Source organism: Ranitomeya variabilis, chromosome 8, assembly GCF_051348905.1.
Source record: "Ranitomeya variabilis isolate aRanVar5 chromosome 8, aRanVar5.hap1, whole genome shotgun sequence".
NCBI lineage: Eukaryota > Metazoa > Chordata > Amphibia > Anura > Dendrobatidae > Ranitomeya > Ranitomeya variabilis.
This window is the reverse complement of record NC_135239.1, coordinates 209,887,257-210,131,122: the sequence shown is the minus strand read 5'-3', so window position 1 is coordinate 210,131,122 and position 243,866 is coordinate 209,887,257. Positions and strand designations below refer to the sequence as shown.

General features: G+C 45.7%; 4 protein-coding genes and 1 long non-coding RNA gene across 9 annotated transcripts; 2 read left to right on the top strand and 3 right to left on the bottom strand.

The window, feature by feature from the left end:
- Positions 1–5,248: 5,248 nt before the first annotated feature.
- RBSN (rabenosyn, RAB effector) lies at positions 5,249–25,524 on the top strand. Its single transcript, XM_077276765.1, has 12 exons — positions 5,249–5,386; positions 15,813–16,049; positions 16,385–16,528; positions 16,927–17,027; positions 17,580–17,625; positions 17,816–17,977; positions 18,071–18,315; positions 19,333–19,403; positions 19,677–19,763; positions 20,088–20,190; positions 20,310–20,414; positions 21,366–25,524. Exons 2-12 carry the CDS (start codon positions 15,890–15,892, stop codon positions 22,389–22,391), a joined length of 2,250 nt encoding a protein of 749 aa, XP_077132880.1. The 5' UTR covers positions 5,249–5,386; positions 15,813–15,889; the 3' UTR covers positions 22,392–25,524.
- Positions 25,525–29,748: 4,224 nt separating this feature from the next.
- MRPS25 (mitochondrial ribosomal protein S25) lies at positions 29,749–34,179 on the bottom strand. The gene is made up of 4 exons (XM_077276698.1): positions 33,868–34,179; positions 31,296–31,402; positions 30,990–31,077; positions 29,749–30,038 (listed from the first exon to the last, which is right to left on the bottom strand). The coding sequence occupies exons 1-4, from the start codon at positions 33,999–34,001 to the stop codon at positions 29,846–29,848; spliced, it is 522 nt and encodes a 173-aa protein (XP_077132813.1). The 5' UTR covers positions 34,002–34,179; the 3' UTR covers positions 29,749–29,845.
- A 16,621-nt stretch (positions 34,180–50,800) lies between these two features.
- On the bottom strand, positions 50,801–69,067 carry NR2C2 (nuclear receptor subfamily 2 group C member 2). Of its 2 annotated transcripts, none has more exons than XM_077276696.1 (14): positions 68,779–68,967; positions 66,667–66,756; positions 64,733–64,930; positions 64,548–64,650; positions 63,953–64,132; positions 63,275–63,422; positions 61,890–61,983; positions 61,672–61,805; positions 61,094–61,265; positions 60,876–60,997; positions 59,807–59,946; positions 58,248–58,385; positions 57,829–57,934; positions 50,801–54,325 (listed from the first exon to the last, which is right to left on the bottom strand). In XM_077276696.1, exons 2-14 carry the CDS (start codon positions 66,736–66,738, stop codon positions 54,151–54,153), a joined length of 1,782 nt encoding a protein of 593 aa, XP_077132811.1. In that variant the 5' UTR covers positions 66,739–66,756; positions 68,779–68,967; the 3' UTR covers positions 50,801–54,150. The 2 variants fall into 2 exon arrangements, with proteins under 2 accessions (XP_077132811.1, XP_077132812.1); XM_077276697.1 differs by having other exon boundaries at positions 50,802–54,325; positions 61,672–61,808; positions 68,779–69,067.
- LOC143787725 (uncharacterized) lies at positions 68,477–86,103 on the top strand. The gene is made up of 3 exons (XR_013218447.1): positions 68,477–68,630; positions 78,045–78,164; positions 85,458–86,103. It is a non-coding gene; the product is annotated as an uncharacterized LOC143787725 (long non-coding RNA).
- FGD5 (FYVE, RhoGEF and PH domain containing 5) lies at positions 78,171–207,566 on the bottom strand. 4 transcript variants are annotated; one of them, XM_077276693.1, is made up of 21 exons: positions 207,328–207,566; positions 158,076–160,860; positions 141,229–141,358; positions 134,178–134,233; positions 133,721–133,751; positions 121,651–121,802; positions 115,791–115,947; positions 115,565–115,652; positions 113,253–113,303; positions 111,272–111,330; positions 109,753–109,824; positions 105,162–105,230; positions 93,601–93,684; positions 93,280–93,359; positions 90,834–90,930; positions 89,861–89,998; positions 89,545–89,647; positions 85,418–85,548; positions 81,820–81,948; positions 80,492–80,646; positions 78,171–79,362 (listed from the first exon to the last, which is right to left on the bottom strand). In XM_077276693.1, exons 1-21 carry the CDS (start codon positions 207,431–207,433, stop codon positions 79,326–79,328), a joined length of 4,710 nt encoding a protein of 1,569 aa, XP_077132808.1. In that variant the 5' UTR covers positions 207,434–207,566; the 3' UTR covers positions 78,171–79,325. The 4 variants fall into 4 exon arrangements, with proteins under 4 accessions (XP_077132808.1, XP_077132807.1, XP_077132809.1 ...); XM_077276692.1 differs by having other exon boundaries at positions 134,178–134,236; positions 207,328–207,565; XM_077276694.1 differs by lacking the exon at positions 207,328–207,566 and adding an exon at positions 169,801–169,957 and having other exon boundaries at positions 134,178–134,236.
- Between the last annotated feature and the right edge of the window lie 36,300 nt (positions 207,567–243,866).

Here is a 243,866-nt window from a genome sequence, read left to right as displayed (position 1 = left end):
TGTGTTATATAATCTACATGACGTATTAGTACTTGGATTACCATGGTTACAGATTCATAATCCAGTCTTGGACTGGAGATCAATGTCTGTGCTGAGCTGGGGATGTCGGGGGATTCATGGGGATGCACCTTTGGTTCCCATTTCTTCATCTACTCCCTCTGAGATCCCAGCATTTCTGTCAGATTTTTATGATGTCTTTCAGGAGCCTAAAACTGATTCTCTCCCCCCTCACAGAGAGTGTGACTGCGCTATTGAGTTGATTCCCGGTAGTAAATTTCCTAAGGGTCGCTTGTTTAATTTGTCTGTACCTGAACATACTGCTATGCGGGAGTATATCAGAGAATCTTTGGAAAAGGGTCATATTCGCCCCTCTTTGTCTCCATTGGGGGCAGGGTTTTTCTTTGTGGGTAAAAAGGATGGTTCATTGAGACCTTGTATCGACTATCGACTTCTGAATAAGATTACAGTTAAATACCAGTACCCGTTACCTTTACTGACTGATCTTTTTGCTCGCATAAAGGGGGCTAAGTGGTTCACTAAGATCGATCTTCGTGGTGCGTATAATTTGGTGCGGATTAAGCAGGGGGATGAGTGGAAGACCGCATTTAATACGCCTGAAGGCCATTTTGAGTATTTGGTAATGCCTTTCGGTCTCGCGAATGCCCCTTCCGTTTTTCAGTCCTTTATGCACGATATTTTCCGTGAATATCTGGATAAATTTATGATTGTGTATTTGGATGATATTTTGATTTTTTCGGAGGACTGGGAATCTCATGTTCAACAGGTCAGGAGAGTTTTTCAGGTTTTACGAGCTAATTCTCTATTTGTGAAGGGCTCAAAGTGTATTTTTGGGGTTCAGAGAATTTCCTTTCTGGGATATATTTTTTCCCCTTCATCTATGGAGATGGACCCTGTTAAGGTTCAGGCTATTTGTGATTGGATACAACCTACTTCTCTAAAGAGTCTTCAGAAATTCTTGGGATTTGCTAATTTCTATCGCCGATTCATAGCGGGTTTTTCTGCCATTGCTAAACCTTTGACTGATTTGACCAAGAAGGGTGCTGATGTTGCTAATTGGTCCTCTGCGGCTGTGGAGGCCTTTCGGGAGCTTAAGCGCCGCTTTTCTTCCGCTCCTGTGTTGCGCCAGCCTGATGTTTCGCTCCCGTTCCAGGTTGAAGTAGATGCTTCCGAGATCGGAGCAGGTGCAGTTTTGTCGCAGAAAGGTCCTGACTGCTCAGTGATGAGACCATGTGCGTTTTTCTCTCGAAAGTTTTCGCCCGCTGAGCGGAATTATGATGTTGGAAATCGGGAGCTCTTGGCCATGAAGTGGGCATTTGAGGAGTGGCGTCATTGGCTTGAGGGTGCTAGACACCAGGTGGTGGTCTTGACTGACCACAAAAATCTAATTTATCTTGAGTCAGCCAGGCGTCTGAATCCTAGACAGGCGCGCTGGTCGTTGTTTTTCTCTCGATTTAACTTTGTGGTCTCATATCTGCCTGGGTCTAAGAATGTGAGGGCGGATGCCCTCTCTAGGAGTTTTGAGCCTGATTCGCCTGGTGATTCCGAACCTACTGGCATCCTGAAGGATGGGGTGATATTGTCAGCTGTCTCCCCAGACCTGCGGCGCTCTTTGCAGGAGTTTCAGGTGGATAGGCCTGATCGCTGTCCGCCTGGTAGACTGTTTGTCCCTGATGACTGGACCAGTAGAGTTATTTCGGAGGTTCACTCTTCCGCGTTGGCAGGTCATCCTGGAATTTTTGGCACCAGGGATCTGGTGTCTAGGTCCTTCTGGTGGCCTTCCTTGTCTCGAGATGTACGTATTTTTGTGCAGTCTTGTGATGTTTGTGCTCGGGCTAAGCCCTGCTGTTCCCGGGCCAGCGGGTTGTTGTTGCCCTTGCCTATTCCTAAGAGGCCTTGGACGCACATCTCTATGGACTTTATTTCTGACCTTCCTGTTTCTCGTAGGATGTCCGTCATCTGGGTGGTGTGTGACCGTTTTTCCAAGATGGTTCACTTGGTACCTTTGCCCAAATTGCCCTCCTCCTCTGAGCTGGTCCCTCTATTTTTTCAGAATGTTGTGCGTTTGCATGGTATTCCTGAGAATATAGTGTCTGACAGGGGTACTCAGTTTGTGTCTAGATTTTGGCGGGCGTTCTGTGCCAGGATGGGCATCGACTTGTCTTTTTCGTCTGCATTCCATCCTCAGACTAATGGCCAGACTGAGCGTACTAATCAGACCTTGGAGACTTACTTGAGGTGTTTTGTGTCCGCTGATCAGGACGATTGGCTTGATTTTTTGCCATTGGCAGAGTTTGCCCTTAACAATCGGGCCAGTTCTGCCACTTTGGTTTCTCCATTTTTTTGTAATTCAGGGTTTCACCCTCGCTTTTCGTCCGGTCAATTGGAGTCTTCGGATTGTCCTGGAGTAGATGCTGTGGTTGATAGAATGCATCAGATTTGGGGACAGGTTGTGGACAATCTGAAGTTGTCCCAGGAGAAGACTCAACAGTTCACTAATCGTCATTGGCGTGTCGGTCCTCGTCTTTGTGTTGGGGACCTGGTTTGGTTGTCTTCTCGATTTGTTCCTATGAAGGTCTCGTCTCCTAAGTTTAAGCCTCGGTTTATCGGCCCTTATAGGATTCTGGAGGTTCTCAATCCTGTGTCCTTTCGTTTGGACCTCCCAGCATCTTTTACTATTCATAATGTTTTTCATCGGTCATTATTGCGGAGGTATGAGGTGCCGGTTGTTCCGTCTGCTGATCCTCCTGCTCCTGTGCTGGTTGAGGGTGAGTTGGAGTATGTGGTGGAAAAGATCTTGGACTCCCGTGTTTCCAGACGGAAACTTCAGTATCTGGTTAAGTGGAAAGGCTATGGTCAGGAGGATAATTCTTGGGTGACAGCATCTGATGTTCATGCTCCTGATTTGGTTCGTGCATTCCATAGTGCTCATCCAGATCGCCCTGGTGGTTCTGGTGAGGGTTCGGTGCCCCCTCCTTAAGGGGGGGGGTACTGTTGTGAATTCTGTTTGTGGGCTCCCCCGGTGGTGTTTTATGGTAGTGCCACTTATTTGCCTTCTTCTATCCTTGATCACCTGTTGACACCCATTAGGGGAGTTTCCTATTTAAGGCTGCTTGGCTGCTGGTCCGATGCCGGCCAACAATGTATCAGTAGCATTCTGTTGCATTCTCCTGCCTCAAGTTCCAGTTCAGCTAAGTTGAATTTTGTTTCTAGTTAATGCTATTTTTGTCCAGCTATTTGCAATGTGACTCTCTGTAGCTGGAAGTTCTCGTGGACTGAAATTGCCACTCCAGTGGCATGAGTTGTCACTGGAGTTTTAAAGTAATTTCAGGATGGTGTTTTTGAGTAGTGTTTTGAAGTTGACCGTGAAGTGACTCTTTCCTGTACTTCTGCTATCTAGTAAGCGGACCTCACTGTGCTAAATCTGCTGTTCATCCTACGTATGTCTTTTCCTCTTGACTCACCGTCAATATCTGTGGGGGACTGCTATCTCCTTTTGGGGTTCATCTCTGGAGGTAAGGCAGGCCTGTATATTCCTCTGATAGGGGTAGTTAGATCTCCGGCTGGCGCGTGGTGTCTAGGGCATCGTAGGAAACACTCCCCGGCTACTTCCAGTGTCGTGTCAGGTTCAGGTCACGGTCACTTTAGTTCCCATCACCCGAGAGCTAGTCCGTTGTTATTTTTGATTTCCCTGCCATTGGGAAAATCATAACAGATCACTGTTAGTGTCTCTGCCTCTCATACAGCAGTGCCGCCTGTGATCACTGTTAGTGTCTCTGCCTCCCATACAGCAGTGCAGCCTGTGATCACTGTTAGTGTCTCTGCCTCCCATACAGCAGTGCAGCCTGTGATCACTGTTAGTGTCTCTGCCTCCCATACAGCAGTGCCGCCTGTGATCACTGTTAGTGTTTCTGCCTCCCATACAGCAGTGCAGCCTGTGATCACTGTTAGTGTCTCTGCCTCCCATACAGCAGTGCAGCCTGTGATCACTGTTACTGTCTCTGCCTCCCATATAGCAGTGCAGCCTGTGATTACTGTGTCTCTACCTCCCATACAGCAATGCAGCCTGTGATCACTGTTACTGTCTCTGCCTCCCATATAGCAGTGCAGCCTGTGATCACTGTTAGTGTCTCTACCTCCCATACAGTAGTACAGCCTGTGATCACTGTTAGTGTCTCTACCTCCCATACAGTAGTACAGCCTGTGATCAGTTAGTGTCTCTACCTCCCATACAGCAATGCAGCCTGTGATCACTGTTAGTGTCTCTGCCTACCATACAGCAGTGCAGCCTGTGATCACTGTTACTGTCTCTGCCTCCCATATAGCAGTGCAGCCTGTGATTACTGTTAGTGTCTCTGCCTCCCATACAGCAATGCAGCCTGTGATCACTGTTACTGTCTCTGCCTCCCATATAGCAGTGCAGCCTGTGATCACTGTTAGTGTCTCTGCCTCCCATATAGCAGTGCAGCCTGTGACTACTGTTAGTGTCTCTGCCTCCCATACAGCAATGCAGCCTGTGATCACTGTTACTGTCTCTGCCTCCCATATAGCAGTGCAGCCTGTGATCACTGTTAGTGTCTCTGCCTCCCATACAGCAAAGCAGCCTGTGATCACTGTTAGTGTCTCTGCCTCCCATATAGCAGTGCAGCCTGTGATCACTGTTAGTGTCTCTGCCTCCCATATAGCAGTGCAGCCTGTGATCACTGTTAGTGTCTCTGCCTCCCATATAGCAGTGCCGCCTGTGATCACTGTTAGTGTCTCTGCCTCCCATACAGCAATGCAGCCTGTGATCACTGTCTCTGCCTCCTATACAGCAGATCCTGACTGTAAGAATTAATGACCTAGAAGAAAAACAGAGGCAGAATAATAGATAAATTATCGGAAGCAGATTCAATTAATATCTATTTCTCCAATGTGGGAATATCAATAAAGGACGTGGAGACTTCTGCAAGCAATAATATTGTGGATTATCTCACCACTTTGCATCTATTATATGAATCAGAGCAAAATAAAAAAACCTTGTTATATAAATGAATTCAGCTTATAAATTATTTGCAATTATTAAACATATGGATGATACAGTGATGGCAATGAGGATGATGACTGATGAGGATGATGAGTAATGATGATGATGATTGATGAGGATGTTGATGATGATGAGGATGATGAGTAATGATGATGCCTCACCACCTCTCATGGATCTGCGGATTCCTGTCTCCTGAGTCTCCTCCCACAATCCCCATCCATTGCTCGGCGCTCTGCTCTCTGACTGTCAGTGCGGCCTAGGAGCGAGCGCCGAGTTATCGATTCCGGGAGTGACAGCGATGGCGTCCGGCAGAGGAAAAGGGAGGGACGGCGACACCCGGGGGTAAGAGGAGGCACGGGAACACCGAGGGGAGAGAGACAGCCCGGGAATAGGAGAGACAGAGGTGTGAGAGAGAGACAGCTCTGTGATAGGAGAGACCGAGGGGAGAGAGAGAGACAGCTCTGTGATAGGAGAGACCGAGGGGAGAGAGAGAGAGACAGCTCTGTGATAGGAGAGACCGAGGGGAGAGAGAGAGACAGCTCTGTGACAGGAGAGACCGAGGGGAGAGAGAGAGACAGCTCTGTGATAGGAGAGACCGAGGGGAGAGAGAGACAGCTCTGTGATAGGAGAGACCGAGGGGAGAGAGAGAGACAGCTCTGTGACAGGAGAGACCGAGGGGAGAGAGAGAGACAGCTCTGTGACAGGAGAGACCGAGGGGAGAGAGAGAGACAGCTCTGTGATAGGAGAGACCGAGGGGAGAGAGAGACAGCTCTGTGATAGGAGAGACCGAGGGGAGAGAGAGACAGCTCTGTGATAGGAGAGACCGAGGGGGGAGAGAGAGCTCTGTGATAGGAGAGACAGAGGTGTGAGAGAGAGACAGCTCTGTGATAGGAGAGACCGAGGGGAGAGAGAGAGACAGCTCTGTGATAGGAGAGACCGAGGGGAGAGAGAGAGACAGCTCTGTGATAGGAGAGACCGAGGGGAGAGAGAGACAGCTCTGTGATAGGAGAGACCGAGGGGAGAGAGAGACAGCTCTGTGATAGGAGAGACAGAGGTGTGAGAGAGAGACAGCTCTGTGATAGGAGAGACCGAGGGGAGAGAGAGAGACAGCTCTGTGATAGGAGAGACCGAGGGGAGAGAGACAGCTCTGTGATAAGAGAGACCGAGGGGAGAGAGAGAGAGACAGCTCTGTGACAGGAGAGACCGAGGGGAGAGAGAGAGACAGCTCTGTGATAGGAGAGACCGAGGGGAGAGAGACAGCTCTGTGATAGGAGAGACCGAGGGGAGAGAGACAGTTCTGTGATAGGAGAGACCGAGGGGAGAGAGAGACAGCTCTGTGATAGGAGAGACAGAGGTGTGAGAGAGAGACAGCTCTGTGATAGGAGAGACCGAGGGGAGAGAGAGAGACAGCTCTGTGATAGGAGAGACCGAGGGGAGAGAGACAGCTCTGTGATAAGAGAGACCGAGGGGAGAGAGAGAGAGACAGCTCTGTGACAGGAGAGACCGAGGGGAGAGAGAGAGACAGCTCTGTGATAGGAGAGACCGAGGGGAGAGAGACAGCTCTGTGATAGGAGAGACCGAGGGGGGAGAGAGACAGCTCTGTGATAGGAGAGACCGAGGGGAGAGAGAGACAGCTATGTGATAAGAGAGACCGAGGAGAGGGAGAGACACCTCTGTGATAGGAGAGACCGAGGGGAGAGAGACAGCTCTGTGATAGGAGAGACCGAGGGGAGAGACAGCTCTGTGATAGGAGAGACCGAGGGGAGAGACAGCTCTGTGATAGGAGAGACCGAGGGGAGAGAGAGACAGCTCTGTGATAGGAGAGACCGAGGGGAGAGACAGCTCTGTGATAGGAGAGACCGAGGGGAGAGAGAGACAGCTCTGTGATAGCAGAGACCGAGGGGAGAGAGAGAGACACCTCTGTGATAGGAGAGACCAAGGGGAGAGAGAGAGAGAGACAGCTCTGTGATAGGAGAGACCGAGGGGAGAGAGAGAGACACCTCTGTGATAGGAGAGACCGAGGGGAGAGAGACACCTCTGTGATAGGAGAGACCGAGGGGAGAGAGACAGCTCTGTGATAGGAGAGACCGAGGGGAGAGACAGCTCTGTGATAGGAGAGACCGAGGGGAGAGAGAGACAGCTCTGTGATAGGAGAGACCGAGGGGAGAGAGAGACAGCTCTGTGATAGGAGAGACCGAGGGGAGAGAGACAGCACTGTGATAAGAGAGACCGAGGGGAGAGAGAGACAGCTCTGTGATAAGAGAGACCGAGGGGAGAGAGAGAGACACCTCTGTGATAGGAGAGACCGAGGGGAGAGAGACAGCTCTGTGATAAGAGAGACCGAGGGGAGAGAGACAGCTCTGTGATAGGAGAGACCGAGGGGAGAGAGACAGCTCTGTGATAGGAGAGACCGAGGGGAGAGAGAGAGACAGCTCTGTGATAGGAGAGACCGAGGGGAGAGAGAGAGACACCTCTGTGATAGGAGAGACCGAGGGGGGAGAGAGAGCTCTGTGATAGGAGAGACCGAGGGGAGAGAGACAGCTCTGTGATAGGAGAGACCAAGGGGAGAGAGAGAGAGACAGCTCTGTGATAGGAGAGACCGAGGGGAGAGAGACAGCTCTGTGATAAGAGAGACCGAGGGGAGAGAGACAGCTCTGTGATAGGAGAGACCGAGGGTAGAGAGACAGCTCTGTGATAGGAGAGACCGAGGGGAGAGAGAGAGAGACGGCTCTGTGATAGGAGAGACCGAGGGGAGAGAGACAGCTCTGTGATAGGAGAGACCGAGGGGAGAGAGAGACAGCTATGTGATAAGAGAGACCGAGGGGAGAGAGAGAGACACCTCTGTGATAGGAGAGACCGAGGGGAGAGAGAGAGACAGCTCTGTGATAGGAGAGACCGAGGGGAGAGAGACAGCTCTGTGATAAGAGAGACCGAGGGGAGAGAGAGACAGCTCTGTGACAGGAGAGACCGAGGGGAGAGAGACAGCTCTGATAGGAGAGACCGAGGGGAGAGAGACAGCTCTGTGATAAGAGACCAAGGGGAGAGAGAGACAGCTCTGTGATAGGAGAGACCGAGGGGAGAGAGAGAGAGAGACAGCTCTGTGATAGGAGAGACCGAGGGGAGAGAGACAGCTCTGTGATAAGAGAGACCGAGGGGAGAGAGACAGCTCTGTGACAGGAGAGACCGAGGGGAGAGAGACAGCTCTGTGATAGGAGAGACCGAGGGGAGAGAGACAGCTCTGTGAGGGGAGAGAGGCAGCTCTGTGATAGGAGAGACCGAGGGGAGAGAGACAGCTCTGTGATAAGAGAGACCGAGGGGAGAGAGAGAGACAGCTCTGTGATAAGAGAGACCGAGGGGAGAGAGAGACAGCTCTGTGAAAGGAGAGACCGAGGGGAGAGAGACAGCTCTGTGATAGGAGAGACCGAGGGGAGAGAGACAGCTCTGTGATAAGAGAGACCGGGGGGAGAGAGAGACAGCTCTGTGATAGGAGAGACCGAGGGGGGAGAGAGACAGCTCTGTGATAGGAGAGACCGAGGGGAGAGAGAGACAGCTCTGTGATAGGAGAGACCGAGGGGAGAGAGAGAGAGACAGCTCTGTGACAGGAGAGATCGAGGGGAGAGAGAGAGACAGCTCTGTGATAGGAGAGACCGAGGGGAGAGAGACAGCTCTGTGATAAGAGAGACCGAGGGGAGAGAGAGACAGCTCTGTGATAGGAGAGACCGAGGGGAGAGAGACAGCTCTGTGATAGGAGAGACCGAGGGGAGAGAGACAGCTCTGTGATAGGAGAGACCGAGGGGAGAGAGACAGCTCTGTGACAGGAGAGACCGAGGGGAGGGAGACAGCTCTGTGATAGGTGAGACCGAGGGACAGGAGAGAGAGACAGCTCTCTGATAGGAGAGACTGAGGGCAGAGAGACAGCTCTGTGATAGGAGAGACCGAGGGGAGAGAGAGAGACAGCTCTGTGATAGGAGAGACTGAGGGGAGAGAGAGACAGCTCTGTGATAGGAGAGACTGAGGGGAGAGAGAGACAGCTCTGTGACAGGAGAGACCGAGGGGAGACAGACAGCTCTGTGATAGGAGAGACCGAGGGGAGAGAGAGAGACAGCTCTGTGATAGGAGAGACCGAGGGGAGAGACACAGCTCTGTGACAGGAGAGACCAAGGGGAGACAGAGACAGCTCTGTGATAGGAGAGACCGAGGGGAGAGAGATAGCTCTGTGATAAGAGAGACTGAGGGGAGAGAGACAGCTCTGTGATAGGAGAGACCGAGGGGAGAGAGACAGCTCTGTGATAGGAGAGACTGAGGGGAGAGAGAGACAGCTCTGTGACAGGAGAGACCGAGGGGAGACAGAGACAGCTCTGTGATAGGAGAGACTGAGGGGAGAGAGAGACAGCTCTGTGATAGGAGAGACCGAGGGGAGAGAGACAGCTCTGTGACAGGAGAGACCGAGGGGAGACAGAGACAGCTCTGTGATAGGAGAGACCGAGGGGAGAGAAACAGCTCTCTGATAGGAGAGACCGAGAGGAGAGAGACAGCTCTGTGCTAGGAGAGACCGAGGGGAGAGAGACAGCTCTGTCATAGGAGAGACCGAGGGACAGGAGAGAGAGACAGCTCTGTGACAGGAGAGACCGAGGGACAGGAGAGAGAGACAGCTCTGTGATAGGAGAGACCGAGGGGAGAGAGAGAGACAGCTCTGTGACAGGAGAGACCGAGGGACAGGAGAGAGAGACAGCTCTGTGATAGGAGAGACCGAGGGGAGAGAGAGAGACAGCTCTGTGACAGGAGAGACCGAGGGGAGACAGAGACAGCTCTGTGATAGGAGAGACCGAGGGGAGAGAGAGAGACAGCTCTGTGATAGGAGAGACCGAGGGGAGAGAGAGAGACACCTCTGTGATAGGAGAGACCGAGGGGAGAGAGAGAGACAGCTCTGTGATAGGAGAGACCGAGGGGAGAGAGAGACAGCTCTGTGATAGGAGAGACCGAGGGGAGAGAGAGAGACAGCTCTGTGACAGGAGAGACCGAGGGACAGGAGAGAGAGACAGCTCTGTGATAAGAGAGACCGAGGGGAGAGAGAGAGACAGCTCTGTGACAGGAGAGACCGAGGGGAGAGAGAGACAGCTCTGTGATAGGAGAGACCGAGGGGAGAGAGAGACAGCTCTGTGATAGGAGAGACCGAGGGGAGAGAGACAGCTCTGTGATAGGAAAGACCGAGGGGAGAGAGACAGCTCTGTGATAAGAGAGACCGAGGGGAGAGAGAGACAGCTCTGTGATAGGAGAGACTGAGGGGAGAGAGAGAGAGACAGCTCTGTGATAGGAGAGACTGAGGGGAGAGAGAGAGAGACAGCTCTGTGATAAGAGAGACCGAGGGACAGGAGAGAGAGACAGCTCTGTGATAGGAGAGACCGAGGGGAGACAGAGACAGCTCTGTGATAGGAGAGACCGAGGGGAGAGAGAGAGACACCTCTGTGATAGGAGAGACCGAGGGGAGAGAGAGAGACAGCTCTGTGATAGGAGAGACCGAGGGGAGAGAGAGACAGCTCTGTGATAGGAGAGACCGAGGGGAGAGAGAGAGAGACAGCTCTGTGACAGGAGAGACCGAGGGACAGGAGAGAGAGACAGCTCTGTGATAAGAGAGACCGAGGGAGAGAGAGAGACAGCTCTGTGACAGGAGAGACCGAGGGGAGACAGAGACAGCTCTGTGATAGGAGAGACCGAGGGGAGAGAGAGACAGCTCTGTGATAGGAGAGACCGAGGGGAGAGAGACAGCTCTGTGATAGGAAAGACCGAGGGGAGAGAGACAGCTCTGTGATAAGAGAGACCGAGGGGAGAGAAAGACAGCTCTGTGATAGGAGAGACTGAGGGGAGAGAGAGAGAGACAGCTCTGTGATAGGAGAGACTGAGGGGAGAGAGAGAGAGACAGCTCTGTGATAAGAGAGACCGAGGGACAGGAGAGAGAGACAGCTCTGTGATAGGAGAGACCGAGGGGAGACAGAGACAGCTCTGTGATAGGAGAGACCGAGGGGAGAGAGACAGCTCTGTGATAGGAGAGACCGAGGGGAGAGAGAGACAGCTCTGTGACAGGAGAGACCGAGGGGAGAGAGAGACAGCTCTGTGATAGGAGAGACCGAGGGGAGACAGAGACAGCTCTGTGATAGGAGCGACTGAGGGGAGAGAGAGACAGCTCTGTGATAGGAGAGACCGAGGGGAGAGAGACAGCTCTGTGATAAGAGAGACCGAGGGGAGAGAGAGACAGCTCTGTGATAGGAGAGACTGAGGGGAGAGAGAGAGAGACAGCTCTGTGATAAGAGAGACCGAGGGGAGAGAGACAGCTCTCTGATAGGAGAGACCGAGAGGAGAGAGACAGCTCTGTGCTAGGAGAGACCGAGGGGAGAGAGACAGCTCTGTGCTAGGAGAGACCGAGGGGAGAGAGACAGCTCTGTGATAGGAGAGACCGAGGGACAGGAGAGAGAGACAGCTCTGTGACAGGAGAGACCGAGGGACAGGAGAGAGAGACAGCTCTGTGATAGGAGAGACCGAGGGGAGAGAGAGAGACAGCTCTGTGACAGGAGAGACCGAGGGACAGGAGAGAGAGACAGCTCTGTGATAGGAGAGACCGAGGGGAGAGAGAGAGACAGCTCTGTGACAGGAGAGACCGAGGGGAGACAGAGACAGCTCTGTGATAGGAGAGACCGAGGGGAGAGAGAGAGACAGCTCTGTGATAGGAGAGACCGAGGGGAGAGAGAGAGACACCTCTGTGATAGGAGAGACCGAGGGGAGAGAGAGAGACAGCTCTGTGATAGGAGAGACCGAGGGGAGAGAGAGACAGCTCTGTGATAGGAGAGACCGAGGGGAGAGAGAGAGAGACAGCTCTGTGACAGGAGAGACCGAGGGACAGGAGAGAGAGACAGCTCTGTGATAAGAGAGACCGAGGGGAGAGAGAGAGACAGCTCTGTGACAGGAGAGACCGAGGGGAGACAGAGACAGCTCTGTGATAGGAGAGACCGAGGGGAGAGAGAGACAGCTCTGTGATAGGAGAGACCGAGGGGAGAGAGACAGCTCTGTGATAGGAAAGACCGAGGGGAGAGAGACAGCTCTGTGATAAGAGAGACCGAGGGGAGAGAGAGACAGCTCTGTGATAGGAGAGACTGAGGGGAGAGAGAGAGAGACAGCTCTGTGATAGGAGAGACTGAGGGGAGAGAGAGAGAGACAGCTCTGTGATAAGAGAGACCGAGGGACAGGAGAGAGAGACAGCTCTGTGATAGGAGAGACCGAGGGGAGACAGAGACAGCTCTGTGATAGGAGAGACCGAGGGGAGAGAGAGAGACACCTCTGTGATAGGAGAGACCGAGGGGAGAGAGAGAGACAGCTCTGTGATAGGAGAGACCGAGGGGAGAGAGAGACAGCTCTGTGATAGGAGAGACCGAGGGGAGAGAGAGAGAGACAGCTCTGTGATAGGAGAGACCGAGGGGAGAGAGAGACAGCTCTGTGACAGGAGAGACCGAGGGACAGGAGAGAGAGACAGCTCTGTGATAAGAGAGACCGAGGGGAGAGAGAGAGACAGCTCTGTGACAGGAGAGACCGAGGGGAGACAGAGACAGCTCTGTGATAGGAGAGACCGAGGGGAGAGAGAGACAGCTCTGTGATAGGAGAGACCGAGGGGAGAGAGACAGCTCTGTGATAGGAAAGACCGAGGGGAGAGAGACAGCTCTGTGATAGGAGAGACTGAGGGGAGAGAGAGAGAGACAGCTCTGTGATAGGAGAGACTGAGGGGAGAGAGAGAGAGACAGCTCTGTGATAAGAGAGACCGAGGGACAGGAGAGAGAGACAGCTCTGTGATAGGAGAGACCGAGGGGAGACAGAGACAGCTCTGTGATAGGAGAGACCGAGGGGAGAGAGACAGCTCTGTGATAGGAGAGACCGAGGGGAGAGAGAGACAGCTCTGTGACAGGAGAGACCGAGGGGAGAGAGAGAGACAGCTCTGTGATAGGAGAGACCGAGGGGAGACAGAGACAGCTCTGTGATAGGAGCGACTGAGGGGAGAGAGAGACAGCTCTGTGATAGGAGAGACCGAGGGGAGAGAGAGAGACAGCTCTGTGACAGGAGAGACCGAGGGGAGAGAGAGACAGCTCTGTGATAGGAGAGACCGAGGGGAGACAGAGACAGCTCTGTGATAGGAGCGACTGAGGGGAGAGAGAGACAGCTCTGTGACAGGAGAGACCGAGGGGAGAGAGAGAGACAGCTCTGTGACAGGAGAGACCGAGGGGAGAGAGAGAGACAGCTCTGTGATAGGAGAGACCGAGGGGAGAGAGAGAGACAGCTCTGTGATAGGTTCAGGTCATAAAAAGTTAGAAAAAAAAGAAATAAGGAAATTACATACACACAAAAGACCCTTAGAGTTGAGATCAGGGAGGGATTCTTTGCAGAGGAGATCACTGCGGATATTAGACAGATCTACACTGCACCTTGTATCTCCTGGATGTGATACTATAAGGCTATGTGCACACGATCAGGATTTGTCGCGTTTTTTCGGCCATTTTCCACGGGAAAAAACGCTAAAAAAAGCATACATAAGCATCCCATTATTTTTAATGCATTCCGCAATTTTTGTGCACAAACTGCTTTTTTTTCCGCGAAAAAAACCAAAACATCGCAGTAAAAAACGCAGCATCTTACGGTAATTAATTTTGCAGGTTTTTGCCGCTATATTATTGCACTGGGCAGTTCTGGAAAAAACGCGAAAAATCCGGTTTTGTTCAGGAAAATTCTGCAGACATTCCTGAACGTGTGCACATCCACACACTGTACGTCTTCTCTGGGGCAGGGAGAGGAGGATGGCTGACTGTGTGCATGGGAAGATGGTGACAATGTCAGAAGATTGTAGATCTGGCAGGGACATATTGCATTACCATTGTGCAGGTGGTGTCCCGGTTGGGGGGTGGACAGGACACGTCCCGTCTACCTCAGGGACGCTTATCTTCCCCTGCATATATTAGGGCCTCTATCCTACCAAGGAAAGTGCATTGAGCAGTTGGTCTCCTTATTACTCTCTGACTCATTCAGTGATATCGGATTTTTATTCTAATTAATAATAGCCCAGATAAGACACACAGTCATGGCCGAAAGTGTTGGCACCCTTGAAAATGTTCCAGAAAATGAAGTATTTCTCCCAGAATATTATTACCATTACACGTATTTTGTTATACACATGTTTATTTCCTTTGTGTGTATTGGAACAACAACAAAAAAACAGAGGAAAAAAGGCAAATTGGACAACCTAAAATGGGTCTGTCAAAATAGTTGGCACCTTTTTTGGGTAAACAACTTTGTTCCAAGTATGTGATGCTCGTTCACACTCGCCTTTGGCAAGTAACAGGTGTGGGCAATATGAAAATCACACCTGAAACCAGATAAAAATGCGGAGGTAACTGTATCTTTGCATTGCGTGTCTGTGTGTGCCACGCTAAGCATGGAGAACAGAAAGAGAAGAGAATTGTCTGAGGACACGAGAACCAAAATAGTTGAACAATATCAACAATCTCAAAGTTACAAGTCCGTCTCCAGAGATCTTGATGTTCCTTTCTCAACTCAACATAACCAAGAAGTTTACAACCCATGGCACTGTGGCGAATCTCCCTGGACATGGACGGCAGAGAAAAATTGATGAAAGGTTGTATTGCAGAATAGTCCGGATGGTGGATAAGCCCCAATCAAGGTACAAAAGAATAATAGATGTCCTGCAGGCTCAGGGTGCACCAGTATCAGCGCAAACTATCCGTCCACATGTGAATAAAATGAAACACTATGGCTGTAGACGCATGAGGACTCGACTGCTGATACAGAGACATGAAAAAGCGAGACTGCAGTTTACCAAAATGTACGGGAGTAAGCTAAAATCCTTCTGGGAAAGCGTGTTGTGGACAAATAAGACCAAGACAGAGCTTTTTGGTAAAGCACATCATTCTACTGTTTACAGTAAACAGAATGAGGTCTACAAAGAAAAGAACACATTACCTACAGTCAAACATGGTGGAGGTTCAAAGATGTTTTTTGGTTGTTTTGTTGCCTCTGGCACTGGGTGCCTTTACTCTGTGCAAGGCATCATGAAATCTGAAGATTATCAAAAGATTTTGAGTGCCAATGTAGAGACTAGTGCAGAAAGCTGGGTTTGCATCCTAGGTCATGTTTCTTGCAGCAGGACAATGGCCCCAAACGTACTTCAAGAAGCCCCCAGAAATGGATGGAAACAAAGCCCTGGAGAGTTCTGAAGTGGCAGCAGTGAGTCCGGATCTAAATCTCATTGATCACCGGTGGAGAGATCTTACAATTGCTGCTGGGAGGAGGCGACTTCACATGTGAGGGACCTGGAGTAGCTTGTAAGAAGAGTCCAAGATTCCAGCTGAGAGGTGTAAGAAGCTTGTTATAGGAAGTGATTGATTGCCATTATTTAATCCACAGGGAATATCAAAATATTAAGTTGAGGGTGCCAACAATTATGTCCGGCCCATTTTGGGGGTTTTGTGTGAAATTACGTCCGATTTGATTTTTTTTCTCTTCTTTTTGTTTTGCTCCAATACACACAAAGGAAATAAACCCGCGTATAACAAAACGTGCAAGTGTAATAATTTTCTGGGAGAAATACTTCATTTTCTGAAATAATTTCAAGGGTGCCCCACACTTTCGGCCATGACTGTCTATAAAGGGGCTGCCCCTGGAGGACGACCCCTCTACAATCTGTTAACATGGGATCTGTCACCTTCTTCTGTCGCAGGTGCGTCTGAGGATCCGTAGGGGTCGTCGCGCATTTTCTCAGCCTCGTTTTAGAGGTGGGGTGTGCCCGGGTCGCTCATGGCGGCGCAGTACGCCCCGTTCGATGAAGAAGGTGAAGTTCGGGAAGGCTTCCTGTGCCCGCTGTGCCTGAAGGATCTGCAGTCCTTTTACCAGCTGCAGTGTCACTACGAGGAGGAGCACTCCAGCGAGGACCGCGATGTCAAGGGGCAACTCAAAAGTGAGTGGGTCGTCTCCCCTACATCATCTGTTTTTACTTTGAGGTCCATACAACTTAAGGAAATTCCATTTTTGGGGGGATGAAATGAAGACTAAATATCCGTGATTCTGCCGTTTGGATTTTATTTCTTTATTGTTTTGTTGGATATTACATATCGATATTAGCAAATTGTGTTATTTCTCCCAATTATTAATCCGGCAGCGCTATATGTTACTCTCTGGTGCCTGCAGTGTAAAACAGCCGGCGCCTGTGCTGTACGGTGCAGGCTCCGCTCCTTACAAGTCTGCACTGGATGATGCCAAGGGGTTAATTTTTCTCTTTTTTTTCTCTATAAGATCTGGTGCAAATTGCTAAGAAAGCAAAGAACAAACTACTAAAGAAAGATGGAGGCGAGCGGGCCGAGGGCGGATCCCAGGATCGCTACGAGGCTTTCAGCTATGGCGGAGTGGACCCTTGTATGTGGGACCCACAGGAAATCGGTGAGTGGACCATAGTGCTAATGTAAAGGGGGTTTGGACGTGGTGACATCCTGCCCATTCAGTCATCCGACTGATGAACCTGCTGACTGGCTGCAGAGTCTAAATCGTATCAGTCACCGGACCCTGCAGCCGATCAGTCGGGTGACTAAATGGACGGGATATCATCACGTCTGGTCCTGGCAGAGTTATTGGAGTAGTCAGTAACTTTAGGAAAACTTTGGAAAAAGTCCTGGAAAAGGTCGAACTTTCTACCTCTGCAGGCTGGGGTAGACGACTGCACCTAGGAGCAGAATGGGGAAGGGAGGGGTGTCTGTTGTAAATTTGTGCTCCCCATCCCTCGGGGTGCAGATAAAAAGAGCAGTTTTATTTCTATTCTAAACTTTTCCTTTTGTTCCCAGGGGCGGTGCGGAGTCACCTGTCCGATTTTAAGAGGCACCGAGCTGCTAGAATTGATCACTACGTGGTGGAAGTCAACAAGCTCATCATACGCCTGGAAAAGGTGGGTTTTCTCAGAGATGAAGGTTATTTCCACCTTCACCTACATTTTTTTTTCTATTTTCTCTCTGCCCTGAAATAAGAAATGAAGAAACTTTGCAGTCAATTTTAAAGAAAAATCTCCTATCGTTTTGCGTACACAGCTCCTATGCCTTCCTATGCGTCGCTTTAGAAACAGCGAACAAAACCCTGTGCAGTCTGAGGCCGCAGTATCAATCCGCCGCTTTATGCTTCATGAGATAAGTTACCAAGATGAATAAGAGGGAATGTGACTGGTGGCTCTGACTACAACCGGCTTTGTTGTCTGTTACCATGGAGATGCATAGGTCTGTATAGGAGCTGCGGAAACTAAACGGTAGGGAATCTGCAAAAATGAGCGAATACAAAGCTGCTTCATTTCTGACTTTAGATGCGTTTGGACAATAAATAATTTCCTTCTCCGCAGATTTCATGGTCTGATAGATTCAGGTTTTCTGTGGTTGGATACAGTGAATCGTTAATATAACTCCATTGTTTGCAGCACATCGAGGATTTAACGTTCTTTGTTTGTCTCTAGCTAACGTCGTTTGACCGCACTAATACGGAGTCTGCCAAGATCAGAGGTACGCCGCACTGCCCTGCTCTTCTGGCCACAGATTGCAGTCAGTATTGAAATTAAAGGGGTGTTCCGAGAATTACTGATCCGTGCCAACCATTGACATCTCCACTATATGTTGTGTTATTGCCGCCGGTGGATCAGAGATGATGGCGCGGCTTCTTCACCTGCTAACCTGCCTCTTCCTTCTCTCTCAGCCATAGAGAGGTCTGTGGTGCCGTGGGTCAGCGACCAGGACGTGCCTTTCTGTCCAGACTGCGGGAACAAGTTCACCATCCGCAACAGGCGACACCACTGCCGGCTCTGCGGCTCCATCATGTGCCGGCGATGCACCGAGCTGATCACCATTCCATTTGCCAGTGAGATATGAGATGATTTTCTCCTGTAGCGTCCTCTGCGCTCCGAGTGTCATGGCCGCACTTCACTTCTGTCTCTCGCTCTTTCCTTCACAGATAAACTAACCAGCGCCAGCAAACACTCCGCCTCTACCCACGGCAGTCCCAACTTATCCCCTAACACTAGCGCTCAGACCTCCCGTCGGGGCAGCATCAGCAGCCTCAGCAGCGTCAGCTCCGTCCTGGAGGAGAAGGATGACGACAAGATCCGCTGCTGTCAGCACTGCAAGGACACACTACTAAAGAGGGAGACGCAGATGGACGAGAAGGAGCACACCCCGGAAATCGTGAAGGTCTACCAGGTAAAAATAAATACAGGGATGCAGAGACTCCGGGGGAGAAGGATAATTACGCTGACACTCGGGGGACAGGACAACGACACTGATACTCGGGGTGCAGGATAATGACACTGACACTCGGGGTACAGGATAATGACACTGACACTCGGGGTACAGGATAATGACACTGACACTGGGGGTACAGGATAATGACACTGACACTGGGGGTACAGGATAATGACACTGACACTGGGGGTACAGGATAATGACACTGACACTGGGGTACAGGATAATGACACTGACACTCGGGGTACAGGATAATGACACTGACACCGGGGGTACAGGATAATGACACTGACACTGGGGGTACAGGATAATGACACTGACACTGGGGGTACAGGATAATGACACTGACACTGGGGGTACAGGATAATGACACTGACACTGGGGGTACAGGATAATGACACTGACACCGGGGGTACAGGATAATGACACTGACACTGGGGGTACAGGATAATGACACTGACACTGGGGGTACAGGATAATGACACTGACACTGGGGGTACAGGATAATGACACTGACACTGGGGGTACAGGATAATGACACTGACACTGGGGGTACAGGATAATGACACTGACACTGGGGGTACAGGATAATGACACTGACACTCGGGGTACAGGATAATGACACTGACACTGGGGGTACAGGATAATGACACTGACACTCGGGGTACAGGATAATGACACTGACACTCGGGGTACAGGATAATGACACTGACACTCGGGGTACAGGATAATGACACTGACACTGGGGGTACAGGATAATGACACTGACACTGGGGGTACAGGATAATGACACTGACACTCGGGGTACAGGATAATGACGCTGACACTGGGGGTACAGGATAATGATGCTGACACTCGGGGTACAGGATAATGACACTGACACTGGGGGTACAGGATAATGACACTGACACTCGGGGTACAGGATAATGACACTGACACTCGGGGTGCAGGATAATGACACTTATTCTTTTACAGAGGCTCCGGGCCTGTATGGACAGGGTGGATGAAAAGGCCCCAGAATACATCCGCATGGCACAATCTATAAAGTAAGTCCTGTAATTGTACTGACTGCTCATTAGATATCAGTCTGATCCGCACAATCCTGAGCTCTCGCGCAGTTTCTGACTTTCCTCCGAGGATCCTTTACCTATGACTGGAGACGTCTCCTCTGATTTTTGCTTTATTTCTCGAATTTACTAACAAAATGTTGATAATATAAGACGTGATTGTGGGAGTGGAGGCTGCGCCCTGTACTGCGACAGGCGATAATTATCTGACAAACAGTTTGCAAAATGCTTTGTGCTTCTTTTACTCCGCAGCGCTGGCGAGACAACCTACAATTTAGACCACGCCAACGGCCTGAGAGTGGAGGTGCAGAAACTCTATGAGCTAATAGATGCTTTAAGGTGAGAAGTGACACCGAGATGGGGGCTGCGGCGAGGAAGCCTGGGGGCAGGGAAGACTCTGGTGTCGCTCCATGCATGGGCAACGATCGCGGGGGGAAACAAAATAAATGTGTGTGTGTGTGTGTGTGTGTATATAGATAGATATGTGTATATATGCTGTGAATACACACACTATATTTTCACCCCTTTTTGTATGCTAGAAAGGAACAGATGTATCCGTAAGTTTCAAATTAGGAAACCAAAAAAATGTAAATATGTAATAGAATTATTTTAATTATTTTTAGCAATTAATCATTATTATTTATTTTTATTTATCTGCCACAGTAAGAAAATACTAACCCTGGGAATGAACGAAGAGCCCAAACCTCACCCCAAACATCTCCAGCTGCAGAAGATGGTCAGATACTCGGCGACGCTGTTTGTGCAGGTAAGTCCTGGAGGAAATGTCCTTCCAGCGAGCACCGTGACTGTTATATGCAGCGAGATCCCCCTGCGGAGCCGCATATTACATCAGACGAACAAACCTTTTTTTTTTAATTGCATCAGGAAAAACTATTAGGTTTAATGTCGCTGCCAACTAAGGAGGCGTACGAGGAGTTAAAGGAAAAGCGGAAACAGGAAAATGAGCAAAAACTACAACGAGAACGACAGGTGAGATTTCATGTGTGAAATTGTATCTGACAGCAAGCAGAGATCTTGTAACTAGTAGGAAACTGTAAAGGTGGTTGGGTGGCATGGCTGACTGAGCCGGAAAGGATTATGCCAGAAATTGGTGTAAATCATAGCAGGGATCTACTCCAGCCCGTAGCTCGCATGTTACTTATGAAGGCTGAGATTATATACCCGGCCATTCCAACGCCGATACTAAACGGTTTTGTGCTGGAGTGAAACGTGTCAAATTTTTAAAGGATTTCCTTCCTACTTTAAGGGAAGTGTGTATGGGCCAAGGGTGGGAAATATATATATATATATATATATATATATATATATATATATATATATATATATATATATATATATATATATATATATATATATATATATACGTCTACTCGCCTCAGAGATTGCCACCGCTTTTCCTACTTGGAATGTGAAAGCTGCAGGCGATCAGTGTCCGCTGATTGGCTGCAGGCATTAGGAGACTGGAGGGTTAGAGGCACTGATGCTGGAGGTGGGTACAGGGTTTTTCTGTTTGTTTTTTTTTGTTAATTCCCTTCCTTTGGTCCATGCACTCTAACATTTAAGTTAAAGGAAGAAACCCCTTTAAGAGTCTCATCTTTTGGAGTTCTTGAACCAAAATTGGAAATCAACGTCCGTTATTAACAGGTTTAGATCTACTGAAAGTTCTGGCATCAATTTTCCCAAACCCGTCAGACCTATAGTGACCATATCTAAACAAAAGATAAAAAAAATAATATTACGTAAGTCAGAATTTGTGACTTTAACACTAGAAAAGTGATTCTAAACCTGTAATAATTTTCCCCCAAAAGTTTTACGAAAGTTTAATAACTTTATTGTAAATGCTAAGGAAAAAAGTTTGGAGAAGTTTGTAAACTGTGGTTTTGTAGCAGTGTATTACCGCTTGTGCTTGTGTCTCTGCAGGCGGCTCTTGAAGCACAGAGGAGGCGAGATGAGAAGAAGAGAGACGCCGTGCCCCGCATCTCCGAAGCCTTGAACGGAGAACCTCGGCCGACGGGCCGCATTCGAAAGGTGGAAGGATGGTTACCGACGTCTGGTGTTCCTCGGAATCGAGAGACCTCCGACCCCCTCCTACAGCAAATCGAGAACATCACCTCCTACATCCAGCAGGCTCAGGTGGCCGGACGCACGGATGAAGTCCGCATGTTAGAAGAAAATCTGAGGCAGCTGCAGGATGAGTACGACCAGCAGCAAGTGGAGACGGCCATAAGGATGTCCAAAGAGCTGGCCGAAGAGGAGGCCATGCAGAGAGAACAGCTGGAGGTGCTGAGAAAGCGGGAGGAAATCCGAGAGCAGAAGAGGAGCCTGGCTCAGCACAGCAGAGCTCACTCCCTGGACTTTCGGGACCACCGACAGGTGACGGCCTGGCAGGATAAACACACGGCAGCGCTGGATCTCCAGCTCCCGAGACGCGACCTCACTCCAGTACGGTCACCAAGTCCTTCAGACACAAGACCGGACCTCTCCTTACACATCTCTCCGCTTCTTCCCAGCAAATCTGTTCCCTTAAACCCCTTTGAGGATGAGGAGGATGAGTCCGAACCGGCCCATTCAGACCCGATCCAGCAAAACGGCAAAAGGGAATACAACCCATTTGATGAGGAGGATGAGGACGACCAAGACGGGAGCCGCCACGAGGTCACACAACCTTCTTCCAATCCATTCGAAATGTCACCCGACCGAGACTACTCCCCACCGGCTACAAAAAACCCCTTCAAGAAGGACGAGCTCCCCTGCATTGGGAATCCCTTTGAGGAGCCGGATGAGGAGGCGATTGAGGAGGATCTGCTCCTACAACAGATCGATAACATCAAAGCCTACATATTCGACGCCAAGCACAGCGGACGTCTGGACGAGGTGGAGCTCCTGACCGAGAACCTGAGGGAACTGAAGAAGACTTTGGCCAAGCAGAAAGAACAGACCCAGTGAGTAAGACGCCACAACACCAGATTCTTACCAGCAAAGCCCATGGTATCAAAAGCATCACCCAGATTATACCGACGTGCTGCAGAATGATGGCGGAGCGATGCACCGCACAGGTCAATGGAGATAGGTGGGTTGGATTGTTATCATACCTTATGCTGCCTGATCCTATCACTCCTGAATGTGAAGAGCACTTATAAAGGTTCGATGAGCCCATTACATGGATTAATGAGTGGGGGGAGGGGAAGTAGCCACTGCCTATAGGAAGCGAACTACAAGGACCAGAATATGGCGTGACGTGATTTCTGCAGAACGATGTCTAGATGAAAGATCTGCTCCAATTACACTACATGACACACGGAGAACGCCGGCCACCTGCTCCTGTGTAATCCGTGACCATTGCGGAAAAGACAGATTTCTGGTATAGTCTGAACAAGGTTACATCATTTTAAGGTTCAGTCTGCCTCTGAACACCACAGATATATAAAAAATCTACATAAAAAGTGGAGTCATGGTGTATATACATTGCTATCTAATGGTGAACTCCAGAGCTGCACTCACTATTCTGCTGGTGCAGTCACTGTGTACATACATTACATTACTGATCCTGAGTTACATCCTGTATTATACTCCAGAGCTGCGCTCACTATTCTGCTGGTGCAATCACTGTGTACATACATTACATTACTGATCCTGAGTTACATCCTGTATTATACTCCAGAGCTGCACTCACTATTCTGCTGGTGCAGTCACTGTGTACATGCATTACATTACTGATCCTGAGTTACATCCTGTATTATACTCCAGAGCTGCACTCACTATTCTGCTGGTGCAGTCACTGTGTACATACATTACATTACTGATCCTGAGTTACATCCTGTATTATACCCCAGAGCTGCACTCATTATTCTCCTGGTGCAGTCACTGTGTACATTACATTACTGATCCTGAGTTACATCCTGTATTAAACCCCAGAGCTGCACTCACTATTCTGCTGGTGCAGTCACTGTGTACATACATTACATTACTGATCCTGAGTTACCTCCTGTATTGTACCCCAGAGCTGCACTCACTATTCTGCTGGTGCAGTCACTGTGTACATACATTACTGATCCTGAGTTACATCCTGTATTATACCCCAGAGCTGCACTCACTATTCTGCTGGTGCAGTCACTGTGTACATACATTACATTACTGATCCTGAGTTACCTCCTGTATTATACTCCAGAGCTGCACTCACTATTCTGCTGGTGCAGTCACTGTGTACATACATTACATTACTGATCCTGAGTTACATCCTGTATTATACCCCAGAGCTGCACTCACTATTCTGCTGGTGCAGTCACTGTGTACATACATTACTGATCCTGAGTTACATCCTGTATTATACCCCAGAGCTGCACTCACTATTCTGCTGGTGCAGTCACTGTGTACATACATTACATTACTGATCCTGAGTTACATCCAGATTATACTCCAGAGCTGCGCTCACTATTCTGCACTCAGCGACTCCACTTTTTATGTAGATATTCTAAGTTTGTAAGTGGTAAAAAGGTGACTATACAATATGTTGGATAACTCCGTTCGCTACAGCATCCAGAACACTACATTGAGGTGTCGACCCCTTTAATGCCCCTTTATCTGCGCCTTGATGACACTTTGTACTTTTGCTGTTACAGTGTCGTTGCTACATTGTATCAGTTTGTGTCATGTGACCACATGAGGGAAGAAACAAAGGCTGGAAACGAAGCGGCGGTAGAATTATAAACGCGGGACTCCTCGGTTTGGTCTCCTGTAGGGGGAGTCATTGGTGTCCAATGTGACAGTGACTTAAAGGGGCGGTGTCATCAGGGCTGGGTCCTTTTAAATTAGGTCATCTCTCCAGTTCTTAGCTGAGCGTAGCTTCTGCTCTTTGCCTCAATGTATCAGTCTGGAGTCTGTTTCGCTCAGAGGATTGTCCAGACCAGATACAATTGTAGCAAACCCTCAGCTGTCGTGTTTGTCGCCCATACAATTTGCGAGCCTTCAGAATGTTCCCATACACTGACAGGAAGCAGCGAGTCAAAACAAAGTATTTTGGGAAGTTGCAGAACTTGATCATAATTGTAGAGATTCATGTTTTTCTGAGCCGTCAAGAAATTACAGCATTAAAGGGACGGCTTCCCTTTATTTAGTTGGGATAATTAGTAGGGTACCTGAACCTATACCCCCAAAAGTACTAAAGTAAAGGGGCCTCTACTGAGAGTCATACCACAAAGAATACAGAAGTGCTCTCGCTTTACTGCCTGCTGTGCTGCTTGGTGATTTTGCAGCGTTTTTCTTTGTGGCACAAATTGTTCAGTATTTTTCGGTTCTGTTCTAAGAAGCTGCAGTATTAGTGTGTGTATCATGTCTGTGTATCGTGGTCTCCGTTGTTTTATTTATTCCTGATCCGCTGCAGAATTGAGGAGGAAGGTCCTATGGCTCAGAGATCAAAGCCCCCATTAGTGACTGTATAGGACTCCCTGCCCCCTCCTCCAGTCAGAGGGAGACACATGGGAAACCCCCAATGTAGCTTCGCTTTCATCTACTCTAGTCGCATCCAAAGCTGCTTTCGAAACACCACCTCTCCATGTGTGCAGTTCACTCACCTACTTGCCAGCCAGGTATGTCATGCAGCTTCGGATGTGACTAGAGAAGAAAACATGAAGGAGGGTGAGGGAATATTTCTTTTTCTTTCTTCCTGCACCGTTGTGGGGTCTCATCCAGTGAAGGTCAGGGGCATTTGCTCTATTTCTGCCTTTTTATAGTTTGTTTGTTTTTTACCTCGGGTTGCTGCTGATGAGCAGCCGTCTTGAGTTGGGCAAACAACCGGCCTCCAGTGGGATTATTACCCTGCGTAGCTTTATTTTCCAGTTTTTTTCTATAATAGATTAATGGAGACCACACGGGGCGCTGCGGACCTGCTGTAAAGGCTATGTGCACCTTTTCTACCATTGCAGTATTTTTGCTCCAACTTTAGTTAAGCAATTTGGTCATTTTAAAAGTTTTGGTATACAGCTGCTATGATGAACTATGTATTTCCATGGTTACAGACTACATAACCTGTGTGTAGTCTGCCTTCTTCCTCGGTGATCAGCACAGGTTGTTGTTCGTATACAAAAAAATTTTTATTTCTGAAGGGCATGGTTTACCAGGAAGGGAGGAAAAAGAAGAGGAAATTTAAGGCTAGAGCATTGAGAGTAGGTCCACAGCGAACACCCAGTAAGCTCTGGTCCTGTAGCTCCACAAGAAGGAAATAACCATTGGGCAAAGAACACGAATCATCGTAAGCAGAAAACACCCACTGAGTTCTGCAGCTACATATGCAAGGGACATCAAATATCCAAAATGAGATAGAATAAAATATTTCTGGCTGCAGCTAGACAAGCAGGGAGCGCTCACCGAGCTCTGAACCTGCAGATAGACAAGGAGGGAGCGCTCACTGAGCTCTGAACCTGCAGCTGTAGAACCATGGAGTACTCACTGAGCTCTGAACCTGCAGCTGTAGAACCATGGAGCACTCACTGAGATCTGAACCTGCAGCTGTAGAACCATGGAGTACTCACTGAGCTCTGGACCTGCAGCTGTAGAACCATGGAGTACTCACTGAGCTCTGAACCTGCAGATAGACAAGCAGGGAGCACTCACTGAGCTCTGGACCTGCAGCTGTAGAACCATGGAGTACTCACTGAGCTCTGGACCTGCAGCTGTAGAACCATGGAGTACTCACTGAGCTCTGAACCTGCAGCTGTAGAACCATGGAGTACTCACTGAGCTCTGGACCTGCAGCTGTAGAACCATGGAGTACTCACTGAGCTCTGAACCTGCAGCTGTAGAAGCAGAGAACACTCACTGAGCACTGAACGTGCAGCCGGACAATCAGAGAACGCTCACTGAGCTCTGGACCTGCAGCTGGACAAGCAGGGAGCGCTCACCAAGGACTGAACCTGCAGCTATTCAAGCAGAGTATCAGAAAAAGTAGATTTAAAATGGAAATCAGCCAATAACAGAGCAGCCTGCACCTCTCCATATCTAAAGGATAATTTCTATGGCAAAGGTGACATACACTTTAAGCTGCAAATCTTGAAATGAGAGCGAGGTCTTTGCTCCAGTATGGGTGCAGCTATTTGTGTCTTGTTTTAACATTGCAGAAATGTTTTTGCAACACTACCACAATCCCTACCCATTGTGCATATTTCTAGAGCGGACGCGGCATTAGAGATGTAGAGGTCAGCGGCTCCAGAGAAAACCTGCAACAAGGACGCAAAACAAATGTGCAATTGACAAATGGAAAAGTGCAAATGAGGTTTTGTTTTAATAGTAAGAAAAAAATGCTGCAAATAACTGCAAATGTGAACCAGGACCAAGCTGGGAAGTCTCCGGTGAATTACTTCTATTAGGCTACGTTCACATTAGCGTTAAGCTAATGTGCGTCGGGTTTGCGTCGGCGACGCATGCGTCATGCGCCCCTATACTTAACATGGGGGACACATGCGTTTTTTTTGTTGCGTTGTGCGACACATGCGTCTTTTTTGCCGCAAGCGTCGGACCAAGAAAACGCAACAAGTTGCATTTTTCTTGCGTCCGATTTTCGGCAAAAACCAACGCATGCGTCGCAAAACGCAGCGTTTTTGCGTGCGTTTTAACGCGTTTTTGCGTGCGTTGCGTCGCCGACGCACAACGCTAGTGTGAACGTAGCCTTACTAGAGAGCAGCGTCTGCCATCGCTGCTCATTAACAAGCCGATTACTAACATGTGTAACGACTAAGCTAATCAGCCCTAATCTAAACCATTTATTGATCGATTGCCCAGTAAACACGATCAGTATCGCATGTGTATAAGACTGCACCATAGGTCGCTGTGGAGAGGTTGGGAGTTGTAGTTCTAAGAATCGCCCAGGAGCCACTGAATTGGGGGTGTTCGGCTGCTACAGTACAGATCAGGGGTCTCGGGTTTTAAAGGGCTTGTTAAGTTTTGTCATCTGATATTGTTTCCATTTTATATTCAACATCTCTGCTTGCTTTCCATGAATTGAGCCATTCTTGTTTACCTCACTTACACAGCTGAGATTCTGCTACAATTGCATCCTCTAAGATAACTCCTGCACTGATACGTTGTATCAAACATCAGCACCAGAATTTTTTTTCATTTTTATGGATACAACGGTAAACTCTTAGGCTACTTTCACACTAGCGTCGGGAAAGACCCGTCGCTGTGCGTCAGGCCGACGTTCCCGACGCTAGCGTGGTCTCCGCCGCACAACGGGGGCAGCGGATGTATTTTTCCAACGCATCCGCTGCCCCATTGTGAGGTGCGGGGAGGTGTGGGCGGAGTTCCGGCCGCGCATGCGCGGTCAGAAAAAGCGGACCGTCGGGAGCAAAAAACGTTACATGTAAGGTTTTTTTCTCCCGACGGTCCGCTAACACACGCCCAAGCGTCGCAAAACGGACGCGACGTTTGGCAATGCGTCGCAAATGCGTCGCTAATGTTAGTCTATGACGAAAAAACGTATCCAGCAAGAACTTTTGCTGGATGCGTATTTTCGGCAAAACGACGCATTTGCGACGTATTGCAGTTAACGCTAGTGTGAAAGTAGCCTTAGCTGTGAGAACTACTAGGTCTGTGCCTGCACAAATCTGTCCCCTGTCCGATCAAGAGTGGATTACAATTGTAACAAACCCTCAGCTGTGTTAGATTGGTGCAGTTTTTAGCATCTGGATATAAACAAGATGTTCCTAATTCACTGTCAGCAAGCACAAATCTTGGAAAACAGTTTTACATAAAACTGGACACAGACTCTTAAGGGGGTAATTCCCAGTGTTATGTTCTCACGTGACCCTTTAATGCCGCCCCGGAGATCTCCCATCCTCTGCGAGAATCTGACTGTCACTCATGTACTGAAGCTAAAGACTTTTCACTGCGGCCGATTTTGCGCAGCAGATGATGCATGTGATGAACGTCTCGTTCTTCCGTTACCACTGGAAACTTTTCTATAATTAAAAGTAAAATAAGTCGACTAAATGCCGTCTGTGTCATTTATTACCCCCCAAAAAATTATCAAAGTGACATGAGCCCACCATAATCCAAGAGGTTGTCCGGGAACGACACTTTATTCCAGAAAGAGCGCCACCCCTGCCTACAGGTCAGGTGTGGTACTGCCACATTCATTTTAATAGAGCGGAGCTGCAGTATCAGATAAAACCTGTAGTCAGGAGTGATGCTGTTTTTTTCAGGGCAGAAAATAAAAACGTCCGTTTTTCTAATCTTATCAGATCTGCTCGCTTCCAAAGAGAAGCCTGCAGGCGTCATGGTCATCGTTCACGCATCTCATGGGGAGCACAAAGGAAGCGAGCGGCTCTGGATGGCACATGATAACCCCCAAACTATTAGAGATGGGGGGAGTCCCACCTCTGCTGACCCTGAAGCTTTCATTGTGCCTCCTGCAGCCACATTCACTTATGCTGCAGTTCCTCTGCACAGCAGGTGTCCTGGGGGGGCGCTGCTGTTCGGTAAGAGCACCCTGCGCCAAGACCCCTTCATTCTCAGCATCGGCGGAGAGGTCGGGTCACATCCTAATCGTCAGGTAAAGTTTTAGTAAACATGTGGCACAACGCAGATAGCCGGTTGTCCACGGCAGGGATTGGGGCGTTATCTGCTGGGATTTGTAGTTCTGTCACAGGAGCAGAGACTGAAGGAAGGGTTAAGGCGCAGGATGCACACAGAGCTGCCCTACTTCAGCGGTGTGCCCCTCTCTGATCTGCGATCGCTTTCGCTCTAATCACCGCGCGGCAGACATGGAAATAAGCCGCTAATTACTGCTCGCTGCGACATCAAAAGACCCCGGCTGATCAAAAGCCTCGGAGAACGCGGCTGTAAATCCCCCCGGAATACCTGCCATCACACCAGCGAGGCCGGGGGGACGACTGACGGAAGCGGGAAATCTTCCTAATTACCTTTTACTCCAGATATTTCTAAAGATCACATAGAAATGTGGGGGCGCACCGGCTGCAGGTTTGTACCCCATTACTCTACGCTGGTGGGCTCCAGCAAGGGGCAAGTGCAGGGTCCTGGTCAGTACACGGGTCTCCATTCACAACCCTGCAGCTGTCTGGGCATGCTGAGAGTTGTAGTACTGTTAACAGCCGGAGGGCAACGCACGGAGAACAGTCATTGATAGGGGCTAGTTTTATCTCTGGGGTCTGTCTCTCCACTATTATGGGGGAGAAGCCAGTACTGGTCCTGGTGAATAGTCTTGGTCAGAACAACAAAAGCAAACAATTCTCCATCCAAATAAGGGGGGACCCAGGATTCATCCCCCACAACCGAGGACAAAACCAGCATGAAAATATCCAGAATGATTTAATTTAACATAATATAGAAAAATATTTAACAATGATAAAAAAAAACCAACAATGACAGGCAGAGCCTTGTCCTGGGGGTCACACCTCTGTCCCGGCTTTTAGTTTAGCTTTGTATTTCCCAGTCATTTCTTTTGGCAGCGGAACAACTCCGGGGCACGGGACCTGCCCATCTACCTCACACAGGCACTCACGCAGGTAGTACTTTTTGGGGCCAAAATTGGCAGGATTGGACAACACCATTTTCGCCTTTTCTTCTTCTTTTAGGGTCTCTCTGCAGAGAGAAAAGAAGAGGTTTACAATGAATAAGAGGCTCAATAAGCAGAAGCCATAGCCCTAGTAGTGACCATAGGCAGTGCCTTATGTATCTGTATACAGGGAGCTCCCCCTAGTGGTGACTGCAGACAGGATCTTATCATGTATCTCTGTATACAGGGAGCTCCCCCTAGTGGTGGCTGCAGACAGGATCTTATCATGTATCTCTGTATACAGGGAGCTCCCCCTAGTGGTGACTGCAGACAGGATCTTATCATGTATCTCTGTATACAGGGAGCTCCCCCTAGTGGTGGCTGCAGACAGGATCTTATCATGTATCTCTGTATACAGGGAGCTCCCCCTAGTGGTGGCTGCAGACAGGATCTTATCATGTATCTCTGTATACAGGGAGCTCCCCCTAGTGGTGGCTGCAGACAGGATCTTATCATGTATCTCTGTATACAGGGAGCTCCCCCTAGTGGTGACTGCAGACCGGATCTTGTGTATCTCTGTATACAGGGAGCTCCCCCTAGTGGTGACTGCAGACCGGATCTTGTGTATCTCTGTATACAGGGAGCTCCCCCTAGTGGTGACTGCAAGTCATCATAATTTTATCTTGTAATATGTCAGCTATTAAGCATTGATCATATGACATGAGGTTCGACTGTTGTTGTTTTCAAAAATACTGAAATCGTGTGACGTATGCATACATAGAGGCCAATACTTGCAGCAGCTGAGGTTAGTCGCAATGTACCCAGTCTGTACAATCCTGTGAGCTGAACAGTCTAGACTGATACATTGTAACAAACTATCAGGACAGCAGATTACTGGTGCCGATTTTGTCTCACACAGGGTCTTGTATGCAGGACGCAATTATAACAAACCCTCAGCTGTGAGCCATTAAATCAGGATTTCGGCAGTATTTTACTCCATTCACTGACAGTAAGCAGAGAGGTAGCCGCGATCTTACTCTGTCTTGCCCAGGATTTTCTTTACATGATGCAAGATTTCCAACCGGCTTTTGTCTTCAATGTCAACCAGGACCTGCTCCCCGTCATCTGTGAGACAAGAGGCGACTGAGTGCGGCGACGTGACTGCCCCTCCCCCACAGTCTGCAGCATAGGTGATAGTGCAGCGTCTAGAGCTGTTCAGCCTGAGCCCCCTGGTGCATAAGCAGTGTATACTGACACAGGCAGAGCAGCAGTGACAGAAAACAAATAATGATCAATGATTGCTGCTCCCCCTCCGTGAAGAGACGAGCGGCGGCCGCACTCACCCAGGTAGAAGCGCAGGAATGGGGACGGCGTCATGTTCTTCAGCAGCATAATCTGCAGCCAGGGGTTCCTATACTGGATCTGGGGGACCGAGAAAAAGACAAACTTCCTGCAAGAGAGAAACGGGTGAAACTGGGAGACAAACCCCAACCCGAGCCCCCCCCACAACACGAGCCCTCCACACACACCGGGCCCCCCTCAAACCCCTCCCCACACAGGCCAGCCCCCAACCCGAGCCCTCCACACACACGCCGGGATTCTCCCAACCCCAAGACACACGCCGGGTCCCCTCCCCACACACGCCGGGTCCCCTCCCCTCCCCACACACGCCGGGTCCCCTCCCCACCCCCTCCCCACCCCCGCCGGGTCCCCACCCCACCCCCTCCCCACACACGCCGGGTCCCCACCCCACCCCCTCCCCACACACGCCGGGTCCCCACCCCACCCCTCCCCGCACACGCCGGGTCCCCACCCCCTCCCCGCACACGCCGGGTCCCCACCCCCTCCCCGCACACGCCGGGTCCCCCCACCCCCGGTCCCACCCCCTCCCCACACACGTCGGGTCCCCCCCCACCCGCCGGGTCCCCACCCCCTCCCCGCACACGCCGGGTCCCCAACCCCTCCACGCCGGGTCCCCCCCACCCCCGGTCCCACCCCCTCCCCACACACGTCGGGTCCCCACCCCCTCCCCGCACACGCCGGGTCCCCAACCCCTCCCCCGGTCCCACACACGTCGGGTCCCCCCCACCCCCTCCCCACACACGCCGGTGCCCACCCCCCTCCCCACACACGCCGGGTCCCCTCCCCACACACGCCGGGTCCCCTCCCCACCCCCTCCCCGCACACGCCGGGTCCCCACCCCCTCCCCGCACACGCCGGGTCCCCACCCCACCCCACCCCCTCCCCACACACGCCGGGTCCCCTCCCCACCCCCTCCCCGCACACGCCGGGTCCCCTCCCCCCCCCCCCGGTCCCACCCCCTCCCCACACACGCCGGGTCCCCAACCCCTCCCCACCCACCCCCTCCCCACACACGCCGGGTCCCCCCCCTCCCGGTCCCCCCCGCCGGGTCCCCCCTTCCCCTCCCGGTCCCCCCCTCCCCCGCCGGGTCCCCCCCACCCCCTCCCCACGTCGGGTCCCCAACCCCTCCCCACCCACCCCCTCCCCACACACGCCGGGTCCCCCCCCTCCCGGTCCCCCCCTCCCCCGCCGGGTCCCCCCCACCCCCTCCCCCGCCGGGTCCCCCCCACCCCCTCCCCACGTCGGGTCCCCAACCCCTCCCCGCACACGCCGGGTCCCCAACCCCTCCCCACGTCGGGTCCCCAACCCCTCCCCGCACACGCCGGGTCCCCAACCCCTCCCCACCCCACCCCCTCCCCACACGCCGGGTCCCCACCCCTCCCCGCACACGCCGGGTCCCCACCCCCTCCCCGCACACGCCGGGTCCCCCCCCTCCCGGTCTCCCCCGCCGGGTCCCCCCCTCCCGGTCCCCCCCCTCCCCCGCCGGGTCTCCCGGTCCCCCCCTCCCCCGCCGGGTCTCCCGGTCCCCCCCTCCCCCGCCGGGTCCCCCTGTCCCCCCCTCCCCCGCCGGGTCTCCCGGTCCCCCCTCCCGGTCCCCCCCTCCCCCGCCGGGTCCCCCCTCCCAGCACACGCCGGGTCCCCCCCCTCCCAGCACACGCCGGGTCCTCCCCCTCCCAGCACACGCCGGGTCCTCCCCCTCCCAGCACACGCCGGGTCCCCCCCCTCCCAGCACACGCCGGGTCCCCCCTCCCCCCCCACGCCGGGTCCCCCCCCTCCCCCGCCGGGTCCCCCCCTCCCAGCACACGCCGGGTCCCCCCCCTCCCCCGCCGGGTCCCCCCTCCCCCTCCCAGCACACGCCGGGTCCCCCCCCCCTCCCACGCCGGGTCCCCCCCCCCTCCCACGCCGGGTCCCCCCTCCCCCTCCCAGCACACGCCGGGTCCCCCCCCCCTCCCACGCCGGGTCCCCCCCTCCCCCTCCCCCTCCCAGCACACGCCGGGTCCCCCCCCTCCCACGCCGGGTCCCCCCCTCCCCCTCCCAGCACACGCCGGGTCCCCCCCTCCCCGCACACGCCGGGTCCCCCCTCCCCCTCCGGGTCCCCCCCCCCTCCCCGCACACGCCGGGTCCCCCCCACCCCCTGTCTCACCCCCTCCCCCGGTCCCTCCCCCTCTCCGCACACGCCGGGTCCCCCCCACCCCCGGTCTCACCCCCTCCCCACACACGCTGGGTCCCCCCCCACGCCCACCCCCTCCCCACACAGGCCAGGGCCCCCCTCAGCCCCTCCCCACACACGCCGCCGCCCCCCCAACCCGAGCACTTCACACACACTGACCCCTCCACCCAACCCCCCTCACAGATCTGGCGCCCCCTAATTCGAGACCCCCCACAGGACAAGTCCTCCCCACACATTGGGCCCTTCCCCCAACAGTGGCGCACACACTCCACCTACAACCGGCGCACTCCCTGCACACAGCGCCCCCACAACCGGAGCCTTCCCCACACCGCACCCCGTGACTCCTCCGTACGCCCCTCACCCTTGTCCTGACCTCCGCTCACCTGGCGCCGTCTCCGTGACTTCCCCGTGAGTTGTAGTTGACGGTCATGATTTTGACGCTGTTCTTGAAGACGATGTCCCCGCTCTGCAGATACTGGAGGGTGCGGCGGATCGGGAACGGGCCCTTCATCGGCATCTCTGCGCCGGCCCGGGACACTGAGGAGCGCGGCCGCACTGCACGCCGGGAACTGCAGGCTAGAAGGAAAGAGAGCGACTGCTGCCGCACTGCACGCCGGGAAGTGGAGTCCTGTCACATCTGTCCCTCAACTGTCATGTGACCTGCGCTCTGCTCGTGATAACCCGCTCTGTGCTGCAGCCTGAGCTCAGGGAAAGAACACAGAAGAGGAGGCACCGGAGGAGGGAGGAGCCTGCACCCACACTGACCGCACAAGGGAGGAGCCTGCACCCACACTGACCGCACAAGGGAGGAGCCTGCATCCACACTGACCGCACAGGGGAGGAGCCTGCATCCACACTGACCGCACAGGGGAGGAGCCTGCACCCACACTGACCGCACAAGGGAGGAGCCTGCATCCACACTGACCGCACAAGGGAGGAGCCTGCATCCACACTGACCGCACAAGGGAGGAGCCTGCACCCACACTGACCGCACAAGGGAGGAGCCTGCACCCACACTGACCGCACAAGGGAGGAGCCTGCATCCACACTGACCGCACAAGGGAGGAGCCTGCATCCACACTGACCGCACAAGGGAGGAGCCTGCACCCACACTGACCGCACAAGGGAGGAGCCTGCACCCACACTGACCGCACAGGGGAGGAGCCTGCATCCACACTGACCGCACAGGGGAGGAGCCTGCATCCACACTGACCGCACAAGGGAGGAGCCTGCACCCACACTGACCGCACAAGGGAGGAGCCTGCACCCACACTGACCGCACAAGGGAGGAGCCTGCATCCACACTGACCGCACAAGGGAGGAGCCTGCACCCACACTGACCGCACAAGGGAGGAGCCTGCATCCACACTGACCGCACAGGGGAGGAGCCTGCACCCACACCGACCGCACAAGGGAGGAGCCTGCACCCACACTGACCGCACAGGGGAGGAGCCTGCATCCACACTGACCGCACAGGGGAGGAGCCTGCATCCACACTGACCGCACAAGGGAGGAGCCTGCACCCACACTGACCGCACAAGGGAGGAGCCTGCACCCACACTGACCGCACAGGGGAGGAGCCTGCACCCACACTGACCGCACAGGGGAGGAGCCTGCATCCACACTGACCGCACAGGGGAGGAGCCTGCATCCACACTGACCGCACAAGGGAGGAGCCTGCACCCACACTGACCGCACAAGGGAGGAGCCTGCATCCACACTGACCGCACAAGGGAGGAGCCTGCATCCACACTGACCGCACAAGGGAGGAGCCTGCACCCACACTGACCGCACAAGGGAGGAGCCTGCATCCACACTGACCGCACAAGGGAGGAGCCTGCATCCACACTGACCGCACAAGGGAGGAACCTGCATCCACACTGACCGCACAAGGGAGGAGGCTGCACCCACACTGACCGCACAAGGGAGGAGCCTGCACCCACACTGACCGCACAAGGGAGGAGCCTGCATCCACACTGACCGCACAAGGGAGGAGCCTGCACCCACACTGACCGCACAAGGGAGGAGCCTGCACCCACACTGACCGCACAAGGGAGGAGCCTGCACCCACACTGACCGCACAAGGGAGGAGCCTGCACCCACACTGACCGCACAAGGGAGGAGCCTGCACCCACACTGACCGCACAAGGGAGGAGCCTGCACCCACACTGACCGCACAAGGGAGGAGCCTGCACCCACACTGACCGCACAAGGGAGGAGCCTGCACCCACACTGACCGCACAAGGGAGGAGCCTGCACCCACACTGACCGCACAGGGGAGGAGCCTGCATCCACACTGACCGCACAAGGGAGGAGCCTGCACCCACACTGACCGCACAAGGGAGGAGCCTGCACCCACACTGACCGCACAAGGGAGGAGCCTGCACCCACACTGACCGCACAAGGGAGGAGCCTGCACCCACACTGACCGCACAGGGGAGGAGCCTGCATCCACACTGACCGCACAAGGGAGGAGCCTGCACCCACACTGACCGCACAAGGGAGGAGCCTGCACCCACACTGACCGCACAAGGGAGGAGCCTGCACCCACACTGACCGCACAGGGGAGGAGCCTGCATCCACACTGACCGCACAGGGGAGGAGCCTGCATCCACACTGACCGCACAAGGGAGGAGCCTGCACCCACACTGACCGCACAAGGGAGGAGCCTGCACCCACACTGACCGCACAGGGGAGGAGCCTGCATCCACACTGACCGCACAGGGGAGGAGCCTGCATCCACACTGACCGCACAGGGGAGGAGCCTGCACCCACACTGACCGCACAAGGGAGGAGCCTGCATCCACACTGACCGCACAAGGGAGGAGCCTGCATCCACACTGACCGCACAAGGGAGGAGCCTGCACCCACACTGACCGCACAAGGGAGGAGCCTGCACCCACACTGACCGCACAAGGGAGGAGCCTGCATCCACACTGACCGCACAAGGGAGGAGCCTGCATCCACACTGACCGCACAAGGGAGGAGCCTGCACCCACACTGACCGCACAAGGGAGGAGCCTGCACCCACACTGACCGCACAGGGGAGGAGCCTGCATCCACACTGACCGCACAGGGGAGGAGCCTGCATCCACACTGACCGCACAAGGGAGGAGCCTGCACCCACACTGACCGCACAAGGGAGGAGCCTGCACCCACACTGACCGCACAAGGGAGGAGCCTGCATCCACACTGACCGCACAAGGGAGGAGCCTGCACCCACACTGACCGCACAAGGGAGGAGCCTGCATCCACACTGACCGCACAGGGGAGGAGCCTGCACCCACACCGACCGCACAAGGGAGGAGCCTGCACCCACACTGACCGCACAGGGGAGGAGCCTGCATCCACACTGACCGCACAGGGGAGGAGCCTGCATCCACACTGACCGCACAAGGGAGGAGCCTGCACCCACACTGACCGCACAAGGGAGGAGCCTGCACCCACACTGACCGCACAAGGGAGGAGCCTGCATCCACACTGACCGCACAAGGGAGGAGCCTGCATCCACACTGACCGCACAAGGGAGGAGCCTGCACCCACACTGACCGCACAAGGGAGGAGCCTGCATCCACACTGACCGCACAAGGGAGGAGCCTGCATCCACACTGACCGCACAAGGGAGGAACCTGCATCCACACTGACCGCACAAGGGAGGAGGCTGCACCCACACTGACCGCACAAGGGAGGAGCCTGCACCCACACTGACCGCACAAGGGAGGAGCCTGCATCCACACTGACCGCACAAGGGAGGAGCCTGCACCCACACTGACCGCACAAGGGAGGAGCCTGCACCCACACTGACCGCACAAGGGAGGAGCCTGCACCCACACTGACCGCACAAGGGAGGAGCCTGCACCCACACTGACCGCACAAGGGAGGAGCCTGCACCCACACTGACCGCACAAGGGAGGAGCCTGCACCCACACTGACCGCACAAGGGAGGAGCCTGCACCCACACTGACCGCACAAGGGAGGAGCCTGCACCCACACTGACCGCACAAGGGAGGAGCCTGCACCCACACTGACCGCACAAGGGAGGAGCCTGCATCCACACTGACCGCACAAGGGAGGAGCCTGCACCCACACTGACCGCACAAGGGAGGAGCCTGCACCCACACTGACCGCACAGGGGAGGAGCCTGCATCCACACTGACCGCACAAGGGAGGAGCCTGCACCCACACTGACCGCACAAGGGAGGAGCCTGCATCCACACTGACCGCACCAGCAGAATAGTGAGTGCAGCTCTGGAGTATAATGCAGGACGTAACTCAGGATCTGTAATGTAATGTATGTACACAGTGACTGCACCGGCAGAATAGTGAGTGCAGCTCTGGAGTATAATACAGGATGTAACTCAGGATCAGTAATGTATGTACACAGTGACTGCACCAGCAGAATAGTGAGTGCAGCTCTGGAGTATAATACAGGATGTAACTCAGGATCAGTAGTGTATGTGCAGCGCCCCAGAGTCCTGGTCGTTGCAGTACTGTGGATCCGCCACTATGGGGAGCTATGGTGCGTCCGGTGGCACTGAAGGAGTTCATCTGACCAGGTATCACAGACACCAATATGTTTCACAGCCGGGCCTCCGGGGGGAGCTAAGGGTTCTATTCATTAGGCCACTCCCCACCATAGTGGGTAAACTGGGGGTCAGGCAGGAAGTTAGTGGAGAAGGCTGACTGGATTGAACGAAGCAACACCTTGTGGCAGAGGGTGTTGTGGAGGAAGAGACAGTAGAGTCTCTGTCAGGGGTGGGATCCTGACAGAGGCTTGGCATTAGAAAGAACGTAACGGGACCGTGCCTGCTCAGCATAGCGGTGGTGCCCAAGAAAGGACTAGAAGCGAGATAGATTGTGCTGAGTGAGAAACGAGATCAAGCAAAAAGGAGAATACCAGTAGGGGTCATGCTGTAGGACCGGAGCACCATCCTACTGAGGCGCATTACCGGTGGCCGGAACGCCGAGGGAGTGGAATAGCATACAGCTTCAAGCCATACTCCAAACAGCGGCAGGGCAGTCAGTTTAAGGCGGGCTGTCTACCACTTATCACCTATGAAGTCTTGGGGGGCAATTGCGGGAGAGGGGCGTCTCTAGGGTCCCGGAAGAACTCCAGGCCTACCTGACAAACGGGTGCCGTTCCAACCTGAATAACAGGGAGGGATGGAATACGAGAAGAACAACAGTGAATCGATTTGTGAGGGAACTTAAGAAACAGACACAACCGTTGTGGGGTGACTTTCCGTGAGCACAGCAGGGAAGGACTACAACACCTAGCGCTAAGAAGGAGGGCACTGATTTCCACCTGTGAGGAGAACTCTGGAGGTGCCATCGGATCGACCGGACTTGCGCAGCCTGGTGGACCGTATTCTGGACTGAGGACTCAGAGATCTCCAGTAAAGAGACTGCAACCTGGTGTCCTCGTTATTTACCGCGACTTGCACCCCACAACTGCACCGCTACACCACCGTTACTGCACCATCATCATCACTTATTCTACCGGACGTCCCCCACTGACAGACAGGGCCACGGACCGGGTCTAGCCACCGTGACAACCCCAGGACTGAGACTCAGAGGCCCGGCTCCGGGTACCCCTCGGCCCTGCGGCGGTGTGGGGGCGCTCCAACTTGGCGTCACGAACAGGATTCTACTTAAGCCTGAAGAATCAGGTCATGTGTGCCTTGGAACTGTGACTTATTGTGCTTGGACTGTACTTTATAGAGAGACTGTGTATTGCTCTTTGCTGGGAGAGTTTCCCGCCAAAAGTCGCCGCCATTGCTACTTCGGAGAAGAAGGAGGGCGTGCCATGGGAGGAGACCACCAGAGTGGCGCGAGAAATGGCTACCGCCCCCTGCGCTTCTGGCTGCAATGTGAGGACCTGCCCCAAAGCAGAGGACAACCCCCTGATTTACAATGGCGGGAAGCAGGAGATGGAGAAGCCCGGCCCTGGAGAAATGGCGGAGCCAGATGCATGCATTGCCGCCGATCAGCAGATCATGATGGAGAACAGCGAGTGCCGGGACGGGGAAGGAGTAACCCCGGCTTGCCCTCGTTCACCGGAGGCGGGCTCGTGTTCCCTGCAGCCGGAGGATCCGAAGCCCTTGGAACAGATAGCGGAGCCGAGTCCGCCAATCCCGACCTCGGAGTCAGCGGGGGAGGAGCCGCGGTCCGGGCTGCGGCCGATTCCAGCACCCTTGTTAATGGGCCAGGTCGGCATCGATGGAACCACGTCAAGCGCAGGTACGGAAAGCGCCCCTGCTCCCCCCCACGGGCCCGCTCCCACGATTCCCCCCCCATCTCAGTGAGGGTCGACGCTTCTCGGCGGGGTTAATGGTATTACCTCCCGATGCCCTGGGAAGGATGGTGCCACCGCTGCCGACTAGAATGGGGGAACCCGTGGATGTGAGCCCAGATGGGGTGGTTCTTCGGTGGGACAACCCCTGGGTTGGGACGGATGGATCCCGGGAGAACGGATTCACCCTTGCGGTGCTTACTTGGGAGCAATATAGACAGTGCTCGATCCTACATTGGGAAGGACGGAAAGAGATCGAGTTGATGGATCCATTGAAAGTACAACAATCCCCTCCGGCATGGGATGACCGAGACGCGGTCAGGCGGGGAACTGTGTTGGCCTACCATGAATAGAGGGGATGGGGCCTCATACATGAGCCGGGATTGGATACTGATGTTTTTGTTGCGCACTGTAACGTAAGGACTCCCTGCTGTGGCCGAGGCGGAGAACCGTTGAAAAAGGGGGATCAGGTGACCTACAACCGCCACCAGAACCCGCTCGGGTGGTATGCACGGAACGTTCGGCGGTGTGTGTCTGGAGCCGTGGCACTCATCACTCCGGACCTGGTCCCAGGAGCACCCGACCTTGTCACCATCGCAACGGTGCGCCTGGTAGCAGCCACCGAGTTGGCCAGCCGAGTTCACCTTCACGTTTGGGCCACGGGCACCGGCGCCACAGCAGCCGGGGGCCCGGACCCCCAGCCACCTGAACAAGAGTAAACCTCGGAAACCTGAAAATGTAAATAGTTTTCTAGTTAATTGTTTGAGTACTGTTTTCTGCTAGACCCGTTCAGGGTAAACTCTTAAAGGGATCCCTTTGTTGACCCGGGATCCCTATTGTTTGTTTTTGTTACCAAAAAGTTTTGCACAAGTTTTAAAAACTGAGAAATCATGAACAGTGCATGATCCAAACTTTCTTGTAAATAGTTTGCACCTTATTAAAGGCGCTTCCTACTGGTTTTATTTAAAGACTCTTTGCGAAGATACCGTTCTGGAACCTTTGCCGAATAAAGATTGGTAGGCTGAGAAGACGAGCTACCTCAGAAAGACTTGATCCTCTCTTAAAGGGGATGTATAACAGCGTACTTATGAGTGATACTGTTTTAGAACAGTAATGTGAAAGTAAAATGATAATGTTGACATGTAAGAGTTATGTGTATTGAAATGGTTAAACTGTAAAGAGAAATGTTGATGATGTTCCTTAGAAGAAAGTGTGTGAGCTAGAAGGAAGATGCAGTGGGCCCGTAGGGGTAGACAGAATGTCCTGCATAGTTGAAAGAAAGTAGTAATGAAGATTGATGATACAAGGAAACAGTTAATAATGTTGATAAGGCAATGGGGATAGAAGGTAGACCCTGAGTCCTCCATAGAAAGTTTAGAAGAGTTAATAATGTGTTACCAAGGACAGAGAGTGAACCCGTCGGGGTTAGTGAGTGAGTCCTAATAGGAGCCAAGTAGAGCCGGCTCCATGTTCTCTAATTGAAAGGAATGTTATGTCTATACCATGTATAGTAGAGAAAGGCAGTAGGCCCTGGCTGAACGGGGCGGTCCTGTAAAAGAAAGGAGAGGCAGTAGGTCTGGTGCCATAGGGACAGGCGGTCCTGCAGGTTCAAAGTAGGAGAATGAAAAGTTAACTTGCCCTGTAATGTGATTATAGGAAGGCCTTTAGTGAGCTAGGAGTGTATGTTCATTGAAGGCAATGTTAAATTATTGTTCATTAAATTGCACTTAGTAGAATACCCGGTTGGGTAATGAGAGTTAATTGTAGCCTGTTGCTATGATATTTAATTATGTTTGTAACGTTCAAGTGTCCTTACCTCCCATAAAGGGAAGCCTGTTCAAGTATACTTATTGTCATTGCACTCAACAAAATTGTATGTCTTTTTGCTAACTTGTATTGTTGTTTTCTTCCCAGTCCCGGAGTACTGTGTTTAACCAGGGGGGAGTGCAGCGCCCCAGAGTCCTGGTCGTTGCAGTACTGTGGCTCCGCCACTATGGGGAGCCATGGTGCGTCCGGTGGCACTGAAGGAGTTCATCTGACCAGGTATCACAGACACCAATACATTTCACAGCCGGGCCTCCGGGGGGAGCTAAGGGTTCTATTCATTAGGCCACTCCCCACCATAGTGGGTAAACTGGGGGTCAGGCAGGAAGTTAGTGGAGAAGGCTGACTGGATTGAACGAAGCAACACCTTGTGGCAGAGGGTGTTGTGGAGGAAGAGACAGTAGAGTCTCTGTCAGGGGTGGGATCCTGACAGAGGCTTGGCATTAGAAAGAACGTAACGGGACCGTGCCTGCTCAGCATAGCGGTGGTGCCCAAGAAAGGACTAGAAGCGAGATAGATTGTGCTGAGTGAGAAACGAGATCAAGCAAAAAGGAGAATACCAGTAGGGGTCATGCTGTAGGACCGGAGCACCATCCTACTGAGGCGCATTACCGGTGGCCGGAACGCCGAGGAAGTGGAATAGCATACAGCTTCAAGCCATACTCCAAACAGCGGCAGGGCAGTCAGTTTAAGGCGGGCTGTCTACCACTTATCACCTATGAAGTCTTGGGGGGCAATTGCGGGAGAGGGGCGTCTCTAGGGTCCCGGAAGAACTCCAGGCCTACCTGACAAACGGGTGCCGTTCCAACCTGAATAACAGGGAGGGATGGAATACGAGAAGAACAACAGTGAATCGATTTGTGAGGGAACTTAAGAAACAGACACAACCGTTGTGGGGTGACTTTCCGTGAGCACAGCAGGGAAGGACTACAACACCTAGCGCTAAGAAGGAGGGCACTGATTTCCACCTGTGAGGAGAACTCTGGAGGTGCCATCGGATCGACCGGACTTGCGCAGCCTGGTGGACCGTATTCTGGACTGAGGACTCAGAGATCTCCAGTAAAGAGGTAAAGAGACTGCAACCTGGTGTCCTCGTTATTTACCGCGACCTGCACCCCACAACTGCACCGCTACACCACCGTTACTGCACCATCATCATCACTTATTCTACCGGACGTCCCCCACTGACAGACAGGGCCACGGACCGCGTCTAGCCACCGTGACAACCCCAGGACTGAGACTCAGAGGCCCGGCTCCGGGTACCCCTCGGCCCTGCGGCGGTGTGGGGGCGCTCCATATGTACACAGTGACTGCACCAGCAGAATAGTGAGTGCAGCTCTGGGGTATAATACAGGATGTAACTCAGGATCAGTAATGTAATGTATGTACACAGTGACTGCACCAGCAGAATAGTGAGTGCAGCTCTGGAGTATAATAACGGATGTAACTCAGGATCAGTAATGTAATGTATGTACACAGTGACTGCACCAGCAGAATAGTGAGTGCAGCTCTGGAGTATAATACAGGGTGTAACTCAGGATCAGTAATGTAATGTATGTACACAGTGACTGCATCGGCAGAATAGTGAGTGCAGCTCTGGAGTATAATACAGGGTGTAACTCAGGATATGTAATGTATGTACACAGTGACTGCACCGGCAGAATAGTGAGTGCAGCTCTGGAGTGTAATACAGGATGTAACTCAGGATCTGTAATGTAATGTATGTACACAGTGACTGCACCGGCAGAATAGTGAGTGCAGCCCTGGAGTATAATACAGGATGTAACTCAGGATCAGTAATGTAATGTGTGTACACAGTGACTGCACCGGCAGAATAGTGAGTGCAGCTCTGGAGTATAATACAGGGTGTAACTCAGGATCAGTAATGTAATGTATGTACACAGTGACTGCACCGGCAGAATAGTGAGTGCAGCTCTGGAGTATAATACAGGATGTAACTCAGGATCTGTAATATAATGTATGTACACAGTGACTGCACCGGCAGAATAGTGAGTGCAGCTCTGGAGTATAATACAGGATGTAACTCAGGATCAGTAATGTATGTACACAGTGACTGCACCAGCAGAATAGTGAGTGCAGCTCTGGAGTATAATACAGGATGTAACTCAGGATCTGTAATGTAATGTATGTACACAGTGACTGCACCGGCAGAATAGTGAGTGCAGCTCTGGAGTATAATACAGGATGTAACTCAGGATCAGTAATGTAATGTATGTACACAGTGACTGCACCAGCAGAATAGAGAGTGCAGCTCTGGGGTATAATACAGGATGTAACTCAGGATCTGTAATGTAATGTATGTACACAGTGACTGCACCGGCAGAATAGTGAGTGCAGCTCTGGAGTATAATACAGGATGTAACTCAGGATCAGTAGTGTATGTACACAGTGACTGCACCAGCAGAATAGTGAGTGCAGCTCTGGAGTATAATACAGGATGTAACTCAGGATCAGTAGTGTATGTACACAGTGACTGCACCAGCAGAATAGTGAGTGCAGCTCTGGGGTATAATACAGGATGTAACTCAGGATCAGTAATGTAATGTATGTACACAGTGACTGCACCAGCAGAATAGTGAGTGCAGCTCTGGGGTATAATACAGGATGTAACTCAGGATCTGTAATGTAATGTATGTACACAGTGACTGCACCGGCAGAATAGAGAGTGCAGCTCTGGGGTATAATACAGGATGTAACTCAGGATCAGTAATGTAATGTATGTACACAGTGACTGCACCAGCAGAATAGAGAGTGCAGCTCTGGGGTATAATACAGGATGTAACTCAGGATCAGTAATGTAATGTATGTACACAGTGACTGCACCAGCAGAATAGTGAGTGCAGCTCTGGAGTATAATACAGGGTGTAACTCAGGATCAGTAATGTAATGTATGTACACAGTGACTGCACCGGCAGAATAGTGAGTGCAGCTCTGGAGTATAATACAGGGTGTAACTCAGGATCAGTAATGTAATGTATGTACACAGTGACTGCACCGGCAGAATAGTGAGTGCAGCTCTGGAGTATAATACAGGATGTAACTCAGGATCAGTAATGTAATGTGTGTACACAGTGACTGCACCGGCAGAATAGTGAGTGCAGCTCTGGAGTATAATACAGGGTGTAACTCAGGATCAGTAATGTAATGTATGTACACAGTGACTGCACCGGCAGAATAGTGAGTGCAGCTCTGGAGTATAATACAGGATGTAACTCAGGATCTGTAATATAATGTATGTACACAGTGACTGCACCGGCAGAATAGTGAGTGCAGCTCTGGAGTATAATACAGGATGTAACTCAGGATCAGTAATGTATGTACACAGTGACTGCACCAGCAGAATAGTGAGTGCAGCTCTGGAGTATAATACAGGATGTAACTCAGGATCTGTAATGTAATGTATGTACACAGTGACTGCACCGGCAGAATAGTGAGTGCAGCTCTGGAGTATAATACAGGATGTAACTCAGGATCAGTAATGTAATGTATGTACACAGTGACTGCACCAGCAGAATAGAGAGTGCAGCTCTGGGGTATAATACAGGATGTAACTCAGGATCTGTAATGTAATGTATGTACACAGTGACTGCACCGGCAGAATAGTGAGTGCAGCTCTGGAGTATAATACAGGATGTAACTCAGGATCAGTAGTGTATGTACACAGTGACTGCACCAGCAGAATAGTGAGTGCAGCTCTGGAGTATAATACAGGATGTAACTCAGGATCAGTAGTGTATGTACACAGTGACTGCACCAGCAGAATAGTGAGTGCAGCTCTGGGGTATAATACAGGATGTAACTCAGGATCAGTAATGTAATGTATGTACACAGTGACTGCACCAGCAGAATAGTGAGTGCAGCTCTGGGGTATAATACAGGATGTAACTCAGGATCTGTAATGTAATGTATGTACACAGTGACTGCACCGGCAGAATAGAGAGTGCAGCTCTGGGGTATAATACAGGATGTAACTCAGGATCAGTAATGTAATGTATGTACACAGTGACTGCACCAGCAGAATAGAGAGTGCAGCTCTGGGGTATAATACAGGATGTAACTCAGGATCAGTAATGTAATGCATGTACACAGTGACTGCACCAGCAGAATAGTGAGTGCAGCTCTAGGGTATAATACAGGATGTAACTCAGGATCAGTAATGTATGTACACAGTGACTGCACCAGCAGAACAGTGAGCGCAGCTCTGGGGTATAATACAGGATGTAACTCAGGATCAGTAATGTAATGTATGTACACAGTGACTGCACCGGCAGAATAGTGAGTGCAGCTCTGGAGTATAATACAGGATGTAACTCAGGATCTGTAATGTAATGTATGTACACAGTGACTGCACCGGCAGAATAGTGAGTGCAGCTCTGGAGTATAATACAGGATGTAACTCAGGATCAGTAATGTAATGTATGTACACAGTGACTGCACCGGCAGAATAGTGAGTGCAGCTCTGGAGTATAATACAGGATGTAACTCAGGATCAGTAATGTATGTACACAGTGACTGCACCGGCAGAATAGTGAGTGCAGCTCTGGAGTATAATACAGGATGTAACTCAGGATCTGTAATGTAATGTATGTACACAGTGACTGCACCGGCAGAATAGTGAGTGCAGCTCTGGAGTATAATACAGGATGTAACTCAGGATCAGTAATGTAATGTATGTACACAGTGACTGCACCGGCAGAATAGAGAGTGCAGCTCTGGGGTATAATACAGGATGTAACTCAGGATCAGTAATGTAATGTATGTACACAGTGACTGCACCAGCAGAATAGAGAGTGCAGCTCTGGGGTATAATACAGGATGTAACTCAGGATCAGTAATGTAATGCATGTACACAGTGACTGCACCAGCAGAATAGTGAGTGCAGCTCTAGGGTATAATACAGGATGTAACTCAGGATCAGTAATGTATGTACACAGTGACTGCACCAGCAGAACAGTGAGCGCAGCTCTGGGGTATAATACAGGATGTAACTCAGGATCAGTAATGTAATGTATGTACACAGTGAGTGCACCAGCAGAATAGAGAGTGCAGCTCTGGGGTATAATACAGGATGTAACTCAGGATCAGTAATGTAATGTATGTACACAGTGACTGCACCAGCAGAATAGAGAGTGCAGCTCTGGGGTATAATACAGGATGTAACTCAGGATCAGTAATGTAATGCATGTACACAGTGACTGCACCAGCAGAATAGTGAGTGCAGCTCTAGGGTATAATACAGGATGTAACTCAGGATCAGTAATGTATGTACACAGTGACTGCACCAGCAGAACAGTGAGCGCAGCTCTGGGGTATAATACAGGATGTAACTCAGGATCAGTAATGTAATGTATGTACACAGTGACTGCACCAGCAGAATAGTGAGTGCAGCTCTGGAGTATAATACATGATGTAACTCAGGATCAGTAATGTAATCTATGTACACAGTGACTACACCAGCAGAATAGTGAGTGCAGCTCTGGAGCATAATACAGGATGTAACTCAGGATCAGTAATGTAATGTATGTACACAGTGACTGCACCAGCAGAATAGTGAGTGCAGCTCTGGAGTATAATACAGGATGTAACTCAGGATCAGTAATGTAATGTATGTACACAGTGACTGCACCAGCAGAATAGTGAGTGCAGCTCTGGGGTATAATACAGGATGTAACTCAGGGTCAGTAATGTAATGTATGTACACAGTGACTGCACCAGCAGAATAGTGAGTGCAGCTCTGGAGTATAATACAGGATGTAACTCAGGATCAGTAATGTAATGTATGTACACAGTGACTGCACCAGCAGAATAGTGAGTGCAGCTCTGGGGTATAATACAGGATGTAACTCAGGATCAGTAATGTAATGTATGTACACAGTGAGTGCAGCTCTGGAGTATAATACAGGATGTAACTCAGGATCAGTGATGTCATGTATGTACACAGTGACTGCACCAGCAGAATAGTGAGTGCAGCTCTGGAGTATAATACAGGATGTAACTCAGGATCAGTAATGTCATGTATGTAGACAGTGAGTGCACCAGCAGAATAGTGAGTGCAGCTCTGGATTTGCACTGTATGTACAGGGTGTATAAACGAAGATCCATGGTGACCATTAGTTGCCCTTTGAGCCCCAGACATGAGACAAATGAGAGGACGCTGAGATTTGGGGAAGTTTGTTATCCACTTTAATAGTATAAACCTTCAGGAAGTTATGAAGCGACGAGAGGACAATGCCACGAGGAAAAAGCATTTGTGAAAATGCCTCATCTAGTCCATGCACTGCAATACTCTATATACAAAACAACAATGCAGATCTCTCCGTGACGAAGAATAAGATTAGATAGAAAAACAGGTAAAAAATAATAACACACATGCCGAAGTGTGGAACATCAGAGAGATGGGGCTGAGGAGGAGGACTGAGGTGGGGGGCTGAGGAGGACTGAGGTGGGGGGCTGAGGAGGACTGAGGCGAAGGACTGAGGTGGAGGGCGAAGGAGGGAGGACTGAGGTGGGGGCTGAGGAGGAGGACTGAGGTGGGGGGCTGAGGAGGGAGGACTGAGGTGGGGGGCTGAGGAGGAGGACTGAGGCGGAGGACTGAGGTGGGAGGCTGAGGAGGAGGACTGAGGTGGGGGGCTGAGGAGGAGGACTGAGGCGGAGGACTGAGGTGGGGGGCTGAGGAGGAGGACTGAGGCGGAGGACTGAGGTGGAGGGCGGAGGGAGGACTGAGGTGGGGGCTGAGGAGGAGGACTGAGGTGGGGGGCTGAGGAGGAGGACTGAGGTGGGGGGCTGAGGAGGAGGACTGAGGTGGGGGGCTGAGGAGGGAGGACTGAGGTGGGGGGCTGAGGAGGGAGGACTGAGGTGGGGGGCTGAGGAGGAGGACTGAGGCGGAGGACTGAGGTGGGGGGCTGAGGAGGAGGACTGAGGTGGGGGGCTGAGGAGGAGGACTGAGGCGGAGGACTGAGGTGGAGGGCGAAGGAGGGAGGACTGAGGTGGGGGCTGAGGAGGAGGACTGAGGTGGGGGGCTGAGGAGGGAGGACTGAGGTGGGGGCTGAGGAGGAGGACTGAGGTGGGGGGCTGAGGAGGAGGACTGAGGTGGGGGGCTGAGGAGGGAGGACTGAGGTGGGGGGCTGAGGAGGGAGGACTGAGGTGGGGGGCTGAGGAGGAGGACTGAGGCGGAGGACTGAGGTGGGGGGCTGAGGAGGAGGACTGAGGTGGGGGGCTGAGGAGGAGGACTGAGGCGGAGGACTGAGGTGGAGGGCGAAGGAGGGAGGACTGAGGTGGAGGAGGACTGAGGTGGGGGGCTGAGGAGGAGGACTGAGGTGGGGGGCTGAGGAGGGAGGACTGAGGTGGGGGGCTGAGGAGGAGGACTGAGGCGGAGGACTGAGGTGGGGGGCTGAGGAGGAGGACTGAGGTGGGGGGCTGAGGAGGAGGACTGAGGCGGAGGACTGAGGTGGAGGGCGAAGGAGGGAAGACTGAGGTGGAGGGCGGAGGAGGAGGACTGAGGTGGAGGGCGTAGGAGGGAGGACTGAGGTGGGGGGCTGCGGAGGAGGACTGAGGTGGAGGGCGAAGGAGGGAGGACTGAAGTGGGGGGCTGAGGAGGAGGACTGAGGTGGGGGCTGAGGAGGAGGAGTGATGCGGAGGACTGAGGTGGAGGGCGTAAGAGGGAGGACTGAGGTGGAGGGTGGAGGAGGAGGACTGAGGTGGGGGGCTGAGGTGGAGGGTGGAGGAGGACTGAGGTGGGGGGCTGAGGCGGAGGACTGAGGCGGAGGACTGAGGTGTGGGGCTGAGGAGGAGGACTGAGGCAGAAGAGGGGGGCTGAGGAGGAGAGCTGAGGTGGATAGCGGAGGAGCCCAGGGGTCCGGCTCAGACCTCATCATATACAATGCCGCCTCTGACAATGACCCTTCTGTCCTCCAGATCCTGCAGCCACCAGGGGGCGCCACAACCTTCAAATACTAAAGCAGCAGAACCTCGCCCGCTAATACGCATGGTAGGAAATTATACAAAAATACGTTTTCTGCCTAAAAACAGGAGTGAAAATTTCCGACCCGGAGCAAAGCCCTCAGTGCAATCAGGCGATGGATGGGGCTGAGCGACATGTGAGTGGGCATGTGGCTCCCGGGCCTTGCGCTGACAACCCCCACCTAAGTTCTCAGTTGGCCATGATTTCCCGCTGTGGTTGCGACGTGGAGTGTGACTGTAGCATCTGACTACCATAGAAACACACAGCTCTGCAGAGGAGCTGCATACACAAAACGAGATATTTTATTCATCATGATTATTTACAAAAATTGCTGCATTAGAACAACCAAAAAAAAAAGAACAAGACTATATGGAGTTACATGGCGTCCTATATGGCTTTCCTGTCCGCTCTGTGAGCCTGGGCAGGTGGAGACAGAATGACAACCAGCGGACCCCCCACTAATCAGACCCCAAACATGGCATATCCTGTGGAGTAGTACATGATCTGACCAGCAGCGGGCGCCCTTCGGGGTGGGGCACAGTGCGGATTCGTCAGCGCTCCCCGCAGGCTGGGGTCTGTGCAGCGCTTCACCTGCCGCCTCCTGTGTGACGCATCAGTCACCGGCAGCATATAAGGCACATTAGGAATACTGCCCCCTGCTGGCCGCACTGGATGGTGTCAATGTGAGGTTCAGCTCCCGACAGATCATGAAATCGCTTCAATAGCAACTGATGGAGGATGTCCGGGGGCACGTGGCCTCCATGCTATAGTATTGGCACGCCATGTGCCAACACAGGACAATGCCTTTGTCACCTTCTTAAAGGGATTCTCCAGGAATGTGATTCTGATGGCCCAACCTTATTCATCAGTATCAGGCTGCTGTCACACTAGCAGTATTTGGTCAGTATTTTACATCAGTATTTGTAGCCAAAACCAGGAGTGGGTGATAAATGCAGAAGTGGTGCAGATGTTTCTATTATACTTTTCCTCTAAGGCCGGAGACACACTGGTGCGAGATACGGCCGAGTCTCGCTGGTTAAAAGCAAGCTGTGGCACCTGCACTCCGGAGCGGAGCGTGCAGCTGCATAGCAATACATGGAGCTGCACGCTCCGCTCCGGAGTGCCGGTGCCACAGCTTGCTTTTAACCAGCGAGACTCGGCCGTATCTCGCACCAATGTGTCTCCGGCCTAATTGTTCCACTCCTGGTTTTGGCTACAAATACTGATGTAAAATACTGACCAAATCCTGCTAGTGTGACGGCAGCCTCAGACTGGTGGCGGTCCGACCCCGCGATCAGCTGCTACCGGCTCCAGCAGCGACCCAGAGCCGAAGCCGCACAGCGCCGCACACTGTGTAGTGGCCGCTCTTGGTACTGCAGCTCACGTCAATAGAAGCTAAGCGCAGTACCGAGAACAAACACTGCACAGTGTGCAGCGCTGTAGTGTTCTGGCTCCGTCCACTCTGTACATCGATGGGGGAAAGAGGGGCCGGGTGTCGGACCCCACCGACTGGATACTCATGACTTATTATAAGAAGAGGTCATCAACATCTCGTAACCAAAAAATATTTTATCGCATTTCTCCCCTTCTTCAAAGAGCCATAACTTTTTTTTTTTTAATATTTTTTAAAAATATTATTAAATCCTTTTTAAGGTTTCTTCTTTTTTTATACTTTTCACTTTATTTTTTAGTCCCCCCTCCCCCCCGAGAACTATAGACATCAATACTGCGGAATATAGCGAAAGTCAGGGCTTCCTATGAAGCTCATCCTATGGCAGGGGAGCACCAAGATGGCGGTGTCCCGGGTCTTAAGCCCCTCACTCGGCCCCACGGCGCCGTCCCGTCGTGTTGCAGGTACAGGATACCTGAATGGACGCCCCTCTGGGAATGCCGCCGGTTTGATCTTTACGGCGTTGATTTTATGATTAGAATTCTCGGCTGCTGCGGTGACAAACTTGTTTTGTCTGTTTTCTTTGTTATTTCAGAATTTTATTAAAAAAATTTAAAACCATAATTTTATTTGTATCTTCATTTTCTTCCGCTGGCGGAGCCGTGCGAGGGTTTTTCTTATGTGTGTGCCGAGCCGTTGTGCCATTTGGGGTACATGGCAGCGTCCTCATCTTTTTTTTTTTTTTATAGTGGGAGGTGTGGTGAAAAAAAGAAAAAAAAAAGCAGCACTTTTTTTTCTCTAATTTTACACATCTGGGGAAAACCAGGGAGATTATTATTATTTTTTTTAATTAACATTTTTAAAAACATTTTTACTTTACTCTTTATTCTTTAGTCCCCTTAGGGGACTTGGACCTGTGATTGTTTGATCGCTTGTTCTATATACTGCAGTATATAGTAGGAATGGCGGTCTCCAGGGCCCGCTGCGGACCATGATGGCAGCAACGTGGGGTCTCCAGCAGGTTCTCCGCCCACTGGCAGCATGTGATCACATCGCAGGGGGTGGCTAATGGGCACCTAAACAAACGTACAGCCAGGATCAATGACTTAAAAGGGTTGTCCGGTCTTACGTACGGACAGATAACTTTAAAGCCAAATAAAAAATTAAAAGCAAAAAACAAACTATGTAAAAATGGCTTCCAGAGCCAAAACTTATAACAAAAAAAAAAAGTTGTCAATCTGAATAACCAGGTACACATGAACAGACCTGGTGGGGGGCGCCAGGTGTCAGACCACCACCTATCCTATGGATAGGACATCAGTATGTTAAGAGCGGACCACCCCTTTAAATGCTTCTGTTTAAACAAAAACCTTATTATAAGTGCTTTCTGGTTTCATAAGGGGTTAAAATAGTGCGCAGGAGAGACGGGGGAGTAAGTGCATCATTTCAAGAGTCAAATCCACATAAACAAAGAGGAGAGGAGCTAAATAAACGCAGCAGATTTGGATGTGAACAGAGAAAACAAGAATAACGGAAAAAAGTTTCTGCAAAGTTTCCCCACTTTTCCCGCAGGACTTCGCCTCGTTTCAGGACGCGGTCGGTCGGGTTGCGCTTCTTGGTAAATAGCGATTAGTGCATGGTCGCTTTATTAACGACCTGGAAATGTTTCAACCAACCTGAAATTAGACGGACTGATGATTTCTGGCAATGGTGGACTCCGCTGACTGCTCCGAGACCAAGGATAGGACTGTTAGTATGAGCGGGTGCTGCACTACTACTCCTACTACTCCCAGCGTGTACTCATTGGTGCCGAGCATTTTAAAGAGAGTGTCTGTTCTCCAGACAGGAGGATCAAAAGAGGCACAAAAGCCTAAATCATAAAAAGTTCTGCAACTTTCTACCACACTTTGTTGGATCAGCACCTCTGCTTGCTGTCAGGACATGGAAACATTCGATTTAAAGCACAGGCTGAAAAGGTCTGACAATTCTCTCTCTCATCCTGATAGTTTCATGCACTTGATCTGCACTGATACATTGTAACAAACTCTCAGATATTATCCCTTTCTTCTCATAAAGGATTATAGAAATGTGGCCACATCAATAGTATGAGACCTGGCGGACCACCTCCTACCTGCCGTCATCCCCGGCGCCTCTTCTGATTAGGACGTCACGCGAGGGCTACAGATAAGAAAACGTTGACTACCGCCATGGCTGCCCGACCACAATCCTGCAAATTGACTTGCTCATCTTTAGTCTAAACAGGTTTTCTTGGGGAAAACAATAATGTTTTCATTCACTGACAGCAATCAGAACTCCTAATATTAGAAAGGTATTTAATCACCAATGGACAGATTCATTTTTTTGCCATAAAACTAAAGATCCTAAAAGCTACTTTTACACCTGGAATCTGTTCATTATTTTTTTTTAGAGTTTTTTTTTGGTCTATTCATCATCCGTTCAGTGCAAAATTTGTTTAATAATTATTACTTTTCTATGCATTACTTGAAGACGAACCTGCCACAAAAAGGGGCAAAAAAATAATATTCTTTGAATCTGCGCCAATTAATCAGACATCCCACGCCCATATTGATGAATTTGGGGCAAAAGGAAACACAAGACAAAAAAAAAAGAGAAAAAACACAGTTGATGAATTGGAGCCAAATTAATCTGTTAGAAAGTTGCAGAACTTTTCATTAAGCTCTAATTAAGTTTTGTTTGGATAAAATTGGAAAATTAGGAGGAAAAATCTGATCAGAAAGGGAAATCTGTGAGAAGTCGCCTCATTATAAAATGTCCCCTCCGCCGTCCGTCTGCGCATGACAACATAAATTCTTTGTGACACTTTTCGGAATCCTGGCCTCTAGTATGTAGCCTTGTATAAAAAAGCGGGGGTACCTGGAATTCAGATACATGGGGGTACACATCTAGAAAACATTGACCTGTAACAGATATACGCTCCTACCTGATCATCGCGTAATGGCTGCATAACGGCGTCACTGTCCGGTAATGGAAATAAAGGGTTACGACTACTGAAATGTTCAATGATTGAGGAAATAAAGGAGGGAGCGTCTACTCCTGGATGAGGGTCTATGTGTTCCCCAAAATGTTAGTGCGCTTTCTCACGCCCTGAAAAGGGTACGATGAAAAGTGCTTGATCCGTGCACAAGTGCTAGTTCCGGCTATACGCTGGTCCCCGTGATCTGCCCGTTGTATTCTGCCGTCTCCATCTTCAGGATGTAAGGGATGATGCTGTCAATAGGAACGTTGCCGATAAGGCCGGTAAAAAAAAGTTCCTCCGTTATACTGGAGCTCATGAGTCTGAGAGCCGGGAGCCGCACCAGGATACGGGCCAGTCTGAGCGAGAGGAAAAAGCAGAGAAAACACAAAAGATTATAGAAAAAAACTGCATACAATAATAGAAGTTACATCCTGTATTATCCTCCAGAGCTGCACTCACTATTCTGCTGGTGCAGTCACTGTGTACATACATTACATTACTGATCCTGAGTTACATCCTGTATTATACCCCAGAGCTGCACTCACTATTCTGCTGGTGCAGTCACTGTGTACATACATTACATTACTGATACTGAGTTACATCCTGTATTATACTCCAGAGCTGCACTCACTATTCTGCTGGTGCAGTCACTGTGTGCATACATTACATTACTGATCCTGAGTTACATCCTGTATTATACCCCAGAGCTGCACTCACTATTCTGCTGGTGCAGTCACTGTGTACATACATTACATTACTGATCCTGAGATACATCCTGTATTATACCCCAGAGCTGCACTCACTATTCTGCTGGTGCAGTCACTGTGTACATACATTACATTACTGATCCTGAGTTACATCCTGTATTATACCCCAGAGCTGCACTCACTATTCTGCTGGTGCAGTCACTGTGTACATACAGTACATTACTGATCCTGAGTTACATCCTGTATTATACCCCAGAGCTGCACTCACTATTCTGCTGGTGCAGTCACTGTGTACATACATTACATTACTGATCTGGAGTTATATCCTGTATTATACTCCAGAGCTGCACTCACTATTCTGCTGGTGCAGTCACTGTGTACATACATTACATTACTGATCCTGAGTTACATCCTGTATTATACCCCAGAGCTGCACTCACTATTCTGCTGGTGCAGTCACTGTGTACATACATTACATTACTGATCCTGAGTTACATCCTGTATTATACCCCAGAGCTGCGCTCACTATTCTGCTGGTGCAGTCACTGTGTACTTACATTACATTACTGATCCTGAGTTACCTCCTGTATTATACTCCAGAGCTGCACTCACTATTCTGCTGGTGAAGTCACTGTGTACATACATTACATTACTGATCCTGAGTTACATCCTGTATTATACCCCAGAGCTGCGCTCACTATTCTGCTGGTGAAGTCACTGTGTACATACATTACATTACTGATCCTGAGTTACATCCTGTATTATACCCCAGAGCTGTGCTCACTATTCTGCTGGTGCAGTCACTGTGTACTTACATTACATTACTGATCCTGAGTTACATCCTGTATTATACTCCAGAGCTGCACTCACTATTCTGCTGGTGAAGTCACTGTGTACATACATTACATTAGTGATCCTGAGTTACCTCATGTATTATACCCCAGAGCTGCACTCACTATTCTGCTGGTGCAGTCACTGTGTACTTACATTACATTACTGATCCTGAGTTACCTCCTGTATTATACTCCAGAGCTGCACTCACTATTCTGCTGGTGCAGTCACTGTGTACATACAGTACATTACTGATCCTGAGTTACATCCTGTATTATACCCCAGAGCTGCACTCACTATTCTGCTGGTGCAGTCACTGTGTACATACATTACATTACTGATCTGGAGTTATATCCTGTATTATACTCCAGAGCTGCACTCACTATTCTGCTGGTGCAGTCACTGTGTACATACATTACATTACTGATCCTCAGTTACATCCTGTATTATACCCCAGAGCTGCACTCACTATTCTGCTGGTGCAGTCACTGTGTACATACATTACATTACTGATCCTGAGTTACCTCCTGTATTACACTCCAGAGCTGCACTCACTATTCTGCTGGTGCAGTCACTGTGTACATACATTACATTACTGATCCTGAGTTACATCCTGTATTATACCCCAGAGCTGCGCTCACTATTCTGCTGGTGCAGTCACTGTGTACTTACATTACATTACTGATCCTGAGTTACATCCTGTATTATACTCCAGAGCTGCACTCACTATTCAGCTGGTGCAGTCACTGTGTACATACATTACATTAGTGATCCTGAGTTACCTCATGTATTATACCCCAGAGCTGCACTCACTATTCTGCTGGTGCAGTCACTGTGTACATACATTACATTACTGATCCTGAGTTACCTCCTGTATTATACCCCAGAGCTGCACTCACTATTCTGCTGGTGCAGTCACTGTGTACATACATTACATTACTGATCCTGAGTTACATCCTGTATTATACCCCAGAGCTGCACTCACTATTCTGCTGGTGCAGTCACTGTGTACATACATTACATTACTGACCCTGAGTTACATCCTGTATTATACTCCAGAGCTGCACTCTCTATTCTGCTGGTGCAGTCACTGTGTACTTACATTACATTACTGATCCTGAGTTACATCCTGTATTATACCCTAGAGCTGCACTCACTATTCTGCTGGTGCAGTCACTGTGTACATACATTACATTACTGATCCTGAGTTACCTCCTGTATTATACCCCAGAGCTGCACTCACTATTCTGCTGGTGCAGTCACTGTGTACATACATTACATTACTGATCCTGAGTTACATCCTGTATTATACCCCAGAGCTGCACTCACTATTCTGCTGGTGCAGTCACTGTGTACATACAGTACATTACTGATCCTGAGTTACCTCCTGTATTATACCCCAGAGCTGCACTCACTATTCTGCTGGTGCAGTCACTGTGTACATACATTACATTACTGATCCTGAGTTACATCCTGTATTATACCCTAGAGCTGCACTCACTATTCTGCTGGTGCAGTCACTGGGTACATACATTACATTACTGATCCTGAGTTACATCCTGTATTATACTCCAGAGCTGCACTCACTATTCTGCTGGTGCAGTCACTGTGTACATACATTACATTACTGATCCTGAGTTACATCCTGTATTATACCCTAGAGCTGCACTCACTATTCTGCTGGTCCAGTCACTGTGTACATACATTACATTACTGATCCTGAGTTACATCCTGTATTATACCCTAGAGCTGCACTCACTATTCTGCTGGTGCAGTCACTGTGTACATACATTACATTACTGATCCTGAGTTACATCCTGTATTATACCCTAGAGCTGCACTCACTATTCTGCTGGTGCAGTCACTGTGTACATACATTACATTACTGATCCTGAGTTACATCCTGTATTATACCCCAGAGCTGCACTCACTATTCTGCTGGTGCAGTCACTGGGTACATACATTACATTACTGATCCTGAGTTACATCCTGTATTATACTCCAGAGCTGCACTCACTATTCTGCTGGTGCAGTCACTGTGTACATACATTACATTACTGATCCTGAGTTACATCCTGTATTATACTCCAGAGCTGCGCTCACTATTCTGCTGGTGCAGTCACTGTGTACATACATTACTGATCCTGAGTTACATCCTGTATTATGCTCCAGAGCTGCACTCACTATTCTGCTGGTGCAGTCACTGTGTACATACATTACATTACTGATCCTGAGTTACATCCTGTATTATACCCCAGAGCTGCGCTCACTATTCTGCTTGTGCATACATTACACGATTCCTCGGAGTTCGCGCTTTGTACCTGTACGTATCCTCTGGATAAGCTTTTTGTACATAATCTTGAAGCTCCATTTGTGCCTTTTCCTGGAACTTCTCGATCTGCTCGGTACTGGAGAGACCGGGGTAATCTGTGATGATATAACACGCAGTGGATATTTTTTTAAGCCTCGAAGATTAAAAAAGTCCTCAACTTAAAGGGATTGCCTCTTTTCTGTATAAAGTATCTCATTAAAGGGCCATTGATGAGCACGGGGCCCATAGCCTGCCCTTGCACTGGGGTCATCCGCTGCCCGTGTTCTCCCCCAGTATAGGGTCAGGCGTTGCTGTTTTAGGGTCTCCAATGCAATAAAACAGATGAGAATCACATTTTGCAAAAATCTTTAAACAGCAGCTTTGATCTGAGCTTCCTGCACTCAAACCTAACAGACGAATCCTTCTAACCTGGACTGAAGAGGACCACGGCCTTCAGATAGGCGTATTCGTAGCCGTCGATGTCCAGTTTGGCCATACTGTTACAGAACTCCTGCAGCTTCCATATGTGCTCCATCACCTGCTTAATGCGCTCCCCGGAGAGCTTATCTGAAAGAAGGAAACAGAGTGACTGCAGTAAATCAGACCTACGAGCCCCTGCTCGGCCGCACGTGGAGGGGAACATAGGAACGTGGAGGGGAACGTGGAGAGGAACATAGAGAGGAACGTGGAGGGGAACATAGAGAGGAACATGAAGGGGAACGTGGAGGGGAACATAGGAACGTGGAGGGGAACGTGGAGGGGAACGTGGAGGGGAACATAGAGAGGAACGTGAAGGGGAATGTGGAGGGGAACGTGGAGGGGAACGTGGAGGGGAACGTGGAGAGGAACGTGGAGGGGAATGTGGAGAGGAACGTGGAGGGGATCGTGGAAAGGAACGTGGAGAGGAATGTGGAGGGGAACGTGAAGGGGAACATAGAGAGGAACGTGAAGGGGAACATGGAGGGGAACGTGGAGAGGAACGTGGAGGGGAACATGGAGAGGAACGTGGAGGGGAACGTGGAGGAGATCGTGGAGAGGAACGTGAAGGGGAATGCGGAGAGGAAAGTGGAGAGGAAAGTGGAGGGAAACATGGAGGGGAACATAGGAACGTGGAGGGGAACATAGAGAGGAACGTGGAGGGGAACGTGGAGAGAAACGTGGGGGGAACATGGAGGGGAACATAGAGAGGAACGTGGAGGGGAACGTGGAGAGGAACATGATGGGGAACGTGAAGAGGAACGTGGAGAGGAAAGTGCAGGGGAACATGGAGTGGAACGTGAAGTGGAATGTGGAGAGAAACGTGGAGCAGAACTTGGAGAGGAACGTGGAGGGGAACATGAAGGGGAACGTGGAGGGGAACGTGGAGGGGAACGTGGAGAGGAACGCGGAGGGGAACGCGGAGGGGAACGTGCAGGGGAATGTGGAGAGGAACGTGGAGGGGAACGTGGAGAGGAACGCGGAGGGGGACGCGGAGGGGAACGCGGAGGGGAACGTGCAGGGGAATGTGGAGAGGAACGTGGAGGGGAACGTGGAGGGGATCGTGGAGGGGATCGTGGAGGGGATCGTGGAGAGGAAAGTGGAGGGGAATATGGAGGGGAACATAGAGAGGAACTTGGAGAGGAACGTGGAGGGGAATGTGGAGGGGAACATAGAGAGGAACGTGGAGAGGAACGTGGAGGGGAACGTGGAGGGGAACGTGGAGAGTAACGTGGGGGGAAAGTGAAGAGGAACGTGGAGAGGAAAGTGCAGGGGAACGTGGAGGGGAATGTGAAGGGGAACGTGGAGAGTAACGTGGGGGGAAAGTGGAGAGGAACGTGGAGGGGAACATAGAGAGGAACGTGGTGGGGAACGTGAAGAGGGACGTGGAGGGAAACGTGGAGAGGAAAGTGCAGGGGAACGTGGAGAGGAACGTGGAGGGGAACGCGTGGAGGGGAACGTGGAGAGGAACACGGAGGGGAATGTGAAGGGGAACGTGGAGGGGAACGCACCTTCCTGGACGTTGTTTTGCAGATGGTTGACTATGGCGGCCAGAATGGTGGAGAGGCTCATCACCTGCGAGCACTGCGCCAGACCCAAGGTGAACAGTTCATTCCAGCAGGCGCGGACGAGGCTCGTGTTACAATCCTGCCTGGAAGGAAATATGGACAAAAACTACAGATAGACAGTTGGGAAATGTAGCCGCTTAGACACAGGGGCCTGACGGTTATACACCGAGCCTCAAACTGTGCAAAAGCTTCCAAAATTAAAAGTAGCAAACTTTGTAAAAGTTTTGATTTCTGTGCCAAAAGTTGAAAAAGTCGGCGAGGACAACCCAGAGGCAACAACTTACAAGGCTTGTCCACATGCAGCATTTTTTTCAGTGTTTTTACTGCAGTTTTTCCCCATTGAGATCAAAATTGTTTAGCATAAAAAAAAAGATCAATAAAAGCGCATAAAAACACGCAGGTAAATCCCGTTTGGCACATTTTCTGGCTTTAGGACAATCTAAAACCTGCAGGTTTTCCTTGTTGTTTATTGCTGTGGCATGCTAGATTTGTCTCTTATGCATGCTGATAAAGTTTAGTGTTGAAAATAAGTCCTATTCCATACAATTAGATTTTGCCACAAAAAAATAAAAAAAATCAGCAAATCCTGATACCGCATTTCTGGTGCATTTTTCAGTGATTTTTTTTTCACCTCCCATTCATTTCAATGGGTGAAAAATGCTGAAAGAATTGACATGCTCCATTGTCCAAAAAACCACGCAAAGCGCAAAATACTGATGACAAAAAAAACAAGCTGTGCGCATGAGATTTCTGAAACTTCATAGGCTTTGCTGGTGCTGTAAAACACAGCTGAACTTTTGCATTAAAAAAACATAAAGAAATGATGCAAACAAGCCTAATGTGAATTTAGCCTTGAAATAGGGGAAAAAAATAGAATTTTCCTTGTTGTTGTGCCATCTAGTGGTGACTGATAGTAATACCAGGACATTAATGAGGATGCATCAGTTTATAATCTGGCCCGCACAGGTACGAGCTCTTTGCTCTCATGGGGCGGCAGGCGGTGAATACTTACCCCAGGGCCTGGAAGGCAGGTATAGAGCGAGCCCAGTGCATGGAAAGGAAAAGCAGGCGAGATGCGGACTCACATATATAGTGTACGTTCAGATATTCTGGCATCGGGCTGGGCATTGTGAGCTGCGAGAGATGAGGAATATCATAAGACGGCCATAGTTGATACAGAGGAGGACCGAATGGTTAATAATTCACCGTCGTCCCTATTATCACACGGACCTTAAAAGTGACGTGTGTGTCTGAGAGCAGCGGTCCTTCCACCTCCAGGATGGGTGTAGCCTGATCCCGACTAATGACGTGAATGTTCCCCCCGGCCGTCGTATCAAAACCATCCGACACGTTCTGTCCAGCGTCCGACGTGTTAAATGCTTTCGCTAAGGTGTCAAACGCCCTGAAAGAGGGAACAGAAAACAGAATATCGATCCTCAGTCGTTTTGGTTATCTAGTAAATCAGTAAGAAGCGCTTACACTTTTTATACAGTTCCTGTTTCCATTCCTCTCTGCCTTCAAGATCTCTGCTTGCTGACCGTGAATAGGCTCATCCCTATGTCCATGGAGCACAGACCTAACACTTCTCACAGCTGTCGGGGGGTCTTGTAAATAAAAGCCCCCACTGAGATGACGCACAATTCCCTCTGTCCTTTCCTGAATTTCTTACAATGTTAAATGTAAGGTAAAATGTATCTGCCCGCAGGCTCGTCACTATGTATCACAGCTACCTAACGAGCGGCTGCATTCACTGACTGCAAGCAGAGATCTTGGAATACCATCAGAGTATAATACAGCATTGCACTCACCGGGTGATCTCGCTGGAGAATTGGTCCTCTTGTTGGACATCCGACGTGTCCCCGTTATTCAATGACTCGGTCAGGTTGGCGAGGGACGTTACCACGCTTGCCAGGGTGCCCAGCCCGCTCTGACTCGTCTCGTTCTGCTGGTTGTATGACACATTCATTCACACTTACAACCTATAGGAAACTAAGGTCCCCGTCATCCAGCAGCTTCATCTCCTCACCTTGGCATCTGCGGACAGGACCACGGTGCCGTCTTCACGTATCAGCGGCTGCTGGATATTCACCAACATCCCCGGGTCTAAAAGTCCGGCTTGTCTGCAAGCACATAAAGCAGAATGCACCTTTAAGGACGGGGTCACACTTGCGAGTGCAATGTGAGAAACTCGCATGAGTCTCTCCCATCAAGACCTGGCACTGCCGCCGACACTCGGACCGGAGCATGCGGCTGCAAGTATTTCTATGCAGCTGAACGCTCCAGCCCCGAGTGTCGAGTATTGATGCAAGAGACTTGTGCGAGTTTCTTGTATTGCACTCTCAAGTGTGACCCCGGCCTAAGACTGAAGCAATCGGCCCATAAGATTCAATTATGGTCTTTCCAACCGATTATCCTGGGCTGTGCGGGCGAGGGCAATAGGACATTAATGGTTGATGGGGCGGATGGCAGGGAAAACCCGCCCAGAGAAAAGTGTTCTGAAAAGGAACTGACCCATCACCTCCCCTATATACCACATGAGGGGGAATATATATATATATAAAACCGATGCAAAAACATTGGAACAATATTGTCCTGCAGTGTTAGCTCTTTAATAGATTGGTGACCAGATACTGAATATGACCCTGACAGTCACAAGGCAGAAATAAGACTAAGGGCCCCTTCACACTGTGCAATCAAAGTCTGAACGAGCGTTCGATTTGTGACGTTTATCCGTCCTCGTTCCGAGGTTGCAAAGTGTGACATGGCGTTACGATCTGCGACGCAGCCCAGCATCGTACGATGTGAAAGAAAGAGCAGAACTTTCTTTCGTCGTAAATGTCTCGCTGTGGCGGTCGAAATCGTAGTATGTGACGGCGGTCATACGAGCTCGTAATGCGACTACGTGGGTTGGGCTTCCGCATACCTGTCTCCTGATTGGGCGTGACGTTTTAGCACGCCCATGCTGGTAATACGTCACGCTCGGAGTCGTAGGACTATGGCGGTGTGAAGGGTAGCGTACGATTGCGACGCGTGACGTTCACATCGCAACTACGTCAGAAAAAGCGTTAACATCGTAGAGTGTGACCGCTGGCTACGAGCTCGTACTGCGATGTCGAATATGACGCAAATGCGTCGTAATCGTAGCAGAATCGACCAGTGTGAAGGGGCCCTAAGGCCGGGGTCACACTTACGAGTTCAATGTGAGAAACTCGCACGAGTCTCTCGCATCAAGTCCTGGCACTGACACCGGCACTCGGGAATGGAGCGTGCGGCTGCATAGAAATACATGTAGCTGCAACTCCGGTCCCGAGATCCGGCGGCAGTGCCAGGACTTGATGCGAGAGACTCGTGCGAGTTTCTCGCATAGAACTCGAAAGTGTGACGCCGGCCTAAGATACCGCAGCCGCTCACCTCCCTCCTTCTTTGTCAGTCACAAATGTGGGTGTTGCTATGTGCGGGCTCCGCAGGTCCTTCCGGATGTAGATCTTCTCGGTAGAGGCTGCACAGTTTGAGGGTTTCTCACGCTGGATGTCAAAGGGTTTCCTCTCACTCTGCACCGCTGAGAAAGAAGCACAAAAATATCTCATTACACAGGTTCAGGGACCTATATACAGAGTGGACATGTAAATGTGACACGGGACGGGGCAGAGACCACTGTAATGTGAATACATGACTTACTCCAGAGCTGCACTCACTATTCTGCTGGTGCAGTCACTGTGTACATACATTACATGACTGATCCTGAGTTACCTCCTGTATTATACCCCAGAGCTGCACACACTATTCTGCTGGTGCAGTCACTGTGTACATACATTACATTACTGATCCTGAGTTACATCCTGTATTATACCCCAGAGCTGCACTCACTATTCTGCTGGTGCAGTCACTGTGTACTTACATTACATTACTGATCCTGAGTTACATCCTGTATTGTACTCCAGAGCTGCACTCACTATTCTGCTGGTGAAGTCACTGTTAGGGTTGGCAAGAATGTATCCACTGATTGGCAGAGGCCACTAATTTGTTGGTCTCAGGACCCCCTTTTATTGGTTCTCTGTGCACCATTTATACCCCGGGAGCAGAACTCACATTCCATCTTCATGCCCATTTCTAAGCACTTTTTCAGCCGGCAGAACTGGCAGCGGTTCCTGTGGTGCTTGTTGATGACGCAGTCCTGGCTGCTGCGACAGCTGTATGTCAGGTTCTTCCTGACGCTTCTCTTAAAGAAGCCCTTACATCCTTCACAGCTAACGGCGCCATAATGCCGACCTGCGGGGGAAGGGGAGAACAGAAGGAAATCAAAATGAAAACATTCCGAAAATAGTCTATAGAGGGTGCGCGGAAAGATGTAAGAGACGGGAGTTAGATTGTACTCTGTAACCACGGAGACACATAGATCTGCATAGGGGCTGCGTACACAAAATGTGCAGGAGGAGTTTAGTGAAGACTGTTCACAGCCCTGCTTCATCTTTTTAGAAGCACTGGAAATATTTGCTTTCTGCTTGCTGTCACTGGATGATGTTGAGTCTGGTGCTCGGCTCGTGGAGAGCGCGGATCACTGCACAGAGCCCTGCAGCTGCTGCGTGATCACACAGATTCATAGACAGCAAGCAGAGATGTTGACAGCCCTGAGCAATTATCCATGTGAAAGGACTACAAGTCCCATCGTCCTCCCCACAATCACCTGAAGCTTTGTCTCCGCAGACCACGCAGTACTCTATGATCTGCGGCCGCTGCACCTCCGTCTTGCCCAGCAGTCGCTCCACCGAGGCGGCATCTGTCACTATCTGGATCAACGCAAAACACCAAGAGAATAAGAACCCCCTGAAATCAAGCCAGAAGCAGAAGGACCCCCTGAGCGCCCCCCACCTGGATCCTCCCAGGCACAATGTTCTCCGTGGTGAAGATGAGCTGCTTGGCATTGGCAGAGTCGGGTGCAGCCAGGATCACCTTCCCTGCCCCAGATCCATCCGGGCTGGCCAAGATAAACTGCTGCTTGGGAGACACCGAGGAGTCGACGGCCGTCACAATCTGGATCTTCTGCCCGGTCTGCTGATCTGTCACAATCTGCAAACACAACATGGACCGTCACTGAGGCTGCTGCTCTGAGAATACACCATGCTTTACCCTGCAGCTCTGCTCATTAGGTCACAGCTATTATCAGAGACTTCAGCATAGCTGCACCCATAGAGGCTCAGGTGTCTGCTCTGTGAATACACCATGCTTTACCCTGCAGCTCTGCTCATTAGGTCACAGCTATTATCAGAGACTTCAGGTTAGCTGCACCCATAGAGGCTCAGGTGTCTGCTCTGTGAATACACCATGCTTTACCCTGCAGCTCTGCTCATTAGGTCACAGCTATTATCAGAGACTTCAGGTTAGCTGCACCCATAGAGGCTCAGGTGTCTGCTCTGTGAATACACCATGCTTTACCCTGAAGATCTGCTCATTAGGTCACAGCTATTATCAGAGACTTCAGGTTAACTGCACCCATAGAGGCTCAGGTGTCTGCTCTGTGAATACACCATGCTTTACCCTGCAGCTCTGCTCATTAGGTCACAGCTATTATCAGAGACTTCAGGTTAACTGCACCCATAGAGGCTCAGGTGTCTGCTCTGTGAATACACCATGCTTTACCCTGCAGCTCTGCTCATTAGGTCACAGCTATTATCAGAGACTTCAGCATAGCTGCACCCATAGAGGCTCAGGTGTCTGCTCTGTGAATACACCATGCATTACCCTGCAGCTCTGCTTCATTAGGTCACAGCTATTATCAGAGACTTCAGGTTAGCTGCACCCATAGAGGCTCAGGTGTCTGCTCTGAGAATACACCATGCTTTACCCTGCAGCTCTGCTCATTAGGTCACAGCTATTATCAGATACTTCAGGTTAGCTGCACCCATAGAGGCTCAGGTGTCTGCTCTGTGAATACACCATGCTTTACCCTGAAGATCTGCTCATTAGGTCACAGCTATTATCAGAGACTTCAGGTTAACTGCACCCATAGAGGCTCAGGTGTCTGCTCTGTGAATACACCATGCTTTACCCTGCAGCTCTGCTCATTAGGTCACAGCTATTATCAGATACTTCAGGTTAGCTGCACCCATAGAGGCTCAGGTGTCTGCTCTGTGAATACACCATGCTTTACCCTGCAGCTCTGCTCATTAGGTCACAGCTATTATCAGAGACTTCAGGTTAGCTGCACCCATAGAGGCTCAGGTGTCTGCTCTGTGAATACACCATGCTTTACCCTGCAGCTCTGCTTCATTAGGTCACAGCTCTTATCAGAGACTTCAGCTTAGCTGCACCCTTAGAAACTCACTCAGGTGGCTGCTCTGACCATACACCATGCTTTATACTGCAGCTCTGCTCCAATAGGGCAGAGTTATTACCAGTGACTTCAACTTATGTGCATCCGTAGAGACTCAGGTGTCTGCTCTGACCATACCCTATGCTTTACACTACAGCCTGGCTCCAATAGGACCCATCTATGACGCACACTTTATTCTAGTCTCTGCTTTCATGAGAGGCTCAGACTCTTCCTTTGTCCTCGTGTCATGCTTTACACTGCAGCTCTGCTCCGTGAGGACACAGCTATGATCTAAGACTACAGCTTTGATTAAGTCTGAATCTGCAAACCAGCATCTGTCTCATCAGACCTCTTCTCTGTCTATCCGCCATGCTTTACACTGCCCCTCTGCTTCCTCAGAAAGCTTTAAGTAGGTGATAGGGAGAGGAGCCTCGATAAAGGGGGGGGAGTAACCCTTTAACTGCTGGATTACAATCTTCTGATCAGACTGTACCTGGATGCGCTGCGGAGTGGAGACGGCGGAGTCGGTGGAGATTATTTGGATGCGCTGAGAGGAGCTGGTCATCACTGAAGATTCCAGAACCTGGAGGACGAAACCCACAAAGAGTGAACCTCAGTTATAATCGGCACGTATAAAGCATCCTGTACACCCACCCCGACCGACCACATCATAATCTGTGCAAGAACTGAACCTTAATATCACCTTCAAGGGTGTAAACACATTTGCAACTTAAAAATAAAAGTCCTCCCGTTTTGTGTATACAGCTCTGATGCAGAGCTACAGTATGTGTCCTGCCTTACTCCAATCCATCCGCCTCCTCTCCTTGATCACCTGACAGAAGAGCGTAAAGCGCAACTGCAGGCTCACACCGTAGAGTTTGTTTCTGATCTGTAACCATGGAGACATGTAGGTCCGGAAAGGAGCTGTATACACAGAACAGCACATTTGTAAATCAAGATGAAGGCAAAATTACAGAAATTTATTTTTACTTTTGCTAACAAAACTACTAAAACAGAAATTGGTGCAACGAACAAAATACAAGGAAAACCCAAATAATTTGTTAGAGCAGGGGAGCCGCCACATTCTGAGAGGGGCAATCATTGCCTTTCATTATTCTATGATTTACATATAGTCGTCTACTACTTTTATTAATTTGTTGCACATGGTACAAAAGTAATAAAAAAAAAACATACCTAACGAACCGGCACCACTCCTCCATTCTGTTTATGGCGTTCCCAGTAGGATGCCTAGTACTACATTAGTTAGGATGGAATTTCAAAGTTGATCAGCAGTCAGTGATCGGCTGCAGCGGTCATATGGCAATTTGACATACCCCCCACAGGGAGAGTTAGCCAATGAGCCAGGCGGGCTATGCTAGAAATTAGGAGAAGGGCACCACCATGGGGCTATTAACAAAGTGTTTATAAATCGTGGACAACCCCTTAAAGATTTTATTGATGTCGGTCAAAAATATGGAACATTTCTGGGATGAAAAAGGGTTAAATCAATGTTGCTTGAACCCCAATCGTGCACTCGGATCTTCAAGGGCTCGTTCATAAGACTGATGTCCATGTACAAGTGTTATTCAGGGAGAGCGCACGTACCGGTCGTAGTCTATGTAGCCGCTCACATGTCCCTGATTTTAAATCACGTAGACATCAGAAATGTAAGTCTATGGGTCCTTGAAAAAACAAACGGTCAGAAAGCAAAAGGTGTAGAAACTTTCTTCTCTATTTTATCCATGTACAAGAAAATCTGATAATGATCAAAACAAATGCTGATCAGAATAATCGCTCCATTTTTCTAGTAGGTGGAAAAATAGTAGACGTGAAAGAGCCCTTACTCTTTGCACTGTGCTCGTCATATGTCGCTCCCGATAAATGGAAGGACATTTTCATTATCTCCGATATAAAGGGCTGCGGATGTTCTGTAGCCCCTATCTCCACACTATCACCATATCTGTCTTCATCAAACACAGGGCAGCCCCTCCCCCCATCCTTTCTTCCCAACAGTTCACCTGAGGTTACAGGATTTGGAGGAAAAAAAAATAAAAATAAATGGATTTTTTTTCTGTTTTTGCCAAAAAATAAAACCCTTTCTGGGTGCAATGAGATTATCTACCACTAGATGGCGATAATCACTGTGAGAATAAGTACCAATAACACTAATGCCACGCCCTCATAGCATGTGATAGGTCAGATGACACGTCAGTTCTCAGACAACACCGCCTACTTTAGAGAAGCTAAAAGCTAATTGGCTGATTGGATGCACCCGCCCACCCATGACGTCACAAAATAAATAAATAAAGGCAGCGCGTTTGGCGGAGAAAGATGGCGGCTTTTGGCGAGCTGCCAGCGGCGGGGCCGGAGGGTGCGGACACCGGGGCGCGCGGGCCGGGGAGCGGGAGTCGGTGCGGAGGGCGCAGAGAGGCGGTCAGAGGAGGCGGAGGTTGTCAGGTGAGCGGACAGGCGGAGCTGTCGGCGCGGCCGCGGCGAGCGGAGGGTTACCGGGGTCCGGGCAGGCGCTCAGTTCATGGTATGAAGCAGTTTTACGTCAGTCGGACCGCTCCGCGGAGGCCTCACCCGCGGCCCCGCCTCTCCTTACCTCACCCGGACGGAGGTTCCTGTCACAGCCGCATCCCCTCAGCTCCTGGCGGCCCCCGCAGCTTCCCGCAGCCGGGAACGGCCCGTGAACCCCGAATATTTCGGTAGTTTCGAGTTTTTCTCCTCGGTGAGAGGTCAGAGGTCGTGACCCCGCGCTCCGCCGCCTCTTCCCCCCTCTCCTGCTTCCACTTCCCTCTCGCTCGGATGGGGGCGGGAAGATGACGTCACTAAAAGAAAACAGGCGATTGGCCGCTCGGGCGATGGGCGTGGTTAGTATCGACCCCGCCCATTTAGCTGTCAAGTCGTAGTTGTGTTTTTTTTTTTTTTTAAATCTTAAACTTTATACAGATGTTACAATTCAAACTAAACTTTATTGACCAAGAACAAACGTACAAAACTTTAGGGTTTTCAATAAACTGTGATGTGAAAATGGCTGATAACATGGAGCAATAGCGGACACTCCGCCTCACAGTGAGAGGAGCTGGACATGGAGCCGTCACCACTTCCCGACAGGAGCCAAAGCTTTATTCAGGGACGTCGCCATAACACAAATTGTGGGATCACGTTTATTGGGGGCTGGAAAAGGGGTTAATAATAAAGAAAAATAGAAAGATTGTTTCATTTTACAGCAGTCACAGTATTATAGTAGTTATATTCTTGTACATAGGAGCAGTATTATAGTAGTTATATTCCTGTACATAGGGGCAGTATTATAGTAGTTATATTTTTGTACATAGGGGCAGTATTATAGTAGTTATATTCCTGTACATAGGGGCAGTATTATAGTAGTTATATTCTTGTACATAGGAGCAGTATTATAGTAGTTATATTCTTGTACATAGGGGCAGTATTATAGTAGTTATATTCTTGTATATAGAGGGCAGTATTATAGTAGCTATATTCTTGTACATAGGGGGCAGTATTATAGTAGTTATATTCTTGTACATAGGAGCAGTATTATAGTAGTTATATTCTTGTACATAGGAGACAGTATTATAGTAGTTATATTCTTGTACATAGGGGCAGTATTATAGTAGTTATATTCTTGTACATAGGAGACAGTATTATAGTAGTTATATTCTTGTACATAGGGGGCAGTATTATAGCAGTTATATTCTTGTACATAGGGGGCAGTATTATAGTAGTTATATTCTTGTACATAGGAGCAGTATTATAGTAGTTATATTCTTGTACATAGGAGACAGTATTATAGTAGTTATATTCTTGTACATAGGGGCAGTATTATAGTAGTTATATTCTTGTACATAGGCGCAGTATTATAGTAGTTATATTCTTGTACATAGGAGACAGTATTATAGTAGTTATATTCTTGTACATAGGAGCACTATTATAGTAGTTATATTCTTGTACATAGGGGGCAGTATTATAGTAGTTATATTCTTGTACATAGGGGCAGTATTATAGTAGTTATATTCTTGTACATAGGGGGCAGTATTATAGTAGTTATATTCTTGTACATAGGGGGCAGTATTATAGTAGTTATATTCTTGTACATAGGAGCAGTATTATAGTAGTTATATTCTTGTACATAGGAGCAGTATTATAGTAGTTATATTCTTGTACATAGGGGCAGTATTATAGTAGTTATATTCTTGTACATAGGAGCAGTATTATAGTAGTTATATTCTTGTACATAGGAGCAGTATTATAGTAGTTATATTCTTGTACATAGGGGCAGTATTACAGTAGTTATATTCTTGTACATAGGGGCAGTATTATAGTAGTTATATTCTTGTACATAGGGGCAGTATTATAGTAGTTATATTCTTGTACATAGGGGCAGTATTACAGTAGTTATATTCTTGTACATAGGGGCAGTATTACAGTAGTTATATTCTTGTACATAGGAGCAGTATTACAGTAATATTCTTGTACATAGGGGGCAGTATTATAGTAGTTATATTCTTGTACATAGGAGGCAGTATTATAGTAGTTATATTCTTGTACATAGGAGCAGTATTACAGTAATATTCTTGTACATAGGAGCAATATTATAGTAGTTATATTCTTGTACATAGGAGGCAGTATTATAGTAGTTATATTCTTGTATATAGGAGGCAGTATTATAGTAGTTATATTCTTGTATATAGGAGGCAGTATTATAGTAGTTATAATCTTGTACATAGGAGGCAGTATTATAGTAGTTATATCCTTGTACATAGGGGCAGTATTATAGTAGTTATATTCTTGTACATAGGAGCAGTATTATAGTAGTTATATTCTTGTACATAGGGGCAGTATTATAGTAGTTATATTCTTGTACATAGGAGCAGTATTATAGTAGTTATATTCTTGTACATAGGAGGCAGTATTATAGTAGTTATATTCTTGTATATAGGAGGCAGTATTATAGTAGTTATATTCTTGTATATAGGAGGCAGTATTATAGTAGTTATAATCTTGTACATAGGAGGCAGTATTATAGTAGTTATAATACTGCCTACTATGTACAAGAATATAACTACTATAATACTGCCTCCTATGTACAAGAATATAGTAGTTATATTCTTGTACATAGGAGCAGTATTATAGTAGTTATATTCTTGTACATAGGAGGCAGTATTATAGTATATTCTTGTACATTGGAGCAGTATTATAGTAGTTATATTCTTGTACATAGGAGGCAGTATTATAGTAGTTATATTGTACATTGGAGCAGTATTATAGTAGTTATATTCTTGTACATAGGGGCAGTATTATAGTAGCTATATTCTTGTACATAGGAGCAGTATTATAGTAGTTATATTCTTGTATATAGGAGGCAGTATTATAGAAGTTATATTCTTGTACATAGGGGCAGTATTATAGTAGTTATATTCTTGTACATAGGGGCAGTATTATAGTAGTTATATTCTTGTACATAGGGGCAGTATTACAGTAGTTATATTCTTGTACATAGGAGCAGTATTACAGTAGTTATATTCTTGTACATAGGGGGCAGTATTATAGTAGTTATATTCTTGTATATAGGGGCAGTATTATAGTAGTTATGTTCTTGTACATAGGGGCAGTATTATAGTAGTTATATTCTTGTACATAGGAGCAGTATTATAGTAGTTATATTCTTGTACATAGGAGCAGTATTATAGTAGTTATATTCTTGTATACAGGTCCTTCTCAAAAAATTAGCATATAGTGTTAAATTTCATTATTTACCATAATGTAATGATTACAATTAAACTTTCATATACTATAGATTCATTATCCACCAACTGAAATTTGTCAGGTCTTTTATTGTTTTAATACTGATGATTTTGGCATACAACTCCTGATAACCCAAAAAACCTGTCTCAATAAATTAGCATATTTCACCCGTCCTATCAAATAAAAGTGTTTTTTAATAACAAACAAAAAAACCATCAAATAATAATGTTCAGTTATGCACTCAATACTTGGTCGGGAATCCTTTGGCAGAAATGACTGCTTCAATGCGGCGTGGCATGGAGGCAATCAGCCTGTGACACTGCTGAGATGTTATGGAGGCCCAGGATGCTTCAATAGCGGCCTTAAGCTCATCCAGAGTGTTGGGTCTTGCGTCTCTCAACTTTCTCTTCACAATATCCCACAGATTCTCTATGGGGTTCAGGTCAGGAGAGTTGGCAGGCCAATTGAGCACAGTAATACCATGGTCAGTAAACCATTTACCAGTGGTTTTGGCACTGTGAGCAGGTGCCAGGTCGTGCTGAAAAATGAAATCTTCATCTCCATAAAGCATTTCAGCCGATGGAAGCATGAAGTGCTCCAAAATCTCCTGATAGCTAGCTGCATTGACCCTGCCCTTGATGAAACACAGTGGACCAACACCAGCAGCTGACATGGCATCCCACACCATCACTGACTGTGGGTACTTGACACTGGACTTCAGGCATTTTGGCATTTCCTTCTCCCCAGTCTTCCTCCAGACTCTGGTACCTTGATTTCCGAATGACATGCAAAATTTGCTTTCATCAGAAAAAAGTACTTGGGACCACTTAGCAACAGTCCAGTGCTGCTTCTCTGTAGCCCAGGTCAGGCGCTTCTGCCGCTGTTTACCTGGGGAATGCGGCACCTGTAGCCCATTTCCTGCACACGCCTGTGCACGGTGGCTCTGGATGTTTCCACACCAGACTCAGTCCACTGCTTCCTCAGGTTCCCCAAGGTCTGGAATCGGTCCTTCTCCACAATCTTCCTCAGGGTCCGGTCACCTCTTCTCGTTGTACAGCGTTTTCTGCCACATTGTTTCCTTCCAACAGACTTACCATTGAGGTGCCTTGATACAGCACTCTGGGAACAGCCTATTTGTTGGGAAATTTCTTTCTGGGTCTTACCCTCTTGCTTGAGGGTGTCAATGATGGCCTTCTTGACATCTGTCAGGTCGCTAGTCTTACCCATGATGGGGGTTTTGAGTAATGAACCAGGCAGGGAGTTTTTAAAAGCCTCAGGTATCTTTTGCATGTGTTTAGAGTTAATTAGTTGATTCAGAAGATTAGGGTAATAGGTCGTTTAGAGCAGAGGTCCCCAACCTTTTTTGCACCAGGGACCGGCTTTAAGCAAGACCAGTTTTCCATGGCCCGGTGGGGGTGGGGCAGGGGCGGGGCTTTGGTCATATGGGGGTGGGGTTATGGAGGGATGGAGCTTAGTACATACTTATCATATAATTATGACATTTATAATGAGAATGTGATTCAACTTACCATAGGTTCAGAATGAGTGGGAGCACCATGCTTGTTTCCCTGGTGCTTTGCACCATTATTGCCCCATAGCTGTGCCATATAGTGCTCTGCACCATTATTGCCCCATAGGTGTGCCATATAGTGCTCTGCACCATTGCCCCATAGCTGTGCCATATAGTGCTCTGCACCATCCATTATTGCCCCATAGCTGTGCCATATAGTGCTCTGCACCATTATTGCCCCATAGCTGTGCCATATAGTGCTCTGCACCGTCCATTATTGCCCCATAGCTGTGCCATATAGTGCTCTGCACCGTTCATTATTGCCCCATAGCTGTGCTGCTGCTGCTGCAATAAAAATAATAAAACACATACTCACCTGTCTTGCTTGCAGCTCCTCGGCGCCATCTTCCCGGCGTCTCTCTGCACTGACTGATCAGGCAGAGGGCGGCGCGCACACTATATGCGTCATCGCGCCCTCTGCCTGCAGTCAGAGCGGAGAGACGCCGGGAAGATGGAGACAGCGCCCGGCGTGTGGAACGAGGACACGTAAATATGCGATACTTACCTGCTCCCGGCGTCCCGCTCCTTCCCCCGGACAGCTGGTCTTCGGTGCCGCAGCCTCTTCCTCTGTCAGCGGTCACCGGCACCGCTGATTAGAGAAATGAATTATGCGGCTCCGCCCCTATGGGAGGTGGAGCAGCCTATTCATTTCTCTAATGAGCGGTCCCACGTGACCGCTGAACAGGGGCGCCGCGGACCGGCTGAAAAACCCCAACGGCCCGGTCCTGGTCCGCGGACCGGCGGTTGGGGACCTCTGGTTTAGAGAACCTTTTCTTGATATGCTAATTTATTGAGACAGGTTTTTTGGGTTATCAGGAGTTGTATGCCAAAATCATCAGTATTAAAACAATAAAAGACCTGACAAATTTCAGTTGGTGGATAATGAATCTATAATATATGAAAGTTTAATTGTAATCATTACATTATGGTAAATAATGAAATTTAACACTATATGCTAATTTTTTGAGAAGGACCTGTATAGGAGGCAGTATTATAGTAGTTATATTCTTGTACATAGAGGACAGTATTATAGTAGTTATATTCTTGTACATAGGGGCAGTATTATAGTAGTTATATTCTTGTACATAGGGGCAGTATTATTGTAGTTATATACTTGTACATAGGGGGCAGTATTATAGTAGTTATATTCTTGTACATAGGGGCAGTATTATAGTAGTTATATTCTTGTACATAGGAGCAGTATTATAGTAGTTATATTCTTGTACATAGGGGCAGTATTATAGTAGTTATATTCTTGTACATAGGAGCAGTATTATAGTAGTTATATTCTTGTACATAGGGGCAGTATTATAGTAGTTATATGCTTGTACATAGGGGCAGTATTATAGAAGTTATATTCTTGTACATAGGAGCAGTATTATAGTAGTTATATTCTTGTACATAGGGGCAGTATTATAGTAGTTATATTCTTGTACATAGGAGGCAGTATTATAGTAGTTATATTCTTGTACATAGGGGCAGTATTATAGTAGTTATATTCTTGTACATAGGGGCAGTATTATAGTAGTTATATTCTTGTACATAGGAGGCAGTATTATAGTAGTTATATTCTTGTACATTGGAGCAGTATTATAGTAGTTATATTCTTGTACATAGGGGCAATATTATAGTAGTTATATTCTTGTACATAGGGGCAGTATTATAGTAGCTATATTCTTGTACATAGGAGCAGTATTATAGTAGTTATATTCTTGTATATAGGAGGCAGTATTATAGAAGTTATATTCTTGTACATAGGGGGCAGTATTATAGTAGTTATATTCTTGTACAAGGGGGCAGTATTATAGTAGTTATATTCTTGTACATAGGGGCAGTATTATAGTAGTTATATTCTTGTACATAGGAGCAGTATTATAGTAGTTATATTCTTGTACATAGGGGCAGTATTATAGTAGTTATATTCTTGTACATAGGGGCGGTATTATATCAGTTATATTAGTACTAGAAGCAGAGGTGACAGGGTGGTGTAAGTTAGGACTTGGAGACGCAGCTGAGGTGTTTGCATCTCCTGACTTAGGACTCATTTCCACTTGCGAGGAAAACGGACGAGTGCAATCCGATAAAAAATCGGATTGCACTCGGACCAATGTTATTCAATAGGTGTCTTTTTATTTGGGTTTTGTTTTTTTCTCAGCCGAAATCGGAGTGAGAAAAAAAAATCGCAGCATGCTGCGTATTGCTGCGATTCTCGGATGAGACTCGCCAATGCAAGTCAATGGGTGCGAGAAAAAAAATCGCACGGCACTCGCACCATTCGAGTTCTCTCCCATTTTTACGCACCGGTGACCTTTGAAAAGTCGGCAATTCAGCGCGGTGTACAGTAAAATCACACTGACAGGTTAGAATAGAGTAGATATATACACATAGATTAGGTATATGTGTGTATATGTATATATATGTAATCAGTGAGCTCTCGCGCTCTCTCGCGCTCTCTCTCTCTCGCGCTCTCTCTCTCTCGCGCGCTCTCTCTCTCCGCGCGAGAGAGAGAGCGCGCGAGAGAGAGAGCGCGCCTCTCTCTCTCGCGCGCTCTCTCTCTCGCGCGCTCTCTCTCTCGCGCGCTCTCTCTCTCGCGCGCTCTCTCTCTCGCGCTCTCTCTCTCTCGCGCTCTCTCTCTCTCGCGCTCTCTCTCTCTCACACAGTAAACCATCTCATATCCCTTCTTTTATTACATATTCCTCTTCACTAATGTAAGAAGTGTCTCTGTCAAATTTGGGGGCTCTAGCTATTAAAGGGTTAAATCGCAGAAAAAAATTGGCGTGGGCTCCAGCGCGATTTTCTCCGCCAGAGTGGTAAAGCCAGTGACTGAGGGCAGATATTAATAGCCTAGAGAGGGTCCATGGTTATTGCCCCCCCTGGCTACAAACATCTGCCCCCAGCCACCCCAGAAAAGGCACATCTGGAAGATGCGCCTATTCTGGCACTTGGCCCCTCTCTTCCCATTCCCGTGTAGCGGTGGGCTATGGGGTAATGAAGGGTTAATGTCACCTTGCTATTGTAGGGTGACATTAAGCCAGGTTAATAATGGAGAGGCGTCAATTATGACACCTATCCATTATTAATCCAAAAGTAGGAAATGGTTAATAAAACACACACACAATATTACAAAGTACTTTAATGAAATAAAGACACAGGGTGTTGTAATATTTTATTATTCTTTTATCCACCTGAAGACCCTCGTTCCGTAAAAATCAACGTGGGAACTTTTCCCAGGCTCGAGTTCATATGAGGACATCCAGCAGAGGGCGCATCGCCGCAACTCGAGGTAACTACAGGACATTCCCCTGCATTCCATTCATTCACCAAGTTTTACAGTCAGGAGCACAGCTGCATTAGCAGAGCTCCTGGGTGTAAAATGATTTAACCCCTTCAGATGGATTTACATCGTGGGACGTGCCAGAACGACGGAAGGTATGGGATATTGTTGAGTTTTTTAATTTTTAAATTTTTACAGAACAAGGGTTTTCAGGTGGATTGAGAGTATAATAAAATATTAAAACACCCTGTGTCTTTATTTCATTAAAGTACTTTGTAATAATGTATGTGTTTTATTAACCATTTCGTACTATTGGATTAATAATGGATAGTTGTCATAATTGACATCTCTCCATTATTAACCTGGCTTAATGTCACCTTACAATAGCAAGGTGACATTAACCCTTCATTACCCCATATCCCACCGCTACACCGGAGTGGGAAGAGAGTGGCCAAGTGCCAGAATAGGCGCATCTTCCAGATGTGCCTTTTCTGGGGTGGCTGGGGGCAGATGTTTGTAGCCAGGGGGGGCCAATAACCATGGACCCTCTCCTGGCTATTAATATCTGCCCTCAGTCACTGGCTTTACCACTCTGGCGGAGAAAATTGAGCGGGAGCCCATGCCAATTTTTTCCGCGATTTAACCCTTTAATAGCTAGAGCCCCAAAATTTGACACAGACACTTCTTACATTAGTGAAGAGGAATATGTAATAAAAGAAGGGATATGAGATGGTTTACTGTATGTAATCATGTCTCATATCCTGTCGGGTTTGGGAAGGAGAGGGCAAAAGCCGGCAATTGAATTAGCGGCTTTTATGCTATCTAGCGCTGCATTAAAAATAAATATATATATATATATATATATATATATATATATATATATATATATATATATATATATATATCTCACTGACATAGAATAGGTGTGTGTCTATCTATCTATTCTAACCTGTCAGTGTGATTTTACTGTACACCGCGCTGAATTGCCGGCTTTTCAAAGGACACCGGTGCGTAAAAATCGGACAGCAATACGGATGTCATACGGATGTTGCGATAAAAAAAAAATCGCATGACAATCGCATGATTTTCCTCCGTTTTTTCGGTCCGTAAATCGGACCGTTTTGTCTCTCGCAAGTGGAAATGAGCCCTTATAAGGTTTTGTGCACAGATCTTGGTCACTTGCCAGCTACAGATCTCCAGATTCTCTTCTTTTCGGGCTCTTTTCTCCTTTCTTTTTAACTTTGTTGCTGTTTGTTAGATACTATTGTGTGTGGAGTTCCTGCTTTATGTACGTAATAAGCAAAGCTGGAATGTAAAGAATGGACTCAAGAACTAAACAGTTACTGATTTGTGTGGACACTTTGCAGCCTTTTACACGGTAAATATTTTATTATAATCATTTCTGCCCACTGGGGGGTCAATCAGTTCCTCTTAAAGGGTAATTCCACTTTTCAATAGATGTATCTCTTTGTAAATTTAAAGGAACACGCACACCTGTATAAGGACAACACTGTTAAACATCTTTATTCCTACAGATACGTCTTACAGATTCTTATTACGAGGTGAATCTGGTTGTACATTATTTTTTTATTTATTTTTTTTAATCTTGAATCTGATGCGAAGAACCAACGAGTCGGTTTAAGGCTTTTCGTATTGTAGAGGATAGCGAGTTCTCTGTAAACAGCAGCGCGGCACAGCTCGTATGTCGGAGAAACTTGCCTGGTCTGCACTGTGGGGGACTACTAGATCCAGCATGACGTCCGGGACGTGAGAGCTTTCATAGATTGCAGCAACAGATTCAACATTGTCCTAGTCCTGCCCCTGTTCTGGGCCTGAAGTGACGTTCATCCTGAGCTTCCTGGTTCATGAGTATGCCAGTTTTATTGATGTACTCGGTGAGGGGCTTATGGAAAGCTGGGGGGTGATTACAATCAGTGCCGGCTGGTCAGACCTCCATTACATCCCCCAGATATGAGAATATGACACGATCGATTGGAGGTTTGCTGGATTTGTCTCATAGAGGTTAATCAGGTTGCTTAAGGGGGATCTCCGCAAATTAAAGAAAATTTTGTTGGTCTATAGGCATGTGACAACGGAGCATCATCGGGCACAGCACACGGGTGGAGATCTCCCCCCCCCCCCCCCCCATAATAATGGTCGACGTAGAGCCGCTTCTGGACATGGCCGACCAGCACCTGCCTCCAGCGAGGCCGATAAAAATCATATAAAATTGCCTGCTAAATGCAAGTCACCTGGCAAGTGTAAACTGGGGGGGTCCGAAGGGGAGCGGAGAGCCCCCCGGGGTAATAATGAGACTGTTCTGCAAACCAAAAGGCCGTAAGTAGCGAGGAAGCAGCTGCCGCTGGCACCCACTATACATTCCACTGGAGACCCAGAGAGCGGAGGCGTCTGCAGCCAGCAGGGGGCGCCACTGATTCCATTTATACATTAAAAAAAGAAAAATGTTTGCAACTCAAAATAATTGAATTTACATTCTGATAATAAAGTCAGTCGGTCGAAGTCTGCGGGAGAGCAAATGCTATAATACTGACGCGGCTTTAATGGCTTCAACCCACCTGCAAGAGACAAGGAGGAGAGCGTTATTAGGCAAAGGTAATGAAGAACGACCTGCGGTAAAGTGTCAGAACTGCTGAAAGGTTAGTATGGAGGTCTATAAAAGGGTTAACGCACTGGCGTCCAATATTCAGGATCGCCTCTTGCTCGGGTGAACTATAAACCTGATTGGTCTCAATGCCGGTGATAGATATAGTCAGAAAGCTTTGCACATATACGGTATCTTCCACAAGCCATGGAGATGCCGTGTATCCACCTGGGCTCTGTCAGGGGCTGCAGAACTACAAATCCCAGCAAATCAGTGCATTCTAGGATTTGTGGTTTTGCAAACTGAGAAGAAACAAAAACTTGTAGGAATGAAGACATTGAACATTTGGTAAAGAATTGGCAGCGAGAAAAGAAAGGAAATGAGAAAAGGAAGAATAAGGATGGAGGATGAAGTGCTGTGGACTCAGCAGTGACGGCCAGATCTGAAAAATCGCCCGTCGGGGGGCATCTAAGATGAATCTGCTCTGCACACACTGCTAGAGACTAGGATCCCTGCAGCAAGTGACGGGGATCCCTGCAGCAAGTGACGGGGATCCCAGCAGCAAGTGCCAGTGAATGATGTAACTAGTGAACTATGGGAGAGTTTACTAAGACCGCCATTTTTATACGCTCGTACTCCCTAAAGGGGAAATGAGCTTGCTGCTGCGTGCATGATTAATTGGCCCCTATAATTGTAGAATCAGTCTGCAGATTGTTTATGGTTAGTTACCATGGAGACACCGCTCTGCACTGGAGCTGCATACACACAACTTGGGTCTGCAGAAACTAAATAAAATACACAAGATGCCTGGCTCCTCGTCCCAGCATGCATGTTTTGACACTGCAGCTAAGTTTGAATATTTGACCTCGTCTCTTCCCCCCCCCCCCCCCCCCCCACACACTCCGCTGCTCCTAGGGGTCTCGAGAAGAGTTGTTGGCTCATTGCTCTCCAGCTGTTGTGAAACTACAACTCCCAGCATGCTCTGACTGCCACAGACTGTTCAGTAGCATTGTGATTATTTCCTCTAGAAGACAAGGAAAGACCAGATAAAGAAGAGAGGCAGCAGCAGCAGTGACCGGAGATGGCGGAGGCCGCGGTGGTACCTGATGGCTGCACTGGTGTCTGCGGCTTTGAAGTTATAGAACAGGGTCTGCTTGTGGTACAGCTGGAACACTGTGCCCAGTTTGGGGTTCTGGTCCCAGTTGTCAGGCACAATGTGGAAACCTAATAGGGGTAAACTTTCTGTGGCAATTTTGTCCTGGAAAGGATAAAGAAAAAATATGAATCTGCATCGGGGGGCTGCACTTTCCTCGGGGGCTTTAATGAAACCAGACAGATGTGAATGGAGATCAAACCACAAGACGCAAATAACAGGTGATGCAATGTTACCCAGAATGGCCGCAGTGGGCATATGGAGGGTCCCGCACGGGTAGAGCCGCTCACTGCCCCCCACGTTGCAGGGATTCCCCACACTTATGTATTATAATATTGCTGCTTGCTGTCAGTGAATGGTAACATTTCTTGTTCACATTTGTCCCTGAGCTGAATCTACTTATAAAGTGTTTGGTTTCAAACGTATCCTGTCCAGACGGAGGCCGCTTATCTGCACTGACACATTGTAACAAACTGATCGGAGGCCGCTTATCTGCACTGACACATTGTAACAAACTGATCGGACAGGAGAGAGTGGTGCTGCTGATCTGGTTAGCTCAGAGGATTGTGAGAAACCCTCAGCTGTGAGAAGTGCCATGTGTTCCCATGCACCGACAGCAAGCAGATATCTTGTAGATATGGGGGAATCACAACACAAAAGTTTGTTAGAAAGTTGCAAAACTTTTCATTATACAGTGAGTAATGGGGTTTTCCAGGACAGATCCGTTCGCTCTGGCACTTGTACAAAACCCCTTTGTTCTTTATTTGCATGGGACTGGAGGACCAATTTAGGCTTTGTTTGCATGGTACTGGAGGACCCGTTTAAGCTTTGTTTGCATGGGACTATAGGACCCATTTAAGCTTTATTTGCATGGGACTGTAGGACCCATTTAAGCTTTATTTGCATAGGACTGGATGACCCGTTTAAGCTTTATTTGCATGGGACTGGAGGACCCGTTTAAGCTTTGTTTGCATAGGACTGTAGGACCCATTTAAGCTTTATTTGCATGGGACTGGAGGACCCGTTTAAGCTTTATTTGCATAGCAGTGGGGGACTTCTTTGCGTCCATGTCGGCCTGGGCTCCCTCAGCTCCTGTGTGTATGATCTGCTGAGGACGATGCAGCAGATGCTTTAGGTTTCTGCAAGGAATGACTAGTTGAGCAGTTGCCAGTGAGTCTCTGCTGCCCACCTGCCGGGGTCCGGGGAGAAGCATATAGATCACCCCCTGTAATATCTGGGCTATGTTTTCTCACTGTCAGGTGATGAGCGCCCCCTCACCTCGCAGGCCGTGTACGTGTATAGCACTTTGCCTTTAATAACGAACCAGCGTTTCTTCCAGTATTTCTTGCCCTTCTTGCACCGATGTAAATAACCACTAATGGAGGCGCTTTCTCCGGACGCTGCGGCCTGTGAACAAAACAAAGGTTAAGAGGCTTCTGAGAAAAGACTGAAGAATAAGCCACATTGGTAAAGCGGCGCCGCATCGTGAGAACACGGCCTATACAGCAATAGCAGAACCCGACACCGCCGGCTCTTGTACAACTACAACTCCCAACCTGCTAGGACGGCTGCAGGGCATGCTGGGAGTTGTAGTGCTGGAGATTACTGACCCCCTTCCCTACAGGTTCCAGCAATAGAACATCTTCAGACGCTGTAAGAAATTCTAAAGTGGGAATCTGTATAATGTCAGACTGAGGAATCGGCAGCTACTATTCTCCTCTTGTCATTAAAATGAAGATTCAACCATTAGTTATCACAAAGCCAATATATGACCCCATTCCTGCACAGCTGAGGGTTTGTTACAATTGCATCCAGTCTGGACAATCTTTGGAGCCGATCAGCACTGATACATTGGAACATTCACAACATTGTATCCAGAATATTCTCCTCCTGTTCCTACAACTCCCAGGCGCTCACCGGGGGATGCTGGGAGTTGTTGTGCATTAGTTGCACATTCAGAGGATGAGCGGTGCAGTGCGGCCATTCACTGACAGCAAGGAGAGATCTTGGGTATGAAATGATGAAGAGCTGTCCTCCGACACTTCACACGTCGCCTGATGGTACATTTCCATATCTTCTACCGTACAGCTGCTTCTCACACTGGCGCAATGTGCGTCTTACTAAAAAGCCGCTATGAGACGTGTCATATGTTGCGCTTGGAGAGGCGGAGGCGCGTAATTACATATTTCCCGGAGGTACAATTAGATATATTCCTACAGTCTGTGCTCATGAATATGCTAATTAGCGCTCACATTCCTGCCAGGTGCTTCATTTGTATAAGCGCTAATCAAGGTCCATGTGAGCAGATACAGATATTAGCTGCTGCCCCCTGGTGGGCACATGGGGGTCTGCGCTCTCGCTAGAGGTTAATGCGACCTCTATTTAGTTATTGTTTACCTCTTATCGGATCTGGGGGTCTACATTATATCTCCCCCTACAATAGAGCTGCAATGCGGAGCGATCGAGGCGCAGTAACCTCAAATGTGGCCGCTGCTCAAAATGTAATGTCGGCTGTTTGTAGAGTAACTAAGCCCACATGTGCACCATAAGAACTAGAAAGCCATAAAATGGATATACATACTGACTGCACCAGCAGAATAGTGAGTGCAGCTCTGGGGTATAATACAGGATATAACTCAGGATCAGTAATGTAATGTATGTACACAGTGACTGCACCAGCAGAATAGTGAGTGCAGCTCTGGGGTATAATACAGGATGTAACTCAGGATCAGTAATGTAATGTATGTACACAGTGACTGCACCAGCAGAATAGTGAGTGCAGCTCTGGAGTATAATACAGGATGTAACTCAGGATTAGTAATGTAATGTATGTACACAGTGACTGCACCGGCAGAATAGTGAGTGCAGCTCTGGGGTATAATACAGGATGTAACTCAGGATCAGTAGTGTAACGTATGCACACAGTGACTGCACCAGCAGAATAGTGAGTGCAGCTCTGGGGTATAATACAGGATGTAACTCAGGATCAGTAATGTAATGTATGTACACAGTGACTGCACCGGCAGAATAGTGAGTGCAGCTCTGGAGTATAATACAGGATGTAACTCAGGATCAGTAGTGTAACGTATGCACACAGTGACTGCACCAGCAGAATAGTGAGTGCAGCTCTGGAGTATAATACAGGATGTAACTCAGGATCAGTAGTGTAACGTATGCACACAGTGACTGCACCAGCAGAATAGTGAGTGCAGCTCTGGAGTATAATACAGGATGTAACTCAGGATCAGTAATGTATGTACACAGTGACTGCACCAGCAGAATAGTGAGTGCAGCTCTGGGGTATAATACAGGAGGTAACGCAGGATCAGTAATATAATGTATGTACACAGTGACTGCACCAGCAGAATAGTGAGTGCAGCTCTGGGGTATAATACAGGATATAACTCAGGATCAGTAATGTAATGTATGTACACAGTGACTGCACCAGCAGAATAGTGAGTGCAGCTCTGGGGTATAATACAGGATGTAACTCAGGCTCAGTAATGTAATGTATGTACACAGTGACTGCACCAGCAGAATAGTGAGTGCAGCTCTGGAGTATAATACAGGATATAACTCAGGATCAGTAATGTAATGTATATACACAGTGACTGCACCAGCAGAATAGTGAGTGCAGCTCTGGGGTATAATACAGGAGGTAACTCAGGATCAGTAACGTAATGTATGTACACAGTGACTACACCAGCAGAATAGTGAGTGCAGCTCTGGAGTATAATACAGGATGTAACTCAGGATCAGTAATGTAATGTATGTACACAGTGACTGCACCAGCAGAATAGTGAGTGCAGCTCTGGAGTATAATACAGGATGTAACTCAGGATCAGTAATGTAATGTATGTACACAGTGACTGCACCAGCAGAATAGTGAGTGCAGCTCTGGGGTATAATACAGGAGGTAACTCAGGATCAGTAATGTAATGTATATACAGAGTGACGGCACCAGCAGAATAGTGAGCGCAGCTCTGGGGTATAATACAGGGTGTAACTATCTATGTAGATATTGACCTGCTGTACTTTACCTTATAATAGAATATTATGAGTCTTGATCTCTGTATTGGTCATTAATAGGAAACCTCGCACATTTACAGTAGTATTAAATACAGATCTGAGGACGCATTGTCTTGTTGCTGCCATTAAATTTTTGTCGCTTTAACTGTGATTTATCTTTTCTATTGAGAACTTCCTTAGTGTAATCACCTTCTCCGAGTGCCGGATCCCAGGACTGAGCCGCCATTGGCAGTTTACGTTACTACTGAATCTTTTCCCGCAGTTTTTGTTTTCAGTTGCGCGGTTCTATTTTGTTCTGAGCACGATCCCCAGCAGCACAGAGTATTTCAGAAGTGTCTTCTCATGTAATGTGGCAATGCTGTGTCAGAGGGACAGGGTTTACTTGTAAGGCCGGGGTCACACGAGAGTGCCATGCGAGAAACTTACTTCAATACTCAGCGCTGCTGCCAGCACTCGGGACCGGAGCGTGCAGTTGTATGTATTTTTATGCAGCCGCGTGCTCCGGTCCCGAGTGCCGGCGGCAGCGCCTGGTATTGATGCGCGAGTTACTCGCAAGTGAGACATAAAGGACATGGAGACAAATATAGGTCTCTGAGAATGTAGAGGGGGCCCTGCAGCAGCACAGAGTATTTCAGAAGAGGAATGTGCCGATCCTTGGATAGTGGCGGCGCCTCCTACTAACACATTGTGGGGGGTCACAGACTGTAGGTTACTTGGTGAGGGGTGCACAGCAGCACAGAGTATTTCAGACATTTTCTCTTTGCACTGAATGACATTGATGCACAATACAGAGGACACATCACAATACGCAGAGTTCTTGCCTTTTCTCTGACAGCCTTGGCCCTACCTCCATCAGAGCTGACGGGACTTTTTTATGTCTCTTGAAGGCAGATGGGTGAAAACTGTGGAGCATCGATGTAAACGCGCTGCTGGCCGACCGCGGAGACGGCGGTGAGGAAGTGTTCGCTGATGCAAGATCTGTTAATGAAAATTAACCAGAGAGAAAGTTAGAGCAGACGCCAGATAAAACTCCTGAAAACGGCATCACCGAGATCTGAGGCTTCACTTCCAGGGCTGTTTCACCATCTAATAATTTCTACTGAAGTCTTATTCCATTTGAAAAGTGCTGTACAATCTGCTGATGCTACAGGGATATATAGAGAAAATAAAATGTTATCCGGAAGTGATGCAGTGATGGAGTTCTGCAATTACCTGCAGTACCAAAAGTCTGCCACAAGGTGGTGCTATGCAATAGCTATAATCTGCCACAGGGTAGTGACGTGCACTACCTATATTCTGCCACAAGGTGGTACTACGCAATAGCAAGTCTGCCACTAGGTTGTGCTGTGCAGGAGCAGTAGTCTGCCAGGAAGGAACTTAAAACCCCCACATGGACTATTATTTCCCAAACTGTGCCCCCAACACCCCATTCCCATAGTTCCCAATCCCCCTCCCCTGTCACATCTATTTTCCTTGCTTTAGCAACACTAAATGTATTTTGGTCCTGCCAATAAAGTCTGAGTTTGTCTGCCACTAGGTGGTGCTGTGCAGTATATGTAGTCTGCCACCAGGTGGTGCTGTGCAGTATATGTAGTCTGCCACCAGGTGGTGCTGTGCAGTATATGTAGTCTGCCACTAGGTGGTCCTGTGCAGTATATGTAGTCTGCCACTAGGTGGTGCTGTGCAGTATATGTAGTCTGCCACTAGGTGGTGCTATGCAGTATATGTAGTCTGCCACTAGGTGGTGCTGTGCAGTATATGTAGTCTGCCACTAGGTGGTGCTGTGCAGTATATAGTCTGCCACTAGGTGGTGCTGTGCAGTATATGTAGTCTGCCACTAGGTGGTGCTGTGCAGTATATGTAGTCTGCCACTAGGTGGTGCTGTGCAGTATATGTAGTCTGCCACTAGGTGGTGCTGTGCAGTATATAGTCTGCCACTAGGTGGTGCTGTGCAGTATATGTAGTCTGCCACTAGGTGGTGCTGTGCAGTATATGTAGTCTGCCACTAGGTGGTGCTGTGCAGTATATGTAGTCTGCCACTAGGTGGTGCGGTGCAGTATATGTAGTCTGCCACTAGGTGGTGCTGTGCAGTATATATAGTCTGCCACTAGGTGGTGCTGTGCAGTATATAGTCTGCCACTAGGTGGTGCTGTGCAGTATATAGTCTGCCACTAGGTGGTGCTGTGCAGTATATGTAGTCTGCCACCAGGTGGTGCTGTGCAGTATATGTAGTCTGCCACCAGGTGGTGCTGTGCAGTATATGTAGTCTGCCACCAGGTGGTGCTGTGCAGTATATGTAGTCTGCCACCAGGTGGTGCTGTGCAGTATATGTAGTCTGCCACCAGGTGGTGCTGTGCAGTATATGTAGTCTGCCACCAGGTGGTGCTGTGCAGTATATGTAGTCTGCCACTAGGTGGTGCTGTGCAGTATATGTAGTCTGCCACTAGGTGGTGCTGTGCAGTATATGTAGTCTGCCACTAGGTGGTGCTGTGCAGTATATGTAGTCTGCCACTAGGTGGTGCTGTGCAGTATATGTAGTCTGCCACTAGGTGGTGCTGTGCAGTATATGTAGTCTGCCACCAGGTGGTGCTGTGCAGTATATGTAGTCTGCCACCAGGTGGTGCTGTGCAGTATATGTAGTCTGCCACTAGGTGGTGCTGTGCAGTATATGTAGTCTGCCACTAGGTGGTGCTGTGCAGTATATGTAGTCTGCCACCAGGTGGTGCTGTGCAGTATATGTAGTCTGCCACCAGGTGGTGCTGTGCAGTATATGTAGTCTGCCACCAGGTGGTGCTGTGCAGTATATGTAGTCTGCCACCAGGTGGTGCTGTGCAGTATATGTAGTCTGCCACCAGGTGGTGCTGTGCAGTATATGTAGTCTGCCACTAGGTGGTGCTGTGCAGTATATGTAGTCTGCCACTAGGTGGTGCTGTGCAGTATATGTAGTCTGCCACTAGGTGGTGCTGTGCAGTATATGTAGTCTGCCACTAGGTGGTGCTGTGCAGTATATGTAGTCTGCCACTAGGTGGTGCTGTGCAGTATATGTAGTCTGCCACTAGGTGGTGCTGTGCAGTATATGTAGTCTGCCACTAGGTGGTGCTGTGCAGTATATGTAGTCTGCCACTAGGTGGTGCTGTGCAGTGTATGTAGTCTGCCACTAGGTGGTGCTGTGCAGTATATGTAGTCTGCCACTAGGTGGTGCTGTGCAGTATATGTAGTCTGCCACTAGGTGGTGCTGTGCAGTATATGTAGTCTGCCACTAGGTGGTGCTGTGCAGTATATGTAGTCTGCCACTAGGTGGTGCTGTGCAGTATATGTAGTCTGCCACTAGGTGGTGCTGTGCAGTATATGTAGTCTGCCACTAGGTGGTGCTGTGCAGTATATGTAGTCTGCCACCAGGTGGTGCTGTGCAGTATATGTAGTCTGCCACTAGGTGGTGCTGTGCAGTATATGTAGTCTGCCACTAGGTGGTGCTGTGCAGTATATGTAGTCTGCCACTAGGTGGTGCTGTGCAGTATATGTAGTCTGTCATAACTTTTACCCCTGATGAAGTCACTTCGGTGACGACACGCGTTGGGTAGGCCGCGTGGAAGCTGGTTCCTCCTTTTTCCACTGAACGTCCTTAGCAGTATACAATGATATGAGCATGTCCATTAGGAATTTATTCTGTTTATAAGTTCTCTGGTATGGGTTTGGAGCCTTTTATTTTATCCAGGCAACAATCCTAATCCTGTTTAGGTTGTGTACCTAGCTGAGGTATTATATTGGTATTCTAGACGGTTGGGATATGATTGTCTATCTTTATATTTATTGCACTATTGAATTATTATTTTCTTTACACTGGGTACCAATTTAGCTCTATAGGGGTTTTTTGAGAGAGAACAAAATGTCATACTATTTGGTTGCTATGTGATTATGGAGGTAATTTGATAAGGGACCGCTTTCCCGTGTGTATAATCTATTGTCTTCCCATTATCTTCATGGGTATATTGTTCTGTTAATGTGTTTTTAAGTGTTTTTAACTGAAGTTGTGTGGTCTTAGGACTTTGAATCAATAAAATTTGTTATACCTTGTTGATCCCTGCGTTTATGCATGTTTCTTTTCTTTGGTTTGTGATTGCATCTTTCTAACATGCTGCGGGTTGAGCACATAGAAATAGAGGGCACCATCTAACCAATTTTTATAAGTGTATACAAGGTGGTACTACGCAATAGCAAGTCTGCCACTAGGTTGTGCTGTGCAGGAGCAGTAGTCTGCCAGGAAGGAACTTAAAACCCCCACATGGACTATTATTTCCCAAACTGTGCCCCCAACACCCCATTCCCAGAGTCCCCAATCCCCCTCCCCTGTCACATCTATTTTCCTTGCTTTGGCAACACTAAATGTATTTTGGTCCTGCCAATAAAGTCTCTCTGAGTTTGTCTGCCACTTGGTGGTGCTGTGCAGTACCTGTAGTCTGCCACTAGGTGGTGCTGTGCAGTATATGTAGTCTGCCACTAGGTGGTGCTGTGCAGTACCTGTAGTCTGCCACTAGGTGGTGCTGTGCAGTACCTGTAGTCTGCCACTAGGTGGTGCTGTGCAGTACCTGTAGTCTGCCACTAGGTGGTGCTGTGCAGTACCTGTAGTCTGCCACTAGGTGGTGCTGTGCAGTACCTGTAGTCTGCCACTAGGTGGTGCTGTGCAGTACCTGTAGTCTGCCACTAGGTGGTGCTGTGCAGTACCTGTAGTCTGCCACTAGGTGGTGCTGTGCAGTACCTGTAGTCTGCCACTAGGTGGTGCTGTGCAGTACCTGTAGTCTGCCACTAGGTGGTGCTGTGCAGTACCTGTAGTCTGCCACTAGGTGGTGCTGTGCAGTACCTGTAGTCTGCCACTAGGTGGTGCTGTGCAGTACCTGTAGTCTGCCACTAGGTGGTGCTGTGTAGTATATGTAGTCTGCCACTAGGTGGTGCTGTGGTACAGATAGTTGCGCTCACCTCTTTTCCGCAGCTCCGCGTAGCAGCCATTGCAGACCTTAGACGGACGATCCTTCAGATATTTCAAGGGATATTTGTTCCTTGAACAACTGCGGCAAACAATCTGTGAAATACACAGACGGCAGAGATAGGATGTGAGCGCTGATAACACACTGGCAAAAAAGGAGCGAAGACTGCTCTCTATCCAGTCATGTATCTGATTCCATCTTCCATCCTTTTCCTTCCTGTTCTCTTCCCCTCGGACATCAGCGCTTCTCTTACCCCGGATTTTCGCTTGCACAACCTGAGCTAATGGTGATCGGTCTCCGGCTCTCACCTTGCCACAGGCGTGACAGTGATGACGTCGCAGGGTCAAGGTGAAGTCGCTGCCGCAGTTCATACACATCATGACGTGGGACATGTGCGCCACACTGGGGGGCCGCTCCCCCAGGAACAGTCCTAACCGCTCCCTCATCTGCCAGAAAAGAAAAGAAGACTGTGCTCACTATTGGAAAGATCTCTGCTTGCTGTCAATGATTTGCAAAATCTAAAAAAAAAAAAAAAAGTAAAGTAAAACACTGATTCAGGCATCCAGCAATCACTTTTTGAAACGTGACCGCTGCAGCCAGTCACTGACTAGTCGTCACATGTCGTCATCATCAGGCTACAAAGATTAGCAGAGACCCGGGAGCGGTGGAGGAATGGTAAGGAAAGGAAAACATTTAAAGGAGCAGTACAATCTCCTTAAAGTAATTTTATTTTATTTTTTTATTTATTTTTTAAACATATGGAAGTAGCGATCTGGCTGTATAGGATCTTGTCTCCTGGTAAGATTGACACCTTTTTTGCAGAGATCCGATGTGCCAGTCATGAGAAATCCAGCATAGAAACCATATGCAGATCAGGCTGGAAGTGCACTGGGGGCGTGTCGAGGGAAGAAGCAGCCCAAGTGCAGTGACCCGCCCCCGTGTGAGGTACGTGTTTTACACGGACCCATTGACTCTATTGGGTCCGTGTAATACGTGCGCTCCCACGAACACTGACATGTCTCCGTGTTTGGCACACGGAGACACGGTCCGCAAAAAATCAATGACATCTGAACAGATGCATTGATTTCAATGTGTCTACGTGTGTCAGTGTCTCCGGTACGTGAGGAAACTGTCACCACATGTACCGGAGCCACTGACGTGTGAAACCGGCCTAATACTGCAACTCTGACATATGGGGTGATAGCGGCTCAGAGCTAACAGTGAGTCAGGGTCTCGCGCACACGTACGCTCCCATTTCCTGGGCGCAGATCCGTCACTTACCTCCACGTTGGTATAGACGGATACCGTCGGCGCCTTGTAATACTCCTGCACGGTTCTGCTGATGACACTGAACCAGTCGTCCCTCTCTGAGCAGGAGCTGCCAAGGAGAAGAAAGAGGGGTGAGCAGGGGCAGCAATCACACCGGGGCCTGGGGCCCCAAAGGTCGCTTTGTCCTATATGGAAAGACCATCACTACTAGATACTTGCAATAATTGGAGCTTTTGCATTGTAGCCCACGATCTCCAAGTTACGCCAATGGTGGTGAGACCGAGGTCACCGCCTGCCCTCCAGAGTAGCTGAGAGCCCCCCGTTGATAAGACACAGCCCATTACATATCCATCTAGAGATCCTAACCAGCACCTCCCGACTGAATAAAGCAAGTGTGAACAAGTGCGAGCGGCCAGGACAAAGCGTAGAATGTCAGCAAATAACTACATGACATGAATGAAGGGACCTAGTGACCAACACGGACTATTAGTGTGCGCACACCGGCCACGACAAGGCGACCTTTCTCTGACAGGACCCGAACCCTTTCTATCATACAGTCTACAAGTATACAGGGCAGGTAGGATCCAGAACTAATAGAAAACAGACTTTGTTGTGGTCCGTGGACTCACACAAAATGGCCATCTTGTGCATTGTTCACATTTCTGGGATATTATCGATCCATCGTGTTCTTTCTGTCTGGCAGCCATGCCGATTAGGTCTCGTTCACACGTCCTGATATTCCCGGTACCGGAAATATGGCTCGTACCAGACACACTGACGTGTGAAGGAGCCATTTCACTGTTTCATTCTATTCATGAATCAGGTGGCTCAGGCTGAACACATTCACGGTGCACAACATCATGAGATGTGAAAGAAGATGAATTCCCGGGTATAAGATCTCATTAGTCGGTTCTGTGTCTGCAGAGGGGTAATAATCTGTCAGCGGTTCACGGGGATAAACATATGGTGCGGTTTAACAATCACCTTCAGAGCCGTTCTATAGATTTCATTAGCGGAGCGCAGTGTCCGCAGCCGGCTCCGCATCATTTACCAGCTCTGGGTGATAATCACACATCGTAAGCTGCCAGCGCGCGCAGCAAACACATGTCCCCCGGCCTCCGGAGGTGACTAATGTGCAAATCGGTTCCACCTTTCACAGAAGTAATGGCGGTCACAGCGGCCGGATCACACGCGGAACGTTCAGAAGGTGCAAACTCGGCAGCGTAATGAGCGCTAAGCTCTGGAGCAGAACTACTACCCTCATTATTGAGGAGACGGCCATAAATAAGAGGCAATGGGGTCAGAAATGTATTTATAGAAGATATCACCGATTATAACATCATCAGTGCGAACGGAGGCATCACAGCTCGGCACGTCTGCCAAGATCTCCGCTTGCTGTCAGCACACAGGAGCATTAGTCCATGTTCCCACATAGCAGGGTTTTTGGGGGGTTTTTGCATTTACCAGTTCAAGCAAAGTGTGTGAGTGTAAAGACGCTTGTTGGCCTTAATGTGGAACCTTGAAAAAATGCTCATAAAAAAAAAATGTGATTGCATTTTAAGAAAAAAAAAAAGACTTCAATATTTGTGCACAAAGAAATGAATTTAAAAAATGTATCAAATCTCCATCAACAAGGAATAAAAAAAAGTAATGATCAGAGCAAATTACCATCACGTATTTTAGTGTGGAAACTTACAAAAAAAAAAAAAAAGCCGCGTTTGTCCACGTGGGAACACGGTCTTATTGGTTTACGTGTAATCTGAAAATCAATCCAAGATTGCTACAATTGTATCCACTCTACACAAGTGGGAGCAAACCTGACACATCCGTGCTGATACATTGTGTCAGTCCTCAGGTGTTTACTAAACAGAGGATACAATTGTAGCCAATCGTCAGCTGCCGTAGGTCAGGACAGGTTTTCTGCTCAGCAATGCTTCCGTTTCCTGACAGCAAGCAGAGTTCTTAAGAAGGAGGCGGAAATGAAGGAGAAAGTGACATTAAGCTGTAGAACTTTAGTGGTTAAAGGGGTCGTGCCAAGGTTACAACTTATTGCCCATCCATAGGATATTGGACGACTGGGACCCCACTGATGACAAAAACAGGTCCAGAGTCCCCCATTTGAGTGAAGGTTTTTGCCTGTGCACTATCGCTCCATTCACTGCCTATGGGACTGAGGGAAATAGGGGGGCTATGGACCCCAGTGCTCATGATTGATGGAGGTCCAACAGCGGGAAATTCTCTCTTAACATGAAGTATATATATCTAATGATATGAGACACTTTATATGGTACTCCAGTTACATCCGGAGCTGCATTCTGCTGGTTTCCTGTGAGCAGCGCGCACACCAAGCCGTTCATACTGCAGCTTTGGCTGTGACTAGAGGTTAAGCCATAGGGCAGCTCAGTATTTGCAGGGTCCGCGTTCCCCCCCCCCCCCCCCATCTGCGGTGCCGTATTACCTGGCGGATAACATGAGGCAGCACTCCATGCACTCGATCTTCAGGACGTGTTGAGCGTTCTCCACTATCGGGCGACTCACCTACAGGGGAGGAAACGGGAGCGAGAGATGCCACATTTACTATGTACAGAGCACAACGAATATCACAAGGGGCAGCGGCTGTAACAAACCCTCAGCTGTGAGTAGCATGAAGTATCTACAGGGACTTATCCGCTGGGTGCAAAAGGTTTCTGATGTGCGAGGTATATTACAAACTTCCACTATTTCCATAATTTACATGGGACTGCACAATCTCTTGAATTCCAGATTGGGGGCCACGTACCCGCATCCCAGGGATGGAGAGCGTATTCTTCAGCCGGTATTTGCCGTCCTTCTGGGCGTAGGTGTAAAGCAGAACGTCATTCATCTACGGAGGGAAATAAAGAGTAATATACAGTGAGGGGTGCCGGTACATATGGTCACAACAGGGGCAAAATAATTTAAAGGGACAGTGTCCTATTGAGCTAGTGTATCTAATCCGGTTCTGAGTGATACCGTTTCTGAGCCCCATCATGTTACCATTCTCATTGCTGAGAATTATTATTGTTGTTTTTTTTTTTTTATCCAATGTCATAAATAAACCTTATAAGCACAGATTACCCCCCGCCGCCCTTCACTCCCATCTCCTTACAGACTCCCCTGATCCGACGTGTCAGGAGCGCCGTGTCCATGAGCGATCAGCGATCCGCGGTGATGGACGGCCTCATGGAAATTTTGGTCATTATAGAAGCCACAAGTGAATTTTTCTCCGTGCGGCTCCACCCCCAGCGCCGGCGCCATCTGTGACCTCGGCCGCGGCGCCGCTTGGTTATACACATTATTCAGTGTAAATAATGTATGTAATAAGCGCACAGGCAGCGCGGCCGGACTTGTCAATCATCCTGGGCCGGGCGCCGTCTTCTGCCAAAGGCCGAGGGGATTTACGTGCTGGCGAGTGACGGATGACGGGCCGGCGAGGGTTTATTCACTTTACTTATTGCTTTGTGAATCACATTCTTTGCTGACATTAATCTGATCGGTGACATCTTCACCCGGTGATCCCGGGATCCTCCGCGGCTGCGGCCGACGTATAGATCACATAACAATCAATGATCCGACGCGTAAATTCTCACCGCTGGTGTTTACAAGGGATCCGATAAATCACAGGAGTCTGCGGCGACGTCTCATTGCAGATAAATCCAAATTATTTACTAAGAAATTGCGCTGGTCGGAAGTCATAGAGGAGGGTTATAAATCTTGGCGGGAGCATCCCTTTAAGATATTGCTAATAATCACATGATAAGAGGTGCCAATCTGCCTCTCGCAGAAGCCTATGTCCCTTCTATTCATCCGGGGGACCCCCTTAACTGGCCCTTCTGTGGATGTGCCATACATTTTTTTTTTATTTTTTTTTATTTTTTATTTGGCGTACCCATTTAAAGGGCCAACCCATTTGGAAGAAGTATCAGCCAAGAATCGGCTCATCCAACGCTGAGCTGCTGCTTAGACCCTGAGTGATCAGCTCTGATCGGCGAGATAAACCTGCAGCAGGGGTTTCATTTTCCAACAGCGCCCCCAGAGGAGAGGAGAAGTATTACAGGACTCCTATTAAATTAATGGATTGCCATTTAATGACATGGAGCTGCCAGGTTCTATTGCTTGGGAAAGATGCTCGTGTGCCGCCACTTGTAACTGCCGTAAAGCTACAGTCTACAAGAGCATGCTGGGAGTTGTAGTTTTGCAGACCACCGTTTTAATGCATACTTTGCTCCCTGTGTGTGTCTGCACTGCGAGCTCAGCTGTAATCTGCACTCCTCCACTTTCATGCCATCTGTATTAATTGAGTCCATATTTCACGGTCTGAACATGAGGGAGGGGGATTACGGTATTTTAATGAGCATGTCATCGGCTGCAGAGTTATGGATGACGATGATGGTCATGATTCCCAAAGAAGCGGAGAAAGTCCACAAAAATGGAGAATTATTCTGGGGATGATGATGGGCAAAGGGCTGATACAAATTTATTATTTCAAGGGAAATAAGCACTACTAATAGTCACTAGTGGTTTTTTAAAGAAGTTTTTACCTATTACCTTACTTCCGTTCTTATTTCTGTTTGCTACTTTTTAAATTATTATTCATCTTCTCTATCTCTTTACGTTACTGAACTGGAAATATCAGGAAAGGATAATTGCCATCTTTTCGACCCCCCACCCTTCTAAAGACAGAGTAGGCAAAAATAACACTTTTTTACCTTTGCTGTCATTCAACATATACATAAGATCCTGTCTGCAGTCACCACTAGGGGGAGCTCCCTGTATACAGAGATACATGATAAGATCCTGTCTGCAGTCACCACTAGGGGGAGCTCCCTGTATACAGAGATACATGATAAGATCCTGTCTGCAGCCACCACTAGGGGGAGCTCCCTGTATAAAGAGATACATGATAAGGTCCTGTCTGCAGCCACCACTAGGGGGAGCTCCCTGTATACAGAGATACATGATAAGATTCTGTCTGCAGCCACCACTAGGGGGAGCTCCCTGTATACAGAGATACATGATAAGATCCTGTCTGCAGCCACCACTAGGGGGAGCTCCCTGTATACAGAGATACATGATAAGATCCTGTCTGCAGTCACCACTAGGGGGAGCTCCCTGTATACAGAGATACATGATAAGATCCTGTCTGCAGCCACCACTAGGGGGAGCTCCCTGTATACAGAGATACATGATAAGGTCCTGTCTGCAGCCACCACTAGGGGGAGCTCCCTGTATACAGAGATACATGATAAGATCCTGTCTGCAGCCACCACTAGGGGGAGCTCCCTGTATACAGAGATACATGATAAGATCCTGTCTGCAGCCACCACTAGGGGGAGCTCCCTGTATACAGAGATACATGATAAGATCCTGTCTGCAGCCACCACTAGGGGGAGCTCCCTGTATACAGAGATACATGATAAGGTCCTGTCTGCAGCCACCACTAGGGGGAGCTCCCTGTATACAGAGATACATGATAAGATCCTGTCTGCAGCCACCACTAGGGGGAGCTCCCTGTATACAGAGATACATGATAAGATCCTGTCTGCAGCCACCACTAGGGGGAGCTCCCTGTATACAGAGATACATGATAAGATCCTGTCTGCAGCCACCACTAGGGGGAGCTCCCTGTATACAGAGATACATGATAAGATCCTGTCTGCAGTCACCACTAGGGGGAGCTCCCTGTATACAGAGATACATGATAAGATCCTGTCTGCAGCCATCACTAGGGGGAGCTCCCTGTATACAGAGATACATGATAAGAGCCTGTCTGCAGTCACCACTAAGGGAGCTCTCTGTATACAGAGATACATGATAAGATCCTGTCTGCAGCAACCACTAGGGGGAGCTCCCTGTATACAGAGATATATGATAAGATCCTGTCTGCAGCCACCACTAGGGGGAGCTCCCTGTATACAGAGATACATGATAAGATTCTGTCTGCAGCCACCACTAGGGGGAGCTCCCCGTATACAGAGATACATGATAAGATCCTGTCTGCGGTCACCACTAGGGGGAGCTCCCTGTATAGAGATGCATGATAAGATCCTGTCTGCAGCCACCACTAGGGGGAGCTCCCTGTATACAGAGATACATGATAAGATCCTGTCTGCAGTCACCACTAGAGGGAGCTCCCTGTATACAGAGATACATGATAAGATCCTGTCTGCAGCCACCACTAGGGGGAGCTCCCTGTATACAGAGATACATGATAAGATCCTGTCTGCAGTCACCACTAGGGGGAGCTCCCTGTATACAGAGATACATGATAAGATCCTGTCTGCAGTCACCACTAGGGGGAGCTCCCTGTATACAGAGATACATGATAAGATCCTGTCTGCAGCCACCACTAGGGGAGCTCCCTGTATACAGAGATACATGATAAGATCCTGTCTGCAGCAACCACTAGGGGGAGCTCTCTTTATACAGAGATACATGATAAGATCCTGTCTGTAGCAACCACTAGGGGGAGCTCCCTGTATACAGAGATACATGATAAGATTCTGTCTGCAGCCACCACTAGGGGGATCTCCCTGTATTCAGAGATACATGATAAGATCCTGTCTACGGTCACCACTAGGGGGATCTCCCTGTATACAGAGATACATGATAAGATCCTGTCTGCGGTCACCACTAGGGGGAGCTCCCTGCATACAGAGATACATGATAAGATCCTGTCTGCAGTCACCACTAGGGGGAGCTCCCTGTATACAGAGATACATGATAAGATCCTGTCCGCAGTCACCACTAGGGGGAGCTCCCTGTATACAGAGATACATGATAAGATCCTGTCTGCAGCCACCACTAAGGGGAGCTCCCTGTATACAGAGATATATGATAAGATCTTGTCTGCAGTCACCACTAGGGGGAGCTCCCTGTATACAGAGATACATGATAAGATCCGGTCTGCAGCCACCACTAGGGGGAGCTCCCTGTATACAGAGATACATGATAAGATCCTGTCTGCAGTCACCACTAGGGGGAGCTCCCTGTATACAGAGATACATGATAAGATCCTGTCTGCAGTCACCACTAGGGGGAGCTCCCTGTGTACAGAGATACATGATAAGATCCTGTCTGCAGTCACCACTAGGGGGAGCTCCCTGTATACAGAGATACATGATAAGATCCTGTCTGCAGCCACCACTAGGGGGAGCTCCCTGTATACAGTCATACATGTTGCCACCTAGACTTACATCTGATCGTCATTTCTGTGATTACGGCGCTTTCATCTATGATAAGATCACAATTGATGTTTATCCCAAAGCTGAGGCTTTACCTTGTCATATTCCCCTATAAGCCGCCTTTGTGGAGCGATTCTTGGAAGTGTCAGATAAGGCCATGTTCACACTTTGCGGGTGACCTCTGCGGGTTCTCCCGCAGCGGATTTGATAAATCTGCAGGGCAAAACCGCTGCGGTTATCCCTGCAGATTTATCACGGTTTGTTCTGCGGTTTCCGCCTATACTATTGATGCTGTATATGCAGCAATATGCAGCATCAATAGTAATGTTAAAATAAAAAAAAAAGTTTATATACTCACCCTCTGACGTCTCGATCTCCTCGGCGCTGCACGCGGCGCTCCGGTTCCAAAGATGATGTGTGAGAAGGACCCTGCGTGACGTCACCGCAGGTCCTGTTCGCACAGCAACTCTGACGGGACGGCCGCGTGCAGCGCTGAGAGGTGAGTATAACATGATTTTTTATTTTAACCCCTTCATGACCCAGCCTATTTTGACCTTAATGACCTTGCCGTTTTTTGCAATTCTGACCAGTGTCCCTTTATGAGGTAATAACTCAGGAACGCTTCAACGGATCGTAGCGATTCTGAGATTGTTTTTTTGTGACATATTGGGCTTCATGTTAGTGGTAAATTTAGGTCGATAATTTCTGAGTTTATTTGTGAAAAAAACAGAAATTTGGCGAAAATTTTGAAAATTTCACAATTTTCACATTTTGAATTTTTATTCTGTTAAACCAGAGAGTTATGTGACACAAAATAGTTAATAAATAACATTTCCCACATGTCTACTTTACATCAGCACAATTTTGGAAACAAATTTTTTTTTTGCTAGGAAGTTATAAGGGTTAAAATTTGACCAGTGATTTCTCATTTTTACAACAAAATTTACAAAACCATTTTTTTTTAGGGACCACCTCACATTTGAAGTCAGTTTGAGGGTTCTATATGGCTGAAAATACCCAAAAGTGACACCATTCTAAAAACTGCACCCCTCAAGGTGCTCAAAACCACATTCAAGAAGTTTATTAACCCTTCAGGTGTTTCACAGCCGCAGAAGCAACATGGAGGGGAAAAATTAACATTTAACTTTTTAGTCACAAAAATGATCTTTTCGCAACAATTTTTTTATTTTCCCAAGGGTAAAAGGAGAAACTGGACCATGAATGTTGTTGTCCAATTTGTCCTGAGTACGCTGATACCTCATATGTGGGGGTAAACCACTGTTTGGGCGCACGGCAGGGCTCGGAAGGGAAGGAGCGCCATTTGACTTTTTGAATGAAAAATTGGCTCCAATCTTTAGCGGACACCATGTCGCGTTTGGAGAGCCCCCGTGTGCCTAAACATTGGAGCTCCCCCACAAGTGACCCCATTTTGGAAACTAGACCCCCCAAGGAACTAATCTAGATGCATAGTGAGCACTTTAAACCCCCAGGTGCTTCACAAATTAATCCGTAAAAATGAAAAAGTACTTTTTTTTCACACAAAATTTCTTTTAGCCTCAATTTTTTCATTTTCACATGGGGAACAGGATAAAATGGATCCTAAAATTGGTTGGGCAATTTCTCCTGAGTACACCAATACCTCATATGTGGGGGTAAACTACTGTTTGGGCACATGGTAAGGCTCGGAAGGGAAGGAGCGCCATTTGACTTTTTGAATGAAAAATTATCTCCATCGTTAGCGGACACCATGTCAGGTTTGGAGAGCCCCTGTGTGCCTAAACATTGGAGCTTCCCCACAAGTGACCCCATTTTGGAAACTAGACCCCCCAAGGAACTTATCTAGATGCATAGTGAGCACTTTAAACCCTCAGGTGCTTCACAAATTGATCCGTAAAAATGAAAAAGTACTTTTTTTTCACACAAAATTTCTTTTAGCCTCAATTTTTTCATTTTCACATGGGCAACAGGATAAAATGGATCGTAAAATTTGTTGGGCAATTTCTCCTGAGTACGCCGATACCTCATATGTGGGGGTAAACCACTGTTTGGGTGCACGGCAAGGCTTGGAAGGGAAGGCGCGCCATTTGACTTTTTGAATGGAAAATTAGCTCCAATCGTTAGTGGACACCATGTTGCGTTCGGAGAGCCCCTGTGTGCCTAAACATTGGAGCTCCCCTACAAGTGACCCCACTTTGGAAACTAGACCCCCCAAGGAACTAATCTAGATGTATAGTGAGCACTTAAAACCCCCAGGTGCTTCACAGAAGTTTATAACGCAGAGCCATGAAAATAAAAAAATATTTTTCTTTCCTCAAATATGATTTTTAGCCCGGAGTTTTTTTATTTTCCCAAGGATAATAGGAGAAATTGGACCCCAAATATTGTTGTCCAGTTTGTCCTGAGTACGATGATACCCCATATGTGGGGGTAAACCACTGTTTGGGCGCACGGCAGGGCTCGGAAGGGAAGGCACGCCATTTGGCTTTTTGAATGGAAAATTAGCTTCAATCATTAGCGGACACCATGTCGCGTTTGGAGAGCCCCTGTGTGCCTAAAAATTGGAGCTCCCGCACAAGTGACCCCATTTTGAAAACTAGACCTCCCAAGGAACTAATCTAGATGTGTGGTGAGCACTTTGAACCCTCAAGTGCTTCACAGAAGTTTATAACGCAGAGCCATGAAAATAAAAAATTATTTTTCTTTCCTCAAAAATGATTTTTTTAACCCACAATTTTTTATTTTCTCAAGGGTAACAGGAGAAATTGGACCCCAAAAGTTGTTGTGCAGTTTCTCCTGAGTACGCTGATACCCCATATGTGGGGGTAAACCACTGTTTTGGCACACGTCGGGGAGCGGAAGGGAAGTAGTGACGTTTTGAAATGCAGACTTTAATGGAATGCTCTGCGGGCGTCACGTTGCGTTTGCAGAGCCCCTGATGTGCCTAAACAGTAGGAACTCCCCACAATTGACCCCACTTTGGAAACTAGACCCCCAAGGGAACTTATCTAGATGTGTGGTGAGCACTTTGAACCCCCAAGTGCTTCACAGAAGTTTATAACGCAGAGCCGTGAAAATAAAAAATGTGTTTTCTTTCCTCAAAAATATTTTTTTAGCCCAGAATTTTTTATTTTCCCAAGGGTAACAGGAAAAATTTGACCCCAAAAGTTGTTGTCCAGTTTCTCCTGAGTACGCTGATGCCCCATATGTGGGGGTAAGCCACTGTTTGGGCACATGGCGGGGCTCGGAAGGGAAGTAGTGACGATTTGGAATGCAGACTTTGATGGAATGGTCTGCGGGAATCATGTTACGTTTGCAGAGCCCCTGATGTGCCTAAACAGTAGAAACCCCCCACAAGTGACCCCATTTTGGAAACTAGACCCCCCAAGGAACTTATCTAGATGTGTGGTGAGCACATTCAACCCCCAAGTGCTTCACAGAAGTTTACAACGCAGAGCCGTGACAATAAAAAATAATTTTTCTTTCCTCAAAAAAGATGTTTTAGCAAGCAATTGTTTATATTCACAAGGGTAACAGGAGAAATTGGACCCCAATATTTGTTGCCCAGTTTGTTGTGAGTACGCCGATACCTCATATGTGGGGGTAAACCACTGTTTGGGCGCACGTCAGGGCTCGGAAGGGAAGTAGTGACATTTGAAATGCAGACTTTGATGGAATGGTCTGCGGGCGTCACGTTGCATTTGCAGAGCCCCTGATGTGCCTAAACAGTAGAAACACCCCACAAGTGACCCCATTTTGGAAACTAGACCCCAAAAGGATCTTATCTAGATGTGTGGTGAGCACTTTCAACCCCCAAGTGTTTCACATAAGTTTATAACGTAGAGCCGTGAAAATAAAAAATAATTGTTCTTTCCTCAAAATTATGTTTTAGCAAGTAATTTTTTATTTTTGCAAGGGTAACAGGAGAAATTGGACCCCAATAGTTGTTGCCCAGTTTGTCCTGAGTACGCTGGTATCCCATATGTGGGGGTAAACCACTGTTTGGGCGCACGTCAGGGCTTGGAAGGGAGGGAGCACCATTTGACTTTTTGAACGCAAGATTGGCTGGAATCAATGGTGGCGCCATGTTGCGTTTGGAGACCCCTGATGTGCCTAAACAGTGGAAACCCCTCAATTCTAACTTCAACACTAACCCCAAAACACCCCTAACCCTAATCCCAACTGTAGCCATAACCCTAATCACAACCCTAACCCCAACACACCCCTAACCACAACCCTAACCCCAACACACCCGTAACCCTAAATCCAACCCTAATCCTAACCCTAATCCCAACCCTACCCACAACTGTAACCCCAACACAACCCTAACCCTATCCTTAACCCTAACCACAAGCCTAATCTTAACCCTATTTCCAACCCTAGCCCTAATTTCAACCCTAAGGGTACCGTCTCACATAACGATTTACCAACGATCACGACCAGCGATACGACCTGGCTGTGATCGTTGGAAAGTCATTGTGTGGTTGCTGGGGAGCTGTCACACAGACCGCTCTCCAGCGACCAACGATGCCAAGGTCCCGGGTAACCAGGGTAAACATCGGGTTACTAAGCGCAGGGCCGCGCTTAGTAACCCAATGTTTACCGTGGTTACCAGCGTAAAAGTAAAAAAAAAAAAACTTACATACTCACATTTCGGTGTCCTTCAGGTCCCTTGCCGTCTGCTTCCCGCTCTGACTGAGTGCCGCCGTACAGTGAGAGCAGAGCTTAGTAACCCGATGTTTACCCTGGTTACAAGTGAACGCATCGCTGGATAGCTGTCACACACAACGATCCAGCGATGACAGCGGGAGATCCAGCGACGAAAGAAAGTTCCAAACGATCTGCTACGACGTACGATTCTCAGCAGGGTCCCTGATCGCTGCTGCGTGTCAGACACAGCGATATCGTATGGATATCGCTGGAACGTCACGGATCGTACCGTCGTAGCGATCAAAGTGCCACTGTGAGACGGTACCCTAACTCTAATTCCAACCCTAACCCTAAGGCTATGTGCCCACTTTGCGGATTCGTGTGAGATTTTTCCGCACCATTTTTTAAAAATCCGCAGGTAAAAGGCACTGCGTTTTACCTACGGATTTACAGCGGATTTCCAGTGTTTTTTGTGTGGATTTCACCTGCGGATTCCTATTGAGGAACAGGTGTAAAACGCTGCGGAATCCGCACAAAATTGACATGCTGCGGAAAATACACAGCGTTTCCGCACGGTATTTTCCGCACCATGGGCACAGCGGATTTGGTTTTCCATAGGTGTACATGGTACTGTAAACCTGATGGAAAACTGCTACGAATTCGCAGCGGCCAATCCGCTGCGGATCCGCGGCCGATCCGCTGAGGATCCGCGGCCGATCCGCTGCGGATCCGCGGCCGATCCGCTGCGGATCCGCGGCCGATCCGCTGAGGATCCGCGGCCGATCCGCTGCGGATCCGCGGCCGATCCGCTGCGGATCCGCGGCCGATCCGCTGCGGATTCGCAGCCAAATCCGCACTGTGTGCACATGCCCTAATCCTAACCCTAACCCTAATTCTAACCCTAATTCTAACCCTAGTTCTAACCCTAGTTCTAACCCTAACCCTAGTAGAAAAAAAAAAAAAAAAAAAATATTTTATTTATTTTTTATTATTGTCCCTATGGGGGTGATAAAGGGGGGGGGGTCATTTACTATTTTTTTTATTTTGATCACTGTGATAGGCTATATCGCAGTGATCAAAATACATCTGAAACGAATCTGCCAGCTGGCAGATTCGGCGGGCGCAGTGCGCGTGCGCCCGCCATTTTGGAAGATGGCGGCGCGCATGGAGAAGCCGGACGGACACCGGGAGGCCCGGTAAGTATGAAAGGGGGGTGATCGGATCACGGGGGGGGGACCGGAGCACAGGGAGGGGGCACCGGAGCACGGGGGGAGCGGGCAGGAGCACGGAGGAGCGGACAGGGCGACTTAGGGGGGCGGACCACGGAACGGAGCACTGGGGGGGCGATCGGTGGGTGTGGGGGGGGACAGATTAGGTTTTCCAGCCATGGCCGATGTTATTGCAGCATCGGCCATGGCTGGATTGTAATATTTCACCGTTTTTTTGGGTGAAATATTACAAATCGCTCTGATTGGCAGTTTCACTTTCAACAGCCAATCAGAGCGATCGTAGCCACGGGGGGGTGAAGCCACCCCCCATGGGCTGAAGCACCACTCCCCCTGTCTCTGCAGATCGGGTAAAATGGGAGTTAACCCCTTCACCCGATCTGCAGAGACGCGATCCCTCCATGACGCATACGCTGCGTCATAGGTCGGGAAGGCACCGACTTTCATGACGCAGCGTATGCGTCAAAGGTCGGGAAGGGGTTAATTCTTTTTTTTACCCCAAATATGGTTCCCAGGGCCTGGAGGAGAGTCTCCTCTCCTCCACCCCGGGTACCACCCGCACATTATCCGCTTACTTCCCGCAACGTGGGCACAGCCCCATGCGGGAAGTAAGCGGTTCAATGCATTTCTATAAAGAAGTGACATGCTGCGGGTTGTAAACTGCTGCGTTTCTGCGCGGTTTTTCCCGCAGCATGTGCACAGCGGTTTGCGGTTTCCATAGGGTTTACATGTAAATGTAAACGCAATGGAAACTGCTGCGGACCCGCAGCTGCAGAAACACTGCGGATCCGCGGTAAAACCCGCAAAGTGTGAACATGACCTAAGGGTCCGGGGCAGAATTACGGGGGTCAGGGAAGGGTCCTTGTTTTCTGAGAACTTTTAACATCCCAGTAAACAATAGTCTGGAATCAGGAAATCGGCCCCAGGAGCGCGGGCTGTGTAAATTTCCTGCCAGGATGCTCTTACATAGGAATGCCTGGAAGGGACTACAGGGCTCAGGACGGCCGAACCTGCTGCTGAGATCTGCTGACATTGGACACACGGAGGGACAGAGCCGAGAAATCTCCCAGCAAGAAGAAATCCACTGCAGTAAAGATCTACGGAGACAAATGTAACGTCGCCCGTGTCTGCGGCTGCGACTTATGTAGATGACAGAAAAGAAAACTGCCTAAATAGTAATTCCTGCTGCAGGGATGGGATTGTACCCGTCCGGAGTATTTATGGAATGTCGTCATTTTGTGCCGCGGCTCAGACATGGATCTTACCAGGAACAAGTGCCGAGGATGACGGTTTTTCCCAGACACTTTCATCAACGTCCCCTCCTTAACGAACTCCTGTGAGAATAGAAAGAGAAGAATAACGAGCAAAATAACAAAGCAACCGCTCATCACGTGACCCAACGGCTGCTGGCAATCCAATTACCGCTAAAAATAGGATCATTTACACTCTGCCAGCACCAAATGCACCGGAGCGTGCGAGACAAGCGAGCGCAAAATTATCAGTGAGCCAATATTCTGTACCCCGAGTGTCAGTGTCATTATCCTGTACCCCGAGTGTCAGTGTCATTATCCTGTACCCCGAGTGTCAGTGTCATTATCCTGCACCCCGAGTGTCAGTGTCATCATCCTGTACCCCCAGTGTCAGTGTCATTATCCTGTACCCCGAGTGTCAGTGTCATTATCCTGTACCCCCAGTGTCAGTGTCATTATCCTGTACCCCGAGTGTCAGTGTCATTATCCTGTACCCCGAGTGTCAGTGTCATTATCCTGTACCCCGAGTGTCAGTGTCATTATCCTGTACCCCCAGTGTCAGTGTCATTATCCTGTACCCCGAGTGTCAGTGTCATTATCCTGTACCCCGAGTGTCAGTGTCATTATCCTGTACCCCCAGTGTCAGTGTCATTATCCTGTACCCCGAGTGTCAGTGTCATTATCCTGCACCCCGAGTGTCAGTGTCATTATCCTGTACCCCCAGTGTCAGTGTCATTATCCTGTACCCCGAGTGTCAGTGTCATTATCCTGTACCCCGAGTGTCAGTGTCATTATCCTGTACCCCGAGTGTCAGTGTCATTATCCTGTACCCCGAGTGTCAGTGTCATTATCCTGTACCCCGAGTGTCAGTGTCATTATCCTGTACCCCGAGTGTCAGTGTCATTATCCTGTACCCCAAGTGTCAGTGTCATTATCCTGTACCCCGAGTGTCAGTGTCATTATCCTGTACCCCCAGTGTCAGTGTCATTATCCTGTACCCCGAGTGTCAGTGTCATTATCCTGTACCCCGAGTGTCAGTGTCATTATCCTGCACCCCGAGTGTCAGTGTCATTATCCTGTACCCCCAGTGTCAGTGTCATTATCCTGTACCCCGAGTGTCAGTGTCATTATCCTGTACCCCGAGTGTCAGTGTCATTATCCTGCACCCCGAGTGTCAGCGTCATTATCCTGTACCCCGAGTGTCAGTGTCATTATCCTGTACCCCGAGTGTCAGTGTCATTATCCTGTACCCCCAGTGTCAGTGTCATTATCCTGTACCCCAGTGTCAGTGTCATTATCCTGTACCCCGAGTGTCAGTGTCATTATCCTGTACCCCGAGTGTCAGTGTCATTATCCTGTACCCCGAGTGTCAGTGTCATTATCCTGTACCCCGAGTGTCAGTGTCATTATCCTGTACCCCCAGTGTCAGTGTCATTATCCTGTACCCCCAGTGTCAGTGTCATTATCCTGTACCCCCAGTGTCAGCGTCATTATCCTGTACCCCCAGTGTCAGTCATTATCCTGTACCCCGAGTGTCAGCGTCATTATCCTGTACCCCGAGTGTCAGCGTCATTATCCTGTACCCCAGTGTCAGTGTCATTATCCTGTACCCCCAGTGTCAGTGTCATCATCCTGTACCCCCAGTGTCAGTGTCATCATCCTGTACCCCCAGTGTCAGTGTCATCATCCTGTACCCCGAGTGTCAGTGTCATTATCCTGTACCCCGAGTGTCAGTGTCATTATCCAGCACCCCGAGTGTCAGCGTCATCATCCTGTACCCCCAGTGTCAGTGTCATCATCCTGTACCCCGAGTGTCAGTGTCATTATCCTGTACCCCGAGTGTCAGTGTCATTATCCAGCACCCCGAGTGTCAGCGTCATTATCCTGTACCCCGAGTGTCAGCGTCATCATCCTGTACCCCCAGTGTCAGTGTCATTATCCTGTACCCCGAGTGTCAGTGTCATCATCCTGTACCCCGAGTGTCAGTGTCATTATCCTGTACCCCGAGTGTCAGTGTCATCATCCTGTACCCCCAGTGTCAGTGTCATTATCCTGTACCCCCAGTGTCAGTGTCATTATCCTGTACCCCGAGTGTCAGCGTCATTACCCTGTACCCCCAAGTGTCAGTGTCATTATCCTGTACCCCGAGTGTCAGTGTCATCATCCTGTACCCCGAGTGTCAGTGTCATTATCCTGTACCCCGAGTGTCAGTGTCATTATCTTGTACCCCGAGTGTCAGTGTCATTATCCTGTACCCCGAGTCAGTGTCATTATCCTGTACCCCGAGTCAGTGTCATTATCCTGTACCCCCAGTGTCAGTGTCATTATCCTGTACCCCTAGTGTCAGTGTCATTATCCTGTACCCCGAGTGTCAGTGTCATTATCCTGTACCCCCAGTGTCAGTGTCATTATCCTGTACCCCGAGTGTCAGTGTCATTATCCTGTACCCCCAGTGTCAGTGTCATTATCCTGTACCCCTAGTGTCAGAGTCATTATCCTGTACCCCGAGTGTCAGTGTCATTATCCTGTACCCCCAGTGTCAGTGTCATTATCCTGTACCCCCAGTGTCAGTGTCATTATCCTGTACCCCCAGTGTCAGCGTCATTATCCTGTACCCCCAGTGTCAGTCATTATCCTGTACCCCGAGTGTCAGCGTCATTATCCTGTACCCCGAGTGTCAGCGTCATTATCCTGTACCCCAGTGTCAGTGTCATTATCCTGTACCCCAGTGTCAGTGTCATTATCCTGTACCCCCAGTGTCAGTGTCATTATCCTGTACCCCCAGTGTCAGTGTCATCATCCTGTACCCCCAGTGTCAGTGTCATCATCCTGTACCCCGAGTGTCAGTGTCATTATCCTGTACCCCGAGTGTCAGTGTCATTATCCAGCACCCCGAGTGTCAGCGTCATTATCCTGTACCCCGAGTGTCAGCGTCATCATCCTGTACCCCCAGTGTCAGTGTCATCATCCTGTACCCCGAGTGTCAGTGTCATTATCCTGTACCCCGAGTGTCAGTGTCATTATCCAGCACCCCGAGTGTCAGCGTCATTATCCTGTACCCCGAGTGTCAGCGTCATCATCCTGTACCCCCAGTGTCAGTGTCATTATCCTGTACCCCGAGTGTCAGTGTCATCATCCTGTACCCCGAGTGTCAGTGTCATTATCCTGTACCCCGAGTGTCAGTGTCATCATCCTGTACCCCCAGTGTCAGTGTCATTATCCTGTACCCCCAGTGTCAGTGTCATTATCCTGTACCCCGAGTGTCAGCGTCATTACCCTGTACCCCCAAGTGTCAGTGTCATTATCCTGTACCCCGAGTGTCAGTGTCATCATCCTGTACCCCGAGTGTCAGTGTCATTATCCTGTACCCCGAGTGTCAGTGTCATTATCTTGTACCCCGAGTGTCAGTGTCATTATCCTGTACCCCGAGTCAGTGTCATTATCCTGTACCCCGAGTCAGTGTCATTATCCTGTACCCCCAGTGTTAGTGTCATTATCCTGTACCCCTAGTGTCAGTGTCATTATCCTGTACCCCGAGTGTCAGTGTCATTATCCTGTACCCCCAGTGTCAGTGTCATTATCCTGTACCCCGAGTGTCAGTGTCATTATCCTGTACCCCCAGTGTCAGTGTCATTATCCTGTACCCCTAGTGTCAGTGTCATTATCCTGTACCCCAGTGTCAGTGTCATTATCCTGTACCCCGAGTGTCAGTGTCATTATCCTGTACCCCGAGTGTCAGTGTCATTATCCTGTACCCCGAGTGTCAGTGTCATTATCCTGCACCCCGAGTGTCAGTGTCATTATCCTGTACCCCAGTGTCAGTGTCATTATCCTGTACCCCGAGTGTCAGTGTCATTATCCTGTACCCCGAGTGTCAGTGTCATTATCCTGTACCCCGAGTGTCAGTGTCATTATCCTGTACCCCAGTGTCAGTGTCATTATCCTGTACCCCGAGTGTCAGTGTCATTATCCTGTACCCCGAGTGTCAGTGTCATTATCCTGTACCCCCAGTGTCAGTGTCATTATCCTGTACCCCAGTGTCAGTGTCATTATCCTGTACCCCGAGTGTCAGTGTCATTATCCTGTACCCCGAGTGTCAGTGTCATTATCCTGTACCCCGAGTGTCAGCGTCATTGATTCTTCATAGGCCTCTCCACAGTTTAAAGGGGTTTTCGAGATAAATTTGTGCCTCCACATTATGTGACAGTAGATACTGTGGAACCTGCCCACTGTCATGAATCCCCCTGTATTCCCACTGCCAGTGGCCGGTCCCGTGATCACATGTGGGTACAAGGATCGTGGTGGTCACCGGCTGTCACTGGTCTCAGACTCTCTTATCAATAGGACATTGAGCAACCAGTGACCTGCACTGGAAATACCGGGACTGGTGATATTGGGCACAGTGCACACTGTCACGATGCAGCAATGTTGGCTGCAGAAATTGGTGTAGATCCCAGAAAACCCCTTTAAGAAGACCCCAGTATTATATATGTCACTTATCAGCAGCGGCTCAGGTGCTTTATGTCTCGGCATAATACGAGAGCAGATCAGATTCCTCCTGACCGATGATGATGGTGATGGCGGCTCTGCGCGGCGCGGTACTCACTCTCCCCGGCCGGAGGAGGCTGCGCTGTCCCCGGACGCTGTACTCGATCTGGACCAACTTCTGCAGATTCTCCTGCAACACAAGAGAAGACGATTCATCGAGACCTCGCCGCCATCGCATCTACACATGTGATTATAATGTCATCGCTTTGTGCTGCGGAGCCGCTAATGATCCGACAGCACAGTGCGCGGCGCCGCATCTGATTAATAACCACAAGATGCTCCGCAGGTTGCAGAGCAGGAAAAATATCCCCCTCCTCCATTACTGTAATTGTGTCCTGATAGCTGGATATTTGCCCTCAGCTTTCGCTTTAGCAGTGACCTGACATTAGGGTATTGTTAGTCATGCGATTGCCTAATATATCCTTTGTATAATACATTACCACCAGGGGGCAGTATAGATACGACTCCTGCAGCAGCAATAGGATCAGAAGTTCCTGTGCGCCTAGAGGCTGCTGCTGGTACTGCACTGTACAGTATTTAGGAGACTCCAGGCACCTGCTATTGCTCCTGCCAGTTACCACCACTTGGGGGCGATCTCCATACAGCGGGCAGGGTTAGATATGGGTGCAATTAGCAAAAAAAATAACCATATCTTCTAATCCTAGAATCCCATCATTTTTGCTATTGGATTTCATTAAAAATGTTGCACCATTTGGCTTTTACAGAATCTTTATTTCCTGTTGATTTCAGCTTTGATGCCGTCTGTGGTCATAAACCAGCTGATAAGAGCTCAGAAAAAGATTTAAAAAAATCTACAGACTGCAGGTCAGACCTCAGAAGGAGCTGCTGACGGATTCTCCGTTAACTCTTTCTGCAGCCAGCAATAGACCGGGCAGCACAGAAGCTACAGAAGGCGAACGGTGCAACATTGTAAATGAAACTCATTGGCAAAAATCATTTTTAGCCAATAATACTTGTATGTAAGTAAAAAAAATAAAATTGTGTAACGGACGCGCCGGTGGACTGCGACGCATGGAAACGTTCCCAGATGCTTCCTTCAGAAGTGCTGCAGAACGAAGTGTGAACGAGCCCTAAGGTGCGACTTCTCCGACTACACGGGACGTCCGATATTTCGCTATTCCGTCGCGCCCCAGATTTATGTGGAAGCGATGCCGCCGTCCTGCTCAGTAGATAAAGCCAATTCACAGTAAGAAAAGCCGTCCCCCTCCTTCCCGACCACTTCTGATGGACTTATTGATCTCGCCCCGTATCGACCCGGCAATGAGAAAATGTCCAGATGGAGAAGAAAACTCCCTGCTCCCGCGGGGGCCGACGTGTGAGGGGCCATGAAATTTCTCAATGCTGACAAGTCGTCCCTGGAGAAAACTCAGACGGAGACGATTAAAAGGTAAAAATAAAGCAAAGACGTCAAAAAGAAGGAAAAATGGAGACGAGGAGAAAGACCAAGACGCAAAACGAAACAACCTCCAAAGTGTAACATGGCCTCCTAGTGTCCTCTGCGGCCGCCGGACCCCCAAAATCTGCGGTGGAAGTAGGAGTTCCCCCGCGTGACTTACCCCGTGGCGCATGCTCTCTATGGCGCGGTCTGCGACTTCGGAGACGATGAGCAGCGCGGCTGTAATAGAAGGACAAGGATGAGAATCGGGTCACAGATGAGTCTCCACCCTGAGCGCGGACCCCCGCTGCCAGGTATCAGGGTCCAAACTTTTGTTTGGGGAGTTGTTCACAGAATTCTCCCTTTTTACCTCCTTTCCTCACTTAGGAGCCACTTTCCCTATTGTCCTGGTTCACTTTCTCGTTCCGTGAATTTTCATCACCGTCAATTGATTATGTGTCAACATGATGAAACCATTTTGCATCGCAGATTTTCCCCGTCTGCTCCGCGCTGCTCACATCTGAGTTTGATGAATTGACTGGAGCCAAATGTGCAGAGATGAGCGGAGCGGCCGCCTGCGAGTTCCCAAAGTGCGACATTGATGGAGAGACTCCGACACACGGGCATTAATTAACCTCTACGACTGTACGGAGCCCGGCGCCCATGTATCACATGTAGTGTGTGCGGCTTATAGGCACAGGCTGTATACCCGTACAATGGGGGAAGCATTGGACTTCTTCCTCCAGCCCCGGTATGTACCGTCCAGCTACATTGCCCCCCTGGTGTATAACGTCCGGCCCTAATGCCCCCAGTATATAACATCCATCCCAATGCCCCCAGTGTTTAATCTCCAGTCTCTCACCCCTCTGGTGCATTACATAGGGCCCCATCACCCCCAGTTCATAACGTCCAGCCCTGCTGACCCAGGTACATAAAATCTGGACCTATTGCTCCAGGTCTATATCCTCCAGCTCCATTTCCCCCCCTGGTGTATAACATCCGGCCCTGTTACCCCCAGTATATAACATCCATCCCAATGCCCCCAGTGTTTAATCTCCAGTCTCTCACCCCTCTAGTGTTTTACATATGTCCCCATCACCCACAGTTTATAACGTCCAGCCCTGCTGACCCAGGTATATAAAATCTAGACCCATTGCCCCAGTATATAACATCCATCCCAATGCCCCCAGTCTTTAATCTCCAGTCTCTCACCCCTCTGGTGCATTACATATGGCCCCATCACCCCCAGTTCATAACATCCAGCCCTGCTGACCCAGGTATATAAAATCTGGACCCATTGCCCCAGGTCTATATCCTCCAGCTCCATTTCCCCCCCTGGTGTATAACATCCGGCCCTGTTACCCCCAGTATATAACATCCATCCCAATCCCCCAGTGTTTAATCTCCGGTCCCTCATCCCCCGGTGTATGACACATGGCCCCATCACCCCCAGTATATACCGTCCAGCTACATCGCCCCCCAGGTGTATAAGGTCCGGCCCTAATGCCCCCTGGTGTATGACATATGGCCCCATCAGCCTCAGTTTAGAACGTCCAGCCCTGTTGACACCAGTGTATAAAATCTAGACCCATTGCCCTAGTATATAACTTCCAGCCACATTGCCCCCCTGGTGTATAACGTCCAGACCGGTTACTCCCCCAGTGTATAATATATGGCCTTATTGACCTCCCTGGTGTATAACGTCCAGCCCTGTTTCCACCCCAGTGTATAATGTCAGGGTCCTTGCCCTATCCTGGTATAAAACATACGACCCCCAGTGTATAACCTCCAGCCCCTCACCCCCAGTATATAACCTCGTGCCCCCTGCCATGCCATCTGCCTTTACTACCATGTGACAGAGCCGCCGATGGTGCAGAGCTCCTGATACCAGCGTGGTCAGTACTGAGGAGCAGAAGGCAGAAAAGTCCCCACCGTTCTGCTGACCCCATAACTGCACAGTCCAGACATAGCACCCCCAACAGGAGCTTCACAGGGTGGGCGTCATCCACGCATGTCTCTAACACTTCATACACAGACCATGTGCACAACAAATACAAAGTAAAAGAAAATACAAAAAATAATAATAGTAACAAAAAAAAGAAACGTTTACACAGAAATCGCTACTAATAATACAAACATAGAATAAATAATGTTTCGCCCACCCTGAGTGTCTTCATATTCCTCCAGATCAGGACACAGATTGTTGAGATAATCTGCGGAAAGAAAGAAGAAGCATAACTGCGACTCTGCCTCCATAGATACACGTGCAGCCCCCCCTATAGGGGCCATAAAGGGTCTCGTGGACCCTAATCTGAGACATTCACTAACAGCAAAGACGTAATAGTGACGAAGGGAAAGAAAGAAGATTAGAAAGTTACAGAATTAATTGTACGAGGACTAGAGGTTCTATCAATAACTGGACAATTCCTTTAAGTAACCTTTTCAGTCCAGGCATGAAGCTCCGCATAGTCATTTGTTTTATTCTAGCTTTTTATTAAAAATCGGGAGCATGACACCAATGTGTCACAGTGAGACGAGCGGCTCATAAATCTGCCCCGACTCCGCACCGCGCTGATAATCTGATGGAACAATATTACATTTCTCAATTGTCTGAGGACGAGCAAGAGAGCGAAACCGCAGCTCAGGACACAGCTTTAAATTCATTACTGTCATCGACACAGGAGTCCCCGGGGCCAAGGACCGACGCTCAGAGGCACGGACGTCAGCCGAGATTTATAAAAAACACAACTTTATTACTAACGTGATAATCATTTACTTTTATTAAAGTTGTATCTTGGTGGGTTACCGAGGGGGCAAAAGTAGCCGCATTAGGGGGCAGCATTATAGTAGTTATATTGTTGTATATAGGAGCAGTATTATAGTAGTTATATTCTTGTACATAGGGGCAGTATTATAGTAATTATATTCTTGTACATAGGAGCAGTATTATAGTAGTTATATTCTTGTACATAGGGGCAGTATTATAGTAGTTATATTGTACATAGGGGGCAGTATTATAGTAGTTATATTCTTGTACATAGGGAGCAGTATTATGGCAGTTATATTCTTGTACATAGAAGCAGTATTATAGTAGTTATATTCTTGTACATAGGAGCAGTATTATAGTAGTTATATTCTTGTACATAGGAGCAGTATTATAGTAGCTATATTCTTGTACATAGGAGCAGTATTATAGTAGTTATATTCTTGTACATAGGAGCAGTATTATAGTAGTTATATTCTTGTACATAGGGAGCAGTATTATGGCAGTTATATTCTTGTACATAGAAGCAGTATTATAGTAGTTATATTCTTGTACATAGGAGCAGTATTATAGTAGTTATATTCTTGTACATAGGAGCAGTATTATAGTAGTTATATTCTTGTACATAGGAGCAGTATTATAGTAGTTATATCCTTGTACATAGGGGCAGTATTATAGTAGTTATATGCTTGTACATAGGGAGCAGTATTATAGTAGTTATATTCTTGTACATAGGAGCAGTATTATAGTAGTTATATTCTTGTACATAGGGGCAGTATTATAGTAGTTATATTCTTGTACATAGAAGCAGTATTATAGTAGTTATATTCTTGTACATAGGAGCAGTATTATAGCAGTTATATTCTTGTACATAGGAGCAGTATTATAGTAGTTATATTCTTGTACATAGGAGCAGTATTATAGTAGTTATATTCTTGTACATAGGAGCAGTATTATAGTAGTTATATTCTTGTACATAGGGGCAGTATTATAGTAGTTATATTCTTGTACATAGGGGCAGTATTATAGTAGTTATAGTCTTGTACATAGGGGGCAGTATTATAGTAGTTATATTCTTGTACATAGGGGCAGTATTATAGTAGTTATATTCTTGTACATAGGGGCAGTATTATAGTAGTTATATTCTTGTATATAGGGGGCAGTATTATAGTAGTTATATTCCTGTACATAGGGGCAGTAGTAAGAAAGCCTTTGTCCTAAAGTTGCAGTATAATGGCAGTAGCTACATAGACATACTCTGCAGTTTTATGGGCAGTAAATTAATACTACACTGAGTTACTAAAGTTGAGGAGACGTGGTTATCTCAGTGACTGGAAATATAATACAAAAAATTTAAGACCATAAAAAATCCATGTCCAGTCAGAGACCATGAATTTGGAAGAAATTTATTTTCCGTATCCGCTGGGATCGTTCCGGCACCCGGACGCTGTGCTCATTTTTCTTGGGAACAGAGGTCTCAGCTCTGCTGTGTGGATATAATGTTACTGAACAGATGAAAAGTAATAAATTATCTCTCAAACTACTCACACGGCATTAAACGTTACTTTAAAGTAAATAGTTTTGCAATACATCTAAAATTAAAATATGTAAAACATTACATGAAATAGTCCGGAGTAAAACTCTTCTCCCATTTTTTTTGTACAGATAAATATTTAAGCAGCGGAGAATACAAGACTGCGGGAAAGTTACCTGTGAGGATCATGTGATACTGGAAGATTCTCTGCACCACTTTCACCAGCTCGTGTTTGACACTCGACTGTCCGCGCTGGAAGTTTCTCTGTGCTCCACAATAAAGAAAGAAAAATGACGAGCGCCGGTATTAATGACTGTACATGTATGAGAGTCACTATAGCACCGCCATTACTACCACAACCAGCGAAGCGGAATGAGGCCAATAACTCCTGGTGGAACTGACCTCAAAGTCTCTGATGACGGCGGTGACCTGGGGGGTTTTCAGGTTACAATCTTCAAGGGCAGATATTGTCTTATCAAAGGCGACAATAAAGGCCGTATGATGCTGGAATTTGGATTCTCGACTTAAAAACACATCTGCAATTTTTTGGTTTTCCTCCCTTTTGAAAAGAAAAAATATGTATATAATGATTACAGATATATACAGCTGTACTGATCCTGAGTTACATCCTGTATTATACCCCAGAGCTGCACTCACTATTCTGCTGGTGCAGTCACTGTGTACATACATTACATTACTGATCCTGAGTTACATCCTGTATTATACTCCAGAGCTGCACTCACTATTATGCTGGTGCAGTCACTGTGTACATACATTACATTACTGATCCTGAGTTACATCCTGTATTATACCCCAGAGCAGCACTCACTATTCTGCTGGTGCAGTCACTGTGTACATACATTACATTACTGATCCTGAGTTACATCCTGTATTATACCCCAGAGCTGCACTCACTATTCTGCTGGTGCAGTCACTGTGTACATACATTACATTACTGATCCTGAGTTACCTCCTGTATTATACTCCAGAGCTGCACTCACTATTCTGCTGGTGCAGTCACTGTGTACATACATTACATTACTGATCCTGAGTTACATCCTGTATTATACCCCAGAGCTGCACTCACTATTCTGCTGGTGCAGTCACTGTGTACATACATTACATTACTGATCCTGAGTTACATCCTGTATTATACCCCAGAGCAGCACTCACTATTCTGCTGGTGCAGTCACTGTGTACATACATTACATTACTGATCCTGAGTTACATCCTGTATTATACCCCAGAGCTGCACTCACTATTCTGCTGGTGCAGTCACTGTGTACATACATTACATTACTGATCCTGAGTTACATCCTGTATTATACCCCAGAGCTGCACTCACTATTCTGCTGGTGCAGTCACTGTGTACATACATTACATTACTGATCCTGAGTTACATCCTGTATTATACCCCAGAGCAGCACTCACTATTCTGCTGGTGCAGTCACTGTGTACATACATTACATTACTGATCCTGAGTTACATCCTGTATTATACCCCAGAGCTGCACTCACTATTCTGCTGGTGCAGTCACTGTGTACATACATTACTGATCCTGAGTTACATCCTGTATTATACCCCAGAGCAGCACTCACTATTCTGCTGGTGCAGTCACTGTGTACATACATTACATTACTGATCCTGAGTTACATCCTGTATTATACCCCAGAGCTGCACTCACTATTCTGCTGGTGCAGTCACTGTGTACATACATTACATTACTGATCCTGAGTTACATCCTGTATTATACCCCAGAGCTGCACTCACTATTCTGCTGGTGCAGTCACTGTGTACATACATTACATTACTGATCCTGAGTTACCTCCTGTATTATACGCAAGAGCTGCACTCACTATTCTGCTGGTGCAGTCACTGTGTACATACATTACATTACTGATCCTGAGTTACATCCTGTATTATACCCCAGAGCTGCACTCACTATTCTGCTGGTGCAGTCACTGTGTACATACATTACATTACTGATCCTGAGTTACATCCTGTATTATACCCCAGAGCTGCACTCACTATTCTGCTGGTGCAGTCACTGTGTACATACATTACTGATCCTGAGTTACATCCTGTATTATACCCCAGAGCTGCACTCACTATTCTGCTGGTGCAGTCACTGTGTACATACATTACATTACTGATCCTGAGTTACATCCTGTATTATACCCCAGAGCTGCACTCACTATTCTGCTGGTGCAGTCACTGTGTACATACATTACATTACTGATCCCGAGTTACATCCTGTATTATACCCCAGAGCTGCACTCACTATTCTGCTGGTGCAGTCACTGTGTACATACATTACTGATCCTGAGTTACATCCTGTATTATACCCCAGAGCTGCACTCACTATTCTGCTGGTGCAGTCACTGTGTACATACATTACATTACTGATCCTGAGTTACATCCTGTATTATACCCCAGAGCTGCACTCACTATTCTGCTGGTGCAGTCACTGTGTACATACATTACATTACTGATCCCGAGTTACATCCTGTATTATACCCCAGAGCTGCACTCACTATTCTGCTGGTGCAGTCACTGTGTACATACATTACATTACTGATCCTGAGTTACAGCCTGTATTATACTCCAGAGCTGCACTCACTATTCTGCTGGTGCAGTCACTGTGTACATACATTACATTACTGATCCCGAGTTACATCCTGTATTATACCCCAGAGCTGCACTCACTATTCTGCTGGTGCAGTCACTGTGTACATACATTACATTACTGATCCTGAGTTACATCCTGTATTATACCCCAGAGCTGCACTCACTATTCTGCTGGTGCAGTCACTGTGTACATACATTACATTACTGATCCTGAGTTACATCCTGTATTATACCCCAGAGCTGCACTCACTATTCTGCTGGTGCAGTCACTGTGTACATACATTACATTACTGATCCTGAGTTACATCCTGTATTATACCCCAGAGCAGCACTCACTATTCTGCTGGTGCAGTCACTGTGTACATACATTACATTACTGATCCTGAGTTACATCCTGTATTATACCCCAGAGCTGCACTCACTATTCTGCTGGTGCAGTCACTGTGTACATACATTACATTACTGATCCTGAGTTACATCCTGTATTATACCCCAGAGCTGCACTCACTATTCTGCTGGTGCAGTCACTGTGTACATACATTACATTACTGATCCTGAGTTACCTCCTGTATTATACGCAAGAGCTGCACTCACTATTCTGCTGGTGCAGTCACTGTGTACATACATTACATTACTGATCCTGAGTTACATCCTGTATTATACCCCAGAGCTGCACTCACTATTCTGCTGGTGCAGTCACTGTGTACATACATTACATTACTGATCCTGAGTTACATCCTGTATTATACCCCAGAGCTGCACTCACTATTCTGCTGGTGCAGTCACTGTGTACATACATTACTGATCCTGAGTTACATCCTGTATTATACCCCAGAGCTGCACTCACTATTCTGCTGGTGCAGTCACTGTGTACATACATTACATTACTGATCCTGAGTTACATCCTGTATTATACCCCAGAGCTGCACTCACTATTCTGCTGGTGCAGTCACTGTGTACATACATTACATTACTGATCCCGAGTTACATCCTGTATTATACCCCAGAGCTGCACTCACTATTCTGCTGGTGCAGTCACTGTGTACATACATTACTGATCCTGAGTTACATCCTGTATTATACCCCAGAGCTGCACTCACTATTCTGCTGGTGCAGTCACTGTGTACATACATTACATTACTGATCCTGAGTTACATCCTGTATTATACCCCAGAGCTGCACTCACTATTCTGCTGGTGCAGTCACTGTGTACATACATTACATTACTGATCCCGAGTTACATCCTGTATTATACCCCAGAGCTGCACTCACTATTCTGCTGGTGCAGTCACTGTGTACATACATTACATTACTGATCCTGAGTTACAGCCTGTATTATACTCCAGAGCTGCACTCACTATTCTGCTGGTGCAGTCACTGTGTACATACATTACATTACTGATCCCGAGTTACATCCTGTATTATACCCCAGAGCTGCACTCACTATTCTGCTGGTGCAGTCACTGTCTACATACATTACATTACTGATCCTGAGTTACATCCTGTATTATACCCCAGAGCTGCACTCACTATTCTGCTGGTGCAGTCACTGTGTACATACATTACATTACTGATCCTGAGTTACATCCTGTATTATACCCCAGAGCTGCACTCACTATTCTGCTGGTGCAGTCACTGTGTACATACATTACATTACTGATCCTGAGTTACATCCTGTATTATACCCCAGAGCTGCACTCACTATTCTGCTGGTGCAGTCACTGTGTACATACATTACTGATCCTGAGTTACATCCTGTATTATACCCCAGAGCTGCACTCACTATTCTGCTGGTGCAGTCACTGTGTACATACATTACATTACTGATCCTGAGTTACATCCTGTATTATACTCCAGAGCTGCACTCACTATTCTGCTGGTGCAGTCACTGTGTACATACGTTACATTACTGATCCTGAGTTACATCCTGTATTATACTCCAGAGCTGCACTCACTATTCTGCTGGTGCAGTCACTGTGTACATACATTACATTACTGATCCTGAGTTACATGCTGTATTATCCTCCAGAGCTGCACTCACTATTCTGCTGGTGCAGTCACTGTGTACATACATTACATTACTGATCCTGAGTTACATCCTGTATTATACCCCAGAGCTGCACTCACTATTCTGCTGGTGCAGTCACTGTGTACATACGTTACATTACTGATCCTGAGTTACATCCTGTGTTATACTCCAGAGCTGCACTCACTATTCTGCTGGTGCAGTCACTGTGCAAAACGCCCAATCAGCGACGCGCACAGTCCGGTAGAAAATGGCCGCTTCTTACTCCCCGCACTCACTGCCCGGCGCCCGCATACATTCCTCCGGTCACCGCTCACACAGGGTTAATGCCGGCGGTAACGGACCGCGTTATGCCGCGGGTAATGCACTCCGTTACCACCGCTTTAACCCTGTGTGACCAAGTGTTTACTATTGACGCAGCCTATGCAGCTTCAATAGTAAAAACATCTAATGTTAAAAATAATTAAAAAAAATCATTATATACTCACCTTCCGCCGCCTTTCCCGCTCCTCGCGATGCTCTGGCCGGTCCACGCAAGCGGCAGGTTCCGGTGGCAAGGATGGTCTGGGAGAAGGACCTGCCATGACGTCACGGTCATGTGACCGCGACGTCATCACACCCTGGGACCGGAAGCTGCCGCCTGCACCTTACACAGGTGACAGAACTACAACGCGCCTGCGGAAGGTGAGTATATGTTTATTTTTTATTTTTTGAACCTGTGACATACGTGGCTGGGCAATATACTACGTCGCTGGGCAATATACTACGTCACTGGGCAATATACAATGTAACTGGGCAATATACTACGTGGCTGGGCAATATACTACGTCGCTGGGCAATATACTACGTCACTGGGCAATATACTACGTCACTGGGCAATATACTACGACGCTGGGCAATATTCTACGTGGCTGGGCAATATACTACGTCACTGGGCAATATACTACGTCACTGGGCAATATACTACGTCACTGGGCAATATACTACGTCACTGGGAAATATACTACGTCACTGGGAAATATACTACGTCACTGGGAAATATACTACGTCACTGGGAAATATACTACGTCACTGGGCAATATACTACGCCACTGGGCAATATACTACGCCACTGGGCAATATACTACGCCACTGGGCAATATACTACGCCACTGGGCAATATACTACGTCACTGGGCAATATACTACGTCACTGGGCAATATACTACATCACTGGGCAATATACTACTCCACTGGGCAATATTCTACGTCGCTGGGCAATATTCTACATCACTGGGCAATATACTACGTCACTGGGCAATATACTACGTAACTGGGCAATATTCTACGTCGCTGGGCAATATTCTACGTCGCTGGGCAATATTCTACGTCGCTGGGCAATATACTACGTCACTGGGCAATATACTACGTGGCTGGGCAATATACTACGTGGCTGGGCAATATACTACGTGGACATACATATTCTAGAATACCCGATGCGTTAGAATCGGGCCACCATCTAGTATATTATAAGTCATGTAAAGTGTTTGCCAAGTTTCTTAATGTGATTCTTTCAGTGATCCCGGTTTGTGGAGTTCCTATTCTTTCAGCCACATGACCAGAAACCCACCAGTGCTTCAATCTGTCCTCCAGCTCCTCCAGAACCTCTTCATGCAGCAGGTAGACGTCCAGCAGCTGGCTCAGTCCATGCCGCAGCCTCAGCTCTTCCTCCTCGTCTTCCTCCTCACTGCCGAGCACCCTGAGCATGGAGGCATGGAATTGCTGGAAGAAAACAAGGTGACCTATTACTCCTCTTGCTTGTAATATACCTCACACCACATGGGGGCGCCAGCAGTCTTCTGCCTCCGGACGCCATCTTTAATTGTGGATTCAAGTGCATTTCCCAATATACAGTGGGTAATAAACCAGAGCGACCCAACAATTCAGAGCCGACACCTCTCAGTTTCTTCTAAGAAAAACTCCAATGGCCAAGACCCCGGGGTGGAAGGAGCTGGAGGTGGGTAAAATGGGCGACCAGGGATTGTGCCCCAAGTGCAGGATGCAGGGTGTTTTTAGATAATTTTAGGAAGCCTGGCTAAGACTCTGCCAAGTGCACGTTTATTGTCCTAAAGAAAAGGGATAAGTGGCTGCCGGACGCTACTGGTGCCGCTGATCTCCCAGGAAAAGGTGCAAATATCCAACTTCCTCCATCAGATCCGCTGCATTCAGGGGCCGCAGTCCAGCACGGCTGTGCCAGGCTCTGCAGAGAGAGCTCCTTTAGGCAGCCCTATATGACACCGGCACATTTTGGCGGTGCCATCGTCCTGCACTGAGCGCGCAGTCTGCACAGCGACCATCTCTGCTCCTAGTCCAGAGGAGGTTAACGGAACAGTCCTAGGATCCGATCTGCTGAAGAAATCTATAAAGAATTAACTGGCAGAACAAGAAACAGCTGACAAATCCCCCCGAGACGCGTCGGGCGCAGAGCGTTAAAGACGTTTTATCTGCATGGAGGATCCTCGCTTACAGGCTGACGAGGAGAATATATCAGAAGAGAAAGAGCTGCTAAGTGCATGAGAAGAGCGACAACCGCAGCAACGGCACCGCAGCGGCACCCAACTCCTCCGTCAACTAAGAAATGAAGGGACTTCCCCTTTAAAATTCACAACTACAGCAAGAAACAATGGAACCTGCTACATGAGATATTGTAACCTGCCGCAAGAGACATTGTAACCTGATACATGAGACATTGTAACCTGCCACAAGAGACATTGTAACCTGATACAAGAGACATTGTAACCTGATACAAGAGACATTGTAACCTGCTACATGAGACATTGTAACCTGCCGCAAGAGACATTGTAACCTGCTACAAGAGACATTGTAACCTGCTACAAGAGACATTGTAACCTGCTACATGAGACATTGTAACCTGCCACAAGAGACATTGTAACCTGATACAAGAGACATTGTAACCTGCTACAAGAGACACTGTAACCTGCCGCAAGAGACATTGTAACCTGCCACAAGAGACATTGTAACCTGCCACAAGAGACATTGTTTACCAATAAGTGGAAATAGCAGGTTACAGACTTTAATAACAATAAATAGAAACTTTCTTACTAAGCCTATGTAGCTTTCCTCAGTTTCCAGACCTCTGCTTGCTGTCAGTGAACGCTAACATTCTTATTTGCATCTGGAGGCTGGAATATCCAAACCTAATACTTTTCACAGCTGAAAGTTTGTTACAATTCCCTCCGGTCTACACATCAGTAGCTGAACTCTCCCTTTTGTCTTGATAGATTTTTACGATGTATCAAACTCACAGGCGATTGTCTAAACAGGATGCAACTGTAACAAACCCTCAGGATGGGAATAGTATCCCATAGAATTGTGCTGCAGCCATTTAATCCTTCTGGTTAGCACATCCCTTCATTCAATGAGGGCATGCTGAGACCTGTAGTACTTAGTGATCTATCTCCGTCACTATCTACAAATAATTAAGGTGTTAGACAATTATTCCGTGACCAAGAACAGCCCATTGTCCCAAATGCGGATTCACGAAATCGCCGGACGGTCGGAAACGTCACGTGAGCGTCAGGAATTCAGGAAGCGGCCGTCCTTCCTGCCATACATCTCTCTGTTCTACTAGTGCAATGCAAGGTGGGGACTGAGAATAATGGAAACTTGCCGACCTTCACGCTGACTTCACGCGTGGTTATTCCTGGAATATAGTGAGATTTGCGCAGGGATGACCTCTGACCCCACCAAAAAGAAATATTAAAGGGAAAGTGTCTCCGGCTTTATTAATATAGATCCACAATATCTGAGGCTTTCAGGACTAATGTCCCTGAGGATTCCGGGTCCGGGGGTCAAGTGAGAATCTGTGCGTCCTAATCAATCAGAAAGCGTAATTGGTTCCTGAATGTCCGATATCGTAACAAAGAGGTTAAAGGCGACGACAGAATGAAGTCTGTGATGGACCATCACCCCCATTCCCATTCACCTTTAGTATGTAGGGACGATCCGTACTATTCATCAATCCCAAGATTAGTCTGCACATAAGTAAATGGACCCATCCTCCCTTAGCCTATGAGGAAGGGGCCTCTGAAAACTGGGGCCCATTCCAGATGAGTTTGGTCTCCATCGGCGCGGCAACATTAACAAATATTTGGAAAACATACAGGACGACAGGACTTCCCATTGTGGACGGTGTCAGGCAGGCCGCATTTTTGTCAAGCCTTATCGGTTAGCAAAAAGCAGTGATAAAACCCCCAAACCACTGGGTAACCCTTTTAGGGTACACGCTAAGGAGCCCCACATTAAGGTGCTGGAGTTTACCAGCCGGGACCCAAGGGCTTTCTGCTATTTTTCCCCTTCTTGACCCATGGGTTCTTTTCCCCCACACTGTTGCTAGTAACGCAGTTCCTCATGGGAGGGGCGTTCTCTACAGGATCCCACCAATCACCACTCAGCAACAAGATGAGACCACCCTGCCTGGGATCTCTGCCTCCGAGGGCCTCGTGGTATGAAAAGAAAAACTATTACAAAAAAATGTTTCAAAAACATAGGTTGTAAACCTGTTAGAAATAATACGACATTTTCTGATGATACATTTCCTTTAAGGCAGATTTCTCCTTTAAGTAGCTTAAGGCGGCGATAAAGGGAAGAGTTAAATCAGCAGAAAAAAAATTGTCCTCATGATAAAAGCAGTTAGGGGAATAATAAAGGCAGTTAGCGGAGCGGTTACGGGAGTGTGCGGCGGATTTATAGGATCAGTTAACAGAACACCTATTTTCAACATATTTAATTATTTAATTGATCTGATTATATCCAGCAGCAACGAGGAGCGGGGAAACTGCAAGAAGAATTCCAATAATTACCCCTGAGCGCATGGCCATGGAAGCAATGATATCTGGTACGACCCCGAGCCTCCTCTGTGATGGTCTATTTGTTATCTATCTATTATCTATCTATCATATATCTATCATCCATCTATTATCTATCATCCATCTATAATCTATCCATCATCTATCTATTATCTATCATCGATCTATTAGCTATTATCTATAGATACAGGTGCATCTCAAAAAATGTGAATATCATCAAAAAGTTAATTTATTTCAGTTCTTTAATACAAAAAGTGAATCTCATATTTTATCTAGAGTCATTACACACAGAGTGATCTATTTCACGTGTTTATTTCTGTTAATGTTGATGATTATGGCTTACAGCCAATGAAAACCCAAAAGTCATTATCTCAGTAAATTAGAATACTTTATAACACCAGCTTGAAAAAATGATTTTAGAATCCGCAATGTTGTCCTCCTGAAATGTATGTTCAGTAAATGCACTCAGTACTTGGTCGGTTGGTACTTTTGCATCAATTACTGCATCAATGCGGCGTGGCATGGAGGCGATCAGCCTGTGGCACTGCTGAGGGGTTATGGAAGCCCAGGTTGCTTTGATAGCAGCCTTCAGCTCGTCTGCATTGTTGGGTCTGGTCTCATCTTCCTCTTGACAATACTCCATAGATTCTCTATGGGGTTAAGGTCAGGAGAGTTTGCTGCCAATCAAGCCCAGTGATACTGTTGTTTTTACACCACGTATTGGTACTTTTGGCCGTGTGGACAGGGGCCAAGTCCTGCTGGAGAATGACATTTCCATCTCCAAAAAGCTTGTCGGCGGAGGGAAGCACGAAGTGCTCTAAAATGTCCTGGTAGACGGCTGCGCTGACTTTGGTCTTGATAAAACACGGTGGACCTACACCAGCAGATGACATGGCTCCCCAAACCATCACTGATTGTGGAGACTTCACACTAGACCTTGGAAATCGAGGTCCCAGAGTCTGGAGGGAGAGTGGAGAGGCCACAACCCAAGCTGCTGGAGGTCTGGTGTGAGCGCTCCGCTATGTGGAGGAGACGGGAGACATAACTGCTGTCTCATGTATGGGGGGCTTTATGAGCCCAATTTCCCAAAGTGTAGATTTCGGTCAGCCATTGCCTCTCACGCCAATCGAAGAACCCAGATAGTAATTTTATTGAAGACTGCACAGAATTATCCCAGAAATAGGAAACATCCTCCAGTTAAAGGGCCAGTGACCAGAAGCTGAATGATCAGCACAGATAATGTTCATCCTGTCATTACAGAGGACAACGGAAGCCCTGACCTCCGACACACAACGCTCACACCGAGCCAGTCACCCTCACAATGGCAGCACCAAGGTGAAAATTAAGTGTCGCACTTATCAACCATCACATCGTACTAAAAATGGCTCCAACCAACTCTCTAAGTATAATTATCTAACCACAGTAACCACAGAACAAGAAAGAACTAATGCTCCAACTGCTGCAAATAGGCACAAAATCAAGGGGATGTCTACTTATAGTCACCACGGTGTACAGAGTGACTGATCCTGAGTTACATCCTGTATTATCCCCCAGAGCTGCGCTCACTATTCTGCTGGTGCAGTCACTGTGTACATACATTACATTACTGATCCGGAGTTACCTCCTGTATTATACCCCAGAGCTGCACTCACTATTCTGCTGGTGCAGTCACTGTGTACATACATTACATTACTGATCCTGAGTTACATCCTGTATTATACCCCAGAGCTGCACTCACTATTCTGCTGGTGCAGTCACTGTGTACATACATTACATTACTGATCCTGAGTTACCTCCTGTATTATACCCCAGAGCTGCACTCACTATTCTGCTGGTGCCGTCACTGTGTACATACATTACTGATCCTGAGTTACCTCCTGTATTATACCCCAGAGCTGCACTCACTATTCTGCTGGTGCAGTCACTGTGTACATACATTACATTACTGATCCCGAGTTACATCCTGTATTATACTCCAGAGCTGCACTCACTATTCTGCTGGTGCAGTCACTGTGTACATACATTACATTACTGATCCCGAGTTACATCCTGTATTATACCCCAGAGCTGCACTCACTATTCTGCTGGTGCAGTCACTGTGTACATACATTACATTACTGATCCCGAGTTACATCCTGTATTATACCCCAGAGCTGCACTCACTATTCTGCTGGTGCAGTCACTGTGTACATACATTACATTACTGATCCTGAGCTACATCCTGTATTATACCCCAGAGCTGCACTCACTATTCTGCAGTTTCACTTCTGAGATCTCCCCTTATGCTCTTGTAACACCCCAGGTAACCGGTTACATAGTTACATAGTTACATAGTTATTAAGGTTGAAGGAAGACTTTAAGTCCATCTAGTTCAACCCATAGCCTAACCTAACATGCCCTAACATGTTGATCCAGAAGAAGGCAAAAAAAACCCATGTGGTAAGAGTAAGCTCCATCATGGGGAAAAAAATTCCTTCCCGACTCCACATACGGCAATCAGACTAGTTCCCTGGATCAACGCCTTATCAAGGAATCTAGTGTATATACCCTGTAATTTTATACTTTTCCAGAAAGGTATCCAGTCCCCTCTTAAATTTAAGTAATGAATCACTCATTACAACATCATACGGCAGAGAGTTCCATAGTCTCACTGCTCTTACAGTAAAGAATCCGCGTCTGTTATTATGCTTAAACCTTCTTTCCTCCAGACGTAGAGGATGCCCCCTTGTCCCTGTCACCGGTCTATGATTAAAAAGATCATCAGAAAGGTCTTTGTACTGTCCCCTCATATATTTATACATTAACATAAGATCACCCCTTAGTCTTCCTTTTTCCAAACTAAATAGCCCCAAGTGTAATAACCTATCTTGGTATTGCAGACCCCCCAGTCCTCTAATAACCTTGGCCGCTCTTCTCTGCACCCGCTCCAGTTCAGCTATGTCTTTCTTATACACCGGAGACCAGAACTGTGCACAGTATTCTAAGTGTGGTCGCACTAGTGACTTGTATAGAGGTAAAATTATGTTCTCCTCATGAGCATCTATGCCTCTTTTAATGCATCCCATTATTTTATTTGCCTTTGTAGCAGCTGCCTGACACTGGCCACTGAATATGAGTTTGTCATCCACCCATACACCCAGGTCTTTTTCATTGACGGTTTTGCCCAGAGTTTTAGAATTAAGCACATAGTTATAGGTTGTTACAGTGATGTTGCCTTCCTTTCGGGGAGGGTGATATCATGCTTGGAGGCCAGGCCAGAAGGGGGAGCTCTGAACCCGGATTCAGGGGAGCTTCCCCAATTTTTGTATTCTGGTCTGGAGGAGGAGCTAAGGAGTCTGTTGGAGGGAGAGATAGGAGAAGGATGTATGGAACAGACAGTGGGGCCATGCAGCCATGTGGGAGCTGCAGCCCCTGGAAAAGGAAGAAATAACCTGAAGGGTTGGATTGTAGTGGAGCTTGAGAGGAAAGGAGCACAGTGGAAGAGGAAAGGGCTCAGAGGGGAACGGTGACCGGACACCCTAAGAGCCAGAGCGCAGAAACCGGGCTGTTATGACCCCAATGGCAGGGGGTCTCAGAGACAATAGCGAAGTCTGTAAACATAAAACCCAGCTCATAGGGCAGTGGTAACTGGGCTGACCATATACCTGAACCTAGCACTCAAATAACAGCAGCCGGGGAACGTACCTACGTTGATTCTAGACGTCTCGCGCCAGCCGGAGAACTAACTAACCCTAGCAGGGAAAAGAAAGACCTTTCTTGCCTCCAGAGGAAATACCCCAAAAAGTTGGATACAAGCCCCCAACAAATAATAACGGTGAGGTAAGAAGAAAAGACAAACGTAAGAATGAACTAGGTTTTAGCAAAGAGAGGCCCACTAACTAATAGCAGAATATAGGAAGATGACTTATATGGTCAGCGAAAACCCTCACAAAAAACTCCACGCGGAATATTCAAGAACCCCCGAACCGTCTAACGGCACGGGGGTAGAACATCCGCACCCTAGAGCTTCCAGCAATATCAGGAATCACATTTAGTACAAGCTGGACAAAAATAAGAGCACAAAAAATAACCAAAAACAAGAAAGCAGGACTTAGCTTAATTTTGCATAGAACCAGGACCAGCAGATAGGAGCAAACAGAAGGATCTGATTACAACGATGCCAGGCACCAGACTGAAAATCCAGGAAGTTCAAATAGCGACACCCCTGGACTAACGAGGCCAGGTGGGTACCAAGCAAGGGAAGGAATATCAAAGTGTAATATCACTAGTGACCACAAGAGGGAGCCAAAAGGTCAATTCACAACACCGGGCATCGGGAGCCCAAGGTCATGTTGTTCTCCAGGAAGCATGGAAGAACCGGAGGGCATAGGACTGTGTTAATTGCCCACACCAAGTCTGAGGTGAAGCAGCAACCTGAAGATCCCGGGTCGTGATAGAGACCCTATAAAACATCTCCCCTATTGCCTCCAAGCCGGCCGGACCACGGCTACCCTACACTTGGTGCCCTGGACTGAGGCTGACTACTACCATCAGTAAACCAGGTAAAGACTGCAAACCTGTGTCCTCGTTCTTCACTATACCATCCACCACACCATCTGTCATACACCATGGGAGCCCTGGGGATCCCACTTCACCTGTGGGAAGCGTCACCATCTTGCTGCATAACATCACCCCAGAGGACCCCTTTAAGCAGCGTCGGACCCTACTGACCGAAAAACACGGATGGCGTCACGAACAAAGACTTTACAAATCCCCTTAAAGACCTTTGCCTTTAATTGGGTGCCCAGGGCCACGGACCTGGTCGCAGCCACCGTGACATCCCCTTTAAGTGCGACCGGACCCGGTACCCCACGGCCCTGGCGGGCGCCCACTCTGCTTCTTCAGTGTCGGCATCACTGGGTTTTTCTTGGATGACCAGTAACCGACATTCCCCTCGGAGCCGCAGATTTCTGCACTTTGCTGATGCTTTGTACTTAGAAATAAGGTGTGAAAACGATTTCTACAGCTTCTCCCACAAAGGCCAGAAACAAGGACGTGTCCCCTCTATCCATAACAGTGCAGCTGAGAAGGGGCACACAGGACCCTCATCTCCACAGACCGGCTGCCTGGACTCCTGCCCGACTGGTGGCACCTCCAGCTCCCACGCTGCCATTCAGCACTGTGCTGCCATAGGGAGGGGACGTGGCGTTACCCCGCTACCAGCCGCTGCCACATTTAGGATTTTGCCATATTCATTAACTGATCTGTAATCCCCACCCTATAATCCAGCATGATACAAATTACCGGAATTTACACCATCCTCCAGTCACATCCAAAGCTGCATTAACAACTGTGCTGGATTCCTGCTATGTCTCAGCTCTGGGGGCCAGAGAGCCTCGCGGTTCACAGTCCCTGCTGCTTCAGTGTCTATTCCGGACTCTGCTGTGTTACATTGTGGAAGATATAGTGTTCGCATCATCACTGCTCAGTAGAGCAATATAAGGACATTTTCTGCAGCACCATATAGCGGTATATGTTACAGCTGTATAGGTTATAGCGGCATATATTATAGCGGTATATATTGTAGATCTATATCTTATAGCAGTATGTATTATAGCGCTCTATATTATAGCAGTATATAATACAGCAGTAAATGTTACAGCGGTATATATTATAGCTGTATATATTATAGCGGTATATGTTATAGCGGTATATATTATAGCGGTATATATTATAGCATTATATATTATAGCGATATATTATAGCTGTATATGTTATAGCGTTATATATTATGGCGGTATATATTATAGCTGTATATATTATAGCGGTATATATTATAGCAGTATATATTGTAGCTGTATATATTATAGCGGTATATAATAGCGGTATATATTATAGCATTATATATTATAGCGGTATATATTATGGCAGTATATGATCTAGCAGTATATATTATAGTGGTATATGTTATAACAGTATATATTAGAGCGGTATATGTTATAGCGGTATATATTATAGAAGTATATATTATAGCGGTATATATTATGGCGGTATATGTTATAGCAGTATATACTGAATGACAATACAATAGCGACACTTTTTCCAGCAGTTTCATTTCAAATGCAGCCTTGGATGTGACTGGAGTATAAGAAATAATGGGAATCAAGGACCTTTCATAAGAAGAAAACTAAGACAATTGACATCATGTTCAGAAATGGAGCTAATCATTTGATTCTTCTCTCTTTTTATAGTTACTGCTTGCTGTCAGTGAATGGAAACAGATTTCCGCAGTCTGACTCCGACCCCCAATCTCAGCGGCATGGTTCCATTATCCTGACAACTCATCATACGTCACTGCCACATTCATGTCGTCTTCATTACCATACGCAGCCGACGTTCCTCCACGTTGGGGTGTAATGACTGATTCGATTATAGAGCCGAGGGTGAGAGGATGAATGAGGAGGTCAGAGGAAGGGACGCGGCCGAGCTGCTTGAAATTCCAAAATAGACAGAGGAGCGATTAGCCACATAAGTCCTCCATTGATGATCTGACAGATCCTCACCCAGAACTTGTTCTGCCGGGATACCGACCCGGAGATCCAGCGCTGCACATGAGTATGGACAGCTGGCACAAAGCGCCATCCCACGGAGCCAGCGGGCGTCACTCCCCGATGTGGAAACCTCTGTCCGCTCATTACACGAATGATAATGTGACATTATGTGCTGCGTAGGAAACACGATAACAACACAAAGCCACAAGTCCAGAAATTCCTACAGATCTGCAGAATTAAATATACACTGTACATACAGGCAGTATTATAGTAGTTATATTCTTGTACATAGGGGGGAGTATTATAGTAGTTATATTCTTGTACATAGGAGCAGTATTATAGTAGTTATATTCTTGTACATAGGAGCAGTATTATAGTAGTTATATTCTTGTACATAGGAGCAGTATTATAGTAGTTATATTCTTGTACATAGGAGCAGTATTATAGTAGTTATATTCTTGTACATAGGAGCAGTATTATAGTAGTTATATTCTTGTACATATGGAGCAGTATTATAGTAGTTATATTCTTGTACATAGGAGCAGTATTATAGTAGTTATATTCTTGTACATAGGAGCAGTATTATAGTAGTTATATTCTTGTACATAGGGGCAGTATTATAGTAGTTATATTCTTGTACATAGGAGCAGTATTATAGTAGTTATATTCTTGTACATAGGGGGCAGTATTATAGTAGTTATATTCTTGTACATAGGGGGGAGTATTATAGTAGTTATATTCTTGTACATAGGGGCAGTATTATAGTAGTTATATTCTTGTACATAGGGGCAGTATTATAGTAGTTATATTCTTGTACATAGGGGCAGTATTATAGTAGCTATATTCTTGTACATAGGGGCAGTATTATAGTAGTTATATTCTTGTACATAGGAGCAGTATTATGGTAGTTATATTCTTGTACATAGGGGCAGTATTATAGTAGTTATATTCTTGTACATAGGGGCAGTATTATAGTAGTTATATTCTTGTACATAGGAGCAGTATTATAGTAGTTATATTCTTGTACATAGGGGCAGTATTATAGTAGTTATATTCTTGTATATAGGAGCAGTATTATAGTAGTTATATTCTTGTACATAGGGGCAGTATTATAGTAGTTATATTCTTGTATATAGGAGCAGTATTATAGTAGTTATAGTCTTGTACATAGGAGCAGTATTATAGTAGTTATATTCTTGTACATAGGGGTAGTATTATAGTAGTTATATTCTTGTACATAGGGGGCAGTATTATAGTAGTTATAGTCTTGTACATAGGGGGCAGTATTATAGTAGTTATATTTCTGTACATAGGAGCAGTATTATAGTAGTTATATTCTTGTATATGGGGGCAGTATTATATTACAGTTCCTATCACTGTCTTTATCATTTTAGGGTGAATATACTGGCTACATTCTTCCTCTGTTTCTCTCTCGTCAGTGATCTTCTTTATTCCAATCCTCAGGACATTGCAGGTTTTTACCCGCTTTTATATGACCGGGGAGCTCATGTCTCCCTCATCTCTCTCGGCCACCAGCACAATATACCGCAGTGACCCCTGAGGGCCCAGATCTGTGACTCTGTGGCCGCTCGATGTGGACGTCCTTCCCTCAGCGCTGTGATAATGTTGCATTTTGATGGATGTTTTATTATGGATGTGGCGATGTGTTTAGCGCTTTCACTTTCGGGAACATTAAAGCTGCTGCTGATCGTGTTTATTATTGATTATTTTTATCTCTTGGGTGTTGTTACTGCCATCAGCACCAGGTCCTCTATGTGTAGAGGAGGAAACCCTGTATCTATATATTAGCAACCTAGGCTGTGGCAATGTACATGAGGACAACGGCTCCTTTGCCCCAGTTTTAATAAATCTCTATGCCCGATGGTGTCAGACCCATTATTCTTGTGATACCAATCAGAGGCACGAGAGATTCTGGGTCCCTGCACCCTATATTCACATATCGCCACTGGAATGACCTCATTGAGATTCTGGAAGTGCAATCAGGGGACTGAAGTGGTTAATAAAGAGGGGAGGAGCAGTCCAAGGGCGTTAACCCGCCCCCTATGCACTTCCTGCCTCATTTGCATATGGCTTCAACTCTTGATTTATCAGCCCTGGATCTGCACAAAATAAAGGTATAATCTGCATTGTTGGACACTGATTTATGCAATCATTCCACAAGCGTCTTCTCTAAAATCATCCAGACGGACCCAATTTAATGAGTCCTAGCCCTCCTACAATAGTGAATCTCTACATAATAATTACAAACTTATTTACTAACCGTGTGCAGACGTCGCAGTATCTCCACATATCTGGAAGAGAAAAGAAGACGCCCATATTATCGAGTTACTTATTATTTATTATTATATATTTATTTTTGTATATTTATTATATATTTATTGTTATATATTTATTATTATATATTTATTATTTAGCATTATATATTTATTTATTATAATTCTTTATATAATACAATTCCTTTCTACCATTCAATAATCCATAAATCTGATAATCCGGGAAGTAACAACCCCAGATGTCCGCACAGGATGAAATCCTCTCTCATCTCCTTTCCTACCTACACAGATACATAATCACCAGGAGAGGACACATCACAGTTTTACAACCTTTCGTTGTCCAGAGGTTTGGGAACTACAACTCCCAGTGTGCTCAGATGCATGCTGGGAGATGTAGTCCCTCCATGGTCGGGGAGCTGCAGGTCCGGGATGAGCCGCACTTACACTTTCTCCGATGTCACCAGCTCTTCCACAATATTGCACGCTCTCGTCGGCCCGTCCTTCTGTCAGAGAGAAGCAACAATGACGTCACATGTAACAGATCAGTTATTACAGGAGCGACACTGGGCGCCAATACTGCGCCAATACTGGGGGTGATGTCTGTGCCCCTCATGGACCCCGCTGAGGGGGCATCAAGGGTTTGGATGGGAGATATTGCGCTATTTGATCGGACTTGACCTCAGAGTGACCTCGGTCCTCCCATTAGTCCCTGACTACAGATCCTCAGACAGAGAGAGTCAATAATAAGTCACTTATAGATCCCACATTATCAGCTTAGATACACGGCTCAGCAGACAGTATCACACAGGAGAGGATTAGATACACGGCTCAGCAGTCAGTATCACACAGGAGAGGATTAGATACACGGCTCAGCAGTCAGTATCACACAGGATAGGATTAGATACACGGCTCAGCAGTCAGTATCACACAGGATAGGATTAGATACACGGCTCAGCAGTCAGTATCACACATGATAGGATTAGATACACAGCTCAGCAGACAGTATCACACAGGAGAGGATTAGATACACGGCTCAGCAGTCAGTATCACACAGGAGAGGATTAGATACACGGCTCAGCAGACAGTATCACACAGGAGAGGATTAGATACACGGCTCAGCAGACAGTATCACACAGGATAGGATTAGATACACAGCTCAGCAGGCAGTATCACACAGGAAAGGATTAGATACACAGCTCAGCAGTCAGTATCACACAGGAGAGGATTAGATACACAGCTCAGCAGTCAGTATCACACAGGAGAGGATTAGATACACAGCTCAGCAGACAGTATCACACAGGGGAGGATTAGATACACAGCTCAGCAGTCAGTATCACACATGATAGGATTAGATACACAGCTCAGCAGACAGTATCACACAGGAGAGGATTAGATACACGGCTCAGCAGTCAGTATCACACAGGAGAGGATTAGATACACAGATCAGCAGTCAGTATCACACAGGATAGGATTAGATACACGGCTCAGCAGATAGTATCACACAGGAGAGGATTAGATACACAGCTCAGCAGACAGTATCACACAGGAGAGGATTAGATACACGATTACAGCAGACAGTATCACAGGAGAGGATTAGATACACGGCTCAGCAGACAGTATCACACAGGATAGGATTAGATACACAGCTCAGCAGTCAGTATCACACAGAATAGGATTAGATACACGGCTCAGCAGTCAGTATCACACATGATAGGATTAGATACACAGCTCAGCAGACAGTATCACACAGGAGAGGATTAGATACACGGCTCAGCAGTCAGTATCACACATGATAGGATTAGATACACAGCTCAGCAGACAGTATCACACAGGAGAGGATTAGATACACGGCTCAGCAGTCAGTATCACACAGGAGAGGATTAGATACACAGCTCAGCAGACAGTATCACACAGGAGAGGATTAGATACACGGTCTGTGGAGATCATTTATGGATGCTGGTAACGCTTTACATAGATACAGTGACTGAGGATCCTGCATCTAATAACATGCAGCACATCTGTCCAGATAGATAGATAATATATAGATAATAGACCGATATTAGATATCATATGATGGATTATTGGATTTCTCGCACACTTCGATGTCGCTGTGCACACAGTGGAGCGGTGCCCGGTCAGGCTGGCATGGCGCTGGGGTTATAATGAGGCACTGGGCGCTCCGCACGTCCTCATATCCCCACTGTGGTCTGTGCCAAGTTCTCGGGGAGGCCCCACTTCCACCATGTGAGGTCATCCTCTGATTGATATGTCTTCATGCCCAGCAGATCACATGACCCTCCGACATGATGGGGAAGGAAGTGCCCATTACTGCTGACAGAATCCACAATTAACGCCCTATAGGAGCCGCCGGCTTCACTCAATTCAGAGTAGCTGAGCTGCAATACCAGACACAACCCATGGGGGCGCTATAATGGTGCAGTAACACCTGTCAGCCACTAGGGGTGTAATGATTTCACATTGTGGCAGACAGCCCTCTGTGTCCCCTCCGGCACCAGGGTCTCTGCACAATCTCCTCCGCCTCCAGGGGACAGTAATGTGGGATTACAGCGCTGGTTATGAGGATTTTAGCTGATGGAGACGTCAGGAAAATACTATCTGGGATAAGACAGGAAGCCATTAAATGGATGAGCCCTGGGGTACAGCGAGGTCATGGGGGGAGCGTTGTGTGAACACACGGCTGATTTGCTGCAATTGGACATCAGTTTCCTAATGTGAATGGAGCCGTGTCTACAGCACAGATCTCCACAGCGCAGATCTCCACAGCGCAGACCTCCGCAGCGCAGACCTCCGCAGCGCAGACCTCCGCAGCGCAGACCTCCGCAGCACAGACCTCCGCAGCACAGACCTCCGCAGCACAGATCTCCGCAGCACAGACCTCCGCAGCACAGACCTCCGCAGCACAGACTTCCGCAACACAGATCTCCGCAGCACAGACCTCCGCAGCACAGATCTCCGCAGCACAGATCTCCGCAGCACAGACCTCCGCAGCACAGACCTCCGCAGCACAGACTTCCGCAACACAGATCTCCGCAGCACAGACCTCCGCAGCACAGATCTCCGCAGCACAGACCTCCGCAGCACAGACCTCCGCAGCACAGACTTCCGCAACACAGATCTCCGCAGCACAGACCTCCGCAGCACAGATCTCCGCAGCACAGACCTCCGCAGCACAGACCTCCGCAGCACAGACTTCCGCAACACAGATCTCCGCAGCACAGACCTCCGCAGCACAGATCTCCGCAGCACAGACCTCCGCAGCACAGACCTCCGCAGCACAGACCTCCGCAGCACAGATCTCCGCAGCACAGACCTCCGCAGCACAGACCTCTGCAGCACAGATCTCCACAGCACAGACCTCCACAGCACAGATCTCCACAGCACAGATCTCCACAGCTCCATCCAGATGAATGAGCAAACACAGAAAACTGCAAGAAATCTGCAGCGTGTGAACAGCGGCTTTTTAGACCACGTATCTAATCCTCTCCTGTGCGGTACGGTCAGTGGTGAGGGGGTACTGGTACTTCTCATAGGTGCCCTTATTCCTTAGTGATGCAACATCATTCCAACATATACCACAGAACTCGCAGTCCCATGTAAAAGTACCACATCTCAATCTTATCAAGGAACTGAAGATGTCTGCGCATAAAACTGTCACCTCCAAAGATGAGAGGCAAAATCAAAATGTAGGGACGGTGAGGTTACAAAATATTACAGTAGGTTCACTTATTCCTAAATTATTTATTTTCTAATGCCAATGAAATATTAAGTTTACTACATGTGACATACACATGTAGGCTACATCTACTAAACACAGCTCTGCTATATATCTGACAAACACAGCTCTACTACATGTTGCAAACACATCTGTTACACCTAACAGACACAGTTCTACTACATTCAACAAATACAGATGTGCTGCATCTTGCAAACACAGCTCTGCTACATCCAACAAGCAGAGCTCGATGACATTTTTACAATATGTAGTTTTGATACATCTTAAAAACTCAGCTCTGCTACATCTGTATATAGACTCCAGTGCTGAGCCCCCCAGACTATCTATTCCTGGACATCAGGCCTCCCGCAGCCGTCGGGGGGCTTCGTCCGCGCTCTGATCCGTCGCTGCTCTTTTCTGTCCTTTGTATTTACAAACAAGCACAGTGGAATTGACGCCCTGAGAAGGTTCCATTACATTCCGCCCATTGTCTGCGCTATTTGGGGCCGGGCGCTGATGATGTATGGGCGAGGGAAGGATATTTCTGTTTATCAGTTTGTGCAGGGCGAGGGGGGGGGAAACATTTTATTAAAAATAGACTGCGCCTCCACCCTTTCCTTGCCGGCAAATACTGCGACAACGCATCTCCAGTAGCAGACCCTGGTCATAGGAGCTTACAATCTACAGACAATGGCCCAGAATAAATCATCTTCTGAGTATCTGTATCTGGGAAAGCTGGGTGACTACCAATATGGCGGCACCGCTTATCCTCAGCTTACCAAAGTGTGCAGCGATATATATGGGGGGTGGGAATGGGGCCCCTTATGATGCTACAATCCTTAGCTGTCCCTTGTGCTTAATGCTTCGTCCTATGTTTGCAAATTATGGCACCTAAGTAATTGGGGTCCTTCTCAGGTTCAGGCCACCAAATAGCAAAGGACAAGGGGCGTAACAATGGGGAGTGTAGGGGGTGCAGCGGCAGACAAACCCGGGGGGGGCTCAAAAGGTAATTTTGGTTCAGTCGAGAAAACCAAAATTGTTAATGACCTGTGATAGTCGGAGATTTCGCATTAGGGGCGACCATGATTGGACCCTTTGTCCTGGGCCCCCCATGAAGAAGGTCTCTATAGAACCCCCTTTTTCCATAACTAGGCAAGTCTGCCATGCAGGTGCCTGAGAAAGCTGTGTAATATCCTCTGCAGGGATGATACCTGAATGTATCTGCATCCTCACACCTGCTGATGGGCTCCCTGTCACTGATGAAATATCCGTCCCCGGCACAAGAAGATGCATTGTGCATTAACCTGGACGGTAAGAGCTCCGCCAACGAGCCCTGAGAGTGCTGACTGCGGAGCAATAATGTAATAACAGGGTGACAGGCGCTGACGGATGGGTCACTGCTCCGAATAAGAGGACGGCGTGATACACTGGATCTATTATTCATGGCCGGACATGGAGACTCTGCCCGACGGCTACAATCCTCCCCGCAGGCCTGACGCTACGGCAATACGACAGCAGGGGTAAATGGCACCTAATGGGAATTTACCCCCAAAAATGAAAAACCCCGAGCAATTATAAACCCAGGGGTCGTCCCCCTACAATATATCTGCATACACTGTATACACATTTCCTGAATCTGCATCCAGTAATCCAGAAAGTCTGTAACAATCTCATACACACGTCTGCACAGTGCAGAATGATGAAAAATAAAGAATCCGGTGTAACAAACATGCGGCAGATCGGGAATCCGTAGCACCTACATAGATCCGCAGAGTAAAAGGAGCATTTATTATACTGATCATACTGACAAGCCTACAACCTGCAGTAACCACCGATCGACCAAACCGCTGCACGACCAGCTCTATCCTCACCTACTGTATTCTCACCCATCCCTTGTAGATTGTGAGCCTTCGCGGGCAGGGTCCTCTCTCCTCCTGTACCAGTTATGACTTGTATTGTTTAAGATTATTGTACTTGTTTTTATTATGTATACCCCTCCTCACTTGTAAAGCGCCATGGAAAAAATGGCACTATAATGATAATAATAATAATAATACTGTGTATAGGGGAGCAGTGGGGAGATCATACTGTGTATAGGGGAGCAGGGGGACACCAGGTATCATTGTAATCAGTATAACGGTACCGACCTGACTCTCTTTAGGTTACTGTGCACAATCCTGCTGACAGGTTCCCTTTAATGACCATCTGATAATCTGGAATATTTGATAATTTGACATTTATCAAAGTCCATTGTTACAAGATTGCTGGAACTTTACTGCATTCATATACAGACAGCTGCACTTATATATTGTATATGCACGATTAGATATACCTGCCTATATTTTTTACTAGAACTAGGACCTGTAGTCACTAGGTGAGTCAGTCTGCTGGATGGAGCACAGCCGTGTGCTGCTGAGGAGTGACCAGCCAAAATGCGAACAGTATCTGGGAGAGAGATGTGCCAGGGTCTCTGTCTGAATGGAGACTGCATGGGTCAGCTAGGAAAGCTGAGCAGTCTGGGGGTTGGATCTGCAGAGAACTGTGTGGAAGCTGCAGCCTGTTCAGTGTGAACTGTGCTGGAGATGAACACTTCCATTTTGCGCTGGAAGCTTTTGGAGCGCCAATTGAAGGGGAAACCGAGACTGATGGGATCGGACCTCTTCTGTATATGAAGACAAAGGACGGTACTCTCTTGGGCTGAGCCCGCACTGACATATATGCTGCTGAATTAACTGTTTAATAATATAATAATAATAATCATCACCTTTATTTATATAGCTCCAACATATTCCGCAGAGCTTTACAATTCAACTGTTTACTTGCTGTGATACCTTTGTGCCCAGAAGACGCGGTTTCTGTATTGGGTTTGTAATTACTTGGAGTTTTATGAAACTAATAAAACTGCACCTGTTTGGACCAAACCATATTTGCCTGTGTGAACGCTGCCTAATGCCTACAATATATATAGTGACTAGAGATGGGAGAACCCGAACTTATGAGTTCAGCGTCAGTACCGAACAGTTACTGGTTGAAGTTTGGGTTCTGTTCTGGTGCCTGAACTTTGAAATAAAGTTTGGGTCGGGTACCAGAACCCGCACTTCCGCCTGTCCGCCCATCCCTAATAGTGACACTCTGGTGCATATTTTGTAACACATATATACACACATTTATATATACACATGTACACACGATACATTTCCAGCTGGGGGGCCGCACTGGGATAAAGCCTCAGTGTACCCGGTGCAGAGACCTTCCCATCAATGAGACCCTCTGTTTTCTTGCTCTTTGAGATGACATGTGCAGCTGGAGGAAGGGGGTGAGGGGCACATCTGCCGGAGAAAGGGCGACATCTGCATACTAGGTGGGTGAGTGCGGAGCTGGGGCTATGGGGGGCGCAGAGGTCGCAGTCTCACCCGGTGTCGGGATATAAAGGGGCAGTGTGATGGGTTTTCCTATAAGCGCAGACAGAGCTAACCGAGCGCACCAATGTACATCACCGCTATAATGTGTATATAATGTATACACTGTGTGAGGTCATAGCATGTAAATGTAGGGGGTAAATCTATCTGGGGGTCCACTGCAAATATGTGGAGGTCTTGATAGACATTAAAGAATACCTTAGCCAGTAATGGCTGATAACAGCGAGCAGTAGCTTGCACTTATGTAAGGTATGAAGAACAGGTGCATGTTCTGCAGGGCAGTAAATAATGACATAAATCGCAGGAATAGTCCCGACCCAGAGACCAGTATAGACGCCAGTACCTTGTGTACCCCTCCATTTCCTCCGGAGCTGCACTCCTCGCCTTCAGAGCTTCTCTGGTCCTCGTCAGACGTGATGTCCTCCATGTTGCTCATGGGGATGGGACAGACCTTGTAGGGCTCCGTGTAGGCACTGAACATAGAGAGACAATGTGTCAGCGGAAAGTATCACGATAGAAATGTCCGCCCTGAGACATTCCATCATTATTGTATCATTTTGCCTTAATTATCACAAAATTCCCCAAAATAATAATAATAAAAATAATAATATCAATTCTGTCCAACAGGGCGAACTCCCGGAGGAAGCGATTATCAGGGGGCTTTTAATGTCGCTCGTCCCAGCGGCCGGGACCCTGTTATTAGCGCCAGATTTAAGCCTCAGTTTCTTCGCATCTTTACTTCCTGCACTTTATCACTTGGATGATTTCATGACTTTTTTTGACTTTTTTTAAACCCCCACACTTCATCTACTTAAGCCTCATTATCACGGTCAGAGACGCCCAAATGTAAAATCGGCGCAAAATCAGAAAAAGTTGCACTTTTTTTTTTTTTTTTAGCAAAAATGTCGTGCACCAAAATGTGCTAATTTTGGATGATTAAATGCTGGAACAAAAGTCTTGAGACTTCTCTCCCCCAGGTGTGAATGGACCAGACAGACAGATGGATCCTGTGCTGTATCATCTAATCTCACAATTACTCTGCTTGCTGACAGTGAACGGAAACATGTCCTGTTTACATCCAAGCTCTGCAAACAGGTCTAGTATTTCTCACAGCTGAGGGTTTGTTACAGTTGTATCCAGTCTGTACAATCCTCTGTGAGATGAACATTCAGACTGATACATTGTAACAAGCTCATGATGTGCAGGATACAACTGTAGCAAATCTTCAGCTGTGAGAGGCCGTATTCAGGCCTGGATTTTAGCGTCTGCTTAGAGCAGTATGGTGGGATATTCAGCAGAGGCGGTGACGCTGGGGCGCAGCAGGATTGGGGTGTAAATCTCATGACTGATCGCCTGCAGCGCTGCCATCTGTACCACATTATGGTGTAATACCGCCGGCCCAGTCATATGACCGTACACATTGCAGCACTGGCGGACACAGACAGGAGGGGCCCCTGTGCAAGGACAATATATGGGCCCCGTCGGTCCAATAGCTCCTTATAACCCACAATTCCACCTGTTCTGGAGGCGCTAGTGGCCCCCTGACCTCTCCGGCCCCTGGGCGGATGCACAGGTTGCACCAATGATATGTCCGCCCCTGCATTGCAGAGTCGCAGGCGCAGCCACCGCTCCTCATACAATTAGATCCTGGTCTCAGAAGACGAACGGACACATCAGGAGCAATAGAACAGGACAGCGCAGATATAGGGCGGTGATCACACAGCGCAGCGCCGCTATCCATAATGTTATTATTGAGGGGCGAGAGAAAATCGCCCCCTGGGGCAGCGGCTGATGGACGGCAGGGGATGTGGATGGTGAAAAATACCTTCCAATTAGAGCAAAGTATCAGGGGGGGCGAGGGCTGATTTATGAGGTCGCCCGACTTCTTACTAGTGGGGGCTTCATGTCTGCGGAGACAAAGATGACAATGTGCAAAAAAAATCCCAATCACTGAACTGCACGATGGCAGCACTACAACTCCCATCATGTAATGTCACAAAATAATGAGCTGCTGTCTCTATGTATCTAAGCCTGGAAAACGGGATACTATCTCATGATCCATGTGTGTAGGGTTATCATGTGTGATACTGTCTGCTGCGCTATGTATCTAATCCTATCCTGTGTGATACTGTCTGCTGAGCTGTGTATCTAATCCTATCCTGTGTGATACTGTCTGCTGAGCAGTGTATCTAATCCTATCCTGTGTGATACTGTCTGCTGCGCTATGTATCTAATCCTATCCTGTGTGATACTGTCTGCTGAGCTTTGTATCTAATCCTATCCTGTGTGATACTGTCTGCTGAGCTTTGTATCTAATCCTATCCTGTGTGATACTGACTGCTGAGCTGTGTATCTAATCCTATCATGTGTGATACTGTCTGCTGAGCCGTGTATCTAATCCTCTCCTGTGTGATACTGTCTGCTGAGCTGTGTATCTAATCCTATCCTGTGTGATACTGACTGCTGAGCTGTGTATCTAATCCTATCCTGTGTGATACTGTCTGCTGAGCCGTGTATCTAATCCTATCCTGTGTGATACTGTCTGCTGCGCTATGTATCTAATCCTATCCTGTGTGATACTGTCTGCTGAGCTTTGTATCTAATCCTATCCTGTGTGATACTGACTGCTGAGCTGTGTATCTAATCCTATCATGTGTGATACTGTCTGCTGAGCCGTGTATCTAATCCTCTCCTGTGTGATACTGTCTGCTGAGCTGTGTATCTAATCCTATCCTGTGTGATACTGACTGCTGAGCTGTGTATCTAATCCTATCATGTGTGATACTGTCTGCTGAGCCGTGTATCTAATCCTATCCTGTGTGATACTGACTGCTGAGCTGTGTATCTAATCCTATCCTGTGTGATACTGACTGCTGAGCCGTGTATCTAATCCTATCCTGTGTGATACTGTCTGCTGCGCTATGTATCTAATCCTATCCTGTGTGATACTGACTGCTGAGCCGTGTATCTAATCCTATCCTGTGTGATACTGTCTGCTGCGCTATGTATCTAATCCTATCCTGTGTGATACTGACTGCTGAGCTGTGTATCTAATCCTATCCTGTGTGATACTATCTGCTGAGCTGCGTATCTAATCCTCTCCTGTGTGATACTGTCTGCTGAGCCGTGTATCTAATCCTCTCCTGTGTGATACTGACTGCTGAGCTGAGTATCTAATCCTCTCCTGTGTGATACTGTCTGCTGAGCTGTGTATCTAATCCTCTCCTGTGTGATACTGACTGCTGAGCTGTGTATCTAATCCTATCATGTGTGATACTGTCTGCTGAGCCGTGTATCTAATCCTATCCTGTATGATACTGACTGCTGAGCCGTGTATCTAATCCTCTCCTGTGTGATACCGTCTGCTGGACATGCTTGTAGATGCAGTGTGTGACTTGCGCACAGCTGACTTTCTGGTTGTGGTGTATGGGGGGGGGGGTCAGTACATGATGCAGTAAGGGGTTAATAATTAATTGGGCAGCTTTCTCTGGGAGAAGTGTCAGATGAGCCCCAGGAGGCGCCCAGAGAAGCTTTCCTCCTCTCCACAGTCTCATCCCCTGATAATTCCTCTGCTTGTAGTAATGATATGGCTGAGTGATACCAGATTGTGGCTAGAGGGTGAATGAGGGCAAGATAAAAATCCACCAGGGAGAAGAAGCACCAGACCAGAGCTAACTGCATGCCAGCACCCAGACTAATGTATGCCAGGGCACCGAGACAATGTACAGCATGACTAAGGATCACAAAATGTATGTACACAGTGACTGCACCAGCAGAATAGTGAGTGCAGCTCTGGGGTATAATACAGGATGTAACTCAGGATCAGTAATGTAATGTATGTACACAGTGACTGCACCAGCAGAATAGTGAGTGCAGCTCTGGGGTATGATACAGGATGTAACTCAGGATCAGTAATGTAATGTATGTACACAGTGACTGCACCAGCAGAATAGTGAGTGCAGCTCTGGGGTATGATACAGGATGTAACTCAGGATCAGTAATGTAATGTATGTACACAGTGACTGCACCAGCAGAATAGTGAGTGCAGCTCTGGAGTATAATACAGGAGGTAACTCAGGATCAGTAATGTAATGTATGTACACAGTGACTGCACCAGCAGAATAGTGAGTGCAGCTCTGGAGTATAATACAGGATGTAACTCAGGATCAGTAATGTAATGTATGTACACAGTGACTGTACCAGCAGAATAGTGAGTGCAGCTCTGGGGTATGATACAGGATGTAACTCAGGATCAGTAATGTAATGTATGTACACAGTGACTGCACCAGCAGAATAGTGAGTGCAGCTCTGGAGTATAATACAGGAGGTAACTCAGGATCAGTAATGTAATGTATGTACACAGTGACTGCACCAGCAGAATAGTGAGTGCAGCTCTGGAGTATAATACAGGAGGTAACTCAGGATCAGTAATGTAATGTATGTACACAGTGACTGCACCAGCAGAATAGTGAGTGCAGCTCTGGAGTATAATACAGGAGGTAACTCAGGATCAGTAATGTACTCTATGTACACAGTGACTGAACCAGCAGAATAGTGAGTGCAGCTCTGCAGTATAATACAGGAGGTAACTCAGGATCAGTAATGTACTGTATGTACACAGTGACTGCACCAGCAGAATAGTGAGTGCAGCTCCTGCAGTATAATACAGGATGTAACTCAGGATCAGTAATGTAATGTATGTACACAGTGACTGTACCAGCAGAATAGTGAGTGCAGCTCTGGGGTATGATACAGGATGTAACTCAGGATCAGTAATGTAATGTATGTACACAGTGACTGCACCAGCAGAATAGTGAGTGCAGCTCTGGAGTATAATACAGGATGTAACTCAGGATCGGTAATGTAATGTATGTACACTGTGACTGCACCAGCAGAATAGTGAGTGCAGCTCTGGAGTATAATACAGGATGTAACTCAGGATCAGTAATGTAATGTATGTACACAGTGACTGCACCAGCAGAATAGTGAGTGCAGCTCTGGAGGATAATACAGGAGGTAACTCAGGATCAGTAATGTAATGTATGTACACAGTGACTGCACCAGCAGAATAGTGAGTGCAGCTCTGGAGTATAATACAGGAGGTAACTCAGGATCAGTAATGTAATGTATGTACACAGTGACTGCACCAGCAGAATAGTGAGTGCAGCTCTGGAGTATAATACAGGAGGTAACTCAGGATCAGTAATGTACTGTATGTACACAGTGACTGAACCAGCAGAATAGTGAGTGCAGCTCTGCAGTATAATACAGGAGGTAACTCAGGATCAGTAATGTAATGTATGTACACAGTGACTGCACCAGCAGAATAGTGAGTGCAGCTCTGCAGTATAATACAGGAGGTAACTCAGGATCAGTAATGTACTGTATGTACACAGTGACTGCACCAGCAGAATAGTGAGTGCAGCTCTGGAGTATAATACAGGAGGTAACTCAGGATCAGTAATGTAATGTATGTACACAGTGACTGCACCAGCAGAATAGTGAGTGCAGCTCTGGAGTATAATACAGGAGGTAACTCAGGATCAGTAATGTAATGTATGTACACAGTGACTGCACCAGCAGAATAGTGAGTGCAGCTCTGCAGTATAATACAGGATGTAACTCAGGATCAGTAATGTAATGTATGTAGACAGTGACTGAACCAGCAGAATAGTGAGTGCAGCTCTGGGGTATGATACAGAGTCAGTAATGTATGCAGACATTGACGTGGTGTGGACTGTGACGTGATTTCTTGGACTCTCATCATTGTGGCGGTATAAGATAAAACTGATGCTCATCTGAATGTTCCTGTCTCTCGTCAGATCGCAAACATTTTACGCTAATTATGATTAAAACATAAAATCCAACAATCAGGAAACTCTATGATGTAATTGGTGTTGCAATGAGGAAATGTTCTGCTTTTCTGCCAGTAAGGGCCATGAACCTGGGATATTTAACCCTGTGATCGTCATCCGGACATGAAGGGGTTACAAACAATCAGTGTCCTCGTTAATGCACACGCCTTTCCCACCGCCAGAGACCCTTGTGCTGCATTTCCTGTAAACAGGGAGTCTTTTCCTCCCTAGAGATAACCTGGCAATGAACCGCAGGAGACTGACATTGGGCGGGCGGCACACCCTGGACCACTCCGAGCCAAGGCTGTCACACGGTGACCAATAACCCCTTCACCTCCCAAGTCATCTAACAGTTAATTTTTTTTACTGTAATAATTCTAAAAAAAAATAATAATACAATGGCGGCATAAATGAGCAATTCCTGTTCCTGCTGCCACTTGTCTCCCCCATCACATGTCAGTGATAGGATGGGACCACTACACATCCGGGATGGAGACCCTCAGGGTAGAGAACAGGAATCATTGCATTGTAAAAAGTTCTGCCACTTTCTAATAGACTTTAGGTCTGATACATTATTGCTCTTGCGCCTTTGGATTTCTATTTTTGGTGTTATCTGCCTGTTTTTCATTTGTGCCTCTTTGTAAGTCTATTATCAATGTGTTCACCTGTTGTTGTTTTTTAATTTTTGCCTTTGAGGCCGTGGTTTGGGGTTTCCAGAAGTTTGACTGATACATCACTTGCACAATTTTTTGCTACATTTTTGTGTAGATGTACTCTGAGTCCAACCCCCTCTCCGGAGTGATTTTATATACGGCTGAAATTTTTTGGGCAAATTTTGAGCCATTTTAGTGGAACATACAAATTTTTCCAAAAGCTGAAAGACAAGAAAAAAAGTGTGTCTGATTTTGTGCAAAATGCATGAACCACGTTCCCCATTTTGAATTATTTGGCACAAAAAAAAAAAAAATCAACGAATACCATAACACGAAAAAAGTAAAGTGACTTAAATGATTAATCAGGACTTTTATGTATCCATTCTTGACTGTTTCCAAGATCTCTGCTTCCTGCTAGTGCACTGAAACTTTCTGAACATCTGTTTTAAATAACCTTTCACAACTGAGGGTTTGCAGCCATTTCAGCTCATGTAGACAATAATTTATCACAGTGGGTCCTTAGGCCATCACTCTATGGCTGGTTCTGGTCCTTGAGTACCTTCAAAGACCTGCAAAATTCCACTACTGCTGCTTATTTCAGCACCCAAGACAGCGATCACAGTATCAGGCATAGCCACAGTTCCAGGCACAGCCTCAGTATCATGGGCAGCTTCAGTACCAGGCAAAGTCACAGTACTAGCCTACGCACAGCTTTAGTACCAGATGTAGCCTCAGTACCAAGCACAACCACAGTATCAGGCGCAACTTCAGTACCAGGTGTAGCCTCAGTACCAGGCACAGCCTCAGTATCAGGCGCAGCTTCAGTACCAGACAAAGTCACAGTACTAGGAACAGCTTTAGTACCAGGCATAGCCTCAGTACCAGGCACAGCCACAGTATCAGGCGCAACTTCAGTACCAGGCATAGCCTCAGTACCAGGCACAGCCTCAGTATCAGGCGCAGCTTCAGTACCAGACAAAGTCACAGTACTAGGCACAGCTTTAGTACCAGGTATAGCCTCAGTACCAGGCATAGCCTCAGTACCAGGCACAACCATAATATGAGACACATCCTCGGTACCAAGAACATTTGGGGCTTTAGGTCTTCATTGATCATATCAGTGGTGGTACCCAGCTGACAGCCTATACTAATGGTAGGCCATGTATGTAACCTCCTGGAAAACCCCCTTAATTGAAGACTGATACATTTCATTGCACTGATAAATTGTATCAAACTTTCCTCATAGTTTTCCATGTTAGCTTGTATCATCTGATCGGTTCTGTGAAGTGAGAGGAGTGCGGCAGAGTGACGGTTAATGGTTTCTTGGAGCAAAGCGTCAGGATTAGGAAAGAAAATGTTCCAAATTAGCAGTACAATCAAAGTCCGAAACGGAAGCGAGAGGAACACGCGGTCCATAGACGGCTCATTATTCCAGTGAGAGCGTGTTCAGCAAGGGCATTAATGAGAAGCCGTGTGACTTCACCCACCACGTCGCGGCTGGACACCCTGACTCTGCTCCGACCTGCGCTACCTACGTGTGCCCCGCTAATACGGCCATTTTATGGTCATGGATTCACAGACAGTGGAGAAGCTATAGAAGGTGCAGAAGTAGCAGCTGTACACCGGTCCTGGTGCCTCAGGGGCCACAGTGGCCCTTGTACCATATAAGAAGCCACCAGTATTATAAATGGCATAAGAAAGGTGGTAACACGTGCTACAGATTTAGCCTACAAGTTGTATGATGTCACTCTTACCATTTATCTGGGTGGTCCCGGAATATTGATGGATTATCTGGACAACTCAATAATTGGGCATTCACTCACAGTATAGTGCTTTGCCAAGAAAGAGATACTCTACCCTTATTATGTAGCTATAAAGGTCCCACCGGACCACCAGGGACTATAAAGGAAGATACTTACTCTGCAGGATTATTCGGGATAGCAAGCACCCTGGTCTATCAGGGCTCAGACCACCAAAGATGTAAGTGGTATGTAATGGTTAGGTAGCCCATGAAGACCTTAAAGTTACACCTCTGCTAGGCTCCTCTACTGGACACCAGGGAATCTCTCCCACCGGACTGTCAGACTCTAACCAACACTTGACCGTCAGGGATTATGGGATCCCAGCACAACCACAAGGCAGTATAAAAGAAGATAAACTGTTCTCGAGACCATTAGGAATCATAAGCCCCCTGGGCCACCAGGGCTCAGGCTAAAGAATACACTACCATAAATCATATGCAATGACTAGGTAGCCCAGGACCTCAGCTCACCTTCCCTACTGGACATTGGGAATATAACCAAGCTCTCCCCTCAGAAAATTACATTATAACTGAAAACAGAACAGAAAGTATTAAATGATCCTCATAGGACCTAGAGGAATAGTATAAAAAAAAAGAATAAATTCTCCTCTCAAGCATTAAGAATAATAGTCACCCAGAGATCCCCACAGGACCACCATGAAAAGAAGAGAAGAATATATTCTACTCCGGACCATTAGGGGTCATAGAAGTCAATCAATTGGACCACCAGGTATCTAACAACCACTTGAACATCAAGCACTATAACCTACAGTAAGCCAGAAGGGATCTATAAGATTCCCACAAGATCACTAGAAAGGGTAAAGAAAACTAAATATGACTCTGGACCATTAGGACTAAAAGACCACTGAACCACCAGGGCTCAGACAACCACTTAACATCAGGGCTAATAATCTACACTAGACCATCAGGGACTATAATATTCCCACAAGACCACTAGGAGATGTAGAGAAGATCAAACTAGACTATGGACAATAATAGCTGACAGACATCCTGGACCACCAGGGCTCAGGCAACCACTTGAAAATCAGGGACTACAACCACCCACACTTGACTGTAATAAGCAGCACTACACCAGCAGGGATTATGAGATTCCCACCGGACCCCTATTAAGTATGAAGAAGAATACATTCTGCTCTGGACCATAATGGACACTAGACTTCCTGGACGACTATTGCTTGGACACCACTAGACCATCAGGGACAATGTGGAAAACCAAAACTGCACCAGGATACTTTGATGTAAGGTTTTACAACGGTTGCACTGCAATAAAGTTATATCTGTATTTTTACTTGGCATGAAATGGGTTAAAGCTGGTGGAATCTTAATTAATGCACCTAATTAAAACAATGAAAAGGTTATCTGATGAGCGTCTCCGATGGCGAACAGACATCGCCTCTTAAGTATATTTTACCATTCATTAATTCTAATTGATCCATAAAGATACGAAGCTTTGATGTCTGTCACAATGTTAACAACTTATAAAATCCCCCTCCTGTAAAACCTCTAATAAAACTTTCCTAATGAGCCAATAAAGCGAAAATACAAATGGACTTTTTATTAAAGAGCGATGGTAAAATTCCTAGAATCTGGCACCTAATGGTCCAAAGAACCCAATGATCTGGCACCTACACCTAAAGTAGAAAGCGCCTGAAGGCCCAGAATCTGCAGAGTCTATAGCTGCAGACACGACTACCTGGAGATCATCACGCGAATGTTCCCATCCCCCACGTACTGTGATCTGGACCTCGTCCTATTAAGTTCTGCTCCATTTGGACACCATTTTTAATTGGCAATGTCTTTAGCTACATTGTTTATTGGGGTCTAGGATCCAACTCCTGACTTAGAGAGGTTCAGGCTGTGGCTGCGTCTCTCCTCCATGCTTTACACAGAAGCACTGCTTGTTACATCTAATTGTAAAACTTCACTTATTTTCACAATTAGAAGTTTACTATTGTTGCATCCACTTTACATAATCCTCTGGGAACTAAACACATCAGCAGGCAAATCTCTTCAGTCCTGGTAGTTCGTTACAATGTGTCAGCGCAGATAATATGTCAGACTGGAGTATAGATGGTTGTTTAGACTGGATATGACTGGAACAAACCATCAGCTGTGAGAAGTATAATAAGGCCTTGTTCACACTATCCTTTTTTTGCTGCGGATTTTTCAGCTGCGGATTTGGAAAAACCGTAGTGCAAAACCGCGGTGGTTTTCACTGCGGTTTTTTGTGCGGTTTCTACTGCGGTTTTCCAACTGCACTTTCCTATTGGTGCAGGTGGAAAACCGCTGCGGAATCCGCAGAAAGAATTGACATGCTACTTCTTTTTTTCCGCAGAAAATCCGCGCTGATTTTCAAGCGGAAAAACGCAAAGTGGGCACAGCGGTTTTTGTTTTCCATAGGGTAACATTGTACTGTACCCTGCATGGAAAACAGCTGTTTTTTTTTTTTTTTAATGAAAATTAAATATAGCCTTTTACAGAACCAGCAAAAGCCTCAAGATCTCAGAAATCTCATGCACACAATTGCTTATTTTCCTGCTGAATTGGAAAACTGCTCTTTTTTTTTTTTTTTTTAATTTGACGCTTGTCAGTTCTTTCAGCGTTTATGCAGAGTTTTTCGACCATAGAAAGCAATGAAAAAGTGCAAAACATGTGTTTCTGCTGCACTTTATTAAACATGTACTATAGACAAATGACACGTATAACCTGCACCAAAGACGTAGCAAAACAAAAGCTTTTTTACTGCCAAGAGAGCAGGTTCTGGCTGCAGAAAACAATGCAGCAGAAAACAATGCAGCAAAAAAGCAATGTGTGAACATAGCCTTAAGTTGCAACAGGTTGTCATCCTCTTGAAGTAAACAAGATTGTTCCTATTCATTGACAGCAAGCAGAGATCTTAAAAAACGTGAATGTTGCTGCATATAAACATGGACTTACATGTCTTACAGCTGAGGGTTTGCTACAGTGGTTTCCAGTCCACACTTTCTTCTGTGAGCTAAACATAAGCAGAAATCTCTCCTGACTTGATAAATTGTTACAATGTATCAGTCTGGGGTCTGTTTAGCACACAGACTGGATACAAATGTAGCAAACATCCAGCTGTGAAAATACATATTCTGCACAGGTTCTCTTCTCAGGCCTTTGAAATAATAATATTCACTTTCATTGACAGCAAGCAGAGATCAAGAATTGAAGAAATGTTATTTAGTAAACAGTTTATCTGAGATTAAAGTGTTTTTCTTAATATTTTTTCTTTTGTTGGTCTTTATAAACGCCAGATCCTTCAGAGGATGCGGTTACACGGCTGCGATAGGGACTGGACCCACAACCGTAATTTTTTCAGATTTCTACTATTTCTATACAGTTTACATCCTGATGATTATCCAGTGATAATTAATGCATTTTCCAAGAGAAGAAAACCGTAGGATCCTTATCCAGCCAAGATAAGTGAAACAGGGAAGATGGTAAGTTTTATCATCCAAGTTCTGTCTGACCTATGGGAATTGATCCCACTACTTCACTATGGCGCCCCCTATAGGCAGGTTTATAATCCTCATTATCCCGATGTGATTATTTAGGGAGAGTCACCTCTGGCCGGGGATTATCCTATAGGAAAATTTATTTCACATGGAGATAAGCGGCAAAATTTGAGTTTGCAGCCGCTTATCTCAGTCTATTTAAATAGCTGCACCGATCGCTGTCTAAAGTCTGTGGCCACCGGCTACATCTCTGCCCCATTACAGGAGACCAGAACTGTGAAATTATGTTTGATAGATCTTAAATTGGGGCTCCTGGTATTTGGCATATAGGATAAGTAGTCCATGGGGGGCAATAAGATGGTGGATTTGCTCCCCACCCCCGTCTTGCTGCTTACTGAGCATTTTTCAGCAAATTCTCGCAGTACTGGCGAGATATGGTGCAATAAACACAATCTTGCTGCAATGTCATTAAACAGCTATTAAATAAGATATACAAATGAAAAGAAACAGTTGCAGTTTGGTTTCAATGGCAGCCCTGCAGCTGTTCTTACTCGCAACGGCTTCTTTCAATAACCATTATTGACACGCGCCTGTCCACAACCGCTGTTTATAACTAAAAGTGCTGAATTTTGGAAAGTGAACATAGAATGCGAGAATGGACGACAAAAAAAACAACATTGTTCTAAGAGAACGATCGCACACCGATCCAAAGTAACCCCTTCATTACAAAACCACCTGGAATAGAGCCAGACATTACAAGGGCCAAATAAACAATGGAAGGGTAGGCTATATAGAAATAGGAAAATGTACAAATACATAACTACTATAATACTGCCCCTATATACAAGAATATAACTACTATAATACTGCCCCTATGTACAAGAATATAACTACTATAATACTGCCCCTATGTACAAGAATATAACTACTATAATACTGCCCCCTATGTACAAGAATATAACTACTATAATACTGCCCCTATGTACAGGAATATAACTACTATAATACTGCCCCTATGTACAAGAATATAACTACTATAATACTGCCCCTGTGTACAAGAATATAACTACTATAGTACTGCCCCTATGTACAAGAATATAACTACTATACTGCCTCCTATGTACAAGAATATAACTACTATAATACTGCCCCTATGTACAAGAATATAACTACTATAATACTGCCCCCTATGTACAAGAATATAACTACTATAATATGGCCCCATACGTACAAGAAAATTACTACTATAATACTGCCTCTATGTACAAGAATATAACTACTATAATACTGTCCCTATGTACAAGAATATAACTACTATAATACTGCCCCTGTGTACAAGAATATAACTACTATAGTACTGCCCCTATGTACAAGAATATAACTACTATAATACTGCTCCTACGTACAAGAATATAACTGCTATAATACTGCCCCCTATGTACAAGAATATAACTACTATAATACTGCCCCTATGTACAAGAATATAACTACTATAATACTGCTCCATATGTACAGGAATATAACTGCTATAATACTGCTCCTATGTACAAGAATATAACTACTATAATACTGCCCCTATGTACAAGAATATAACTACTATAATACTGCCCCTATGTACAAGAATATAACTACTATAATACTGCCCCTATGTACAAGAATATAACTACTATAATACTGCTCCCTATGTACAAGAATATAACTACTATAATACTGCCCCTATGTACAAGAATATAACTACTATAATACTGCCCCTATGTACAGGAATATAACTACTATAATACTGCCCCTATGTACAAGAATATAACTACTATAATACTGCCCCCTATGTACAAGAATATAACTACTATAATACTCCCCCTATGTACAAGAATATAACTACTATAATACTGCTCCTACGTACAAGAATATAACTACTATAATACTGCTCATATGTACAGGAATATAACTGCTATAATACTGCTCCTATGTACAAGAATATAACTACTATAATACTGCCCCTATGTACAAGAATATAACTACTATAATACTGCCCCTATGTACAAGAATATAACTACTATAATACTGCCCCTATGTACAAGAATATAACTACTATAATACTGCTCCCTATGTACAAGAATATAACTACTATAATACTGCCCCTATGTACAAGAATATAACTACTATAATACTTCCCCTATGTACAGGAATATAACTACTATAATACTGCCCCTATGTACAAGAATATAACTACTATAATACTGCCCCCTATGTACAAGAATATAACTACTATAATACTCCCCCTATGTACAAGAATATAACTACTATAATACTGCTCCTACGTACAGGAATATAACTACTATAATACTGCTCCTACGTACAAGAATATAACTACTATAATACTGCTCCTACGTACAAGAATATAACTACTATAATACTGCCCCTATGTACAAGAATATAACTACTATAATACTGCCCCTACGTACAAGAATATAACTACTATAATACTGCTCCTACGTACAAGAATATAACTGCTATAATACTGTCCCCTATGTACAAGAATATAACTACTATAATACTGCCCCTATGTACAAGAATATAACTACTATAATACTGCTCCTATGTACAAGAATATAACTACTATAATACTGCCCCCTATGTACAAGAATATAACTACTATAATACTGCTCCTATGTACAAGAATATAACTACTATAATACTGCTCCTATGTACAAGAATATAACTACTATAATACTGCTTCCTATGTACAAGAATATAACTACTATAAGGCCGGTTTCACACGTCAGTGGCTCCGGTACGTGAGGTGACAGTTTCCTCACGTACCGGAGACACTGACACACGTAGACCCATAAAAATCAATGCATCTGTTCAGATGTCATTGATTTTTTTGCGGACCGTGTCTCCGTGTGCCAAACACGAAGACATGTCAGTGTTCGTGGGAGCGCACGTATTACACGGACCCAATAGAGTCAATGGGTCCGTGTAAAACACGGACCTCACACGGACATTCTCCGTCTGGGGTCCGTGTGCATGCAGGAGACAGCGCTACAGTAAGCGCTGTCCCCCCCACATGGTGCTGAAGCAGCGATTCATATGTTCCCTGCAGCAGCGTTTGCTGCAGAGAAAATATGAATAATAGTGTTTAAAATAAAGATCTATGTGTCCGCCGCCCCCCCACCCCCTGTGCGCCCCCCCCCCGCTGTTCAGAAAATACTCACCCGCTCCCACGTTGGCTGTCACTCCTTCCTCTCTGCCCCGCGCCTCCTACTGTATGCGGTCACGTGGGGCCGCTCATTTACAATCATGAATAGTCGGCTCCGCCCCTATGGGAGGTGGAGCCACATATTCATGACTGTAAATGATCGGCCCCACGTGACCGCATACACTAGAAGCCGCGGCCAGACCAGGAAGCAGCGAGGGAGGCGGGTAAGTATTTTCTGAACAGCGGGGGGGCGCACAGGGGGTGGGGGGGCGGCGGACACATAGATCTTTATTTTAAACACTATTCTTCATATTTTCTCTGCAGCAAACGCTGCTGCAGGGAACATATGAATCCGCGATGCAGGGTACCACACGCGTGGGTACCACACGCTCCGTGTGGTACCCACTCGCCATACGGGCGGCACACGTGTGCCGCACGTATGGCCTGCGTGAGTTTCCAGGCACACGGACACGGATAACTCCGGTACCGATTTATTCCGGTACCGGAATTATCTGGACGTGTGGGACAGCCCTAATACTGTTCCTATGTACAAGAATATAACTACTATAATACTGCCCCTATGTACAAGAATATAACTACTATAATACTGCTCCTATGTACAAGAATATAACTACTATAATACTGCTCCTATGTACAAGAATATAACTACTATAATACTGCCCCCTATGTACAAGAATATAACTACTATAATACTGCCCCTATGTACAAGAATATAACTACTATAATACTGCTCCTATGTACAAGAATATAACTACTATAATACTGCCCCTATGTAGATGAATATAACTGCTATAATACTGTGGTCCGTGTTGGTGGTGAGTGGGCTCTGGCTCGCATTCACACCTGCGCTGTGTACATCAGTGTCATTACTTCCTCCCTCATTATCTTGTCTGCAGTTCGCTGTGGCTTCGCGCCTTCTCCCCGGGGGTCGGTTTAGTAGCCGCAGATACATTATCATCAAGCGAACAATATCTTAATATTCGACTCTGGCCCCTCCCATCTGATGACATCACTGGTCGTTATCCAATCAGCGTTGGCTTGGGGATGATTAGCGCAGCAGAACGTCGCGTCCAGGCGCCTGAGCTTTATGATGAAGTCTCAGGATATCTCGCAGATAATAGGTAGCACTGAATGTGATATTATCCGGCCGCTCCACGGAAAAATGCAGCCTGCAAACCCCATGGGGAAAGTTGTGCGGAGCTTAGTCAGCAGCGCGGCCCCCAGCACTGCAGCGCGGCCCGTCAGCCTCAGCAATTACTGGATTGCAAAAACCAATCAACCCTGCGACAAACGCGACCACTGCTGATAATTGTATGAAGCCATCATCCCCCGATCACGGGAAATCACACATCTATTAGAGCCGAGGGCTGCGCTGTCACACGTGTAAATTGCAGTTTAAATCATGTGATATAGCGACATAGCCCAGGGGAGGCGCGTGCAGAACAGGAGGCGCTGCGCCTTTAACAAAGCCCCGATCAGACCCTGTAAAACTAGAGGGGGGCCACTTACTATAGAATTGTACCTAATTACCAACCATAATTGCCCCCGAGATTCTGCCCCCTTCACAACATCTAACTAAAAGGGGTATAACAGCCCAAGCTATGGGTTGGTGACATTGTACGCCACTGGAGCCCCCATCAATTGATACAACAAGGGTCCCACATCCCCCCCATTTCACCCAGGCCATGCACCCAACAGCACTATTTAAGTCCACGATGGCGCAGTATTGTAGCCGTGGAACAATGGGGAACAGAACAGATGTCCAAAATACTTTGTTCCTCACATTATTCAGGATCTCTGCTTGCTGAACACCTGTATAGAGCTAACAGGTCTCAGCTGAAGGTTTGTTACAGTTGCATGCAGTCTGGTAAAGTCTCTACATAAATCTCCTTCCTGTCCTGATAGTTTGCTACAATGTATCAGTGCAAATAGAATGTATCAGCCCACAGAGAATTGGCGACACTGGATACAACTGCAACTGAAAATTGTGCATATACCCTAAGGGGCTTAGGCCTAGGAGGCGCAGAGGCAGCAGTCACCGAACCTCGGCATCTGTGGTCCTACCGGGCAAACCCTCCATGTAGTGTGGACAGAGGATCACACATAATGTGACACATGCCCCCCCAAAAATCACATTGCTCAGGTTTTGCACCATACATACCTTTCAGCTTCTTGCTCGGTTGTAAACTGCTGTTTGACTTCAAAAGTATTGAAGCTGCTCATATCCACATATCCATCATTCTCATTGGCGGAAGACAAGGCTCTGGTGGGATCCTCAAAGAATTCGGTGAAGGTGCTGGCCCTAGCAGGTCTTCGCGGTGGGATCTGTATATTCTCATAATCAGACGTCATGGCTGGGATATTCTCGTAATCTGAAGTGTCCGCATTGGGGAAAGAAATAGACCTGGGTTTAGTTAAAGGTAAAGGCATAAATGGTGGTCGGGAGCGGTCCTCAAAGGACTCCACCCTGGCAACACTCCTGTTAAAGGCCTTGGAGGTTCCTTTCCTCTTCATGTCCTTGTAGAAGAGCATGGCGGTTGGAGAATCTGGATGGCATGGCATCCCCGAGCGACTCGGCAACTGAGGGGAGTTCCCAACACTTCTTCTCTCCAGGTCCATTAACCTTGAGGGACCATGGTAGCTTGACTCTGAAGAGGACCTGGAGCACGACACGTTGACGTCCACGTGGACCTTGTTTTCTGTCTTCTTCTTGAACTTCAAGGTGAGGAACTTTTTGAATGAGGATTTTTTCTTCTTGAAACCTTTCTCCGAAGAGTCATTCTCAAACAGCGAAGGAGAACTTTTGGTTATTGGCTTTTTTGTAATGCTGGCAAGCTGGAAGGGTGGAGGGATGTCCACCAAAGAGGTCGGTGTGGACATCCCACTGTGTGTATGGTAATTTCTCTGAGAAAAGCTGCCCGATGAGCTAATGATGTACGGGGAGAAGTTGACATCGGACTCTATATACATTGATGCTGCATTTTCCCTGCCTTCCACTGAGTAGGATCGGGGATATATTATAAAACGACTTGGTTTCCTTGGTAAGGCCCTTATGAAATCTAAAGGCTTAGAAGGCATCTTCTCAGACTTGGCATTCATCAAAAGGTCAGTATTGCATGGTTGAGCCTCCATTTCTGCAACAGTCTCCTCCGGCACGGTCTCCGGAACATTACCTGGGATTTTTCCCGAGTATGATCTTGTCCTTGTGACAATATTCTTTCGGTCTATGTTGACTACATGGTTGCCCTCATCATGGTTGACATCTTCCATGATGTTCTCTTCCTCTTTCTTGTTGGGAGGACTGCCATCTGTGCCGAGCAGCTTCCTACTTCGAGATTGTGCACTATCCTCCAGGACATATGGGTTGCTGTCATCCTCTTCTGCCTCCACAATGATCTCCTTGACCCTCGCTTCCTGGTCTTCAGGTGACTGCTCTGCTGCATCAGCTTCATCCTTTGGAAATAATGTATCACCCTGAGTATCTAAAGCTGGGTCAGCATCATTACACTTACTTCCTTCATCATCTGCAGTGTTCTCTGAAAAGTCTTCTTTTACCTGCTCAGTCTCTGCCAAGGTGGAGTCTTGTACATTTTCTGCCTCTGGTGTGTCTTCTGGCAGCTCATTGATGTCATCATTACCTACACATTCAAATGGGATTATCTGACAGTTGTCATCTCTAGAAACTTCCTTTGTCTCTTCAATGTCATGACCAAACCCAATACCCACATCTGATGCTTCTTCATTAGCTTCAGTGACATTGACCATAGTGTCTCCATTAGTTTCGTGCTGAACTTGCTCTTCAGTATCGGGATCTGATACAATGTTGCCTAAGTCTTCATTGCAGCCATCCAATTCTTCATCAATATTAGTATCCTCTACGGTCTCTACTCCATTGACTAAAACGTCTGCTGTAAAGTCTTGCTCGTTTTTTTCATTTTCTTCACGTTGGGAAGTCTCATCCTCACATTGGGTTCCTTCATCCTCATTCTGGGCTGTCTCCTCTGTCTCATCCACACATGGATTGGCCTCATCCTCGCATTGGACTTTTGAGATTCTAGTAGACCCAATATCTAAAGGTTCAGGATCAGATGTTCCATTAGATCCATCATCATCACTGTGATTATTGCACCGAGTCTCATCCAAAGAGACCTCATAGTCATTGACAATGCCATCGCTGAAGGACTGGCTATCTTCACTTGTGTCTTGTGTCAAAATAACCTCTTCACACCCCATATTATTTATGTCCTGTTCTTCCCCAGGTTTTGCATTACATTCATTACTGTCCAAAGTTAAAAAATCATCCATATCTCCAAGGTCATTTTTAAATTGCATTGAACCAGAATGAGACACCAAGCTGTCCGCCTCAGCGGTGGATGAAGACCTCAAGCTGAGGGCATCTGTATTGTCACTGTCATCAACCTCTGTAGAGTCCCCAGAATCTACTTCTTTCAAGGGTGCACTATCTGGGAGTCCACTGTCTTCCTCTCCAGCTTGAGAAGGACTAAAGCTTGTGATGTCCCCTTCCCCTGATGTAGCAGTCCAAGGGTCTCCAAGCCCCTCAGAAGATAAACTTTTCTCACAATCAAAGTCCGTACATTCCTCATCTGTCAACTGAGACTCTGGAACCGAAATATAATCCTCATAGGTCATGTCCAATGATTCCGACTCATCACACAGCGATCTATAGTGGTCGGCATCGTAGATCTCCACCGGACACACAACATCCCCATTGGAACACTTGTTTAAGGAATTGTTCTCGTCCTCTATGCACCTCCTCTCTGTAGCTGGAGACAACACTGGTTTAGGCGCGATCGGAGGCTTGGGTCCCCTGGACATAGACTTTGCTTGGTGGACAAGACCAGCTTTTGAGAGAAGTGGAGAAGAGAACTTGGGACTGAATGAATCCAGACCTTGTGGCTTTGGTGCAAGAGCAGGTTTGGTGACTTCTGAAAGATAAAAAGAAAAGACGAAATTTGTAAATAAAGAACCTAAGTCAATGGTCAATATTAAATTGTATGCGGAAGAATAGACAAGGATGGCCAAGGTAGAGTAATCGGGATTTAAGGCCTCACACACATTAGATTAAAGTTGCACAAATGTTATGAATTAAGTAGCGCTGTCCGAGAGAGGAGTCTGGAGGGGAAAGAAGAGTCTGGAGGGGAAAGAAGAGTCTGGAGGGGAAAGAAGAGTCTGGAGGGGAAAGAAGAGTCTGGAGGGGAAAGAAGAGTCTGGAGGGGAAAGAAGAGTCTGGAGGGGAAAGAAGAGTCTGGAGGGGAAAGAAGAGTCTGGAGGGGAAAGAAGAGTCTGGAGGGGAAAGAAGAGTCTGGAGGGGAAAGAAGAGTCTGGAGGGGAAAGAAGAGTCTGGAGGGGAAAGAAGAGTCTGGAGGGGAAAGAAGAGTCTGGAGGGGAAAGAAGAGTCTGGAGGGGAAAGAAGAGTCTGGAGGGGAAAGAAGAGTCTGGAGGGGAAAGAAGAGTCTGGAGGGGAAAGAAGAGTCTGGAGGGGAAAGAAGAGTCTGGAGGGGAAAGAAGAGTCTGGAGGGGAAAGAAGAGTCTGGAGGGGAAAGAAGAGTCTGGAGGGGAAAGAAGAGTCTGGAGGGGAAAGAAGAGTCTGGAGGGGAAAGAAGAGTCTGGAGGGGAAAGAAGAGTCTGGAGGGGAAAGAAGAGTCTGGAGGGGAAAGAAGAGTCTGGAGGGGAAAGAAGAGTCTGGAGGGGAAAGAAGAGTCTGGAGGGGAAAGAAGAGTCTGGAGGGGAAAGAAGAGTCTGGAGGGGAAAGAAGAGTCTGGAGGGGAAAGAAGAGTCTGGAGGGGAAAGAAGAGTCTGGAGGGGAAAGAAGAGTCTGGAGGGGAAAGAAGAGTCTGGAGGGGAAAGAAGAGTCTGGAGGGGAAAGAAGAGTCTGGAGGGGAAAGAAGAGTCTGGAGGGGAAAGAAGAGTCTGGAGGGGAAAGAAGAGTCTGGAGGGGAAAGAAGAGTCTGGAGGGGAAAGAAGAGTCTGGAGGGGAAAGAAGAGTCTGGAGGGGAAAGAAGAGTCTGGAGGGGAAAGAAGAGTCTGGAGGGGAAAGAAGAGTCTGGAGGGGAAAGAAGAGTCTGGAGGGGAAAGAAGAGTCTGGAGGGGAAAGAAGAGTCTGGAGGGGAAAGAAGAGTCTGGAGGGGAAAGAAGAGTCTGGAGGGGAAAGAAGAGTCTGGAGGGGAAAGAAGAGTCTGGAGGGGAAAGAAGAGTCTGGAGGGGAAAGAAGAGTCTGGAGGGGAAAGAAGAGTCTGGAGGGGAAAGAAGAGTCTGGAGGGGAAAGAAGAGTCTGGAGGGGAAAGAAGAGTCTGGAGGGGAAAGAAGAGTCTGGAGGGGAAAGAAGAGTCTGGAGGGGAAAGAAGAGTCTGGAGGGGAAAGAAGAGTCTGGAGGGGAAAGAAGAGTCTGGAGGGGAAAGAAGAGTCTGGAGGGGAAAGAAGAGTCTGGAGGGGAAAGAAGAGTCTGGAGGGGAAAGAAGAGTCTGGAGGGGAAAGAAGAGTCTGGAGGGGAAAGAAGAGTCTGGAGGGGAAAGAAGAGTCTGGAGGGGAAAGAAGAGTCTGGAGGGGAAAGAAGAGTCTGGAGGGGAAAGAAGAGTCTGGAGGGGAAAGAAGAGTCTGGAGGGGAAAGAAGAGTCTGGAGGGGAAAGAAGAGTCTGGAGGGGAAAGAAGAGTCTGGAGGGGAAAGAAGAGTCTGGAGGGGAAAGAAGAGTCTGGAGGGGAAAGAAGAGTCTGGAGGGGAAAGAAGAGTCTGGAGGGGAAAGAAGAGTCTGGAGGGGAAAGAAGAGTCTGGAGGGGAAAGAAGAGTCTGGAGGGGAAAGAAGAGTCTGGAGGGGAAAGAAGAGTCTGGAGGGGAAAGAAGAGTCTGGAGGGGAAAGAAGAGTCTGGAGGGGAAAGAAGAGTCTGGAGGGGAAAGAAGAGTCTGGAGGGGAAAGAAGAGTCTGGAGGGGAAAGAAGAGTCTGGAGGGGAAAGAAGAGTCTGGAGGGGAAAGAAGAGTCTGGAGGGGAAAGAAGAGTCTGGAGGGGAAAGAAGAGTCTGGAGGGGAAAGAAGAGTCTGGAGGGGAAAGAAGAGTCTGGAGGGGAAAGAAGAGTCTGGAGGGGAAAGAAGAGTCTGGAGGGGAAAGAAGAGTCTGGAGGGGAAAGAAGAGTCTGGAGGGGAAAGAAGAGTCTGGAGGGGAAAGAAGAGTCTGGAGGGGAAAGAAGAGTCTGGAGGGGAAAGAAGAGTCTGGAGGGGAAAGAAGAGTCTGGAGGGGAAAGAAGAGTCTGGAGGGGAAAGAAGAGTCTGGAGGGGAAAGAAGAGTCTGGAGGGGAAAGAAGAGTCTGGAGGGGAAAGAAGAGTCTGGAGGGGAAAGAAGAGTCTGGAGGGGAAAGAAGAGTCTGGAGGGGAAAGAAGAGTCTGGAGGGGAAAGAAGAGTCTGGAGGGGAAAGAAGAGTCTGGAGGGGAAAGAAGAGTCTGGAGGGGAAAGAAGAGTCTGGAGGGGAAAGAAGAGTCTGGAGGGGAAAGAAGAGTCTGGAGGGGAAAGAAGAGTCTGGAGGGGAAAGAAGAGTCTGGAGGGGAAAGAAGAGTCTGGAGGGGAAAGAAGAGTCTGGAGGGGAAAGAAGAGTCTGGAGGGGAAAGAAGAGTCTGGAGGGGAAAGAAGAGTCTGGAGGGGAAAGAAGAGTCTGGAGGGGAAAGAAGAGTCTGGAGGGGAAAGAAGAGTCTGGAGGGGAAAGAAGAGTCTGGAGGGGAAAGAAGAGTCTGGAGGGGAAAGAAGAGTCTGGAGGGGAAAGAAGAGTCTGGAGGGGAAAGAAGAGTCTGGAGGGGAAAGAAGAGTCTGGAGGGGAAAGAAGAGTCTGGAGGGGAAAGAAGAGTCTGGAGGGGAAAGAAGAGTCTGGAGGGGAAAGAAGAGTCTGGAGGGGAAAGAAGAGTCTGGAGGGGAAAGAAGAGTCTGGAGGGGAAAGAAGAGTCTGGAGGGGAAAGAAGAGTCTGGAGGGGAAAGAAGAGTCTGGAGGGGAAAGAAGAGTCTGGAGGGGAAAGAAGAGTCTGGAGGGGAAAGAAGAGTCTGGAGGGGAAAGAAGAGTCTGGAGGGGAAAGAAGAGTCTGGAGGGGAAAGAAGAGTCTGGAGGGGAAAGAAGAGTCTGGAGGGGAAAGAAGAGTCTGGAGGGGAAAGAAGAGTCTGGAGGGGAAAGAAGAGTCTGGAGGGGAAAGAAGAGTCTGGAGGGGAAAGAAGAGTCTGGAGGGGAAAGAAGAGTCTGGAGGGGAAAGAAGAGTCTGGAGGGGAAAGAAGAGTCTGGAGGGGAAAGAAGAGTCTGGAGGGGAAAGAAGAGTCTGGAGGGGAAAGAAGAGTCTGGAGGGGAAAGAAGAGTCTGGAGGGGAAAGAAGAGTCTGGAGGGGAAAGAAGAGTCTGGAGGGGAAAGAAGAGTCTGGAGGGGAAAGAAGAGTCTGGAGGGGAAAGAAGAGTCTGGAGGGGAAAGAAGAGTCTGGAGGGGAAAGAAGAGTCTGGAGGGGAAAGAAGAGTCTGGAGGGGAAAGAAGAGTCTGGAGGGGAAAGAAGAGTCTGGAGGGGAAAGAAGAGTCTGGAGGGGAAAGAAGAGTCTGGAGGGGAAAGAAGAGTCTGGAGGGGAAAGAAGAGTCTGGAGGGGAAAGAAGAGTCTGGAGGGGAAAGAAGAGTCTGGAGGGGAAAGAAGAGTCTGGAGGGGAAAGAAGAGTCTGGAGGGGAAAGAAGAGTCTGGAGGGGAAAGAAGAGTCTGGAGGGGAAAGAAGAGTCTGGAGGGGAAAGAAGAGTCTGGAGGGGAAAGAAGAGTCTGGAGGGGAAAGAAGAGTCTGGAGGGGAAAGAAGAGTCTGGAGGGGAAAGAAGAGTCTGGAGGGGAAAGAAGAGTCTGGAGGGGAAAGAAGAGTCTGGAGGGGAAAGAAGAGTCTGGAGGGGAAAGAAGAGTCTGGAGGGGAAAGAAGAGTCTGGAGGGGAAAGAAGAGTCTGGAGGGGAAAGAAGAGTCTGGAGGGGAAAGAAGAGTCTGGAGGGGAAAGAAGAGTCTGGAGGGGAAAGAAGAGTCTGGAGGGGAAAGAAGAGTCTGGAGGGGAAAGAAGAGTCTGGAGGGGAAAGAAGAGTCTGGAGGGGAAAGAAGAGTCTGGAGGGGAAAGAAGAGTCTGGAGGGGAAAGAAGAGTCTGGAGGGGAAAGAAGAGTCTGGAGGGGAAAGAAGAGTCTGGAGGGGAAAGAAGAGTCTGGAGGGGAAAGAAGAGTCTGGAGGGGAAAGAAGAGTCTGGAGGGGAAAGAAGAGTCTGGAGGGGAAAGAAGAGTCTGGAGGGGAAAGAAGAGTCTGGAGGGGAAAGAAGAGTCTGGAGGGGAAAGAAGAGTCTGGAGGGGAAAGAAGAGTCTGGAGGGGAAAGAAGAGTCTGGAGGGGAAAGAAGAGTCTGGAGGGGAAAGAAGAGTCTGGAGGGGAAAGAAGAGTCTGGAGGGGAAAGAAGAGTCTGGAGGGGAAAGAAGAGTCTGGAGGGGAAAGAAGAGTCTGGAGGGGAAAGAAGAGTCTGGAGGGGAAAGAAGAGTCTGGAGGGGAAAGAAGAGTCTGGAGGGGAAAGAAGAGTCTGGAGGGGAAAGAAGAGTCTGGAGGGGAAAGAAGAGTCTGGAGGGGAAAGAAGAGTCTGGAGGGGAAAGAAGAGTCTGGAGGGGAAAGAAGAGTCTGGAGGGGAAAGAAGAGTCTGGAGGGGAAAGAAGAGTCTGGAGGGGAAAGAAGAGTCTGGAGGGGAAAGAAGAGTCTGGAGGGGAAAGAAGAGTCTGGAGGGGAAAGAAGAGTCTGGAGGGGAAAGAAGAGTCTGGAGGTGACGGAGGAGTCTGGAGGTGGAAGAAGAGTCTGGATGGGGAAAAAAAAAAAAAAAAGAGTCTGGAAGTGACAGAGGAGTCTGGAGGTGGAAGGAGGTCTGGGAGTGACAGAGGAGTCTGGAGGAGAGAGAGGAGTCTTGAGGGGAAAGAGGGTCTGGAGGGGCGAGAAGAGTCTGGAAGGAACAGAGATCTGGGGGGACAGCGGGGTCTGGAGGGGATAGAGGAGTCTGGAGGGGACAGAGGGATCTGGAGAGCACAGAGGGATATGAAGGGGAGAGAAGGATCTGGAGGGGACAGAGGGATCTGGTGGGGACAGAGGGATCTGGTGGGGACGGAGGGATCTGGTGGGGACGGAGGGATCTGGTGGGGACGGAGGGATCTGGTGGGGACGGAGGGATCTGGTGGGGACGGAGGGATCTGGTGGGGACGGAGGGATCTGGTGGGGACGGAGGGGAAAAGCGTGTCTGGAGGGGAAAGAGGAGTCTGGAGGGGAAAAAAGAGTGGAGGGAAAGGAGGGATCTGGAGGGGAAATAAAAGCCTGGAGGGAAAAAAGTCGGGGGGGGGGGGGGGTTGGGGGAGTGGGAGTCTGGCAGCGGATTACTTCCCTATTCCCATTGACAACACATGCACACTTGTCCAAACCGAGTATACATGTGTATGGCAGGGAGCAAGGAAGAGCTGTCAGCCAAGCGAGTGTTCGGACAATAGCTGTTGTAGGTATATGGCCATCTTTTTTTGATGAGGACAGAGCCATGGCTATAGGGTTGCTAAAAGGGGATCTTTAAGGTCCTACAAAGAAGAAAGAGGTCACAGAGAAAAGATCAAAAACTATGATTGTGCTGAGCATTGCTACCAAGCAGAGAAGGTTGTAGTCAGGCTTGGACTGGCCACAGGAGAATCCTCCGGTGGGCCCCTGCGCAGGAGAGGGCCACCCTCCGACAATGGTTTTAGTGTTTGCTGAGACCCCTATCCGCAGGGTCTCCCCCGCAGCTGCATAGTCTTTTTTTGCATATACATCAATACTAGGTGGATCCTAGAAAAATTGTCCTTGGTGCCCACCATTATTTTATGTATGGGACCAATATTTGTGCTTTCTAAGATAAGAATGATCATTGTAATTTACTTATTTTTTGTTCCATTTTTGGGAAGATTCTCAATTTGCATCACGACAAACTCGAGGCCTAAATAAAGCTCCATGGCGAGGAATTATGTAAATGACGGAGCTTGGAATATAAGAAATATATGAATAATGCCTGCATGATTGTGCAACAAACAAAATCGATTCCCCTTTTTGTATCTGACAATTCAGCGATGATTTATCCTCCTAAACCTCATTATTTCTCCGTCTTAGAGGTTTTAGTGCATATTTTAATGTCAGGATTATAAAGGAACGTGATTTATCATTTCTATGGGTCCTAATCTCGTTATCCCCAGAACTAGATGAGGAATTTGTAGGCATCGACCTCCAGGGAAATGCTTCCTTCCTGTACCCTTGGGACTTATGATCTAGTTTCCTAATAAACAGCATGGCGGCTCGGGCTGATTGTTGGCAGGAAGTTGTGCAGGACAATATATAATCAGTCACTGAGGTCACTTCCTGCCCAGAATAACATTTTGTGACATTCTTCACCGCGGCTCTGAAATCCGTCAGAACATGCGCCGGACTCGATTATACCGCCCTGACACCGTGTGATTCATCAATTATTATAGGAAGGCTATAACATGACATCAGAAAAGAGACTTTTAATAGAAGCCCTTTAAATGGGAAATAGCTATGTAGGAAATAGGAAAATAGTAAGTCATGATGGAAATCCTGGGCTGTCGTGCTTACATTGAGGGAGGGACTGATACCAGGGATCAGATGCATATCTTCACTCTCATGGGTCCCAAATTTGTAACCATGACCCCAATACTATGTATCATCTGTGATTCCGGTGTTTTTATATGTGCCGGAGAAGCCTCAGGGGCCAGGACCACGATACAACCTCTTCCTCTGCACCCTATATAGCTACACCCATGGCACCCTATTGAGCATAAATGTTGGTGCCCTTGGATGTGACAGATATCAGATCTATCCAACTGTGCTTTATTCTAATAATTAAGCTATATTAAGGCGCCTAATTTTACCATTTATGGGAATAAAGGACATGATAGTGATGGATAACAGGGTCCCGATAACATGTAGGATTATCCAGATCCCGCACATCTGCTATTTTACTGCTGATCAAAGAATTTGCTTCTGTCTTTCCAAGTGGATGTAATAACAATAGCCTGCCACTTAGACACCACCAGCGTCTACAGGGTTAAAAACACTCCAGAGACTTTTAGCAATGGCAGGAAGGAAGAAATGGATCTGTAGGCCACATCCTGTTACTATGACCCACTCCCAAATCTCAGGGACACACTCACAGAGAGGCTCTGTCCCCAGGACATGATGTGCACTGTACAACCATGGAGCACAAGCTGCCAGGCTGCCCCCTGCTGGTGCCACAGCATGCCCGCAGCCTGATATTACTATAGAAATCGGGATTAATGGTTTTATCTTCTGAAGTGCACCTGTGTCATTAAGAATTCATTCACTATGTGCAGTTGGATAAATGAGGCTGCGCTGCGAGGATCTGCAAGGGGAATATCAAGCGTAATGTGCAGAATGAGAGAATACAAGGTTCGAAGGTTATATCATATGGAGAAAAATATGTCGAGTTCAGCTATAAAAAAAAAAAAAGTTTCATCCCTATTTAATGCAGAATTAATATAAATTATAACATGTGCAAAATTAATTTCTAATACCTGTCACATATCTATCATCGCTGCGTTATATGTTGGTGCGATTATGCTATATAAATAAAGATTATTATTATCTATTTCTATCTCGTATCTATCCATTATCTAATCTATCTATCTCATATCTGTCTATTCTCTATCTATTATCTAATCTATCTATCTCATATCTGTCTATTCTCTATTATCTAATCTATCTCATATCTGTCTATTCTCTATTATCTAATCTATCTCATATCTGTCTATTCTCTATCTCATATCTATCTATTCTCTATCTATTCTCTATCTATTCTATATCTATTTTGCTACATTTACTTTTTATCTAGTCTGATTTTGAGGTAATCTTAGAAACTACAACCTTTGAGGACCTGAGAGATATAACAGTGATCAGATATAGGGGTGGACATACCATTGGTGCAAACTGTGTATCCGCACAGGGGCCTAAGAGGTCAGGGGGCCCAATTTGACATCTAAAGCAGTAAGCAACTTTAGTCATAGACACAAAGAAGGGGCCCATATACTGTTCTTGCACAGGAACCTTTTTCTGACGTGTCCGCCATTGATCAGATATCAGATTGCCCCTCTAATTTTGAAGCTCCAATTTACAAAAAAAAAATAAAAATAATAATAATATATATATATATATATATATATATATATATATATATATATATATATATATATATTTAGTTCCATTGCTACCTACATAAAATGCCTGATGTGTAAAATGTAGCAGAGCTAAATATGCACCTTAATAATTACGTTTTGCCCGCAGTCCCATGTAAATATATTGAATACACAGTGAGGCTAAACGACTGTTTCAGCTCTGCTGCATCTGACAAACTGATCTGTGATTATAGCTGGAGACATACTCCACACCTATCCAGGCTGCTAAACAAAAGCAGCTTCAGTCTGCTCCCAAAGTGGAACACAATGGCCTCCTAATAACTAATCTCAATCATGGAGTGTAACTTGGGATGGGAGTGATGAGATGTCAGCCCTCACCTGCAGAGCTGACACTCTAATGAGCCAGTGAGCGGCTGCAGACAGTGACAACATCAACGTTCCATTTGTTTGTTTACACCGGAAAACAAATTGTTACAAATTGTATCAAACCAGCAGAATTCTGCGGCAATCTCCAGCCATTTCTCGGGCTCTGATGCACCATGTGTGTGATGCCACATCATGCCAGTGCCCACAGAAGCGCACACACTGCTGTATACAGTGCCCAGCGCACACACACATAGAACACATCTTATATAGAGCTCATCTCCCCCCAAATCTCCCCTCATAGACTCTGCTGGACCTACCTGTGCTCATCTTCCCTGCTCCTGAGAAGTTCTACAGAGCTGTCCCCAGCATTCACACCATCATCTTCTGGCATCTGCTGGGCACACACAGCCCTGGCACCAGCAGCAGATCCTCTGTGCACCGAGCTGCTGGAACAGGCATGTCCCTTCCTGCAGCACACAAGGACTCTGAGATTTAAAGAGACACCACTTCTCCTGCAGCAGCAGCTGGAGGGTCACGTGTCTGCACAGTCAGAGCTTCACCCCCCAAATGCAAGCAGCACAACAATATAGAGAGTAGATGGAGAAGTCATTAACTGCAGCCTGAGCTCATTACAGGCACCACAGTACCCAGTGCTCTCTGCTGTCATCACTCACACATCCCTATACACAGCCACAGACTCTAATAATGCACAGAGATACCTAGCAAGGGCTGCAAAATGTGTGTATGAAATGCAATGTATAGATTAAGGGAAATAATAAAAAAGGGGATTCTGCACATCTCAGAACCTTATACCAATGGGGCCGCCGCAGAACGAGAGACCGCCATACTCAATCATGAGCCAGATCCGCCGCAGCGCTGCATTCCGCAACACATCATATATGACTTTCTATGACGGATTTGGAGCCTGATCGTGCATACCTAAGCAAAGAAATAACAAACTGGAGCAGAAACCTCTGGGCGCTAATATATATGCAAATAATGGATATTGCGGCCTTATTTATGTGTGAGGTTCTGACCACATTGTGTGACCTCAGGTAGAGGGGTCCTTCCTTACACTAAGGTTAGGTCCACACAAGGCAAATTCACCACTGCAGCAAAATCTGTTTGTGGAGCTTGCAGCTTCTGCTGCGGATTTTACTGCATATTCACCACAGTTTTCACCCATCCAAAGAGGAATCCTGCAATGGAAATGAGCATGTTGCAGTTTTTAATTCATAACTAAAAAGTCCAGAACATGAACATATGTGAGATCTCTCATCCACCTGCCTGCTACTGCATTATTCCACTGTGGAGGATTTTACCTGCAGTTTGTCCATCCCCTGTGGACCGCCCTTAGAGGATGCTCATTTACCAGCCTGGCACCAAGTCCTAGACTGTTAATGAACTTTATATTCAGTGCTTGCATAAATCTTAACGCCCTCAGAAACTTGACGCTTTGTTGCATGTAATGCAGTCAGGGCACAGTCTCATCTGGACATTTATTTCACTGTCTAAAACTGAGCTACATGGAAATTGATGGAAGATCTGATCCCGTTATTTGTAATAGGATTGTTCCCTCCTGTCCGGAGTAGCAATTGTTACAGGTGTCAGTCCAGGTCCTGCATATTTCATATAAGGCCACGTTCACACGTTCAGTCTTTGGTCAGTATTTTACATCAGTATCTGTAATACAAAACCAGAGAAAATGTTAAAAAAAATGCAAAAGTGGTGAAGTGTTTCTATTACATTTTTGCTCAGTTGTTCCACTCCTGGTTTTGGCTTACAATTACTAATTGGGGGAAAAAAAGCATTAGATATGGCAACTGATGCAACAGACGCATGCAGACTGGGGGGCCTGGCGCCCACCATAGGAATTGTTTTCAGGGGTCTCCTATCTCGGGTGCTGACCTAGCTCCATCCCGGATTACACTGAATCCGAGCGTTCTGCTGTCGTGATGTTGTAGAATTTGTACCCGGATCAGCGTTTAGGCTACTTTCACATTAGCGTCGTGCACTGCAGCATACTGTGCAAGCGCCGCACAACGGGGGCAGCAGATGCTGTTTTTCAACGCATCCGCTGCCCCATTGTGAGGTGCGGGGAGGCGGGGGCGGAGTTCCAGCCACGCATGCGCGGTCGGAAAAGACGGGAACGACGCACCAAAAAACGTTACAAGCAACGTTTTTTGGTGGCGACGGTCTGACGCAACACGACACAACCGTCGCACTGCGTCGCTAATGCAAGTCAATGGAGAAAAAAACGCATCCTGCAAGCACTTTTGCAGGATGCGTTTTTTCTCCAAAACGACGCATAGCAACGTGCAGTGCACGACGCTAGTGTGAAAGTAGCCTTAGACTGTGGACTGACCAGCAGCAGCGTTTCCAGAAGACTATGGGCTCACCAGTGTCAGAGTTTACACTGGACTATGGATTGAATGGAGGCAGTACTTCACTCCAAACTGTGGACTGACTAGTGGCAGCGTTTACAATAGATTATGGACTGACTGTCAGTGTTTATAGCAGACTATGGATTGACTGGCTGCACCATTTACACCAGACTATGGACTAACCAGTGGCAGCATTTACATCCTATGGATTGATTGGCAGCAGCGTTTATATCAGGGTATGGACTGATTGGCTGCAGCTTCTATAACAGACCATGGACTGACTGTCAGAGTTTATAGCAGACTATGGATTGACTGGCTGCACCATTTACACCAGACTATGGACTAACCAGTGGCAGCATTTACATCCTATGGATTGATTGGCAGCAGCGTTTATATCAGGGTATGGACTGATTGGCTGCAGCTTCTATAACAGACCATGGACTGACTGTCAGAGTTTATAGCAGACTGTGGACTGACTGGCAGCAGGGTTTACACTAGACTATGGATTGACTGGCTGCACCATTTACACCAGACTATGGACTGACCAGTGGCAACATTGAGACCCTATGGATTGATAGGCAGCAGCGTTTATATCAGGGTATGAATTGATTGGCAGCAGTGTTTATATCAGGGTATGGATTGATTGGCAGCAGCTTTTACAACAGACTGTGGACTGACTGGCAGCAGTGTCTACAATAGATTAAGAACTGAACAGCAGCAGAAATCAAACTGGTTCCAGGGCCCACCAGGGAAATCACCGACTCCCCGATGGGCCAGTCTAGGACTGGTTATATGAGAGCTGAGAATTACGAGGGGACGACTATGACCAGTTTCACTTGGTTGTCATATTGCTGAAATATTCAAAAGTGTTGTGGGACTACTGTACCAAGCATGCACCACCATAGAAAAGTATAGCTATATGTACAAGAACCATGGGCATCGAGGTACAGGGCGGTAAAGTGGTATAAGGAGGATTAACCCCTAAACCCAACACACCAGTGATGGCTCATCCTCGTACCCATGGTGCTGGAAGAATGCGCTGACACATTGTTGCGATCTTATACTGCTGCTTTCATAGTGCTGGAGTCCAGGATCGGAGATCGGACATTGGAGAATGGTTTCTATTGTGTCCAGAATACGAGATGAACGTAGAAATCGCTTGATGAAATGATCATTCGAGTCTTGTCGGACTTTCCGGGGTCCGGTGTAATTATCACAAGAAAGATTGGAAAGTGCAGCCGGGTGGGCTCTTATCATAAATTGTTGGGGAATGAAAGTGGGTGGAATTAATTGAACGCTGCCCCCTCCCCCGCACCCGATATAAATGACAGGACCTGGAATTACATTACTTGTTTCATGCTAGTGACTTGCAGCTGAACAGCTAATTCCCAGATCAAATCAGTCACCTCCGACATCGCGGACATAAATATTTCATTTACTAACAAGTTACAGAATAATAACCAGTAAAAGAATTAGAGAACTGATTGAGCAGCAACATAAGTGCTGGAAATACATCAAACTAGACAAATACCCAGGTTATACCATCATAGGCCACAAACTGTATCCAAGAAGATGTATAACAAATACCAGCTGCACATATATCATTATATACAAAAGATACCCAGGTTATTCCAGCTGTACATATATAATTATATACAGGAGATGCCCAGGTTATACCAGCTGTACATATATAATTATATACAAAAGATGCCCAGGATATACCGGCTGTACATATATAATTATATACAGGAGATGCCCAGGTTATACTGGCTGTAGATTTATAATTATATACAGGAGATACCCAGGTTATACCAGCTGTACATATATAATTATATACAGGAGATGCCCAGGTTATACCAGCTGTACATATATAATTATATACAAAAGATGCCCAGGTTATAGCAGCTGTACATATATAATTATATACAGGAGATGCCCAGGTTATTCCAGCTGTACATATATAATTATATGCAGGAGATGCCCAGGTTATACCGGCTGTACATATATAATTATATGCAGGAGATGCCCAGGTTATACCAGCTGTACATATATAATTATATGCAGGAGATGCCCAGGTTATACCAGCTGTACATATATAATTATATACAGGAGATGCCCAGGTTATACCAGCTGTACATATATAATTATATGCAGGAGATGCCCAGGTTATACCAGCTGTACATATATAATTATATGCAGGAGATGCCCAGGTTATACCAGCTGTACATATATAATTATATACAGGAGATGCCCAGGTTATACCGGCTGTACATATATAATTATATACAAAAGATGCCCAGGTTATTCCAGCTGTACACATATAATTATATACAGGAGGTGGCCAGGTTATACCAGCTGTACATATATAACTATATACAGGAGATACCCAGGTTATACCAGTTGTACATATATAATTATATACAGGAGATGCCCAGGTTATACCGGCTGTACATATATAATTATATACAGAAGATGCCCAGGTTATACCGGCTGTACATATATAATTATATACAGGAGATGCACAGGTTATACCAGATGTACATATATAATTATATACAGGAGATACCCAGGTTATACCGTCTGTACATATATAATTATATACAGCAGATACCCAGGTTATACCAGCTGTACATATATCATTATCTACAGGAGATGCCCAGGTTATACCAGCTGTACATATATCATTATATACAGGAGATACCCAGGTTATACCAGCTGTACATATATCATTATATACAGGAGATGCCCAGGTTATTCCAGCTGTACATATATCATTATATACAGGAGATGCCCAGGTTATACCAGCTGTACATATATAATTATATACAGGAGATGCCCAGGTTATACCAGCTGTACATATATAATTATATACAGGAGATGCCCAGGTTATACCAGCTGTACATATATAATTATATACAGGAGATGCCCAGGTTATTCCAGCTGTACATATATCATTATATACAGGAGATGCCCAGGTTATACCAGCTGTACATATATAATTATATACAGGAGATGCCCAGGTTATTCCAGCTGTACATATATCATTATATACAGGAGATACCCAGGTTATACCATCTGTACATATATAATTATATACAGCAGATACCCAGGTTATACCAGCTGTACATATATAATTATATACAGCAGATACCCAGGTTATACCAGCTGTACATATATCATTATATACAGGAGATACCCAGGTTATACCAGCATAGTCATAGGCTTGATGTAGGAAGAGATATGGTTAATGTCGTCTGTCCGGGCACTATGGGCACTGGCAGCTGTATTGAGATTATGAGCGGCTGTCACCTGTCAGTTATTATAATGACGCAATGAATTATTCAGAATATTGACTAAACAGGAGGATAATCCCAGAATAATTAATGATATTATCACCATCAACATAGAGGAGGTGTCTGTAGAGTGCGGTATTACATGGCCCTGGTATGTGGATGCCTTAGGAAGGTTATTTAGTGCGGTACTAACCTATAAGCCATCTGTCACGGATATACAGTTAGGTCCATATATATTTGGACACAGACAACATTTTTCTAATTTTGGTTAGAGACATTACCACAATGAATTTTAAACAAAACAATTCTGATGCCGTTGAAGTTCAGACTTTCAGCTTTCATTTGAGGGTATCCACATTAAAATTGGATGAAGGGTTTAGGAGTTTCAACTCCTTAACATGTGCCACCCTGTTTTTAAAGGGACCAAAAGTAATTGGACAGATTAAATAATTTTAAAGAAAATGTTCATTTCTAGTACTTGGTTGAAAACCCTTTGTTGGCAATGACTGCCTGAAGTCTTGAACTCATGGACATCACCAGACGCTGTGCTTCCTCCTTTTTGATGCTCTCCAGGCCTTCACTGCGGTGGTTTTCAGTTGCTGTTTGTTTGTGGCCTTTCTGCCTGAAGTTTAGTCTTTAACAAGTGAAATGCTGCTCAATTGGGTTGAGATCAGGTGACTGACTTGGCCATTCAGGAATATTCCACTTCTTTGCTTTAATAAACTCCTGGGTTGCTTTGGCTTTATGTTTTGGGTCATTGTCCATCTGTAGTATGAAACGACGACCAATCAGTTTGGCTGCATTTGGCTGGATCTGAGCACACAGTATGGCGGCTCTGAAGACCTCAGAATTCATTCTTCTGTCCTGTGTCACATCATCCATAACCACTAGTGACCCAGTGCCACTGGCAGCCATGCATGCCCAAGCCATCACACTGCCTCCGCCGTGTCTTACAGATGATGTGGTATACTTTGGATTATGAGCTGGACCATGCCTTCGCCATACTTTTCTCTTTCCATCATTCTGGTAGGGGTTGATCTTGGTTTCATCTGTCCACAGAATGTTCTTCCAGAACTGTGCTGGCTTTTTTAGATGTTTTTTAGCCTTTTTCTTCTTGATGCTTATGAGCGTCTTGCACCGTGCAGTGAACCCTCTGTAGTTACTTTCATGCAGTCTTCTCTCTATGGTAGATTTGGATATTGATACGCCGACCTCCTGGAGAGTGTTGGTCACTTGGTTGGCTGTTGTGAAGGGGTTTCTCTTCACCATGGAGATTATTCTGCGATCATCCACCACTGTTGTCTTCCGTGGGCGCCCAGGTCTTTTTGCATTAATGAGATCACCAGTGCTTTCTTTCTTTCTCAGGATGTACCAAACTGTAGATTTTGCCACTCCTAATATTGTAGCAATTTCTCGGATGTTTTTTTTTTCTGTTTTCGCAGCTTAAGGATGGCTTGTTTCACCTGCATGGAGAGCTCCTTTACCGCATGTTTACTTCACAGCAAAACCTTCCAAATGCAGCACCACACCTCAAATCCAACTCCAGGCCTTTTATCTGCTTAATTTAGAATGGCATAACGAAGGGATTGCCCACACCCGTTCATGAAATAGCCTTGGAGTCAATTGTCCAATTACTTTTGGTCCCTTTAAAAACAGGGTGGCACTTGTTAAAGAGCTGAAACTCCTAAACCCTTCATCCAATTTTAATGTGGATACCCTCAAATGAAAGCTGAATGTCTGAACTTCAACTGCATCTGAACTGTTTTACTTAAAATTCATTGTGGTAATGTCTATAACCAAAATTAGAAATATGTCGTCTCTGTCCAAATATATATGGACCTAACTGTAGCGTATATTACTGTATGTTATGACTGTGTGGTTGGTGCGCTGGCACTATGTCCGTCCTGAGCTGTGGTTACCGCACTGTGGTGTAGGCACTGTATGGCAGTTATATGGTAATGTGACGTGAGTGCAGTATTGTGGTTACGTGGAAAGGAATAAAGTAGTGGACGTGCAGCACGCTGGTCACTAGGCATGTACTCCTGTGTGGGTGGTGCATAATCATTATTGGGCTACTATTATGTGGGTGCTGTGTGGTATTTATTGGCATACTATTACATTGTATCTACTATGTATCTGATACTGCTGTGTAGGTATTATACTGCAGCTCTGCGGCAGCACACCAAAGTGTTATAAAAATCTAACCTGGAAAACAGCAAAAGTCCTGAGCTGTAGGTAGCATGGCAGTCATTTGGCGTGGTACTATTATGTGTGCACTGTACGGTATTTCTTTGGCGTGGTACTATTATGTGTGTGCGCTGGTATTATTTGGCGTGGTACTATTATGTGGGTGCGCTGGTATTATTTGGCATGGTACTATTATGTGGGTGCGCTGGTATTATTTGGCGTGGTGCTATTATGTGGGTGCGCTGGTATTATTTGGCGTGGCACTATTATGTGGGTGCGCTGGTATTATTTGGCGTGGTACTATTATGTGGGTGCGCTGGTATTATTTGGTGTGGTACTATTATGTGGGTGCGCTGGTATTATTTGGCGTGGTACTATTATGTGGGTGCGCTGGTATTATTTGGCGTGGTACTATTATGTGGGTGCGCTGGTATTATTTGGCGTGGTACTATTATGTAGGTGCGCTGGTATTTGGCGTGGTACTATTATGTGGGTGCACTGGTATTATTTGGTGTGGTACTATTATGTGTGTGCGCTGGTATTTCTTTGGCGTGGTACTATTATGTGGGTGCGCTGGTATTATTTGGTGTGGCACTATTATGTGGGTGCGCTGGTATTATTTGGCGTGGTACTATTATGTGGGTGCGCTGGTATTATTTGGCGTGGTACTATTATGTGGGTGCGCTGGTATTATTTGGCGTGGTACTATTATGTGGGTGCGCTGGTATTATTTGGTGTGGCACTATTATGTGGGTGCGCTGGTATTATTTGGTGGGACTATTATGTGGGTGCGCTGGTATTATTTGGTGTGGTACTATTATGTGGGTTCGCTGGTATTATTTGGCGTGGTACTATTATGTGGGTGCGCTGGTATTATTTGGTGTGGTACTATTATGTGGGTTTGCTGGTATTATTTGGCGTGGTGCTATTATGTGGGTGCGCTGGTATTATTTGGCGTGGTGCTATTATGTGGGTGCGCTGGTATTATTTGGCGTGGTACTATTATGTGTGTGCGCTGGTATTATTTGGTGTGGCACTATTATGTGGGTGCGCTGGTATTATTTGGCGTGGTACTATTATGTGGGTGCGCTGGTATTATTTGGCGTGGTGCTATTATGTGGGTGCGCTGGTATTATTTGGCGTGGTACTATTATGTGTGTGCGCTGGTATTATTTGGTGTGCTGCTATTATGTGGGTACTGGATGGTGTTTCTTTGGCGTTGTACTATTTGTGTGCACTGTATGGCCTTTTTTTGGCGTGGTACTATTATGCGGACGACTCTGCTACACCATGTTCCAAATTATTATGCAAATGACATTTTTGTCTGATTTTCCTAAATGGTCGGTGCAAATGACAGTCAGTCTAATATAAGTCATCACCCGTTAGATTATACATCGAATTTTATTGAAGAAACCTCCCAATGATAACAGTATAATCTCCAAAATGAATAAAACCCCACAATGCACTGTTCCAAATTATTAGACACAGTAGAATTTCTAAACATTTGATATAAAGAACTGAAAATGCTCATTTGTGGAATTTGCAGCATTAGGAGGTCACATTCACTGAACAAAAAAGCTATTTAACTCCAAAACCTCCTAACAGGCCAAGTTACATGTAACATAGGAGCCTTCTTTGATATCACCTTCACAATTCTGCATCCATTGAACTTGTGAGTTTTTGGAGAGTTTCTGCTTGTATTTCTTCCCTCCCAGAGTTGCTGTTTTGATGTGAACGGCCTCCCACCCTCATAGATCTTTTGCTTGATGATACTCCAAAGGTTCTCTATAGGGTTGAGGTCAGGGGAAGATGGTGGCCACACCATGAGTTTATCTCCTTTTATGCCCATAGCAGCCAATGACTCAGAGGTTTTCTTTGCAGCATGAGATGGCGCATTGTCAGCATGAAGATGATTTTGCTCCTGAAGGCACGTTTCTGCTTTTTATACCATGGAGGAAAGTTGTCAGTCAGAAACTCTATATACTTTGCAGAGGTCATTCTCACACCTTCAGGAACCTTAAAGGGCCTTACCAGCTGTTTCCCATGATTCCGGCCCAAAACATGACTCCTCCACCTCCTTGCTGACGTTGAAGCCTTGTTGGGACATGGTGGCCATCCACCAACCATCCACTACTCCATCCATCTGGACCATCCAGGGTTGCTCAACACTCATCAGTAAACAAGACTGTTTGGAAATTAGTCTTCATGTATGTCTGGGCCCAATACAACCATTTCTGCTTGTGAACACTGTTTAGGGTTGGCCGAATAGTAGGTTTATGCACCACAGCAAGCCTTTGAAGGAGCCTACACCTTGAGGTTCAAGGGACTCCAGAGGCACCAGCAGCATCAAATATCTGTTTGCTGCTTTGTAATGGTATTTTGGCAGCTGCTCTATTAATCCAATGAATTTGTCTGGCAGAAACCTTCCTCATTATGCCTTTATCTGCATGAACTCTGTCCGTGCTCTGCTTCAGTCACAAATCTCTTCACAGTATGATGATCACTCTTAAGTTTTTGTGAACTATCTAATGTTTTCATCCCCTGACCAAGGCATTGCACTATTTCATGCTTTTCGGCAGCAGATAGATCCTTTTTTAGTTCCCATATTGCTTGAAAGCTGTGGCCTGCTTAATAATGTGGAACATCATTTTTAAGTAGTTTTCCTTTAATTAGAATCACCTGGAAAACTAATTATCACGTATTTAAGATTGATTTCAGTGATCCATTGAGCCCTCAGACACAATACCATCCACGAGTTTATTTGAAAAACAAAACAATTAAATCTTTATGACACTTAAATCCAATTAGCATAATAATTTGGAACACGGTGTATACAGGCAGGACGGAGCAGTTATTTTGCATTTTACCACTGTGACTGGTAATTTTTTGGCAGGGTGGCACTACATGGGTACAATATGTGAGTAATATGTGACTGGTATTCGGCATGGCACTAATATTTCACGACTGTCTAGTTTTTACATTGTAGATACTGCCTGGTATAACTGCATGGTTTTGACATGTTGCTATCACACGCCCCTTGGCTGGTACCACCACTTCAGTACCGTAACAGTTACAGTATTCACGGATGTGATACTTTGTCGATAATTTTTGGAATAATTTTTGATATTTACTATATAATCATTACTTTGTATGGTATATATCAGTTCTGGCTGTTTGCACCATATGGCGGTATCATTTTGGAACAGTGATGAGTATGTTTGACTGAAATAAGAAGTAAAAACCACCCTATGTTGGGCCACCTAATAATGCTTATGTTATTGCAGCAGTGATGGGATTGCAAACAGCCACCAACTCCAGATCTGCAGCGCCAGCACCGATCCTGCGCCGTCACTTCTTCCTGCAAATGTCCGCACCGTATGATTGGAGTGAAGTAACCCTGAAACCTTCATAACAGGAAAAGGCCCTTTTGGTTTCCTGAAGGCCAGGAACCATTTCTCAGGCAAGCCTGGAAGACAGGAGTTAACCCATGCTGCTCCTATCTCCGGGGCTGGTAAAGCCTCCAACCTTGTTTGTGACCACAGACGTGTTACTTTGTTTTTTATTTGCTCGTTAGAAGTAAATTAAATCTTCTGAGTAAATGAATGAGATTCAACTGTGAGAGCGATGAATTATGTAGTGTTACTCCAAGAAGAGAAAACTCAGATTCCTGCAAGAGATAAAAGCGTAATTTAATTACGATTTCATCATAGTAGTTATATTCTTGTACATAGGAGTAGTGTTATAGTAGTTATATTCTTGTACATAGGGGCAGTATTATAGTAGTTATATTCTTGTACATAGGAGCAGTATTATAGTAGTTATATTCTTGTACATAGGGGGACAGTATTATAGTAGTTATATTCTTGTACATAGGAGCAGTATTATAGTAGTTATATTCTTGTACATAGGAGCAGTATTATAGTAGTTATATTCTTGTACATAGGGGGACAGTATTATAGTAGTTATATTCTTGTACATAGGAGCAGTATTATAGTAGTTATATTCTTGTACATAGGAGCAGTATTATAGTAGTTATATTCTTGTACATAGGAGCAGTATTATAGTAGTTACATTCTTGTACATAGGAGCAGTATTATAGTAGTTATATTCTTGTACATAGGAGCAGTATTATAGTAGTTATATTCTTGTACATAGGAGCAGTATTATAGTAGTTATATTCTTGTACATAGGAGCAGTATTATAGTAGTTACATTCTTGTACATAGGAGCAGTATTATAGTAGTTATATTCTTGTACACAGGAGCAGTATTATAGTAGTTATATTCTTGTACATAGGGGGCAGTATTATAGTAGTTATATTCTTGTACATAGGAGCAGTATTATAGTAGTTATATTCTTGTACATAGGAGCAGTATTATAGTAGTTATATTCTTGTACATAGGAGCAGTATTATAGTAGTTATATTCTTGTATATAGGAGCAGTATTATAGTAATTATATTCTTGTACATAGGGGCAGTAATATAGTAGTTATATTCTGGTACATAGGAGCAGTATTATAGTAGTTATATTCTTGTACATAGGAGCAGTATTATAGTCGTTATATTCTTGTACATAGGAGCAGTATTATAGTAGTTATATTCTTGTACATAGCAGTATTATAGTCGTTATATTCTTGTACATAGGGGCAGTATTATAGTAGTTATATTCTTGTACATAGGAGCAGTATTATAGTCGTTATATTCTTGTACATAGGAGCAGTATTATAGTAGTTATATTCTTGTACATAGGAGCAGTATTATAGTAGTTATATTCTTGTATATAGGAGCAGTATTATAGTAATTATATTCTTGTACATAGGGGCAGTATTATAGTAGTTATATTCTTGTACATAGGTACATAGGGGCAGTATTATAGTAGTTATATTCTTGTACATAGGAGCAGTATTATAGTAGTTATATTCTTGTACATAGGAGAAGTATTATAGTAGTTATATTCTTGTACATAGGGGCAGTATTATAGTAGTTATATTCTTGTACATAGGAGCAGTATTATAGTAGTTATATTCCTGTATATAGGAGCAGTATTATAGTAATTATATTCTTGTACATAGGGGCAGTATTATAGTAGTTATATTCTTGTACATAGGGGCAGTATTATAGTAGTTATATTCTTGTACATAGGAGCAGTATTATAGTAGTTATATTCTTGTACATAGGGGCAGTATTATAGTAGTTATATTCTTGTACATAGGGGCAGTATTATAGTAGTTATATTCTTGTACATAGGAGCAGTATTATAGTAGTTATATTCTTGTACATAGGAGCAGTATTATAGTAGTTATATTCTTGTACATAGGAGCAGTATTATAGTAGTTATATTCTTGTACATAGGAGCAGTATTATAGTAGTTATATTCTTGTATATAGGGGGCAGTATTATAGTACTTATATTCTTGTACATGGGAGCAGTATTATAGTAGTTATATTCTTGTATATAGGGGCAGTATTATAGTAGTTATATTCTTGTACATAGGAGCAGTATTATAGTAGTTATATTCTTGTATATAGGGGGCAGTATTATAGTAGTTATATTCTTGTACATAGGAGCAGTATTATAGTAGTTATATTCCTGTACATAGGAGCAGTATTATAGTAGTTATATTCTTGTACATAGGGGCAGTATTATAGTAGTCATATTCTTGTATATAGGGGCAGTATTATAGTAGTTATATTCTTGTATATAGGGGGCAGTATTATAGTAGTTATATTCTTGTACATAGGAGCAGTATTATAGTAGTTATCCATGTACAAGAAAAATTGAGAAGGCACTCACCGATCTTCAGAAATGACGGCCGTTTCACGCTGTGCTTGCGCTTCTACGGGACCCGTAGAAGTGCAAGCACAGTGCGAAACGGTCATGGTCCTCCCCTGCTCACATGAGCTGTGGCTCCCTTTCCCCCGGCCATGAATTTTATATGAAGATGTAATGAATAAATAAAGTGTTGAGTTTCTGAAGATCGGTGAGTGCCTTCTCAATTTTTTTTGTACATGGATTGCACAGATGGATGTTTTTTCAGAAGAGCACCAACGGTTTTTGTAAGCGGCTGTCAATATTATGAATTTCGCACCATACCCTGATCATGGTCTTGGAAGAACCTCTGTGTGAGTGACGGTGCCGCTCCCCTCTTTCTGCTTTTTTCATTATAGTAGTTATATTCTTGTACATAGGAGCAGTATTATAGTAGTTATATTCTTGTACATAGGAGCAGTATTATAGTAGTTATATTCTTGTCCATATGGGCAGTATTATAGTAGTTATATTCTTGTCCATATGGGCAGTATTATAGTAGTTATATTCTTGTACATAGTGGCAGTATTATAGTAGTTATATTCTTGTACATAGGGGCAGTATTATAGTAGTTATATTCTTGTACATAGGAGCAGTATTATAGTAGTTATATTCTTGTACATAGGAGCAGTATTATAGTAGTTATATTCTTGTCCATATGGGCAGTATTATAGTAGTTATATTCTTGTACATAGGAGCAGTATTATAGTAGTTATATTCTTGTCCATATGGGCAGTATTATAGTAGTTATATTCTTGTACATAGTGGCAGTATTATAGTAGTTATATTCTTGTACATAGGGGCAGTATTATAGTAGTTATATTCTTGTACATAGGAGCAGTATTATAGTAGTTATATTCTTGTACATAAGAGCAGTATTATAGTAGTTATATTCTTGTACATAGGAGCAGTATTATAGTAGTTATATTCTTGTACATAGGGGCAGTATTATAGTAGTTATATTCTTGTACATAGGAGCAGTATTATAGTAGTTATATTCTTGTACATAGGAGCAGTATTATAGTAGTTATATTCTTGTACATAGGGGCAGTATTATAGTAGTTATATTCTTGTACATAGGAGCAGTATTATAGTAGTTATATTCTTGTACATAGGAGCAGTATTATAGTAGTTATATTCTTGTACATAGGAGCAGTATTATAGTAGTTATATTCTTGTACATAGGGGCAGTATTTTAGTAGTTATATTCTAGTACAGAGGGGCAGTATTATAGTAGTTATATTCTTGTACATAGGAGCAGTATTATAGTAGTTATATTCTTGTACATAGGGGCAGTATTATAGTAGTTATATTCTTGTACATACGGGACAGTATTATAGTAGTTATATTCTTGTATATAGGGGTAGTATTATAGTAATTATATTGTTGTACATAGGGGCAGTATTATAGTAGATATATTCTTGTACATAGGGAGCAGTATTATAGTAGTTATATTCCTGTACATAGGAGCAGTATTATAGTAATTATATTCTTGTACATAGGGGCAGTATTATAGTAGTTATATTCTTATACATAGGAGCAGTATTATAGTAGTTATATTCTTGTATATAGGAGCAGTATTATAGTAATTATATTCTTGTACATAGGGGCAGTATTATAGTAGTTATATTCTTGTCCATATGGGCAGTATTATAGTAGTTATATTCTTGTACATAGGAGCAGTATTATAGTAGTTATATTCTTGTCCATATGGGCAGTATTATAGTAGTTATATTCTTGTACATAGGGGCAGTATTATAGTAGTTATATTCTTGTACATAGGAGCAGTATTATAGTAGTTATATTCTTGTACATAGGAGCAGTATTATAGTAATTATATTCTTGTACATAGTGGCAGTATTATAGTAGTTATATTCTTGTACATAGGGGCAGTATTATAGTAGTTATATTCTTGTACATAGGAGCAGTATTATAGTAGTTATATTCTTGTACATAGGAGCAGTATTATAGTAGTTATATTCTTGTACATAAGAGCAGTATTATAGTAGTTATATTCTTGTACATAGGAGCAGTATTATAGTAGTTATATTCTTGTACATAGGGGCAGTATTATAGTAGTTATATTCTTGTACATAGGAGCAGTATTATAGTAGTTATATTCTTGTACATAGGAGCAGTATTATAGTAGTTATATTCTTGTACATAGGGGCAGTATTATAGTAGTTATATTCTTGTACATAGGAGCAGTATTTTAGTAGTTATATTCTAGTACAGAGGGGCAGTATTATAGTAGTTATATTCTTGTACATAGGAGCAGTATTATAGTAGTTATATTCTTGTACATAGGGGCAGTATTATAGTAGTTATATTCTTGTACATACGGGACAGTATTATAGTAGTTATATTCTTGTATATAGGGGTAGTATTATAGTAATTATATTGTTGTACATAGGGGCAGTATTATAGTAGATATATTCTTGTACATAGGGAGCAGTATTATAGTAGTTATATTCCTGTACATAGGAGCAGTATTATAGTAATTATATTCTTGTACATAGGGGCAGTATTATAGTAGTTATATTCTTATACATAGGAGCAGTATTATAGTAGTTATATTCTTGTATATAGGAGCAGTATTATAGTAATTATATTCTTGTACATAGGGGCAGTATTATAGTAGTTATATTCTTGTACATAGGAGCAGTATTATAGTAGTTATATTCTTGTACATAAGAGCAGTATTATAGTAGTTATATTCTTGTACATAGGAGCAGTATTATAGTAGTTATATTCTTGTACATAGGGGCAGTATTATAGTAGTTATATTCTTGTACATAGGAGCAGTATTATAGTAGTTATATTCTTGTACATAGGAGCAGTATTATAGTAGTTATATTCTTGTACATAGGAGCAGTATTATAGTAGTTATATTCTTGTACATAGGGGCAGTATTTTAGTAGTTATATTCTAGTACAGAGGGGCAGTATTATAGTAGTTATATTCTTGTACATAGGAGCAGTATTATAGTAGTTATATTCTTGTACATAGGGGCAGTATTATAGTAGTTATATTCTTGTACATACGGGACAGTATTATAGTAGTTATATTCTTGTATATAGGGGTAGTATTATAGTAATTATATTGTTGTACATAGGGGCAGTATTATAGTAGATATATTCTTGTACATAGGGAGCAGTATTATAGTAGTTATATTCCTGTACATAGGAGCAGTATTATAGTAATTATATTCTTGTACATAGGGGCAGTATTATAGTAGTTATATTCTTATACATAGGAGCAGTATTATAGTAGTTATATTCTTGTATATAGGAGCAGTATTATAGTAATTATATTCTTGTACATAGGGGCAGTATTATAGTAGTTATATTCTTGTACATACGGTACAGTATTATATATAGTAGGTGGCATGTAAAGTGTTTCCTTCTGGATTATAGATTTGTGGTAACTATAAATGCTTAAATAACAGCAGAGTTGTGTTTTTGTATTAAGTGTAATATGTGAATGCTTTTCCCCCTATTTTATGACATTTTAGAGCAGATGAATTGTCGGCAGGTATGAAATATTTTAGATTTGGTGCGATGCTCTGCGGTTGTTACATATTCATTGTCGTTATCCTTGGAGTTTGGATTAAAGAGACGCCGCCGTAACTTCCATAAATCTTAAAGGTGAGACAATAGCGGATGCGAATGAGAGCCGCATTCAGCATACAGAGTAACAGAATGGATTCTTGACCACTACTAAAAAGCAACAAGGTCATTGTTCTTCCTAATCCTGCTCAAATAAAATTTCAGTTATTGATAAAAATAAATAAATCTCATAAAGCTAACTTTTAGTGCATAAATCATTATTGGGGTAATCTACATGTCCAGAATTGAAAGTTTATGGGAAGTAACCGTAGGCACTACTATTAGAGGTGGTGCTCAAGTAGGTGCCCAAACCTTATAGTATTGTAAAGTAACTTGGCACACACGTGATCAAATGCTTGTGAGATTTAATAAAGAGAGTACATACAGACGTTTCGGTCAAAGACCTTCTTCAATGTACCTCTCTCAGAGAGTCTGGTGAGCAGATTAATGGGGTGAAATAACCCCTTTATGTGTCAGTAGGTGGTGACTACCGTAGTTGCGGTCTGAACAAAAATCCGGTGCTAGCGTGTCACGATACTTGACGCGGCATCCACCGCTTGTCCTCGGTGTGAGGACAAGCGGTGGATGCCGCGTCAAGTATCGTGACACGCTAGCACCGGATTTTTGTTCAGACCGCAACTACGGTAGTCACCACCTACTGACACATAAAGGGGTTATTTCACCCCATTAATCTGCTCACCAGACTCTCTGAGAGAGGTACATTGAAGAAGGTCTTTGACCGAAACGTCTGTATGTACTCTCTTTATTAAATCTCACAAGCATTTGATCACGTGTGTGCCAAGTTACTTTACAACAGAATTGAAAGTTAACTTTCTCATCGCTGGGGATCTAGTTCCCATCACGTCACCACAAATCATCCTCATTAAAAATAATCGATGTTATGTATACAGCTCCCATGCAGACCAGTTTGTCTCCATGGTAACAGACAATTGTTACAATGTAACAATAGGAAATGTTTCACGCCAGTCAGGATTGGGATAATGTATGTTATGGGAGGAAGAAGTAGAAAAGAGATGGAATAGAGTATGAATTCAAGGTCAGACTACAGAGGGTTTGTTTGTAGTCTGTTGCCATGGAGACCATGCAACATTTTAGTAAATGTTTACTGTACAGTAGATTTGTTTCGAAACTTGCTTCAATATTTATCTTCAAGTATGTGAAGGTCGACACGTCTTTATAAAATGAGCTGCTGTTATGTCGCGCCTTTAGGAAAGTATCAGTTACCGCGTATCAACAATAATAAACTAAATGGAAGATATTCCGGAAAGGTTCATAGCGAGCAGCAATGATGGCGGATAATACGTAACTGACCGGGAAAGTAACAAAGTAACCAAAATAGTCTAAAAGTGAAAAACAAGTGACACAAATACATTTTTGGCGCCGGTCGTTTTGGTTGTTTTGGAAAGTCGTCGTATTTTCGTTTTGTGACATTTTATTTGTTCGTTTTCTTCCTCACATTTGACCTGTGAATGGAGAATGGATGAAAACATGTTGTGCCGTTCTGAGAGACAACTTCCTCACTTGTCACCAAAATAAGCCCCCTCCAGTAAGGGCAGCGGAGAGGTCGCGGTATATACCCGGTATATATATATATATACACACCTCGCGGAGACGTGGCGGGAATGAGAATAAAAACATCCGGATCTGGATTGTGTATAAACCGCTGGGACGTGAAGCCAAGTTGTGCGGATTCACAAGTGGCCACAACGGGGTTCTTTGTCAGCGACCGGAGCTGGGAAGATCCCACACCGTGACAGCAGGACGCCCAGTGCCGTGGAGACAATCGCTTACATAGCAATTCCCTGTGACACTGTTACTATGGAAAATCCCTCTGGGATTAATAAGCGTTAAAAGTTAGGAAAAAAAAGCATTGCCCCCGTTCACACCAATTTGTTACAGCCATGGTGGGGAGCAAATCGCCCTTCAGCCCCCGGGGACCTTGGCTTTTACGGTGTCTGCCCGGCCTCGGTGCCCAGATCCATTAATGATCCTGATGATTGGACGCTCATCTCTCAGGATCTGGGGTCGGCTCAGATCTCGTCACATAACCGGGATTTTATCAGCGACATTTCTGGAATTTCCCTTATAGGAAATATCTGTGCAAGCGGCCAATGACCAGAATGTAATCACTTGTTCTGGCAGCACAGGAGGGGCCGTCACGGTCCACGGGGGGATTGTTCGGGGTCCTCACGGCTACGATATGTTGATCTGCTGCAGACGCCACCATACACAGCAGATAAACATATGTAGATGGGTAATTGCCCAGGAGAGCAGATATCGGGGTCAGAGGTGTTTCCCTATGTCGGTGATATTATTAAGCACCATATGGCAGTAATATGATTGCAGCGGAGACACAGTATGATATGGAGGATTAGATGGTGCGGAGCGGCGTATATAGACACTATGGTGTATAGTTTACAGCATCATTTGGTTCTGGGGTTCAGCACTCTATGGCGGTATTATTTTTCATGCTATATAGCATTATATTGCAGTGTTATACACTGTATGTCACTACTATTTGACCACTGTGTGGTATATGTTATGTACCACTATATTGTATGGTCATACTGCACTATATGGTTCTGGGTTTGGGTACTATATGGTGGCACTAGTTTATATATTGTATGGCATTATATGTATTTGGGCATAGTATGGCGGTACTGCAGTGTGTGGTATACGGCACTATATGGTGCTGAGGGTGGTCACTGTATATCGGTACAGTATATGTTGTGTAGCACTATATGGCACTGATTTTTAACACTATATCCGTTATTTGCAGTATATGGTATAAAGCAGTAATTGCACCATTGTTGGCTACTGTATGGCGGTACTAATATATATGTCACACTGCATTTTATGACGCTGCTGTTGAAGACTGTATGTCACTAGTATTTAGGCCCCGAATGGTAGCACAGCTGTATGTGGGGTGGGGCACTATGTGGGCGCAGTATGGGTGTACTAGGATGTATGTTGTATAGCACTGTATGGCGCTGTAATTGAGCGTATAATGATGGCACTGTGATGGCGGTATTATGGGACATGACAATGTATAGAAATCTACATGAGCTCTATGTAATAGTATTATGTGTATATTGTAGAAAAGGTTATGAGACGGGCACTATATGGCTGCTTTATTTAGGCACTGTATGGCGGTATTATAGTATATGGTCTATAGCTCTACATGGCATTACTATTGCACAGTGTTTCTGATACAGTGTATTGGTAATCTGGCGGATGGCATTAATGGCTCTACATCAGGGGACCTTTCTTCTGACAAGGGCCATTTTGATATTTATACCGTCCCTCAGGGGCCATACAAACCACGCACTCCGCCCACAGAGTATGTCCTACCGCTGGCACTGACGTCAGAACATAATCTTTCATTGCACGCTCCTCAGCGTTCAGTATTGAACGCTGTATCCACATGCTCACCGACCAAGTCGGGTTTAAAGGGCCGGTGGCAGGTAAAATACAGTGGACGGCCCAAGCACTGCGGTTCCTGGCAATCTGCCCTGGGGCTGGAGAAAAGGTAATCGCACCCCTGCTCTACATAGTCCAATTCCAGGGCAGTATAAGAGGAGGGGGTCCTTGCCCAATGTGATGAACAAGGGCATTCGGCACCTAGATCTGGCCCTGCACATGGGTGAGGGCATAACAAGGTCAGAAAGCAGGCATGATACAGTGCCTCCTGCTGGACACTTGTGGTAGAAGAATCATTGGACTCCTGGGTCTGAGTGCTGAGGGGTCTCTGGCTTTGGTCACTAATGAAACTGCCCATAGGCAGCTGTAGCAACAGTGACACCTGCAGGCTGTAGAAGGTACAGCACATAGCAATTCTATAAGCAGCATAACAAATGGGGCCAATTTTTCATTTCACTTCTCATTTATTTTCAGCATATACTTTTTATTATTTGGCTCATTGACTCATGATTGCTCCCTGCCTGCTGCACTCACAGAGTAGGATGTAGAAAATGGCCCCACAGGATTTCCAGCCACACAACTGTTTCCTGTAGGTCTCTCTCCATACGGCAATGTTACCAAAATAAAATGAAGGATGGATTGCACCAATGGCCCTCTTTACCTCTTATGTCAACCAGGATAACAGCTGTTGGCAGAGACAGACAGAGTTTTATGGGAAAAATTAGAATATTCCAGACGCCATTATTTTCACTTTAAAATATGAATCTGTCCTTTATAATTAGCTGAAAATTGTGTGATTTACTGCAACCAAATAAATGGTAGATGTAAAAAGCCTCCACTAGGGGGAGCTCTGTGCATACCATGAGATTCCAATTATAGTGGGCTCCCCCTAGTGGTGGCTGTAGGCAGTCAAGATTTTATCAGTTGTCTCTTTCGTCAGTATGAAGGACAGCAGAGGATTTGGAGCTTTGTGTAAGTAAAATTCTAATCATCTGGAATCTATCTATCCTTTGTATTCTGGACTGTGAGAAAGAATAAAACAAAACATCATATAAGTAACATAGAATTCATCACAAGGGAAAGTATAGATCCATTAATTCCATAGATGGGCAAGAAATGCAGAGCAATCAATCAATCAATATTACTGGACGTTATTCATTTAATATTAGTCCCCTAGAACTGAGCTGTCAGCGACTATTAATTGTGCAGTCACCAATATGACCTCATTGTCAGATATCCAAGGAGCAGGGCTAATGGGGCCTAAAGGCTGTGGCTTATAAAAGTGCTGGAGTGTAATATGTTGGTCTCTCCACAGCCTAATATGGCTGATAACAGGGAGTAATAGATTGCAGTCAGTTCCCCCAGTAATGGCTGATAACAGGGAGTAATAGATTGCATTTAGCCTCATGTAGTGGAGATGAGACAAACTGCAGGTGTAGATGAACTTTTAACAATGGTGAAAAAAAATGGCTACAATGTTGAATTCCATGAGAATAAGCAAAAATCCGGATATGATGGAACATTGTAACATATCCCCCGACCCAATACAGAGATTATAGAGGGCCGAGGGGAGCTGTGCTGTATATTATAAATATGGGGATGGTCCCAAATGAGGACAGTAGGACCCCATTACCTTAAGACGAGGGTCTCCAACCAGTTACATCTCCAATTCCAACATTTATGCTCCTAGAAATATGAATGAGCTCCACATGGTGCAGAATGTGAGACCACCAGAGCTTTGCCTCCAGCAGCTGAGGGGTTAACACCATCATTATTACAGGTTGTGATGTCGGCGGAAGGAGAGATGAGACCGAACACCAATAGTGTAAATCCGTAATTATTCCCCGAGGCGCAGAGATCCCCGCAGCCAATGGCTCCCCCTCCGTGTGAAGGATGTACCCCCGAACATGGGTGACTGGGGGTCAGTTTAGGGTTTCGGGGTCATTTCTGCCTCATTTATATTAATACGCTGTCATTCAATTAGAGGCCTGCAGCTGAATTATGCTGATGATCCTCTTAAGTACTCTGTGCTGCTGTGAACAGAACTCGGCTGTATCCAGCATGTAATGTTCATGCACACTCCTCTCCTGAAATACTCTGTGCTGCTGGGAGCAGAACTCGGCTGTATCCAGCATGTAATGTTCAGCACACTCCTCTTCTGAAATACCCTGTACTGCTGGGAACAGAATTTGGGTTTATCCAGCATGTAATGTTCAGCACACTCCTCTCCTGAAATACTCTGTACTGCTGGGAACAGAACTCAGCTGTATCCAGCATGTAATGCCCGTGCGCACTCCTCTCCTGAAATACTCTGTGCTGCTGGGAACAGAACTCGGCTGTATCCAGCATGTAATGTTCAGCACACTCCTCTCCTGAAATACCCTGTACTGCTGGGAACAGAACTCGGCTGTATCCAGCATGTAATGTTCAGCACTCTCCTCTCCTGAAATACTCTGTGCTGCTGGGAACAGAACTTGGCTGTATCCCGCATGTAATGCCCCTGCGCACTCCTCTCCTGAAATACTCTGTGCTGCTGGGAGATCCTGCCACTCTCAGTCTGTAATTTCCCCATTATGGCCTAAGTAGATAGTTGGGTACAGTTAGATTCTACTTAAAGTGAAACTCCAACTATTAACATATTGTACAGAATGTATTGGTAAAAAAGATTTTCCTGACACATAACTTGAAATCTACGTCTCTTGACACAGCCTTAAAGTGACATGATGACATTCCGCCTGCAGCCCCTAGGGGGAGCTCACTATGTACAGAATTACATCTCTTGCATTGCGCTCAATTGTAGACATGGCTTCAATGGGCTCGAGAGCTCCCTCTAGTGGTGACTGTTGGAAGCCAGAATTTTGCATTTATCTGTATCACTGAGGGAAGGGGACAGGGGATTTGGATCTCTGTATTAGAAAGTGATATGGATCATTTATAAATATGATATAATAGCAAACTAATGTGAAGATCTGATGTTACACAACACACCCAGCGATTCTCACATTGTACATTCACCTTTTATTATATTGTTTTGGTTCCAGTGCGGTGATTTTCTCCTGACCTTTATATTCTGCAATTTTGTGGCTGAACCCATTAGAAAATATGCAGATATTAGCTGTTTGTGAGAGAAGCGGACACATCACACCGGCAATTACAACATCATCAAAAATAAATAGCTTCTCCTGTATTGCAGCCGACCTGGGGATTGTCTAGTATTCAATGCAGGAATGAAAAAGAAAGCTTTTATAAAATGATCTGCAGCGCTGGCAAAAGAAGTGATTTCAGTAACATATCACATGTGCAAGGGAATTGTATACTATTAGTAATGGCTGAAACTGCACAAACTGCTCCAAAGTACATGCAGTCACCACTAGGAGGAGCTGGAGGGTGAATCCAAGTGTAGCCTGTATGAATTAAACAACCATGCAGGGAGCTCCCCCTAGTGGTGACTGCAGACAGGATCTTATCATGTATCTCTGTATACAGGGAGCTCCCCCTAGTGGTGGCTGCAGACAGGATCTTATCATGTATCTCTGTATACAGGGAGCTCCCCCTAGTGGTGACTGCAGACAGGATCTTATCATGTATCTCTGTATACAGGGAGCTCCCCCTAGTGGTGACAGCAGACAGGATCTTATCATGTATCTCTGTATACAGGGAGCTCCCCCTAGTGGTGGCTGCAGACAGGATCTTATCATGTATCTCTGTATACAGGGAGCTCCCCCTAGTGGTGGCTGCAGACAGGATCTTATCATGTATCTCTGTATACAGGGAGCTCCCCCTAGTGGTGGCTGCAGACAGGATCTTATCATGTATATCTGTATACAGGGAGCTCCCCCTAGTGGTGACTGCAGACAGGATCTTATCATGTATCTCTGTATACAGGGAGCTCCCCCTAGTGGTGGCTGCAGACAGGATCTTATCATGTATCTCTGTATACAGGGAGCTCCCCATAGTGGTGGCTGCAGACAGGATCTTATCATGTATCTCTGTATACAGGGAGCTCCCCCTAGTGGTGACTGCAGACAGGATCTTATCATGTATCTCTGTATACAGGGAGCTCCCCCTAGTGGTGGCTGCAGACAGAATCTTATCACGTATATCTGTATACAGGGAGCTCCCCCTAGTGGTGACTGCAGACAGGATCTTATCATGTATCTCTGTATACAGGGAGCTCCCCCTAGTGGTGGCTGCAGACAGGATCTTATCATGTATCTCTGTATACAGGGAGCTCCCCCTAGTGGTGGCTGCAGACAGAATCTTATGTATCTCTGTATACAGGGAGCTCCCCCTAGTGGTGGCTGCAGACAGGATCTTATCATGTGTCTCCGTATACAGGGAGCTCCCCCTAGTGGATCCTTCAGGCAGAATATTTTCATTTTTACTCTGTGTAATCAGGGATTTGATGTTCTATATCATAACTCAAACAGAGCTTTGACCATAATAAAAATAACGGAATGTTGAACCTAAAAATTATGCAATGTTGAAAGATGGAGATTAATTTTAAAAGACTGTTGACTGTTTCATAACTTCTGTGTTTAGAAGGATGTGAACCCCAAGATGTGGAACTGGTGAATGTAAATTGAAACTTTAGAAATTAGTTAAACATCAGTAACAAAATTAATAGCAATAATTATAACAATATTCTCGATCTTCATAGATTACAATATAACAAGTTCTGCTGCGCCACTTACAGACCAAATTTCCAGAAAAAGTAAACATTTCTGGTTTTCTTTTGATCTCCGTGGCTGAAGTTATTGTTTTCACCATAAGCCATTTTTCATTATTATCTTCGGGGCGATCCTGCACATCCGGAGCTGTAGAGATGACAGAGCGTCCTGCCCATCCGCAATATTGGCTCCAGAGCAAATTCTATAAATGGCTGATGGAGGGAGACCCATATGAATAACAATAACTCCCCATTATCATCGCGCCTCACACTATGAGGAGCCATTACTACTCTCATTTCCTAAATGAGTCTGGATGAGTATTCTGTATCAGCTAAGAGTCTTTGAAAAGCGGTGAGAAGAATATAAGTAAAATATGTTCCCCACCGCATGAGATAAAACGATTTACTGACAAAGACGGGACTTCCCTATAAATCATTGATGCAAAATAGGGGCAGTGACTGAAAGCCTGGAAATAATGAACACTCCGGCCGAAGATCATCATAAAATAACCAAAATATTACTTAAAAGACACAATAAAACACTGCAAAAATATCAAACAACATGATCAAGGTAGTGCTCCTAGTGATAGAGACCTGACTGCTTCCCGATACAGTAAAAAAGTGTGACATTAGTTCCACTAGGGGGAGCTCACTGTAGACATATTACAGTTCTCATCCTGACCATTAAATTCAGATATGGTGAGCTCCCCCTAGTGGTGGCTGCAGACAGGATCTTATCATGTATCTCTGTATACAGGGAGCTCCCCCTAGTGGTGGCTGCAGACAGGATCTTATCATGTATCTCTGTATACAGGGAGCTCCCCCTAGTGGTGGCTGCAGACAGGATCTTATCATGTATCTCTGTATACAGGGAGCTCCCCCTAGTGGTGACTACAGACAGGATCTTATCATGTATCTCTGTATACAGGGAGCTCCCCCTAGTGGTGGCTGCAGACAGGATCTTATCATGTATCTCTGTATACAGGGAGCTCCCCCTAGTGGTGGCTGCAGACAGGATCTTATCATGTATCTCTATATACAGGGAGCTCCCCCTAGTGGTGGCTGCAGACAGGATCTTATCATGTATCTCTGTATACACGGAGCTCCCCCTAGTGGTGACTGCAGACAGGATCTTATCATGTATCTCTGTATACAGGGAGCTCCCCCTAGTGGTGACTGCAGACAGGATCTTATCATGTATCTCTGTATACAGGGAGCTCCCCCTAGTGCTGACTGCAGACAAGATCTAATCATGTTTCTCTGTATACAGGGAGCTCCCCCTAGTGTTGACTGCAGACATGATCTTATCATGTATCTCTGTATACAGGGAGCTCCCCCTAGTGGTGACTGCAGACAGGATCTTATCATGTATCTTTGTATACAGGGAGCTCCCCCTAGTGGTGACTGCAGACAAGATCTAATCATGTTTCTCTGTATACAGGAAGCTCCCCCTAGTGGTGGCTGCAGAAATAATATTTTCATGTGTCTCTATGCCGATCTTTTTGAACCTACTTGTGGTTATGAAGGTCGCCTCCTAGTGGTGCCAACATGCTTCTAGGGTTTTGTATAAGGGTATGTGTCCACGTTCAGGAAATGCTGCGTCCAGATGTTACAGCATAGTGGAGGGGATTTAATGAAATCTCATCTCCACTGTGCATTAAAAAACACATGCTTTTTTCCCGCAAAAACGCACATGCGTTGCGTTTTTTCAGAACGCAGCATGTTGCTACAATGAACAAAACACGCAGGGACACTGCTTGTGACCTGCCAGTGACCTCAGGTGCATTTTTGGTCAGGATTTTACCTGCATAAAATCCTGACCAAAGCCTGAAGCAAACCTGAAAGTGGACACATACCCTAAGGGTAAGAAGCAAAAGTAAAATGCTCTGTGGTGGAGAAACAGATATAGTTATAAGCAGCAAAATGAATAATGATTTCTAGAGAAGATGAAATGTAACAATAAGTATACTTTATGCTATTTCATGGTGCTGCGGCCTCTTCTCACCTGCGGTCGTGTTGGACCTCACTTTATATTCATTTATGCAGCCAGTTTGTTATATTTAGCTCTGTAATTTCAGCTCTTGTACAAGGTCTCGCAAGGCTCCTGAAATAGGAAAGGCGACCTTAATGTATTTCCAGGACGAGAAGCCTCTTAGTATACAGAAGATATCAATACTGCGCCCCCTGAGCTCCTGCTGTATGACCCCAGGAATATTGAAGTAAGAAAGGGATGGGAACATTAAAAAAGGCAGCACTCCGACACTTTTCACTGGGAAATTAAAATTTCTCCAATGTAGGTATAATGAATAATTTGCTAACAAGCCTGTCCGTTACTGAATGATTAGTATTTGTGTAATACCATGATTGTCCTGCGGTGGCGCTGGACTTCCTGGGAAGTTTCATATATAATTGTGCCCAGAACAGTTGTCACTTCCCCTCCCCCACTATTTTCTTGCAGCTCATACAAAATATTCAGGACCGGCCACAAGGAGAGAAGTAGAAAGTTTCATCATATTTTATAATGTTTCACCAGATACATCTTTGTAACCTGTAGTACAGAATTTAACCCACTGAATTGTATCCAAAATTCTGATCACATGCAGTTTCTGGGTAGTTGGGACAGGAGGGGTTAATGTGATTCCCTATATCCCATAGAGTGTAATGCATTCATTCCTCTGACTCCCCTCCTATATTATCACCCCGGATCCAGCGCAGGCAGCACGGTCGCATGGCGCAATTCTAATTAAATCGTCTTTCGCATCTGGAAGATACATATTCCCAAGGAGGCAATCATGTCTAACAGGCGGAAAAAAATCAGGTTATACTGCGATCAATAAGATAATAATATTCTTCATTCTGCAAAGTGAGCGCTGCTCACACTCAAAAGAGAAAAGACAAAAACCAGAGGAAATCCCCAACACAAGGACAAAATATAAAGAAAGAGAAGTAACTCAGGATCAGTAATGTATGTACACAGTGACTGCACCAGCAGAATAGTGAGTGCAGCTCTGGGATATAATATAGGATGTAACTCAGGATCAGTAATGTAATGTATGTACACTGTGTCTGCACCAGCAGAATACTGAGTGCAGCTCTGGAGTATAATACAGAATATAACTCAGGATCAGTAATGTAATGTATGTACATAGTGACTGCACCAGCAGAATAGTGAGTGCAGCTCTGGAGTATAATACAGGATGTAACTCAGGATCAGTAATGTAATGTATGTACACAGTGACTGCACCAGCAGAATAGTGAGTGCAGCTCTGGAGTAGAATACAGGATGTAACTCAGGATCAGTAATGTAATGTATGTACACAGTGACTGCACCAGCAGAATAGTGAGTGCAGCTCTGGGGTATAATACAGGATGTAACTCAGGATCAGTAATGTAATGTATGTACACAGTGACTGCACCAGCAGAATAGTGAGTGCAGCTCTGGAGTATAATACAGGATGTAACTCAGGATAAGTAATGTAATGTATGTACACAGTGACTGCACCAGCAGAATAGTGAGTACAGCTCTGGAGTATAATACAGGATGTAACTCAGGATAAGTAATGTAATGTATGTACACAGTGACTGCACCAGCAGAATAGTGAGTGCAGCTCTGGAGTATAAGACAGAATGTAACTCAGGATCAGTAATGTAATGTATGTACACAGTGACTGCACCAGCAGAATAGTGCGTGCAGCTCTGGAGTATAATACAGGATGTAACTCAGGATCAGTAATGTAATGTATGCACACAGTGACTGCACCAGCAGAATAGTGAGTGCAGCTCTGGGGTATAATACAGGATGTAACTCAGGATCAGTAATGTAATGTATGTACACAGTGAGTGCACCAGCAGAATAGTGAGTGGAGCTCTGGAGTATAATACAGGATGTAACTCAGGATCAGTAATGTAATGTATGTACACAGTGACTGCACCAGCAGAATAGTGAGTGCAGCTCTGGAGTATAATACAGGATGTAACTCAGGATCAGTAATGTAATGTATGCACACAGTGACTGCACCAGCAGAATAGTGAGTGCAGCTCTGGGGTATAATACAGGATGTAACTCAGGATCAGTAATGTAATGTATGTACACAGTGAGTGCACCAGCAGAATAGTGAGTGGAGCTCTGGAGTATAATACAGGATGTAACTCAGGATCAGTAATGTAATGTATGTACACAGTGACTGCACCAGCAGAATAGTGAGTGCAGCTCTGGAGTATAATACAGGATGTAACTCTGAATCAGTAATGTAATGTATGTACACAGTGACTGCACCAGCAGAATAGTGAGTGCAGCTCTGGAGTATAATACAGGATGTAACTCAGAATCAGTAATGTAATGTATGTACACAGTGACTGCACCAGCAGAATAGTGAGTGCAGCTCTGGAGTATAATACAGGATGTAACTCAGGATAAGTAATGTAATGTATGTACACAGTGACTGCACCAGCAGAATAGTGAGTGCAGCTCTGGAGTATAATACAGGATGTAACTCAGAATCAGTAATGTAATGTATGTACACAGTGACTGCACCATCAGAATAGTGAGTGCAGCTCTGGAGTATAATACAGGATGTAACTCAGAATCAGTAATGTAATGTGTGTACACAGTGACTGCACCAGCAGAATAGTGAGTGCAGCTCTGGGGTATAATACAGGATGTAACTCAGGATCAGTAATGTAATGTATGTACACAGTGACTGCACCAGCAGAATAGTGAGTGCAGCTCTGGAGTATAATACAGGATGTAACTCAGGATCAGTAATGTAATGTATGCACACAGTGACTGCACCAGCAGAATAGTGAGTGCAGCTCTGGGGTATAATACAGGAGGTAACTCAGAATCAGTAATGTAATGTATGCACACAGTGACTGCACCAGCAGAATAGTGAGTGCAGCTCTGGGGTATAATACAGGAGGTAACTCAGGATCAGTAATGTACTGTATGTACACAGTGACTGAACCAGCAGAATAGTGAGTGCAGCTCTGCAGTATAATACAGGAGGTAACTCAGGATCAGTAATGTAATGTATGTACACAGTGACTGCACCAGCAGAATAGTGAGTGCAGCTCTGGAGTATAATACAGGAGGTAACTCAGGATCAGTAATGTAATGTATGTACACAGTGACTGCACCAGCAGAATAGTGAGTGCAGCTCTGGCGTATAATACAGGATGTAACTCAGGATCAGTAATGTAATGTATGCACACAGTGACTGCACCAGCAGAATAGTGAGTGCAGCTCTGGAGTATAATACAGGATGTAACTCAGGATCAGTAATGTAATGTATGTACACAGTGACTGCACCAGCAGAATAGTGAGTGCAGCTCTGGAGTATAATACAGGATGTAACTCAGGATCAGTAATGTAATGTATGTACACAGTGACTGCACCAGCAGAATAGTGAGTGCAGCTCTGGGGTATAATACAGGAGGTAACTCAGGATCAGTAATGTAATGTATGTACACAGTGACTGCACCAGCAGAATAGTGAGTGCAGCTCTGGAGTATAATACAGGATGTAATTCAGGATCAGTAATGTAATGTATGTACACAGTGACTGCACCAGCAGAATAGTGAGTGCAGCTCTGGAGCATAATACAGGATGTAATTCAGGATCAGTAATGTAATGTATGTACACAGTGACTGCACCAGCAGAATAGTGAGTGCAGCTCTGGAGTATAATACAGGAGGTAACTCAGGATCAGTAATGTAATGTATGTACACAGTGACTGCACCAGCAGAATAGTGAGTGCAGCTCTGGGGTATAATACAGGATGTAACTCAGGATCAGTAATGTAATGTATGTACACAGTGACTGCACCAGCAGAATAGTGAGTGCAGCTCTGGGGTATAATACAGGAGGTAACTCAGGATCAGTAATGTAATGTATGTACACAGTGACTGCACCAGCAGAATAGTGAGTGCAGCTCTGGAGTATAATACAGGATGTAACTCAGGATCAGTAATGTAATGTATGTACACAGTGACTGCACCAGCAGAATAGTGAGTGCAGCTCTGGAGTATAATACAGGAGGTAACTCAGGACCAGTAATGTAATGTATGTACACAGTGACTGCACCAGCAGAATAGTGAGTGCAGCTCTGGAGTATAATACAGGATGTAACTCAGGATCAGTACAGGATAGTGTAATGTGTGTAAACTGTCTCAACCATATAAAACTGCTGCTCAGTTACTCATTCCAGTCTTCTTTGCGGATACCACCAGTACAGTTTGATATAGACGTTGTTATAGTTATTATAATAGTCATTGGTTCTGACAGCCGCTCTGCAGCACTCCAGGCTCTTATTCTGACACCCATATAGAGCAGTTTACCTTCTATAAACCAAGAATAGAGAGGAAGCATCTAAAACTGAGATCTCCACTCTCCTGAAATAATTTACTGTCTTCTATTATCAGCACTTCCTGGGGCTACAGAGAGAACGCACAGCCCCGAAATGTAAAGTCTGGCAAATTCCGAAAATATTATAGTGATTAGTGCAACATGGAATTTATAGGCTCCTAAGGGACACATAGGTCTGTGGGGTCAGAAGACTGAGGATGAAGACCAGAAGATGCTGGATGGTCACAATACCAGGAGAGACAGTACAAAAGAGCAAGTCCACCACTGCAGATCGGAGAGCGTCACAAGGAAATGAGACCCCCAAAAACTTTTGTCCCACTAACCATGCATTTAGTGAGAAGAAAATGTACAGAACGACACTGCTATTTACTGTAGATACTAAAACATGGAGCAGTATTATAGTAGTTATATTCTTGTACATAGGAGCAGTATTATAGTAGTTATATTCCTGTACATAGGAGCAGTATTATAGTAGTTATATTCTTGTACATAGGAGCAGTATTATAGTAGTTATATTCTTGTACATAGGAGCAGTATTATAGTAGTTATATTCTTGTACATAGGGGCAGTATTATAGTAGTTATATTCTTGTACATAGGAGCAGTATTATAGTAGTTATATTCTTGTACATAGGAGCAGTATTATAGTAGTTATATTCCTGTACATAGGAGCAGTATTATAGTAGTTATATTCTTGTACATAGGAGCAGTATTATAGTAGTTATATTCTTGTACATAGGAGCAGTATTATAGTAGTTATATTCTTGTACATAGGGGCAGTATTATAGTAGTTATATTCTTGTACATAGGGGCAGTATTATAGTAGTTATATTCTTGTACATAGGAGCAGTATTATAGTAGTTATATTCTTGTACATAGGAGCAGTATTATAGTAGTTATATTCTTGTACATAGGAGCAGTATTATAGTAGTTATATTCCTGTACATAGGAGCAGTATTATAGTAGTTATATTCTTGTACATAGGAGCAGTATTATAGTAGTTATATTCTTGTACATAGGAGCAGTATTATAGTAGTTATATTCTTGTACATAGGGGCAGTATTATAGTAGTTATATTCTTGTACATAGGGGCAGTATTATAGTAGTTATATTCTTGTATATAGGAGCAGTATTATAGTAGTTATATTCTTGTACATAGGCGCAGTATTATAGTAGTTATATTCTTGTACATAGGAGCAGTATTATAGTAGTTATATTCTTGTACATAGGAGCAGTATTATAGTAGTTATATTCTTGTACATAGGGGCAGTATTATAGTAGTTATATTCTTGTACATAGGGGCAGTATTATAGTAGTTATATTCTTGTATATAGGAGCAGTATTATAGTAGTTATATTCTTGTACATAGGAGCAGTATTATAGTAGTTATATTCTTGTACATAGGGGCAGTATTATAGTAGTTATATTCTTGTACATAGGAGCAGTATTATAGTAGTTATATTCTTGTACATAGGAGCAGTATTATAGTAGTTATATTCTAATACATAGGAGCAGTATTATAGTAGTTATATTCTTGTACATAGGAGCAGTATTATAGTAGTTATATTCTTGTACATAGGAGCAGTATTATAGTAGTTATATTCTTGTATATAGGAGCAGTATTATAGTAGTTATATTCTTGTACATAAGGGGCAGTATTATAGTAGTTATATTCTTGTACATAGGAGCAGTATTATAGTAGTTATATTCCTGTACATAGGAGCAGTATTATAGTAGTTATATTCTTGTACATAGGAGCAGTATTATAGTAGTTATATTCTTGTACATAGGAGCAGTATTATAGTAGTTATATTCTTGTACATAGGGGCAGTATTATAGTAGTTATATTCTTGTACATAGGGGCAGTATTATAGTAGTTATATTCTTGTACATAGGAGCAGTATTATAGTAGTTATATTCTTGTACATAGGAGCAGTATTATAGTAGTTATATTCTTGTACATAGGAGCAGTATTATAGTAGTTATATTCCTGTACATAGGAGCAGTATTATAGTAGTTATATTCTTGTACATAGGAGCAGTATTATAGTAGTTATATTCTTGTACATAGGAGCAGTATTATAGTAGTTATATTCTTGTACATAGGGGCAGTATTATAGTAGTTATATTCTTGTACATAGGGGCAGTATTATAGTAGTTATATTCTTGTATATAGGAGCAGTATTATAGTAGTTATATTCTTGTACATAGGCGCAGTATTATAGTAGTTATATTCTTGTACATAGGAGCAGTATTATAGTAGTTATATTCTTGTACATAGGAGCAGTATTATAGTAGTTATATTCTTGTACATAGGGGCAGTATTATAGTAGTTATATTCTTGTACATAGGGGCAGTATTATAGTAGTTATATTCTTGTATATAGGAGCAGTATTATAGTAGTTATATTCTTGTACATAGGAGCAGTATTATAGTAGTTATATTCTTGTACATAGGGGCAGTATTATAGTAGTTATATTCTTGTACATAGGAGCAGTATTATAGTAGTTATATTCTTGTACATAGGAGCAGTATTATAGTAGTTATATTCCTGTACATAGGAGCAGTATTATAGTAGTTATATTCTTGTACATAGGAGCAGTATTATAGTAGTTATATTCTTGTACATAGGAGCAGTATTATAGTAGTTATATTCTTGTACATAGGGGCAGTATTATAGTAGTTATATTCTTGTACATAGGGGCAGTATTATAGTAGTTATATTCTTGTATATAGGAGCAGTATTATAGTAGTTATATTCTTGTACATAGGCGCAGTATTATAGTAGTTATATTCTTGTACATAGGAGCAGTATTATAGTAGTTATATTCTTGTACATAGGAGCAGTATTATAGTAGTTATATTCTTGTACATAGGGGCAGTATTATAGTAGTTATATTCTTGTACATAGGGGCAGTATTATAGTAGTTATATTCTTGTATATAGGAGCAGTATTATAGTAGTTATATTCTTGTACATAGGAGCAGTATTATAGTAGTTATATTCTTGTACATAGGGGCAGTATTATAGTAGTTATATTCTTGTACATAGGAGCAGTATTATAGTAGTTATATTCTTGTACATAGGAGCAGTATTATAGTAGTTATATTCTAATACATAGGAGCAGTATTATAGTAGTTATATTCTTGTACATAGGAGCAGTATTATAGTAGTTATATTCTTGTACATAGGAGCAGTATTATAGTAGTTATATTCTTGTATATAGGAGCAGTATTATAGTAGTTATATTCTTGTACATAAGGGGCAGTATTATAGTAGTTATATTCTTGTACATAGGAGCAGTATTATAGTAGTTATATTCTTGTACATAGGAGCAGTATTATAGTAGTTATATTCTTGTATATAGGAGCAGTATTATAGTAGTTATATTCTTGTACATAGGGGGCAGTATTATAGTAGTTATATTCTTGTACATAGGGACAGTATTATAGTAGTTATATTCTTGTACATAGGGACAGTATTATAGTAGTTATATTCTTGTACATAGGGACAGTATTATAGTAGTTATATTCTTGTACATAGGAGCAGTATTATAGTAGTTATATTCTTGTACATAGGGGCAGTATTATAGTAGTTATATTCTTGTACATAGGGACAGTATTATAGTAGTTATATTCTTGTACATAGGAGCAGTATTATAGTAGTTATATTCTTGTACATAGGGACAGTATTATAGTAGTTATATTCTTGTACATAGGGACAGTATTATAGTAGTTATATTCTTGTACATAGGAGCAGTATTATAGTAGTTATATTCTTGTACATAGGGGGCAGTATTATAGTAGTTATATTCTTGTACATAGGAGCAGTATTATAGTAGTTATATTCCTGTACACAGGGGCAGTATTATAGTAGTTATATTCTTGTACATAGGAGCAGTATTATAGTAGTTATATTCTTGTACATAGGGGGCAGTATTATAGTAGTTATATTCTTGTACATAGGAGCAGTATTATAGTAGTTATATTCCTGTACACAGGGGCAGTATTATAGTAGTTATATTCTTGTACATAGGAGCAGTATTATAGTAGTTATATTCTTGTACATAGGGGCAGTATTATAGTAGTTATGTTCTTGTACATAGGAGCAGTATTATAGTAGTTATATTCTTATACATAGGGGGAGTATTATAGTAGTTATATTCTTGTACATAGGAGCAGTATTATAGTAGTTATATTCTTGTACATAGGGACAGTATTGTAGTAGTTATATTCCTGTACATAGGAGCAGTATAATAGAAGTTATATTCTTGTACATAGGAGCAGTATTATAGTAGTTATATTCTTGTACATAGGGAGCAGTATTATAGTAGTTATATTCTTGTATATAGGAGCAGTATTATAGTAGTTCTATTCTTATACATAGGGGGAGTATTATAGTAGTTATAGTCTTGTACATAGGAGTAGTATTATAGTAGTTATATTCTTGTACATTGGTCAGTATTATAGTACTTATATTCTTGTACATAGGGGCAGTATTATAGTAGTTATATTCTTGTACATAGGGGCAGTATTATAGTAGTTATATTCTTGTACATAGGGGGCAGCATTATAGTAGTTATATTCTTATAGTTGTAGGTAGTAATATAGTAAATATATTTTTGTAAATTAAGGCAGTATTATAGTTTACTATATCTCGTACATAGGTAGTAATACTATATATTTACCTAATAAATATTCTGAATTAGTAATAAATCTGCTTTCTAATATTTCTGTATCAGGTCGTGGTTCTTTATTGTATTGGTCATCAGTGACCGCAGTTCCTTTTTGCATCTATGATTTGACAATACCCGGCGTCCACCATTGATGTGACATTACCATATATATGACATACTTAGTATAGCACGTAGCATAGGACGTGCGGATATAACTTATACTCTACCTCCATGTTGTAATTCTATGGTAATTGCGCTGGTACACATCCATCACGCTGCGCACTCAGGGTTTGATTCGATTATATTGTTATTGTTAGTTTGACGGTGATGAAATTATGCAGGCAATTTACATTAAATCCAATTCTCAGCTCGACCCCCGGGGGATTCACACGATTATATTCCCGTAAATATTCCTGCGTGTTGTACCAGTGTTACACCAGTGACGTCTGTCTCACTGCCGCTGATATACTAGTGAAATTAACAGGTATTGATGCACAAAGCAAAGTGTGATGTGTTTGTGTTATGGGGGAAGTGCACACGTCGCCTCTGTCTTCCAGCCTCTTCTCTATAGGGCCCAGAATGATGTTTCCCTGAAGACCTCACCTGCCGCGATGCACAACTCACCTGATCAGCATTTGTTTGCAGCCTCTAAGAAAATGCATCTGAAAGCAAACTACGCTGCAGAGATAGAACGGCACGTCGGTCGCATTAACACGTATCTGCAGCATTTATTTATCCACATCAATATATACTCAGATATGTATTATTTGCCCTAACTTGCACCTTAGTATTGTAATATTGGTGAACACTTCTCAGACCCACAGTGTCTCTCGTGGCTACAGGGATTGTGTGTCCTACATGATTAATGGGGTTGTGAATTTCATGTGGCGTCAGGATTCTGGTAACTGAGATTCTTTCTCATGAGGCTATAGAGATTTTGTATCTTATTTACTAGGATTTTGTATCCAATGATTGCGAATTTCACATGAATCACACAACACCTGTAAGCAGAGATTGTGTGTCTCCTCTGCTTACAGGTGTTGTGTGCTTCATGAGGTTATAAGGAATGTGAGTGTCATTTGGATGTAGGGATTGTATTTCTTCTGTGAGTTCAGGGATTGTGCGTATAACAGAATTATACTGATTATGTGCTTAAGTTGGCCTTGTATCCTTATGGATGGTCTTTTTTGTTAGAAGGGTCACCTAACAGAAAGCTCGCAGGTCTCAGTTACTGGGAACAGTATTGCTCAGTAAAATGTTTATTAAACCTGCAGCGACTCCAATATATTATCTGAAATTAATCGGCTTCCTACAAAAAGGATGGACGCTCTCTGGCTAATCCAAGAGGGCCATGAAGAGGCTGAATTTCCTCAGCCAGTCTCCCCCATCATTTCATCTTCACAACAAGAAGTACTTACCCGGGAATTTATAATGAAAGTTTCTGAAGATACTTTCTATGATTTTGTGCCGGTAAATAACCCATAGACGGGGAGAATCCTCAGCGAGGCTGTAATCTGCGGACATTATGCAATTTATCCAAACACTTGAGTGAAGAGGCGGCCTTTATAAATATTCAGGACTCTGGTATTTAAGCCGTAAGAGGATAAAGAGATGAAGAATGCTTCAATATTTGGTGTCTGCAGCCACAGATCATCACATACGAGGAACCAGGGGGACGGCTGAAATAGGGAAGGCGAATAGTTATCACAGCAATAACAAGTTATTGGGTCTGGGGAAGGATCCCATATAATAGATCACAGGATCACACACCCCTAGAGGTAATCCTAGAGCCTAATTTTTCAATTTACACATATGTGGAGCTGTAATCTGCAATTACATAGGTAAATCCTTAAAGTCCCATCATGTGCCCATCCCCCTCTGTCGCTGTCACTGCACTTTAGCGATCGTATAAGGGTATGTGCACACGCTGCAGAATTTGCTGCGGATCCGCAGCGGATTTGGCGCTGCGGATCCGCAGCAGTTTTCCCAAAATTTTCAGTACCATATAAACCTATGGGAAAAAAAACCCGCTGTGCACATGCTGCGGAAAAATCAGCGCGGAAACGCAGCGGATTATTTTCCGCAGCATGTCAATTCTTTCTGCGGATTTCGCAGCGGTTTTCAACATGCACCAATAGGAAAGTGCAGTTGAAAACCCGCAGAGGAATCCGCAGAAGAAACCGCGATAAAATCCGCAGTGAAAACCGCAGTGGTTTTGCACTGCGGATTTTCCAAATGCGCTGCAGAAAAATCCGCAGCAGAATCCGCAACGTGTGCACATACCCTTATGGTGCATAAATCCAGATGAACCGTTAGGGGACACTAGAACATGGCCACATTGTCATCTTATTTTATCATCAGTTTCACCAATACTGCATGTAAAAAAGAGGCATAATTTGTAATTATTAACTTTAGCTGCAATTACAATGGAAAACCTATGTAGCAGCAAACTATATTCTAAACTAAGAAAAGCTATATTTTCTAAAAAAAAAGAGACAGAGATCCAACTTCTGTATATAAACATGAGGCTAAAAATATATTTTTTCTTCCACCAGTCAGAAGCAAGGGTGACTCATTACAAACTGATTATACTATCAACTCAATAACATCACTTTATACAAAGAGCTCCACCTAGTGGTGGCTGCAGCCAGAATCTTATCATGTATCTCTGTATACAGGGAGCTCCCCCTAGTGGTGGCTGCAGCCAGAATCTTATCATGTATCTCTGTATACAGGGAGCTCCCCCTAGTGGTGACTGCAGACAGGATCTTATCATGTTACTCTGTATACAGGGAGCTCCCCCTAGTGGTGGCTGCAGACAGCATCTTTTCATGCATCTCTGTATACAGGGAGCTCCCCCTAGTGGTGGCTGCAGCCAGAATCTTAACATGTATCTCTGTATACAGGGAGCTCCCCCTAGTGGTGGCTGCAGCCAGAATCTTATCATGTATCTCTGTATACAAGGAGCTCCCCCTAGTGGTGGCTGCAGACAGGATCTTATCATGTTACTCTGTATACAGGGAGCTCCCCCTAGTGGTGGCTGCAGACAGGATCTTAACATGTATCTCTATACAGGGAGCTCCCCCTAGTGGTGACTGCAGACAGGATCTTATCATGTATCTCTGTATACAGGGAGCTCTGTTGTGAACTGTGTTTCTGGGCTCCCTCTGGTGGTCACTAACGGTACTGTGTTAGGCATGTCTTGTTGCAGGCCTGGGCTCCAGCTGGGTCATTAAGCAGCGGGTGTTCCCTATTTAGGTCTCTTCTGGACTCAGTCTCTTGCCTGGCATCGTTGTATCCAGTCCTATAAGGTTTCCTCCTGATTCCTTTCCGTCTGTCTCATGCAAGAAAAGCTAAGTCCGTTTTGAATACTTTGGATCATTTGCATTTTTCAGTGTTTTTGTCCAGCTTGCTTGATATGTGATTTTCTGGCTCGCTGGAAGCTCTAGGGTGCTGATATTCCCCCTCCGCACCGTCAGTCGGTGTGGGGGTTCTTGAAATATTCAGCGTGGATGTTTTTGCAGGGTATTCTGCTGACCGCATAGTTCACTTTCTATTTTCTGCCTATCTAGACTAGTGGGCCTCACTTTGCTGAATCTAGTTCATCTCTACGTTTGTGTTTTCCTCTTGCCTCACCGTTATTATTTGTTGGGGGCTTTCTATATCTTTGGGGTTCAATTTCTCTGGAGGCAAGTGAGGTCTTATTTTCCCTCTAGGGGTAGTCAGTTCTCCGGCTGGCTCGAGACGTCTAGAATCAACGTAGGCACGTTCACCGGCTACTTCTAGTTGTTGTGTTAGGATCAGGTATGCGGTTAGCCCAGTTTCCACCTCCCTAGAGCAGTTCCTATGTTTTTTGTTGACCTTGCCGGAATACCAGAGATCCTCTACCACTGGGATCATAACAGAGCTCCCCCTAGTGGTGACTGCAGACAGGATCTTATCATGTATCTCTATATACCTATATACAGGGATCTCCCACTAGTGGTGGCTGCAGACAGGATCTTATCATGTTACTCTGTATACAGGGAGCTCCCCCTAGTGGTGGCTGCAGACAGGATCTCATCATGTATCACTGTATACAGGGAGCTCCCCTTAGTGGTGGCTGCAGACAGGATCTTATCATGTATCTCTGTATACAGGGAGCTCCTTGTAGTGGTGGCTGCAGACAGAATCTTATCATGAATCTGTATACAGGGAGCTCCCCCTAGTGGTGACTGCAGACAGGATCTTATCATGTATCTCTATATACCTATATACAGGGAGCTCCCCCTAGTGGTGGCTGCAGACAGGATCTTATCATGTATCTCTATATACAGGGAGCTCCCCCTAGTGGTGTCTGCAGACAGAATCTTAGCATGTATCTCTGTATACAGGGAGCTCCCTCTAGTGGTGGCTGCAGACAGGATCTTATCATGTATCTCTATATACCTATATACAGGGAGCTCCCCCTAGTGGTGGCTGCAGACAGGATCTTATCATGTATCTCTATATACAGGGAGCTCCCCCTAGTGGTGGCTGCAGACAGAATCTTATTATGTATCTCTGTATACAGGGAGCTCCCCTCTAGTGGTGGCCGCAGACAGGATCTTATAATGTATCTCTGTATACAGGGAGCTCCCCCTAGTGGTGGCCGCAGACAGGATCTTATCATGTATCTCTGTATACAGGGAGCCCCCCCTAGTGGTGGCTGCAGACAGGATCTTATCATGTATCTCTGTATACAGGGAGCTCCCCCTAGTGGTGTCTGCAGACAGGATCTTATCATGTATCTCTGTATACATGGAGCTCCCCCTAGTGGTGGCCGCAGACAGGATCTTATCATGTATATCTGTTTACAGGGAGCTCCCCCTAGTGGTGACTACAGACAGGATCTTATCATGTATCTCTGTATACAGGGAGCTCCCCCTAGTGGTGGCTGCAGACAAGATCTTATCATGTATCTCTGTATACAGGGAGCTCCCCCTAGTGGTGGCTGCAGACAGGATCTTATCATGTATCTCTATATACAGGGAGCTCCCCCTAGTGGTGGCTGCAGACAGAATCTTAGCATGTATCTCTGTATACAGGGAGCTCCCCCTAGTGGTGGCTGCAGACAGGATCTTATCATGTATCTCTGTATACAGGGAGCTCCCCCTAGTGGTGACTGCAGACAGGATCTTATCATGTATCTCTGTATACAGGGAGCTCCCCCTAGTGGTGGCTGCAGACAGAATCTTATCATGTATCTCTGTATACAGGGAGCTCCCCCTAGTGGTGGCTGCAGACAAGATCTTATCATGTATCTCTGTATACAGGGAGCTCCCCCTAGTGGTGGCTGCAGACAGGATCTTATCATGTATCTCTATATACAGGGAGCTCCCCCTAGTGGTGGCTGCAGACAGAATCTTAGCATGTATCTCTGTATACAGGGAGCTCCCCCTAGTGGTGGCTGCAGACAGAATCTTATCATGTATCTCTGTATACAGGGAGCTCCCCCTAGTGGTGGCCGCAGACAGGATCTTATCATGTATCTCTGTATACAGGGAGCTCCCCCTAGTGGTGGCCGCAGACAGGATCTTATCATGTATCTCTGTATACAGGGAGCCCCCCCTAGTGGTGGCTGCAGACAGGATCTTATCATGTATCTCTGTATACAGGGAGCTCCCCCTAGTGGTGTCTGCAGACAGGATCTTATCATGTATCTCTGTATACATGGAGCTCCCCCTAGTGGTGGCCGCAGACAGGAACTTATCATGTATCTCTGTTTACAGGGAGCTCCCCCTAGTGGTGACTACAGACAGGATCTTATCATGTATCTCTGTATACAGGAGCTCCCCCTAGTGGTGGCTGCAGACAGAATCTTATCATGTATCTCTGTATACAGGGAGCTCCCCCTAGTGGTCACTGCAGGTAAAAATGACTCATTATACTCTTGTCTCTTTTGAAAATCAAAAGTGCTATGTGCAATGAAACTGAGCTGTGATTAATATTCATTTAAATCCAACATGCTCTTCACTTTATTGGACACAATACTATAATATATTTGTGACATTTTGTAGAAACTTCCTGACATTCTGCATTATACAATTATTTATCACATCAGTGAACAGATTACATGCTCCACGTCTTCTTGATGCTCGCAGGTGATATGGGTATCGTGGGCTTGGCACAGCTCGGTCTATGGATAGACAGGGTCGTCCCTGGGCGCACAGCACAACAGACTGAGCTGATATTAATATTTATTGGCCCAGAGCTCGGTATAATTACACTGCTTTGTAATGATACTTGTAAGCAATTAAGAGAAATCTGTCTTAATTATCACAGCAAGGAGGCAACTGAGCCCGGCCCTGATTACATTATATACATTTCATATATCCCACAAGCCAATTCCTCTTGCCAAATTATAGTGCCATAGACTCAAATACAAATTATGAGGCAACTCAATGGCTAATTTTGGTTAAATAAATGGCGAGTTCAGTTATTAAGGCAAAAAGAAAAATAGAAAAGTAAAAAAAAAACAGACAGATCAAATCCGAATCTGATACACAGAGGGAAGTATTATAGTAATGATATTCTTGTACATAGGGGGCAGTATTATAGTAGTTATATTCTTGTACATAGGAGCAGTATTATAGTAGTTATATTCTTGTACATAGGGGACAGTATTATAGTAGTTATATTCTTGTACATAGGAGCAGTATTATAGTAGTTATATTCTTGTACATAGGGGGCAGTATTATAGTAGTTATATTCTTGTACAAAGGGGGCAGTATTATAGTAGTTATATTCTTGTACATAGGGGCAGTATTATAGTAGTTATATTCTTGTACATAGGGGACAGTATTATAGTAGTTATATTCTTGTACATAGGAGCAGTATTATAGTAGTTATATTCTTGTACATAGGGGGCAGTATTATAGTAGTTATATTCTTGTACATAGGAGCAGTATTATAGTAGTTATATTCTTGTACATAGGGGCAGTATTATAGTAGTTATATTCTTGTATATAGGAGTAGTATTATAGTAGTTATATTCTTGTACATAGGGGGCAGTATTATAGTAGTTATATTCTTGTACATAGGGGCAGTATTATAGTAGTTATATTCTTGTATATAGGGGCAGTATTATAGTAGTTATATTCTTGTACATAGGGGCAGTATTATAGTAGTTATATTCTTGTACATAGGGGGCAGTATTATAGTAGTTATATTCTTGTATATAGGGGGCAGTATTATAGTAGTTATATTCTTGTACAAAGGGGGCAGTATTATAGTAGTTATATTCTTGTACATAGGAGCAGTATTATAGTAGTTATATTCTTGTACATAGGGGCAGTATTATAGTAGTTATATTCTTGTACATAGGAGCAGTATTATAGTAGTTATATTCTTGAATATAGGAGCAGTATTATAGTAGTTATATTCTTGTACATAGGGGCAGTATTATAGTAGTTATATTCTTGTACATAGGGGACAGTATTATAGTAGTTATATTCTTGTACATAGGAGCAGTATTAGGGTATGTTTCCACGGTCAGGAAACGCTGCTTGTTTGACGCTGCGCAGAGCTGCAGCGTCAAACAAGCAGCGTCCAGATGTTCCAGCATAGTGGAGGGGATTTTATGAAATCCCGTCTCCACTATGCGTGGAAACCCGCACGCGGCGGCCCTGCGACTCCGGACATGCTGCGCGTCTTTTCAGATCGCAGCATGTCCGTACACCTTGCGGGGACGCAGCGTCCCCGCAAGGCATATCACAGGGCCCTATGGGAGAGAGCGATCATCCCGGATGTGAAGAGTTAACACATCCGGCATGATCGCGTCCCAGAAAGGGGGCGGGGCTTAGCGCTGAGCGGCGATACCGCCGGCCATCCTGAACGTGGAAACATACCCTTATAGTAGTTATATTCTTGTACATAGGGGCAGTATTATAGTAGTTATATTCTTGTACATAGGGAGCAGTATTATAGTAGTTATATTCTTGTATATAGGGGCAGTATTATAGTGGTTATATTCTTGTACATAGGGGTAGTATTATAGTAGTTATATTCTTGTACATAGGGGCAGTATTATAGTAGTTATATTCTTGTACATAGGGGCAGTATTATAGTAGTTATATTCTTGTACATAGGGGCAGTATTATAGTAGTTGTATTCTTGTACATAGGCGCAGTATTATAGTAGTTATATTCTTGTACATAGGAGCAGTATTATAGTAGTTATATTCTTGTACATAGGGGCAGTATTATAGTAGTTATATTCTTGTACATAGGGAGCAGTATTATAGTAGTTATATTCTTGTACATAGGAGCAGTATTATAGTAGTTATATTCTTGTACATAGGGAGCAGTATTATAGTAGTTATATTCTTGTACATAGGAGCAGTATTATAGTAGATATATTCTTGTACATAGGAGCAGTATTATAGTAGTTATATTCTTGTACATAGGGGCAGTATTATAGTAGTTGTATTCTTGTACATAGGCGCAGTATTATAGTAGTTGTATTCTTGTACATACGGGCAGTATTATAGTAGTTATATTCTTGTACATAGGGGCAGTATTATAGTAGTTATATTCTTGTACATAGGAGCAGTATTATAGTAGTTATATTCTTGTACATAGGGGCAGTATTATAGTAGTTATATTCTTGTACATAGGGGCAGTATTATAGTAGTTATATTCTTGTACATAGGGGCAGTATTATAGTAGTTATATTCTTGTACATAGGTGCAGTATTATAGCAGTTATATTCTTGTATATAAGGGCAGTATTATAGTAGTTATATTCTTGTACATAGGAGCAGTATTATAGTAGTTATATTCTTGTACATAGGAGCAGTATTATAGTAGTTATGTTCTTGTACATAGGAGCAGTATTATAGTAGTTATGTTCTTGTACATAGGAGCAGTATTATAGTAGTTATATTCTTGTACATAGGGGGCAGTATTATAGTAGTTATATTCTTGTACACAGGAGCAGTATTATAGTAGTTATATTCTTATACATAGGGGCAGTATTATAGTAGTTATATTCTTGTACATAGGGGCCGTATTATAGTAGTTATATTCTTGTACATAGGAGCAGTATTATAGTAGTTATATTCTTGTGCATAGGAGCAGTATTATAGTAGTTATATTCTTGTACATAGGGGCAGTATTATAGTAGTTATATTCTTGTACATAGGGGCAGTATTATAGTAGTTATATTCTTGTACATAGGGGCAGTATTATAGTAGTTATATTCTTGTACATAGGGGCAGTATTATAGTAGTTATATTCTTGTACATAGGAGCAGTATTATAGCAGTTATATTCTTGTATATAAGGGCAGTATTATAGTAGTTATATTCTTGTACATAGGCGCAGTATTATACAATTTTTATTCATCTTTGTAGTAAGTACTGTTATAACATCAAATACAACATAAGAATAATTAGCTATTCCATTGTATCCCTGAGTGTCAGCATTATGAGGATAGGTTTACCCTTTCTGTGTAATAATCCTCATTTGTTTCTGAATATCACATCATTAGTGATAATAATATTAAATGTGGGTCTTTGAAAGACTTGTGGGAGTTTTCTTCTGTGTAATTACTATGCGCCGGCTCATATTGTGTCTTCTTTCTCATTATAGCATCGTAGTAAATTATAATTGTTATTTAACGTAATGAGTCAATTTGTAATGTCATAAATATAAATGGAGTCTATAGGCTGTGACGATGTACATGTCACGTAACTTCATAATAATGTACTCTACAGTGTATACATGTCCATCAGGTAGAGCGCCATAGAATTAATAATAATAATGTGTGATGGTGTCTGATGAGCTGCTGTATCTAAGCCCACAATGTAGCTTACTGTATGTTGGGCCACCACACAGTATTACATCCCTCATCACATCATGTAAGGTTACTATATCAGTCTTTATTAGAACCATTGCCTTATTTTGTAAATACTGTTATATGTTATATAAAAACTTTTTTTTTGCTCCTTCCCAGACTTTTTATATTTCCTCCTTCTTCGTACCCTAACATGACCAAGTCTTCATCCCATGTTTTCTCCGGATCTTTATCAGGACACAGTTTACGTTGTTTCATTTCTCCATGATGAAGTTTCTCCTTCATGATTTATGACGCACTTTACGTAATGTTTGTCTCCATATTAAACGACTCATTGAGTGATGAAGGAGGCTATTTGTATCATTTATCTGGGATAACAACTTGTGTACAGGACACATCTACAGAACGGAAGGACGAGCGGGAAGATGACGAATCGCTCATCACAAAGAGAGAATCAACAAGAGCCACGGAGGACAATGTAAAGGATCAAAGATGTCACTTCTAAATAATGATAGACTGCGGACAAATCCTCATGTACAAAATGTACATTGTTCTATATGTCTGACGCCAATCTGAAAAAACGAAAAAGTCAATCTATCTATAAAATTGTCTAAGGTCCATTCCCATCTGTTTGTCTGTCTGTCTGTTGTGGAAATCCCGCGTCGCTGATTGGTCGCGGCCGGCTGGGCACGACTAATCAGCGACAGGAACAGTCCGGCCGCAAACTGGCCCCTCCATACTCCTCTCCAGTCAGCGGCCACATAGCGTTTCAGAACGCCGCTATTAACCCTGTGTGACCAACTGTTTACTATTGATGCTGCCTATGCAGCATCAATAGTAAAAACATATAATGTTAAAAATAATAATAATAAAAAAAAATCATTATATTCTCACCTTCCGGTACCTTTCCCGCTCCTCGCGACGCTCTGGTCCCAAGAATGCATTGTGGCAATGACAGGAGATGACGTAGCGGTCACGCGAGACCGCTACATCATCATGGCTTATTGCGGCAATGCATTACTGGGAACGAAGCGTCGCGAGGAGCATCGCTAAAGACCTGGGCTGGATCTGGGGGCCGCCGGAAAGTGAGTATATAACTATTTTTATTTTAGTTATTTTTTTTACAGGGATATGGAGCCCACATTGCTATATACTACGTGGCCTGTGTTATATACATGACCTGTGTTATATACTGCGTGGGCTGTGTTATATACTACGTGGGCTGTGTTATATACTGCACGGCCTGTGCTATATACTGCGTGGGCTGTGCTATATACTGCATGGCTGTGTTATATACTACGTGGGCTGTGTTATATACTGTGTGGCCTGTGCTACATACTGCGTGGCTGTGTTATATACTGCGTGGCTGTGTTACATTCTACGTGGCTGTTATATACTACGTGGCCTGTGTTATATACTGCGTGGGCTGTGCTATACACTACGTGGGCTGTGGTATATACTACGTGGGCTGTTATATACTGTGTGGGCTGTGTTATATACGGCGTGGGGTGTGTTTATACTGCGTGGGCTGTGCTATATACTATGTGGGCTGTGCTATATACTACGTGGGCTGTGTTATATACTGCATGGCCTGTGCTATATAATATGTGGCTCTGCAATATACTACATGCACTGTGCTATATACTACGTGGCTGTGGTATATACTATGTGGTCTGTGTTATATACTACGTGGCCTGTGTTACATACTGCGTGGTCTGTGCTGTATACTATGTGGTCTGTGCTCTATACTATGTGGGCTGTGAAATATACTGCGTGGGCTTTTTTTTATACTGCATGGGTTGTGCTATATACTATGTCGGCTGTGCTATATACTACGTGGCTGTGCTATATACTATGTGTCTGTGCTATATACTACATGGCCAGCTGTGAACAATCAGCGACAGGTGCAGTCTGGCCACGAATTGCTGCAGGATTTTAACCACTATTCGCTAATTGGTGGCGGCCGACCGAATCCTGTCTATTCATTGCATTAATCTGAAATCTTCATAAATAAACTACATACATATTCTAGAATACCCGATGCGTTACAATCGGGACATTATCTAGTAGTAAATAAATAACTAAACACCCTCCAGTCAATGTAGAACTACACAGCAGTATTATAGTAGTTATATTCTTGTACATAGGGGCAGTATTATAATAGTTATACTCTTGTACATAGGGGCAGTATTATAGTAGTTATATTCTTGTACATAGGAGCAGTATTATAGTAGTTATATACTTGTACATAGGGGCTGTATTATAGTAGTTATATTCCTGCACATAGGTGCAGTATTATAGTAGTTATATTCTTGTACATAGGAGCAGTATTACAGTAGTTATATTCTTGTACATAGGGGCAGTATTATAGTAGTTATATTCTTGTACATAGGGGCAGTATTATAGTAGTTATATTCTTGTACATAGGGAGCAGTATTATAGTAGTTATATGCTTGTACATAGGGGCAGTATTATAGTAGTTATATTCTTGTACATAGGGAACAGTATTATAGTAGTTATATTCTTGTACATAGGGGCAGTATTATTTTAGTTATATTCTTGTACATAGGAGCAGTATTATAGTAGTTATATACTTGTACATAGGGGCTGTATTATAGTAGTTATATTCCTGCACATAGGTCCAGTATTATAGTAGTTATATTCTTGTACATAGGAGCAGTATTACAGTAGTTATATTCTTGTACATAGGGGCAATATTATAGTAGTTATATTCTTGTACATAGGAGCAGTATTATAGTAGTTATATACTTGTTCATAGGGGCTGTATTATAGTAGTTATATTCCTGCACATAGGAGCAGTATTACAGTAGTTATATTCTTGTACAAAGGGGCAGTATTATTATTCTTGTACATAGGAGCAGTATTACAGTAGTTATATTCTTGTACATAGGGGCAGTATTATAGTTAAATTCTTGCACATAGGGGCAGTATTATAGTAGTTATATTCTTGTACATAGGACCAGTATTATAGTAGTTATATTCTGGTACACAGGAGCAGTATTATAGTAGATATATTCTTGTACATAGGGGCAGTATTATAGTAGTTATATTCTTGTACATAGGGGCAGTATTATAGTAGTTATATTCTTGTACATAGGGAAGGTATTATAGTAGTTATATTCTTGTACATAGGGGCAGTATTATAGTAGCTATATTCTTGTACATAGGGGCAGTATTATAGTAGTTATATTCTTGTACATAGGGGCAGTATTATAGTAGCTATATTCTTGTACATAGGGGCAGTATTATAGTAGTTATATTCTTGTACATAGGGGCAGTATTATAGTAGTTATATTCTTGTACATAGGAGCAGTATTATAGTAGTTATATTCTTGTACATAGGGAAGGTGTTATAGTAGTTATATTCTTGTACATAGGGGCAGTATTATAGTAGCTATATTCTTGTACATAGGGGCATTATTATAGTAGTTATATTCTTGTACATAGGGGCAGTATTATAGTAGTTATATTCTTGTACATAGTGTAAGAGTCATGTCGGTCTGGTAGTCGGGGGCAGGTATATCTCGCCCAGGTATTTGTCCTATGTGAATTAGGCCACTCAGTATCTTCAGGATACCGAGGGGTTAATAAGTGCAGGAATAAAAGATGACCAGCTGGAGGTTTCAGGTGTCAGCCTGGGGCACACAGAATGCCTGTCTGTGTGAGACAAACGTGAGTAAGAGCTGTGCTCGTGATCTGTGTAATGTTAGCTGGGTGGGAGAAGCCCCCCAGTTGTTAGATAGGAACGTATTTGTATAGTTAGCGCCGGACAGGCAAGGATTTATTTTTATGTTTTGTTTTCTGTATTTGCTTTCACTTTAATAAACCTGACCTGAGGTCAGTCTACTTGGAAACCTGCTGTCGCCTCAGAGTTCAATGCACAAACCACGTGACCTTTGACAACCCATCAAAGGCGATCCCGGAGTGTTTTGTCACAATAGGAGTAGTATTATAGTAGTTATATTCTTGTACATAGGGAGCAGTGTTATAGTAGTTATATTCTTGTACATAGGAGCAGTATTATAGTAGTCATATTCATGTACATAGGGGCAGTATTATAGTAGTTATATTCTTGTACATAGGGGCAGTATTATAGTAGTTATATTCTTGTACATAGGAGCAGTATTACAGTAGTTATATTCTTGTACATAGGGGCAGTTGTTATGACCCCAGTGGACAGGGTCTCAGAGGAACGTGTAAGTCTGCGAGATTCAAAAATCCAGCTCATAGGGCTGTGGTAACTGGGTTGACCAAATAGCTACTCCTAACGCCAACACTAGAAGTAGCCGGGGATCATGCCTACGGTGATCGCTAGATGACTCACGCCAGCCGGAGAATCTAACTACCCCTAGGAGAAGAAAACAAAGACCTCTCTTGCCTCCAGAGAAAGGGACCCCAAAGCAAGATACAAGCCCCCCACAAATAATAACGGTGAGGTAAGAGGAAATGACAAACACAGAAATGAACCAGGTTCAGCAAAGAGAGGCCAGCTTACTAATAGCAGAATATAGCAAGATAACTTATCTGGTCAACAAAAACCCTATAAAAATCCACGCTGGAGATTCAAGAACCCCCGAACTGTCTAACGGTCCGGGGGGAGAACACCAGCCCCCTAGAGCTTCCAGCAAAGGTCAGGATACAGATTGGAACAAGCTGGACAAAAATACCAAACAAAACAAAAGCAAAAAGCAAGGAAGCAGACTTATCTTGAAATACAGGAACCAGGATCATAGGACAAGAGCACAACAGATTAGCTCTGATTTCAACGATGCCAGGCATAGAACTGAAGGTCCAGGGAGCTTATATAGCAACGCCCCTGAACTAATGGCCCAGGTGAGGATATAGGAAAAGACAGAAGCTCCAGAGTCAAATCACTAATGACCACTAGAGGGAGCAAAAAGCAAAATCACAACAGTACCCCCCCCTTAGTGAGGGGTCACCGAACCCTCACCACGACCACCAGGGCGATCAGGACGAGCGGCGTGAAAGGCACGAACTAAATCGGCCGCATGAACATCAGAGGCGACCACCCAGGAATTATCTTCCTGACCATAGCCCTTCCACTTGACCAGGTACTGAAGCCTCCGCCTGGAGAGACGAGAATCCAAGATCTTCTCCACCACGTACTCCAACTCGCCCTCAACCAACACCGGAGCAGGAGGCTCAGCAGAAGGAACCACAGGCACAACGTACCGCCGCAACAAGGACCTATGAAACACGTTGTGGATAGCAAACGACACAGGAAGATCCAGGCGAAAGGATACAGGATTAAGGATTTCCAATATCTTGTAAGGACCAATAAAACGAGGTTTAAATTTGGGAGAGGAAACCTTCATAGGAACAAAGCGGGAAGAAAGCCACACCAAATCCCCAACACGTAGTCGGGGACCCACACCGCGGCGGCGGTTGGCAAAGCGCTGAGCCCTCTCCTGTGACAACTTCAAGTTGTCCACCACAAGATTCCAGATCCGCTGCAACCTATCCACCACAGAATCCACCCCAGGGCAGTCAGAAGGTTCCACATGACCCGAAGAAAAACGAGGGTGGAAACCAGAGTTGCAGAAAAACGGCGAAACCAAGGTGGCGGAACTAGCCCGATTATTAAGGGCAAACTCAGCCAACGGCAAGAAGGTCACCCAATCGTCCTGATCAGCAGAGACAAAACACCTCAAATAAGCCTCCAAAGTCTGATTAGTTCGCTCCGTCTGTCCATTAGTCTGAGGATGGAAAGCAGACGAAAACGACAAGTCAATGCCCATCCTACTACAAAAGGATCGCCAGAATCTGGAAACGAACTGGGATCCTCTGTCTGACACAATATTCTCAGGGATGCCGTGCAAACGAACCAAGTTCTGGAAAAACACAGGAACCAGATCGGAAGAGGAAGGCAGCTTAGGCAAAGGAACCAAATGGACCATCTTGGAGAAGCGATCACATATCACCCAGATAACAGACATGCCTTGAGACACCGGAAGATCAGAAATGAAATCCATGGAGATATGTGTCCAAGGTCTCTTAGGGACAGGCAAGGGCAAGAGCAACCCGCTGGCACGAGAACAGCAAGGCTTAGCTCGAGCACAAGTCCCACAGGACTGTACAAATGACCGCACATCCCTAGACAAGGAAGGCCACCAAAAGGATCTGGCCACCAGATCTCTGGTGCCAAAAATTCCTGGGTGACCTGCCAACACCGAGGAATGAACCTCGGAAATGACTCTGCTGGTCCACTTATCAGGCACAAACAGTCTGTCAGGTGGACAAGAATCAGGCCTATCAGCCTGAAATCTCTGCAACACACGTCACAGATCTGGAGAAATAGCTGACAAGATAATACCATCCTTAAGAATACCAACAGGTTCAGCGACTCCAGGAGCATCAGGCACAAAGCTCCTGGAAAGAGCATCGGCCTTCACATTCTTTGAACCTGGTAAATACGAGACAACAAAGTCAAAACGGGAGAAAAACAATGACCAGCGGGCCTGTCTAGGATTCAGGCGTTTAGCAGACTCGAGATACATCAGATTTTTGTGATCAGTCAAGACCACCACACGATGCTTAGCACCCTCGAGCCAATGACGCCACTCCTCAAATGCCCATTTCATGGCCAACAACTCCCGATTGCCCACATCATAATTTCGCTCCGCAGGCGAAAACTTCCTAGAGAAAAAGGCGCAAGGTCTCATAACAGAGCAACCAGGGCCTCTCTGCGACAAAACGGCCCCTGCTCCAATCTCTGAAGCATCCACCTCAACCTGAAAGGGAAGCGAGACATCAGGCTGGCACAAAACAGGCGCCGAAGTAAACCGGCGTTTCAACTCCTGGAAAGCCTCCACGGCAGCAGGAGCCCAGTTAGCTACATCGGAGCCCTTCTTGGTCATATCCGTCAAAGGTTTCACAATGCTAGAAAAATTAGCGATAAAACGACGGTAGAAGTTAGCGAAACCCAAGAACTTCTGAAGACTCTTAACTGACGAGGGCTGAGTCCAATCAAGAATAGCTCGGACCTTGACTGGGTCCATCTCCACAGCAGAAGGGGAAAAAATGAACCCCAAAAAGGGAACCTTCTGTACACCAAAAAGACACTTTGAGCCCTTGACAAACAAAGAATTTTCACGCAAAATTTTAAAGACCATCCTGACCTGCTCCACATGCGAGTCCCAATTATCAGAAAAAAACAGAATATCATCCAGATAAACGATCAAAAATTTATCCAGATAGTTCCGGAAAATGTCATGCATAAAGGACTGAAAAACTGAAGGGGCATTAGAGAGCCCAAAAGGCATCACCAAGTACTCAAAATGACCTTCGGGCGTATTGAATGCGGTTTTCCATTCATCTCCTTGCTTAATGCGCACAAGGTTGTACGCACCGCGAAGGTCTATCTTGGTGAACCACTTGGCACCTTTAATCCGGGCAAACAAGTCAGACAACAGCGGCAAAGGATACTGAAATTTGACAGCGATCTTATTTAAAAGCCGATAGTCAATACAAGGCCTCAAAGATCCGTCCTTTTTAGCCACAAAAAAGAATCCCGCACCAAGAGGGGAAGAAGAAGGACGGATATGCCCCTTCTCCAGAGACTCCTTGATATATGAACGCATAGCGGTATGTTCAGGTATCGACAGATTAAACAGTCTTCCCTTAGGAAATTTACTGCCTGGAATCAAATCTATTGCACAGTCACATTCCCTATGAGGAGGCAATGCACTGGACCTGGACTCGCTAAAGACATCCTGATAATCAGACAAATACTCCGGAACTTCCGAAGGCGTAGAAGAAGCAATAGACACAGGCAGGGAATCCTCATGAATACCACGACAGCCCCAACTAGACACTGACATAGCCTTCCAGTCAAGGACTGGATTATGGGTCTGTAACCATGGCAGCCCCAAAACAACCAAATCATGCATTTTATGTAGAACGAGAAAACGTATCACCTCGCGGTGTTCAGGAGTCATGCACATGGTAACCTGTGTCCAATACTGCGGTTTATTTTCTGCTAATGGCGTAGCATCAATACCCCTAAGAGGGATAGGATTTTCTAATGGTTCAAGAATAAAACCACAGCGCTTAGCAAATGAGAGATCCATGAGACTCAGGGCAGCACCTGAATCTACAAACGCCATGACAGGATAAGATGACAGTGAGCAAATCAAAGTTACAGACAGAATAAACTTAGGATGCAAATTACCAACGGTGACAGGACTAACAACCTTAGATATACGTTTAGAGCATGCTGAGATAACATGTGTAGAATCACCACAGTAGTAACACAAGCCATTCCGGCGTCTATGAATTTTCCTCTCATTTCTAGTCAGGATTCTATCACATTGCATCAAATCAGGTGTCCGTTCAGACAACACCATGAGGGAATTTGCGGTTTTTCTATCACATTGCATCACATCAGGTGTCTGTTCAGACAACAACATGAGGGAATTTGCGGTTTTGCGCTCCCGCAACCGCCGGTCAATTTGAATAGCCAGGGACATGGTATCATTCAGACCTGTGGGAATGGGAAAACCCACCATAACATTCTTAATGGCCTCAGAAAGGCCATTTCTAAAATTAGCGGCCAGTGCACACTCGTTCCAATGTGTCAGCACGGACCATTTCCGAAATTTTTGGCAATACACTTCAGCCTCGTCCTGCCCCTGAGACATAGCCAGCAAGGCTTTCTCTGCCTGAATCTCAAGATTGGGTTCCTCATAAAGTAAACCGAGCGCCAGAAAAAACGCATCAATATCAGCCAATGCCGGATCTCCTGGCGCCAACGAAAAAGCCCAATCCTGAGGGTCACCCGTAGGAATGAAATAACAATTTTTACTTGTTGAGCAGAGTCTCCAGACGAACAAGGTTTCAGGGACAAAAACAATTTACAATTATTCCTGAAATTCCTAAACTTAAATCGGTCTCCTGAAAACAGTTCAGGAATCGGAATCTTGGGTTCAGACCTAGGATTTCTGGTAACATAATCTTGTATACCCTGCACACGAGCGGCAAGCTGGTCCACACTTGTAATCAAGGTCTGGACATTCATGTCTGCAGCAAGCTTAAGCCACTCTGAGGTAAAGGGGAAAAGAAAAAAAAAAAAAAAAAAAATGAGAGAGGGAAAAAAAAAACTCAAAATTTTATTTCTTATAATCCCACTTCTGCAATGCATTAAACATTTAATACTGGCCTGGCATACTGTTATGACCCCAGTGGACAGGGTCTCAGAGGAACGTGTAAGTCTGCGAGATTCAAAAATCCAGCTCATAGGGCTGTGGTAACTGGGTTGACCAAATAGCTACTCCTAACGCCAACACTAGAAGTAGCCGGGGATCATGCCTACGGTGATCGCTAGATGACTCGCGCCAGCCGGAGAATCTAACTACCCCTAGGAGAAGAAAACAAAGACCTCTCTTGCCTCCAGAGAAAGGGACCCCAAAGCAAGATACAAGCCCCCCACAAATAATAACGGTGAGGTAAGAGGAAATGACAAACACAGAAATGAACCAGGTTCAGCAAAGAGAGGCCAGCTTACTAATAGCAGAATATAGCAAGATAACTTATCTGGTCAACAAAAACCCTATAAAAATCCACGCTGGAGATTCAAGAACCCCCGAACCGTCTAACGGTCCGGGGGGAGAACACCAGCCCCCTAGAGCTTCCAGCAAAGGTCAGGATACAGATTGGAACAAGCTGGACAAAAATACCAAACAAAACAAAAGCAAAAAGCAAGGAAGCAGACTTAGCTTGAAAAACAGGAACCAGGATCAGAGGACAAGAGCACAACAGATTAGCTCTGATTTCAACGATGCCAGGCATTGAACTGAAGGTCCAGGGAGCTTATATAGCAACGCCCCTGAACTAACGGCCCAGGTGAGGATATAGGAAAAGACAGAAGCTCCAGAGTCAAATCACTAATGACCACTAGAGGGAGCAAAAAGCAAAATCACAACAGGCAGTATTATAGTTAAATTCTTGTACATAGGACCCGTATTATAGTAGTTATATTCTTGTACATAGGGCAGTATTATAGTAGTTATATTCTTGTACATAGGACCCGTATTATAGTAGTTATATTCTTGTACATAGGGGCAGTATTATAGTAGTTATATTCTTGTACATAGGAGCAGTATTATAGTAGTTATATTCCTGTACATAGTGGGGCAGTATTATAGTAGTTATATTCTTGTACATAGGGACAGTATTATAGTAGTTATATTCCTGTATATAGGAGCAGTATTATAGTAGTCATATTCTTGTACATAGGAGCAGTATTATAGTAGTTATATTCTTGTACATAGGAGCAGTATTATAGTAGTCATATTCATGTACATAGGGGCAGTATTATAGTAGTTATATTCTTGTACATAGGGGCAGTATTATAGTAGTTATATTCTTGTACATAGGAGCAGTATTACAGTAGTTATATTCTTGTACATAGGGGCAGTATTATAGTTAAATTCTTGTACATAGGGGCAGTATTATAGTAGTTATATTCTTGTACATAGGACCCGTATTATAGTAGTTATATTCTTGTACATAGGGCAGTATTATAGTAGTTATATTCTTGTACATAGGACCCGTATTATAGTAGTTATATTCTTGTACATAGGGGCAGTATTATAGTAGTTATATTCTTGTACATAGGGGCAGTATTATAGTAGTTATATTCTTGTACACAGGAGCAGTATTATAGTAGTTATATTCCTGTACATAGGGGCAGTATTATAGTAGTTATATTCTTGTACATAGGAGCAGTATTATAGTAGTTATATTCCTGTACATAGGGGGGCAGTATTATAGTAGTTATATTCTTGTACATAGGGACAGTATTATAGTAGTTATATTCTTGTACATAGGAGCAGTATTATAGTAGTTATATTCTTGTATATAGGAGCAGTATTATAGTAGCTATAGTCTTGCACATAGGGGCACTATTATAGTAGTTATATTCTTGCACATAGGGGCAGTATTATAGTAGTTATATTCTTGTACATAGGGGCAGTATTATAGTAGTTATATTCTTGTATATAGGAGCAGTATTATAGTAGTTATATTCTTGTACATAGGAGCAGTATTATAGTAGTTATATTCTTGTACATAGGGGCAGTATTATAGTAGTTGTATTCTTGTACATAGGGGCAGTATTATAATAGTTATATTCTTGTACATAGGGGCAGTATTATAGTAGTTATATTCTTGTACATAGGAGCAGTATTATAGTAGTTATATACTTGTACATAGGGGCTGTATTATAGTAGTTATATTCCTGCACATAGGTGCAGTATTATAGTAGTTATATTCTTGTACATAGGAGCAGTATTACAGTAGTTATATTCTTGTACATAGGGGCAGTATTATAGTAGTTATATTCTTGTACATAGGGGCAGTATTATAGTAGTTATATTCTTGTACATAGGAGCAGTATTATAGTAGTTATATTCTTGTACATAGGGGCAGTATTATAGTAGTTATATTCTTGTACATAGGGGCAGTATTATAGTAGTTATATTCTTGTACATAGGGGCAGTATTATAGTAGTTATATTCTTGTACATTGGAGCAGTATTATAGTAGTTATATTCCTGTACATAGGGGCAGTATTATAGTAGTTATATTCTTGTACATAGGAGCAGTATTATAGTAGTTATATTCCTGTACATAGGGGGGCAGTATTATAGTAGTTATATTCTTGTACATAGGGACAGTATTATAGTAGTTATATTCTTGTACATAGGAGCAGTATTATAGTAGTTATATTCTTGTATATAGGAGCAGTATTATAGTAGCTATAGTCTTGCACATAGGGGCACTATTATAGTAGTTATATTCTTGCACATAGGGGCAGTATTATAGTAGTTATATTCTTGTACATAGGGGCAGTATTATAGTAGTTATATTCTTGTATATAGGAGCAGTATTATAGTAGTTATATTCTTGTACATAGGAGCAGTATTATAGTAGTTATATTCTTGTACATAGGGGCAGTATTATAGTAGTTGTATTCTTGTACATAGGGGCAGTATTATAATAGTTATATTCTTGTACATAGGGGCAGTATTATAGTAGTTATATTCTTGTACATAGGAGCAGTATTATAGTAGTTATATACTTGTACATAGGGGCTGTATTATAGTAGTTATATTCCTGCACATAGGTGCAGTATTATAGTAGTTATATTCTTGTACATAGGAGCAGTATTACAGTAGTTATATTCTTGTACATAGGGGCAGTATTATAGTAGTTATATTCTTGTACATAGGGGCAGTATTATAGTAGTTATATTCTTGTACATAGGAGCAGTATTATAGTAGTTATATTCTTGTACATAGGGGCAGTATTATAGTAGTTATATTCTTGTACATAGGGGCAGTATTATAGTAGTTATATTCTTGTACATAGGAGCAGTATGATAGTAGTTATATTCTTGTACATTGGAGCAGTATTATAGTAGTTATATTCTTGTACATAGGAGCAGTATGATAGTAGTTATATTCTTGTACATTGGAGCAGTATTATAGTAGTTATATTCTTGTACATAGGAGCAGTATGATAGTAGTTATATTCTTGTACATAGGAGCAGTATTATAGTAGTTATATTCTTGTACATAGGAGCAGTATGATAGTAGTTATATTCTTGTACATTGGAGCAGTATTATAGTAGTTATATTCTTGTACATAGGGGCAGTATTATAGTAGTTATATTTTTGTACATAGGGGCAGTATTATAGTAGTTATATTCTTGTACATAGGAGCAGTATTATAGTAGTTATATTCCTGTACATAGGAGCAGTATTATAGTAGTTATATTCCTGTACATAGGGGCAGTATTATAGTAGTTATAGTCTTGTACATAGGAGCAGTATTATAGTAGTTATATTCTTGTACATAGGAGCAGTATGATAGTAGTTATATTCTTGTACATTGGAGCAGTATTATAGTAGTTATATTCTTGTACATAGGAGCAGTATTATAGTAGTTATATTCTTGTACATAGGGACAGTATTATAGTAGTTATATTCCTGTACATAGGGGCAGTATTATAGTAGTTATATTCTTGTACATAGGAGCAGTATTATAGTAGTTATATTCTTGTACATAGGAGCAGTATTATAGTAGTTATATTCTTGTACATAGGGGCAGTATTATAGTAGTTATATTCTTGTACATAGGGGCAGTATTATAGTAGTTATATTCTTGTACATAGGGGCAGTATTATAGTAGTTATATTCTTGTACATAGGAGCAGTATTATAGTAGTTATATTCCTGTACATAGGAGCAGTATTATAGTAGTTATATTCTTGTACATAGGGGCAGTATTATAGTAGTTATATTCTTGTACATAGGGGCAGTATTATAGTAGTTATATTCTTGTACATAGGGGCAGTATTATAGTAGTTATATTCTTGTACATAGGAGCAGTATTATAGTAGTTATATTCTTGTACATAGGGGCAGTATTATAGTAGTTATATTCTTGTACATAGGGGGCAGTATTATAGTAGTTATATTCTTGTACATAGGAGCAGTATTATAGTAGTTATATTCCTGTACATAGGAGCAGTATTATAGTAGTTATATTCTTGTACATAGGAGCAGTATTATAGTAGTTATATTCTTGTACATAGGAGCAGTATTATAGTAGTTATATTCTTGTACATAGGGGCAGTATTATAGTAGTTATTTTCTTGTGAAATTGATGTGAAAGATGGACGATATTATGACTCCCTGAGTTCAGTGATATGAATCTTCTTTGATATAAGTTACATATTGTGTGGTACGAGGTTTGGCTGTTGTGCTGATATCAGTGAGGCATAAATCCACCTTTTATATGATTATGACTTTGATTGTAGAATCCTCGGAAATAAAGGCGCTTTCAGCAGTTTGCATTTGGCGCTGGGTGTTATAGCGGGGTCTTTGCAGTTGTAGGTTTACAGGACAGATTCCAGTATTTGTTATCGATTTGCCCATCCCCGTTGGCATGTCACACTCGTAGAACCAGCCTGGTGTTGTGCGGACAGATTGTGTGAGCTGTGCCTCATTTAGCTCGGGCGCAGAGGTCCGAGGACTGGTGCAGAGAATCATTATTACGGTACCTCATGTTGCGCATTAGATTGCAAGCTCCTCAGGGGATCGTACGCTCTTTGCTGTGATTTGCTGCTTGCCTGCTTATGTATTTTCTGTTTATTGGAAGTAATAGGAAGCGGCACAATGTCTCCCCTGACGGTTACTCTCTTTACCCCCTCTGCCAAATGGCAGAATTAAAAAAAAATGACACCCCTGTGAAGTGCAAGTGCTGTATAAATATAAATGCATAGTATAATTAATGCATAGCAAAAATCTACTGTTAGATAACTAATATTTATTAAATCTGAAACTTCTCAGTACTGGAGCTACAGTATATGTTACACCTTGCATTATGCTGCAGAGCTGCACTCACTATGCTGGGTATTATTATTGGAAACAGTCAGCAAGTTTATTGTCAGATTCCCCACAACAGTTTATCTGTTCTCCTATAATGAAGGAGGAAACAACTTGGGAAAAGGACCAGAGAAAGCTCTGAACAGACACTGAACAAGCAGCAAATGCTGAAAGATTTCAGCTCTGAAGCTTGCAGAAACAGATGTTAAATGCAGCTCTAGAGTGTAAAATACACTGTGACTCAGGATCAGTACACGCACACGTGAACGGTGTTCTCTTTAGTCCTATGATATATAACAGAATTTTATTTCTTTATTTTACTTTTGTTAAAATTTTCCTTAATAATTCTGGAGCAGTGTTGCCCCCTGACACTTCTGACATTGGGATTGCAGGTAAAATGCCGTGACATCATTAGTGATGCAGGCGGCGTATGGCGGTACAGTAATCCGACCTCGGTGATGATACATGCGGCATCGTGACCGACGTACTAATGTCCACGCCATTCGTAAACTTAAGTTTCCCACTTGGAATTCAGGATACAATGTTTCTGTTCTCCATGGAACATTCTATTAAACCCGGCGATGTAGAAAAATGTCACCGCTGCTTTCTCTCCAAATGGCAGATAAAGGTCTCCGGGAGATTTGATAAGGCGTTAACAAAGAGCCGACCGTCAGCCGCGATCTCGGGAGTCAGGTGCATTAACTCTTTTGTTCCTCACATCTGGCACCAATTCATTGCGATAAAGCAGCAGATGGACAAAACCGGAACCTCAGCGACACATCCCTAATTATACTTACACCACAGCGTATGTGGCGATACGGAGCATGCTGCTATAACCTGGGTATCTTCTGCTTGTTATTACAGCACTGTGCAAAAGTATTCGGTAGGCGTGGAAAAAATGCTTGAAAAAATGGAAGTGTGATGATGTTTTCTAATTGTTCATTAGTATCACTTTAGTAAACAGTATTAGTAAATTAGTTGTTTATTAATAACAATTAACAAAATGCAAAGAGAATGAAGAAAAGAGAAATATAAATTCCATCATAATTTGGCGATTGCCCATCACCTCCATCATCAGTATCTGGTGACCGCTCATCACCTTCATCATCAGTACCTGGTGACCGCCTGTCTCCTCCATCATCAGTATCTGTTGACCGCCCGTCACCTCCATCATCAGTATCTGATGACCGCCCATCACCTCCATCATCAGTATCTGGTGACCGCCCATCACCTCCATCATCAGTGTCTGGTGACCGCTCGTCTCCTTCATCATCAGTATCTGGTGACTGTCCGTCGCCTCCATCAGCATCTGGTGACTGCCCGTTTCCTCCATCATCAGTATATGGTGACCACCCATCACCTTCATCATCAGTATCTGGTGACCGCCCGTCACCTCCATCATCAGTATATGGTGACCGCCCGTCTCCTCCATCATCAGCGTCTGGTGACAGCCCATCCCCTCCATCATCAGTATCTGGTGACTGCCCATTGGCTCCATCATCAGTATCTGGTGACCGCCCGTCGCCTCCATCATCAGTATCTGGTGACCGCCTGTCGCCTCCATCATCAGTATCTGGTGACTGTCCGTCACCTCCATCATCAGTATCTGGTGACCGCCCGTCACCTCCATCATCAGTATCTGGTGACCGCCCATCGCCTCCATCATCAGTATCTGGTGACCGCCTGTCGCCTCCATCATCAGTATCTGGTGACTGCCCGTCACCTCCATCATCAGTATCTGGTCACCGCCCGTCACCTCCATCACTTCTTCTCATCACTTCACACAGTGTGTGAAGGAACTGGCAGGAAGTTGTTCCAAACATCTTGGAGACCTGACCCCCGATCTTCTGTGTATGAGGCTTGTGCGGATTCTCGTGTATCTTCATGTGATCCTACAGACTGGATGATGTGAGATCAGGGCTCTGTGGGGCCGGATCATCACCTCCAGGACTCCTATTTTATGTCACAGGTTTTTCATGATGATAAGACTGAGCACAGCAATAAGACACAAGGTAGTTATACTGCATCAGCGAGGTCTCTCCCAGGCAAAGATTTCACAGGGTCTTCAAGATCAAAAACTGGGCAATGTTGAGGACAGCAGAGGCAGTGGTCGGCCAAGTAAAGTTAGTGCAGCAGATGAAAGACACATCATGTTACTTCCACTCAATATCAGCATATGTCCAGCAGTGGCATCAGCTCAGAACTGGCAGCGACCAGTGTGACCCAGCTGCACATGTCTACTGTTCAGAGATGTCTGGCAGGAAGTGGTCTTCATGGAAAAACTGCAGCCAACACCTTCTACATGGAAACAAGGTCAAGTAACTCAACTGTGCACAAAAACAAAATAAATGGGTGCTGAAAAATGGCAGCCGGTGCTCTGGACCGAGGAGTTTAGTGTGAAATATCTGGCTGTAACAGAAGACAGTTTCTTCCCGAAGGGCTGGAGAGGGACAACACAATGAGGGTGAGCAAGAATAGGGTATATTCTGTATATACATTTACAGCTGATATAACCTGGGCATCTCCTGTATATAATAATATATGTACAGCTGATATAACCTGGGCATCTCCTGTGTATAATTATATATGTACAACTGGTATAACCTGGGCATCTCCTGTATATAATTATATATGTACAGCTGGTATAACCTGGGCATCTACTGTTTATAATTATATATGTACAGCTGGTATAACCTGGGCATCTCCTGTGTATAATTATATATGTACAGCCGGTATAACCTGGGCATCTCCTGTATATAATTATATATGTACAGCTGGTATAACCTGGGTATCTCCTGTGTATACCTGTACATGTTCCTCTGGTATAACCTGGGCATCTCCTGTATATAATTATATATGTACAGCTGGTATAACCTGGGCATCTCCTGTATATAATGGTATATGTACAACTGGTATAACCTGGGCATCTCCTGTATATAATTATATATGTACAGCCGGTATAACCTGGACATCTCCTGTATATGATTATATATGTACAGCTGGTATAACCTGGGTATCTCCTGTATATAATTATATATGTACGGCTGGTATAACCTGGACATCTTCTGTATATAATTATATATGTACAGCTGGTATAACCAGGGCATCTCCTGTATATAATAATATATATACAGCTGGTATAACCTGGGCATCTCCTGTATACAATTATATATGTACAGCTGGTATAACCTGGGCATCTCCTGTATATAATTATATATGTACAGCCGGTATAACCTGGGCATCTCCTGTCTATAATTATATATGTACCTCCGGTATAACCTGGGTATCTCCTGTATATAATTATATATGTACAGCTGGTATAACCTGGGCATCTCCTGTATATAATTATATATACACAGCCGGTATAACCTGGGTATATCCTGTAAATAATAATATATGTACAGCTGATATTAGATTCCATGACCTAGTTCTACAGGAAATGAGGGTGTGAAATACAAGTCTTGCAGGAACAGAGGCTGCGGCTTCCCATTTCCCTGAGCAGTCGTCATTCCTGCGCGTTTCGCTCCTCTCTCATGCGATCAGCCCGATGCTAATGAGGTCAGGCCCAGTCCTTGCTGGGTAATGGGGCTATTTACCAGGCGGGTGGACGCCCCCCGGGATGTCCTGTTTACTGATGCATCCAAACCGGACAAATATTCTTGGAAAATGAGGATCCACAAATCTGCGCTTTCTCCTTTCGTTCTTGTGCTGTCGCGGGTCTCCCCAGACAATAGGAAGCGTCTTACTCATCATTACATGATACCGTGCTTCATCGATTTCATTTCCTGCATCTTGTGGGACCGCGGCTGATGGCAGACAGATAGGAGAATGCGCTGACACCTCACTTGTTCCCGGGCTCAGAAGGTGAGCGCTGCTCTGAAGGCTCAGTTTAATAACGCAGCAGGTGAACCTGGCATCTCATAACTGGAGAGGAGCGAGCTCTTAACTCTTTGCTACATTGTATCAGAAAGGAAATAAAGGAATTCACTGATTTAGCAATTTTCTGATACATTTTGTTTCAATGGGCAGCACGGTGGCTCAGTGGTTAGCAGGGCAGCTGGAGTCCTGGGTTCAAATCCCACCAAGGACAACAACTGCAAGGAGTTTGTATGTTCTCCTCGTGTTTGCGTGAGTTTCCTCCCACATTCCAAAGACTGGTAGGGAATTTAGATTGTGAGCCCCATTGGGGACAGCGATGACAATGTGTGCAACCTGTAAAGCGCTGCGGAATATGTGCTATATAAAAATAAAGATTATTATTATTATTATTATTAATTCTTCAGTTTTCAAGATCTCTGCTTGCTGTCAGTGAATGGGGACTTTCTCGACCCAATGCTAAAAGCTGAGGGTTTTTTTCAATGAATTAATTTACACAATCCTCTGTGAGCTAAATGTTCCAGCATTCCCTGCTTGTTCAGTGTCTGGTGATTTGCATTCTGAGAAATGTTTTTGTGCCTCTGATATAGGAACAAATAAACATTTCCTATGCAATATAGAAGCTCAGCTGAGTTGTTTGGGGTGTGCTGACAACAAGCTTGCTGACTGTTTCCAAAAGTGAGTAGCAGAATTTTGAATGCAGCTGTGCAGTATAAAGTAGCAGTTGACAAGAGCTTTAACAGCACATCCTACTGCTTCATTCAATGGTTTACTACAGTATTACTGTACTACGACACTTTCAATTTACTGGCACCTGCACCCGGCGCCCCACAAAATGAGATTTTACTGGTCGCAGTTACATTTCTTTAATAGAACCCCAATGTTCTCTACTGACGGATGAGATTAAATACTTGTATTGTCCATAAAGTAATTCTGCGGCATATTTTCTTAGAATGCAGCATGCAGCACAATGTCGCTACTCTGTTATTCCTCCTGGGTGTTTGTGAATGGAGTCTGTCCCCACAGACCCGGACCTGGCTGGGGCAGTATGGGCCCATCAGATATGGGGCGTCAGTGCTGCCGGCCATCGCCGCTCCATGCTGGGCATTGCAGTCCACCTTTGCTCTTGTGCATTTAGAATTGACACGATCCCTGGATTTAGCTGCAGAGATTACAATCTTTATTATGTAGGCTGAGCCTGAGCCGTCCTGTAAGATCAGACTTCAATCCTCAGCTGTCACCAGCACCAGAGGTGTTATCAGAGGGCCGATCTTATCTAAATCCAGATCTATGGGGAGAAGCCATACAGGGATCTGCTAGAAGATGTTTTGTAAAGCTGCAAAAGGAACGAGCGGCTGTGTGCAACCGGCCTCCGATGATAGAGTGATAACGCCTGCACCGACATCACGATTATTGATCAGTAACATGAATGGAGAATCTCCAACAGAACCAGCAACAACCAGAGGTCTTTCATAGTTCTCCTATGGGGTAAAGGGACCTATGGGCCCCGATGCGACTGCAACCACTATAATTATGCCCCTCGTCACTAAGCAGGGTGGGGGGTGAAGGTCGGTGGAGGACTCTTGCCAATTTTGGACACATCATAGGAAGACCTCAATCAATGGAGAGTGAACAAGGCGAAGAGGAAGATCAGCGACCCGATGGCTTGATACTATCAAGATAATGGTGGAGGAGACCCTGGTGACCGATCTAAGCTGCACAAGATCCATCTTCCCACAGAGCGTTCATCCATCAAGTCACCATGGCCCGAGGCTCAGCCAAAGGCTGTTTAAGTGCCAAAATAATGCCGCCATACAGTGCTAAACAACAGAATTCTAGGTAGATAGATTCACATTTTACTTTCCATAAATTCGCCTCTTCATGCTTTGTGGCTCCGGCTGGATGATGAGCAGATGTGTGATTTGCCGAGCGTTGTTCAGGGGTTCAGTTTCCGCGCTGCTGACACAACAATATGCGCTGCGGTCGCAGTTATTTGTTTAGTCGTCTTTTTCACAATGTCACCCCTTTCCAAGATGAGACGTATACCAAACCCTCATAAATGTAACAGTACACACATTAATATTTACAAGATGTAGCAGAGCGGAAGGTGTTACTTCTCGGCTTGTTTTTGTAACCAGGATGTGTTTTTTCTATGATGAACACAATCATATGTATAAAATTTAATGTATTCCTTCACCTATCTTCCGTATTGTTATATCAGAGGTTGATTTCACTGTCTTCTGTGGAAGGGCTTCACTTCCTTTGTCCCCATGACAAAACTTCCTGTTCCTATCTCAAACAACTTAGCATTATCATAGATGCCCTCACTTTCCCAAAGCTACATCATAGCAAAGGTCAAAGCTATCGTGTCTCCAGCAGGACACAAAATATGTCAACTATGGAATAAATGGCGCTATAATAACAAATAATAACAACTAGGGCCACGGTTGTGTGAATTGTTGCAAACTGCCCCCTATGGTAACATAATACGGACTCATAGTGCTGCTATATGGTAACTCACAGCAGAATTCCTGTGGACAATCCTCTGTACGACTCCGACGTCTTTGGGGTCTGTGTTATGCATTAGAACAGCACGGATCCATAATACGTACAGCAAAGTGTACAAGACCTTCAGTCTGCACAACACGGCCGTAAAGTGAGATGTACAGAACACGGAGTCCCAGCCGATGGAGCGCCCTTTAGAAATTAGTTCTGGATCAGTAGTGATCATATAACATGTTTTGTTTACTGATAAGTAAAATGTAACCAGTATATAAAAATATCCATTTAGTCGCACGTCCCTTTAAGAACCGCTCTGTGTTCTCCAGTAATTTACTCAGACGTAATAATCATGTTAATTTCTTCAGATTTTCATCCATTTATCATCTGGACAAATTTAATTACATAAGAGCGGCGCTCGCGATTTATCAATGATGTTTACAAGTAGAAGCGCAGCAATTATTGACTGATAATGAGAGGGAAACATATTACATATCCGCCGCAGGGAACGGTCTATAGGAATATAGGCAAGGTCTGCATTATATCCCAGGAGCGGCCTCTCGCGCCTCCCATCCCCCACTGTCCCTGCCAGGGGGTGATTATAATAAGCAAAATGATTATTATTGACTTGTCAAATTTACAGAACTAGATATTTTATTTAAACATCATATAGTATTGTCTAAACCCTGCTGTAAAATATAGAAATCAATGCTAATGGTGCCGACTAGTACAGAGTCCACTACAACTAAAGAGGAGATACAACTGTATCTAGTCTAAAACAATATACTCAATAAATGTCTCACTCCCAGCAATGTAACTCCCCCAGCAGAATAGGGAGTGCAGCTCTGGAGTAGAATACAGGATGTAACTCAGGATCAGTAATGTATGTACACAGTGACTGCACCAGCAGAATAGTGAGTGCAGCTCTGGAGTAGAATACAGGATGTAACTCAGGATCAGTAATGTAATGCATGTACACAGTGACTGCACCAGAATAGTGAGTGCAGCTCTGGGGTATAATACAGGATGTAACTCAGGATCAGTAATGTAATGCATGTACACAGTGACTGCACCAGCAGAATAGTGAGTGCAGCTCTGGGGTATAATACAGGATGTAACTCAGGATCAGTAATGTAATGCATGTACACAGTGACTGCACCAGCAGAATAGTGATTGCAGCTCTGGGGTATAATACAGGATGTAACAGGATCAGTAATGTAATGTATGTGCACAGTGACTGCTCCAGCAGGATAGTGAGTGCAGCTCTGCTCAGCTGCTGCTCATTGTGTTGATTGTGGGTGTGGTCGCCACTGAACCTGCTCTGTGCTCCTGAGCTCCTGGGAACCACCACCTCTCCACCCGGGGACCTGCTCTCTCTCTTACCCAGGGAGGGAGTGGGTTTCCTGGGATGAGTGACGGAGCCAAGTCCCAGACTTCTGCTTCCCGGACCAGGCTGGCGGGGGGCAGAAGGAACCAGCAACCAGCCTGCACATCAGAAGATTCGGGGGTGAGACGCTCCACCAGGAGTCGCAGCAATGTGGCTCCTACTCCCCCCAGGTCTGCAGAGACCCAGAGAAGCCGCAAGGCTTCCATGGAGGAGAAGCCTGCTAGTGTGCAAGATGGCGGTCCTTCCGGAGGAAACCTGAGTGCTCACGGAGGTGAGGCCGACCTCATTGAGGAGGGTTGGGCACTGCAGAGACCCCGGGAGTTTGTGTCCACCTATGCCTCCCGGGTCATGAGCCACCTCCGTGAGTATGAAGAGGCTAGTAAGGCACTGAGGAGGCTTCGGGAGGATCTGTGCTGCACAAGCAACAAAGCTGCAGGTTCCTCCAAACCGAGGAAGAATCAGCTCCAGGCGGAGGTAAGGAGACTGAAAGTTGAGATCAATGAGCTTGAAGTCAGAAAAGCTTACATCAGAGAAAAAAGTGGACCATTTAAAGAAAAGCTTATAAATGAAGACCGATTCAGAGAAATGGCTGATAACAGAGAGCAAAGGCAGATGGGGCTGCAGCCTGAGAGCCAGGTGGATGATGATGATGAGGAGGAGGATGACCAGCAGAAAGGCCCACCTGGCAGCCTGCTTAGTCACTCACAGGCCACGTGCAGCGAGGTCCCTGCAGGACAGGCGACAATGACATCTCGTCGCAGTTCTGCTGGCTCTGGGGAGGACAGTGACAACATCGGCCAGGGAGGGGTGCTAATGGCAGAGATCAAGCTCCTGGAGTCCCCAGTGTGCCTTCAGAACTTCCATCTTGGTGATGATTTACCAGAGGAGGCACCTGGGGGCCAGAAGAAAAAGGCAAAGAAAACCACCAAGCCAAAGCTGCAGGAAGCGGTAAGCTATGTATATGCCCCCCTCCCTGTACCCCCTGAGTCGGCTGCAGGGTCAGCTCGCTGTATAAGCCCAGTTGCCCAGCCCAGCCCGGGTTCTGCTGTGGATCCGGTGCAAAGGCACGGGGAGATTACAAACCAACGCAATGAGGCGCAGAGCTCTGTCTCTGCTTGTAGTAGCAGGGACGTAGCAGCAGGTGCATCAGCCGAGAGGCTGGACAGTGAGGGCAGCCCGGTGGCGGGCGGTCAGGCCACGATACTGTGGTCCGCTCCTCAGTGGGAGGGGGGAGCGGCCCGGTGTCGGGGGCAGCTTCGGTAGCCTCGGTGCCCCTGAATACTGGTACCGCTGATCACTTAGTTGAGGAGCGGCGGGGCAGCGTGAGGGGGTTACCGGGGCTGGGAGTTCTGGTCCTCCCAAAGTCCTATTTTGTGTTGGTGCCGCTGGTCAACAAGATCCTGATGCTAAGGATCAGCGGTGCCTCACAGCAGCTAAAGATCAACGGCGCCTGGTAGCAACCATGAAGCAGCGGAAAATATCAACTGATGATGCGGAGGGCACACATAAAACCAGGGGTGAGGTCGCCTCCAGTTCTGTGGAGGAGACTCAGCCCCTTGTGCCTGATGATGCGGAGGCCAAAATGTCACCCCCTGTTGTCACTGGTCCAGCAGGAGTGAATGTGGTGGTGGGTATGGATGCGGAAAACTCTTTGTCTAGTGGTGTGGTTGCTGGTTTGGTAGAGGGTGAGGGGGTTATGGAGGTGGGTAATGGTGATGCTGTTGGTGTGGATGTGGTCACTGGTCCGGTTGCCCCCCCGGTGGTGGCAGCGCCTGTCAGGAGCTTTGCCGCTGTCACCTCCAGGGGAAATAGGGCGTCCTCCTCGTCTCTGGGCTCTGGGGATGGCATGTTGCAACGGCGTCTCCTGGAGGCTCTAAAGAGGGGGGAGAGAACACTAATGGTAGAGGGTCGAGAGGTTTATCTATCCTTCTGGATAGAGAGGCATGGCCTTGGGGCCTTCCGAGAGCAAAGAGTGGGGGATACAGTGTGGTCCCTCCCAACAGCCGGGCCGGGTAGTGTGCGTAGGAATGTGGTCCGTCTTCGGTGGAGGGGCAGTGATGCATGTCCTCCAAGGTCGAAGGTTGTGGAGCTCCTGCTGAGGATGGGCTTCAAGGCGATTGACATCTATGCCTTGATACATCCCTATTCCACACCTGAGTTTGATGTCAGCTTTGTTCGGCCGGAGGGGCTTGAACTCTTCTGGTCGAACTATGAGTTGGCAAAACATTAGCCCGGCTGGCGAGACTTTGCCGTTCAGGCGGTGTCTCGCCAAAATCAAGTCAAGAAAGTGACCGTGATGACATGTAACGATTCGCTTTCTTGTTATGACATCATGATGTGGCTTGGCCGGTATGGAGAGGTAGTGGAGATGCCAAAGAAAAACCGTGACGAGTTTGGTATCTGGTCAGGGGCTTGGACGTTTATGGTAAAACTTAAGCGTTCAGGTGGTACGGTTGCCCACATACCATCATCTGCCTTCCTGGGTAGGGATCGTATCCTGGTCTTCTACCAGGGGCAACCGAAGCTCTGTCACAAGTGCGGCGACCCCACACACTTCAGCGCAAACTGCACTGTGCAGAAATGTGCATTGTGTGGGGATATCGGCCATCTTGCTGCATCTTGTGTGGAGATTAGGTGCCACCTGTGTGGTGAATTAGGTCACCCATTCAGCCGTTGTCCTCGCTCCTTTGCTAATGCAGTTGTGACCCCGGTGGGAGAAAGCCGCGAGTCTGATTCTGCTGGGGAAGGGACTAGCAGGGGTGAGGGAGCTGAGGGGCCAAGGAGGAAAAGCAATAAAAAGACGCCTGCCCAGCTGAGGCATCTAGACAAGCGCAGACAGGATAGGGAGCTGGGCGAGCCTCGGGCTACTGCGGCGGCCCCTGTCCTGGACGCCAGTCTTGCTGCTGAGGCCCCGAGGGATGATGAGTTGGATGAGGAGGTCAGGAGGATCCACAGGGAGGAAACCGCCACTGCCTCTGAATCTTCCCATTATGAAAGTATGGATGAGGATAATAGGCAGTGGCTACAGGAAAAGCGTAAGCTTGGCACCAAAAAGAAGAGAAAGAAGGGAGATAAAACATCTTCTCCCGCTCTGACCAAGGTACCTAAGGAAGGAAAAACTGACTCACCTCTGGTTGGTCTTTCTAACCGGTTCCAAGCCCTAGAGAACATCTCTTCATCTGAGGAGGAAGCTGAGGGTGAGGTTCCGGCTTCGGTGGGGCTTACAGGGGGCGCCGAGTCTCCATCTTCTGGGAATGTAAGGTCCTTGGAGGGAGGGACTGGCCCGGAGTCTGGAGGATAAAAAGAAAAAACATGTGGAAATGGACACCTCTATGTCATTAAAGAGGGGGAAGGATTCCTCCTCTGAGGCAGAGAATAAGGGGAGTGGGAAGAAGAAAGCCATCTAATTCAATCACCAATGATGGCGGTACCCACTCCGTTGACGCTGGCGTCCATTATCCTCGCCAGCATAAAGTCAAATACAGCTAGATTTGCGGCCTTTGATTTTCTCAGCCGGGTTGAAGCTGACATTTTCTTTTTGCAAGAGACCAGGCTTCCAAACATGGCAGACGTGTTTAAAGCTAAAAGGGAGTGGAGACTCGGGCCCTCCTATTGGTCTCTTGCGGCCGAGCCGTATAGCGGAGTGGCGGTCCTTTTTACCGCACCGGTGGAATGCCGACGGGTTATTGAGTTAGAAATGGGGAGGTGCCTGATCTTAGATGTCCTCATGAAGGGACAAGAGCTCCGGCTCATCAACATCTATATTCCCCAATCTAAGTGGGACCGGAAGTGTCTCTTTATGAGGATCAAGCCCTACCTTTTTACAAGTTGGCAAGTTGTCTTTGGAGGGGACTTCAATGCTGTCACGAGGCCCCGAGATAGAGGAGGTTCCAGAGACAAGTTGACTTATGATAGCGTCGCCCTTTATAGTATAGCTAGTGAGGCTCGCCTGGTAGATGTCCACATTCGGCAAACCCCAGGCCACGAGGGGTTCACCTATCATAGAGGTAACTGTAGGTCCAGAATAGATAGGTTTTATTTAAAGGAGGAAGCTGTCTCTTCAGCAGTGTCTGTTGTTGAGGTGGAGTTCTCCGACCACTGTTTAATTTTGTTTTCTCTGAGTGTTACAGAGACCCTCCGGATGGGAAGAGGCTTTTGGAGGCTCAATTCGTCTCTCTTGGAAGAAGCGGAGATAAGACAGTCCTTTGAGGATTTTCTTCAGAGCCAGGTACCCTTACTGGATCTGTGTAGTAGTAAGTCAGAGTGGTGGGAGATGTTCAAGGAAAGGGTGGCGAGATTCTTCCCCTCAGCTCTCGAGCCTCAGGAATCTGAGCAGGTACCGCCTGTATCAGGGTCTGAGGAGGAAACTCGAACATCTTGTCTCAACTGGAGGTAGCCGCGAGGAGATCTCCAGAGTGAAATCTTTGCTTATGAGGTGTCAGTATGATAGACACGCATCTTTGTTTTTTGAGAGGGATTACGGGAAGTACCGCTCGCCTGACCCTTACAGAAACTGCAAGATGGCAGTGAATAGTAAAGTAGTTACAGGACTGGTCGACACTACGGGGTCCCTGAGACGATCCAGATCAGGGATCCTGGAGGTTGTCAAATTCTTCTACTCGCACCTCTTGGGGAAGAGGGATCTTGATTGGGATGAGATGTCGGCTTTCCTGGCAGAAGCTGTCCCCGAACCAGGGGTAGACCCCTCTCTTGACGTTTTGACAGAAATAATCAGAGAAGAGGAAGTTCAGTTGGCGATTGAAGGGCTGGCCCCAAAAAAAATCGCCTGGTCCAGATGACTTAACATCTGAATTCTATAAGACCTTTAAGGACGTTTTGGTTCCCCTCTTGACTGAGGTATTCAATGAGTGTCTTTCCTCGGGCACTCTGCCGAAGTCAATGAGGAGGTCTGCTCTGATCATCCTGTCAAAAGGTAAGGACCCATCTTGCATTGAGAATTGGCGTCCCATAGCGCTTCTCAATGCAGACAGGAAGGTTCTGGCAAAGGTGCTGTTTAATCGGCTGGTGAAATTTGCACCCCGACTCCTTTCGGAGGCCCAGCATTGCTCTGTTCCAGGCTGCAGCACATTTAGTGCTGTGCTCTGTGTCCAAGAGGCAGTGGAGAAGGGTAGGGCTGGTCACTGGAAGGGGTACATGCTGTCACTGGACCAGGCAAAAGCGTTTGATCGGGTTAATCACGAGTACCTCTGGTCCGTCCTTCTGAGATATGGCCTGCCGGGGGGGTTTGTTGATTGGCTTAAGACCTTGTACAGTGGGGCAGAGAGTTTCCCGCTTGTGAATGGTTGGATTGGCAGCTCTTTTGAGGTTGGGTCCGGTGTTCGCCAGGGTTGTCCCTTGAGCCCGCTGCTGTACGTGTTTGCGATTGACCCTCTTGTTAGGAGGGTGGAGCGTGGACCGTTGACCGGGATGGACCGGGCAGCACCGGAGGCCACTCTGAGGGTGGTGGCGTATGCCGATGATGTCACCGTGTTTGTTTCCTCTCACGAGGAGGCAGGGTGGCTGATGTCAGAGGTAGATCGCTACTCGGAGGCATCCGGGTCCAAGATCAACCGGGATAAGTGTGAGAGTCTCTGGCTGGGAGGAGGAGATCCTGGTTTTGATCTCCCGGACACCCTTCCAGGACCCAAAGTCTCTGCAAAAATCCTTGGCATCGAATTTGGCCAGGGGGATTACCCCAACCAAAATTGGGACAGCAGGCTAGAGATCGCCACTCAGAAGGTGAACCAATGGAAGGGTTGGTCTTTGACCCTAAGGGAAAGGGTAAACCTGAGCAAAACTTACCTGCTCCCTTTACTGATTTATCTGGGCAGTGTGTGCATCTTGCCAAAATCTCTCTGGACTCGGGTCTACAGTTTGTTCTTCCAACTGTTATGGGGGAATAGACTGAACCTGGTCAAGAGGGAGGTTACTTACCGTACGAGGAGACTAGGA

Coding starts and splice junctions, on each gene's coding strand:
- RBSN (XM_077276765.1), top strand. CDS start 15,890: ATGGCGGCGCAGTACGCCCCGTTCGATGAAGAAGGTGAAGTTCGGGAA. Junction 16,529..16,926: donor GTGGGACCCACAGGAAATCG/GTGAGTGGACCA, acceptor TTTTGTTCCCAG/GGGCGGTGCGGAGTCACCTG. Junction 18,316..19,332: donor AAATCGTGAAGGTCTACCAG/GTAAAAATAAAT, acceptor ATTCTTTTACAG/AGGCTCCGGGCCTGTATGGA.
- MRPS25 (XM_077276698.1), bottom strand. CDS start 34,001: ATGCCGATGAAGGGCCCGTTCCCGATCCGCCGCACCCTCCAGTATCTG. Junction 31,078..31,295: donor ATTCCTGCGCTTCTACCTGG/GTGAGTGCGGCC, acceptor CTTGTCTCACAG/ATGACGGGGAGCAGGTCCTG. Junction 30,039..30,989: donor AAAATCCTGGGCAAGACAGA/GTAAGATCGCGG, acceptor TTCTCTCTGCAG/AGAGACCCTAAAAGAAGAAG.
- NR2C2 (XM_077276697.1), bottom strand. CDS start 66,738: ATGACCAGCTCCTCTCAGCGCATCCAAATAATCTCCACCGACTCCGCC. Junction 64,133..64,547: donor CTGCGGAGACAAAGCTTCAG/GTGATTGTGGGG, acceptor CTTCCCCCGCAG/GTCGGCATTATGGCGCCGTT. Junction 61,809..61,889: donor TCCTGTCCGCAGATGCCAAG/GTGAGGAGATGA, acceptor TCATACAACCAG/CAGAACGAGACGAGTCAGAG.
- FGD5 (XM_077276692.1), bottom strand. CDS start 207,433: ATGTCCGCAGATTACAGCCTCGCTGAGGATTCTCCCCGTCTATGGGTT. Junction 109,825..111,271: donor TAGAGAGCATGCGCCACGGG/GTAAGTCACGCG, acceptor CTTGTGTTGCAG/GAGAATCTGCAGAAGTTGGT. Junction 79,363..80,491: donor GACACCAGTGCAGCCATCAG/GTACCACCGCGG, acceptor TGTCTCTTGCAG/GTGGGTTGAAGCCATTAAAG.